The sequence below is a fragment of the Pristiophorus japonicus genome, chromosome 10, assembly GCF_044704955.1.
Source record: "Pristiophorus japonicus isolate sPriJap1 chromosome 10, sPriJap1.hap1, whole genome shotgun sequence".
Classification (NCBI taxonomy): Eukaryota; Metazoa; Chordata; class Chondrichthyes; family Pristiophoridae; genus Pristiophorus; species Pristiophorus japonicus.
In genome coordinates, this window is record NC_091986.1 from 137,979,518 (window position 1) to 138,267,875 (window position 288,358).

Here is a 288,358-nt window from a genome sequence, read left to right on the forward strand (position 1 = left end):
GGCCGGAATCACCACAGGTGACAGACACTCATGTCAGTGTCCAACAACCAGAGCCCCAACTGCGGTGCTCCACGAGGAAGCGTAGACCACTTGAAAGACTAAACCTATGATTCCAATAAGATTTTGTGGGGGGGGAGGTGATGTCATGTATGTAACCACAATGTAACACCATTGTATTACTGTATACACTCAACCTAGATGCACACCTTGACCACAAGGGGTGAACTTGTGGGAGACACTCCTTACCTGATCACTCAGGTATAAAAAGTGAGGTCCCACGCAAAGTCACTGCTTTTGGAGTCCTGTGATTAAAGAGTTCAGGTCACAGAGTGACCTTGTCCCCAGAAGGTGCCTCGTGTGGTTTCATACTGTAGAGTAAGGACTTTACAATCATCATCATAGGCAGTCCCTCGACATCAAAGCAGACTTGCTTCCACTCTAAAAGTGAGTTCTTAGGTGACTGAACAATCCACTATGGGAATTACAGTCTCTGTCACAGGTGGGACAGATAGTCGTTGAAGGAAAGGGTGGGTGGGACTGGTTTGCCGCACACTCCTTCCGCTGCCAGTGCTTGTTTTGTGCATGCTGTCGGCGACGAGAGTCGAGGTGCTCAGCGCCTTCCCAGATGCATTTCCTCCACTTAGGGCGGTCTTTGACCAGGGACACCCAGGTGTCGGTGGGGATGTTACATTTTATCAAGGAGGCTTCGAGGGTGTCCTTGAAATGTTTCCTCTGCCCACCTTGGGCTCGCTTGCCGAGTAGGAGTTCCGAGTAGAGCACTTGCTTTGGGAGTCTTGTGTCAGGCATGCGAACAATGTGGCCCGCTCAACGGAGCTGGTCAAGTGTGCTCAGTGCTTCGATGCTGGGGATGTTGGCCTGATCGAGGACACTAACGTTGGTGCATCTGTCCTCACAGAGGATTTGCAGGATCTTGCGGGGACATCGTTGGTGGTATTTCTCCAGCGATTTGAGGTGTCTACTGTATTCGGTCCACGTCTCTGAGCCATACAGGAGAGTAAATGCCAGCAGAAGACACACTGAATAAATGTGTCCCCATGGGATCTATGTATATATGTTGGGAAGTTCAGCATTTGTTATGTTTTTTGAAGGGGTGGGTGCTCCATTTTGTTTGATTGGAGGGTGTGGGTTTTTTGGGGTTGTTTGAGGCATGTTTGCCAAATAAAATGTTAGTTGAACCGTTTCCTTCAGCCTCTGATGTCTGACTGTTCAGTTATGATGGAGATGTGGCATTATTAGCTGCATCCCTCAGCTACCTCCATTTAAGCGAAGTGCTCCCTTATGATCTGCGCTGAATAGCTATGGCACCACCAACATTGGCATGCTGCCTCCTCCGTGGCTGCTACTGGTCCTTGTTGTGTTGCTGGAGATTCAGGGCATCGCCAGGCTCCTGTTCCCCTTCCTCTTCCTCCTCTCCCTCCTCCTCCTCCTCTTGAGGTGGGCCTGCGATCCCCGCTGTCCAGGCCTGGGTCCTCATGATGGCCAAATTGTGCAGCATGCAGCACAGCACAATAAATAGTGAAACCTGTTGAGGGGAGTATTGAAGGCTGCCTCCAGAGCAGTCCAGGCATCGGAATCGCTGCTTCAGCAGCCCTATAGTCTGCTCTATGATGTTGTGGGAGGCGTCATGGCTCTCATTGTAGCGTTCCTCTGGCTCTGTGGTGGGGTTACGGAGAAGGGTCATTAGCCAGATGGCCAGACCCTATCCCTTGTCCGCGAGCAGCCAGCCTCAGCCTTCCAGCGGTGGCTGAAACAGTCGAGGTACAATGCTCTCCCACACGATAAAGGCATTGTGTGCTCTTCCTGGATAGTGAGCATTGACTGTGAGGATGCGCTGCGTGTGGTCGCACATCAGCTGCATGTTTAGGCAATGGCACAATGCGCGGTCATTATTAGCTGCATCTCTCAGCTACCTTGTCACGCGATATTGAAGTCAATGACCCTGTATTTGTGCTCAACTATGAATATGGTCCTAAATGGCTTAATGGTACTGTCATAGCCAAAGAGTGGAGCATGGTGTTTCAGGTCAAACTTGCCAATGAACTAACTTGCAGAAAGCATTTGGACCAAACCAAACTGCGATTCACAAACAGCCACAAGCAACCTGAAGAGGACACCACCAACTTCGACCCTCCAACACACACACAAGTGGCAACCAACATCACGGTTGACCACGAAGCTGAACTCACCATCCCCAGCAGCCCGGCAAGGCCAGCTGCCCAACAGCCCAGCGAAGAACTAATCAACTCACCCACACCTGCATTTGTACCGAGACGATCAACAAGGGAGCGAAAAGCCCCAGATCGTCTCACCCTGTAAATAAGTGTACTATTGACTTTGGGAGGGAGTGATGCAATGTATGTAGACAACCTGTGTCATACCGTCACCAGAGGGCCTACCTGTTGGATCCCAGCATCCCTTGGGAGCACTGTATATAAGGCCCGTGTCGTGTGGTGGATGGGTCGTGTACCGGGAACCAAGTGGATCTGCCGCTTCGTCCCCGAGAAACTTCCAATGCCTGGCTCAAATAACGACGGGAACTTGCTCAGAACCTGGCCACATGAGGCATTGTCGATGGACGAGAGCGTTCGGATGTCATCCCTGTTTCAGCGGATTTTTCCCAGCCAGCTTCTGCCGAACAGTGTGGGGCCATCTCCTGGTACAATCCATAGTGGGAGTTTGTGCACTGCTCCACTGCTCCATCATAGGAGACTTTTACTTCTGCGCTGCCAATAACAGGGATCAGCTCTATGGTGTAAGTTCTTAGCTTGGTATGAATGGGGCTAAGCTTGGGCTGTGTGCCTTGTTGCACCACAGCCTGTTGAAGGCCTTTTTGTTCATGATAGACTGACTCGCACTCGTGTCCAGTTCCAAGGATATTGGAATTCTGTTCAGTTCAACTTTTAACATGATCTAGTTCAGTCTCTAGTTCAGCCTGATCCACCATGGATCAATCTTCTTCTACAACGTGGTGTTTTGCAGGGTTTGCAGCTCGTCTGCACATTTGCTGGAGGTGTTCCATTGTTCCACAGCCTTTGCACGTATAGTGTTTGAAGTGGCATTGATGGGCTCAATGATCACCTCCGCAGCACCAACAAGGTGTTAACTGCCTCACATTAACGATTGATGGCGGACTCTGGGTCATCTGAGGTCATGCAGCTGCAGGCGTGTACGTTCTGCCATATGCATTCCTACCTGAAAACGACGTTACTTTGTGTACAGTACTAGCCAAAACCTCTTTATGCTGCGAAAATTTGTTTGGTGTTATCACTGGTGGACATAAATGCCTGGGCTATCATTCTGACTTTGCTCAGATTCGATGTTTCAACAGTCAATAGTTTGCGAAGGATAACCTCATGGCCAATGCCAAGCACAAAAATGTCTCTTAGCATTTGCTCAAGGAATCCATCGAATTCGCAATGTCCTGCAAGGCGCCTCAGTTCAGCGATGTAGCTCGCCAATTCCTGGCCTTCCGACCGTTGACACGTGTAGAATCGATACCTTGCCATCAAAATGCTTTCCTTCGGATTTAGGTGCTCCTGGACCAGTTTACACAGTTCTTCATAGGATTTGGTTGTTGGTTTCACCAGAGCTAGAAGATTCTGCATGAGGCCATAGGTTGTTCCCCCACAGACAGTAAGGAGGATCGCCCTTCGTTTGGCAGCGTTCTCGTCCCCTTCCAGCTTGTTGGCCACGAAGTATTGGTCGAGTCACTCCATGAAGGCCTCCCAATCATCCCCTTCTGAGAATTTCTCCAGGATACCAACAGTTCTTTGCATTTTCGCGTGGTTTTTCGTTATCTCGTTGCCAATTGTTATGCTCATAATAAAGTGATGCAACTGAGTACTGTAGCCAATGAGTAAGTGTGACCTTAGCTCCTTTATTCAAACTCCAGCATGCATCATTATCGTCATAGGCAGTCCCTCAGAATCGAGGAAGACTTGCTTCCACTCCCAAAGTGAGTTCTCTGGTGGCTGAACAGTCCAATACAAGAACCACAGACTCTGTCACAGGAGGGACAGATATTCGTCGAGGGAAGGGGTGGGTGGGGCTGGTTTGCCGTGCCCTCTTTCCGCTGTCTGCGCCTGACCTCTTCACGCTCTTTGCATTGAGACTCTTAAGAACTCAATGCCCTCCCGGATGCACTTTCTCCACCTAGGACAGTCTTCGGCCAGGGTCTCCCAGGTGTCAGTGGTGATGTCGCACTTTACCAGGGAGGCTTTGAGGGTGTCCTTGTAACGCTTCCTCTGCCCACCTTTGGCTCGTTTACCATGAAGGAGCTCCATATAAAGCATTTGCCTAGGGAGTCTCGTATTTGGCATGTGAACTATGTGGCCTGCCCAGCGAAACTGATCAAGTGTGGTCAGTGCTTCAATATTGGGGATGTTAGCCTGGATGAGGACACTGATGTTGGTGCGCCTGTTCTCCCAGAGGATTTGCAGGATCTTGCGGAGACATGTTGGTGATATATCTCCAGTGACTTGAGGTGCCTTCTATACATCGTCCATGCCTCAGATCCATATAGGAGGGTGGGTATTACTACAGCCTTGTAGACCATGAGCTTGGTGGCAGATTTGAGAGCCAGGTCTTCAAACACTCTTTTCCTCTGATGGCCGAAGGCTGCGTTGGCGCACTGGAGGTAATGTTGAATCTCCGCATTAATGTCTGCCTTTGCTGATAAAAGGCTCCCGAGATATGGGAAATGGTCCACGTTGTCCAGGGCCGCGTCGTGGATCTTGATGATTGGAGGGCAGTGCTGTGCAGTGGGGACACGCTGGTGGAGGACCTTTGTCTTACGGATGTTAAGCGTAAGGCCTATGCTTTCATATGCATTGGTAAATACATTGACTATATCCTGGAGTTCAGCCTCAGAATGTGCGAAGACGCAGGCATCGTCTGCGTACTGCAGCTCAACAACAGAGGTTGGGGTGATCTTGGACCTGGCCTGGAGGCGGTGAAGGTTAAACAGCTTCCCGCTGGTTCTGTAGTTTACTTCCACTCCAGCGGGGAGCTTGTTGATTGTGAGGTGGAGTATGGCGGCGAGGAAGATTGAGAAGAGGATTGGAGCGATGACGGTCCGGACGTGGATTGGGTCTGTAATGTATCCGTTGGAAAGGATCACGGCCTGCATATCGGCATGAAGCAGGCGAAGGATGTTGACAAACTTTTGGGGGCATCCGAAACGGAGGAGGACGCTCCATAGACCCTCATGGTTGACAGTGTCAAAGACCTTTGTAAGATCGAAGAAGGCCATATATAAGGGCTGGCGCTGCTCCCTGCATTTTTCCTGCAGCTGTCACGCTGCAAAGATCATGTCCGTTGTGCCCTGTAGGGGACGAAATCTGCACTGTGATTCCGGGAGGAGCTCCTCGGCCACAGGGAGAAGATGGTTGAGGAGAACTTTAGCGACAACCCTCAGGACTCAGGGAAAACATCAGGACTGGTTTGATGAAAATGATCAGGAGATCGAAGAACTAATAGATCGCAAGCGCAAAGCATTTCTGAGCCGCAAGCAATAACCCAACTTGGGAGCTGCAAAACAACATTATAGACGGCTCAAGGCTCAGGTCCAACAAAAAACCCGAGACCTAAAGAACAGGTGGTGGATGGAGAAAGCATAGGAGATACAACAACTGTCCGACAGCCATGATATGCGAGGATTCTTCGTTGCAGTCAAGGCTGCTTACGGTCCAAAATCCCAAGGCCCCACCCCACTCCTGGCTAAGAACGGGGAAACACTCATCAAGGACACCGAGGCTGTCAGGGCTCGATGGAAGGAGCGCTTTGAAGCTCTCCTCAATCGAGACTCTGCCTTTGACTCGAGTGTTCTCGACTCCATCCCGCAGCATGTGACCCGCCACCAACTCAGTGAAACTCCAACATTGCACGAGGTAGGCAAAGCCATAAAACAGCTCAAGAACAACAAGGCTACGGGTGCAGATGGAATCACTGCTGAGGCGCTAAAGTATGGCGGAGAGGCGCTGTTGGCGCGGATACATGACCTCATCTCTCTCATCTGGAGGGAGGAGAGCATGCCGAGAGATCTCAGAGATGCAGTGATTGTGACTATTTTTAAAAAAGGGGACAAGTCCGACTGCGGCAACTACAGGGGAATGTCCCTGCTATCAGCCTGCTTACATACAGTGCTCCCAAAGGATGCTGGGATCCCTTGGGACAGGTAGGCCCTCTGGTGGCGGTATGATACAGGTTGCCTAGGGTTACATACATAATGCGGGAAAGAACATCAACCTAAAAAAAAAATCAACCTGCACATGCTCAGTAATGCGTTGCTAGGGAAGCTATTTTTTTTTCATTCACTTCCGTTTTCTTTGGGCGATCGTGAGATCGCCGAGAAATCACATTGCCCATTTGTCATCGCTGGGGTAAGGCCGAGTGGAAAATCGCAAAAAAAAATAAATGGGCCTTGAGCCGGCGATCAGCACGGGCGATAGGTCCCGCATCGCTGGAACAAGGCCCATTTTTTTCGGCCTTAGCCTGAAAGTGGAAAGTCTAGCCCTTAATATCTAATAAGGCTTCTAGTTCTTTCTCTTGATTCTTGTTTCAAGAACCTGCCCTAACGATGTCTTACGATTTTGGTCACATGTCTTCATTTATACCTTCTCAAAGATGCTTTTCTGTAGAATTCCTTTAATCTCACTCTGTCCCTTTTCTCTTGGGTACAATCAATACAAAGCCTAGTGAACTTCTGATGCCCAAAGCAGAAAACAGCCCTTTCAGCGTCATTATCTGCTTTACGATGTAGCAACATATTTAAGTTAACTTCTACAAACTTCCTTCCATTCTAAGTCTTTCTATACAAATTGTCTTAAAGATACATAAACAAGCTGAAGATTTAACTTGAAAACCACAGATAATGGTTGTCATAGTGCAGAATGCAATAACATCTCAGGAGGGTACCAAGACATTAGGGGGCCTAAATTGCCCTTCCCTTAAGGTCTGTTACCACCGGAAATCAGCAGCCATGCAGTGGAGTGGAATGGCCGCCGATTTTCCGTGGAATGGCCACCATTTTGAAAATTCTACTCCTGCGTTATCCCAGCGGTGCCCCCACTACCACCCCACTGCTGCTAATCCATCCCAAGTGTATCATCAGAGCGCAACACCGATGTGCCCCACCAAACGCTAAATTCTGCACTGAGAATGTTGTTGTCACTGCTCAGTGCCATCAATAGCTTTTTCGATCAGTGCACTGTGCCTGCAGTGCTTGTAAAATGGCGGTGTGGATGCCACTAAACGGGGGGACTTACTGCCGTGACTGCCATCTTATTTATTTTTGGTGGCCGACTGCCATGTTAGGCCGATAATTATGCTCCCGGGTTGGCGGCCCGGGCGAAACCCTTCCTGGTGGCCCAGTGGACCTAACTTAAAGAATCGCAGAGGCTCTCCCCTTTAAGTGGAGAGACATGGTGACGCACCCGTGTGATGATGTCATCAGCGCTACGCTGATGAGTGACAGCGACGGACACTTTGCCCGCCCCCCACATCCGCCCCTTATTTACCGCCACACTTCTGCCCCCATGATGACCCACTTCTGGGCTGTCAGAAAAAATAGCCAAAGAGCGGAATTTCGCACAAGAGGCCACCACCTCTACCGCTGCGGTAAAAACAGTTGAAACATGTGCGAAATAGGTGCGCGCGTTTTCGGCGGGGGGTGCAATTTCGCCCCGTAGCATTTCTAAGCATCCTAAGTAGACAATTCGTCTCCAGATCAAAACAACGATTTAAAACACAGCATTCGCATCAGTTTTATACATTTTTAGGCATCTTTAATTTCTAACACTCTCCCTGAGTTCACTGCTCTCCTATCCTCCCTTACGTTGGCTGCCACGTTTCCCACATTACAACAGTGACTACAGTCCAAAAGTATTTCATTGGCTGTAAAGCGCTTTGAGAAGTCCGGTGGTCGTGAAAGGCGCTATATAAATGCAAGGCTTTCTTTCTTAATCTCTCCCTCCATGTAAACTCCCCAAATCATATTTATGGCATATTCATGAGATCTTGCCATCTCAGGTGGCCTTGCTACTCCCATCATGTCAATCACAGATAAGGCCACTTTCGTGCATCACTCTCCACCCACATCTCCCTTCCCCTTCCCAACCCTACTTCCTTCTGTCCCCACTCCTGGAAAAACTCTCTCCCAACTCACTTACAACTACACTTTCAAAATTCCATCTGTCCAGCCTTTGACCCTCCATTCACCACGACATTTCTGTAGCTACCGATCTGCTCAACTACACGCTCACCATCACCTTTGATGCTCTAGTCCCCATAAAAACGATTACGCTCTCTCACCCTGGCCGTTCTCTCGCTATGGCCCTCATCTCCACTCCCTTTAAGTCCAAGGCTGCAGACTTGAACAATATGGCCAACAACTGATTTAGTAATTCACAGCCAGATCCAGCTAGACCACATAAAGCACTATTGGGTCCTGTTCTCATCTGCCAAAACTGCTCACTATTCCAGGATCATTCTGGAATGCAAAGATAACCCCAGACTTCTTTTCTCTACTGTAAACCGTCATCTTAAACCCCTTTCCCCTGATTTTAAGTGCTCCACCATTGATAACCGTGCCTTCAGCTGCCTAAGCACTTAGCTCTGGAATTTCATCCCTAACCCTCTCTGTGTCTCTACCTTGTTTTCCTCATTTAAGACACTCCTTAAAACCTACCTCTTTGACCAAGCTTTTGGTCATCTGCCCTAATATTTCCATATGTGGCTGGTGTCACATTTTATAACACTCTGGTGAAGTGCCTTGGGAAATTTTACTATGTTAAAGGCCAATCAGACCTGAATCAGGCCAACATCCCCAGAACCGAAGCACTGACCACACTCGACCAGCTCCGTTGGACGGGTCACATTGTTCGCATGCCTGACATAAGACTCCCAAAGCAAGTGCTCTACTCAGAATTCCTACACTGCAAGCAAGCCACAGGAGGGCAGAGGAAATGTTTCAAGGACACCCTCAAAGCCTCCTTGATAAAATGCAACATCCCCACCGACACCTGGGAGTCCCTGGCCAAAGACTGCCCTAAGTGGAGGAAGAGCATCCGGGAGGGCGCTGAGCACCTCGAGTCTCATCGCCGAGAGCATGCAGAAAGCAAGCACAGGCAGTGGAAGGAGAGTGCGGCAAACCCAACTCCCACCCACCCTTTGCTCCAACAACTATCTGTCCCACCTGTGACAGAGACTGTAATTCCGGTAGAGTGGAAGCAAGCCTTCCTCGATTTCGAGGGACTGCCTATGACTATATAAATACAAGTTGTTTTATTGTTGCAAAGGGTCTGCTCAAACCAGTTTGTATCCCCCTTGGCCTGCAGCATGACAGGGAGGATGAGCAGAGGTGACACAAAGGAGGACGAGCTGCTCAAAGAGGCAGGAGGAGGAGGGGGAGAAGGGCTCTCAGCAGGAGGCCATATCCACCCAGGGTCTTCAGGGAGCAATTCTCCTACATCAACCTCAGCAAGGAACAGTGCGTGTGATGTCTCCATTTAACTAAGGAGATGCTCACAGAAATCTGCCACCAGCTGCAGGCAGACCTGCAGCCTGAGTGCATGGTGAGGATGGCATTGCCAGTGGTTGTACAGGTGGCCGTGGCCTTGAACCTCTTCACCTCGGGTTCTTTCCAGGCAACATCTGTAACATCTCCCAGTTCGCCATCCACTCCTGCATAAGGGAGGTAAGTGAGACTCTTTTTGCAAGGAGAGCTGAATACATTTCATTCACTCTTGCTACAGAGAGAAGGTGGAGTGAGCAGTAACTTCACCAGGATATCAGGCTTCCTCCTGGTGCAGGGTGCCATTGACTGCACACACGTTACTCTATGGGGGCCGCATCACAATTTGGCAATATACCGCAACCGGAAGTGATTCCACTCCCTCAATGTCCAGCTGGTGTATGACCATACTCAGCGCATCATGCAGGTCAATGCGCGGTATCCTGGCAGCAGTCATGATGCCACCATGACAAACCAGAGGGTAGCTATTGGGCGACAAGGCTATCTGCTGATCATCTGACTCATGACTCCGTTGTGCTACCCAACCACATGTGGGCAGCAAGCATATAACGAAAGCCATGCTGCCACATGGAAACCGATAGAGCAGATCTTTGACATCCATAAACCTTTGGTCTCCTTTAACAATGCTTCCGCTGCCTGGACAGTGCTGGAGGAGCCCTGCAGTACTCACCAGAGCGCTTCTCAAGATTCATCGTGGTCTGCTGCATGCTCCACAACCTCACTATCATGAGGGCTCAGCCCTTGCCACCAGACATATGGTGACCAGCTGAGGAGAAGGAGGAGGAGGAAGAGGAGGAGGAGGAAGCAGAAAAGGAGGAGGAGGGAGCAGAAGAGGTGGAGGAGGAAGGGAGGATGCGAACCAAACAGCCTCTTTCTGTCCAGGCTGTCTACGATCGAATCATTCAACTGCGGTACCAGTGAACGCAACCCCATTTCCCCATTCAACAGTAATCCCACAACTTACCTTCCCTCTGATACTGACCATTACAGTTTTCTCTTTGCCACAATGCTACAATAAATGCCACCACAAAACAAACATTCCAAACCAATTTTGTGCAAACCATTACAACATTTCATTCAAAAGTCAACTAATCCCCTTAGTACCTGCCTTCAGTGTACTAGTGCCTGTCCTAGTGCTCCTATGCAGTGCTACCCAAGTGTCTGCTGCATGGCTGGTGGAAGTCTGATGACTTTCAGTAGGGGAGACTGCAGATGGCTTTGTCGGAAAATCTTGAGCAGCTTTGGATCTGGTAGGCCCAGTTTCTGACTTCACTACCTTAACGTGGGCTGACAGGCAACAACAAGGGCACTGGAAGATTGGCAGAGGTGGGAGGACAAATGCTGTCATCCTGAGAGAGGACAACAGGTTCCTCCTCCACTGAGCCACTGCCACAACACCAGGGCAGTGGCTCAGCAATCCAAGTAATCTGCTGCAGGACAGATTGCTGGACTGCTTTGGCACCCTGCAAGTCCCTTTCAACACTGGTAAACCCGGCCATGATGGCAGCAGTCTGTGCTTGCGTGACAGCAATCTGAGCTTGCATCACTTCAGTCAGAACTTCCATTGCAGCACTCAGACGTTGGGTGCATGCTGCTTGTGATGCAATGGAAGCTAAGACATGGGTCTTCATACGCTGCATCATTGTTGGGTCTACAAGTGCGCTAATGGATCTGCTCTTCCATGCTGGAAAGAATGGACTTCACGCTCTGTGCAAAGCCTGTGTAAGGTTGGCGCTGGTCTCCTCCATGCTCCTTGACACAGCATTCAGACTTTCTGGCAGGCCTGCCAAGCACCAAGCATTTCATTCTGCATACACATCAGTGTTCTTCTATAGGCCGCCCCGTTAAAGTCCTTAATTGAGTCCTGTGCAGCAGAACCCATGTGTGACTTCGACCAATGGGGAGTTGGCATCTGCACTACCCTTTCCCCCTGCATTGGCTGCAGCCCACTGGTGAATGATGATTAACCACGTGCAGATCCCGCATCGAAGCTACCCTATAACGTCCGCGCAGTGCCGGTATCTAAGCTGGTGGCTGCGAGTGTCTGATCGAGTGATGGTGTTTCTTCTTAGAAACTTAGAAATTTACAGCGCAGAAGGAGGCCATTTCGGCCCATCGTGTCCGCGCCAGCCGACAAAGAGCTGCATGGCCCTTGGTCAGCAGCCCTGAAGGTTACATGTAAACCTATGAACAATGACGGAAAGGCAAAGAGCACCCAGCTTCATCATAACTTTTCTCTTCCTCTTCCTCTTGCACCATTGGCTGGCTAGCTTGGATTTATTGGGTCTCTGAAATGAGAAATGGACAAGATTAGAGTTGTGGTGAGGGGGAAGGGTGGAAAGCAAGAGGTGCATGCTTACACCATCTGCAGCTTGTAAGTCAGAAGAGTTGTGGGTGAGGGGGAAGTGGGATGTGAGAAGGAGGATTAGTTATGAGTATACCGTCATCTTCAATGCTTTGTCACAGCCACTCCAATTATGGCGAGCACTGTTTCCTCGAGTGGTGTCAGAAACAAAGAAACATAGAAACTAGGTGCAGGAGTCGGCCATTCGGCTCTTCGAGCCTGCACCACCATTCAATAAGATCATGGCTGATCATTCACCTCAGTACCCCTTTCCTGCTTTTTCTCCATACCCCTTTAGCCGTAAGAGCCATATCTAACTCCCTCTTGAATATATCCAATGAACTGGCATCAACAACTCTCTGCAGTAGGGAATTCCACAGGTTAACAACTCTGAGTGAAGAAGTTTCTCCTCATCTTGGTCCTAACTGGCTTACCCCTTATCCTTAGACTATGTTCCCTGGTTCTGGACTTCCCCAACATTGGGAACATTCTTCCTGCATCTAACCTGTCATATCCCGTCAGAATTTTATATGTTTCTATGAGATCCCCTCTCATTCTTCTAAATTCCAGTGAATATAAGCCTAGTCGATCCAGTCTTTCTTCATATGTCAGTCCTGCCATCCCAGGAATCAGTCTGGTGAACCTTCGCTGCACTCCCTCAATAGCAAGAATGTCCTTCCTCAGATTAGGAGACCAAAACTGAACACAATATTCCAGGATATGGAGGCATACCTGTTGTTCCCCTCCAATTAGCTGCAGCTGCCTACGAATGTGCGCAACCTTGCCCTGCAAGAGAGAGGAAAGTGTGTCAGTTAGTGTGGTGCACTGTGTCAGGCTGCTGTGGCTGTCATGGTTGAATAGCTAGCAGTGTGTGCAAGTTCGGAGATGTGGGTGTGAGGCTTGAAGCAGTGGTAATTGTGTCAGGGTGAGGTGGAGCATATGGCAAACTGAAAACACTCAGCAGGTAAAGCAGCATCTGTGGAGAGAACAGAGCAGTTAAAGCTTTGTCAAAGCTGGAGGATATTACAGATAAACAGAACTTAAAAATAAAGAAAACAAGCAGAAGTGGAAATTAAAAACACACATACAGGCATTTCGGCCCAACGATTCCATGTTGGTGTTTATCCTCCATATAAGTAGTAGTCCTCATTTTATGTTCCCATCCTGTTCCCATATCTCATTATCCTTCAACCACCTATCTAACTTCTTCACTCAGAGAGTTGTTAACCTGTGGAATTCCCTGCCGCAGAGAGTTGTTGATGCCAGTTCATTGGATATATTCAAGAGGGAGTTAGATATGGCCCTTACAGCTAAGGGAATCAAGGGGTATGGATAGAAAGCAGGAAAGGGGTACTGAGGGAGTGATCAGCCATGATCTTATTGAATGCCGGTGCAGGCTCGAAGGGCCGAATGGCCTACTCCTGCACCTATTTTCTATGTTTCTATGTAACCTAGTCTTAAATTGACGTTTTCTGATTCAATCACTGGTCATGCATTCCAGTCTCAACCAGAAGGAATGTTTGGAGTCCTAGACAATGGAGGGTGATGAGTAGGCAGGTGTTTTTGTTTGTTTATATTGTTGGTGGTCTTTCGCCATCTGGGGGGAACATTGGCGCGCTCTGATGATGCACTTAGGATGGATCTGCAGCAGAGGAGCGGTAGTGGAGGGAGCAGGTCACCACCGGGATACTGCAGGAGCGGAATTTCCAAAATGGCAGCTAGTACATGGGAAATCGGTGGCCGCCGATTTCAAGCAGTAACAGGCCTTAAGGGAAGGGACAATTTCGGCCCCTTTAAGACTCCAAACTGTAGAATCAGTTATCCCATCCAAGGCAGCTAAAGCATGGTTGCATCCAGATAAAGTTAACTCATCCATCATGCAGCAAGGTTTACATTTAGCATGTGGCTTCTTTTGTTTATAATACTGTTCTCCGGTACTCTTATCCTGGTTGGATCTACCTTTCTGTAATAATAACAGATTTGAAATAAAAACTGGAAAAGCTGGTCAGGCAACTTCTACAGACAGAGAAACAGTGTTAATGTGTCAGGTCATTGGCCTTTTGTCAGAATCGGTTTGACTTTTTTAGTTGCTGGCAGGACCCTTAAATTAAATGTACATTGAGCTAGAGCACTCACTTCTATGAATATAATTCAACATACATGCATATACATTTGAAAACTTGTTTGATTGCAGATATTGAAAAAAAAAACCTGCTGCTGCTGACTTGTTGTTTCTACTGTATCTCCCAGTATGCTCAGTAAAATGGAAAACTTGTTGACTTCTTAACCCTTAACAGCCATGTTTTGGAAACAAGAGCGAAATTGTGACACAGATCAAAATATTGAAATAGTTATCTGTTATATCTGCTTCGTGCTGATAAAGTGCTCTTTAAACTGTGAAATTACTTAAAGGTTTGCTATCCTGTGCTTTTCCACTGGAAAGAAAAAAAAGCGAATTAAAATAAAGGTGCCAAGTTCCATGTTTAGTGTAGCACTGAATTGAAAGTCAGTCTTGACATTTTCAATAGCACTAAATTCAATAATGTGATCTTCAGGGAGAAACCTTGTGAATTACAGTGACAACTGCTGCATTATTTGAAGTTAATTGATAATGCCACAGGTCTTATCAGTAGCACAACTGAACAATAATAATTTGTATCAAATATTAAATCAGGTTCTGATCACAAAGGAGAACTTTTACCTGTCTCTCGAACAATCCATTGAAGGGGTTGTCATATGGGACTTTGAGTGTCACGTGCATTGCATTAATTAGCCCTTGTTCCTCTGAGAACGCTGCTAGTCTTCAGAGTTGGATGGCTCTTTCTCTCTTTCTGTGCTTCCATTGGGAAAGATAAGAATTGACTGCTCTCCCAAATAGAATTTTAGTGATCTCCGATGCAAAGGTGAGCAGCTGTTTGACGAATGTGCCAAAGGTCACCTGATGCTGCCTGGAAGGATACAGTGACAAATAAATTTAAGTCAGGCAGGGGTAACTTCAGCTGGTCCAGATAATGCTGTTCCACTGGTGGAAGTGGGCAGCAGGTCTTCAGCCAACTGTTGGCATTTTTCCCTTGAATAGCCTCTTCCACATCTTCATTCTCCTCTGCTTCATAAATTAAACAGTAACAGCAAAAGTCATGATTGAATTCCAAAGTAGAGCACTGAAATATAAATGCTGTTATACTCACCACCATCTATTGGGGTAAATCAGTTATCAGTTACATGCTAAGTTGCAACAGTGATATTCTTAACTATGACAGCCAAATACTCTGCTAACCACATTATTGATGTCTAATGTGAACAGAGTATTTGCTGTAGTTGCTGGCATTTTATGGCACTTGATAATGAACAGAGAAAGAAGGCTGTGTGGGGCCAAAAGCTGCTTTTTTTGCCGATGCAGTGAGGTTGTAGTCCTTCTAAAATGGCGGTGCGGCTCCCATTAAAGGGGAGGACTTACTGCTGCTGTCACCATGTTTTTTTTTGTCGGCCGACTGTTATGTCAGGTTGACAATTATGCCCCCGGGTTTGGCTGGGCTGCCAACCTCCTTCCGGGTTCCAGGCCGCTGGCCCGGCCGAAACCCTCCCGGTGGCCCAGTGGACGGAATTGCGCAGGCTCTCCACTTTAAGTGAAGGGGAGAGCCGTGGTGACGCGGCACCGTGATGATGTCATCAGCGCTATGCTGATGACTGACAGCGGCAGACACTCCGCCCGCCCCCAACTTCCGCCCCTCTAGACTGCGATCTTCTGCTTACTGCCACACACCCACCCCCATTATGACTGACTTCCAGTCGTCGAAAAAAAAAAACAAGTGCGGAATTTCGCTCAAGAGGCCACCGTAACTATCGTGCCGGTAAAATCAACAGAAACAGGGTAGGTGCACCACGTTTCCAGCGGTGGGCAATTTCGGCCCCTCTGACACTTTTAAATCTTTGTCATTTTGGGATTTGACTGGCTTCTGATTGTCTGGCTTTTCAGCCAATCAGAAGCAATTTTTTTCAAAGTTGCACCTATTTAAGGAATACACACAAAAAACTGAATAAAGAAACAGAAATATTGGAACAGATTTAATAATTAGCAATACAATAAAATAAATGCCAATGTAATAAAAATATAAAAGAGAGAATTGTGAAAAGAATGGTGTAAAAGGGAAGGACAGGTGCCACAATTTTATTTGTGTGTTACTTTTCACAAAAAAGTGCAGGTGTCTACAAAACTGAAAGAAATTGATACGAGATGGTCATTGAATTAAACCCCATGAACAATGCTCCTATTCTAAAACGAGTTCACAAAAATTAGTAGTAAAAATACGTTAAGGCTAATTGTGAGAAATGTGCAAAATTCAACATGGTGAATAAAAGAAGAATAGTCAGTATTGAACTCCAGCTCAAAACTCACCTAAGATAGTTTAATGAATGGGAAGATTTAAAAGTATCATCAAAGCTATTGCAAAATAGAGTCGTAAAAGTGAAATCATGTAGAAAAATTAGATTTGAGGATAATTTTCTTGAGTGACATTAATTTATTGGGGAAATTGCGGTCAGAGGCTTCCTTCATACGAACGCCTCCGACCTGAAAAAAATCTACGAAAGTACCTGGTGGTCCCGGAAGAACGTAGGATTCTGGTTGGAGGCCTAGATTTGCTGCACAGCGCATGGGAAGATGTCTTTCAAGTACGTACGTACATGCTGGTGTCACGTGGGCGTGGACCACCAATCACTATGCAGTATTCTCATTGATAAAATGGGAACTCAGTTTGTACGGATCTCCCATTACTATCAATGAGAATAAACCCCTAAAACAACGAAACACAGCATAATAAATAAAACACCGCACATATTTAAAATTAATTGAATTTAAATGTAATTAAATGTTTTAGAAAAAAAAATGTTGACATTTTTTTTAATGTGTTTTAATAGTGTTAAAAATAAACTTACCTTAATGGACAGGGTTTTTAAAATAAAAATGAGTGTTTAAATTGAATTTTTATATGATTTAAAAGTGTTACGCTGGTAAAAGTAAGCTATGCCTCTGCTTTTACCAAGCATAAAAGTTTGAAAGACATTCGCTTGGCATGAGTTGGGCAAATAGCCCAATCTCTCCCACGCGGATGTCATTCTCCCGGAGATGCTGTCTAGAGAAATCTTGACAGATCAGAAAAGCTGATTTTCGGCGCATGCACATCGCGCCCCGAAAATCGGCTTTTGCGAGGCCTCGCTGGGTCCATGCGCACTTCGTACAGACCCAGCGAGGCCGGAATTTTAGGCCTATTCAGTATGAAATTAATTTCAGGACACCACACAGGATCAGCTGAAAAAGAAAGTGGGTATCTAGATAAAAATGCTTTTATTTTACAATAGTAGTTATATCAACTGTTTCTAATTATTTGAAGTTACCAATATTTAGTACAAGTTTATCACTTTGATAGTTAAGAAGAGTTTCTGATATGCTTAGCACTTTCCCAATTGATAACGAAGAACATTTTTTTTTACATGAATATAGAATTAGTGGAACAACTCTACTGAGGTTTTCACTTCTGAAAATCCTAAGCTATTAAACAAAATGCTGACATTTTAAACTTGAAGTGACTTAACATTCTGCTTTGGAGAACAAAACCTAATCTGAATGTACAATATGTACACGTTGGCCATGTGATTTAGATAGGCAAGTATGGGAGGAGAGGTCGAATATATCCCAAGCTTCTTTTGGCCATCAGTTGTACCACTGATTTGAAGCATTGGAAGACAATTTCATGGTTATCATTTCTGCTTTCAGAATTAGGAGTCCAATTTCTGTTTTCTATTAGATTAATTTGTTTCTATTAAAACCAAAATTCTGACCAGTCTTGATGCAATAATTCCCTCATGGTATATCTCAAGCAGCTTAATGGTGACTAAATTACAATAATGGCCACACTGTATAGCTAGCTGTGAAGCAGATGGTTCCATAGTAAATATTTCTCAGGGGTGTACTCAGATAGCACTTTTGTCATCTACAGCCATGAATCAATTAATGAATACTATCTTGATAAGGAAGAATGATCTTTCCAGCACTGGTCTATTGTAAGAGAGCTAGGCAGATTGTTAAGTCACAGAATGTAAAGTTACTGAAAGGAGGCAGCAGCAGCAACAGAGGAGGCAGCAGAGTATAAAGAGCGCGGGAGACCGAGGCAGCGGACCTGAAAGGAGGCATCAGCAGCAGCAGCACCGGAGGAGGCAGACAAAAATCCGCTAAGAACAGCAAAAGCAGGGAGTGACGTCACAGGACTGCAGGTAGGTGATTGGTGGGTGAGTGATAGTATTTTATTCTCTCTAACTAACTGGATAAGCTAATTAATATAACTATAAATAATCGTGTGAATAAAGACTTTAAGAGAGTGAGAGAGGGGGCCGGAGATAAAGGTAGGTCTGATTTTTAAGTCTCTTAAGGTGAGGAATTCAGTCGTGCTAAATGGGTCATTAAACTTTGAAAAGTTGAAAAGGTAGCGCTGGACGCTAATCATTCCTCCAGCGATATTCCGCTTTAGTGCTCCAAGAGGGAAGTGGAGCGTTAAATCAAGTGCTAACCACTTCTCTTAGGGTGCTAAAGTCTGAGAGCAGGGCAGTAGCAGCAGAACGCTAAACAATTTTGAGCGCATTGGTAACGGCATGAGAGGCTGCTTCATTTGCTTAAAGGGAAGGGCCAATGATGTTGCACAAGCTAGCTGTCGGCTGTTCTGTTTTGCAAGGCGACCTGTGTAACTTCCATTACAGCCCCAAACAATCTCACAAAGTGGAGGGCTTGGACATCTTGCACCAGTGAAACATGCAAAACTTTGCGCAGGCACCAGACTGGTGCAAATAATAAAGGTTGTGCTAGCTGAAAATCATTCCCTTTAATTACCGCTCCCCAAATGGCCAGCCGAGTTCACAATGCCTCCTCTTGCTGGCGTTGTCGGTGCGAGGTGATACAGCAGGGGCCGAGAGTCAATTTTACATCCGGGGTGATAATGGGGCACTGTGCACTTTATGATGTCATGATCTGCGAGGCGAGTTAGTGCCAGCGCTAAACTGGCACTGAAGTTCGTGGGAATTGCTGCATTTGCCGTGCCTGGTCGCTAACCCCTTAGTGCCCCATTATCGCCCCCCGCCACCCCCCCTCCCTCCACCCACCCTGGGCACTAACGGTAGGCGCTAACCTACTGAATTTCTTAAGCTTATTTCTGTAAGTTAGTTAATAGCTGATTAAATAGAGACATGGCAGGGCACCTCAGTCTCAGAAATGTGAGAAATCCCATGTCCTGGACAACCATGTGTGCAGGAAATGTCATCAGCTGGAGAAGCTCGGTCTCCGGGTTTCAGAGCTTGAGCAGAAGCTGGCGTCACTGCAGTGCTTCCATGAGGCTGAGAGCTGCTAGGGTCTGGGCCGCTCAGGGCTGCTCGGGCTGGGGCTGCTAAATCACCGGGGAAATAGGAGCTCCAGCAACAGGGAAGGTACTGCAATCTACAAGACTCGACATTTAAAAGCTAAGTTTTTTTTTTAACCATTTCTTTCTCAGCTTTCAAGCAGAAGGGAACGGGTTCTGGAAAAAATCTCGAAACAGCCCGGGGAAGGTTTCAGTAGGTAAGGGAGCGCTAGTCGATCGAAAAATGTTCCTGAAGGTTCTTATATGATAAGATTTTTATTGTTTTAAAGGAAAAGCGTTAATCGATCGAAGGTTCTTATGTGATAAGATTTTTATTGTTTTTAATTCGGAAGGGGTTCTTATGTGATAAGAGTAGAGAAAAAAAAAAGAAAACGCAATCGATCAAAGGTTCTTATGTGATAAGAGTTTGGGTATGGAACCATAAGTTTTATCAGTTTTTTATTAGGATAGGTTAAGGACTCGGTCTGTAGTGGCGTACAACGCAGACTGAGAATATTGTTTGTTGTCCTTGTTATACTGTTGTGTGCAATACCTTTGTGAGAGATTGCCATTAGAGAAACGGGAAGAGTCACTAGGGAAAATTGTGATTCGGAAAAAAACCCCACAAGGATTGATTAAAAAAAGAAACAGTAACTGATTGATCAACTAAGGTTGGTTCATGCCAACATATCTCACACACCCAGACTGAGCCCGAATTAAGAGCCTTTTCAGGCCACGTAACGGCCAGGAGAAGTGGGCGTAGAGAACTCGGTTGGCCGAAAGGATTGTGAGATCAGAAACTGGAAAATCTTAATCATCCAGAATGGGTGCCGGAGCAATTTAAAACACCACAAAAGGCACACCAGCCTATGTCATGCTCCAGAATTGTGGTCAGTCTTCAATTGACCAAAGAAACAAAAAGGGTAAAGTGGACTAAGGGTGAAAACAGGCCATTTCCACCCGATGGTTCATTTAATTTAGAGAGAACAACATGTCTAGAGGAGTGTCTTATAAACAGAGATCCAGGTAGAAGAGAAAAAAAAAGGAAAGTAATTGAAAAGGCCTGGGTTCCGATTCTTCAAGCCCATGTAAAATTAACAGAGGAAGTAAATCAAATGAAAAAAAAAAAGAGAACCTGAAAGTGACTTATGGATTCAAAAAAAAATAAAGCTAGCAAAAAAAAAGCTTTATTGAATGGAGAGAGACTTTTGTGAATGTCTTGTCTTTGAATGAGAGTGCGTGAATGTCTTGTCTTTGAATGAGAGTGCCTCTGTGTTTTTTCCTTGTGTCTGGAAACCTGTTTGGAAAGGTTGTGGAGCTGCCTGTTTGTTTTAGCTCCACCCACTTTTTCAAACAAAGTGAAGTTTTTTAACCCTTCATAGTGTTGTCCTGTATGTGGGAAGTTTAAGACATTTTAAGTTAGAAGCGCAGTTGTGGATTTATTCGGATGAGAAGTTACGGAGCTAGGAAATGCACAAAGGATAGGTTTGTTGAGAAATGGTCCCGGTGGTTAAAAGTTGTAATGCCTTGGGAAGTTGTAATGCCTTTTTTTTTTAAAAAAAGCCTTTGTGGGTCTCTCGAGGTGCTGGCTGGGGGAGTACACTCTCATTGTCCTTGGTGTAAAATCTTGGTACAAAAGCTTCTAGCTCAGTAAGGATTTTTTTTTGATAAAGAGTGGCAGTACAATATTTGAATTAGAATTTTGAGATATTTCAGGTGATCTCCTTGATCAACATTTTGGGTGTATTGGAAAAATCTTGGGTTTGGAAGCCTTTTAATAAAATTAGAAAACAAGTACTTTACATTCTGTGATCTGGGAATCACTATAAGCATAAATGAGAAGTCCGTGTAACACACCGATTCTTCCGGTTCAGAAGCCCAATAGTGACAAATGGAGGTTTGTCAATGACCAAGAGCTGTGAATGAATCTACTATATTCTCACAATGCTTAAAGAAGGATTTGGAATGAAGTATCCCTGAATGCTTTCCAGAGTCTTAAGCAGCCCCTCACTTCAGCACCAGCCTTGGGATTACCAGATTACACTAAGCTATTCAACTTATTTGTGCATCACAAAATCGGGTTTTGCACAATCTGTTTTGACTCAGTTACATGGGGACAGGCAGCGACCGGTAGCGTATTTCAGTACCCAACTAGACCCAGTGGCACGCGGACTACCAGGATGTCTTCCTTCGTTGGCAGCAGCTTATTATGCTATGCAACAGGCTCAGACAATAATTCTAAATCATCAGACCATTTTGTATATCCCACACTCTGTCGAGATTTTACTTACTAAATGTGCCACCCAACACCTAACCTCTGCAAGAACCACTAAATATGAAGTCGAACTGTTATCAAATCCGAACCTTATCATCAAAAGATGCACTACCTTAAATCCAGCCACTCTACTCCCCACGGAAGAAGACGGCGAACCCCATTCATGTGAAATGGTAACCGAATTAGTGACTAAACCACATATCAATCTAACAGATGTACCAATGTGTAACCCTGATTTAGCGTACTATGTTGACGGATCAGCCCTACGAAATGATAGGGGCCAACCTAGAGCGGCTTATGCAATTGTAACTCAGTTTAATGTTGTCGAAACAGCCTCTCTTCCAGACTCCTTTTCAGCCCAACAAGCCGAATTGTTTGCGTTAACTCGAGCCTGTATTCTGGCTGAAGGACAAACAGTTAATATCTACACTGACTCCAGGTATGCTTTTGGGGTATCACATGACTATGGACAAATTTGGAAGATTCGCGGGTACCTGACTTCTTCAGGAACTCCTATCAAAAATGCAGAACAAGTGGAAAATCTTCTGCGAGCCATTCAATGCCCCTTGAAACTTGCCATTATCAAATGCCAAGCACATACAGGCCAGTCGAATGAGGTGGCACTTGGGAATGCCAGAGCTGATAATGCAGCTAAGTCAGCAGCTCTGTCAAAAGGGGGGATGCAGGTGTCATTGTTCCCACTGAGGAACAATAATTGCTCAGATCCGCCACCTACTATTAATGACGTGCTGACTTTTCAGACACAGGCCAGTATGGAGGAGGTGGTGACCTGGACGAAGGATCAATGGTTATAAAAATCCAGAAGGAATATGGGTTCACCACGACGGCCGCGTGGTGGCGCCCAGATCCTTACTTCCATGGATAGCCCGATGTGTTCATACATTCACACATACAGGTAAAGGGGGAATGGCAGATTATATTTTGGCAACTTGGTATGCACCAGGTATTTCGGCAATTGCAAAACAAATCTGTGAAAATTGTGTTACCTGTCAGACAATGAATCCGGGTAAGACGGAAAAAGTAGAATCTGCCTCCCACCCAAATCCAGTCGGGCCTTTTGTACATTTACAAATGGATTTTATTGAATTACCTATGTGTATGGGATTCAAGTATGTATTAGTTATTGTAGATGTGTTTTCTAAATGGATTGAAACCTTTCCATGTAAAAAGGCCGATGCCACTACTGTTGCTAAATGTTTGCTAAAAGAAATCGTACCGTGCTTCGGAATCCCTGCTAAGCTTTCTAGTGATAACGGGTCACATTTCACGGGAACTGTTATAAGAGAAATGTGTAAAACTTTGCAGATTAATCAACGTTTTCATTGCAGTTATCATCTACAATCAGCTGGACTTGTTGAAAGATATAATGGAATGCTTAAAAATAAGCTGGCAAAACTATGCAATGACACTGGACTGAAATGGACAGAACTGCTGCCCTTAGCTTTGATGGTAATGCGATCTACAACCAACAGAACAACAGGCCTGTCACCGCATGAGATAGTTATGGGACGTCCCCAACGACTACCTTTTACAGCACCATTTACTGCAAAACAGATGGACATCCACAAAATGGAGGAAAATACGTTGAATTATTGTGTTGCACTAACCAAATGTATTTCCAGCTTTCATTCACAGGTAAAGGAAGCCCAAGTCAAGCCAGCGGAAGGGAAGTGTCATAACCTGGAGCCAGGGGAATTCATTTACATCAAGATTTTTAAAAGAAAAAGCAGTCTACAGCCAAGATTCAAAGGACCATACCAGGTCTTGTTGGCAACCAATACTGCAATCAAGGTAAAGGAAAGACCAACATGGATTCACGCATCCCATTGCAAACGGGCACCCGACCAGGAGGAAGGGAAGAAGGAACCAGAGGAACAGAAAAAGGAAGACTGAATAAGGAACTGTATGGACTATGGGTACTGATGGTGCTGGGCTTGACAGGGTTTTACTTTACATTATTGATTACACCAGGGGTACAGACCCGCCACCGAAGGGAATTGCAAGTAAACGTATTTATGGCACTGAGTCATAGGTATGCTCAAGAAAGAAACTTGTCGAGTTGTTGGATATGTTCCCATGTACCTGTCCACTCCGAAGGGGGTATTCCCCTGAGATCTGTCCCCTTTAACGAATCAGAAATGGTAGAATGGTTGACAGTGCAAAATAGGACAAACCTAACTAAGGGGCCAGAAACGAAGGAGCAAACAGAATGGAGGTCGGCAGGGTATAAACTTACAGTCTTCCAGGGATGGTACCAGCCCAATTATAATAATAACCATCAGCCTCCCTTCCTAAGCATTACTCCCAGAATAGGAAATCCTGAAGGTATAATATGCCTAGTGAGTAATGAGACTAAAGGACCAGAAATGGGACGCAGCAAGTGTTCCCAAATGATTAAATGGCAAGCCACAACTAATCCCACTGAGAGAAAGATAGCAACCGTTGGCTGGACAACGGTCCATAACAAAGCCCCAGGTAAAGGGTTGGAAGGTGAGACCACTCGAGTAGGGATAGTGCGAAAGGACCAGGAGCTGACGTCCTATAATTGCACCTACTTTATTTGTGGCCATAAAGCCTACCCATGGTTACCAGCCAACTGGACAGGGTCCTGTTACTTAGGATATGTGGCACCCCTTATCAGATCAGTAAAGACTCTAAGGGAGGCCTATGGAAGTCACAGATTTAAACGGGATTTGACGTGGCTAAACAGAATTCAAGGTAATGGTGCCACCCTATGGAATAGCATCGACCGAATGGCAGTTACGGGAACTGGCTAACTTAGTCAAATCAGTAGCCAACGCAACTTCCCAAGCCTTTGAAGGGATAAATGATGAAATGGTAGCTATTCAAACAGTGGCTCTTCAAAATCGTATGGCCTTAGATTATCTCCTAGCCAAGGAGGGAGGGACATGCGCATTAATAGGTGAAGAATGCTGTACGTATATCCCAGATAAATCAGAAGATATCGGCAGTCTAGCTGAAAGCATTAGGAAAAAGGTAATAGAGTATAAACAGACAGTTGGCCAGGACGGTATCACCTTGTGGGGTTGGGCATCAGGATGGTTGGGAGCCCTGGGGAAATCTGTGGGACAGGGTTTGATCATATTCCTGCCGATAGCTTTCGCCCTGTATCTATTATTTGTCGTCATTAAGTGTTGCTGTGCCAGGGTGGGAGAAACTATGTTACCTACCGAGACCACGGCTAGAGTTATGGTAGCAACAACTGCTGAAGGCTCTTGTGTGGAAATGGAAATGGAGAGACTGTACAAGATCAGAATGGATTAAGTTGTCCTTGTGAAGGACAAAATGGGGGAATGTGGAAATGTATTTGCATCTAAGCTGATACCATATGGTATTTGTGTGCCCCTTGCAATATATTACAAGAGGGAGTCCTGGTCCTTCCAGAACTTTCTGCATAAAATCAGTCAGCTTGTGTAAACAGCTAAACCTGGTTGGAGATGGCTGATGGCCAGCAGACAGCTAGGAGACAAGTCATGCTGAGACAAGCACCCTCCCCCATGGTGCTCTCCTATTGTCTACATGACAAGAGTTCCATGTCACCCCACCCTTTTCTATGTACTCAAACCACCAGCCACTATCTCTTGTAGAGACCTCATCCTTTTGATGTAAACGATAAACTGACCAGGAAATTAACAATCCTGACGCAATACAAGACAGGTGATAGCCCACTACCTCATTCTCATGGAGTAATGGCCGGCTGGCCAACTGATAACCCTGACAAAAGGAAATATCTGTAAACCATGTCAGGACCAGGATATAGTAATTAACTCTCTATCTGTATTCACTGATTGTGAGACAGAGCAATACACAGGGAGAGGCCATAACTTGGGTTTTACTGTATAAATATCTTGTGAAACTGTACCATTACGGAGGTGTTCACTTAGCCTTTGACTGAGTGTGACCTGTCCCTTGCTAGCAAGCGAATTAAAGAAACTTCTGCCGGAGCTGTAAGTGTCTGAGTCATTCTTTTCGGAGGTCGCGATTTCGACAAAGTGGAGAATGATGTGCTGGTTGACACTTGTGTCAGTGGCATTTCTGAGGTCCCACACACCCTGCATAACTGGTAGCACAATAGATCTCAAAGTGTGAAGCTCGCGGCCGCATCATCTGTGCGCCACTGCCAGAGGCTGTCAAAGTCACCATATTGCTCAATGTTTATGAGCCCAGCTCCTTCCGATCTACTACTGGAAATACCAGCTATATTAAAGGAAGTCACAGATGTATTATTCAGGTGAACCATTGATGTCATCACTTGAAACAAATGAAATTATAAATCCTCACAAAAATCTTTTTAACTAAACCGCTTCCAGTCACAAAGTTGAAAATCACAACAACCCAAACAAGATCAGCAGTGAGACAGAGCAACACAATTCTATGGATTGGCTGACCTTCTAAGGACCAGGAGTCACTACCAGCACTCGTGTTGCTATAAGGGTCTTTGTGCATAACACTGGGCCACATATACATTGAAAGTACATTCCTACTTGGGGGAAAGGGAGGGCAACTAAAGTCAGAGCTCCCTGGATGATGAAATAGATAGGCAATAAGATGAAGCAGAAAAAGAGCACATATGACAGACGTAAGGCCGAGACTACATCTGAGAATTAAGCTAAATATAGAAAGTTCAGAGGAGAAGTGAAAAAGAAAATGAGGGGCAAAGAGAGGGTATGAGAATAGAATGGCAGCTAACATCAAAATTCTTCTATAGGCATATAAATAGTAATGGATAGTATGAGGAGGGTGGGACTGATTAGGGACTATAAAGAAGATCTCCACATGGAGGCAGAGGGTATGGCTGAGGTACTAAATGAGCCCGATCAACATGCTGCTGATGAACATCGCTGTTAGCGATATGCTTGTGTGTGTTTTTGGGACACCACTCAGTTTTGCTGCCAGTGTGCGGGGTCGATGGCTTGCCAGAGAGCAAGGTTGCAAATGGTATGGATTCGCAAACTCTCTGTTTGGTAAGTCTTTGATATTTTAAAAGAAAATACCCGTTTCTATTTGCTCATCGGTTTAGCTATCCAAAGTAGCATTTCTTTTACACACTTGCATTATCAAACTCTGCTTTCTGCCCATGTATCGGTGAACTGTGATTAGCTCAGAAACTAAATACTTATTGGAAATTATTCCCCAATTCATTTCATTGTAAGTGCACTAGGCAACTGCTACTGGATTACTTTTAAAATTGGTCTTTTGTAATAGTATATTAAATTAATTATTTTTGGAATTTCTCAAATGTTTTAAAGAATATTTTTTATGGAAAACTCAGCTGGTTACTGAGCTCACCATGCGGAATCCTCAAATTCCAGAAATTGTTTTTAACGAGTTTACTGGATTGCTGACTCCGATCTCTCTATTCCTCTCCACACAGGCACACTGAGCAATGTCTTCCTCATCATATTTCAGGTGTGATTGTCACTGTGAACATCTATCGTTGGTGGTGATTTTGTAGTGAAACTGAATTTTATTACTGAAAATATAAAATTATAACACAAGGCTATATATCCAAACTAAATAATAGTATGTAATTGGTGAGAATATTCCCAAATTGGTTCATTTGTATTTGAGGGCAAATTAGTTATAGTTTATCTGTGGTATTGTGAGTAATAATCCACAATAGTTATTATTCCATGCAGCATGTAGCCTTTCTATACAGATATTTGGATCTTTAGATCAAATGAAACTGAGGAGAAATGAGAACTTTTTTAACTCAGCGAGTTGTTATGATCTGGATTGCATTGCCTGAAAGGCTAGTGGAAGCAGACACAATAATAACCGATCAAACAATAATTATTATTCCATTGGCAGTTTGATAAAAAAAAATTTTTGTTTAACTTTACACACGGAACAAAATTGTGTTTGGATTAGAAGCTGTCAAAGCAATTGAAACATTTCAGCTTCTAATCTAAAAATTAATGAGGCAAAGACATGGGAATAGAAACATTCTCCAATAAGCAGGACAGAACATTCATACAACTAATTTCAGACTGAGGAATATATTGTACTATCGAAGTGTGACTCTTCAAGATTGTTTTAATAGAATCATGAAATAATCAGTAGGTGCTGCTCTTTCTCTAAGTACAATGTAAAGCTCAGAGAAAGAATAGCATGTACTGATTTGTTCATGTCCATAAGTATTATAACATTTAGTCGATATATTGAAAATTTGACTGATTCATCTTCATGCATAACAACAAGTGTAGCGGAGATCGGCACTGCATGTAAACAATAAACAACCTTAATTAGAAGTGCTTAACGTTGTCATTTATAGCTGGAAATTCAAAAGTTGAATAGTGGCAGTACATTTTATGAATGTGCACTCCAAATAGGAAGCATTTTTCACCAGGGGCGCATATTAGGGATTTGAGCGTTCCATCTGTGAATAATTCTGACAATGTAATCTTAGCCCATATGCATTAAAACAAAAAAAATAATATTTTTATAACACTTTTAACATAAAAAATATCCCAAGGCACTTCACAGAGTTATAAGGAAAACAGATACCAAGCTAACAAGACAGTGCCGCTTTTCAGGTTTTGTTAACCATTTTCCCACAGAAATAAGTTGAAAATAAAATGTACTTTCAATTTTTTTAAGCTAAGTGTCCTTTCACATGGTTGCTTTGAAATGGCACCTCAATGAATGGTGGTTAATATGCTAAATAAAAGTTGGCTCCACAGAAACTAAGCAATTAATAATCTGCATAATCAAAAACACCTCACATCCATTGTTGTTGAAAGGACTTTTGATCACTGCCAGTCTCTGAAAAGGGAATTAAAAAGAGAGACAAGGACACAGACAGAAACATAGAAACATAGAAACATAGAAAATAGGTGAGCAGTAGGCCATTCGGCCCTTCGAGACTACACCACCATTCAATAAGATCATGGCTGATCCTTCACCTCAGTACCCCTTTCCTGCTTTCTCTCCATACCCCTTGATCCCTTTAGCTGCAAGGGCCATATCTAACTTCCTCTTGAATATATCCAATGAACTGGCATCAACAACTCTCTGCGATAGAGAATTCCATAGGTTAACAACTCTCTGAGTGAAGAAGTTTCTCCTCATCTCGGTCCTAAATGGCTTACCCCTTATCCTTAGACTGTGTCCCCTGGTTCTGGACTTCCCCAACATCGGAAACATTCTTCCTGCATCTAACCTGTCCAATCCCGTCAGTATTTTATATGTTTCTATGAGATCCCCTCTCATCCTTCTAAACTCCAGTGAATAAAGGCCCAGTTGATCCAGTCTCTCCTCATATGTCAGTCCTGCCATCCCAGGAATCAGTCTGGTGAACCTTCGCTGCACTCCCTCAATAGCAAGAATGTCCTTCCTCAGATTAGGAGACCAAAACTGACACAATATTCCAGGTTCCAAGGCCCTGTACAACTGCAGTAAGACCTCCCTGCTCCTATACTCAAATCCCCTAGCTATGAAGGCCAACATACCATTTGCCTTCTTCACAGCCTGCTGTACCTGCATGCCAACTTTCAATGACTGATGTACCATGACACCCAGGTCTCGTTGCACCTCCCCTTTTCCTAATCTGCCGCCATTGAGATAATATTCTGCCTTCATGTTTTTGCCACCAAAGTGGATAACCTCACATTTATCCACATTATACTGCATCTGCCAAGCATTTGCCCACTCACCTAACCGATCCAAGTCACCCTGCAGCCTCTTAGTGTCCTCCTCACAGGTCACACCACCACCCAGCTTAGTGTCATCTGCAAACTTGGAGATATTACACTCAATTCCTTCATCTAAATCATTAATGTATATTGTAAAGAGCTGGGGTCACAGCACTGAGCTCTGCGGCACCCCACTAGTCACTGCCTGCATTCTGAAAAGGACCCGTTTATCCCGACTCTCTGCTTCCTGTCTGCCAACCAGTTCTCTATTCACGTCAGTACATTACCCTCAATACCATGTGCTTTAATTTTGCACACCAATCTCTTGTGTGGGACCTTGTGAAAAGCCTTTTGAAAGTCCAAATACACCACATCCACTGATTCTCCCTTGTCCACTCTACTAGTTACATCCTCAAAAAATTCTAGTAGATTTGTCAAGCATGATTTCCCCATCATAAATCCATGCTGACTTGGACCGATCCTGTTACTGCTTTCCAAATGCGCTGCTATTTCATCTTTAATAATTGATTCCAACATTTTCCCCACTACTGATGTCAGGCAAACCGGTCTATAATTACCCATTTTCTCTCTCCCTCCTTTCTTAAAAAGTGGTGTTACATTAGCTACGCTCCAGTCCATAGGAACTGATCCAGAGTCGATAGATTGTTGGAAAATGATCAGCAATGCATCCACTATTTCTAGGGCCACTTCCTTAAGTACTCTGGGATGCAGACTATCAGGCCCCGGGAATTTATCGGCCTTCAATCCCATCAATTTCTCCAACACAATTACCCGCCTAATAAGGATTTCCTTCAGTTCCTCCTTCTCACTAGATCCTCGGTCCCCTAGTATTTCCGCAACGTTATTTGTGTCTTCCTTCATGAAGACAGAACCAAAGTATTTGTTCAATTGGTCTGCCATTTCTTTGTTCCCCATTATAAATTCACCTGATGATGACTGCAAGGGACCTACATTTGTCTTCACTACTCTTTTTCTCTTCACGTATCTAGAAAAGCTTTTGCAGTCAGTTTTTATGTTCCCAGCAAGCTTCCTCTCATACTTTATTTCCCCCCTCCTAATTAAACCCTAATTAAACTGCTGAATTCTAAATTTTTCCCAGTCCTCAGGTTTGCTGCTTTTTCTGGCCAATTTATATGCCTCTTCCTTGGATTTAACACTATCCTTAATTTCCCTGTTAGCCACGGTTGAGCCACCTTCCCTGTTTTATTTTTACTCCAGACAGGGATGTACAATTGTTGAAGTTCATCCATGTAACCTTTAAATGTTTGCCATTGCCTATCCCCTGTCAACCCTTTAAGTATCATTCGCCAGTCTATTCTAGCCAAATCACGTCTCATACCACCGAAGTTACCTTTCTTTAAGTTCAGGACCCTAGTCTCTGAATTAGCTGTGTCGCTTTCCATCTTAATAAAGAATTCTACCATATTATGGTCACTCTTCCCCAAGGGGCCTCGCACAACAAGATTGCAAATTAGTCCTTTCTCATTACACATCACCCAGTCTTGGATGACCAGCCCTCTAGGTGGTTCCTTGACATATTGGTCTAGAAAATCATCGCTAATACACTCCAGGAAATCCTCCTCCACAGTATTGCTACCAGTTTGGTTAGCGCAATCTATATGTAGATTAAAGTCGCCCATGATAACTGCTGTACCTTTAATGCACGCATCCCTAATTTCTTGTTTGATGCTGTCCCCAACCTCACTACTACTGTTTGGTGGTCTGTACACAACTCCCACTAGCATTTTCTGCCCTTTGGTATTCCGCAGCTCCACACATATAGATTCCACATCATCCAAGCTAATATCCTTCTGTACTATTTTATTAATTTCCTCTTTAACCAGCAACGCTACCGCACCTCCATTTCCTTTCTATCTATCCTTCCTGGATGTTGAATTCCCAGCCTTGGTCACCTTGGAGCCATGTCTCCGTGATGCCAATTATATCATATTCGTGAATTGAATAGGTTAACAGACTGAAGACTTTGTTAAATACATGGGTTAGAGAGGATTGTGAAAGGAGGAAAGACAGATGGAAGAGCAGAGAGGTACAGGGAGGACATTCTTGTGATTCGGAACCAGGTAACACATGTGGTGATGGTGGGACACAGGGAGAGGGTGATGTACAAAAGGCAAGATTCAGAGGAATAGTATTTTGGGGGGGGGGGATATAGAGCTGGAGGAGATTGCTGCAATAGGGTGTGGTGAAGCCATGAAGGAATTTAAAGATGAAGATGAAGATTTAAAATTTAATGTGTTGGGGAGGGGAGCCAATGTAGATTATTGTGGCAAGATTATTGTGGCAAGGTTGGCAGGCATGCAGGACTTAGTGTTGGACAGGATACAGGAGGCAGAGTTTTTGATAGGTTGGAGTTTTTGGAGAGTGGAACATGGCCAGCATGTTGGGTTGTTGAATCTCGAGATCACCAAGGCATATAAAGGGGTTTCAGTGGCAAAGGAATTAAAGTAAGGGTGAAGATGGGCAATGGGGAGGTGAAATAAGGCAGTCTATGTGATGGAAAGGATATGGGGTCTGAAGCTCAGCTCAGGGTTGATCGGCACGCCAAGGTTATGAACAGTCTGGCTCAGCCAGGGAGGAGGATGGATTCAGTGGCAAGGTAATAAAGTTTGTGACAAAGGTTAAGGACATAACAGTTGGACAAAGTATAAACCAGGAAATTAGAGGAGCATGTAACAAGAATAATGCAAGAATTGTGGGGGACTTTAATCTTCATATATATACTGGAAAAAAACAAATTGGCACAAGTAGCTAGGAGGACAAGTTTATGAAATGCATTCGAGACAGTTTTCTAGAACAATAGGTCAATGAACCAACAAGGGAAGAGGCTATTTTAGATATAGTATTGCATAATGACACCAGGTTATTAGTAATCTTATAGTAAAGGATTCTCTGGGGACGAATAATCACAATATGATAGAATTGAGTTTGAAAGTGATGTGTTTAAGTCTGAAACGAGGATCTTAAATTTAAACAAAGCCAATTACACAGGATTGAGGGGCGTGTTGGCTGAGATAGATTGGGAAATTAGATTAAAAGATATGATGAAAGATAAACTAGCAAGAAAAATAAAAACAGATTGTAAGAGCTTTTATGATTATGTAAAAAGGAAGAGATTAGCTAAAGTAAATGTCCTTTAGAGGTAAGGACAGGTGAAATTATAATGGAGAGTAAGGAAAATGGCAGATATGTTAAACAATATTTAGTGTCTGTCTTCATGGTAGAAGAAAAGAATTATGGGGAATCAAGGGTCAATTGAGAGTGGGGTTCTTAAAGTAATTACTATTAGTGAAGAAAAAGTACAGGAGAAAATAATGAGACTGAAATTCACAAATCCACTGGACCTAATGGCTACATCCGAGGGTTATAAAAATGGTGGCTGCAGAGATAGTGGATGCATTGGTTTTGGTCTTCCAGATTCCCCTAGATTCTAGAATGGTTCCTGATACGTCCTTACTATACAGTATAAATGCACACGAGGCCCATGCTTGAGAGAAGGTCAGTCTGTGACCTGTCCTTTATTCCTTAGCACTCAAGTGCAGAAAGTGGGTGGAGCTTCCCCTTTTATATCTGAAGGTCCAGGTTAGGAGTGTCTCCCACCTAGTGGTCAGTGTTCTCACGGTGTACAACTGAGGTCAGTTTATACATGGGTTACAATGCTGGTTGAATACATGACAGTTCCCGTGAATTGTAAGGTAGCAAATGTAACCCTGCTGTTCAAGAAGGAGGGAAAGAGAAAACAGGGCCAGTTAGTCTGACAATATGAGTAAGGAAAATGCTAGAATCTATTATTAAGCACGTGATAACAGGGCACTTGAAAAATCACAATATGTTTAGGCAGAGTCAACATGGTTTTATGAAAGGGAAACTGTGTTTGACAAATTGATTAGATTTTTGAGTGTGTAACTAGCAAGATAGTTAAGGGGGAACCAGTGCGTGTAGTATATTTGAAGTTTCAGAAGGTATTCGATAAGGTGCCACACAAGAGATTGTTATGCAAGATTAGGGCACATAGGGATTGGGCGTAAGATATAAGCATTGATTGAGGATTGGTTAATGGACAGAAAACAGAGAACAGGAATAAACAGATCATTTTCAGGATGGCAGGGTGTAACTACTGGAGTGCTGCAAGGATCAGTGCTTTGGCATCAGCTGTTATTAATCGATATCAATGACTTAGATGAAGGAACCGCATGTAATATATCCAAATTTGCTGACAATACAAAGCTAGGTGGGAAAGTAAGCTGTGAGGAGGATGCAAAGAGCCCGCAAAGTGATTTGGTAAGAAGGTGGTAGATAGAGAATTGAATAGTCCTGACAGGTAGCGGGGTGGGATAAAGTGTTGTAAAGGTAGCTGTGCGAGTCAGTGGGCTGATAGTGGATATTGGTCAATAGCCAATCGCCAGAAATGGAGACTGAGAAGCCGAGGAAGGGAAGGGAAGAGTCGGAGATGGACCATGTGAAAGTGAGGGCAGGATGGAAATTATAAGAACATAAGAACATAAGAATTAGGAACAGGAGTAGGCCACCTAGCCCCTCGAGCCTGCTCCGCCATTCAACAAGATCATGGCTGATCTGGCCGTGGACTCAGCTCCACTTACCCGCCCGCTCCCCATAACCCTTAATTCCCTTATTGGTTAAAAATCTATCTATCTGTGATTTGAATACATTCAATGAGCTAGCCTCAACTGCTTCCTTGGGCAGAGAATTCCACAGATTCACAACCCTCTGGGAGAAGAAATTCCTTCTCAACTCGGTTTTAAATTGGCTCCCCCGTATTTTGAGGCTGTGCCCCCTAGTTCTAGTCTCCCCGACCAGTGGAAACAATCTCTCTGCCTCTATCTTGTCTATCCCTTTCATTATTTTAAATGTTTCTATAAGATCACCCCTCATCCTTCTGAACTCCAACGAGTAAAGACCCAGTCTATACAATCTATCATCATAAGGTAACCCCCTCATCTCCGGAATCAGCCTAGTGCATCGTCTCTGTACCCCTTCCAAAGCCAGTATATCCTTCCTTAAGTAAGGTGACCAAAACTGCACGCAGTACTCCAGGTGTGGCCTCACCAATACCCTATACAGTTGCAGCAGGACCTCCCTGCTTTTTACTCCATCCCTCTCGCAATGAAGGCCAACATTCCATTCGCCTTCCTGATTACCTGCTGCACCTGCAAACTAAATTTTGGGATTCATGCACAAGGACCCCCAGGTCCCTCTGCACCGCAGCATGTTGTAATTTCTCCCCATTCAAATAATATTCCCTTTTACTGTTTTTTTTTCCAAGGTGGATGACCTCACATTTTCCAACATTTTATTCCATCTGCCAAACCTTAGCCCATTCGCTTAACCTATCTAAATCTCTTTGCAGCCTCTCTGTGTCCTCTACACAACCCACTTGCCCACTAATCTTTGTGTCATCTGCAAATTTTGTTATACTACACTCTGTCCCCTCTTCCAGGTCATCTATATATATTGTAAACAGTTGTGGCCCCAGCACCGATCCCTGTGGCACACCATTAACCACCGATTTCCAACCCGAAAAGGACCCATTTATCCCGACTCTCTGCTTTCTGTTAGCCAGCCAATTCTCGATCCATGCTAATACATTTCCTCTGACTCTGTGTACCTTTATCTTCTGCAGTAACCTTTTGTGTGGCACCTTATCGAATGCCTTTTGAAAATCTAAATACACCACATCCATCGATACACCTCTATCCACCATGCTCGTTATATCCTCAAAGAATTCCAGTAAATTAGTTAAACATGATTTCCCCTTCATGAATCCATGTTGCGTCTGCTTGATTGCACTATTCCTATCTAGATGTCCCGCTATTTCTTCCTTAATGATAGCTTCAAGCATTTTCCCCACTACAGATGTTAAACTAACCGGCCTATAGTTACCTGCCTTTTGTCTGCCCCCTTTTTTAAACAGAGGCATTACATTAGCTGCTTTCCAATCCGATGGTACCTCCCCAGAATCCAGAGAATTTTGGTAGATTATAACGAATGCATCTGCTATAACTTCTGCCATCTCTTTCAATACCCTGGGATGCATTTCATCAGGACCAGGGGACTTGTCTACCTTGAGTCCCATTAGCCTGTCCAGCACTACCTCGCTAGTGATAGTGATTATCTCAAGGTCCTCCCTTCCCACATTCCCGTGACCAGCAATTTTTGGCATGGTTTTTGTGTCTTCCACTGTGAAGACCGATGCAAAATAATTGTTTAAGGTCTCAGCCATTTCCACATTTCCCATTATTAAATCCCCCTTCCCATCCTCTACGGGACCAACATTTACTTTAGTTACTCTTTTCCGTTTTATGTATCGGTTATAAATTGGAAGCAACGTTAATGAAATTTTGCAGTTCAGGGCGAGACCAGGAAACGGCACCATTAGTAGACTGGAAATAGAGGTGACGGAAGGGACCTGAATATTCCACATATCCCACAAACAGGCAGGTGTAGCTAGGATCCATACGGGTTCCCATATTTCTCATATTCTCACCTTTTATTTGGAGGAAGTGAGTGCAATCAAAGGCGAAGTTGTTCAATGAGAGGACAAATTCAGTATTATTTGCTTAATACCTATTGCATCTCTAACTTTTTCCAGTTTTCACAAAAGGTCATCGACCTGAAATGTTGGACTGAATATTAATGGGGAAGGTGGGTTGGGAGTGGGAGAGGGGGGTCCAAAGCGGTTACGAAACCAGGGAAAACTGGTTTCCCACAGGCCATAAGAATATAAGAAATAGGAGCAGGAGTAGCCCATTTCCCCTCGAGTCTGCTCCGCCATTTAATATCATGGCTGATCTGATCATGGACTCAGCTACACTTCCCTGTCATCTCCCCACAACCCTTTATTCCCTTATTGCTCAAAAATATGTCTATCTCCGCCTTAAATATATTCAATGACCTAGGCTCCACAGCTCTCTGGGGCAAAGAATTCCATAGATTTACAACCCTCTGAGAAAATAAATTCCTACTCATCTCAGTTTTAAATGGGCGACCCTTTATTCTGAGACTATGCCCCCTAGTTTTAGTTTGCCCTATGAGTTGAAATATCCTCTCTGCATCCACTTTGTCGAGTACCCTCATTATCTTGTCTGTTTCGATAAGATCACCTCTCATTCTTCTGAACTCCAATGAATATAGGCCCAACCTACTCAACCTATCTTCATAAGTCAACTCCCACATCACCAGAATCAACCGAGTGAACCTTCTCTGAACAGCATCCAATGCAAGTATATCCTTCCTTAAATATGGAGACCAAAACTGTACGCACTACTTTAGGTGTGGCCTCACCAATACCCTGTACAGTTGTAGCAGGACTTCTCTGCTTTTATACTCCATTCCTCTTGCAATAAAAGCCAACATTTCATTTGTCCTCCTGATTACTTGCTGTACCTGCATACTAACTTTTTGTGTTTCATGCACAAGGACCCCTAGGTCCCTCTATACTGCAGCACTTTTGCAATTTTTCTCCATTTAAATTATAATTTGCTTTTCTATTTTTTCTGCCAAAGTGGATAATCTCACATTTTCTCACGTTATACTCCATCTGCCAAATTTTTGCCCACTCACTTAGCCTGTCTACATTCCTTTGCAGATTTGTTGTGTCCTCCTCACAATTTGCTTTCCCACCCATCTTTGTATAGAAACATAGAAACATAGAAAATAGGTGCAGGAGTAGGCCATTCGGCCCTTCAAGCCTGCACCACCATTCAATAAGATCATGGTTGATCATCACCTTAGTACCCCTTCCCTGTTTTCTCTCCATAACCCTTGATCCCTTTAGCCGTAAGGCCCATATCTCACTCTCTCTTGAATATATCCAATGAACTGGCATCAACAACTCTCTGCGGCAGAGAATTCCACAGGTTAACAACTCTCTGAGTGAAGAAGTTTTTCCTCATCTTGGTCCTAAATGGCTTACCCTTTATCCTTAGACTGTGTCCCCTGGTTCTGGACATCCCCAACATCGGGAACATTCTTCCTGCATCTAACCTGTCCAGTTCCGTCAGTATTTTATATGTTTCTATGAGATCCCCTCTCATTCTTCTAAACTCCAGTGAATACAGGCCCAGTCGATCCAGTCTCTCCTCAAATGTCTGTACTGCCATCCCAGGAATCAATCTGGTGAACCTTCGCTCCCTCAATAGCAAAACGTCCTTCCTCAGATTAGGAGACCAAAACTGAACACAATATTCCAGGTGAAGCCTCACCAAGTCCCTGTACAACTACAGTAAGACCTCCCTGCTCCTATACTCAAATCCCCAAGCTATGAAGGCCAACATGCCATTTGCCTTCTTCACCGCCTGCTGTACCTGCATGCCAACTTTCAACGACTGATGTACCATGTCACCCAGGGTCTCGTTGCACCTCCCCTTTTCCTAATCTACTGCCATTCAGATATTATTCTGCCTTCATGTTTTTGCCAACAAAGTGGATAACCTCACATTTATCCACATTATACTGCATCTGCCATGCATTTGCCCACTCACCTAACCTGTCCAAGTAACCCTGCAGCCTCTTAGCATCCTCCTCACAGCTCACACTGTCACCCAGCTTAGTGTATGATCATCAAACTTGGCTACATTACATTCGGTCCCTTCATCCAAGGCGCTGCTGAATGTAATGGCAGGGCCTGATTTGCATGGGAAGCCTCTGTTTCCCACCCACACCCAGCCAGACTGAGAAGTTGGCTGGCCCTGGCTGGGTAGGCCTGCAGCACTAGGCTGCACAGAGGAGGGAGGGAGGCATCGTGCGGGGACCGGGGGAGCGGGGGTGGGGGAGTCGGAAGCGATCAAAGGCTGGACCAAGCATTGCGGCGGGGGGGGGGGGTGATAGGGGAAGGAGGGGGGAGGTCTGAACAGATCATCGGCTTGGACAAGCACGGGGTGAGGGTCTGAAGAGATCACCGGCCAGGTGGAGCCCGGCGGGGAGGGGGAGGAGGGTGAAGAAATCGCGGGCAGGAACCAGCAAAGGTGGGGGTTTGAAGCGTTCAAGAACCAGGAGAAGCACGGGTGGAGGAAGGACTGAAGAGATTGGGGCCAGGGAGAACACGGTGGGATGATTTGAAGTGATTGGGGGGCTGAGAGGAGCACGGGGAGAGCTGGAGGGAAGGAGGCGGGCGGGTGGGGGTGTGGAATGAGAGGCAGTCAACATTGGAGTGGGCCTGGGGAGCATGAGAGGGTGGAGGGGAGGCCTCGTGATGGGGATCTGAGGGTTGCGGAAGTGGGGCGGCCTCGTGATTGGGATCAAAGGCCTGTGGGAGGCTGGGGGGTTGGGCGGGGGCGGGGATCAGGGACCTGGAGGGGGGATATCGGAAGGATTATGGGAAGGGTCTCTGATCGCGAGGGGTGGGATAGGTAGGGACGCTGGATTCAGGAGTCCACGCCTTGAATTAGCTGCCGGCTTTCACAAGGCGTGCAAAACCCAGCCAGCTAAAGTTAAATTTAAAATGGAGGTTAAGGCAGAGGTATCCAGCCTCATTATCATTTTTAAATAGATGACCCACATCCTGGCAGCAGATTGGCTGCCTGCCCCCCCCTCCCGCCTCCGTTAAAATCGTAAGTGGGCAGGTTGGAGATGGGTTCAGGTCGGAATTCAGATTTTTAATATTTTAACTTCCCACACGCCCTCAAGTTGCAGTTGGGAGTCGGCTGGAGGACGCTATTTAAAGGCGGCATCTTTACAAACTATTTTTTTGGCCATTACTTTTTGCAGCTTGCTAACACGTAGGCAGAGTGGCAGTTGGATAGATTTGAGTGATTATCACTTCTGTGAGGACTGTTCTGCCTCTTAACCATTCCTTTGTTTCACTGAGGGCAGATTTGAAATGACAACATTTATATCGTTTCATGGAGGCCGTGTTGGCACTTGACCTCCTGCTCCGACATCACCGTCGGAGGCTTCTTAGATGGAGACAAAGGCAGTCAAATGCACAGAGAAATACAGGGAGCAAGACGAGGAGCAAGATGGGGAGCAAGTCAGGGAGCAGGACAGGGATAAAGACAGGGATAAATACAAAGAGAAAGGTAGCAAAATGTGACCAGAAGGCCCAACAAGAGACCTTGCCTTCCCAGGGTATTCCGGCAGCAGTTCGACCTCAATTTCACTGAGGAACAGTGTGTTCAACGCCTGCGCTTCAAGGATGTGTTCACAGAGCTCTGCCATCTCCTGCAATCAGACTTCGATCCTCAGACCAGGGTAAGCACAGCTCTCTCAGTGGCAGTCTAGGTCACCATCGTGCTCAATTTCTTCGCCAATGGATCCTTCCCGTGTGCAACAGGAAACATCTTCAGCATCTCCCAGTTTGCAGTCCATTGCTCCATCCATGAGGTGACAGATGCTCTGTACAGAAGGATGGGCTACATTTCCTTTCCTATGACCAGAGAGAAGCAGCACGAGCATGCATGTGGCTTCATCAGGTGAGCGTGCTTCCCCATGGTGCAGGGCGCCAATGAGTGCACCCACGTCAAGTTGTGGGCACCGCATAACAATCCTTAGATGTTCCATAACTGCAAAGGCTGCCACTCACTAAATGTGCAGTTGGTGTGCAACCACACACATACAATCCTCACTGCCAATGTTATGTCTATAATGTACTTATGAATGACTCCATAAGGCAATGCGTTGTACTTAAACTGTCGTGACCATGGTCCTTTATTCCAAACTCCAGAGTGCTGCACAAGCATGGTGTAATGTCTGTAAGCTTGTAATGTTTGTAGCTCCACACTGTGGATGTGGACATATTGTGCACTGCAACTGCAGAGTTAATAATAAACAGAACCAGGCAGATTCTGGAGGCTTCTGAGAGAGAGCTGCCTGCCATGTTGGAAGCTGTGTGTGCTGTGCTCTGTGGATATATCACATTTGGTGATGAGATGGGATTTTTCAGATGATTTAAAGCTTAAATTTTGTTGGGGAAGGATTCAGCCAGCTGACAGAGAGACTTTGGAAGTTTCTGTCTTTGGAAAAAAGCTTCAAAATCCGAGGTAAAATACAGCACACGGTGTGAACAGCTAGAGATTAAAATGGCAGGTGTAATCGGATATTTGGGGGAATATAGACATGACCAGGAACATTTTAAAGCGTATGTGGATCGGCTGGAAATGTATTTCACTGCAAATAACATAAACAAAGTTCCAGACAATGCAGTCCAGAACTGAGCTATGTTGGAACGTAAGAAAGCGATCTTCTTATCGGAGGCAGGTCCGGCATTGTACGAAACCCTTGTAAATCTGCTTGTGCCTGACGGGCCAAAGGACATAACGCTTAAAGAGATTTTAACAAAGCTGGAGCAGCACTATAATCCCAAACCGTTAGAAATTGCTGAAAGCTATCATTTTGGGATTTGGAATCAAACGGCTGATGAAAGTATCAGTGATTACGTCGTAGCATTAAAAAAGCTATTGATGCACTGTAATTTTGGAAACTTTCAAAACCGAGCATTACGGGATCATTTTGTTTGTGGGGTGAAAAATGATGTGATCAGAAGGAAGTTATTGACAACGGATGACTTGACTTTTGAGATTGCTTGTCAGACAGTGAGGTCGATGGGCATGGCCGAACAATAATCCCGAGAATTAAATAATGATTACGGTCATCAGTCAACCGAGGTAAATCACCTGCAGGTTCAAGGTAAAAGACGGGCATGGCTGAAAGTCTCAGAAACTGGAAACTCTAACAGAGCGTCGAAGTCGTGCTATCGGTGCCTGGGACAACACATTGCTCAAAGTTGTCCATACGTGAAGGCAGAGTATTTCTTCTGCAGGAAGACTGGGCATCTTGCGAAGGCATGCCGACTGAAAGGTAAACCAGCTTCCAAAGCTATGAGTCCAGCGTTCAAAGCTATGAGCAGAAATCCCAAGAGACTACATAGCATGGAAGAACAACAACAGGACGAGGAGATGTTAGAGTTACACGTCATCAGGAGCACGAGGTTAACGGACAGTGATTCGGAAAGCATCAAAATCCACATAGATGTTGCGGGATTCAAGATACCAATGGAAATTGACATGGGTGCATCCATGAGTGTAGTACTGGAGTCGCTGTACCACGACAAATTGTGCGATTTCCAACTGGAGAAATCCAAGTTAGAGCTGTGAGGCTACTCGGGAGAGAAAATTCCTGTGGTAGGACGTATCACTGTACTGGTGAAATATAAAGATCAATTTCAGAACTTGCCTCTAATAGTAGTGAAAGGAGACAAGTCTGCCTTACTAGGAAGAAATTGGTTGAGCTCACTGAAGCTAGATTGGAGTAAGACTTTCTGTGTGGAGGCGAGATTTTCATCAATGGATGAGGTTATCAAGAAGTATCTGAAGGTGTTCTGTGAAACGGGCAGTCCGATCCAAGGCTTCAAGGTGAGTGTCAGGGTACAGAAGGACGCGAGATTGGTTTACTACAAGCCACGTTCCGTACCATATGCACTCAAGGAGAAAGTTAAGCAAGAATTCAAAAGACTAGAGACTGAGAACATTATTTGTAAGATAGATCGATGTAATTGGGCTACACCCAGTGTTGTACCTAAGTCCGATGGTAAGGTAAGATTGTGTGGTGATTATAAAGTAACCGTAAACCAGGTTCTAGAGGGTAATGTCCCCAATACATTGCCGAATATAGAAGTTTTGTTCACAACACTGACAGGTGGTCAGATCTTCTCAAAGCTGGATCTTACGAATGCCTACTTACAGCTTGAACTAGATGAGGAGTCCAAGTCATGTTTGACTATAAATACTTATCTAAGCCTATATCAATTTAATAGGCTACCGTTTGGAGTGTCTTCCGCCCCTGCCATATTCCAAGTGGTGATGAACCAGATTTTGCAAGGTATTGAAGGGGTAGTATGTTATTTGGATGACATACTAATTTCAGCATGAAATAGGCAAATTCATAATAACATATTGAATGAAGTCCTCAAATGGCTAGAAAAGTACAGAGTACGAGTGTCTGCTCGGAAGTGTGAGTTATTCAAAAATGCAGTGGAGTACTTAGGGTACAGAGTAGACAAAGATGGTTTACATCCAACCATGGAAAAATTGGATGCAATTAGAAATGCACCCACTCCCAGGAATGTCACTGAACTTCGTTCATTCTTGGGTCTTTTGTACTATTATGGGAAGTTCCTACCAAATTTGGCTACAGTATTACATCCATGGAATTAACTTTTGAAAAAACAGATCCATTGGAAGTGGTCAAAAGAAAGTGATACAGCATTCAAGGAGTGTAAAAGCAAATTGGTAGAGAGCACCATGTTAGTTCACTATGACATATCTAAGGAGATTAAGCTAGCATGTGATGCCTCTCTATATGGAGTTGGGGCAGTGACCTCTCATATATCACGTAGTGGGGAGGAGAGACCAATTGCTTTTGCTTCACGCACTCTCAGTGCCAGTGAGAGTAATTATGCGCAAATTTAAAGGGAAGCTTTGGCATTCATTTTTGGGGTCAAGAAGTTTCACAAATACTTGTATGGTCGTAAGTTTACCATCGTTACGGACCATAAGCCCCTAACAGCAATCCTCCATCCAAAGTCCCCAGTTCCAACATTAGCTGCAGCCCGAATGCAGAGATGGGCTTTGATTTTGTCAGCATATATATATGATATTGAATACAGACGATCAGTTGATCACAGTAATGCTGATGCAATGTCTAGATTGCCTTCCCCATCACAAGTTACACCCGATAGGGAAGGAGTGTTTTATTTTTCATACATTGATGAACTGCCAGTCACAGCTGAAGAGATTGTTAGAGAAACCAAACGTGACCCAGTGATGTCAAAGGTGTATGAGTATATTGCAAATGGATGGCCAAACCAGGTAACAGACAAAGATACACATCCATTCTTCATTCGTAGGAATGAATTATCAGTCGATAAAGATTGTATCATGTGGGGTGCAAGAGTGGTTATACCAAAGAAATTCAGGTCCAAATTATTAGGAGACCTCCATGACCAGCACCTGGGAATGTGCTTGACAAGAGTTTTGCATGCAGTTATTTATGGTGGCGAGGTCTTGATAAAGATATAGAGTACATCGTGAGTCAGTGTACGACATGTCAATCGGTAAGCAAGCAACCACCACCAGTACCATAACAGCCATGGAAATGGCCTCCCAGGGTGCGGCAAAGACTACATATTGATTTTGCTGAGTTAGAACAATTGTTGATTGTGATTGATAGCCATTCTGATATGTCCTTACATTACAGCATAAATGCACACAAGGCCCATACTTGAGAGAAGGTCACTTTGTGACCAGTTACCTTTATTACCAAGACCTCAAGTGATGAAGGTGGGTGGAGCTTCCCCTTTTATACCTGAAAGTCCAGATTAGGAGTGTCTCCCACAAGTTGATCCCCTTGTGGTCAATGTTCTCAAGGTGCACAACTTAGGTCAGCTTATACATGGGTTACAATGATAGTTGAATACATGACATCACCTCCCCCCCCCCCAAAGTCTTATTGGGATCACAGGTTAAGTCTCTCTGGTGGTTTACGCTCTCTTGTAGAGCGCCTGAGTTGGGGCTCCGGTTGTTGGGCGCTGGCATGAGTGTCTGCTGTATGCGGTGCCTCAGGCCTGTCCGGACTGCCTACAGTGACTGGACTCTCCTCCACTTGGTTCCGGTGTTCGGTAACCTGTGGTGGAGTAAACTCTACATCGTGTTCTTCCTCTGCTTCTTCTATGGGGTTGCTGAACCTCCTTTTAGTTTGATCCACGTGTTTGTGGCAGATTTGTCCATTGGTAAGTTTAACTACCAAAACCCTATTCCCCTCTTTGGCAATCACAGTGCCTGCAAGCCATTTGGGCCCTGCAGCGTAATTAAGGACAAAAACAGGGTCATTGACATCAATACATCGCGCCCTCGCATTCCTGTCATGGTAGTCACATTGTGACTGAAGCCTGCTCTCAACAATTTCTTTCATAGTAGGGTGTATAAGGGATAACCTGGTTTTGAGTGTCCTTTTCATTAGCAGCTCTGTAGGTGGAACCCGTGAGTGAGTGTGGTCAGGATCTATTGGCCAACAGGAGGCATGATAACCGGCTTTGTAGGGAACCCCCTTGGATTCTGAGCATCCCTTGTTTGATTATCTGCACTCCTCGTTCCGCCTGGCCGTTTGAGGCCGGCTTGGACAGTGTCATTCTGACATGGTTGATTCCATTGCCTACCATGAAGTCCTGGAATTCAGTGCTTGTGAAGCACGGGCCATTGTCGCTGACCAAGACATCCAGTAGACCATGGGCAGCGAACATTGCCCCTAGACTTTCTACCATGGCAGAGGACGTGATTGAATTTAAATGGCACACTCAATCCATTTGGAGTAGGCGTCGACTACAACCAAAAATATTTTTCCCATGAAAGGACCTGCATAGTCCACATGGATGCGTGACCATGGCTTGGTGGGCCAGGACCAGGGGCTAAGGGGGGCTTCCCTGGGTGCGTTGCCCAGCTGAGCACACGTGTTGCACCTGCGAACACAAAGTTCTAGGTCTGCATCTATCCCTGGCCACCAAAAGTGTGGCCTGGCAATTGCCTTCATCATGACAATGCCCGGGTGCTCATTGTGAATTTCTCTGATAAACACCTCCCTGCCCCTCTGGGGCATGACTACTCAGTTTCCCCACAGTAGGCAATCGGCCTGAATCGAGAGTTCATCCTTGTGCCTATGAAACGGTTTAAATTACTCAGGGCATGCCCCGTACATGGCTGCCCAGTCTGCATTCAGGACACATTTTTTAACTAAAGACATTAGCGGGTCTTTATTTGTCCAGACTTTAATCTGACGGGCTGTCACAGGTGAGCCTCGCTTTCGAAAGCTTCAACAGTCATGACCATCTCAGTATCATGCTCAGTTGCCCTTACAGTAGTGGCTGGTGGGAGCCTGCTGAGTGCATCAGCGCAGTTTTCAGTGCCCGGTCTATGCCGAATAGTGTAGTCATAGGTGGCTAACGTAAGTGCCCACCTCTGTATGTGGGCCGATGCATTTGCATTTATAGCCTTGTTGTCAGCCAAAAGGGACGTTAGGGGTTTGTGATCTGTCTCCAGCTCAAATTTCCTGCCAAACAGGTACTGGTGCATTTTTTGTACTGCATCTACACATGGTAGCGCTTCCTTTTCTACCATCCCGTAGCCTCTTTCTGCCTGGGACAGACTTCTGGAGGCATAAGCTACCGGCTGTAACTGACCATTGGCATTCACATGCTGCAACACACACCCAACCCCATAAAACGACGCAGCGCACGTTAAAAGAAGTTTCTTACACGGGTCATATAACGTTAACAGTTTGTTGGAGCATAACAAGTTGCGTGCTCTATCAAAAGCCCTTTCCTGGCTGCCCCCCAGACCCAATCGCGACCTTTGCGTAGGAGCACATGTAGCGGCTCTAACAGCGTGCTCAATTTGGGAAGAAAGTTACCAAAATAGTTCAGCAGCCCCAGGAACGAACGCAGCTCCGTCGTGTTACGGGGTCTGGGTGCTCTCTGGATCGCTTCCATTTTGGATGGAGTGGGTCTGATCCCGTCTGCTGCTACCCTCCTCCCCAGGAATTCTGCCTCTGGAGCTAAGAAGATGCACTTCGCCTTTTTCAGTCGCAGCCCTCCAGGTTGTGGAGGTGTTCTTCAGTATCGCGACCCGTGATGAGGATGTCGTCCTGAAAAACCACTGACCTTGGAATCGACTTGAGGAGGCTTTCCATATTTCGCTGAAAGATCGCGGCGGCCAAACGAATCCCGAACGGACATCTGTTATATTCAAACAACCCCTTGTGTGTCGTGATGGTGGTCAGCTTCTTCGACTCACTCGCCAGCTCCTGGGTCATGTAAACTGAGGTCAGGTCCAATTTTGAAAAAAGTTTGCCACCGGATAGCGTCGCAAAGAGGTCCTCCGCTCTCGGTAGCGGGTACTGGTCTTGGAGTGATACCCGATTGATGGTGGCCTTGTAATCGCCACATATCCTGACCGACCCATCCGCCTTGCGCACCGGCACAATCGGGCTCGCCCAGTCACTGAATTCGACTGGCGAGATGATGCCTTCCCTCAGCAGGCGGTCCAGTTCGCATTCTATCTTTTCCCGCATCACGTACGGCACCGCTCTGGCCTTGTGGTGTACTGGCCTGGCGTCCGGGTTTATGTGACTCACTACCTTGGCCCCCATGAAAGTGCCGATGCCGGGTTGAAATAATGAGTCAAATTTGTCCAGGATCTGTGAGCATGATACTCGCTCCACTGAAGAAATTGCATTGACATCGCCCCATTTCCAGTTCATGACAGCAAGCTAACTCCTCCCCAGCAGTGCGGGACCGTCCCCCGGGACAATCCAGAGTCGCAGCCTGTTCTCCGAATCTTTGTGGGTCACGACTACCGTGGTGCTGCCTAGCACCGGAATGATCTCCTTTGTATATGTCCGTAGCTGTGCGTCAATCGGCAATAATTTTGGCCTCCTGGCCTTGGACACACACAACCTTTCGAACTGTTTGATACTCATCAGGGACTGGCTGGCCCCGTGTCTAGCTCCATTAATACTGGGATGCCATTGAGGAGCACTTCCATCATTATCGGTGGCATCCTGGTATATGAACTGTATATGTGCTCCACATGAACTCGCTGAACTTCAGCGTCCAGCGATTTCCCCCAGTGTTCATTTTGCCTCGTAGGGCTTACATTGGGCCCGTCCTCCTCGTACATCAACCTGGCTGCAGGCTTCCTGCACATATGCGCCAAGTGACCGCTGACGTTGCAGTTTCTGCAGGTATATTGCTGATACCTGCAGGCTCTGGCTTGGTGTTTGCCTCCACACCTCCAGCATGAGCTGGAGGCCCCGTTGTTGGAAACAAAAGTTCCATTACCAGTCGATCGTCTCTGACTGTCTCTGTAACTGTCCTTAAGCGCAGCATAAACAAGTGTTGATGGCCCCATTACTGGCCGCAATGTCCATTGCGATGGCATGAATCGCCGTTCAGCTAGCCATTGTCTCTGTTGAATTCCCCCTTTGGGTTCAACTACATGCTGGGGCATGTCCAATTGCCCTTGTCTGCCTAGAGAACTTTGTGCCGCATATAACAATGTTGACTCCCTGGTCGTTTGCTGCATTTGAGCCAAGATTTTTGTCATGCATCATTCCAGTCCCTTCCTCTCCTGAGCTAAATGTCTGGGCTATCATAGCTGCTGCTTCCAAGGTCAAGTCTTTGGTCTCAATCAGTTTCCTGAAAACCCCAGCGTGCCCGATGCCCTCAATAAAAAAATCTCTCAGCATCTCCGCTCTGCATGCATCAGTGAACTTACATAGGCTCGCCAGTCGCCAGAGATCTGCCACGAAGTCTGGAATGCTTTGCCCTTCTCGCCGCCGGTGCGTGTAAAACTGGTGTCTCGCCGTGTGCATGCTGCTCGCCAGTTTAAGATGTTTCCCGATCAACTTACTGAGCTCTTCGAATGTCTTGTCCGCTGGCTTCTCTGGCGCTAGAAGGTCCTTCATCAGGGAGTACGTTCTGGATCCACAAACCATCAGATGAGTCCTGCGTTTGTCGGCCGAATTCTGTCCTAACCATTCCTTAGTGACAAAACTTTGCTGTAGTCTCTCAATAAAGTCGTCACAATCATCACCAACACAGTACCTCTCTTCTGTGGTGCTGGTGGCCATGCTCACGCAGTTGAAATCCCAGTTTCTCGTCGCCAATGATATGTCCTTACTATACAGCATAAATGCACAGGAGACCCATACTTGAGAGAAGGTCACTCTGTGACCAGTTACCTTTATTACCAAAACCTCAAGTGATGAAGGTGGGTGGAGCTTCCCCTTTTATACCTGAAAGTTCAGTTTATGAGTGTCTCCCACAAGTTCACCCCCTTGTGGTCAATGTTCTCAAGGTGTACAACTTAGGTTAGCTTATACATGGGTTACAATGATAGTTGAATACATGACACATTCGAAGTGGGTTGAGGTGTTTCCAACATGGAAAATAACAAGAATTGGACATTTTGCGAAAATTATTTTCTTCATTTGGCCTCCCTGAAGAGATTGTTTTGGATAATGGACCACAATTTTGTTAACAAGAATTTGCACAATTCACGAGCAAAATAGAGTGAAACATATCAAGGTTCCACCATACCACCCTGCTTCGAATGGTGCAGCAGAGCGCACTGTACAAATTGTAAAACATGCCCTCATCAAACAAATGTTAGATCCAAATCCAAGGAAAGGACAGTTGTCATTGGATCACCAATTGGCTAACTTTTTGATTACATATCGAAATACTCCTCATACAACTACTGGTAGAACACCAGCAGAGTTGTTTCTCAAACGACAGCCACGAACCAGATTTTCATTGTTAAAACCAAATTTGGCACAGTCCGTAGAAGAGATACAATTAAGACAGAAAGAGAATCATGATAGAGGTAGAGTAAAAGGGAGAAGTGTGAAATTAAACCAGAAGGTGAGAGTGAAGAACATCACCATAAATGGTTAAAGTGGTTACCAGGAAGAGTGGTGAAGATATGTCGTCCTCACATATATTTGGTAAAGATGTTTGATAATGATAGGTTAGGTTTGTTCATATTGATCATATTTTACCTACAGACATGGAAGGAGTTGAAGGTGGGAATGATTCAATCATTTCTGACTCATCAGATAGTTTTGATACACCAGTAGCAAATCCTAAATCCAATGTACTGGAAACAAATCCAGGAACGAATCAGAATGAAAGTCTGAGTCCGAGTCAGGAAAACAAAGAGCCTGAAGTTAGAGTGAGTTCAAATGAAAATCAAGGAAATTCCGTGGAGGAAAACGTTCCTCAGGATGAGCCTCGATTGAGTGTGAAATCGACACCAGGTTTGGAAGGTTCTGTTCGAGAGCGATGGTATCGTCTTCGAAACAGAAAACAAGTGGTAAAGTTAAATTTGTAAATATGGAAAAAAAAAAGTTTATATCCTATGTTATGTATAAACATGAAAGTTATGTATAATGTTTGTTATAATAGCTTCTTCATTAAGCAGGGAGAAGCGTAATGTCTGTAAGCTTGTAATGTTTGTAGCTCCACATTGTGTACGTGGACGTATTGTATACTGCAACTGCAGAGTTAATAATAAACAGAACCAGGCAGATTCCAGAGGCTTCCAAGAGAGAGCTGCCTGCCATGTTGGAAGCTGTGTGTGCTGTGCTCTGTGAATATATCACACATGTGTGCAGCCTTTTATACAGGCCCTGCCACCAGGGCAGGAAACCCCCGGTCTCCACCAGTTGCACCCTCTAGTGGTGCCAGCATGTATGTACGCAGTGTAAACCTTATTGATGGTACATCAGGTGAACAAGTCTCCATCTTATGCAATCTCACTGTGACTACATGTAGAGTACATCCATAGTCAGCATATACAACATCACTTTCCCCCAAGTCCTTTGTGCCAATTACCTTTGCACTATGTGCTCCGGCTTAGCTCTCCCCAGACTTAAGTGCCAATGGCCTTTGCACCTTGGCTGTGCTTTGGCTTGGCTCTCTCACTGTTAACCCCAAAGTCCTTTTACCACAATGTTGGGTAGTGGTTATCAGATTGGATATTTCGATGATGCAGTGGAGGTTCCAGTAAATTCTGGGTGTGATCCATGTGTGTGTGCATGGCTACATACATCCATTTTCCCCCTCCACAGCAGGATTATGCAGCAGGCCTGTTACATTAACATACAGGATCAGACACAGTGCAAGTACAAAGAAAGGAAGAAAAAAAAAATGTTTTACCGTTTGCATCGCGACACCCAGGTTCAGTGACTTACATTCGTTACGTTTTACAGTCGTGCGCCAGGATTGGGTAGATTGCGATTATGGTTTAGTCATGGTCAGTACTGAGGTAGCAGTACAGTTATGCGAGGAAGTAAGTTCCAGAGCAACCGGACGGGGCCCTAGTCGTCTGATGGCAGCGCTGCGCCCCCTGCTAGCGGGGTGGGCTTGGTTCGCTCACCTAGCCAGGACACAGGGTCTTTGCCGTTGCCTAGTGGTGGGCAGAGCCACAGATGTGTGTGGCCTCCCTGTCCTCCTTTGAGGGCTGCAGAATCTTCTGTCTGCTCTCTAATGGTGTTGGGAACCTGGCTGTTCCAGGTCCCGTTTGGGGAGCTCATTGGTTCTGACCTTTCGCTCCCGGACATGGCCGAGGTAGCGACTGGGTCTGGGGGCTGCACCGTCTCCACCCGGATGGTAGGCAATGGCGGCCGACTGCGCGTATTGGCACCGTTTTCGTTTCCGGGCCCGTGGTGAATAGTGCCATTGGGTGCCTGCAGCGTGGGATAGACTTGGGGCAAGGTATCAGGATCAGTGCCTTCACCCTCCCGAATTCACTCGCTTGCTGCTCTTGGGAACACTCTATTCCCGACATCTCGCAACAACATTTTGTTCACAATCTTAATCGGTTTGTTACATTGATTGCCATGCATACAATGTCTCTTTAAGTTCAGTTGGTTGCAGGTCTTCTTTAAGAGAACCCTGCTGGCTTTACCCCAATCAAATCCTTTGTTGGATCCCACTTGTTGGTCCCTCAGCGTTGCACCTCATGATATGGCCGCGGCCATGTTTTTTTTCAGCCACGCTGCACCTCGCTGCAGCAGGGATGCCATCTTGCCTCTGTCCTCGAGATCGACTGCCTTGTTCCTTCTCTCCCGCAATTCTGCCACAAATGCTGGAAGAGTGCCTGTGAATTCGATCTTCCTCCCCAGGAGTCCTGCCACTGGAGTCAGGAAGGTACTTTTAGGTCGATCCGGTCGGATCATTGCCACGCAGTTGTGATAGATGGTCTGTGCCTCAGGTGCTGCGTTGGCCTGTTCTCTGGTGCCTAGCCCAAGCGAAGGTGAGGTTTTGCTCTGCTTCTCAGCATGGGGGACATCGATTGCTGGAGTGAAGAGATCTTCCCATTTCCACTGAATCTGCCCCATCCACCTTCTTCCAAGAAGCATTGGGCCATCACCTGCAACAATCCACAGAGGTAACTTGTGCACCACGCCATTATGGATTACACTTACATCTGCACTACCGAGGACTGGGATCAACTCCTTGGTGTAGGTGTGCAACTTTTCTTGTACTGACCCAGCTCGGGTCGTTTTTCATTCCATAGCCTCAAAGGCATCCTGGATCATCACTGACTGGCTCGCTCCTGTTTCCATTCCCATGAAGACTGAAACGCCGTTTATCTAGACTTCCATCTTCACTGGAGGACAATCGGTGGTGTAGGTATACACAGCATACACTTCTTCTTGGGGCTGAGCTGCCTCGCTGGCCAAATCATCATACTCCCCACTGGATTCAAAGTCATCTACCGACTCCTCTGCTAGACGGTGAGTCGTATTTCTTTTACACATGCACTGGAGGTGGCCCTTCATGTTACAGGCTTTGTATACATACTCAGCAAACAGACACTGGTGAGCCCTACGGTTTCCTCCGCAATGCCAGCATGGTGCTACTCGATTAGCACCCCTCGGCGGACTCTGAGTTCTGGAACCCTGAGGTCTGTGCTCTCTGCCCTAGGCAGAGCCACGTTCTACAGTCTTGCCTGTGAAAGGCACCATTCTGTGTACAGTACTTGCCGGGTTTGAGTCCACAGGATGAATGATTTGCTTGCTGCTGCAGATCGAGGTCATGAATGCCTGACTGATGCCGATGGCTTTCTGCAGGTTGACTGTGGTGTCGGCAGATAATAGCTTGTGAAGGAGGCCCTCGTGGTCAATTCCTATAACAAAGCTGTCTCGCAATGCTTCATTGAGGTGCATGCCAAAATCACACGGTGCCGCAAGTCTCCTGAGGTCGGCAGCAAGTTTTGCAATCTCCTGGCCCTCAGGTCTGCAGTGCATGTAGAATTTGTGCCTGGCCATGAGGATGCTCTCTTTTGGTTTAAGCTGGTCGCGAATTAGTTCAGTCAGCTCAACGTATGTCTTATCCTTGGCCTTCATGGGTGCCAGCAAGTCCCTGATGAGGCAGTAGACCTCGGGCCCACAACTGATCAGCAGTATAGCCTTGCGCTTCTCCGCCAATATGTCCGTCTCCCCTGCCAGGTTGTTTGCCACGAAATATTGCTCAAGCCTTTCCGTGAAAGCATTCCAATCATCACCCTCTACAAAGTCTTTTAGTGTGCCAAAGGTAGCCAATGATCGCGTGAAAGTCCTTATTCTCGTCACCAGTTGTTATGTCTGTAATGTACTTATGAATGACTCCACAAGACAATGTGTTGTACTTAAACTGTAGTGACCTTGGTCCTTTATTCCAAATTCCAGAATACTGTACAAGCATGGTGTGCAGTCTTTTATACAGGGCCCTGCCACCAGGGCAGGAAACCCCCGGTCTCCACCAGTTGCACTCTCTAGTGGTGCCAGCATGTATGTACACAGTGTATCTTTGAGGATATAACGAGCATTGTGGATAGAGGTGTACCGATGGATGTGGTGTATTTAGATTTTCAAAAAGCATTCGATAAGGTGCCACACAAAAGGTTACTGCAGAAGATAAAGGTACGCGGAGTCAGAGGAAATGTATTAGCATGGATAGAGAATTGGAAAGCAGAGAGTTGGGATAAATGGGTCCTTTTCGGGTTGGAAATCGGTGGTTAGTGGTATGCCACAGGGATCGGTGCTGGGACCACAACTGTTTACAATATACATAGATGACCTGGAAGAGGGGACAGAGTGTAGGGTAACAAAATTTGCAGATGACACAAAGATTAGTGGGAAAGTGGGTTGTGCAGAGGACACAGAAAGGCTGCAAAGAGATTTAGATAGATTAAGTGAATGGGCTAAGGTTTGGCAGATGGAATACAATGTCGGAAAGTGTGAGGTCATCCACCTTGGGAAAAAAACAGTAAAAGGGAATATTATTTGAATGGGGAGAAATTACAACATGCTGAGATGCAGAGGGACCTGGGGGTCCTTGTGCATGAATCCCAAAATTTAGTTTGCAGGTGCAGCAAGTAATCTGGAAGGCGAATGGAATGTTGGCCTTCATTGCGAGAGGGATGGAGTACAAAAGCAGGGAGGTCCTGCTGCAACTGTATAGGAGTACTGTGTGCAGTTTTGGTCACCTTACTTAAGAAAGGATATACTAGCTTTGGAGGGGGTACAGAGACGATTCACGAGGCTGATTCCGGAGATGAGGGGTTACCTTATGATGATAGATTGAGTAGACTGGGTCTTTACTCGTTGGAGTTCAGAAGGATGAGGGGTGATCTTATAGAAACATTTAAAATAATGAAAGGGATAGACAAGATATAGGCAGAGAGGTTGTTTCCACTGGTCTGGGAGACTAGAACTCGGGGGTACAGCCTCAAAATACGGGGGAGCCAATTTAAAACCGAGTTGAGAAGGAATTTCTTCTCCCAGAGGGTTGTGAATCTGTGGAATTCTCTGCCCAAGGAAGCAGTTGAGGCTAGCTCATTGAATGTATTCAAATCACAGATAGATAGATTTTTAACCAATAAGGGAATTAAGGGTTACGGGGAGCGGGCAGGTAAGTGGAGCTGAGTCCACGGCCAGATCAGCCATGGTCTTGTTGAGTGGCGGAGCAGGCTCGAGGGGCTAGATGGCCTGCTCCTGTTCCTAATTCTTATTTTCTTATGTTCTTATGTAAACCTTATTGATGGTACATCAGGTAAACAAGTCTCCATCCGATGCAATCTCACAGTGATTGCACATAGGGTACATCCATAGTCAGCAGATACAACAGTCAATGCCCGTTATCCTGACAGCAGCAACAATGACTTCATCCTGTACCAGACTTGTATGCCAGCTCTCTCCCATGTGGTCATCAAGCTCGTGGCTGGCTGCTTGGATACAATGAGAGCCTTGCCGCCACATTGAGCAGACCACCGGAGTGCTCAAGCAATGGTTCTACTGCTTTGACCTCTTGGGAAGAGTCCTCCAGTACTCACCTGAGTGGGTGTCCCTATTTGTCGTTGTCTGCTGCATGTTGCACATCCTGGCCCTCATGAGGATACAACCATTGCCACAAGGCATAGCCGTACCACCTCAGGAGGAGGAGCAGGAGGAGGAGGACGAGGAGCAGGAGCAGTAACACCAGCAACGGAGGAGGCAGCCACTCAATCGTGATTCTCCAAGGACAGTCCGCGAATGTGAGGAGGAGGCTCCATGAATATCCCCATCCTCAACGATGGCGGAGCCCAGCACGCGAGTGCAAAAGACAAGGCTGAAGCGTTTGCAACCATCTTCAGCCAGAAGTGCCAAGTGGATGATCCATATCAGCATCCTCCTGGGATCCCCACCTCCTCCTGAGATCCCCACCATCACAGAAGCCAGTCTTCAGCCAATTCGATTCACTCCACGTGATATCAAGAAATGGCTGAGTGCACTGGATACAGCAAAGGCTATGGACCGTGACAAGTTCCCGGCTGTTGTGCTGAAGGCTTGGGCTCCAGAACTAGCTGCGCCCCTAGCCAAGCTGTTCCAGTACACTGGCATTTATCAGTCAATGTTGAAAACTGCCCAGGTGATGGTAGGTGTCATCAACAGTGTTCTCAAGTGGCACTAACTCACCAATAACCTGCTCACCGCTGTCCAGTTTGAGTTCCGATAGGACCACTTGGCTCCAGACCTCATGACAACCTTGGTCCAAATATGAACAAAAGAGCTGAATTCCATAGTTGAGGTAAGAGTGACTGCCCTTGACATCATTTGACTGAGTGTGTCGTCAAGGAGCCCTCGTAAAATTGAAGTCAATGGGAATGAGGGGGAAAACTCTCCACACTGCAGCATGGTGCGCCGGTGATGGAGGGAATTCATGTTTCAGGTGGTGGATGGGGTGCCAATCAGGCGGGCTGATAAGTAGCATAAAGGAAGATGGTTGTGGTGGTTGGAGGTCAATCACCACAACCCCATGACATCACTGCGGGACAGTGTCCTAGGCCCAACCATCTTCAGCTGCTTCATCAATGATGTTCGCTCCATCATAAGGTCAGATGTACGGATGTTCGCTGATGACTGCACAGAGCTCAGTGCCATTTGCAACTCCTCAGATAATGGAGCAGTCCATGCCCACATGATGACATTCAGGCTTGGGCTGATAAGTGCCACATAACATTCGAGCCACACAAGTGCCAGGCAATGACTATCTCCAGCGAGCGAGAGTCTAACCAACACCCCTTCACATTCAACATAATTACCATTGCCGAATCCCCCACCATCAACATCCTGGAGGTCACCATTGACCAGTAACTTAACTGGACCAGCCACATAAATACTGTGGCAACAAGAGTGGGTCAGAGGCTGGGTATTCTGCGACGAGTGTCTCACCTCCTGACTCCCTAAAGCCTTTCCACCAACTACAAGGCACAAGTCAGGAGTGTGATGGAACACTCTCCACTTGTCTGGATGAATGCAGCTCCAAAAACACTCAAGAAGCTCGACACCATCCAGGGCAAAGCAGCCCGCCTGATTGGCACCCCATCCACCTGCTGAAACATTAATTCCCTCCATCACCGGTACACCATGGTTGCAGCGTGTACCATCTATAAGATGCATTGCAACAACTCACCAAGGCTTCTTTGGCAGCACCTCTCAAACCTGCAACCTCTACCACCTAGAAGGACAAGGGCAGCAGGCGCATGGGAACACCACCACCTCCACGTCCCCTCCAAGTCACACATCATCCTGACTTGGAAATATGTCGCCGTTCCTTCATCGTCGCTGGGTATAAATCCTGGAACTCCCTTCCTAACAGCACTGTGGAAGTACCTTCACCACAAGGACTGCAGCAGTTGAACAAGGCAGCTCACCACCACCTTCTCAAGGGCAGTTAGCGATGGGCAATAAATGCTGGCCTTGCCAGCGACAACCACATCCCATGAACGAATAAAAAAGAAGAAGCAGGCAAAGCGAGCACACAGCTTCGCCAGGATAGCAGGCTTCCCCGTGGTGCAGAGTGCCACTGACTACACACACATCACTTTGCAGGTGCTGTATGTGAATTTGGGGATGTACCGCAACCGGAAGGGATTCGACTCCCTCAATGTCCAGCTGATGTGCGACCATACTGACCGCATTATGCAGATCAATGCTCAGTATTCTGGCAGCAGTCATGATGTCTTAATTCTGCGGCAGTCCACTGTACCATCTGCACTTGAGCCACCATGACAAACGATAGGGTGGCTACTGAGTGATGACAGCTATCCGCTGACCACCTGGTTCATGACTCCAGTGCACAACCCAAGCACATGTAGGGAGCATGCATATAACAAAATCCATTGTGTCACATGGAATGTGATTCATCAGACCATTGGGATGCTTAAGTAACGCTTCTGCTGCCTAGACCACTGTGCAGGAGTCCTGCAGTACTCACTAGAGCATATCTCAAAATTAATTGTGGTCTGCTTCATGTAGCACAAGCATGCCATCATGAATACACAGCCCTTGCCACCACTTATATGGTGAAGAGCTGAGGAGGAGGAGTACGAAGAGGAGGAGGAGGAGGAGGAAGAGAGGAGGAAATCAACACAGCCCCTTTCTAGCCGTCTGTCCATGATCAACTCATCCGACTGTGAACCAGTGAACGCAACCCCAATTCCCCATTCACCCACAGTCCCACACCTTACCTTCCCTCTGTAACTGATGATTACAGCGTCCTCTTGGCCATAATGCTACAATAAAAAACACCACAAAACAAACATTCAAAACCAACTTTATGATTCAAACCATCCAATATACATTCCAAAATCAATCAATCATCCTTAGATCTTGTCTTCTGTGTGCCATTGCCTGTCCTAGTGCTCCTACACAGCACTATCTGGGCTGACATGCAAAGCAAGGGTACTGGAAGAGTGGCATTGGTGGGAGCATGAATGCTGTTCTCCCGAGAGAGGACAGCAGGTTTGTGCTCCATGGAGCGACTACCAATCCTTGGGGTGGTGCCTCAGCAAGCCTAGTAATCTGTTGGAGAACAGATTGCTGGACTGCTGTGACACCCTGCAAGCCCCTTTCAACACTGGTAACCGTAGCCATGATGGCAGCAGCCTGAGCTTCCATAGCAGCAAGCTGAGCCTGCATGAGAGCCATCTGAGCTTGTGTGGCAGTAAGCTGCACTCAGACATTGGGTGGCTTCTGCTTGTAATGGAGTGGAAGTTGAGGCATCAACCATCAGACAGTGCATCATGGCTAGGTCCACAAGTACGCTAATGGAGTTGCCCATCACTTCGATGTTGGAAAGAATGGGCTCCAAGCTCTGTGCAAATCCCTGTGCAAGGTTGGTGTTAGTCTCTGTTGTGTATCGATAAAGCATGCACTCCCATGTTCCACAATCAGGGAGAGCATCCCCTGAAGTCCCAAGGGATCCCAGCATCCCTTGGGAGCACTGTATATAAGCCGGCCCCTAAGGCCTGTTCCTCACTCTAGAGTGTCTTAATAAAGACTGAGGTCACTGTTACTTTAACCTCCCTGTGTGCAGTCTCATCTGTGTTAGGAACACAATAACTGGCGACGAGTATACGGATCCAACGCAAAGATGCAGCAAACTGTGGGCATCCTGGAGAAGTTCTCGGAGGATGAGGACTGGGAAGCCTATGTCGAATGGCTAGACCAGTACATTGTACCAATGAGCTGGACGGAGAAGGATGCACTGCAAAAAGGAGAGCAGTTCTCCTCACGGTCTGCGAGGCACCGACCTACAGCCTCATGAAGAATCTTCTGGCTCCGGTGAAAGCCATAGATAAGTCATATGAGGAGCTGTGTACACTGGTTCGGGAGCATCTTAACCCGAGGGAGAGCGTGCTGATGGCGAGGTATCGGTTCTACACGTGCCAGCGATCTGAAGGTCAGGAAGTGGCGAGCTATGTCGCTGAGCGAAGGCGACTTGCAGGACAATGTGAGTTTGATGGCTACCTGGAGCAGATGCTCAGAGACTTTTTTGTACTGGGCATTGGCCACGAGACCATCCTACGAAAAATTTTGACTATAGAGACACCGACCCTCAGTAAGGCCATTGTGATAGCACAGGCGTTTATGTCCACCGGTGATAACACCAAACAAATCTCTCAGCACACAAGTGCGAGCAATGTTCATAAATTAACTGGAACTGTGTTTGCGAGCAGAAATGTACAGGGCAGAAACCACGAGTCTGAAACTGCCAGCAGGCCTCAGGTGACCCAGATGACTCAGAGTCCGCAACAAAGGATGAATGCAAGGCAATTCACACCTTGTTGGCATTGTGGAGGCTTCCATTCAGCCTATTCATGCCGCTTCAAAGGGTATGTTTGTAAGAGCTGTGAAACAATGGGGCACCTCCAACGAGCTTGCAGACGAGCTGCAAGCTCTGCAAAACCTGCTAACCACCACGTGGCAGAGGAAGATCAGTCCATGGTGGATCAAAGCAATTTCAAGCCTCAGAGAGAGGAGGAAGATGTTGAAGTACATGGGGTGCACACATTTTTGACGAAATGTCCACCTATAATGCTAAACGTAAAATTGAATGGCTTACCTGTAGCCATGGAACTGGACACTGGCGCGAGCCAATCCATCATGAGTAAAAAGATGTATGAGAGACTGTGGTGCAACAAGGCACTCAAACCAGCCATGAGCCCCATCAACACGAAACTGAGAATGTACATCAAAGAGCTTATCACTGTCCTGGTCAGCTACGAGGGCACGGTGCACGAACTAGCACTCTGGATTGTCCCGAGCGATGGCCCCATACTGCTTGGAAGGATCTGGCTGGCTAAAATCTGCTGGAACTGGGATGACATCCGAATGCTATCACATGTCGATGAGGCCTCATGTACCCAGGTTCTGAACAAATTTCCATCCCTTTTTGAGCCAAGCATTGGAAACTTTTCCAGGGCGAAGGTGCAGATCCACTTGGTCCCAGAGGCATGACCCATTCACCACAAGGCGTGAGTGGTACCTCACATGATGAGGGAGAGAGTGGAAATCGAGCTGGACAGGCTACAACGCGAGGGCATCATCTCCCCAGTGGAATTCAGCGAGTGGGCCAGCCTGATTGTTCCAGTACTCAAAAGTGATGGCACGGTCAGGATTTGCGGCGATTAATCGTTTCTCGCTACAGGACCAATACCCGCTACCTAAGGCAGACGACCTATTTGCGATGCTGGCAGGAGGCAAGACATTCACCAAGCTCAACCTGACTTCGGCCGACATGACGCAGGAGCTGGAGGAGTCTTCGAAAGGCCTCACCTGCATCAACATGCAAAAGGGACTGTTCATCTACAACAGATGCCTGTTTGGAATTCGGTCGGCTGCAGCGATCTTCCAGAGAAACATGGAGAGCCTACTCAAGTCAGTACCACGCACGGTGGTATTTCAGGAAGACATATTGGTCATGGGTCGGGACACCGTCGAGCACCTACAAAACCTGGAGGAGGTCCTCCAGCGACTGGATCGCGTAGGGCTGCGGCTGAAGAGTTCGAAATGCGTCTTCATGGCAACAGAAGTGGAGTTTTTGGGGAGAAAGATCGCGGTGGACGGCATTCGGCCCACAGACGCCAAGACAGAGGCTATCAGGAACGCGTCCAGGCCACAGAACGTCACGGAGTTGCGGTCGTTCCTGGGACTCCTCAACTATTTTGGTAACTTCCTATTGGGGTTAAGCACCCTCTTAGAGCCCCTACATGTGTTATTGCGTAAAGTTGAGAACTGGGTATGGGGAAAAAAAACAAGTAATTACTTTTGAGAAAGCCAGAAACATTTTATGTTCCAACAAGCTGCTTGTATTCTATAACCCATGTAAAAGACTTGTGCTAGCATGTGATGCATCGTTGTACGGAGTCAGGTGTGTATTACAACAAGCTAACGTTGCGGGGAAGTTGCAACCTGTCGCCTATGCCTCCAGGAGCTTGTCTAAGGCCGAGAGGGCCCACAGCATGATTGAGAAAGACGCATTAGTGTGTGTGTGTTCGGGGTAAAGAAAATGCATCAGTACCTGTTTGGCCTCAAATTTGAGCTGGAAACCGATCACAAGCCCCTCATATCCCTGTTCACTGAAAACAAGGGGATAAATACTAATGCCTCAGCCCGCATACAAAGGTGGGCACTCGCGCTATCAGCGTATAACTATACCATCCGCCACAGACCAGACACCGAGAACTGTGCGGATGCTCTCAGTCGGCTACCATTGCCCACCACGGGGATGCAAATGGTGCAGCCTGCAAACTTGTTGATGGTGGCGCAGCCCGTAGACTTGTTGATAGTCATGGAAGCGTTTGAAAATGATAAATCACCTGTCACGGCCCACCAGATTAGGACTTGGACCAGCCAAGATCCTCTGCTGTCCTGAGTAAAAAACTGTGTACTGCATGGGAGCTGGGCCAGCATCCCCGTTGAAATGCAAGAGCTAATCAAGCCGTTCCAGCAGCAAAAGGATGAGCTGTCCATTGAGGCAGACTACCTGTTGTGGGGTAACCGCGTAGTGCTAGCCAAAAAGGGCAGGGAGACGTTCATCTCGGATCTCCACAGTACACACCCGCGTATAGTAATGATGAAAGCGATAGCCAGATTCCAAGTATGGTGGCCCGGTATCGACTCTGACTTCGAGTCCTGTGTACGGCAATGCAGCGTGTGTGCTCCATTGAGCAACGTGCCCAGAGAGGCACCACTAAGTTTGTGGTTCTGGCCCTCCAGACCATGGTCGAGGATCCATGTCGACTATGCGGGCCCGTTTCTCAGTAAAATGTTCCTGGTGGTGGTGGATGCTTTTTCAAAATGGATTGAATGTGAAATAATGTCGGGAAGTACCACCACCACCACCATTGAAAGCTTGAGGGCCATGTTTGCCACCCACAGCCTGCCTGACAAACTGGTCAGTGACAACGGGCCATGTTTCACCAGTGCCGAATTTAAAGAATTCATGACCCACAATGGGATCAAACATATCACCTCTGCCCCGTTTAAACCAGCCTCCAATGGGCAGGCAGAGCGGGCAGTACAAACAATCAAACAGAGCCTTAAACGAGTCACAGAAAGCTCACTCCAAACCCGCCTGTCCCGAGTACTGCTCAGCTACCGCACGAGTCCCCGCTTGCTCACAGGGGTGTCCCCAGCTGAGCTACTCATGTAAAAGACACTTAAAACCAAACTCTCGCTGGCTCACCCCAACCTGCATGATCAGGGAGAGAGCAGGCGGCAGCAACAAAATGTAAGCGATGGTCGCACCACTGTGTCACGGGAAATTGATCTGAATGACCCTGTGTATGTGCTAAACTATGGACATGGTCCCAAGTGGATCGCGGGCATAGTGGTAGCTAAAGAACGGAGTAGGGTATTTGTAGTCAAACTAGACAATGGACAAATTTGCAGAAAGCACCTGGACCAAACGAGGCTGCGGTTCACAGACTGCCCTGAACAACCCACAGCAGGCACCACCTTTTTCGAGCCCACAACACACACCCAAAGGATCAATGAGACCACGTCGGACCAGGAAATCGAACCCATCACGCCCAACAGCCCAGCAAGGCCAGGCTCGCCCAGCAGCCCTGCAGGGCCAACAACACGCCAGCCCAGCCCAGCGAGCGCACAGCCAACACACCAGAACAGACATTTGTACCGAGGCGGTCCACCAGGGAAAGAAAGGCTCCCGACCACCTCACCTTGTAAATAGTTTTCACTTTGACTTTGTGGGGGGGGAGTGATGTTGTGCATCTGTAAAGCATGCACTCCCATGTTCCGCCACCAGGGAGCTCATCCCCTGAAGTCCCAAGGGATCCCAGCATCCCTTGGGAGCACTGTATATAAGCCTGTTCCTCACTCTGGAGTGTCTTAATAAAGACTGAGGTTACTGTTACTTTAACCTCCCTATGTGCAGCCTCATCTGTGTTAGGAACACAATAGACTCCTCCATGCTCCTTGACATTGCACTCAGGCTTTCTGGCAGGCCTACATACCCATCAGCATTCTTTTCTCGGCCACCCCATCAAAGTCCTCTTCCGAGTCCTGTACAGTAGAACTTGTGTATGACCTCACACTCCAGGGAGTCGACACCTGCGTTACCCTTTTCCCCTGCCCTGGCTGCAGGCCACTCATGCCTGTTGCCTCACCACATGCAGATCCCATATCTAACCTATCGTCTAAAGTATGCAGAGTGTCAGCATCTGAGCTGGTGGCTGCAAGTGTGAAATAGGATGATGGTCCGCCTGAGCATCACTTTCCTTCTTCCTCTTGCACTCCTTGCTCCTCCACCACTACTTGCTCAGGTTACAGTTCTTGGCTACCTGAAAGGACAAAAGCATAAGGGTTTGGTTGCGGTGAGGGGAGATAGGGAAAGCCAGAGGTGCAAGCTTACACCATCTGCAGCTTGTAAATTGGAAGAGATTGTGAGATATGGAGCAAGTGGGATGTGAGAAGGAGGATTAGGTATGAGGATACCGGCATCATACATTGTTTCAGCCACACTGCTCCACGATGGCTGCTCCAATTATCTCCAACACCATCTCCTCCATGGGAGTTAGGTCATGCAGATGTGCCAGTTTCCTGTGGGGTGCCCCGTTGCCTCCGTTTCTGCACCATTTTGTCCTTCAAGAGAAAGGGAAGTGTGTCAGTGAGTATGGTGCAATGTGTTTGGGTGATGTGCCTGTTATGGTTGAATAGCTGGCAGTATGTGCAAGCTGTGAGATGTGGGTGTTAGGCTTGCAGCAGTGCTAAGTGCGTGAAGGTGAGGTGAAGCTATGAATGTTAGATATCAGTCATAATTTGATAGAGATTGTTGGTAGATGAGTGAAGGTCGGGTGATGAATTGAACAGTGTCTGAGCCTCGTGATACAGCTGTAATGATATGACATTTGAGGATGAATTCACTGACCTTGAACACTCGTGTGAGGCCATTAAACTTCTTGTGGCATTACATCCATGTCCTTGGGTCTACTTTTGCTTGCATTGACTGTGATGGCTATCTGCTCTCATTGCCTTGTCAGAGACTGTCTGGAGGGCCTCGTGGCCCTCTGTGGTTAGTGGCCCTCTCTCCTTCTGTCCACCTCCTCCACCAAGGCCTCCAGTGTTACATCAGAGAATCTTGGAACCCACTCTCTGCCCTGTTGCGCCATTACTCTGTGTGGTTCCTGCTCAGACTTTGTTCCCCAACCAGTTGACTCACCTAATGCTGCCAGAATGCACCTCCTCTTTAAGAGGTGCAGACTGCTTTAAAGTAGTGCAGGCTAGCTTTAGTGGTGTTAACCTTGAAAAACTTGGGCCCCCTGCTGAGCCATGCAGCCACTCAGCAGTGCATTCAGCATTAGGCTGCAAGCCACAATCATTAAAATTAGCAGGCAGCACGAGTTTTGTGTGCTGCCTCTGTTACTTTAAACGGGAGCAGATTGATCGCAATCCCCGTGCCTGTTTTTGGAGGCAATCACATTTTTAGCTCCCTGCTTTTATAGTAGTAAAAAAAAAATTAATGTTATTTTTAATCCTCCAACAACAGTTAAAACCTGAAGGAATGAGAGTCTCCAATTGCAATGGTTAGCTTTCAGTACCAGAGAGGTTGAGTGGCAGCAATTGACACTTATCACTTTGTTAAAAGAGTACTTAGACTTGATGGCCTAGAAGTTGTTTTGCCCCCGAAAACAGACATGGGGATCGTGCATCACAACCAACCCACGCCGTTCAGAGGAATGCATGCAGCATGCAGACTTTGTGCTGACTGTTCATTTCCATCATTGTGGCATTCAGCCCAGTGCTGAATGCGCTGCTGAGTTACTGAACGCTCAGCAGGGGAATGAGTTTTGTGAGGCTAGCATCACTTAAAGCTAACCTGCGCTACGTAAAGGCAGTCTGCATCTCTTAAACGGGAGGTGCATTCTGCCTGAAGCAACTCATTGAACTGGCTGTGGAAGTTAGTGAACAATTAATGATGATGCAACAGGGGAGGAACATGCACCATGTTTCTCTGAGGCAGCAGTGAAGGCCTTGGTGCAGGAGGATCGATAGGACGAGAGAGGTGCTGTTTCCACGGGGGCCAGGAGGCCCTCCAGGTAACAGTGTAAAGTGCAACGAGAACAGATAGCCAATGTGGTGAATGCAAGCATTGTAGCCCTGAGGACATGGATGCAATGCAAGACAGGCACTAAATAAATGCACAATGATGATTAGTTGACTTTTGAGCTGTAATATTGGATGGATGTATAAAGTTGGATTGAATGTTTGTTTTGCGGTGGCTTTTGTTTCAGCATTGAGGCCAAGAGGACATTGTGATGGTCCGTAACAGAGGGAGCATAAGACTATTGTTGGATGGGGAATTGGGGTTGTGTTCACTGATGCCATAGTCAGATGAGTCGAGTACGGACAGCCCACTTCCTCCTCTTCCACTTCCTGCTCTATCATATTCCGTATGGCAGCATGGCTCTCATTGTGCACATGCTGCCCACGTGTGGTTGGGTTGTGCACCGGAGTCATGAGCCAGGTGGTCAGCGGATAGCTCTTGTCACCCAGTAGCCTCCCCTTGGTTTGTTATGGTGGCTCAAAGATTGAGGAAACAGCGGACTGGCGCAGAATAAAAGCATCATGACTGCTGCCAGGATACAGGCATTCACCATCATATGTGCTGAGCATGGTCGCACACATTAGCAAGTGGTAACCTTTGCAGTTGTGGTACATCTCAGCATTTAGATGTGGTACACTCAAAACTGCATGTGTGCAGTCGATGGCGCCCTGTACCATGGGGAAGATCACTGATCTGGCAAAGCCATGTGCATGTTTCAACTGCTTCTCGCTGGTCAGAGAGAAAACAATGACGTTCCCTCTCCTGGCATAAGGATTATCTGTTACCTCTCTTATGTATCAGTGGATAGCGAACTGGGAGTTGTTTCAGATATCGCGTGCTCCAGCTGGGAAGGATCCTGACGTGGTGGAAATTCAGGGTCACAGTCACCTTCACAGCAACTGGCAGTGCTGTCCTTACCCTGATGTGAGGCTGCAGATCTGGTTGCAAGAGGTGGCGGAGTTCTGTGAGCACCTCCTTCATAAAGCACAGACACTTCACACACTGCCATGGACTCAGGCTGAGGTAAGAGAATTGCTCTCGGAAGATCCTAAGTGTGTAAGGCCTCCTACTGAGAGTCCTTCTCCCCCTCCTCCTCCTCCTCCCTCTGCGAGCAGCTTGTCATACTCTTTGCTGCTTCTGCTCCATCTCCCTATCTTGCTACAGGCCAATGGGGATATCAATTAGAGCACCAATGTCTGGGAGCAAGTGGTCTGAATCAAACCCTTGAAGTCAGAACCAAGATCTTCTCCACTTGCAGCACCACTCACTGTCACCTCACCAACTTTAAACAATTCTAGTAGGTTCCAAACACTTTCACAAATATAAACAGAGCCAGTAGAAATTACTTAACAACTAACTTGAGAGTGGTTAATGATCACTTTAAATATTGCTGGTAAGGGGTCCTAGCTGCTAATGTGCAACGTTAACACGGTGCGTTAGTTTAGCGTTGAGAACGAAAATGGAAAGTTGCACACTGATTGCCTACTCTATATACTTATGGTGCATGGTCCCAGCAATGATGCTTAATGCCCTCACCAAGATGGCATCCGGCGCGGCATGCGCCAGAAGTTTGCATGCACAATGCAGATGCCATTTTTGTCGCAATACGGCACCAATGCTGCGGAGCCGAATTTTTTGTGCGAAGTAACTTGACTTAACTTTCTGTGATGAATTTGATTCATAGCTACCATGCAAGTGCAGGAACGTCACGCCGCTCAATGTATTTGAATGGGGAGTCAGACAGCGAGATGTGGTTTTCACAAAGCTTAATGGTGGAGCGGAGTATCTCCGACATCAACATTTTGATTTCCGATTTTTAATTGCACATCTGCCCTCGCCTGAAATTGTTATGGCATTTACGCATAAATAATGGTAACACTCTTAACCTTGGCATTACTTTGACAGCAAATTTTGGGTCAGTATTTTAACATTGTTTTTTTTAAAATCTAGTCTAATAATCTTTATATTATAACCCACTTTACTTTTTTCAGGGAAGCAAGTTGTTGTGGAGTATTTAAATATAACACTCAACACAAGTCTGTGCATGGAGAAAAGAGTTGTTTATTTTCACTTGATCGATCAAGGAACGGCTCACACCAGTCCCCCACCGCACTCACGGAAAAATCGTCGGGTTACTGTCTTTATACTGTCAAAATACATACAAAATCATGAAATTCTGCGCGGAAGCTTTCCATTTGTTGTTTCCCTGACACATCATAAATTTTCGCCTATCTACTATGATTATATTGGTTAATATAATTATACTGACAGAAAGTTTTGTTGCCTCCCCTGTGCACCCTTTATCTGATTAGTTACGTGCTGCATCATTTTCATGCCTGTGAACTCTTCCCCTCCTGGCCGATCTGCCCTCAACCAGCTGCGATGTTCTCAATCATCCTTTGTTTCCCGTTATCTCTTACTATCCCATGTGTCCTAGCCTTGGAGCTTATTTTTCATTGAATAATGTCTCCAACCTAGCCCAACTGTCTGTTTTTTTTTCTGTGAGGTGATTTATCTTCCTGAGAGTTCTTTTGACCTCAGCCATGACCCTTGCTAAGTCTCAGTATGTCTAGTTCAGCAATTTCCTTGTATTAGCACATGTCTTTTCTGTTTTTTTTTTACATTCAGCCTTGCTTGTGATTTTAACTTTGTTTAATTAGGTGCCCTCTGATTAATTAGGTTCCCTCTGATACATTTTTTCCCCACTACAATCCCCCATTTGGTCAGATGGTTACCCCAAATACTCACCATGGCCAATAAATCACCTTGTCTGATCCTCGTGTATTCCGCCCCGGTCTCAGTGATCAGGCGATAGGTTGGGAGCACCCACAAATCATATCAGGTATTCATTCTGCAACAATTTGATCTGATCCCTAGCTTGTCGCTTTGCTCGGGTATACCTCTTCTGTCTTTTGCATGTTATATAACATCACCAACCAACTCAAGGCTATTACTATAGTACTGCCACCAGGGAATGTGAAAGGATCCTTATCCATGATTGTATTTCAACGTTCATCTCAAGTATCAAGACGGGTTTTTCAGGTTATCCTTTATTTCACTGCCCAGTTCTTTGCTTTTAACCTTTAGCTCATAATATCTTTTAATGTTATTTCTTAATGGTCCTTTGAGCTCAGTTAAATCTTCAGGTAACAGGGGAATTGGTGGTGCTTGCTCTTCCATGTAATCATCAATATTTTGCTTAAACTCATCGCTTATATTTAATGTCATTGTCTTCTTGGTGTGTATATACGTCATATGTGCTCTTCCCACCACCACCAATACTCTGGGAGTAAAGCAAAGGTTAGGCATTGCAATGTTACAAGTCAAGCCTCCGTAATCGTAAGTTTCCAGGCTAGTTACCACACAATATTCTCCTCGTCCTTGATAGGCGTAATGTGTGGGTTCGGTTCAGGCAGGGCTTATTTCAATGACACATCCTTCCGTAGTATTGTCAAACTCGCTGCTATCCTTGCTCTGGGTGAGGGCCTATAATCAGGCTTCCTTCTCTCTGGCATACTGGACCATCGGGTAATGGTGAATGTACTCTTCCCGTCATATTATCCCCATGTTTTCAACTTCATATTGAGGATACGGATATGAGCCTTGGTTTATTACAGGGATCACTAGTATTATCCCTACCATAGGGGTTTGTTTCCCCTTACATTCTCCTGTAACCGCATACACCCTAGTCACTCCTTTCAGGGTGCACGTGTCTAATGGCCCAGTGTGCTGTGCCATTTCTTTCAACTGGGTGCTATTTATCCAATCTAGAACTTGCCCAGTTTGTATCTGATCCATATTGTGTCTCACCTGACCAATCATCCATCTTCTCGTTCTTGCTTATTTAGTTCGTTAATTGTTCGTGCATGGCTTTCCAATACGGATATACCCTCTAGCAGTATTTTGGATGTTTTATTCTATCCCTACCCTGGCCTGTTTGCTCATTATAACCTCCATCGTTCCCCTCAAACTATCTTCTCCTGCTCCAGTTAGTACGTCATTCACTATGGATCTCCTCTGTCTTCTTCCTTTGTGTCTCTGCTGCTTGTGATACTCCCTTGCTCCTGATGCATCACTAGCTTTTCTCAGGATTGTGTCTAGCAACCGTGTGTACAACAATTTAGTCCTGGGGCTACACTTTTCTGGTAGATATAGGTCTGTTAAATTTATGATCACAGGTAACATTTCATGCTGCACATTGTCACGTAACAACATTCCCTCTGATCTCGTCACCAACCCACCGGGCGGACCTTCAGTAAGGAGAGGGCAAGTAATTGGTGGTAGTGTTGTTGGTCCTGGGATCGTGACTATAGGTTTTTGCCAATAAATCATCACTGCTGGACCTGAACACTTTCTCTCTTCCTGACATATGATCCATTCTATCGCTTTTAACGAGGACAGCGCTAAGACCGTGTCGCTCTCTGGGTCCAGACAATGTACTATTACTTCTGTTCCAGGTTTAACTACCACGTGCTTTCCCAAGATTAATTCCCCTTGTTTACAACATTCAGGTAACATTTTATTACCCACTTTTCTTGTGGCTTCAAGATAAACACTCCTGACACTTGGATGCTGCCCCCTAGGGGCTGCTTTATGTAGTTGTTGTACCCTCCGGTGTGGGTATATGTTTCTGGGCCCCCTAGGGGCAGCCTTGTAGCTTGTCCTTGTAGAATCATAAGGGCGGTGGTGATCACATTTATATACATTCTGTTGATAAAACACATCCTGGATATTCCAGGTTTTTAGTTAGATTCTTACCATTTCTACTTCTACCGGATCATTTGCATCATCTCGCCGGACATGTGACCTTTCCCAGGTCCATTTCATTCTGGCAAGTACCCCTAGTATTGCAAATGTTAATCCTAGTCCCCCGAAAAGTCCATCTATCAATGCATCCCTCCATTCCTTATACTCTAAGGCGTATTTTAAGGAATAGATTACCGGGTGTATCTTAGGTTCTGCCATCAGCCGTACCCTAACATTCTTTCAGCTGGGATCAATGTTTCCACGGCCCCCACCTTTTATATTTATACACGCACATGTGTCACCACTGATTAATACTTCATATGGTCTGCTCCATCATGGGGCGAATCCAGGTTTTCCTGGAAATTATCTAACCATTACCTTCCCTCCAACCGCTGGCACTACCGCCGGGGGTTTTGTCTCTTTATCTTTATCTTCATCCCTTTGTCTATCTCTTACTTCCTGCCGCATCTCTTTCAGTTGTTTACTCAATTCCATCATATCTGATTCTATCTCGTAATGGTCCTAATTCTGCCCCTCCTGTAACTATCCCCTCAGGTAACTTCATTACTCATCCAGTCATTAGCTCATAGGGGGTTACCCTGTCATTCGATTTGGTGTAGCGCGTAACCTCATTAGCATCATGGGTAGTTATTCTGGCCAGGATTGTCTGGTTTCCTGCATTCAAAAATAAGTGATAGTTTATAAACTATCTTAACATACAAGTGCTCGAAATTCAAGTTCTCGCAAATCATTTCCAAGGTTACTTCTATATCTTATCTCGTCTCCCCCAAACAGCATTTCTGTCTCTCATCAGAGAAAATGACATTTTTAGATTGTTTCCAAACTTTTTAGTATTTTTTTAAAACTGTTTAGTATTATTTATTTTAAAAAGGTTTCCAAACCCAAGATTTTTCAATACAACCAAAATGTTTATCAAGGAGAATCAGCTAAAGTGTCTCAAAATCCCAATACAAATACTGTACTGCCAATCTTTTATTTAAATCTCTTTTACTGAGCTAGAAACTTTCACGTCATTTAAAATAAGATTCTACACAAAGGAAAATGAGGGCAGTGCTTCGCCCAGCCTATAGCCTCGAGAAACCCATGCAGGCCTTTTAAAAAAAAAGTCATTTATTTTCTTTCAACCCAATGTAATCAGTTTTTAAGTTTTCTTTTGACAGGTAAGTGAGCGTGTCAGAATTTTTAAAAAACGAGACCACATTTTTTTTTACTGTAATCCAATTAGAACATCCAAATTTCTTGGCACAAGAGCTGAATTTAAAGCTTCTGTGTCAGTTCTATTTTCTCTTTTATTTCTAAAACTTCCCACATCCAGGACAACACTACAAAGGGTTAAAACTTTCAGCTCTCTGTCTGAAAAAGTGGGTGGAGCTAAAACAAACACACAGATGTACCATTTTTCTTTTAAAAGACAGGCTATCAGACAAATGGAAAATTCATTAACTCCCATCTGAAATATTCCGCAGTGAAGAAAACTTCCACACAAGCACTTTCATTTAAAGACAGACAGTCACACCAACTTTTCATTCAACAAAGCTTATTTCTGGTTCCCTTGTTTTTCTTCGTCAGTCTCTGTCCCAACCGGCAGGTTGGCGATATTCTCAAACTACTCACTTCTACTCTTAACCTCCGCAATTGTAGGCACTGACTTATTACCATTAATCCTGCTTTGGCTGTTTTCTTATTTTTTTGTTTCTCCCACCATAATTTTGGTTTGGCTGGTTCTATTTTGGGATCCCACGCGTCACTTAACATAGTCATTATTAATCAGTTTCACTGTATCAGATATCACCCGTCCCTCTGCTTGGATACCTTAAACCCAGAGTCTATGGCCCCACCCATATTTTCCTATCAATTTAAACTGTATTCTTAGATACTGATTGTCCCTCCCTAGAGTCTACAATCCCATCGATACCTTATAATCCCATGTTTGGGCATGTCTACCCCTTCACCGGATTCTGTGAACTGTCTCTAAGCCCTTGGACACCTTAAACGTCCAGCTGGACTAACAATACTGATTACCTCCCTGATCTGGTTGCAATTGGCAGATCAATTGAACAAATACTTTGGTTCTGTCTTCATGAAGGAAGACACGAATAACCTTCCGGAAATACTAGGGTACAGAGGATCTAGCGAGAAGGAAGAACTGAAGGAAATCCTTATTAGTCAGGAAATTGCGCTAGGGAAATTGATGGGATTGAAGATCGATAAATCCCCAGGGCCTGATATTCTGCATCCCAGAGTAATTAAGGAAGTGGCCCTAGAAATAGTGGATGCATTCGTGATCATTTTCCAACAATCTATTGACTCTGGATCAGTTCCTATGGACTGGAGGGTAGCTAATGTAACCCCACTTTTTAAAAAAGGAGGGAGAGAGAAAACGGGGAATTATAGACTGGTTAGCCTGACATCGGTAGTGGGGAAAATGTTGGAATCAATTATTAAAGATGAAATAGCAGCACGTTTGGAAAACAGTGACAGGATCGGTCCAAGTCAGCATGGATTTATGAAAGGGAAATCATGCTTGACAAATCTTCTGGAATTTTTTGAGGATGTAACTAGTAGAGTGGACAAGGGAGAACTAGTGGATGTGGTGTTTTTGGACTTTCAAAAAGCTTTTGACAAGGTCCCACACAAGAGATTGTTGTGCAAAATTACAGCACATGGTATTGGGGATAATGTATTGACGTGGAAAGAAAACTGGTTGGCAGGCAGGAAGCAGAGAGTCGGGATAAACGGGTCCTTTTCAGAATGGCAGGCAGTGACTAGTGGGGTGCCGCAGGGCTCAGTGCTGGGACCCCAGCTATTTACAATATACATCAATGATTTAGATGAAGGAATTGAGTGTAATATCTCCAAGTTTGCAGATGACACTAAGCTGGGTGGCGGTATGAGCTGTGAGGAGGATGCTAAGAGGCTGCAGGGTGACTTGGACAGGTTAGGTGAGTGGTAAAATGCATGGCAGATGCAGTATAATGTGGATAAATGTGAGGTTATCCACTTTGGTGGCAAAAACGTGAAGACAGACTATTATCTGAATGGCGTCAGATTATGAAAAGTGGAGATGCAATGAGGCCTGGGTGTCATGGTTCATCACTCATTGAAAGTTGGCATGCAGGTACAGCAGGCGGTGAAGAAGGCAAATGGTAATAATACTTGCCTGATACAATAAAGAAATAGATACTCAAACAAAACAAATTCAAGAGTTAAAAGCTAAGATAAATAAGCTGGAAGACATTAAAAGAAAACGGGATCAGATGGATAGTGCAGTGCGCAGCCATAGCACCATCACCTATGGCAATAGAGTCAATGTACCCCACGGTGGGGAATCCAGAAACCCCACCTTATTTCCTTACTTCCGATTTCACAGAGTGACCTCGATATGCATAGATATGAGTAGGCCAGAACCTAACACCTGGTGACGACCAGGATCTGTTTAAAATTTGGAGATAAAACACTCACCGAGATGGGACCGCAGCGGCTACTTCGACTCTGGAGACCCATGATACTGGGAACCTTAAGGCCCACGCAAGCACTGGATAATACAGACGGACTACGAGAAATATAGCACATGCAGGAAAGACACACTTACCCGAACTATGGGATCTTGTTTAATTTAACTGATGGAATATGTATCCCAGCAGCCAAGGACTGGAGCAAGGACAGAACTTATTTTAACACATAATGTTAAGCATGAAATTGTGCCTGTTCTGATCAATATTTCAGGCATACAAATGCCGGAGTATTGTACAGAACAGGCAAGGAAGATGTATAGTGTGTTAAGTAAGGTTGTAATGCAGCAGACTGTCGACGCCATGGGTGCCACTAAGTTCTGAGGACAAGAGCAGGTGCATAGGCATAAGAGGGGAATAATTAATGACGCTGCTACCGGCTTTAATACCGGGACCTCCATAGTAAACTCACTGGATATACAAGGGCTGAATGAAAAGGTGGAACAACTTGAAGAGGTGATGAGGGAACTGTTAGAGCGGGCAGAGCAGAATCAGAAAGACCAAGCCGACTTACGAAGGGAAGGCATTGAGATACAATTAGATGGAATTTCAATAATCGAGACACACGCCAAAACAATTAATCGTCTAATTGACAGAGAAAAGGAAGATGCCAGAAAGCTCCGACAAGGGCAACCCTGTCACGCTTATGGTTTGTGAATGGTGGGACAGATACGACACAACCTCGATCAGATCCAAAGGGGGGAAGTACCAGACTGGATAGACAGCTCACATCTGGCTCAGCTAGCCAAGCTGAAGGGGACACTGGATAACTGCACTCTGAAGGGACTAACCAGATTATATCCAGCGATCCCAAACTGCCAAATGGGCTCAGCTGCGGGAGTGGGGATTGTCTTGATGAACCCTACAGTCACACGTGACTCAGGTCCATTTCCCCTTTATCAACTGGAGAATATCGGGGTTGTACGGGACAATGCCTCCCTCCGTTACTATTTAACCGCAGACTCCGCTATCCATAGAGATAACACACTATACGGCTTCTCCCTGACAGGATGCAAACAAAGGAACGAGATCACGGTGTGCCCCCACCCGGTGGGACAGGAAGAATTAGATGAGTGTGGTTTTAACTGAACCGATGGATGCGTTCTGAAAATAGTACCTGCCCCTACACATTTTGCCCGGGCCGGATACGGAGGCAAAGGGAGATATTGTGTCTCCACCACAGAACGCTCATATCAGTATAATGGCTTGCAATGCCAGATCCCGAAACCAAACTTCTGCATTACACCCCTACGACCCGTTACTATAGGGCAAGCCCGCATTATCCAAGTTAGACGGCGAGGTACCGAAATCATTGACGCTACCGATCAGCTCCATGATCACCTGCAGGACTATGACGAGCCAGAACAGGCCCCTACTCCCCATTTAGTGGAAGTATTAAGGGAACTAAGACTTAGAGTCGGCCAGTCTGTTAGACTCTACCACCAACTACGGACAAATACTGGTCGGAATACAGCCAGTCATGGCTTGCCTGTCCTGCAGATATTATGCACAACAACGGAGGTTTAACACCACAGCTCAGATAAGCAAGAAAGTTCGCGTGACAGGCGAAAGGGGCGATTCGAACTATATTAATTTGATCTAAACCAACTGGGACTCCTGAAATCACGTGACTGGCCAGCACGTCGAAGCAGGGAGTACCGGATGATACAAAAACATAAAATGATCAATAATATAAATTAGTGTCAGTTTCAGGGGGCTAGGACTAGCCCCTTGACCGAAAGGGGGGAATTGTTATAGAGAAAGATTTCCCCTAGGGCAACGGCACCTGTAGCATAATGTTAGAACTAAAATATGTAACTGTAGTATTAAATGTGTGTGTAAAATGTATAAAGATAGCTGCTCGTGGTTCAGCTAAGCCCCAAGGGATTTCAGCTAGCAGAAAGAGACTGCATTCCTTAGTCACTGATAACTGCTGTTTTCTCAGGAATACACATGAGCTCTGCAGATGTTCCTAATCAACGAGCTAACAGGCCTCAGACAAGACGTCCTGGTTCATGTTAGAACAATACGACTCTGTAACTGGACTAAGATAAGGAGACTGCCCAAAGACAGCACCCAAGGACAGTAAGATAAGGGGGGGCCCGGACCATGTCACAAGACCATGAATAACCCTCAGCAACACATGAGCCAATCACGCAGTCACCTAATGTTTAGAGACCACTTCTATTGGTCTATTTGAATCTATATGTAATCTATAATCAATATGATTGGATAGTGTCCGGCCGAAATGGGCTGATGTAACTGTAGTAAACTGTTGTAAAACATATAAAAATCCATGAAACCCTTTGTTCGGTGGAGAAAGGTACCTGGACCCACCAGTTGCTTCATCTCCCCAACCGTTTTGATGTATGGACCGACCCTGAGTGAGGAGTGATTCTTGGAGGGTACATTCACGCTAACAGCCTCTCCTGCACCTATTTTCTATGTTTCCAGGTTTAAACCTAGAGTCTGCAACCACTACTGGTCTCTCACTTTGACTTGTATAGCGTCAGATATACAACGCATTTAAATTACCCCCAAGTCTTTTGCACTATAACAGACTTTTCACAGATTCAGGTACCCCAGACACGTTTTGTGACAGCTTACATCAGATTATGAGTGGTAGTTTAAATATACTCACTCATGATGCTCTGTAAAATGCCGCCTGTCTTTCGCCAGTAGGTACCCTGCTCGCAGCGCCAATTGTGGTGGAGTATTTAAACATAACACTCGACACAGGTGTGTATATGGAGAAAATAATTATTTATTTTCACTCGATCGATCAAGGGAGAAATGGATCGCACCAGTCCCGCACTGGATAAACCCCCACCGCTCTCACTGAACAATCGTCGGGTTACCGACTTTATACAGTCAAAATACAAAATCATGAAATTCCGCGCGGACGCTTTCCATTGGTTGTTTCCCTGACGCGTCACAAATTTTTGCCTACCTACTACGATTACATTGGTTAATATAATTATACTGACAGAAAGTTTTGTTGCCTCTCCTGTGTGCCCTTTATCTGATTAGTTATGTGCTGCATCATTTTCTTCCCCTCCTGGCCGATCTGCCCGCAACCAGCTGCGATTTTCAGTCATTCTTTGTTTCCCGTTATCTCTTACCACACCATGTGACCTAGCCTTGGAGTTTATTTTTCATTGAATAATGTCCCCAACCTAGCCCAACTGTTTTTTTTTCCTGTGATAAGGTGATTTATCTTCCTGAGAGTTCTTTTGACCTCAGCCACGACCCTTGCTAAGTCTCAGTATACCTAGTTCAGCAGTTTCCTTGTATTAGCACGTGTCTTTTCTGGGTTTTTTTTACATTCAGCCTTGCTTGTGATTTTAACTTTAATTAATTAGGTTCCCTCTGATTAATTAGGGTCCCTCTGAATAATTTTGTTCCCAATACACAAGCTAATGTTTTTTTTCAGCCAACTGAAAACCCAAATCTGATGATTGATGTGATAACATGACAGGCACATCCAGGCTAATCTTTATGCAAAAACACAAGTGAAACCAGGAAGAGGTGTTACTTGCCAATGGTCCCCAAAGCCTATTTGCCCCAATCTTTGTTTGGTCGATAGAAAATCGGCCACAATTTTCTGATAATCCACTCACCATATGTAAACCCCCACCAGCAGCACAGAGTGTCAGAAAAGTTTGCCTATAAACTTGTGTTAAAAGGTTCAACCTTGTAATAGAGATTAGTCCGTGGAAATCCAGAGGTGCCTCATGAAGAATCTGGGACTGATGAAATAAAAGTTACAATCCAAACATTTCCGTTGCATCCATACTATTTGAATAATAGATGAAAATAATCACCACAGAATAACTAGAAAAATTCATCTTTTATTCTAATCAATACCTTAGAACTTAAATCAATAAATTCCAATTATTTGCCAGGCTGATGACATTTTTTTAAGTTAAGGTATGAAGTTCTAGTATAATGGTGAAAAATGTTTTTGTAATTCTGGCACTGGAGCCAGGTCATGGGGGTGACACTGCTGGCAGTGACGTCCGCACGATCTAACCCCACATCCTTCTTTCTGGAGGGCCTCCTGGCACCCTGTGGGTAGGCGACCTCTCTTACAGTGTTTACCCCTGTACAAAGCTCGAGTGCTGCGTCCGCAACTCCGGGTGCCCTTTTCCTGGCCTGTTGAGCCATTTATTATAATGCTGAAGCAATTTTAGCATTTTGTATATGCAGAAGGCAGTTCAGCTTTAAGAGAGGCAGACTTCCTAGTTCTGAATAATTTTTAAGTTTTGTTCAGAAGGCAGTTCAACTTTAAGGGCTAGAGACCAGTGTTCCCTGTAAGGTATATGACTGCATAGCCGCACGGCTGTGCACTGCTCCAGGAAACCCATGTAGCTGGATTGCCAGCATTTTAATGTAAAAAATGTGCATGCACAGTATTTTGAATGGCCCGCGCACCCCTTAAAGAAGCCGCGCAGGGCCAAAAATAATTACAGGGAAAATAGCTAGAGCTTGCTTTAAGGAAAGGTAGCCTCGCTCCAACTATGCTAACTTGAAACCCCTGCTGAGCGCACAGCCTGTCAGCAGCATGATGGTCACTAGGCTGTGCGCTACAATCCTAAAAACCTGTGCTTTTTGACCGGTCAGGCATATCTCACATTGCGGTGCCAAGCCCTTTTTTTGCAGTTATCAACCTTCTTGGGCCAGGTATTGGGATTTATTTCGAGAGGAATAGAATACAAAGCAGGGATATATTGTTCAATCTAGATAGAACCTTGGTTATATCACACTTGGACTGCTGTGCACAGTTCTCATTTTAATACTGCTGTTCATATCAACACTTACATAGTGGCAGTGTTCTCAAAGGTTGAGTTTGGACAGTAATTGCAGAAAATTGCTTGGAGACCTAGGCCACACTTACCCTTTCCCATTTCTAAGTATTGGAGCAGACACCAGAATGGGTGGTACTGTTTTACAGAGGTTAATTTTGGTGCAGTAAAAGCAAGGAATATTCAAACCACGGGTCTCTACAAACATAATAACATGACTGCACCTGGTTATTATCCTTTGGTGTTATATAACTTCACATACTAAAGGACAATATGACATTCTGACAATAATTTTCCACAAAAATCATCAGATAACCTGTTTAAAAAGGAGCATTCTTAGTCTGCACAAGATAAATTATATTACTGATGTGGTAATTCCTAAAGAACATCTAAATATAAGAACATAAGAACATGAGAAAAAGGAACAGGAGTAGGCCATTCGGCTCCATGAACCTGCTCCGCCATTTAATAAAATAATGGCTGATCTAATCATGGACTCAGCTCCACTTCTGTGCCCGCTCCCCATAACCCCTTATCATTTAAGAAACTGTCTATTTTTGTCTTCAATTTATTCAATGTCCCACCTTCCACAGCTCTCTGAGGGAGCGAATTCCATAGATTTACAATCCCCTGAGAAGAAATTTCTCCTCATCAGTTTTAAATGGGCGGCCCCTTATTAGAAACATAGAAACATAGAAAATAGGTGCAGGAGTAAGCCATTTGGCCCTTCGAGCCTGCACCACCATTCAATAACACCTTGGCTGATCATTCACCTCAGTACCCCTTTCCTGTTTTCTCTACCTACCCCTTGATCCCTTTAGCCATAAGGACCATATCTAACTATCTCTTGAATATATCCAATGAACTGGCATCAACAACTCTCTGCGGTAGGGAATTCCACAGGTTAACAACTCTGAGTGAAGATGTTTCTTCTCATCTCAGTCCTAAATGTCTTATCCCTTATCCTTAGACTGTGTCCCCTGGTTCTGGACATCCCCAACATCGGGAACATTCTTCCTGCATCTAACCTGTCCAGTCCCGTCAGAATTTTATATGTTTCTATGAGATCCCCTCTCATCCTTCTAAACTCCAGTGAATACAGGCCCAGTCGATCCAGTCTCTCCTCATATGTCAGTCCTGCCATCCCGGGAATCAGTCTGGTGAACCTTTGCTGCACTCCCTCAATAGCAAGAATGTCCTTCCTCAGATTAGGAGACCAAAACTGAACACAATATTCCAGGTGAGGCCTCACCAAGGCCCTGTACAACTGCAGTAAGACCTCCGTGCTCATATACCCAAATCCCCTAGCTATGAAGGCCAACATACCATTTGCCTTCTTCACCGCCTGCTGTACCTGCATGCCAACTTTCAATGACTGATGTACCATGACACCCAGGTCTCGTTGTACCTCCCCTTTTCCTAATCTGCCGCCATTCAGATAATATTCTGCCTCCGTGTTTTTGCCCCCAAAGTGGATAACCTCACATTTATCTACATTATACTGCATCTGCCATGCATTTGCCCACTCACCTAACCTGTCCAAGTCACCCTGCAGCCTCTTAGCATTCTCCTCACAGCTCACACTGCCACCTAGCTTCGTGTCATCTGCAAACTTGGAGATATTACACTCAATTCCTTCATTTAAATCATTGATGTATATTGTAAATAGCTGGGGTCCCAGCACTGAGCCCTGCGGCACCCCACTAGTCACTGCCTGCCATTCTGAAAAGGACCCATTTATCCCGACTCTCTGCTTCCTGCCTGCCAACCAGTCTCTATCCACGTCAGTACATTACCCCCAATACCATGTGCTTTAATTTTGCACACTAATCTCTTGTGTGGGACCTTGTGAAAAGCCTTTTGAAAGTCCAAATACACCACATCCAGCAGTTCTCCCTTGTCCACTCTACTAGTTACATCCTCAAAAAATTCCAGAAGATTTGTCACGCATGATTTCCCTTTCATAAATCCATGCTGACTTGGACCGATCCTGTCACTGCTTTCCAAATGCGCTGCTATTTCATCTTTAATAATTGATTCCAACATTTTCCCCACTACTAATGTCAGGCTAACCAGTCTAGAATTCCCTGTTTTCTCTCACCCTCCTTTTTTAAAAAGTGGGGTTACATTAGCTACCCTCCAGTCCATAGGAACTCATCCAGAGTCGATAGACTGTTGGAAAATGATCACCAATGCATCCACTATTTCTCGGGCCACTTCCTTAAGTACTCTGGGATGCAGACTATCAGGCCCTGGGGATTTATCGGCATTCAATCCCATCAATTTCCCTAACACATTTTCCCATCTAATAAGGATTTCCTTCAGTTCCTCCTTTCACTAGACCCTCGATCCCCCAGTATTTCCGGAACGTTATTTGTGTCTTCCTTCTTGAAGACAAAACCAAAGTATTTGTTCAACTGGTATGCCATTTCTTTGTTCTCCATTATAAATTGACCTGAATCTGACTGCAAGGGATCTACGTTTGTCTTCACTAATCTTTATCTCTTCACAAATCTATAGAAGCTTTTGCAGTCAGCTTTTATGTTCCCAGCAAGCTTCCTCTCATACTTTATTTTCCCCCTCCTAATTAAACCCTTTATCCTACTCTGCTGAATTCTAAATTTCTCCCAGTCCTCAGGTTTGCTGCTTTTTCTGGCCAATTTATATGCCTCTTCCTTGGATTTAACACTATCCTTAATTTCCCTTGTTAGCCACGTTTGAGCCACCTTCCCCGTTTTATTTTTATTCCAGACAGGGATGTACAATTGTTGAAGTTCATCCATGTGATCTTTAAATGTCTGCCATTGCCTATCTGCAGTTAACCCTTTAAGTATCATTCGCCAATCTATTCTAGTCAATTCAGGTCTCATACCATCGAAGTTACCTTTCCTTAAGTTCAGGACCCTATTCTCTGAATTAACTGTGTCACTCTCCATCTTAATAAAAGAATTCTACCACATTATGCTCACTCTTCCCCAAGGGGCCTCGCACAACAAGATTGCTAATTAGTCTTTTCTCATTACACATCACCCAGTCTAGGATGACCAGCCCTCTAGTTGGTTCCTCGACATATTGGTCTAGAAAACCATCCCTAATACACTCCAGGAAATCCTCTTTCACTGTATTGCTATCAGTTTGGTTAGCCCAATCTATATGTAGATTAAAGTCACCCATGATAACTGCTGTATCTTTATTGCATGCATCCCTAATTTCTTATTTGATGCTATCCCCAACCTCACTACTACTGTTGTTGGTCTGTACACAACTCCCACTAGCGTTTTCTGCCTTTTGATATTCCGCTGCTCCATCCATACAGATTCCACATCATCCAAGCTAATGTTCTTCCTTACTATTGCGTTAATTTCCTCTTTAACCAGCAGCGCTACCCCACCTCCTTTTCCTTTCTGTCTATCCTTCCTGAATATTGAATACACATAGATGTTGAGTTCCCAGCCTTGGTCACCCTGGAGCCATGTCTCCGTGATGCCAATTATATCATATTCATTCATTGCTGACTGTGCAGTTAATTCATCCACCTTATTACAAATGCTCCTCGCATTGAGCACAGAGCCGTCAGGCTTGTCTTTTTAACGCACTTTGCCTCTTTAAAATTTTGCTGTAATGTGGCCCTTTTTGATTTTTGCCTTGGGTTTCTCTGCCCTCCACTTTTAGTTTTCTTCCTTCTATCTTTTGTTTCTGCCTCCATTCTACTTCCCTCTGACTCCCTGTATAGGTTCCCATCCCCCTGCCATATTAGCTTAACCACTCCCCAACAGCACTAGCAAACACTTCCCCGAGGACATTGGTTCCGATCCTGCCCAGGTGCAGACCGTCCGGTTTGTACTGGTCCCACCTCCCCCAGAACCGGTTCCAATGCCCCAGGAATTTGAATCCCTCCCTTCTGCACCACTCTTCAAGCCATGTGTTCATCTGAGCTATCCTGTGATTCCTGCTCTGATTAGCATGTCACACTGGTAGTAATCCTGAGATTACTACCTTTGAGATCCTACTTTTTAATTTAACTCCTAGCTCCCTAAATTCAGCTTGCAGGACCTCATCTCATTTGTCACCTATATAATTGGTATCTATATGCACCACGACAACTGGCTGTTCACCCTCCCCCTCCAAAATGTCCTGCAACCACTCCAAGACATCCTTGACCCTTGCACCAGGGAGGCAACATACCATCCTCGAGTCTCGATTGCGGCCGCAGAAATGTCTATCTATTCCCCTTACAATAGAATCCCCTACCACTATTGCTCTCCCACTCTTTTTCCTGCCCTCCTGTGTAGCAGAACCACCCATGGTGCAATGAACTTGGCTGCTGCTGCCCTCCCCTGACAGGTCATCCCCCCCAACAGTACCCAAAACGGTGTATCTGTTTTGGAGTGGGATGACCGCAGTGGATCCCTGCACTACCTTCCTTCCACTGCTCTTCCTGTTGGTCACCCATCCCCTATCTGTCTGTGTAACCTTTATCTGCGGTATGACCAACTCATTAAATGTGCTATTCACGGCTTCCTCAGCATCGTGGATTTTAAGATCATGCCCTCTAGTTCTAGCCTCCCCTATCAGTGGAAACATCCTCTCTGCATCCACCTTGTCAAGACCCCTCATAATCTTATACGTTTCAATAAGATCACCTCTCATTCTTCTGAATTCCAATGTGTAGAGGCCCAACCTACTCAAGCTTTCCTCAGAAGTCAACCCCCTCATCCCTGGAATCACTCCAGTGAACCTTCTCTGAATTAACTCCAAAGCAAGTATATCCCTTTAATAAATATGAAAACCAAAACTGCACGCAGTATTCCAGGTGTGGCCTCACCAATACCTTGTATAGCTGTAGCAAGACTTCCCTACTTTTATACTCCATCCCCTTTGCAATAAAGGCCAAGATTCCATTGGCCTTCTTGACCACTTGCTGTACCTGTTATATATGTGGACTTGTATTTACTCTGTACAGCCACCAGAGGGCTCATCCCCTGGAGTCCCAAGGGATCCCATAATCCCTTGGTAGCAGAGGTATTTAAGGAGGCTTCACAGGTTGGAGAGGCACTCTGGAGACCTGCAATAAAAGATTATGGTCACACTTTACTTTGAGCTCACAGTGTTCAGTCTGACTCTTTCTCCATAAACTACAACTGGTGATGAGCTACAGATAGCCAACCCAAAGATGCAGAGAACATTGGGCAGCCTGGAGAAATTATCAAAGGGAGATGATTGGGAAACTTTTGTGAAGCGACTCAACCAATACTTCGTGGCCAACGAGCTAGATGGAGAAGAGAGCGCTGTCAAATGAAGGGCGATCCTCCTCACTGTGTGTGGGACACCAATGTATGGCCTCATGAAGAATCTGCTCACTCCAGCGAAACCCATGGAGTGATCATACGACGATTTGTGCACACTGGTCCGAGAGCATTTGATCCTGAAGGAAAACGTTTGATGGCGAGGTACCGGTTCTACACCTACAAAAGGTCTGAAGGCCAGGAAGTGGCGAGTTATGTCGCCGAGCTAAGACGCCTTGCAGGACATTGCGAATTTGAAGGACATTTGGAGCACATGCTCGGAGACTTTTTCATACTTGGCATTGGCCACGAAACCATACTTTGCAAACTTTTGACTGTAGAGATCCCAACCTTGAGTAAGGCCATAGCGATAGCCCAGGTGTTCATTGCCACCAGTGACAATACGAAGCAAATCTCTAAGCACATAAGTGTAGCTACAAGTACTGTGAACAAAGTGATGTTGTTTTTGAATCGTAACGTACAGGGCAGGTCACAATTACCTGCAGCTGCACGTCCGAAGATGACTCAGAGTCCTCTATCAAGGGTGCTGAATGCAAGGCCATTAACACCTTGTTGGCGCTGCGGGGGTGATCATGGTTTCCATTCATGCCAATTTTAAGAGTATGTTTGCAAGGGCTGTGGAACAATGGGACACCTCCAGCGAGTGTGCAGGCAAGCTGCAAAGCCTGTTAAGCTTGCAAACCAACATGTTGCAGGGGAGAACAGATCTATGGAGGATCACGACAAACCAGAGCCTCAGATAGAGGAGGCAGAGGTACATGGGGTGCACACATTCACCATGAATTGTCCCCCGATAATGCTGAATGTTGAACTAAATGGACTCACGGTGTCAATGGAGCTGGACGCAGGTGCAAGTCATGTCCATCATGGGCAAGAAGACTTTCGAAAGGTTGTGATGTAACAAGCCCTCAAGGCTATTCTTAACTACAGTTCGCACGAAACTAAGAACTTACCCTAAAGAACTGATTCCTGTAATCGGCAGTGCTACCGTAAAGGTCTCCTACGATGGAACGGTACACAAGCTACCACTCTGGGTGGTACCGGGCGATGGTCCCATGCTGCTCGGCAGGAGCTGGCTGGGAAAGATATGCTGGGACTGGCACGCTGTCGCCCGCTGACGATACTTTGTGTGCCCAGGTCTTAAACAAATTTCCTTCGTTGTTCGAATCAGGCATCGGGAAATTCCAAGGAGCAAAGTGCAGATCCACCTAATTCCGGGGGCGCGACCCATTCATCACAAGGCGAGAGCAGTACCGTACATGATGAGAGAAAGGGTAGAGATTGAGCTAGACCGGCTGCAAAGAGAGGGCATCATTTCACCGATCGAGTTCAGCGTTAGGCCAGTCCTATTGTCCCAGTCCTCAAGGGAGACGGCACCGTCAGAATCTGTGGCGATTACAAAGTAACTATCAATCGTTTCTCCCTGCAGGACCAATACCCACTACCAAAGGCCGACAACCGCTTTGCAACGCTGGTGGGAGGAAAGACATTCACGAAGCTGGATCTGACTTAAGCCTACATGACGCAGGAACTGGAGGAATCATCGAAGGCCCTCACCTGCATCAACACGCACAGCGGTCTTTTTGTTTATAACAGATGCCCGTTTGGAATCCAATCAGTGGCGGTGATATTTCAGAGAAACATGGAAAGTTTACTGAAGTCGATCCCGCACACCGTGGTCTTCCAGGACGACATCTTGGTCACAGGTCAGAACACATTCGAGCACCTGCAGAACCTGGAGGAGGTTCTTAGTCGACTCAACCGCGTGGGGCTCAGGTTAAAACGCTCGAAGTGCATTTTCCTGGCACCTGAAGTGGAGTTCCTGGGAAGGAGGATTGTGGCGGATGGCATCAGGCCCACCAACGCGAAGATGGAAGCAATCGAGAATGCACTGAGGCCACAGAACGTGATGGAGCTGCGGTCGTTTCTGGGACTCTTGAACTACTTTGGTAACTTCTTACTGGGTCTCAGCACACTGCTAGAACCACTGCATGTCTTACTACGAAAAGGGGGTGAATGGGTTTGGGGCAAAAGCCAAGAAAATGCCTTTGTAAAAGCAAGAAAATTGTTATGCTCAAACAAATTGCTTATGTTGTATGATCCATGTAAGCGTTTGGTACAAGCATGTGATGCGTTGTCATGTGGCGTTTGGTGTGTATTGCTACAAGCTAATGATATCGGGAAATTGCAACCGGTTGCTTATGCATTCAGGAGTCTGTCTAAGGCTGAGAGAGCCTACAGCATGATTGAAAAAGAAGCGTTAGAGTGTCTATGGGGTAAAGATAATGCATCAATACCTGTTTGGGCTAAAATTTGAATTGGAAACTGACCATAAGCCACTTATATCCCTGTTTTCCAAGAGAAAAGGGATAAATACCAATGCATCAGCGTGTATCCAGAGATGGGCGCTCACGTTGTCCACATACAACTACGCCATCCGCCACCGGCCAGGCATGGAAAACTGTGCCGATGTTCTCAGTCGGCTGCCATTGCCCACCACGGGGGTGGAAATTGCGCAGCCTGCAGATCTAGCAATGGTTATGGAAGCATTTGAGAGTGAGCAATCACCCGTCACTGCCCGGCTCATCAAAACCTAGACAAGCCAGGACCCCTTATTATCTCTAGTCAAAAGCTGTGTGCTTCAGGGGAGCTGGTCCAGTGTCCCAGTGGAAATGCAGGAAGAGATAAAACTGTTCCAGTGGCGCAAAGATGAAATGTCGATACAGACAGACTGCCTTCTGTGAGGCAATCGTGTAGTGGTCCCCAAGAAGGGCAGTGACACCTTCATCAATGACCTCCACAGTACCCATCCAGGCATCGTAATGATGAAAGCGATAGCCAGATCCCATGTGTGGTGGCCCGGTATCGATGCGGACTTAGAGTCCTGCGTTCACAGATGTAATACATGCTCATAGTTAAGCAATGTTCCCAGGGAGGCGCCGCTAAGTTTATGGACTTGGCCCTCCAAAGCGTGGTCGAGGATACGCGTCGACTATGCAGGCCCGTTCTTGGGTAAAATGTTTCTTGTGGTTGTAGACGTGTACTCCAAGTGGATTGAATGTGAGATAATGTCGGCTAACACGTCTGCTACTACTACTGAAAAGCCTGCGGGCCATATTTGCCACTCACGGCTTAACCGATGTCCTCGTGAGCGACAATGGGCCATGTTTTACCTGTGCTGAGTTCAAAGAATTCATGACCCATAACGGGATCAAACATGTCACATCTGCCCCGTTTAAACCAGCATCCAATGGTCAGGCAGAGAGAGCAGTGCAAATCATCAAGCAAGGCTTCAAGATGGTAACTGAAGGCTCACTGCAAACTCGCATATCCCGAGTCCTGCTCAGCTACCGCACGAGACCCCACTCACTCACTCGGATCCCACCTGCTGAATTGCTCATGAAAAGAGCACTTAAGACAAGGCTCTCGTTAGTTCACCCTGATCTACAGGAACAGGTAGAGAGCAGGCGGCTTCAATAAAGTACATACCATGATAGCGCAAATGTGTCACGTGAGATTTAAATCAATGATCCTGTATGTGTATTAAATTATTGACAAGGTCCCAAGTGGCTTCCTGGCACTGTTGTGGCCAAAGAGGGGAGCAGGGTGTTTCGGGTCAAACTTTCAAATGGACTCATTCACCGGAAACACTTGGACCAAATCAAATTTGGACTATCCTGAGCAACCCACCTTGGACCCTACCTTTTTTGATCCCCCAACATACACACCAGTGGCAACCGGCACCACGGTTGACCACGAAGCAGAACCCATCATCCACAGCAGTCTTGCATGGCCCAACACACCAAGCAGCTCAGCAAGGCCAGCTGCACAGCAGTCCAGCGAGGGCCCAACAAATGATTCAACAACACCAGCTTTCACACCGAGACGATCAACCAGGGCAAGAACAGCCCAGATCGACTCACATTGTAAAGAGTTGCACTATTGACTTTGGGTGGGAGTGTTGTTATATATGTGGACTTGTATTTACTCTGTACAGCCACCAGAGGGTTCATCCCCTGGAGTCCCAAGGGATCCCATAATCCCTTGGGAGCACAGGTATTTAAGGAGGCATCACAGGTTGGAGAGGCACTCTGGAGACCTGCAATAAAAGATTACGGTCACACTTTACTTTGAGCTCACAGTGTTCAGTCTGACTCTTTCTCCATACACTACAGTACCTGCATATTAACCATTTGTGTTTCATGCACAAGTACCCCCAGGTCCCGCTCTACTGTAGCACTTTGCAATTTTTCTCAATTTAAATAATAACTTGCTCTTTGATTTTTTTCTGCCAAATTTTTGTCCACTCACTTAGCCTGTTTATGTCCTTTTGCAGATTTTTTGTGTCCTCCTCACGCATTGCTTTTCCTCCCATTTTAGTATCATCAGCAGACTTGGCTACATTACACTCAGTCCCTTCTTCCAAGTCGTTAATATAGATTGTAAATAGTTGGGGTCCCAGCACTGATCCCTGTGGAACCCCACTAGTTACTGATTGCCAACCAGAGAATGAACCATTTATCCCGACTCTCTGTTTTCTGTTAGTTAGCCAATCCTCTATCCATTCTAATATATTACCCCCAACCCCGTGAACTTTTATCTTGTGCAGTCACCTTTTATGTGGCACGTTGTCAAATGCCTTCTGGAAGTCCAAATACACCACATCCACTGGTTCCCCTTTATCCACCCTATTCGTTACATCCTCAAAGAATTCCAGCAAATTTGTCAAACATGACTTCCCCTTCATAAATCTATGCTGACTCTGCCTGAACGAATTTTGCTTTTCCAAATGTCCTGCTACTGCTTCTTTAATAATGGAATCCAACATTTTCCCAACCACAGATGTTGGGCTAACTGGTCTATAATTTCCTGCTTTTTATCTGCCTCCTTTTTTACATAGGGGTGTACAAAAGCAAGGAGGTTATGATGAACCTTTGTAAAACACTGGTTCCACCTCAACTGGAGTATTGTGTCCAATTTTAGCTATTGCACTTTTGGAAGGATCTGAAGGCCTTAAATAGAGTGCAGAAAAGATTTACAAGGGATGAGGGACTTCCATTATGTGGATAGACTGGAGAAGCTGGGGTTGTTCTCCTTAGAGTAGAGAAGGTTCAGAGAAGATTTGATAGAGGTGTTCAAAATCCTGAGGGGTCTAGACAGAGTAGATGGAGAGAAACTGTTCCCATTGGCAGAAGGGTCGAGCACCAGAGGACACAAATTTAAGGTGATTGGCAGAAGAACCAAAGGCGACATGAGGAAAAACTTTTTTACACAGGAAGTGGCTATGATCTGGAATACACTGCTTGGAGGCAGATTCAATTGTGGCGTTCAAACGGGAATTGGATAAATACCTGAAGGATCAGTGCTGGGACCCCAACTATTTACAATCTATATTAATGACTTGGAAGAAGGGACTGAGTGTAACGTAGCCAAGTTTGCTGACGATACAAAGATGGGATGAAAAGCAATGTGTGAGGAGGACACAAAAAATCTGCAAAAGGACATAGACAGGCTAAGTGAAAGGGCAAAAATTTGGCAGATTGAGTATAATGTTGGAAAGTGTGAGGTCATGCACTTTGGCGGAAAAAAATCAAAGAGCAAGTTATTATTTAAATGGAGAAAGATTGCAAAGTGCCGCAGTACAGTGGGACCTGGGGGTACTTGTGCATGAAACACAAAAGGATAATATGCAGCGTACAGCAAGTGATCAGGAAGGCCAATGGTATCTTGGCCTTTATTGCAAAGAGAATGGAGTATAAAAACCGGGAAGTCTTGCTACAGATATATAAGATATTGGTGAGGCCACGCCTGGAATTCTGCGTGCAGCTTTGGTTTCCATATTTACGAAAGGATATACCTGTTTTGGAGGCAGTTCAGAGAAGGTTCACTAGGTTGATTCTGGGGATGGAGAGGTTGACATATGAAAAAAGGTTGAGTAGGTTGGGCCTCTATTCATTGGAATTCAGAAGAATGAGAGGTGATCTTATCGAAACATATGAGATTATGAGGGGGCTTGCTAAGGTGGATGCAGAGATGATGTTTCCACTGATGGGGGAGACTAGAACTAGAGGGCGTGATCTTAAAGTAAGGGGCCGCTCATTTGAAACAGTGATGAGGAGAAATTTCTTCTCTCAGAGGATTGTAAATCTGTGGAATTCGCTGCCTCAGAGAGCTGTGGGAGCTGCGACATTGAATAAATTTAAGATAGAAATAGACAGTTTCTTAAACGATAAGGGGATAATGGGTTATGGGGAGTGGGCGGGGAAGTGGAGCTGAGTCCATGATCAGATCAGCCATGATCTTATTGAATGGCGGAGCAGGCTCGGGGGCCTACTCCTATTCCTATATCTTATGTTCTTATGTTCTTATGAATGTTGAGGGGAGGTGGCTAGCCTCTTTCTTGTTGGGGATAGTCATTGCCTGGCGTGAATGTCACTTATCAGCCTGAGATGAAGGAGTTGTCATATAAAGAAAGGTCGAGCAGGTTGGGCCTACACTCATTGGAGTTTAGAAGAATGAGAAGTGACCTTATTGAAACTTATAAGATTCTGAGGAGGCTTGACAGGGTAGATGCAGAGAGGATGTTTTCTCTCATAGGGGAATCTAGAACTAGGGGGCATAGTTTCAGAATAAGGGGTCGCCTATTTAAGACCGAAATGAGAGGAGTTTCTCTATCCCCGGGAGCTGTGGAGGCTGGGTCTTTGAATATATTTATGGTGGAGATAGACAGATTTTTGAATGATAAGAGAGTCAAGGGTTATGGGAAGCAGGCAGGGAAGTGGAGTTGAGGCCAGGTTCAGATCAGCCATGATATTAATGAATGGCGGAGCAATTTCGAGGAGCCAACTGGCCTACTCCGCTCCTATTTCTGTTCTAGCCCAAGTCTGAATGTTGTCCAGGTCTTGCTGCATGCGGGCACGGACTACTTCATTACCTAAGGAGTTGCGAATGGAATTGAACACTGTGCAATCATCAGCGAATATCCTCATTTTTGACCTTATCATGGAGGGAAGGTCATTGATGAAGCAGCTGAAGATAGTTGGGCCTAGGACTCTGCCATGAGGAAGTCCTGCAGCGATGTTGTGAGACTGAGATAATCAGCCTCCAACAACCACAACCATCTTCCTTTGTTCTAGGTATGACTCCAGCCAGTGGAAAGTTTTTCCATAGACTTCAATTTTACCAGGGCTCCTTGATGCCACACTCGGTCAAATGCTGCCTTGATGTCAGAGGCAGTCACTCTCACCTCACCTCTGCAATTCAGCTCTTTTGTCCATGTTTGGACAAAGGCTGTATTGAAGTCTGGAGCCAAGTGGTCCTGGCGGAACCCAAACTGAGCATTGGTGAGCAGGTTATTGATGAGTAAGTGCTGCTTAATAGCACTGTTGATGACACCTTCCATTACTTTGCTGATGATTGAAAGTAGCATGATGAGGCGGTAATTGGCCAGATTGGATTTGTCCTGCATTTTGTGGACAGGACATATCTGGGCAGTATTCCTCTTTGTCGGGTAAATGCTCGTGTTGTAGCTGTTCTGGAACAGCTAGGTGAGAGGCGCGGCTAGTTCTAGAGCACAAGTCTTCAGCACGACAGCCAGGATGTTGTCAGGGGCCCAAAGCTTCTGCTGTATCCAATGCACTCAGCAGTTTCTTGATATCATGTGGAGTGAATCGAATGGCTTCTGTGATGATGGGGACCTCAGGATGAGGCCAAGATGGATCATCTACTCAGCACTTGTGGCTGAACATGGTTGCAAATGCTTAGCCTTGTCCTTTGCACTCACGTACTGCGCTCTGCCATCATTGAGGATGCGGATGTTCATGGAGTCTCCTCCTCCTGTTAGTTGTTTAATTATCCACCACTAATCACAACTGGATGTGGCAGGATTGCAGAGCTTTGATCTGATCTGCTATTTGTGGAATCGTTTAGCTCTGCCTATAGCATGCTGCTTCTGCTGTTTAGCATGCATGTAGTCTTGTGTTGTAGCTTCACCAGGTTTGCACTTCATTTTTAGGTATGCCTGGTGCTGCTCCTGGCATGCTCTTCTGACTGCACACTTTATTGAACCAGGGTTTTCCCCTGGCTTGATGGTAATGGTAGATTGAGGGATATGTCGGGCCATGAGGTTATAGACCACAGCGCCTCATGGATGCTCAGTTTTGAGCTGCAATATCTGTTCTGAATCTATCCCAACACAATGAAGGGTGTCTTCAGTGTAAAGTTGGGACTTTATCTCCACAAGTGGTCACTCCTACCAATACTGTCATGGACAGATGCATCTGCGACAGGTAGATTGGTGGGGACGAGGTCATGTAGGTTTTCCCTCAACTATGTCGTGTTGGTTCTCTCACCATCTGCCGCAAGTCCAGTCTCGCAGCTATGTCCTTCAGGACTCAACTAGCTCAGTCAGTAGCGGTGCTCGCAAGCCACACTTGGTGATGGATATTTAAGTCCCCACCCAGAATATATTCTGTGCCCTTCCTACCATCAGTACTTCTTCCAAGTGGTGTTAAACATGGAGGAGTACTGATTCATCAGTTGAGGGAGAGCAGTAGGTGGCAATCAGCAGGAAGATTCCTTGCCCATGTTTGACCTAATGGCATGAGACTTCATGGGGTCCCGAGTCAATATTGAGGACTCTCAGAGCCAGTCTTTCCTGACTGTATACCACAGTGCCATCTCCTGTGGTGCTTCTGTCCTGACGGTGGGACTGGACATACCCAGGGATGGTGATGGAAGAGTCTGGGATGTTGGTTGGAGGGATATAATTGTGCTATATATTTACAAACAAAGCAGTATTGTAGCAAGGCTGATGTAAATGAAACAAAACTAGATTCATAAATCTTTGTAACAATATTTTGCTGTACTTGAATAAATTGGTGATGGTAGGTTTAAAATGTATTATTTAATTTGTAAATACTGTATATTTTACTGTGCAGATAGAGTATCTGGAATCTATATGAAATATAATTTTTTTTAAATTTGAACAGGTTGGCAAGATCAAAAGGACTGCAGCTCGTCGGCGAGAATACCATGTCCTTTTCATGGCGATTGCCACGGTGGTATGTTTTTTACTTTGCTGGATGCCTTATGGAGTTATGGCACTACTTGGAACCTTTGGTAATCCAGAGTTGATAACACCAACAGTCAGTATACTGCCAATCATCCTGGCGAAATGCAGTACTCTATATAACCCCATTATCTATATCCTTATGAATAATCAGGTAAGAATGTGATTAGGTTTGATAAGTGTTGCAGTTCGACATAAAGTACGTTGTCCTTAAGTATACATATAATAACATTTTACAGAATGTTATCATCGGTGTTGTAAACTCCTTACTCTACAGCATGAAACCACACGAGGCACATTCCAGGGACAAGGCCACTCTGTGACCTTCACTCTTTATTACAGGACTCCAGAAGTGGTGACCCTGCGTGGCACCTCCCTTTATTTACCTGTGTGATCAGGTAAGGAGTGTCTCCCACAAGTTCACCCCCTGTGGTCAAGGTGTGCATCTGAGTTGAGTGTATACAGTAATACAGTGGTGTTACATTGTAGTTACAAACATGACATCACCTTCCCCCCCCCAAAGTCTTACTGGGATCATAGGTTCAGTCTTTCAGGTGGTCTACGTTCCCTCATGGAGTGCCGCAGTTGGGGTTCTGGTTGTTGGACGCTGATGTGAGTGTCTGTCACCTGTGGTGATTCCGGCCTGTCCGGGCTGACCTCAGGGACTGTGCATTCTTCTGATTGCTCTTGTTGCACGTTCGCTAGTGGTAGTGTGAGCTCCATCTCATGGTCTTCTTCAGGTTCCTCCGTGTCCATGCTGAATCTTTTTCAACTTGGTCCAAATGCTTACGGCATATCTGGCCATTGTTGAGCTTTACCACGATGATCCTATTCCCCTCTTTGCCAATTACAGTACCCCCAAGCCATTTGGGCCCCATGGCGTGATTGAGGACGAATACAGGATCATTTATTTCTATGCATCTCCGCCTTGAATTTCGGTCATGGTACTCGTTTTGTGACTTGCGCTTGCCCTCAACTATGTCGGTCAGGACTGGGTGGATGAGGGACAACCGAGTTTTGAGTGTCCGTTTCATGAGTAGCTCTGCGGGCGGGACCCCCGTGAACGAGTGCGGGCGGGATCTATAGGCCAGCAGGAGGCGCGATAGGCGGCATTGTAGGGAGGGTCCTTGAATCCTGAGCATACCTTGCTTAATGATTTGGACCGCACGTTCCGCCTGGCCATTGGAGGCTGGCTTGAATGGTGCAGTCCTGACGTGATTGATGCCATTGCCCGACATAAACTCGCGGAATTCATAGCTCGTGAAACACGGGCCATTGTCACTTACCAGGATGTTCAGCAAGCCATGGGTTGCAAAGATCGCACGTAGGCTTTCCATGGTGGTGGATGACGTGCATAAATTCAGGATGATGCACTCGATCCATTTCGAGAACGCATCTACTACAATAAGGAACATTTTTCCCATGAACGGGCCCGCGTGTTCAACTTGAATATGTGACCATGGCCTGGTGGGCCAGGGCCACGGGCTGAGCGGGGCCTCCCTGGGGGTATTACCCAGCTGGGCACACGTCGTGCACCTGCGAACACAGTGTTCCAAGTCTGAATCAATTCCAGACCACCAAACGTGTGACCGGGCAATGCCTGGGTGCTCGTTGTGGAGTTCCCTGATGAATGCCTCCCTACCCTTCTGGGGCGTGACTACCCGGCTGCCCAATAGTAGGCAGTCGGCTTGGATGGAGAGCTCATCCATCCGCCTGTGGAACGGTCTGACCTCCTCAGGGCATGCTCCGTGTGCGGGCGCCCAATCCCCAGTCAGGACATGTTTCTTAATCAAGGATAGGAGGGGATCTCTCTTCGTCCAGATTTTGATCTGGCGGGCTGTGATGGGGGAGCCTGCACTGTCAAAGGCATCGACAGCCATGACCATCTCAGTGCTTTGCTCCGCTGCCCCCACAGTGGTGGCCAGTGGAAGCCTGCTGAGCACGTCAGCACAGTTTTCAGTGCTGGGCCGGTGCCAGATGGAATAGTCATAAGCAGCCAGCGTGAGAGCTCATCGCTGTATGCGAGCTGATGCGTTGGCATTGACAGCCTTGCTGTCTGACAACAGGGATGTTAATGGCTTGTGGTCTGTCTTTAATTCAAACTTCCTACCGAAGAGGTACTGATGCATTTTTTTTACACCATAGACACATGCAAGCGCTTCCTTCTCGACCATGCCATACCCCCATTCTGCTTGAGAGAGCGACCTGGAGGCATAAGCCACAGGTTATAGCTGACCCTCAGCATTACCCTGTTGCAACACGCACCCAACCCCATAGGACGATGCATCACAAGTCAGAACTAAACATTTACAGGGGTCGTACAGGGTCAACAATTTGTTTGAACAAAGTAGGTTTCGCGCCCGATCAAAATCCATTCCTGACAATCCCCCCAAAACCAATCGCAACCCTTATGCAGGAGCACATGTAGCGGCTCCAACAATGTGCTCAAGTTCAGCAGAAAATTCCCAAAATAGTTCAACAGTCCCAGGAATGAGCGCAGCTCCGATGTGTTGCAGGGCCTGGGTGTTCATCGAATCAACTCTGTTTTGGATTCGGTGGGCCGAATCCCATCTGCAGCTACCCTCCTGCCCAGAAACTCAACCTCAGGAGCTAAAAACACACATTTAGACTTCTTGAGTCACAGGCTTACCCGGTCCAGTCAGTGTAGCACCTCCTCCAAGTTGTGGAGGTGTTCCTCGGTATCTCGACCCATGATGAGGATGTCGTCCTGGAATATGATCGTTCCAGGAATGGATTTAAGCAGGCTTTCCATGTTATGTTGAAAAATTGCGGCCGCTGATCGAATGTCAAAAGGGCACCTGTTATATGCAAACAGCCCCTTGTGTGTGGTGATGGTGGTCAGTAGTTTGGATTCGTTGCCCAGTTCTGGGTCATATAGGCTGAAGTGAGGTCCAACTTGGTGAACAGCTTGCCACCTGCCAGCGTGGCAAAAAGGTCCTTCGCTCTTGGGAGCGGGTATTGGTCTTGTAGGGACTCCCGATTAATGGTGGCCTTGTAGTCACCGCAGATCCTGACAGAGCCATCTGCTTTTAGAACGGAAACGATGGGGCTCGCCCAGTCGCTGAATTCAACAGGCGAGATGATGCCCTCTCGTAACAGCCGGTCCAATTCGCTCTCGATTTTTTCCCGCATCTCATACGGCACCGCTCTGGCTTTGTGGTGCACTGGCCTGGCATCCAGGGTGATGTGTATCACTACTTTAATGCCTTTGAAAGTCCAGATGCTCAGTTGAAATAGTGACTCGAAATGTTGTCGGACTTGTGAGCACGAACTTCACTCCACCGAGTTGAAAAAAATAATATCTTACATTTAAAGTAATATCCTGACTGGACTGTGACAAATACTAAATAACAAGGTATTCAGATTAGTTACAAACTTCAGGTTAGCATTTGTATCACTGGGAATGAGAGTTGTAATATGCATTGTGTGTGTAGAATGCAAAATAAATAATAATGATGATCATTATCTAATTGTTAGACAATAAAGCTAACAATGCTATTCATGGGTAAACTGTGAGATTTCGGTTGGATTGGGCTTGCTGCCAGGAGCTTGCTGAATGGAGTATACGGGGAATTATCACAGCTCCAACTCTTGAAGGAAATGCAGCTGTCATTAAAAGGGGTATTTATTTTGTTGGCAACATGAACATCACAGGCAGCAAGTGTGTCTCACTGGAAAGCAATGGTGCAACAGCTACAAAGCATCTTAGTTATTTGCTCAAGAAGTGGGCCAAAGAAAGGTTGCCTTGTTTGGCATTGAAGGGCACCGTTTCCACGGGAGAGCCACGCATAGGGTGTGGAATGGATGGTACAAAGTGTCAAAAAGTGTCCCACATTTAGAGGACCTGGCAGAAATGGGGGAAGTTTGCCAGCACTCTGAAAATCACCCAAGGTAAGACTTCCTCTAAGTAGATGACCGAAGTACACATATCACAAAAGTTTCTTTTATACTACACCTTGGTCGAAGCAAAGCACTCAGTCAAATTTACAGGCTGGAACTGTAATCTAGAGGCGGGTCAAGAGCGGCAGGCCTAGAAAGCGGTTGGGAAACCCGGGAGAATGAGTTCCCCGTATGCCCTACCAAATTTAATGGCAGGGTCTAATTAGCATCACCGTGAGCATTGCCTCATGGCCGCCCCGAAAGCTTAAATTGCCCAGTGCCCCTCTACCTAACGCCAATGATAACTTTTGCTGTTGGTTTGAAGTCATCAGCACCAGCGAGATTTAAAGGGGCGCTGGTTGAGATATATTTTGTCGGCCAAATTTTTCCCCACTTTGAAATTATTTTGTGTTTTGGTTCTGCCATGGCCATCATTGATTGCTGGGCCTCAGTTTCCTTTGGCTTCTATCTTTAGTCTCCTGCTTTAGTCAGCTCCATTTGCAGAGCACAACATTCTCTGCCAATCGTGGGCTCAGTGTTGGCAGTGGACCGTTTCCTCCAACTTCACCATTGGAGGATGGCTCTTAGAAGACAACGGCGCTGTGATTTAGCCAGGCAGAGGCATTGGGAGAGGGAAAGAGAAAGGCTGCCACTGGGAGAGGACCATAGAGAGTCCCATGCTCTGAGAAATAGGGAGGGGAACAGGGAGAGGGACAGACAGAGGCAGGTGGAAAGGCACAGGCAGAGGCCAAGGGAGCAAGAGCAGCAGGCAGAGGCACAGCAGCAGGAGGATGCAGAGGGACAGCAACAGCAGAACCAAGATGAAGAGGTCCATGAGGATGTGGGCAGAGGAAGACAATTACACAGACAGGCCAACAGAAGGCTGTACACACCCAGGGTCTTTGGCCAACAGTTTCCCTTTATCCATTTCTCTGAGGAGCAGTGTCTGAAGGCTGCGATTTTCAAAAGACGTGGTGACGGAGCTGTGTCATCAGTAGAAGCCAGACTTGAGCCTCAATCAAGGGTGAGAACAGCTCTCTCAGTGGCAGCGAAGGTCACCATCGCCCTCGATTTTTATGCCAATGGACCTTTCCAGGGAGCCACAGCAGACATCTCCAACATCTCCCAGTATTCCGCCCATTGTTCCATCCATGATGTCACAGATGCTCTGTACAGAAGGAGGTTGGAATACGTCTCATTTCCCATGATGAGGCAGAAGCTAGAGTGACCAACTGGCTTTGTCACGATGGTGCGCTTCCCCATGGTACAGGGTGCCATAGACTGCACAAACGTCACCTTGAGGGCTCCGCACTGCAATCCTGAGATGTTTAGAAGCCAAAAAGGATACCACTCACTCAATGTCCAGTTGGTATGCGACTTCAAACGCACAATAATGGCCGTTAATGCCTGCTGACCTGGCAGCAGCCACGATGCCTTCATCCTGTGCCAGACCGGTGTGGCAGCACTGTTCCAGTCACCCAATGCAGCTCCCAGCTGGCTCCTCAGAAACAAGGGCCACCCGCTATGCACCTGGCTCATGACGCTCCTCCACAACTCCACCACTCCTGCCCAGCTCTCTTACAATGACAGTCATGTCGCCAGCAGGAGCATCATTGAGCAGACCATCGGAGTGCTGAAGCAATGGTTCTGCTGCCTGGATCGCTCAGAAGGAGTCCTGCAGTACTTGCCTGAGCAGATGTCCCTATTCATCATTGTCTGCTGCATGCTTCACAACCTGCAATCATGAGGGCACAGCCATTGCCCAAAGACATAGCCGTTGCACCTCAGGAGGACCAGGAGGAGGAGGAGCAGTAGGACCAGGACTAGGTGGAGGAGGAGCTGCAGGAGGAGAATGAGGAGCGGCAGGAGGAGGAACAGCCGGCAGGCAGGATGCGCTGACGTGGTCCTGAGACTGCAGGGGAGGTCCGAGACCATCTCGTAAGGTCTCAGTTCCAATAAAGTCCTCGCCAGTTAGCGCTTCCTTTGTGCCTCCCCATAAACACATCAATGAGCTCTTCCTTCCATACCACATGCCCAATAATGAAATGAGATACAAGAGCAAATAGTAAAGATAACAATCAACATTTATGTGTAAAAAGTGCAACATCAACATACCATATATCATTCACCCTTGTGCATCTCCTTATATCCCCTTTTATGTAAACCTACTCTACTACTACACTGTAGTGTCTCCCCTGTGGCTGCTGAATGGCTGGTGGAAGGCTGCTGTGTTTCCGGGCCAGAGACAATAGATGGCCTTCTAGGATGCCCTCTACCAGCTCTGGGCACGATAGGCCCGGCGACAGACCTCAGGCTGGGTGGCGGAAGTCTGGGCTGGATTGGTGACAGTCGTGGATAGTTGAAATGACTGGGTGGCAGTGGTGGGATCAGAAATGCTGTCATCCTGAGAGAGAAAGAAGAAAGACCTGGATTTATATAGCGCCTTTCACAACCAACGGATGTCTCAAAACATTTTACAGCCAATAAAGTACTTTTGGAATGTAGTCATTGTTGGAAACGCAGCAGCCAATTTGCGCACAAGCAAGCTCCCACAAACAGCAATGTGATAATGACCAGTTAATCTGTTTTTGTTATGTTGATTGAGGGATCAATATTGGCCAGGACACCAGGGATAACTCCCCTGCTCTTCTTTGAAATAGTGCCATGGGATTTTTTATGTCCACCTGAGAGAGCAGACAGTTAATGGTTTAACATCTCATCTGAAAGACGGCACCTCCGACAGTGCAGCGCTCCCTCAACACTGCACTGAAGTGTCAGCCTAGACAGCAGGTTCCTGCTCCACTGAGCCAGTGCCACTCCTCTGGGGCAGTACCTCAGCCTCCGCACCAATCTGATGGTGCAAAGATTGGTGGGCTGCTGTGGCACCGTGTGATCCCCGGTGGACCGTGATGGATCGAGCGGCGATGGCAGCAGTCAGAGTTTGTGTGGCATCAAGCTGAGATTGCATGACATCACCAAGATGTTGCATGGCCTCAAGCTGAGACTGCATGAGAGCAGTCTGAGCAACCATGCGAGCAACCATTGACTATTGCAGCAGCAAGACATTGCGTTGCTTCCGCCTGCGTCCCAATAGAAACTGCCACATCGCCCATGAGATGCCTCATGAGGTCTGGATCCGCACGGTCACTCTGGGAGTCCACCATCGTCTGCGCACTGGTGTGCGCAGAGCTGCCTACAATGCGGGAGGTGGACTCCTTCATGCTCCTGACCACTTGAGACAGGCTTTCGGGCACCCTTAGCATTGCCTCCATCATGTCGGAGTGCAAGGCCATCACCCTTTGTTCAAATGCCTCCCCAACGAGGTCCTCATCCGAGTCCTGTGGAGCAGAACTCATGCGCAAACTCGCCAGGGAACTCCGGGGAGCTGGCTCCCGAGCTTGCCTTACCCCTTGACCCTGCTGCAGCCCGCTAGGCCCTGGTGCATCACCCAGTGCAGACCCCTCTCCTAAGCTCAACTGCAACGATTGCATACTCCCAGTATCTGAGCTGGTGCGTGCGAGTGTGAAAGCAGTGATGGGGTGCTTGCATCATCCTCGTCCTCCTCCTTTCCTCCCCCATTTCTTATCCCTGCAGACTGGGTTGGGGGGCTCAGGAACAGGCTGGGCCGCACCGGGGGCATTGTCTGAAAGCACAAGCACAATTGAAACGAGAGTGGCATTAAGGTGAGGGAAGGGGGGCAGGCATGCAGGAAGAGAGGTGTTCAGAATGTGGAGCTGCTATATAATAAGGCCTTCAGCTTAAAATGGAAGGTGGGATTAGAGGAAGGGCTTCAGTTACCAATGTTAGCCCCAACGGGCTCGGCAGTGCCCACTGCCACGGGGATGACCACCTGCAGGCCCACAAGGCGAAGTACTCGCTCCTCCAGGTCTGTAAGTTGCTGCAGTTTAGGATCCCCTCTCTTGTTTGCTGCTGCTGCAGCCTAATATGTACCATCCCTGTCTGGCGTAAAGATAAAACGGGGAAGGTGGCTCAACCGAGGCTAACAAAGGAAATTAGGAATAGCGTTAAATCCAAGGAAGGGGCATATAAATTGGCCAGAAAAAGTAGCAAACCTGAGGACTGGGAGAAATTTAGAATTCATCAGAGGAGGACAAAGGGTTTAATTAGGAGGGGGAAAATAGAGTATGAGAATAAGCTTGCAGGGAACATAAAAACTGACTGCAAAAGCATCTATAGATATGTGAAGAGAAAAAGATTAGTGAAGATCTTTTGCAGTCAGAATCAGGTGAATTCATAATGGGGAACAAGGAAATGGCAGACCAATTGAACAAATACTTTAGTTCTGTCTTTACTAAGGAAGTCACAAATAACCTCCCGAAAATACTTGGGGGCCGAGGGTCTAGCGAGAAGGAGGAACTGAATGAACTGAGAGAAATCCTTATTAGTCAGGAAATGGTGTTAGGGAAATTGATGGGATTGAAGGCCGATAAATCCCCAGGGCCTGATAGTCTGCATCCCAGAGTACTTAAGGAAGTGGCTCTAGAAATAGTAGATGCATGGGTGTTCATTTTCCAACATTCCATGGACTCTGGATTGGAGTTCCTATGGATTGGAGGGTAGCTAATGTAACCCAACTTTTTAAAAAAGGAGGGAGAGAGAAAACGGAATTATAGACTGGTTAGCCTGACATCGGTAGTGGGGAAAATGCTGGAATCAATTATTAAAGATGTAATAGCATTTGGAAAGCAGTGACAGGATCAGTCCAAGTCAGCATGGATTTATGAAAGGGAAATCATGCTTGACAAATCTTCTAGAATTTTTTGAGGATTTAACTAGTGGAGTGGATAAGGGAGAACCAGTGGATGTGGTGTATTAGACTTTGAAAATGCTTTTGACAAGGTCCCACACAAGAGATTAGTGTGCAAAATTAAGGCACATGGTATTGGGAGTAATGTATTGACGTGGATAGAGAACTGTTTGGCAGACAGGAAGGAAAGAGTGGGAATAAACGGATCCTTTTCAGAATGGCAGGCAGTGACTAGTGGGGTGCCGCAAGGTTCAGAGCTGGGAACCCAGCTATTTACATTATATTAATGATTTAGACAAAGGAATTGAATGTAATATCTCCAAGTTTGCAGATGACACTAAGCTGGGTGGCCGTGTCAGCTGTGAGAAGGAGGCTAAGAGGCTGCAGGGTGACTTGGACAGGTTAGGTGAGTGGGCAAATGCATGGCAGATGCAATATAATGTGGATAAGGGTGAGGTTATCCACTTTGGTGGCAAAAACAGGAAGACAGATTATTATCTGAATGGTGACAGATTAGTAAAAGGGGAGGTGCAATGAGACCCGGGTATCATGTACACCAGTCATTGAAAGTAGACATGCTGGTACAGCAGGCAGTTAAGAAAGCAAATGGCATGTTGGCCTTCATAGCGAGAGGATTTGTGTATTGAAGCAGGGAGGACTTGCTGCAGTTGTACAGGGCCTTGGTGAGACCACACCTTGAATATTGTGCACAGTTTTGGTCTCCTAATCTGAGGAAGGACATTCTTGCTATTGAGGGAGTGCAGCGAAGGTTCATCAGACTGATTCCTGGGATGGCAGGACTGACATATGAAGAAAGACTGGATCGACTAGGCTTATATTCACTGGAATTTAGAAGAATGAGAGGGGATCTCATAGAAACATATAAAATTCTGACAGGATTGGACAGGTTAGATGCAGGAAGAATGTTCCCAATATTGGGGAAGTCCAGAAGCAGGGGACACAGTCTAAGGATAAGGGGTAAGCCATATAGGATGGAGAGGAGGAGAAACTTTTTCACCCTGAGAATTGTGAACCTGTGGAATTCTCTACCACAGAAAATTGTTGAGTCCAGTTCGTTGGATATATTCAAAAGGGAGTTAGATGTGGCCCTTACGGCTAAAGAGATCAGGGGGTATGAAGAGAAGGCAGGAATGGGGTACTGAAGTTGCATGATCAGCCATGATCATATTGAATGGTGGTGCAGGTTCCAAGGGTTGAATGGCCTGCTCCTGCACCTATTTTCTATGTTTCTATGTTTCTATCTTGGCCTGCAAAAGAAAATAAGCTTGGTGAGTAACAGCGCAGTTATGTATGTGGAAGAAACGCATAGGCAGCTTAAGCAGCTGTGATTCTAAGCAAAGCATCAAATGAGCCAATAACTGTGAGTAGGCGCACATCCCGAGTTAAATGTTGGTTTGCTAGGTCTGCACAGAGGCTGTCTTGTCAGAGTCGCGGGAACAGACAGAGGCTCACAGGTTCATAGGTAAGAGTTGGGTGAATATGTACTCACTTTCACCACGAATCAGGTCGCAGAACATTTTGTGACACTGTGTGGGTGTATGGTCAACGATGGTGGCCCAGAGAGCTCTGAGAAGCTGTGGAGCGGACCTCCCAGCTGGAGGTAAAAGGATGCTGTCTTCCAATGCCGCCACCAGTGTCTCCAATTCAGCGTCTGAGAACCACATGGCTCTCGTGCTGCCACTCCCAGCTACCATGAAGGTCCTCAGTAAGCAGCTACTGAACTGTGAGGAACAGGAGAATCAGCAGAACAAACCTGCAAGGCATGGTCTTTAAGAAGCCCAATGACCAGGTGACTCATTATGAGTGAATCAAGCTCACCTGACATTGCCTGCTCATTTCCACCACAGCCTCTAGAGCGCCACGCGGAGGCCATTTAGCACTCCAACAGCTCTCAGATTTCATGAACTAAGTACCGAAATTATAAACTTCCTCCCGCCCATCTCGTCCGGCGCTAACATTTCACTTAATTCAACTTATATGCTCCAAACCCAGCCCCAAAGACTCCCATTTGGGAATTCTTAATACAGGTAATGATTATTTTTTTTCAGAAGGCAGTTGAGCTGTAAGGGCTAAAAACTGCAAGGGTCCGAAATTGCCCTGTTTTGCGCTAAATTGGCGCAAAACAATTTTTGCCCGGCAGGGGGAGGGAGGGTGCACTACTGACTCCCACAAAATTGCGGGGGTGTTAGTGGAGGCGCTGCCACCATAGTGCCGTGCCACGCTGGTAGCGCCCCGGGGCCGCCACACAACCAGGGATGACATCATCGTCATGCGCAGCGACCCCTTTCCGCCCCGCGGTGGAAATTGACCAACGCCCTGCGAGGCTGCCGCGACGATGTTAGTGCCAGCCTTGCGGGTCGCAAACCAGGTCGACATCCGCTCGCGGGGCGGAAGTTAAGGGGGAGGTCGGGAGTGCCGCGCGCCGCCATATGTTTTCCGGCCGACTCACCGGTCAGCCTGTTTGTTTCTTTGACGTGGTCCAGGATGCCATCATGCACCTCGGCACTCCGTTTGGGCACCGGGCTGCAGCCTCAGCACCACACCACTTTGGTGGTCCAGTGGAGGCCATCAGAGTGCGCAGTGGCCCTCCCCTTTAACCTTAGCACTGATGAACATGCCCAAGTGGTGTCCCAGAACCTGCCCCAACAGGAAGTGGAGCACTTGACATTGTGTTCCACTTCCCGGGAGGGGCGCTAACCGTAATTTTGTGGCCGGAGTGGGACTTCCACGCCGGGTGATGGAAGTACCGCCTCGAGTTGGTTACTGTCCCCACTGGGGAATTTCACCCCCTATATTTTTATATCATTTTTATTTTTATTATTACAGAAGGCATTGACCTTTTAAGTTCCCAAAATGCTTTGTGAAATCACAGGCTCGCTTTCAGAGGCTGTTGAAGCAGCCAAACTGCTTGGGCATGCCACATTGCCTGATGCCAGGACGCACGCCACCAGGAGGGCGTTACACGGTGCGTGCAGGGCTGGGCTAATGATCATTAGGCCAATTTTTCGGTTCTGCCAGCACCACAATTTTCACCGCCCATTAACACTGGCGGTGATGGATGAACGGGACTTGGTGCAGGTTAGGACACGGACAGCCGAGTTTTGGATGACCTGCTTTCATGGCAGTCATGAATTTCTAAGCCAAAGTTCTTTTCCCTACTTCCCTTGAAATAAATCAACTACAACAACAATAACTTTTATTTATATAGCACCTTTAACGTATTAAAACATCCCATAACGCTTCACAGGAGTGATATAAGACAAAACAGATAAATTAGACACCGAGCCATATAAGAAATTACTGCAGATGACCAAAAGCTTGTTGAAAGAGGTAAGTTTTAAGGAGCGTCTTAAAGGAGGAAAGAGAAGCAGAGAGGTTTAGGCAGGTTATTCCAGAGCTTAGGGCCTAAGCAGCTGAAGGCTTGGCCACCAATGGTTGAGCGATTAAAATCAGGGATGCTCAAGAGGCCAGAATTTGAGGAGCACAGATATCTCGGCGAGGGAGGGGGGGGATGCGGTTGTGAGGCTGGAGGAGATTACAGAGCTACAGAGGGACAAGACCATGTAGGGATTTGAAAACAAGGATGAGAATTTTGAAATCAAGGTCTTACATAACTGGGAGAGAATATAGATCAGCGACCACGGTGGGGCAGGATGGGGACGGGAGTGGGAGGGTGGTGAATGGGACTTGGTGTAGGTTAGGACACGGGCAGCCGAGTTTTGGATCACCTCAAGTTCACGTCGGGTAGAACGTGGGAGGCCAGCCAGGAGTGCATTGGAATAGTCAAATCTAGAGGTAGCAAAGGGATGGATGAGGGTTTCAGCAGCAGCTGAGCTGAGGCAGGGGTGGAGATGGGCTAAATTACAGAGGTGGAAATAGGCAATCTTAGTTATGGCACGGGTATGTGGTCGGAAGCTCATTTCAGGGTCAAATATGACCTTAAGTTTCAAACAATCTGGTTCAGCCTCAGACCGATGCTAGGGAGAGGGATAGAGTCGGTTGCTAGGGAATGGAGTTTGTGGCGGGGACTGAAGACAATGGCTTTGGTCTTCCTAATGTTTAATTGGAGAAAGTTTCTGCTCATCTAGTAATGGATGTCGGACAAGCAGCCTGACAATTTAGAGACCATGGAGGGGTCTAGAGAAGTGGTGGTGAGGCAGAGCTGGGAGTCATCAGCGCACATGTGGAAACTGACGCTGTGTTTTTGGTTGATGTCGTCGAGGGGGCAGCATGTAGGTGAGAAATAGGAGGGGGCCAAGGATAGATCCTTGGGGGACACCAGAGATAACGATGCGGGAGCAGGGAAGAGAAGTCATTGCAGGTGATTCTCTGGCTATGATTAGATAGATAGGAATGGAACCAGGTGAGTGCAGTCCCACCCAGCTGGACGACGCTGGAGAGGCGTTGGAGGAGGATGGAGTGGTCAACCATCTCAAAGGCTGCAGAGAACTAATACCTCCAGAATTTCTAATCCCCATCTCAGCTGGTATCATCAAGTAACATGTCCTGCTCCAAACTATTCAAGAACACCAATGGTAGAGACCTTAGTGACTCTACAAAATCTATCGACACTAATTACAGATCTTTGATAGGAATGCATGTTATGTTGGAAAGGATGCAACTCTAGATAATCAGTTCTATGAGGCATGGCACTCAAAGTCCTACTTGTGTATTGTGATATTGTCCCTTAAGTAAAATATATGGATGGGTGGAATACAATAATGATTTTGTAAACGTTGTCTGCAAAAGTTTGGGGAAAAATTGAATTAATCTACTGGATCTGATAAAGCAGAAATGTTCATATATGAATCTGCAGAAACTGATTTTGTTCATTAAAGCAATCTCCAGTTTCAACTTTTTTCTATTTGCTGCTGCATTGCACTATAATTGTCCTTGCTAAATTCTGGCACTTTAGCTCATCTGTACTTGGCATTATTTCTAGTAAATATTATTAATCAATATTATGACCAACATGTGTAAATGCTTCCTTTTGTAAGTTTCTGATCACTTTCAGTTTGTTACTTAACACTAATTTGAGTACGCACGGTGTATTTGACCTGGTGTATATGCTGCAGTAAGGACCAGTACTGAACTTTCAATAAATTTCATTCCCTCCTTACCCCAGTGGTAAATATGTTCTGCTCATTTTTCTCCTTTACTGTCTCAATAAGCCCTGGCTGTGTGCCAACAGGCCATTCCACATCTATTACACTCCAGCTTTTAAGACAAATATTTTCAACAGTCAGGTAGGTGAAGATAAAAATGTTTATTTACAACAAGTTCTATACAATATGTATACATATAAAATATATAAAACCAAAATGTAAAAATATGGACATTGACATTTATAGAAGCATATTTCTATTTGCTGATTGATAGCATAATGGAATGCAAGCTCATAATAAGTCAGATAAACAAATAGAAAAATTAGTTAATAGAGGTTGTAAAAATTTCAAATTTGTTTTAAAATGTTATTCTATTTGAGCACCAAACACAATTGTCACATCAATTATCTAAAACAGATCTCTAGTTTGGACTTTTTAAGGCTGTAATTTTGCAATATTTAACATGCAAAATATTTTTAAACAGTAACTAAGATCATTAAACAAAACTCAAAAAAGTTACTACATGCTGAGCAGAGCATGGGTAAAATGGACTTTCAGATAAACTTACAGAAAAACAGAAACTAGAACATACGTGTATTCTTTTTCAGTTGTATACTCCCTGTACTGCTGCAGAATTATATCAATCAACTCTATAACCCATAGGTTTTTCTTAAAATGCATTGTTCAGTCCAGAAGTCATCATTGTCACAATTTTAATATTGGAAGACTGTATGGTATCATGTTAAACAGTCTATATATTCTCAAGTAAAAATGTCATATTATTTTGTTAAGGTTTGCACATTATTCAACAAGTGCCAGAATCTCAAACTTATATTTTAATTGATGCCGTATGTCTCAAGTTAAAAGGGGATTATCTGGAATATTAGTTTGAATGTTAGCAGTTTCAATGCACAAATATTAACTAGTTAGAGACCAACTGAAGTTCAAATCTGCTCTTATTTTTGCATTGAAGGGGTTTTAGAAAGTTTTGGAGGTAATGCTTTTGAAATGGTACTTTAAATACAGTATGATACAATCTGTGGTGCTATCTTTGATACCCCTGAACTGCGCTTTTGTAAATTAATTTTTGGTTTAAAAGCCAGAAGCTCCTGATGGTGTGGTTTCTTTAATGTGATTTAATAACAATTGCACAGCCAGAGTATTACTGTTGATGTTATTATTGGGCAAATGCTTAATGGGTTCATGGGGCATTCCTCTGTTGCTCATTTAGTGGAGATGTTCCCCATTGAAGATAAAATACACAACAGTGGGATTTTAGGTGAATGTATTAAGACTTTGTCCACTAATTTTGCCAACAGTCATTTTTATGCTTACATTTCATAAAAGGGAAAAATCAATTTGAATACATTGCAGGATATATGAGCTGAATATGAATGGTTATCTGGAAATAACAATGCCACAAATGGCTCTTTGGAAATATTATCCCAGTAAGTAAAACAAAATACGTCATCACTTTTAATTCAGCAACATCAGACAAAGCAAGTGAAAATTCCCCTTTTTTAGAGACCCATTAGAGGCGCGAAAGGGGCAGATGAGAATTTTTGCCTGGTTGGGGTGGGGAGGCTACCGGCTCCCGGAAAATTGCCAGGGTGTTTGCAGAGGTGCTATCACGGCAACGCACAACCAGTGATAACATCATCGCCGTCTGTGGGGATACCTTACCGCTCCACGGGGGAAATTGCCCTGCGAGGCGAGAAGCTGGTGACATCCGCTCTTGGGGCGGGACTTAAAGGGAAGGGCACCAGTGCCCCATGCCGCCATCTTTGCTAGTTTGCTAACGCTCGGGTTGGCTCCAGTATAGCGGCCCTAGCTATTTTGGGTGCTGGGCTGCAGGCCTGGTCCCAAGCTGTCTTGGTAGCCTAGTGGAGACCATCAGAGGCCTTGCAAAGGGCGCAACGGCCTTCCCCTTTAAGCAAAGTGGAGGGGTGTTGAAGCATGTCAGCGCTACATGGAGCATCCGTGTAATGCTTCAGTCCCCGTCCCAGTAGCATCCCAGGAACCGTCCCTAAAGCATGTGGCGCACAGGGGCAGTAAGCCCAATTTAGCGGCAGGGGCAAGACTTCTGCGCCGGGCGCAGTAATTCATGGCCCCAGCTGCTTATCGCCCCAATCGTGGCGGAGGGCAATTTTGCCCCCAAAATTTTATAATATATTTTTAATACAATATCTTAAACATTTAATTTAAAAGATATTTAGACAGACTTAAAAGTATTATTTTCCAACTTCACTATAGACACAGTTTTCTGGATTTATAAATTTTTCATCTAGTGAATAGTGATTAATAATTTGACTGTATAACTCTTCAGTAATAATAATATCATTTGTGAGAATTAACCATAAGATAAAGTTGTGGTGCAATGGAACATTTTCCAGGAATTTCTGGAATAAGGTAATTTACAATAATACTCCTATAGCTAATACCATTGTGATCCATGGTGTTTTAAACTTTCCTCTTTTGTGCCTCCTAATCTCCAAATATGACATGTTGCACTGACTTACTCCTTCTTGCATGTTGAAGTCAAAACTCATCAGACCGCCTACTGCAACCATTTTTTTTGAGGGCCTCAAAGCCTTATAAATCCTTCCTACCTTGGTTACCTCTCCCTCCCCGCCCCTGCCTCCCCCACCCACCACCATCTCCTATAACATACAAACCTTTAAAACCAAAGGATTTCAACACTTGTTCACTACTTTTTGATTTATCTTCTTTCCTACTCTTTTCAATCTTGAGGATGACATGCAAGCTCAGTGTTAGCCCTTCTCCAAGGTTTCCCAATAAGTTGGATCACCCTGTTTTATTAAGGCAGCCCAGAATCTGAATACTAGGATACAACTTATGGGATTCACTTGCTATCCTGCAAAACTTAATTCCATTTTGTGTACTTCACATTTATGTTGGAATATTAACTTCTATTATGAAACAACTTCTGATTTATAAATGAGAGATATCCTGTGTATTTTTTTAATGTCACCCGTACAAACCTCACCGACTGTATATTTGGAACCGGAATATACCGTATGTGAAATCTGCTATAAAATGGAGAAAAATAGCAATTCAGAAAGTATATTGCAATTTTAAAATTACATTAATATTTTACTGGAACTTCAGAATATTGAGAACTGTGCTATATGATGCCTGTAGGAATTTTCCTAAGTAGTAATAGCCAATTTCCTGCCCTTATAAATTAATTCCTTCATCTGATGTCCCTCTGTGTGCCATGTCGAGGTGATCCATTATGCCCTGGTGTAATAACAGAAAAATATGCCCCAATCTTTTTCTTAACCAAAATAAAGCAAAAACATGTATTCGGTGTTGAGCAATGACATGTTGGACCTTGGTTATCAGCCTAGAAATTACACTTTTGTAAGAAATTATATTGTCCACTCTTTTAATGGAGACATTAACCCACTAAAAGTGAACAGCTTAATTCCTCAACTAAGAAAATAAATGTCACATACATGCATTAAGTGTTCAAATGCTAATAACACACAGCCTAATTTCTAGGCTTTAATCCTTTGTTATGGCATGGCTTTTGTCTGGCTTCCAAACACTATATTCTAAAGAGGACCAAAATAGTGCTTGACATAGTTAGGCAACAAGAGGAGCACAAGAAGAATGGTGAATACCTGCATCTCTCAGTAGGAGCTCTGTTAATCCTACCCATTTGGTGGAAACTGGGCGGGTGGGCAGTTAAAAGTGAGGGAGTCATTTAAGCACTCAGAACTTGACCCTTTCCTAGTGATGCCGATTTTAACCTGTAGGGTTCTGCAGGCAAATAAGGCGCCCATCGAAAGCAGATGGGAGCCTGGTGAATTTATGCAGATAATTGCAGGTTAGCTGGGGCCTGAGCGGGGAAACCACCGCAGCTTTCATGCCATCAGTTTCCATGTGGCTGCATGGCTTTCGCTATTTGCATGTTGCCCACTTGTGCGTGGGTTGCGCAGTGGAGTCTTGAGCCAGGTGGTCAGCGGATAGCCCTGGTTGCCCAGTAGCCACCCTACGGTTTGTCATGGTGGCTCAAATGCTAATGGTACAGCGGACTGCCGCAGAATGAAGGCAACATGGCTGCTGCCAGGTTACCGAGCAATGATATGCATAGTGCGTTGAGTATGGTCAAACACCAGCTGGACATTAAAGGAGTGGAATCCCTTCTGGTTGCGGCACATCTTTGAATTGAGATGCGGCGCCTGCAGAACAACGTCCGCAGAGCGACTTGTGTGCAGTCAATGGCACCCTGCTCCATGAGCAAGCCTGCTATCCTACAAAGCCGCGTATTCAGCTTCCTTGCATACAGATCCTCACCCACCTCCATTATACAGGAATGGAATACGAACTGGGAGATGTAACAGATGTTGCCTGCCTGTAAGGAGCCCGACGCAAAGGTTCAAAGCCATGGTTACCTTTACAGCCACTGGCAACACCATCCATGCTCTGGACTGAGGCTGCAGGTCTGCCTGCAACAGATTGCAGATTTCTGTGAGCACCTCCTTAGTAAAATGGAGACGTCGCACACACTGTTCGTTGCTGAGGTTGAGGTAAGGGAATTGGTCCCGGAAGACCCTGGGTGGATTTGGTCTTCTGCTGGGAGACCTTCGGCCCCTCCTTCCTCTTCTAGCAGCTAGCAGCTCTGTGTCGCCTCTGCTCATTCTCCCTGTCATGCTGCAGTCTAAGGGGAATACAAACTCTGCACGCATGTCTGGGAGCAACTGGTCTGAGCAGACTCCTTGCAAGTCAGTAACAAGTCCTTGAGCACGTGCTACACCACTCCTTGTAGACTTTAGTCAACTTTAGAAAGTCTAGAAAGCACCAACCACTTGTACAAACTCAGCAACAGCTAGTCGAATAAATCAGTCAGCAACTAACCTGTAAGTAGGTGATGATCCCTTTAAATAACACTGGTGGGGGTTCCTTCCTGCTGCTGAACGCATGTTCAGCTGTGCGAGGTTAAGAGAGGATGTTAGCTCCAGCGTTAACATCGAAAATGGCAGCACTGGTGTCAATCAGCAATACACGCTGACTGATGTCACAAAACTACCTTCTGTACATAATTACGGCGCACGCTCCTAGTGGTGACGCTAACACCTTCACCAAAATGCCGTCCAGCATGGCCCGCACCAGAGGTGTGCGTGCGCTGCTCGGATGCCATTTTCGAGCCAATTCGGTACCCGCAGTGCCCAAACAACGGGCACTACAGAACTGAATTATTAGCCCTGATTGTTTTACTGCCTTTTTATATTGTAAAACTTTCATGCTGTGAGATCCCTGGTTATTTCTAATAACTTATAGTAAATAGCTACATCACAAGTATGCTCATTATAGCAGATTTCATGTTTTAAATCATATTCCATATTTCACATTATCCAGGTCATTAATGTTATGCAATACATAAACTGAAATTTCTGGACAAATTCCAAAATTACAGCACACTCTATGTTCTGACACAAGAACATGCACGTTATAAAGATAATTGCCTGACACAAATTCTTAGTGGGTGAAATTGGTCTTCACCAGTAGCGCAAAATAGGCTCAGCGAATTGGCAGCCCGTTTAACATCACGCTCGATTTTCTTTTCCATTCCACAAACAAGGAAATAGCCACAGATAATTTACTTTCTACCACTGGATGTAACTACTTCATCCAGTAAATGTTAGTTTTTAAATTAAAGATGTGTTAAAGGTATCTCTTTCCCATCATTCACTACAACGGCGCCATTTTTGTTGTCAGTGATGGTTAAGTATTCAGGCCTCAATTCAGAAACAATTTAAGAATATTTCTATTATGATTTTTTCTAAGATTTTTGATAAATACTCCCATTTCATAGCTTTTTTGGTGAAGCATTTAATTTTTCCTCTAGGCCTTCCTGCGGGTCTGCCTAGTCATCGGCAGTGGAACTCTTTAGAGCCCAAGAGGATCAGAGAGAATGTAGGGGTAACCAGCCTACTGATTTCCCAGAAGTGCAGAAGTGTTTGCCCTCCACTAGAACCCATCCTCCCCCTCCCCCCCACCCATCATAGCAACACAGCTGAGGTTGGTAACTTGGATAGCAAATCACAGGTGTGAACGACATCCCATCATGGTGAGGTATTTAAAACTCCAACTCACTGTTGCATTTGGCAAGGTACTTTGGCTTGATATGCTGAGAATTTTATTGGATTGCAGCAACAATAAAACGTTCACATTCAGGAGTGGAAAGGAGATTTAAGTATACACACCAAATTACTCTAAATATTGACACTCTCGGGTAATTAATCTTGCCCAATAAGTTTCAGAAAAACTAGTCTCTTAAGAATTTAACAATATTAGTTCCAGACATTTTCAGGTGCAATATTTAAATATTCTTCTGCATAGTCTTTATATTTTGTACATTTATACTGGCATTGGATTTGGAATTAGTTTTTTTTTAATGTAAATATGCTTCTATTTAGAATATCAAATTCAAACTTTTATTACCAGCTGAGCAGAAGTGTGAATAAAGCACAAACAACCCAGCCTCATACTTTACCACTAAATTACATATTACTGTCATATTATAGTGGATTAGAGCAGTCATGTGTTTGAAAAAAGGGATTGGAATTTGCTGTAAAATAATCCACAATTCCGCAAACCTTAAATTCTGGTGGTAATTGCCATTAAACTTAAATGCTTAAATAAGAGTTCCAATTGTTTAAAATATCACCTAGCCTATGTAATAGCAAAACTAACAACCATTTTTACTTAAAGCTGCACAGACCCTACTCATACAACAACTTGTTAGCACGTTATAGTGGCATGGAAGGAAAGGGGAATCCTTTGTAAGTCTATGGTCTAAATCTTTATCTGAAATTTGACTTAACTTTAGGTGGCATCCTTTAACTATAATGTGTTGCAATACATTTGTTCAAAATACAAACGCTTCAATATGATGGAACAGGATTGTTTTGTAGTCTCAATGGCTCATTAACTTGATACTACCCTGAAATTGGTCCTAACTAGTCATTTCAAGTATTTTATTTAAGTTTCAGCATATCTGACATGTTCTGTATTGCACTACCTAACCAGCAATCATTCTGCAGCACAGGTTCATTATTCTCCAGAACAGTTCATGGTACTGAAGCCAGGCAGAACAACCTTTCCTTTTGTATATAAATCTGCTTCCAACCCTTTGTTCATCCGCTGCACCAACAGTTTCTCATACAGCAAAGGGTGGTAGGCACCCAAGGTACAGGCAGCATCATAGTATCGCTCATGGTAGTGACAGAGATCTGTCTGTCTGATGGAAGGGATATACTCATAGATACTGACGTTATCACACAAGGACATCATAATAAGGATTCCTGAAAAATATTTCAAAACAGATGATTATTTCAGCGATTCCACCAAAAAAACTCTTAAAATAAAAACATAATTTTGATTAGATCATCTATCTATATATTATTAAAATCGGTATGATCTGTCATCTTTCCATTCAAAAGTTCAGTGAATAGTCCCAATGGGAATTTCAGTGTTAATTGTTTCAATATCTGATGATGATGATGCCTGCCCCATAATAGGATATTCCCATTAATGTGATGACCCATGACTGCAATCCATGCTCTCATCACCAGATGGCAATGTGAAGCAGTTTATCAACCTTCATCTGAATTTTTGTTCACTGCAATTACTTCCAGTAACTAGAATTTCTGTTTTCCAAAATAAGAGCTTAAACAATCAAAAAACAAAAAATACATATTTCATATCAACATGATTACATTTATCTGCCAAATTGTTCATTAAAGTTTTTACTGGCAGCCTCAGCGTATCTCAAAACCCTAGGCTTCACCTGGATATTTTACCTCATTACGGTTAAGGGAGAGCTTTTAATCATATCTCTGAGCATGTGTAGGTTTTATACACAGGACAACTTATACGAGAGTTTATATGATGCAATAAAGATGCACATAATCCCCCATCTCTTCCAGAAGTTGCTCATCTCATTCTCCTCAACAAGGTGATGTGCCCCTTATGTAATTGTTCCCCAGTACCATAAATATGTCAATAAAATGTGAGACAAATGCCAATCTAAGCAGCTAAAGTGTAGTCTTCACTTTGAAATGAGAAATTACCATGAAGTCTATGCTCCCTTACCACAGGACCATCCTATTATTCTCACTGAGGAGAGGGGCTGACTGGACGAGGGTAATAAGACAGTAACAAAGCTAAAGGACAACATTCCATACTAACCTTATCTAACCCTCTGCTGCACACAACATCCCTTCTCAATTATCTTTGCATTAACAATCCCCTTCAAACAGACTTGGATGCTCTCAAATTTGTAGTTTCTTTGTAGCAGACCTACTCTAACATTTCCAAAGCTTGATGCACATCCCTGCGATACAAAATGCAACATGGTTGTACCATACATGAATATCATAAAAGGAGCGGTGAGCGGCGGCCATGGGCAGCATGGCAGCATGCCACTACAAGGTACAGCGTGAGCTGGTGCAGGAGAGCAACGGCTGTGAAGAGTGCGTCATCAAGATCCAGGTCGGTGATTGGAGCATGGGCAGATACAGCAGGAGCAGCGAGGTCGGGGCGAAGGAACGATGAGACTGTGGAGGGACGTGATCGGGGCCCAGGGAGGCACGAGTTCGGGGCCAGGGGCCCAGGGGCAGCACGGACCAGCCCACACTGCAATATGTGTGCACATTGGGTCTGTGCAGCAGAGCTAGTCTCCAGTTGTCTTGGATAATCCTTGCCACTGGACCAAGACCTAGCTCTGTCAAGCCCGTGTGGTGGCTGGTGTGCAATGGCCACCCCACGTCAAAAAATGCACGCACAGGCATCTTCCACCCTTCAGGATGTAGTTTGGATCCTTCATTGAAACACCTGTGAACTCGTCCTTTTTTTTTGGCGTGGAAGCAAGTCATTCTCATTTCGAGGGACTGCCTATGATGATGATGATCTTTTAAAACTCAGTGGGGTAAAATTGAACTTCAGTAGAAGCTCAAAACAAAGTCCATCGAAAGGGAAGTCGGGCGGGATGAATATCGGACGACCAATCTGCTACCATCCGTTTTGCACCTGCTGAAGTTGAGTTTAACCCCCAATATATTCTTTAAAAAAGTCTATCCTTCATTCCTGCAATAATGTTACCCTTTCTCTGTTGGAATACAGTTGAAACATATGTGAAGGGCTAAGGCCCATAATACTGGACATTACTAAGGTTGAACAAAATAGGGAAAGAAAATGAGATAAATCAAGACATTATGGTTAGGTAACACCATATTTGGGTTTTTAAAAGCTGCAGAATGAAGGAAGGAAGAAAAAACAAGGAAGCATGGAATTCCTCAGTTGTATGGTCCCCAGAACAGTTGAAAGCTTATCCTTTTATGCAAGTATAGTAAGTAGTGACTTTCCAAATGAGCTGGTTAATTTACAGCATAATGTGTGATCTATTCTTCATGTTGATGCATGATTGAAAAGTATATAAAAAATTGTCTCAGGATTCAGACTTGTTAAACTATAATATCAAGGGTTTATGATTTAATTGCTTTTTCATAGATTAATGTAATAATTTGTTTCTACTCCCTCTCCTTCAGTTTTACAGATGTCTGCTCAGTCTTCTCTGCTGTAAACCCACCTCAGAATTTACTACTTCAAAGCCACATCAGCCGAATAACAAAGCTCTGCAAAAAATAACAGCAAAGGTCTGGAAATGACTCGTAGTTCTCTGAAGCTTTTAGCAGAAAATAAGAATGTGCAGAAATCTTTCCCAACAATTAGCGATGCTAGATTACAATAGAGGAAATTTGGAACAGAGAGAAGCAATGAGTACTATAGACCTCCAAGATTTGTTCATACTATAGCATCTTAAAATCATACTTTTTATTGCAGAATAAGATCTCTATAAATCTTTTGGGCTGGATTTTCGTTGGGCTTGCGCCTCTTGATGCCCCGGAGGGGCGGTAATGGGTATGCAAATGATTTCCGGCCGGGCGGCCAGCTTCCAGCGCTTGGATGGGAAATTTGGTGCTGGTTTTGCAGGGGCGCTGAGCAATACCGCGTGGGAGCTCCACCCCACACTCAGGGCCCCGCTGCTGAATTTTGTGGCTGCAGATGCAAACCATTTCCCAGCGCAAACTTTACTGTCCTGCTGCCATTATCACCCGAAAAAACCTCCAACCGAAAATCCAGTTCTTAAAATTTAGGATCTTGTAAATGTATCTTCTTTTGTAATTCAGCTTACAGTTTTGAATTAGAAACATTGCATCCATAAACTTTGTGAGGTTGATTTACGAGAAGAGTAAGATGTATTTGACTGTTTTAGCATTGAAATATTACTATTTGTATTGCCCAAGTGGATGGTAATAGTGGAGCCAATGCCTTGTTCTAATGTTTTTTGTTAATTTAAAATGCACCATTTTCAGCGGTTCAAACTGGAAGCAAAAATGTCTAATGGTAGATCGTCATAAAAGGGAGGCATCATGCCAATGGGAAGAGAATATTTTGTGTGTTACTGTGAAGATTACACCTCTGAATCTATCCCACGACACTATAGTCAATTTTCTACAGAACCTTTGAGTTTTCAAAACCTTTTTGTAACCAGGGATTACCAGCTCAAACATCCAACTTTCTTACGACATTGGGTCGGAAAGTTGAATTGCTCTGGTCGCTATGTCTAGCAACACTCTAAGTGCATTTAAAAAGAACATTTTTGCTGGAATAGTGACTGAAATAGTGCTCCCTCCATTTTTTCTTTTTGGCTTTATTTGTAGCACAGTTAAAAATATATATATTACTATATGTATAATTCGGTTTATAATTTTAATAAGGAAGAAGCTTGCTTCATAGTGCCTTATCTAAAGGTCCAACATGAAATGAAAAGCATAATTCAACCCAGTTCTTAGTTGGCATGGGCTGACAGCATAAAAATGCAAAAATCCAGAGAGTGAAATGTAAAGAGACCACAACCAAATGAACAGATGAAAATAACATATAACAACAACTTGCATTTATATAATGCCTTTAACATACTAAGGCACTTCACAGGAGGATTATCAAACAAAATGTGACACCGAGCTACATAAGGAGATATTAGGGCAGGTGATCAACAACTTGGTCAAAGAGGTAGGTTTTAAGGAGCGTCTTAAAGGAGGGGAGAGAGGCGGAGAGATTTAGGGAGGGAATTCCAGAGCTTAGGGCCTAGGCAGCTGAAGGCACAGCCACCAATGGTGGAGCAATTAAAATCGGGTGCGCAAGAGTCCAGGATTGGAGGAGAACAATGAATTAGTGTAGAAGAAGATCAAGCAGAATGGTCAGTCCTGGATCAATAGGTCAGTCACTGCAGGTTATTAAAGTTGAAGGAACTTAAGAAAATAGGAAGAATTGAGAAGAAATGTATGGCAGAATGCTCAGGAAGCCACAGTAACAAACAGATAATCAAACACTGTGCTTCTCTCAAAGTACATGTCATAGAAAAAAGGTTAAATAAGGAAGCAAATTGCAAGGCATAAGGAGATATTAATCATAAGGTGTTAATTGCTAAGAAAAATTGATAGCCATATATGTGAGAAAGATAAAGCCGAAGGAAGTGAGTTGGATACCTAGAGCTTGAACTGTGCACACTGAGGAAAAGGTAGCGAACCGAACAGTTCTGATAGTCCATGTAGGAGTTAATGACATAGTGAGCAGCCATATAGAGGTGCTCAAGGATACAGACATGAGGATCACCTTGAAAGTTCACAATAGGGAATATAAAGCACTATAGTTAGGCATACTTCTGGTGTTTGATAAAAAAAAGGACATAAACAAATAACTGTCCAACTGATGCAATAATAATAATAACATTTCAACAACCAACTGGCACTGTTTCCAGAATAAAAGGATGAAGGATAATTTAGGAAAGACAGCCTCCACCTTAACAGAGCAGATGCCAAGGGACTAATAAGGAACATAGAGGCAGCTGTCCAAAACAATTTCAACCAGATGGTGAGAGGACAGTGAGGTAACTGGATCACACAGGAAACCGAAATAGGAACAGCCGATAGTCAACGGACCATCAGGAATTCACTAACTCAGGGAAAATACTCCCAATTACCCTCCAACAACAGGCAGATATCAAGTGCACAAGGTGGAGCAAACTTTTTATATGTGAATGCCAGAAACATTTGTAACAAAATGTCTGAACTATAGGTTGTTGTAGCAGTAAGGGATTGAAATAGGAATAATCAAAACATGGTTAATCCCAAAAGATAGTGATGTATACAACACAATAGAATATAGAGGGGGTAATCTTCACCTTCGGCGGGGGTAAATAACTGCCCGCTACACACCCGCTTGATTTTCCTTTCCATTGACTTCAACAGAGGAAAAGTTGGGCAGGTGTAGAACGGGCGGACAATTCACTACTGCCAGCTTTCTGGCTCTGCCGAAGTTGAAAATTACCCCCAGAGGAAAGGATGAATGTAGATCTATATTAGAGATATTTGAAAAGTAAAGAAAATAGACCCTGTAGGGATAAAAGTAACCTCTGAAATAGGTTTAAAATGCAAGGAGAACTAAAATAACACAAGGAATTTCCTATTGGTTATCAGTTCAAACTAAAAGAAAGATAACCGAATCTTTTAGTGGGGTGCCGCAGGGTTCAGTGCTGGAACCCCAGCTATTTACAATATACATTAATGATTTAGATGAAGGAATTGAATGTAATATCTTCAAGTTTGCAAATGACACTAAGCTGGGTGGCAGTGTGAGCTGTGAGGAGGATGCTAGGAAGCTGCAGGGGGACTTGGACAGGTTAGGTGAGTGGGCAAATGCATGACAGGTGCAGTATAATGTGGATAAGTGTGAGGTTATCCACTTTGGTGGCAAAAACAGGAAGGCAGATTATTATCTGAATGGTGACAGATTAGTAAAAGGGGAGGTGCAATTAGACCTGGGTGTCATGGTACATCAGTCACTGAAGGTAGGCATGCAGGTACAGCAGGCAGTAAAGAAAGCAAATGGTATGCTGACCTTCATAGCGAGGGGATTTGAGTATCGGAGCAGGGAGGTCTTACTGCAGTTGTACAGGACCTTGGTGAGACCACACTTTGAGTATTGTGTGCAGTTTTGGTCTCCTAATCTGAGGAAGGACATTCTTGCTATTGAGGGGATGCAGCGAAGGTTCACCAGACTGATTCCCGGGATGGCAGGACTGACATATGAAGAAAGACTGGATCGACTAGGCTTATATTCACTGGAATTTAGAAGAATGAGAGGGGATCTCATAGAAACATATAAAATTCTGATGGGATTGGACAGGTTAGATGCAGGAAGAATATTTCCGATGTTGGGAAGTCCAGAACCAAGGATCACAGTCTAAGGATAAGGGGAAAGCCATTTAGGACCGAGATGAGGAGAAACTTCTTCACTCAGAAAATTGTGAACCTGTGGAATTCTCTACCACAGAAAGTTATTGAGGCCAGCTCGTTAGATATATTTAAAAGGGAGTTAGATGTGGCCTTTACGGCTAAAGGGATCAAGGGGTATGGAGAGAAAGCAGGAATGGGGTATTGAAGTTACATGATCAGCCATGATCTTATTGAATGGTGGTGCAGGCTCGAAGAGACGAGTGGCCTACTCCTGCACCTACTTTTGATGTTTCTATGTTTCTATGTTTATGAGGAATCAACAACAATAATTTATATTTATAAAGCGCCTTTAACGTAGTAAATGTCCCAAGGCTCTTCACAGGAGTATTATGCGATAAAATTTTGACACCAAGCTGTATAAGTAGAAATTAGCGGAGGTGACCAAAAGCTTGGTCAAAGAGGTATTTTTTAAAGAGCGTCATGAAGGAGGAAAGAGAGGTAGTGAGGCAGAGAGGTTTAGGCAGGGAGTTCCAGAGCTTGGGGCCAAGGCAACAGAAGGCACGGCCACCAATGGTTGAGCGATTACAATCAGGAATGCTCAGGAGAGCAGAATTAGAATAGTGCAAATACCTCGGGGGGGGGGGGCGGGGGTGTTGTGGGGCTGGAGGAGAGCTGGGGAGGGGTGAGGCCATGGAGGGATTTGAAAATAAGGATGAGAATTTTGAAATTGAGGCGTTGCTTAACCGAAAGCAAATGTAGGTCAGCGGCACAGGGGTGATGTGTGAACTGGACTTGGTGCAAGTTAAGACACGGACAGCCGAGTTTTGGATCACCTCTATTTTACGTAGGGTAGAATGTGGGGGGGTATGTGAAAATGGTACGGCCATTGTAATCGGGAATGTGAGTCAGCTAAGCATAAATCGGGAATGACTACGTGGCCGACAGTCAGAAATGTTAAATGCAATGCATGATTGCCTCATGACTCAATTTGTCAGGTAAGCAACAAGAGGAAATACTCCACATGACTTGGTTATGGTAAGTGATCGTGACAGCATACAGAAATGGAAATCATAGCACCTCTGGCTAACAATATGATAAAGTTCAGTTTAACACTGCTGAAAACCAACATACCGATGGATGATTTTATAAATGTCAATTTACAAAGATATGAGAGAAAAGCTGAAACAGATTAACTGGGGGAAATTATTTATTAACACTGCAGTAGAAGGAATGCCTTCAAAGAGATAGTGAAAAAAATTGAGGACAAATGCAAATCTAAAATTAGCAAGCGTAGGCTAAAAACATGATCCTAAGTAGTTCCACAAGACAATCAGAAGCATGTTTTCTTTAACAAAACAAGTTTCATAAGGCATACAGGGAGAAGGATAAGAGGATCCACTAGGAAGATCATAGGAATAATTAGAAGCATGTTTAACTGGCGATCAGAGGAGCAAAATTAAAACTAGAAGTAAGTATAACTACAGGTGCTAAACACAACAGGAGAACATTCTTCTCGTGCCATCATAGAAATAGGACAGTAAGGGAAGAGTTGAGAATATTAAAGAGTGCCAGTGGGTTGGAACTGAGGATAAGCAGAGAGTAATTAGTATATTCAATGAATACACCCTTGAAGTTTTCACTGGGGAAGAGTCATCATCATAGGCAGTCCCTCGAAACGAGGATGACTTGCTTCCACGCCGAAAAGGGATGAGTTCACAGATGTTTCAATGAAGGACCTAATATTCCGGATCCCGAACTACATCTTGAAGGGTGGAAGATGCCTGTATGTGGATTTTTTTAACGTGTGGTGGCCGTTGCAGTCACCACACGGGCTTGACAGAGCTAGGTCTTGGTCCAGTGGCAAGGATCAGCCAAGACGACTGGAGTCCAGCTTTGCTGCACAGACCTAGTGCGCACACATATCGCAGTGTGGGCTGGCCCGTGCTGCCCCATGGCCTTCACCTCTTCTGGACCCCGAACTCTCGCCTCTCCTGGGCCCTGATCGAAGACTACAGCAACAAAATTGACAGTGACAAAAGTAATCCATGCAGATTTAAGGACTTCAACATCAAGAATATAAAGGTTTAAAAAAAAAACCCGGGGACAAATGGTATCTATTCCAGTGTACTATGAGAAACTAGGGATGAAATTTATGAAGTGCTAACAACCATAGGAGTATCAATGAATGCTGGGGCAGTTCCAATAGATTGGATATAGCTATATTAAAGAAAGAGGCACATTTAATTCAGGCAATTCAGTCTCACATCAATACCTGATAGCTTAATGGAATCAATTATCATGAGAAAATTTGAGGAGTCAATCTAATACGAGTACAATATGGCTTTAGAAGGGGATGATCCCGTCTGATCAACCTCTTTGACCTTTTGAAGAAGTCGCATCCCAAGGGTTCAATGGAAGAAAGCCTTTGATAACTTTCCTCATGAAAGATTGCTATTGATATGGAAAGCAGTGGGAATTTGATGTAAATTCTCGATAAGGAATTGGCTGAAGGAAAGAAAGCAGTGGGTACTTGGTAAGGAAGGGATGTCAGGGAAAGTACTAGGTGGAATACTGCAGAGTTCAAAGCTTAGGCCTCGGCTATTCCTAATCTACATTAACGACTTTGATACAGAAACCAATGCAAACTGTTTAAGTTTGCAGGTGATAAGGTTACATAGCAGTCAGAGACCTATAAAAGGATTTAATTTAAATATGCGATTGGGAAATCAGTGGCAGATGAAACAACACAAATAAATAAAAAAATGCTATACTACCAAAGGATAAGCATATCAAATCACTGTGGAGCAACAATCAACAAAGCAAAAAGAATGCTTAATTATATTGTTGCTCATCGGCATATAAGTCAGAAGACATCATACAATAACTTTAGTACCCTGATCATCTAGGCTGGCACTTCAGTGCTGTACTAAGGGAGTGCTGCATTGTCAAGAGGTGGGGGTAAATCAATAGAAGTTATTTGAGGATGTAACGAGCAGGGTGGATAAAGAGGAACCAGTGGATGTGGTGTATTTGGATTTCCAGAAGGCATTCAATAAGGTGCCAAATAAGAGGTTACTGCACAAGACAAAAGCTCACAGGGTTGGGGGTAATATATTAGCATGGAGAGAGGATTGGCTAACTAACAGAAAACAGAGAGTCGGGATAAACGGGTCATTTTCCGGTTGGCAAACAGTGACTAGTGGGCTTCCGCAGGGATCGGTGCTGGGTCCTCAACTAATTACAATCTGTATTAATGACTTGGATGAAGGGACCGAGTGTAATGTAGCCAAGTTTGCTGATGATACAAAGATGGGTGTGAAAGCAAATTGTGAGGAGGACACAAAAAATCTGCAAAGGGATATAGACAGGCTAAGTGAGTGGGCAAAAATTTAGTAGATAGCGTATAATGTGGGAAAATGTGAGGTTATCCACTTTGGCAGAAATAATAGGAAAGCAAATTATAATTTAAATGGAGAAAAATTGCAAAGTGCTGCAGTACAGAGAGACCTAGGGATCCTTGTGCATGAAACACAAAAAGTTAGTATGCAGGTACAGCAAGTAATCAGGAAGGCAAATGGAATGTTGGCCTTAATTGCAAGTGGTATGGAGTATAAAAGCAGAGAAGTCCTGCTACAAATGTATAGGGTATTGGAGAGGCCACACCTAGAGTACTGCGTACAGTTTTGGTCTCCGTATTTAAGGAAGGATATACTTGCATTGGAGGCTGTTCACAGAAGGTTCACTAGGTTGATTCAGGAGATGAGGAGGTTGACTGAGTAGGTTGGGCCTATACACAATGGAGTTCAGAAGAATGAGATGTGATCTTATCGAAACATATAAGATAATGAGGGGACTTGACAAGGTGGATGCAGAGAGAATATTTCCACTCATAAGGGAAACTAAAACTAGGAGACATAGACTTAGAATAAGGGGCCGGCCATTTAAAACTGAGATGAGGATAAATTTGTTCTTTCAGAGGGTTGTAAATCTATGGAATTCTCTGCCCCAGAGAGCTGTGGAGGCTGGGTCATTGAATATATTTAAGATGGAGATAGATAGATTTTTGAGTGATAAGGAGTAAAGGATTATGGGGAGCAGGCAGTGAAGCGGAGCTGAGTTCATGATCATATCAGCCATGATCTTATTGAATGGCGGGACAGGCTCGAGGGGTCAAATGGCCTACTCCTGCTCCTATCTCTAATGTTCTTATGTTTTTTGAATAAATATTGGGTGGTTTTAATAACGGTAATCAATATGCTCTGCCAGATTACCATCCAGACAGTGAAGATTAAAATTTACTCCATAGTGTCTACGTTAAATTGAAGCCCCAGATGCATGTAAAACATTTCATGGTACTTTTTGAAGGTTTACAGCTTATCCGTCACATTCTGAGGCTTGGGTGCATTTTTGATGGCCTTGGTTTTTGTGTCCGTAGGCCTGATACTGTCAGCAGCAATTTTCCCCTCCAGGAATTCGACTTCCGGTGCCATGAAGACACAATTCGAGCGTTTCAGTCTGAGCCCCACTTTGTCCAGATGATGTAGAACCTCTTCCAGGGTGTTCAGATGTTTGATGGAGTCACGACCTGTGACGGTTCTGGGGACGGGCTTCAGTAGACTCTCCATGTTCCTCTGAAATATGGCTGCAGCTGAGTGAATTCCAAAAGGACACCTATTGTAGATAAACAGTCCTTTATGAGTGTTGATGCATGTAAGTTTCTTCAACGAGTCGACCAGCGCCTGTGTCATGTAGGCCGACATCAGATCCAGTTTTGTGAACGACTTCCCCCCGGCTAGCGTTGCAAACAGGTCATTAGCCTTCGGTAGCGGGTATTGATCCAGTTTCGAAACTCGGTTGATCATAACCTTGTAGTCCACAAATCCTGACAGTGTCATCACTTTTCAGCACGGGAACAATGGGGCTGGCCAATTTGTTAAATTCGACCGGTGATATGACCCCTTCACGCTGGAATCTGTCCAGTTCAATTTCGACCTTCTCCCTCATCATGTATGGAACGCCCGAGCTTTATGATGGGCAGGTCTTGCATCCGAGTCCACGTGGATCTGCACCTTGGCTCCCGTGAAATTGCCGATGCCTGGTTCAAACAGCGAGGGGAACTTGCTCAGCACTTGAGCACATGATGTATCCTCCTCCAATGACAATGCTTTGATCTCGTACCAGTTCCATTTGATTTTTTCTAACCAGTTCCTGCCGAGCAGTGTTGGATCATTGCCTAGAACAATCCATAACGGTAAATCGTGAACCGCACCATCATACGATATCTTGATTACTGCATTGCCGATCACCGTTATGAGTTCTTTAGTGTACGTACGCAACTTGGCATTGACTGGACTCAGCATAGGCCTCACAGCCGGTCGAATGTCCTCTGGCTCATTAGTGATTGACTCGTACCCGTGTCCAATTCCATCGATACCGGCACGCAATTAAGTTTTACATTAATCATTATCGGTTGGCTCTTTGTTAGGAACGAATACAGTCCATACACTTCCTCCTCTGTATCTCAGATTGCATCTCCGGATCCGGGTCATCATCCTCCACGTGGTGTATCGCAGCATGCTTGCTCAGTTGCGGACACATGCGCTGAAGATGCCCCACTCTCGAACAGCCTTTACAAATATACTGTTTAAACCGACACTGATAATGCCGATGATTTTCCCCACAATGCCAACACGGTGATATCGGATTCATTCCCATTGGCGGACTTTCAGCAGCCACAGGTTTCGCGTACCACAGTCGGATAGGCCCCGCCAAATGCAGTTCTGCCAAACGACGATACTATCTTGTTTACAGTACTTGTCAAGTTCTCAATGATAGCTACTTTAAACTTTTGTACATCGTCATGCATGATTGGGCAATCGTGATGGCCTTGCTGAAATCCAGCATCTCCACTGCTAATAGCTTACGCAGGATCACCTCGTGGTTCATGCCGATTACAAAGAAGTCCCGCAGCAAGTCTGCCAATGCAGTTTCGAACGTACACGGTCCAGCTAGATATCTTAGGTCGACAACGAATTCCAATACATCCTGGCCGTCAGAACGAATGTGCGTATAGAATCGATATAGAAACATAGAAACATAGAAAATAGGTGCAGGAGCAGGTCATTTGGCCCTTTGAGCCTGCACCACCATTCAATATGATCATGACTGATCATTCAACCTCAGTACCTAACCCCAGCCTTCTCTCCATACCGCCTGATTCCTTTAGCCATCTAACTCCCTTTTGAATATGTCCAACGAACTGGACTCAACAACTTTCTGTGGCAGAGAATTCCACAGGTTCACAACTCTCTGAGGGAAAAAGTTTCTCCTCATCTCGATCCTATATGGCTTACCCCTTATCCTTAGACTGTGTCCCCTGGTTTTGGACTTCCCCAACATTGGAAACATTCTTCCTGCATCTAACCTGTCCAGTTCCGTCAGAATTTTATATGTTTCTATGAAATCCCCTCTCATTCTTCTAAATTCCAGTGAGTATAAGCCTAGCCGATCCAATCTTTCTTCATATGTCAGTCCTGCCATCCCGGGAATCAGTCTGATGAACCTTCGCTGCACTCCCTCAATAGCAAGCACATCCTTCCTCAGATTAGGAGATCAAAACTGCACACAATACTCAAGGTGTGGTCTCACCAAGGCCCTGTACAACTGCAGCAAGACCTCCCTGCTCCTATACTCAAATCCCTTCGCTATGAAGGCCAGCATGCCATTTGCTTTCTTTACTGCCTGCTGTACCTGCATGCCTAACTTCAATGACTGATGTATCATGACACCCAGGTCTCATTGCATCTTCCCTTTTACTAATCTGTCACCATTCAGATAATAATCTGCCTTCCTGTTTTTGCCACCAAAGTGGATAACCTCACATTTATCCACATTATACTGCATCGGCCATTCACCTAACCTGTCCAAGTGCCCCTGCAGCCTCTTAGCATCCTCCTCGCAGCTTGTACTGCCACCCAGCTTAGTGTCCTATGCAAATTTGAGATACTACATTCACTTCCTTCGTCTAAATCATTAATGTATATTGTAAATAGCTGGGGTCCCAGCACTGAACCCTGCAGCACACCACTAGTCCATACTTGCCATTCTGAAAAGGACCTGTTTATTCCCACTCTTTGCTTCCTGTCTGCCAACCATTTCTCCATCCACGTCAATACATTACCCCCAATACCATGTGCCTTAATTTTGCACGCTAATTTCTTGTGTGGGACCTTGTCAAAAGCCTTTTGAAAGTCCAAATACACCACATCTACTGGTTCTCTCTTATCCACTCTACTAGTTACATCCTCAAAAAACTCTAGAAGATTTCATAAATCCATGCTGACTTGGATCGATCCCGTCACTGCTTCCCAAATGTGCTGTTATTACATCTTTAATAATTGACTCCAGCATTTTCCCCACCACCGATGTCAGGCTAACCGGTCTATAATTCCCTGTTTTCTCTCTCCCTCCTTTTTTAAAAAGTGGGGTTACATTAGCTACCCTCCAGTCCATAGGAACTGATCCAGAGTCCATGCCATGTTGAAAAATTACCGCCAATGCAGCTATTATTTCTAGGGCCACTTCTTAAGTACTCTGGGATGCAGACTATCAGGCCCTGGGGATTTATCGGCCTTCAGTCCCTTCAATTTCCTTAACACCATTTCCTGACTAATAAGGATTTCCCTCAGATCCCCCTTCTCGCTGGACTCTCGGTCCCCTAGTATTTTTGGGAGGTTATTCATGTCTTCCTTAGTGAAGACAGAACCAAAGTATTTGTTCAATTGGTCTGCCATTTCCTTGTTCCCCATTATGAATTCACCTGATTCTGACTGCCAGGGACCTACATTAATCTTTTTCTCTTCACATATCTATAGTAGCTTTTGTAGTCACTTTTTATGCTCCCCGCAAGCTTACTCTGATACTCTATTTTCCCCCTCCTAATTAAACCCTTAGTCCTTCTCTGCTGAATTTTAAATTCAGGTTTGCTGCTTTTTCTGGCCAATTTATATGCCTCTTCCTTGGATTTAACACTTTCCCTAATGTTCCTTGTTAGCCACGGTTGAGCTACCTTCCCTTTTTTATTTTTATGCCACACAGGGATGTACAATTGTTGTAGTTCATCGATGTGATCTTTAAATGTCTGCCATTGCCTATCCACCATCAACCCTTTAAGTATCATTCTCCAGTCTATCCCAGCCAATTCACGTCTCATACCGTCGAAGTTTCCTTTTTTTAAGTTCAGGACCCTAGTCTCTGAATTAACTGTGTCACTTTCCATCTTAATGAAGAATTCTACCATATTATGATCACTCTTCCCCAAGGGGCCTCGCACGACCAGATTGCTAATTAATCCCCTCTCGTTACACAAGACCCAGTCTAGGATGGCCTGCTCTCCAGTTAGTTCCTCGACATATTGGTCTAGAAAACCATCCCTTATACACTCCAGAAACTCCTCTTCCACAGTATTGCTATCAGTTTGGTTCGCCCAATCAAGATGTAGATTAAAGTCACCCATGATAACTGCTGTACCCTTATTGCACGCATCCCTAATTTCCTGTTTGATGCCATCCCCAGCCTCCCTACTACTGTTTGGTGGTCTGTACACAACTCCCACTGCTTTCTGCCCTTTGGTGTTTCGCAACTCTACTCATATAGATTCCACATCATCCACGCTAATGTCCTTCCTTACTATTGCGTTAATAACAACATAAGAATTAGGAACAGGAGTAGGCCATCTAGCCTCTCGAGCCTGCTCCGCCATTCAAAAAGATCATGGCTGATCTGGCCGTGGGCTCAGCTCCACTTACCCGCCCGCTCCCCATAACCCTTAATTCCCTTATTGGTTAAAAATCTATCTATCTGTGATTTCAATATATTCAATGAGCTAGCCTCAACTGCTTCCTTGGGCAGAGAATTCCACAGATTCACAACCCTCTGAGAGAAGAAATTCCTTCTCAACTCGGTTTTAAATTGGCTCCCCCGTATTTTGAGGCTGTGCCCCCTAGTTCTAGTGTCGCTGACCAGTGGAAACAACCTCTCTGCCTCTATCTTGTCTATCCCTTTCATTATTTTAAATGTTTCTATAAGATCACCCCTCATCCTTCTGAACTCCAACGAGTAAAGACCCAGTCTACTCAATCTATTATAAGGTAGCCCTCTCATCTCCGGAATCAGCCTCGTGAATCGTCTCTGTACCCCATCCAAGGCTAGTATATCCTTCCTTAAGTAAGGTGATCAAAACTGCACGCAGTACTCCAGGTGCGGCCTCACCAATACCCTGTACAGTTGCAGCAGGACCTCCCTACTTTTGTACTCCATCCCTCTCGCAATGAAGGCCAACATTCCATTCGCCTTCCTGATTACCTGCTGCACCTGCAAACTAACTTTTTGGGATTCATGCACAAGGACCCCCAGGTCTCTCTGCACCGCAGCATGTTGTAATTTCTCCCATTCAAATAATATTCCCTTTTACTGTTTTTTTTTCCAAGGTGGATGACGTCACATTTTCCAACATTGTATTCCACCAGCCAAACCTTAGCCCATTCGCTTAACCTATCTAAATCTCTTTGCAGCCTCTCTGTGTCCTTTACACAACCCGCTTTCCCACTAATCTTTGTGTCATTTGCAAATTTTGTTACACGACACTCTGTCCCCTCTTCCAGGTCATCTATGTATATTGTAAACAGTTGTGGTCCCAGCACCGATCCCTGTGGCACAACACTAACCACCGATTTCCAACCCGAAAAGGACCCATTTATCCCGACTCTCTGCTTTGTTAGCCAGCCAATTCTCGATCCATGCTAATACATTTCCTCTGACTCCGCGTACCTTTATCTTCTGCAGTAACCTTTTGTGTGGCACTTTATCGAATGCCTTTTGGAAATCTAAATACACCACATCCATCGGTACACTTCTATCCACCATGCTCGTTATATCCTCAAAGAGTTCCAGTAAATGAGTTAAACATGATTTCCCCTTCATGAATCCATGTTGCGTCTGCTTGATTGCACTATTCCTATCGAGATATCCCGCTAATTCTTCCTTAATGATAGCTTTAAACATTTTCCCCACTACAGATGTTAAACTAACCGGCCTATAGTTACCTGCCTTTTGTCTGCCCCCTTTTTTAAACAGAGGCATTATATTAGCTGCTTTCCAATCCGCTGGTACCTTCCCAGAGTCCAGAGAATTTTGGTAGATTATAACGAATGCATCTGCTATAACTTCCGCCATCTCTTTTAATACCCTGGGATGCATTTCATCCGGACTAGGGGACTTGTCTTCCTTGAGTCCCATTAGCCTGTCCAGCACTACCTCCTAGTGATAGTGATTGTCTTAAGGTCCTCCCTTCCCACATTCCCGTGACCAGCAATTTTTGGCATGGTTTTTGTGTCTTCCATTGTGAAGACCGAAGCAAAATAATTGTTTAAGGTCTCAGCCATTTCCACATTTCCCATTATTAAATCCCCCTTCTCATCTTCTAAGGGACCAACATTTACTTTAGTCACTCTTTTCTGTTTTATATATTGGTAAAGGCTTTTACTATCTGTTTTTATGTTTTGCGCAAGTTTACTTTCGTAATCTATCTTTCCTTTCTTTATTGCTTTCTTAGTCATTCTTTGCTGTCGTTTAAAATTTTCCCAATCTTCCAGTTTCCCACTAACCTTGGCCACCTTATACGCATTAGTTTTTAATTTGATACTCTCCTTTATTTCCTTGGTTATCCATGGCTGGTTATCCCTTCTCTTACCATCCTTCTTTTTCATTGGAAAATGTTTTTGTTGAGCATTATGAAAGAGCTCCACTGTTCTTCAATTGTGTCACCGTTTAGTCTGTGTTTCCAGTCTACTTTAGCCAAATCTGTCCTCATCCCACTGTAGTCCCCTTTGTTTAAGCATAGTACGCTCGTTTGAGACACTACTTCCTCACCCTCAATCTGTATTACAAATTCAACCATACTGTGATCACTCATTCCAAGAGGATCTTTTACGAGGAGATCGTTTATTATTCTTGTCTCATTACACAGGACCAGATCTAAGATAGCTTGCTCCCTTGTAGGTTCTGTAACATACTGTTCTAAGAAACAATCCCGTATGCATTCTATGAATTCCTCCTCAAGGCTACCCTGTGCAATTTGATTTGACCAATCAATATGTAGCTTAAAATCCCCCATGATTAATGCCGTTCTTTTTTCACATGCCTCTATTATTCCCTTGATTATTGTCCGCCCCACCATGAAGTTATTATCTGGGGGCCTATAAACTACGCCCACCAGTGACTTTTTCCCCTTACTATCTCTAATCTCCACCCACAATGATTCAACATTTTGTTCATTCGAGCCAATATCATCTCTCAGAACTGCCCTCATATCATCCTTTAATAACAGAGATACCCCACCTCCTTTCCCTTCTTGTCTATCCTTCCGAATTGTCAGATACCCCTGTATGTTTAATTCCCAGTCTTGGCCACCCTGCAACCACGTTTCTGTAATGGCCACCAAATCATACCCATTTGTAATGATTTGTGCCGTCAACTCATTTATTTTGAATGCTGCGTGCGTTTTGATAGAGTGTTTTAATACTAGTTTTTAAACCATGATTTTTAGTTTTGACCCCTCCAGCAGCCCCTTTATATTCATACATATTGTCCCTTCCTATCACCTTGTGATTTACACTTACCCCAATGCTACTCTGCCCTGTTGCCTCCTGCCTTTTGCATTTTTCCTTGGGGTCCTGTTCATCTGCGCTCTCACCCACTCTAACTAGCTCAGAGCCCTCTCCTCGTATTGAGGCACCGAGCTTTCAGGCTTGCCTTTTTATTACACTTTGACCCTTTAGAATTTTGCTGTACATTGGCCCTTTTTGTTTTTTGCCTTGGGTTTCTCTGCCCTCCACTTTTACTCATCTCCTTTCTGTCTTTTGCTTCTGTCTCCATTTTGTTTCCCTCTGTCTCCCTGCATTGGTTCCCATTCCCCTGCCATATTAGTTTAACTCCTTCCCAACAGCACTAGCAAACACTCCCCCTGGGACATTAGTTCCGGCCCGGTTTGTACTGGTAGCACCTCCCCCAGAACTGGTTCCAATGCCCCAGGAATTTGAATCCCTCCCTGCTGCACCACTGCTCAAGCCACCTATTCGTCTGCGCTATCCTGCAATTCCTACTCTGACTGGCACGTGGCACTGGTAGCAATCCCGAGATTGCTACTTTTGAGTTAATCTCCTCTTTAACCAGTAACACTACCCCACCTCATTTTCTTTCCTGTCTATCCTTCCTGAATATTGAATACCCCTGGATGTTGAGTTCCCAGTTTTGGTTACCCTGGAGCCATGTCTCCGTAATCCCAATTACATCATATCCATTGACAACTATCGGCGCAGTTAATTCATCCACCTTATTACGAATGCTCCTCGCATTGAGACTCAGAGCCTTCAGGCTTGTTTTTTTAACACTCTTTGTCCTTTTACAATTATGTTGTAATGTGGCCCTTTTTGATTTTTGCCCTTGATTTCTCTGCTCTCCGCTCTTGCTTTTCTCCTTCCTCCCTTTTGCTTCTGCCCCATTTTTCTTCCCTCTGCCTCCCTGCATAGGTTCCCATCCCCCTGCCATTTTAATTTAAACCCTCCCCAACAGCACGAGCAAACACTCCGCCTGGGAGATCGGTTCCGGTCCTGCCCAGCTGCAGACCGTCTGGTTTGTACTGGTCCTACCTCCCCAGAACCGGTTCCAATGTCCCAGGAATTTGAATCCTTCCCCCTTGCACCATTCCTCAAACCACATATTCATCTGAGCTATCCTGCGGTTCCTGCTCTGACTAGCACGTGGCACTGATATCTTGAGATGATGATGCCTTCATCTGGTTTGAGATGGTCACGTACCAGAGCATACAATGTTTCATAGTCCTTGTCCATTGGACTTAAGGGCGAGAGGAGATTCTTTAAGAATCCATAGATTTTCGGACCGCAATCCATGAGGAGGACCGCCTGGCGCCGAACTGCGTCTGCCTCTTTCTCCATTTTGTTGGCCATGAAGTACTGGTTCAAGTGGGCTACAAAGTCTGCCCATTCTTTTCCCTGCACAAATCGCTCCAGAATTCCAATTGTGCTCATTTTTGAATGTGAAGGTTCTTGTTACTTTGTCGCCAAATGTTGTGTATGCAATAACTCAATAGATTGAATACTGTAAACTCCAAACGGGTACAAACCTGGCTCTACTTTATTACGGCCCAAAGTGATTACATTACAAGATGGCTGGCCTTTTATACCTTGGCCGCGCACACATGTCGCAATGACCTCCGACAGTGACGCCACCTGGTGGCTAGTAAACCCAAGCATACATACATGACAGTACCATACAACACGATGGAGTCTTTCCTCAGTTTATAGATGGAACTTCATCTCCACAAGTACTGTGTGGTGATCACTGCTACCAATACGGTCATGGACAGATGCATCTGTCACAGGTAGATTGGTGAAGACAAGGTCAAGTATGTTTATCCTCGTGTTGGTTTTCTCATGACCAGCCACAGACCCAGTCTGGCAGCTATGTCACCGACCCAGAGTACATTCTGTGCCCTTGCTAACTTCAGTGCTTCATCCAAGTGCTGTACAACATGGAGGGGTACTGATTCATCAGCTGAGGGAGGGCGGTATGGGGTAATCGGCAGGATGTTTCCTTGCCCATGCTTGACCTGAAACCATGAGACTTCGTGGGGTCCAGAGTCAATGTTGAGAACTCCCAGGGCCACTCCCTCCCAATTGTATACCACTCTGCCACCTCGTCTGCCGGGTCTGTCCTGTCGGTGGGACAGGTCATACCCAGGCATGGTGATGGAGGAGTCTGAGACATTGGCTGGAACGTATGATTCTGTGAGTATGACTATGTCAGGCTGTTGCTTGACTAGTCTGTGGGACAGCTCTCCCAATATTGGCACAAGTCCCCAGATATTAGTGAGGAGGACTTTGCTGAGTCGTCTGGGCTGGGTGTGCCTTTGTTGTGTCCGAAACCAGTGCCGAGGTCATTGTCAGGTGGTCTGTCCAGTTTTATTCTTTATGGGCCATAACTTCCAGCCCATATGGGCCCAGCCGTAGGGGCCATGCAAATTCTGCGTTTAGGTATGCACTGCGCATGTGCTAAAACCCAGAACTTGTGATCTGTCAAGATTTCTCTTGGATCCTCCACATCCCCGGGAAATCGGAGATCCAACTTCTGCTCAGTGAATGCCCATGAAATTCTTACACTTGGTAAAAGGAAGCGTAAGGCCTGTTTTTGACAGCATAAGAGTTTTAAAAAACATAAAAGTAATGTTTTTCATCCATTTAAAAATTAAAACACATATGATAAGATAAGGTTATTTTTAGCCCCTTTAAAACATTTAAATTTATTTTTCCAAAAAATTTAATTTTTGTTTTAAATGTTTAATTGTAATGTATTTTAATTAATTTTAAATAAATACTGCTTTTTTAAAATTTGTTATGTTAAATGTATCTTTTATTTGATCCCCATTCATGCTTATGGAATCCCCTGAATGGGGATTCCCTTCTTTGATTGGTTGGGCCAGCCCACGTAATCCACGGGGTGCTTGTGAACCACATGCACCCGTGGTATATGTGGGCCTCTATGCAGGCCTATGCATAGAAGCCGAGGACCGCAAGTCTCCTTGGATCCCAAGTCAGAAGGTAAGTGCGTAGATTTGTTGCTGGTCGTGGGTATCCGCCCGCGGGAAGCCTCCAACTGCAAATTCAGCCCCATTGTTTTCTGTAGCTATTTGGTACAACTGAGGGGCTTGCTCCGCCATTTCAGAGGGCAGTTAAGAGTTAACTACATTGCTGTTTGACAGTCCAATAGTTGCAAAGCTAACGACAGCTGTCAGCCACAACTGTATAAAATTGTTCGATATAGTGAAGGATAAAATGATGGATTTCCTTTGGTTCTCCATCTCTGGATTACGTTGATTCTTGACTCTGGGGTCCCTTGTGGGCTCTGCTGGCCACTAAAATATATATGATTGACAAAGAATGAAATAAGGCAATTAAAGTAAAAAGAAGACAAAGGCCCCCCAGTGATATGAAACCTTAGGTACGCTGCACCTGGAGGTGATAAAAAATGTTACACTTGAATGGCAGACCCACTAATGTGATTTTTTACTGGAGGAATCACGACACAAAAGGTGCAAGTTCAGAAACAACGGCAGACCAAAGCTCAGGCACCACAAGTCACTTACCGAGGTCAGATAAATCACAAAGAAGCTAGTGACTCAAAAGCTGCAGTTCAACTCCATTCGCCCAACTACGTTGCTATAGTGTCCAATGTGCGCATGCACATTCTGTTGTATCTCAGACGATTTCAAGAACACCAGTGGGAGGCAGTAACTATGGGGCAAACCAACTCGGGGACCCCTGAAATCTTCTCACGGACCACTAAGGGGCCGCCGACCCACCCCATTGAGAATCCTTGACCCAGCCCCACGTATCCCTAGCAGCTAATCACAGGAGGTGGTGCCAAAAGAGAAACAAAATCAAGATTTTTCCGAGTGGAGTTGTGAGATCATGAGTTGAGGTGAGTTTTCCTGAGAAACCGCGTGCGAGTTGGCATCAGTGGTCCCTCTTCACTGTTTGCCAAATCTCAGAATTATTTTTATCGGCAAATTTTGAGATTGAGATCCCTATACCCATCCAAATCATCTGTATATTCAGAGAAAGAAAGTGGAGCCAGCAGTGCCGCTGGTGTCCACCACTTCTAACTCTTCTCCAGTCTGAGCAACAGACTTATCCTAACTCTTCATTTCCTGTCCATCAGCCAATTGTCTATCCATGCTGCTGCATTTCCTTCTACATGCTATGACCTAATTTTTCTAACAAACCTCTTGTGTGACATACATTATTGAATATCTTCAAAAATACATATACACTATACTGCATTTCCTTTATCTATCAAGTCAGACACTTCTTCAAAAAACATGACTTGTCTTTGACAAATTCCATGCATTTCTAAATTCTTACTTTATCTTGAATTATTGATTTTAAAAGTTTGCCCACAACTGAGGTTAGATTAATTGGTCTATAGTTAATCAGTTTATCATTCTGCTCTTTCCTGTCCAATGGAACAATTTACATATTTTAGCAAAATTGAAAAATTGTGGTTGGAGTCTCTGATATCATCTCTCTGACTTTGTTCAATATCATAGGGTGCTTGCCATCATGGTCTATTGATTTATCCACCTGAGGTTCCACTCACTTTTCAGAACAAATTTGTTTTCTTCCATATCTGACTACAGTGTGTGCAATTTGCAAAGAAACTAGTTGGGAGTTTCCATTAGTCCTTTGTTGTACTGTGTGACACACTGGAAAAAGAGGAAAGATAGACTTACCAATGAAGCCAGAGGAGGGAGGGTTTGGCTGTATTTTTTCCTGAGTGTTTTCCTGGATTATATCCCAAAGCTGCCAGACAAATTTTGGATGAAGAATGTAGAAGGGTTGGTCAGGATTCTTCCTTCTATATCGCAAATAGGGCGTGAACAGGTTGTAATCCGGTTTCTTGTACCACTGTGGAGCAGAGTGTGTATTAAAAGGGGATCAAAACATTCAGTTTCAACGCTGCAGCATAATGACAGAGGGAAACTAGACTCTTTGCATACTCATCATTTATAAAACTGCCAAACAAAGTGATTCATTATTTTTCTGTAAATCTAGAATTCAGATAAAACAAGCAATTAGTCTTGTAGACCAGATGCTCTTGGCACGGGCAAATATCAGCTAAATGTTATTGTTATTTATATTAATCATAAATAGTAAAGAATACATACATTTGAGCTAGTTCTACAAAATCAACTAATATTTATAACTGCCCCGCGCAAATTTTTCATTTTTTGCAATTGCACCAAATGTAGATGAGTTTAAAGTGGGTAACACTTCTTCATATTCGCATCAACAGAAAGCCAAAGACATACATATAGATTTGATTTTTATTAAGTGACACTTACTTGTAAAGTTAAAAAAAAATGAAATTAAACACTGTGTTGAGCAAACTTGGCTGTTATATTGTCCATTTCCCTCAAATTATTCTTCTCCACCAGGGTAACATACATTTGAGTACAAGTTTATGCCATAATTATGTTTACCTTTCAGCACACATCCTTATTTATGGGGAGAAATTTTTAACCTGTCGCAATTGTGCCATCTGGCTGCACACCCTGAAGTGCACCAACATCCTTCAAAAGTCTGTGCTCCACTGTGCATTTGTACAACATGCATAAATGCCATGCACTGCATACAGTGACGTCCTGAGTTTTGGAAACAGGCAGTATAATCAGGACCACACATGTGAAGTGCCATAGTGGGAGTAATTTTAACAACAACAACTTTTATTTATATAGCGCCTTTATTGTAGTAAAATGTCCCAAGGCGCTTCACGGCAGTGATATAAGACAAAACAGATACATTTGACACCGAGCCATATAAGAAATTACCGCAGATGACCAAAAGCTTGGTTAAAGAGATAGGATTTAAGGAGCGTCTTAAACATAAGAACATAAGAACATAAGAATTAGGAACAGGAGTAGGCCATCTAGCCCCTCGAGCCTGCTCCGCCATTCAATAAGATCATGGCTGACCTGGCCGTGGACTCAGCTCCACTTACCCGCCCGCTCCCCGTAACCCTTAATTCCCTTATTAGTTAAAAATCTATCTATCTGTGATTTGAATACATTCAATGAGCTAGCCTCAACTGCTTCCTTGGGCAGGGAATTCCACAGATTCACAACCCTCTGGGAGAAGAAATTCCTTCTCAATTCGGTTTTAAATTGTCTCCCCTGCATTTTGAGGCTGTGCCCCCTAGTTCTAGTCTCCCCGACCAGTGGAAACAACCTCTCCACCTCTAACTTGTCCATCTCTTTCATTATTTTAAATGTTTCTGTAAGATCACCCCTCATCCTTCTGAACTCCAATGAGTAAAGACCCAGTCTACTCAATCTATCATCATAAGGTAACCCCCTCATCTCCAGAATCAGCCTACTGAATCGTCTCTGTACCCCCTCCAAAGCTAGTATATCCTTCCTTAAGTAAGGTGACCAAAACTACACGCAGTACTCCAGGTGCGGCCTTACCAATACCCTATACAGTTGCAGCAGGACCTCACTGCTTTTGTACTCCATCCCTCTCGCAATGAAGGCCAACATTCCATTCGCCTTCCTGATTACCTGCTGCACCTGCAAACTAACTTTTTGGGATTCATGCACAAGGACCCCCAGGTCCCTCTGCACCGCAGCATGTTGTAATTTCTCCCCATTCAAATAATATTCCCTTTTACTGGTTTTTTTCCCAAGGTGGATGACCTCACACTTTCCGACATTGTATTCATCTGCCAAACCTTAGCCCATTCGCTTAACCTATCTAAATCTCTTTGCAGCCTCTCTGTGTCCTCTACACAACTCGCTTTCCCACTAATCTTTGTGTCATCTGCAAATTTTGTTACACTACACTCTGTCCCCTCTTCCAGGTTAAAGGAGGAAAGAGAGGTAGAGAGGCAAAGAGGTTTAGGGAGGGAGTTCCAGAGCTTAGGGCCCAAACAGCTGAAGGCTTGATTGAGCTGTTATAATCAGGGATGCTCAAGAGGGCAGAATTTGAGGAGCATAGACATCTTGTGGGGTTGTGAGGCTGAACGAGATTACAAAGATTAGGGAGGGGTGAGGCCATGGAGGGATTTGTAAACAAGGATGAGAATTTTGACATCGACCGTTAGCCAATGTAGGTCAGTGAGCAGAGGGCTGATGGGTGATCGTGACTTGGTGCAAGTTAGGATGCGGGCTGACGAGTTTTGGATGACCTCAATTTACGTAGTGTAGAATGTGGGAGGTCAGCCAGGACTGTGTTGGAGTAGTCAAGTCTAGAGGTAACAAAGACATGGAAGAGGGTTTCAGCGGCAGAAGAGCTGAGGCAGGGATGGAGGCGGGTAATGTTGCGGAGGTGGAAATAGGCGGTTTTAGTTATACAGGGATATGTGGCTAGAAACTCATTTCAGGGTCAAATATGACACCGAGGTTGCAAACAATCTGGTTTAGCCTCAGATAGATGCTGGGGAGAGGAATGAAGTCAATGGCTAGGGAACGCAGTTTGTGGCGGGGACCAAAGACAATGGCTTCGGTCTTCCCAATATTTAATTGGAGAAAATTTTGTTCATCCAGTATTGGATGTTGAAGAAGAAGTCTGTCAATTTAGAGACCATGGCGGGGTTGAGAGAAGTGGTGAAGAGGTCGAGCTGGGTGTTGTCAGCATACATGTAGAAACTGACTCCGTGTTTTCGGATAATGTCGCCGAGGAGCAGAATAGAGATGAGAAATAGGAGGGGACCAAGGATAGGTCCTTGGGGGACACCAGAGGTAATGATGCAGGAGTGGGAAGAGAAGCCATTGCAGGAGATTTTCTGGCTATGATTAGGTAGATAAGAATGGAACCAGGCGAGTGCAGTCCCACCCAGCTGGATGATAGTGGAGAGGCATTGGAGGAGGGTGGAGTGGTCAACTGTGCCAAAGGCTACAGACAGGTAAATTAATTAATTAATTAATTATAACACCAGAAAATGGATAGATTGGGTCAGATGAGAAGCTAAAGTGTTAAAAAACTGAATCACGACCCCCAACCCACCTCCAACCCACCCACTTCAGGTTTTAGTAGAGGCGGGATGGGTGCAGGCAGCCAACCAGCTCCCAGGAAATGGGACATCCATTTAAATATTATAATGAGGCTAGCGTGCCTCAGATTCAGCCACCATTTAAAATTTAACAGGGGCTGGTTGGGTTTTGCAGGCCTCGGGAAACTCGACAGTTAACAGTAGATGAGGACTGCTGGATCCAGGAGGTAAGTGCCTTTATACTGGTCACCTGCATCCAGCGTGCCTACCTAACTCATTCCCTGGGATCGGAGACCCCCCCCCCCACGGGTCCTCCAATTCACCCCTTCAGGCCTCCAATCTCCGTCCCGGCCTCTACCCACCTGCCCCTACCACGATGATGTTCAGGCCGCCCCGATGTTCTCTACCTCCCCACAGGCTCCTCCGCCCCCCCCCCGATCTTCGAGTGCAGTCACCCGATCATCCTCCGGCCACCCCCCTCCCCACAACCGATCAGCCTCACCATCTGGTTGGCTGCGGACTGGAATCAGAGGTTTCAAATGCAAATCAGGACCAGCCATTAAATTCCCATTCTCCCAGGTTTGCCAACCGCTTCTGAGCCGCACCCTGCCCCCTGCCCGCACACCTGTTCCCAACCCACCAAAGGATTAAGTGTTTCAGTAGTCTACTCTTAATGTTCGGTGTTACTTTTGTCATTACAGCAATATATAGTAATAAAAATGAAATGCAACAGGGGATATTTAATACAAAATCCAACTCTTCACACCAGACCTATGTAAAGGTAAACAGATAATAACATTTAGAAATTCTCAGAGTTCCACCCTCACCTATCACAATTAGCAAATGTACTTCACAAAGCATTTTTCCTTAGACGAGGCTTGTGTAATGTCTCTAGCTCCACACTGTGGAATCCTGTGTTATTGCCGCCAGTGCTGTTTATAATAAGGAACCAGTTCACCTGACTTCAGGAGAGACTTCTGGAAGCTTCTGCCATCTTACAAGCTGTGTGTGCTGTGTGCTCTCCGGAAATAACACAATGGCTATGAGGATGGGATTAAACGGATAAAACAAAGCTGAAATTTTTGTGGGTGAATGATTCAGCCAGCCGACAAAGAGATTTCGAGAGCTTCCCTGTTTTGATTAACAGCTACAAATCTGAGAAAATTATAAGCACAATTGTTTGAACTGCCAGAGCCAGATGGCCGTGCTTATGGGGGTAATAGGGCAGTTGGGGGAGTTTCAACATGAACGTGAAAGTTTCACAGCATATGTGGATTGGCTAGAAATGTTTTTCACCACAAATAATATAATCAAAGTCCCCGATAATGAAAACCAGAACCGGGTGATGTTGGAATTAAAAAGGGCAATTTTCTTATCTGAAGCAAGGCCCGAGGTGTATGAAACCCTGATAAATTTGCATGTAGAAACATAGAAACATAGAAAATAGGTGCAGGAGTAGGCCATTCGGCCCTTCGAGCCTGCACCACCATTCAATAAGATCATAGCTGATCATTCACCTCAGTACCGCTTTCCTGCTTTCTCTCCATACCCCTTGATCCATTTAGCTGTAAGGGCCATATCTAACTCCCTCTTGAATATATCCAATGAACTGGCATCAACAACTCTCTGCGGTAGGGAATTCCACAGGTTAACAACTCTCTGAGTGAAGAAGTTTCTCCTCATCTTAGTCCTAAATGGCTTACCCCTTATTCTTAGACTGTGTCCCCTGGTTCTGGACTTCCCCAACATCGGGAACATTCTACCTGCATCTAACCTATCTAGTCCCGTCAGAATTTTATATGTTTCTATGAGATCCCCTCTCATCCTTCTAAACTCCAGTGAATAAAGGACCAGTCGATCCAGTCTCTCCTCATATGTCAGTCCAGCCATCCTGGGAATCAGTCTGGTGAACCTTCGTTGCACTCCCTTAACAGCAAGAATGTCTTCCTCAGATTAGGAGACCAAAACTGAACACAATATTCCAGGTGAGGCCTCACCAAGGCCCTGTACAACTCCCTGTTCCTATACTCAAAACCCCTAGCTATGAAGGCCAACATACCATTTGCCTTCTTCACCGCTTGCTGTTCCTGCATGCCAACTTTCAATGACTGATGTACCATGACACCCAGGTCTCATTACACCTCCCCTTTTCCTAATCTGCTGCCATTCAGATAATATTCTGCCTTCGTGTTTTTGCCCCCAAAGTGGATAACCTCACATTTATCCACATTATACTGCATCTGCCATGCATTTGCCCACTCACCTAACCTGTCCAAGTCACACTGCAGCCTCTTAGCGTCCTCCTCACAGCTTACACCGCCACCCAGTTGAGTGTCATCTGCAAACTTGGAGATATTACATTCAATTCCTTTATCTAAATCATTAATATATATTGTAAATAGCTGGGGTCCCAGTACTGAGCCCTGCGGCACCCCACTAGTCACTGCCTGCCATTCTGAAAAGGACCCGTTTATCCTGACTCTCTGCTTCCTGTCTGCCAACCAGTTCTCTATCCACATCAGTACATTACCCCCAATATCGTGTGCTTTAATTTTGCACACCAATCTCTTGTGTGGGACCTCGTCAAAAGCCTTTTGAAAGTCCAAATACACCACATCCACTGGTTCTCCCTTGTCCACTCTACTAGTTACATCCTCAAAAAATTCTAGAAGGTTTGTCAAGCATGATTTTCCCCTTCATAAATCCATGCTGACTTGGATCAATCCTGTCACTGCTTTCCAAATGACCTGTTATTTCATCTTTAATAATTGATTCCAACATTTTCCCCAGTACTGATGTCAGGCAAACCAGTCTATAATTATCCGTTTTCTCTCTCCCTTCTTTTTAAAAAAGTGGTGTTTCATTAGCTACCTTCCACTCCATAGAAACTGATCCAGAGTCGATAGACTGTTGGAAAATGATCACCAAGGCATCCACTATTTCAAGGGCCACTTCCTTAAATACTCTGGGATGCAGACTATCAGGCCCCGGGGATTTATCGGCCTTCAATCTCATCCATTTCCCTAACACAATTTCCTGCCTAATAAGTTTATACTTCAATTCCTCCTTCTCACTAGACCCTCTGTCCCCTGGTACTCCCGGAAGGTTATTTGTATCTGCCTTCGTGAAGACAGAACCAAAGTATTTGTTCAACTGGTCTGCCATTTCTTTTTTCCCCATTATAAATTCACCTGAATTTGACTGCAAGGGACCTACATTTGTCTTCACTAATCTTTTCATCTATAGAAGCTTTTGCAGTCAGCTTTTATGTTCCTGGCAAGCTTCCTCTCATACTCTATTTTCCCCCTCCTGATTAAACCCTGTGTCGTCCTCTGCTGAATTCTAAATTTCTCCCAGTCCTCAGGTTTGCTGCTTTTTCTGGCCAATTTAAATGCCTCTTCCTTGGATTTAAATCTATCCTTAATTTCCCTTGATAGCCACGGTTGAGCCACCTTCCCCGTTTTATTTTTACTCCAGACCGAGATGCACAATTGTTGAAGTTCATCCATGTGATCTTTAAATGTTTTCCATTGCCTATCCACTGTCAACCCTTTAAGTATCATTCGCCAGTCTATTCTAGCCAATTCACGTCTCATACCATCAAAGTTCCCTTTCCTTAAGTTCAGGACCCTAGTCTCTGAATTAACTGTGTCATTCTCCATCTTAATAATGAATTCCAGCATATTATGGTCACTCTTCCTCACGGGGCCTCGCACAACAAGATTGCTAATTAGTCCTTTCTCATAACACATCACGCAGTCTGGGATGGCCAACCCTCTGGTTGGTTCCTCGGCATATTGGTCCAGAAAACCATTCCTAATACACTCCAGGAAATCCTCCTCCACTGTATTTCTACCAGTTTGGTTAGCCCAATCTATATGTAGATTAAAGTCGACCATGGTGACTGCTGTACCTTTATTGCATGCATCCCTAATTTCTTGTTTGATGCTGTCCCCAACCTCACTACTGTGTGGTGGTCTGTATATAACTCACACTAGCATTTTCTGCCCTTTGGTATTCCGCAGCTCCACCCATACAGACTCCACATCATCCAAGCTCATGTCCTTCCTTACTATTGCCTTAATTTCCTCTTTAACCAGCAATGCTACCCCACTTCCTTTTCCTTTCTGTCTATCCTTCCTGAATGTTGAATACTCCTGGATGTTGAGTTCCCAGCCTTGGTCACCCTAGAGCCATGTCTCCGTGATGCCAATTATATCATATTCATTAATTGCTGCCTGTGCAGTTAATTCATCCAACTTATTATGAATACTCCTCGCATTGAGGCACAGAGCCTTCAGGCTTGTCTTTTTAATAACTTTGCCCTGTTAGAATTTTGCTGCAATGTGGCCCTTTTTGATTTTTGCCTTGGGTTTCTCTGCCCTCCACTTTTACTTTTCTTCTTTCTATCTTTTGCTTCTGCCCCCATTCTACTTCCCTCTGTCTCCCTGCATAGATTCCCATCCTACTGCCATATTAGTTTAACCCCTTCCCAACAGCACTAGCAAACACTCCCCCTAGGACATTGGTTCCAGTCCTGCCCAGGTGCAGACCATCCGGTTTGTACTGGTCCCACCTCCCCCAGAACTGGTTCCAATGTCCCAGGAATTTGAATCCCTCCCTTCTGCATCACTCCTAAAGCCAAATATTCATCTGAGCTATCCTGCGATTTCTACTCTGACTAGCACGTGGCACTGATAGCAATCCTGAGATTACTACCTTTGAGGTCCTACTTTTTAATTTAACTCCTAGCTCTCTAAATTCAGCTTGTAGGACCTCATCCCGTTTTTTACCGATATCGTTGGTACCTATATGCACCACGACAATTGGCTATTCACCCTCCCCCTTCAAAATGTCCTGCAACTGCTCCGAGACATCCTTGACCCTTGCACCAGGGAGGCAATGTACCATCCTGTAGTCTTGATTGCGGCCTCAGAAACGTCCATCTATTCCCCCTAGAATAGAATCCCCTACCACTATAGCTCTCCCACCCTTTTTCCTGCCCGCCTATGCAGCAGAGCCACCCATGGTGCCATGGACTTGGCTGCTGCTGCCCTGCCCTGATGAGTCATCGCCTCCAACAATACCCAAAGCGGTGTATCTGTTTTGGAGGGGGATGACCGCATGGGATCTTTGCACTACCTTTCTTCCGCTGCTCTCCCTGTTGGTTATCCATTCACTATCTGTCTGTGTAACTTTTACCTGTGGTAATACCAACTCACTAAACATGCTATTCATAACATCCTCAGCATCGCGCATGCTCCAGAAAATATCCACCCGCGGCTCCAGTGCCACAATGCGCTCTGTCAGGAGCTGCAGCAGGATACACTTCCCATACATGTAGTCGTCAAGAACACTGGAAGCGTCCCTGAGGTCCCACATAGCACAAGAGGAGCATGACACCTGTCCGAGCTCTCCTGCCATGACTTAACCCCTAGATTAACTTAAGTTGGCAACAACAATGATAAAGGTTACCTACTGATAGGGAAAAGAAAAAGAAAAACTACTCACCAATCACCAGCCAATCACTTACCCCCTTGGCTGTGATATCACCTTTCGATTTCTTTCTACTTCTTTGTTTACCTTCTGCCCCCACCCCTGCACCAGCTAACCTCTCTGATGCTATTCCCCGAACTTCTGCCTTCGCCGACTGCTGGGCCTTTTATAGGTATCTCCGACACTGCTCCACGAACTCCCACCTCCGCCGACTGCTGGGCCTTTTATAGGCCTCTCTGACACTGCTCCCCGAACTCCTGCTGCTCGAGCTCGCATCTCTGCTGACTGTTGGGCCTTTTATAGGCCTAAAAAGCCAAAGGACACAACTCTTAAACAGGTTCTAACTAAGTTAGAACAATACTACAGCTCCGTGCCCTTGGAATTTGCTGAAAGTTATCGTTTCAGAATACGAAATCAGAAGGCCGAAGAAAATATCAATGAGTATATTGTAGCATTAAAAAAGCTATCTATTCACTGTAATTTCGGAAACTTTCAGGACCGAGCATTGTGTGACCGCTTTGTTTGTGGGATGAAAAATGACGTGATCAGAAGAAATTTATTGACAACTCCTAACTTGACTTTTGATTTAGCTTGCCATACAGCTATGTCAATGAGCATGGCCGACCAATATTCCCAAGAATTTCATACTATTTTCAGTCGTCAGACAACCGAGGTGAATCGTCTGCAGGTTCAAAGTAAAAAGCAGTTGGACCCTAAAGTCTCAGGAACGGGAAATGGTAGCAGGGCATTGAAGTTCTGCTATCAGTGCCTGGGACAACACATTGCTCCAAATTGTCCATATGTGAAGGCAGAGTGTTTCTTCTGCAAGAAAACTGGGCATCTTGCAAAGGCGTGCCGACGGAAGGGTAAACCAGCTTTCAAAGCTATGTGTAGAAATCCCCAGAGACTACATAGCATGGAAGAAAAACAACAGGACGAGGAGATGTTAGAGCTAAACATCATCAGGAGCACGAGGTTAACTGACAATGATTCAAAAAGTATCATAATCCACATAGAAGTTGCAGGAATCAAGATACCCATGGAAATCGACACTGGTGCATCTGTGAGTGTAGTACCGCAGTCGCTATACCTCGACAAATTGCGTGATTTCCCACTGGAGAAATCCAAGATAGAGCTGCGAGGCTACTCGGGAGAGAACATTCCTGTGGTAGGTCGTATCAGCGTACCGGTGAAATACAAGGATCAATTTCAGAACTTGCCTCTAATAGTAGTGGCAGGAGACAAGCCTGCCTTATGAGGAAGAAATTGGTTGGGATCACTGAAGCTGGATTGGAGTGAGATTTTTCATGCTGAAACGAGATTTGCATCAAAGGATGATGTCATCAAGAATTATCCGAAGGTGTTCTGCGAAACAAGTAGTCCGATCCAAGGCTTCAAGGCGAGTGTCAGGGTACAGAAGGACGCTAGATCGGTTTACTGTGAGCCACGTTCTGTATCATATGCGCTCAAGGAGAAAGTTGAGCAAGAACTCAAAAGACTAGAGACTGGGAACATTATTTCTAAGATAGATCGATGTAATTGGGCTACATCCATTGTTGTTGTACCTAAGTCCGATGTTAAGGTAAGTGCTATGCTCATAATAAAGGATGAAACTGAGTACTGTGTACAATGAGCAAGTGTGACCTTAGCTCCTTTAATAAGACTGCAGAGTGCAGGTACCTCGTGGGTGGCCTGCTTATATACCGTGCTCCCAAAGATCCCCAAGGATAGAAACATAGAAACATAGAAAATAGGTGCAGGAGTAGGCCATTCGGCCCTTCTAGCCTGCACCGCCATTCAATGAGTTCATGGCTGAACATGCAACTTCAGTACCCCATTCCTGCTTTCTCACCATACCCCTTGATTCCCCTAGTAGTAAGGACTTCATCTAACTCCCTTTTGAATATATTCAGTGAACTGGCCTCAACAACTTTCTGTGGTAGAGAATTCCACAGGTTCACCACTCTCTGGGTGAAGAAATTCCTCCTCATCTCGGTCCTAAATGGCTTACCTCTTATCCTTAGACTGTGTCCCCTGGTTCTGGACTTCCCCAACATTGGGAACATTCTTCCTGCATCTAACCTGTCTAACCCCATCAGAATTTTAAACGTTTCTATGAGGTCCCCTCTCATTCTTCTGAACTCCAGTGAATACAAGCCCAGTTGATCCAGTCTTTCTTGATAGGTCAGTCCCGCCATCCCGGGAATCAGTCTGATGAACCTTCGCTGCACTCCCTCAATAGCAAGAATGTTCTTCCTCAGGTTAGGAGACCAAAACTGTATACAATACTCCAGGTGTGGCCTCACCAAGGCCCTGTACAACTGTAGCAACACCTCCCTGCCCCTGTACTCAAATCCCCTCGCTATGAAGGCCAACATGCCATTTGCTTTCTTAACCGCCTGCTGTACCTGCATGCCAACCTTCAATGACTGATGCACCATGGACACCCAGGACTCTTTGCACCTCCCCTTTTCCTAATCTGTCACCATTCAGATAATAGTCTATATCTCTGTTTTTACCACCAAAGTGGATAACCTCACATTTATCCACATTATACTTCATCTGCCATGCATTTGCCCACTCACCTAACCTATCCAAGTCGCTCTGCAGCCTCATAGCATCCTCCTCGCAGCTCACACTGCCACCCAACTTAGTGTCATCCGCAAATTTGGAGATACTACATTTAATCCCCTCGTCTAAATCATTAATGTACAGTGTAAACAGCTGGGGCCCCAGCACAGAACCTTGCGGTACCCCACTAGTCACTGCCTGCCATTCTGAAAAGTCCCCATTTACTCCTACTCTTTGCTTCCTGTCTGACAACCAGTTCTCAATCCATGTCAGCACACTACCCCCAATCCCATGTGCTTTAACTTTGCACATTAATCTCTTGTGTGGGACCTTGTCAAAAGCCTTCTGAAAGTCCAAATATACCACATCAACTGGTTCTCCCTTGTCCACTCTACTGGAAACATCCTCAAAAAATTCCAGAAGATTTGTCAAGCATGATTTCCCTTTCACAAATCCATGCTGACTTGGACCTATCATGTCACCTCTTTCCAAATGCACTGCTATGACATCCTTAATAATTGATTCCATCATTTTACCCACTACCGATGTCAGGCTGACTGGTCTATAATTCCCTGTTTTCTCTCTCCCTCCTTTTTTAAAAAGTGGGGTTACATTGGCTACCCTCCACTCCATAGGAACTGATCCAGAGTCAATGGAATGTTGGAAAATGAATCCCTTGGGATTTCAACAGGTAGGCCCTCTGGTGGTAGTGTAATACAGGTTACAGGGGGTTAAATACATAACATCACGCCCCCGTGAAGTCAACAGTACACTTGTTTACAAGGTGAGACGATCTGGGGCTTTTTGCTCCCTTGTCGATCGTCTCGGTACAAATGCGCGTATGGGTGAGATGGTTAGTTCTTCACTGGACTGTTGGGAAGCCAGTCTTGCTGGGCTGTTGGGGATGGTGAGGTCGGCTTCGTGGTCAACCATGATGTCAGTTGCCACTTGCGTGTGTGTTGGGGGGTCAAAGTTGGTGGTGTCTTCTTTGGGTTGTTCGTAGCTGTTGGTGAACCGCAATTTGATTTGGTCCAAATGTTTTCTGTGCATTTGTCCCATTGGCCAATTTGACCTGGAACACCCTACTCCCCTCTTTGGCTGTGACCGTGCCAGCGAGCCATTTGGGATCATGTCCATAATTGAGTACAAACACAGGATCATTGATCTCAATATCGCGTGACAAATTTGCGCGGTCATGGTACACACTTTGTTGATGCCGCTCGCCCTCCACGTGATCATGGAGATCAGGGTGGACCAGGGAATGCCTTGTTTTGAGTGCCCTTTTCATGAGCAGCTCGGCTGGGGAAACCCCAGTGACTAAGTGGGGTCTGGTGTGGTAGCTGAGCAGCACTCGAGACACCCAGTCTGCAGGGAGCCTTCCAACACACATTTCAAGCTTTGCTTGATGGTCTGAACTGCCTGGTCTGCCTGGCCATTGGATGCGGGCTTGAACGGGGCAGATGTGACGTGTTTAATCCCATTGTGGGTCATGAATTCTTTGAATTCAGCACTGGTGAAACACGGCCCATTGTCGCCGACTAGGACATCAGGCAAGCCATGCATGGCAAGCATGGCTCATAGGCTTTCAATAGTAGCCGTGGATGTGCTTACAGATATTATCGCACATTCAATCCATTTTGAGTAAGTGTCCATGACAACCAAAAGCATTTTGCCTAGAAATGGGCCCGCACAGTCCACGTGGATCCTCGACCACAGTTTGGAGAGCCACGTCCACAAACTTAGCGGTGCCTCTCTGGGTGCATTGCTCAGCTGAGAGCAAGTGTTGCACTGGCGCACGCATGACTCTAAATCTGAGTCGATGCCAGGCCACCACACATGGGATCTAGCTATGGCTTTCATCATTACAATGCTTGGTTGGGTACTGTGCAGTTCACATATGAATGTATCTCTGCCTTTCTTGGGCAAGACCACGTGATTGCCCCACTACAGACAGTCTGTCTGCAGGGACATTTCGTCTATGCGCCTGTGGAATGGATAAATCGCCTCCTGCTTCTCTGCTGGGACACTGGACCAGCTCCCATGGAGGACACAGTTTTTTTACCAAGGACAGTAAAGGATCCTGGCTGGTCCAGGTCCTGATCTGGCGGGCTGTAACGGGGGACTTTTCGTTGTCAAATGCCCCCATGACCATGAGCAAGTCCGCTGCCTGTGCCATATCCACCCCGGTGGTGGGCAATGGCAGCTGACTGAGAGCATCTGCGCAGTTCTCTGTGCCCGGTCTGTGGCAGATTACATTGTTGTATGCTGACAGCGTGGGCGTCCATCTTTGGATGCGGGCAGAGGCATTGGTATTAATCGATTTTCTCTCTGAAAAGAGCGATATGTGCGGCTTGTGTTCAGTTTCAAGCTCAAACTTGAGGCCAAATAAGTACTGTTGCATTTTTTTACCCCGTAAGCGCATGCCAGAGCTTCTTTTTCAATCATGCTGTAGGCCCTTTCGGCCTTGGATAAACTCCTGGGCGCATAAGCGACCAGTTGCAAAATCCCCGATTCGTTAGCCTGTTGTAGCACACACCCGACCCCGTATGACGACGCATCGCTAGCTAGCACTAATCTTTTACAAGGGTTATACAGGACAAGCAGTTTGTTTGAACACAACAGATTTCTGTCTTTCTTAAAGGCAGCCTCTTGTGAATTCCCCCATACCCAGTCATCTCCCTTGCGCATAGCGCATGTAAGGGTTCTAGGAGGGTGCTTAACCCAGGTACGAAATTACCAAAATAGTTAAGGAGTCCCAGGAACGACTGCAGCTCCGTCACGTTCTGTAGACTCAGCACGTTCTTGATGGCCTCCGTCATGGCGTCGGTGGGTCTGATGCCATCTGACACAATTCTTCTTCCCAAGAACTCGACCTCCTGCGCCAGGAAAACACACTTCGAGTGTTTCAACCTGAGCCCCAACCGACTAAGAATCTCTTCCAGATTCTTCAAGTGCTCAATGGTGTCCCGACCTGAAACCAGTATGTCATCCTGGAAAACCACGGTGCGAGGAACTGATGTTAGCAGGCTCTCCATGTTCCGTTGGAAGATTGCCGCGACCGACCGAATCCTGAACGGCACCGGTTATAGATGAACAGACCTTTGTGCGTGTTGATGCAGGTGAGGCCTTTCGAAGACTCCTCCAGCTCCTGCGTCATGTAGGCTGAGGTCAGGTCCAGCTTGGTGAATGTCTTCCCTCCAGCCAGAGTTGCAAATAGGTTGTCTGCCTTGGGTAGCGGGTACTGGTCCTGTCGTGAAAAACGGTTAATCGTTACTTTATAGCCCCCACAAATTCTAACCATGTCATCCCCTTTAAGTACCAGGACAATCGGACTAGTCCACTCGTTGAATTCCACCGGTGCGATGATACCCTCTCGCTGCAGCCTGTCCACTCAATTTCCACTTTCTCTCGTATGATATACAGTACTGCCCGTGCCTTGTGATGGATGGGTCGCATACCGGGAACCAAATGGATCTGCACTTTCACCCCCCGAGAAGCTTCCAATGCCTGGCTCGAACAATGATGGGAACTTGCTCAGAACCTGGGCACACGAGGCGTCGTTGACGGACGAAAGCACTCAGATATCATCCCAGTTCCAGCTAATTTTTCCCAGCCAGCTTCTGCCAAACAACATGGGGCCATCCCCTGACACAATCCACAGCGGGAGTTCATGTACTGCTCCGTCATAGGAGACTTTGACTTCTGCACTGCCAATTACAGGGATTAGTTCCTTGGTGTAAGTCCTTAGTTTGGTGTGAATGGGGCTGAGCTTGGGCATGTGTGCCTTTTTTTCCCACAGCCTGTCGAAGGCCTTTTTACTCATTATGGATTGACTTGCACCCGTGTCCAGTTCCATAGATACTGGAATACCGTTCAGTTCAACTTTCAACATTATTGGTGGACATTTCGTAGTGAATGTGTGTACCCCGTACACTTCTGCCTCCTCAGTACAAGTCTCCAATTCAGCCTGATCCACAGTCGATCGATTTCCTCTGCAACGTGGTGGTTTGCAGGGTTTGCAGCTCGCCTGCACATTCGCTGGAGGTGTCCCATTGTTCTGCAACCATTACACGCATAGTGCTTGAAGCGGTATTAATGGGGCCGATGATCACCTCCACAGCGCCAACAAGGTGTTAACTGCCTCGCATTAACGATTGATGGCGGACTCTGGGTCATCTGAGGTCGGGCAGCAGCAGCCGGCGTGTACGTTCTGCCATGTATATTTCTGCTCAAAACTGATGTTACTTTATGCACAGTACTGGCTGAAACTTCTTTACTCTGCGAAATCTGTTTTGTGTTGTCACTGGTGGACATAAATGCTTGGGCTATCATTATGGCTTTACTTAGGTTCGGAGTTTCTACAGTCAACAGTTTGTGAAGGATTGTCTCATGGCCAATGCCCAGTACAAAAACGTCTCTAAGCATTTATTCTAGGAATCCCTCAAACTCACAATGTCCTGTGAGGCGCCTTAGTTCGGCGACATAGCTCGCCACTTCCTGGCCCTCCAATCGTTGACACATTAGAACCGATACCTCGCCATCAAAATGCTTTCCTTAGGATTTAGCTGCTCCCGGACCAGCGTACACAATTCTTCATAGGATTTCTCTGTTGGTTTTACCGGAGCTAGGAGGTTTTTCATAAGGCCATAGATTGTTGCCCCACGGACAGTTAGGAGGATCTCCCTTCATTTGGTAGCATTCTCGTCCCCTTCCAGCTCATTGGCTGCGAAGTATTGGTCGAGTCTCTCCATGAAGGCCTCCCAATCATCCCCTTCTGAGAACTTCTCCAGCATACCAACTGTTCTTTGCATTTGCGCACGGTTGTTTGTTACCTCATCACCAATTGCTATGCTCATAATAAAGGATGAAATTGAGTACGGTGTACAATGAGCAAGTGTGACCTTAGCTCCTTTAATAAGACTCCAGAGTGCAGGTACCTCGTGGGTGGCCTGCTTATATACCGTGCTCCCAAGGGATTCCGGGGTCCCTTGGGACTCCAACAGGTAGGCCCTCTGGTGGTAGTGTAATACAGGTTACAAGGAGTTAAATACATAACAGTAAGATTGTGTGGTGATTATAAAGTAACCGTAAACCAGGTTCTAGAGGGTAATGTCCCCAGTACATTGCCAAATGCAGAAGATTTGTTCACAACACTGACAGGTGGTCAGATCTTCTCAAAGTTGGATCTTACAAATGCCTACTTACAGCTTGAACTAGATGAGGAGTCCAAGTCATACGTGACTATAAATATTCATCTAGGCCTATATCAATTTAATAGGCTACCATTTGGAGTGTCTTCTGCCCCTGCCATATTCCAAGGGATGATGAACCAGATTTTGCAAGGTATTGAAGGGGTAGTATGTTATTTAGATGACATACTAATTTCAGCACTAAATAGGCAAATTCATAATAACATATTGAATGAATTCCTCAAACGGCTAGAGAAGCACAGAGTATGAGTGTCTGCTTGCAAGTGTGAGTTATTTAAAAATGCAGTGGAGTACTTAGGGTGCAGAGTAGACAAAGATGATTTACATCCAACCAAAGGAAAGCTGGGTGCAATCAGAAATGCAACCACTCCAAAGAAAGTCACTGAACTTCGATCATTTTTGGATCTTTTAAACTATCATGGGAAGTTCCGACCAAATTTGGCTACAGTATTAAATTCACTGAATGAACTATTGAAAAAACAGGTCCATTGGAAGTGATCAGAAGAATGCAATACAGCATTCAAGGAGTGTAAAAGCAAATTGGTAGAGAGCACCATGTTAGTTCACGATGAAGTAGCTAAGGAGATTAAGCTAGCATGTGATGCCTCTCCATATGGAGTTGGGGCAGTGTTCTCTCATGTATTAAGTAGTGGGGAGGAGAGACCAATTGCTTTTGCTTCACGTACTCTCAGTGTCAGTGAGTGTAATTATGCGCAAATTGAAAGGGAAGCTTTGGCATTCATTTTTGGAGTCAAGAAGTTCCACAATCACATGTATGGTCGTAAGTTTACCATCGTTACGGACCATAAGCCCCTGAAAGCAATGCTCCATCCAAAGTCCCCAGTTCCAACATTAGCTGCAGCCCAAATGCAGAGATAGGCTTTGATTTTGTCAGCATATACATATGATAAAGAATACAGATGATCAGCTGATCACAGTAATGCTGATGCAATGTCTAGATTGCCTTCCCAATCACAAGTTACACCCGATAGGGTGTTCTATTTTTTATACGTTGATGAACTGCCAGTCACAGCTGAAGAGATTGTTAGAGCAACCAAACGTGACCCAGTTATGTCAAAGATGTATGATTATATTGCAAATGGCTGGCCAAACCAGGTAACAGACAAAGATATTCATCCATTCTTCATTCGTAGGAATTAATTATTAGTCGATAAAGAGTGTATCATGTGGGGTGCAAGAGTGGTTATACCAAATAAATTCAGGTCCAAATTATTAGGAGACCTCCATGACGAGCACCTGGGAATGTGCTTGACCAAGAGTTTTGCACGCAGTTACTTATTGTGGCCATGTCTTGATAAAGATATAGAGTACATCATCAGTCAGTGTATGACATGTCAATTGGTAAGCAAGCAACCACCATCAGTACCATTGCAGCCATGGAAATAGCCTCCCAGGGTGTGGCAAAGGCTACTTATCAATTTTGCTGAGCTAGAAGGGCAACAATTGTTCATTGTGATTGATAGCCATTCGAAATAGGTCGAGGTGTTTCCAATGTGGAAAATAATAAGTAAAACATTAGACATTTTACAAAGATTATTTTCTTCATTTGGCCTCCCAGAAGAAATTGTTTCTGATAATGGATCACAATTTCGTTCAGAAGAATTTGCACAGTTCACGAAAAAAAATGGTGTGAAACATACCAAGGTTCCACCATACCACCCTGCTTTAAATGGTGCAGCAGAGCGCACTGTACAACTTGTAAAACGCGCCTACATCAAACAGATGTTGGATCCAAACCCAAAGAAATGACAGTTGTCATTGGCCCACAAATTGACTAATTTTCTAATTACATTTCGCAATACTCCTCACATAACAACTGGTAGAACACCAGCAGAGATGTTTCTCAAATGACAGCCACGAACCAGATTCTCGTTGTTAAAATCAAACTTGGCACAGTCCGTAGAGGAGACACAATTAAGACAGAAAGAGAATCATGATAGAGGTAGCATAAAAGAGAGAAGTGTGAAATTAAATCAGAAGGTGAGAGTGAAGGACCATCACCATAAATGGTTAAAGTGGTTACTAGGAAGAGTGGTAAAGATATGTGGTCCTCGCACATATTTGGCCAAGGTGTTTGATCATGGACAGGTTAGGTTTGTTTTGATTGATCATATTTTACCTACAGATGTGGAAGTAGTTGAAGGTGGAATGGATTCAATTATTTCTGACTCATCAGATAGTTTTGATACACCAGTAGCATATCCTACATCCAATGTACTGGAAACAAATCCAAGAGAAAGTCAGAATTTAAGTCTGAGTCCGAGTCAGGCAGACAAACAGTCTGAAGTTGTAGAGAGTTCAAATGGATATCAAGGGCATCCCTTGGAGGAAAATTTTCCTCAGGATCAGCCTCGAATGAGTTTAAATTCGACACCATGTTTGGAAGGTTTTGTTAGAGAGCGAAGGTATCCTCTTCGAAACAGAAAACAAGTGGTTAAGCTTGATTTGTAAAAATGGCAAAATAAGTCCATATCTTTTGTTATGTATAACCATACAAGTTATGTATGATGATTGTTTGTTATAATAATTTCTTCATTAAGGAGGGAGAAGTGTAATGTCTGTAGCTCCATACTGTGGACTCCTGTGTTACTGCAGCCAGTGCTGTTTATAATAAAGAACCAGGTCACCTGACTTCGGGAGCGACTTCTGGAAGCTTCTGCCATCTTACAAGCTGTGTGTGCTGTGTGCTCTGGAAATATCATAGCTTGGCAAACAGGTATCGTAGTGGACACAGGCTCCACTCTAATGAATCTGTCCAGCATTTAATGGGGAGGAGGAGGAGAATGAGAAGAGGAATGGGAAGAATATTGGGAGCTGTGGAGGGAGCACGGATAAGGAAACTACTTGAGCAGCGGAGATAGGACAGTTTCCAAAACATCACAGTTGAAGAAGAGTGTACAACATCTCTGGCAGGAGTATACATAAACTGGTAAAACGTATTAACTTGGTGGGGGGCGGGGGGGCTGTGGAGGGGTTAAAGAAGTCTAAGATGGGAGCATAAAGAAATTACCGGCTTCCACTCCACTCCCACCTCCGCTGGCAGCCAGGAGCTTAAAATAAATGAAGACTTTACACCCAGAGGGAAGGAGGGAAATGGGGGTGTTTATAAAAAACAAAATCTAAAAATAAGAAAATGTTTCAAAGTGAATTAACTAAATAAATAAATTGTTCATATCAAATAAAATTATTCTGAAGGTGGGATTGAGCCTGAAAATGGAAGTGAGAACTTTGCATTTACAATAGTGCAGCGACATGCAGTGGCCAGAACTCTGCTACTACATACAAGCCGACAGTGGTTTTATTTTAATTCTGGCTTCTACCTGATTTAACAGTCGGGGGAATTAACCAATCGCCTCCATTCTAGCCAGGAATACTGGTGTCACGATATGCAGCCAAATGTTACTAACATTCTCTTCTTCTTTGGCAGTCCCTCGGAGTCGAGGATAACTTGCTTCCACACTAAAAATGAGTTCTCATGTGACTGATGAGTCTGATGCGGGGTGGTGGTTGAAGGAACGGGTGGGTGGAGTGGTTTGGTTGCTGCACGGTCCTTCCGCTGTTTATGCTTGGCTTCAGCTTGTTCTCGCCGTAGAGACTCGAGGTGCTCAGCGCCCTCCCGGATGCTTTTCCGGGAAGGTGCCAGATTAACATTAAAGTGTTACTCATGCTAGTCACGATTTAACATTTAAAAGTCCCTATCATAGTGCCACCTAAAGGCACAACAGTGATTGCAATTAAATATCTATTATATATAAAAAATAGTTGGATCACAATATTCAATTTCAAAATGCATTCACAACTTATATGTCAACCTGATCCTGTGGATAATTCCATTGTACAAGTATTTATACTTATACACAAAGCTCATAAACCTGTGATGGGGGTTTTCAATGTTAAGCTCTGCTAATGTTAGTTTACCATAAGGCCTTATCTGGGGAATAACCCTGGAGAAATTTGTGTCTATTCAAGATGAGGAAATCTTGCCACTACACTAGACATTTGGAAAAGCAAAATTCGGTCAGGCAGAGTCAGCACGGATTTATGAAGGGGAAGTCATATTTGACAAACTTGCTGGAGTTCTTTGAGGATGTAACAAACAGGGTGGATAAAGAGGAACCAGTGGATGTGGTGTATTTGGACTTCCAGAAAGCATTTGACAAGGTGCCACATAAAAGGTTACTGCACAAGATAAAAATTCACGGGGTTGGGGGTAATATATTAGCATGGATAGAGGATTGGCTAACTAACAGAGAACAGAGAGTCGGGATAAATGGTTCATTCTCTGGTTGGCAACCAGTAACTAGTGGGGTGCTGCAGGGATCAGTGCTGAGACCCCAACTATTTACAATCTATATTAACGACTTGGAAGAAGGGACTGAGTGTAACGTAGCCAAGTTTGCTGATGATACAAAAATGGGAGGAAAAGCAATGCGTGAGGAGGACACAAAAAATCTGCAAAAGGACATAGACAGGCTAAGTGAGTGGGCAAAAATTTGGCAAATGGTATATAATATTGGAAAATGTGAGGTCATGCACTTTGGCAGAAAAAAAAACAAAGAACAAGTTATTATTTAAATGCAGAAAGATTGCAAAGTGCCGAAGTACCCTGGGACCTGGGGGTACTTGTGCATGATACAAAAACGGATAGTATGCAGCACAGCAAGTGATCAGGAAGGCCAATGGAACCTTGGCCTTTATTGCAAAGGGGATGGAGTATAAAAGCAGGGAAGTCTTGCTACAGCTATGTAAGATATTGGTGAGGACACACCTGGAATACTGCGTGCAGTTTTGGTTTCCATATTTACGAAAGGATATACTTGCTTTGGAGGCAGTTCAGAGAAGATTCACTAGGTTGATTCCGGGGATGAGGGAGTTGACATGAGGAAAGGTTGAGTAGGTTGGTCCTTTACTCATTGGAATTCAGAAGAATGAGAGGTGATCTTATCGAAACATATAAGATTATGAGGGGGCTTGACAAGGTGGATGCAGAGAGGATGTTTCCGCTGATGGGGGAGACTAGAACTAGAGGGCATGATCTTAGAATAAGGGGCCGGTCATTTAAAAGAGAGACGAGGAGAAATTTTCTTCTCTCAGAGGGTTGTAAATCTGTGGAATTCGCTGCCTCAGAGAGCTGTGGCAGCTGGGACATGGAATAAATTTAAGACAGAAACAGGCAATTTCTTAAACGATAAGGGGATAAGGGGTTATGGGGAGCGGGCAGGTAAGTGGAGTTGAGTCCATGATCAGATCAGCCATGATCTTATTGAATGGTGGAGCAGGCTCGAGGGGCCGTATGGCCTACTCCTGTTCCTATTTCTTATGTTCTTATGTTTATGTTCATCTCTCTTTTTTTAAACTTGAAAGCATCTTCAGCTGTGAAGTATCAGAATCTGCTCAAAGTTTAAAAAAATCAGGTCCTATTTTTTAAAATCATGTTTTATTAAAAATACAATCAGAACCAGTCTATTTTGTAAAATATCAGACCCTCTTCAATGTTAGAAATATTGGGATCACTTCATTTATTGAAACATTGGAGTCTATTATTGGGAACACCGTGATGCCTCGTCATTGAGGTACTTTTTCAAACACACCTAACCACTGAGCTACTTTACCAACAGAAGTAGTTCCCCACAGCTCCTGGCCCACACCCTTTGCTCCCCTCCCCCTTCCCTCCTCTCACCCTCTCTCTCCCTTTCATTCTTCTCCCTCCCTCTCTCCTTCCTGATGATGTTTTGGTCCAATTATTCCCTCGCCCTCTGATCCAGCTTGAATTGAAGACAATACCACAGAAAGAAAAAGAAAGAACTTGCATTTATATGGGATCTTTCACGTCCTCAAGACGTCCCAACGTACTTTACAACCAATAAAGTACTGTTGCAGTGTAGTTACTGTTGTATTGTAGGAAACACCTTGGGAGATTAACAAATAATGGAAAAATAACATCATCATCATCATCATAGGCAGTCCCTCGGAATTGACTCTTAACATCAGTTCTTAGCTGGCTGTACAGTCCAATACGAGAACCACAGTCTCTGTCACAGTTGGGGTAGATAGTCATTGAGGGAAGGGGAGGGTGGGACTGATTTGCGGCACGCTCTGTCCACTGCCTGCGCTTGATTTCTACATGCTCTCGGCGATGAGACTCGAGGTGCTCAGCGCCCTCCCGGATGCACTTTCTACACTTAGGGCGGTCTTTGGCCAGGGACTCCCAGGTCTCAGTGGGGATGTCGCACTTTATCAGGAAGGCTTTGAGGATGTCCTTGTAACGTTTCCACTGCTCACCTTTGGCTCGTTTGCCGTGAAGGAGTTCTGAGTAGAGCACTTGCTTTGGGAGTCTCGTGTCTGGCATGCGAACTATGTGGCCTGCCCAGCGGAGCTGATCAAGTGTGGTCAGTGCTTCAATGCTGGGGATGTTGGCCTGGACGAGGACGCTAATGTTGGTGTGTCCTCCCAGGGGATTTGTAGGATCTTGTGGAGACATCATTGGTGGTATTTCTCCAGCGACTTGAGGTGTCTACTGTACATGGTCCACGTCTCTGAGCCATACAGGAGGGCGGGTATTACTACAGCCCTGTAGACCATGAGCTTGATGGCAGTTTTGAGGGCCTGGTCTTCAGGCGGCTGAAAGCTGCACTGACGCACTGGAGGCGGTGTTGGATCTCGTCGTCAATGCCTGCTCTTGTTGATAGGAGGCTCCCGAGATAAGGGAAGTTGTCCATAAAGCCTGTTTTCAATGCATGTTGAAATGAAATGTTGTGACTCACTTACATTTGTAATATATAATAGAAAGATTGATCAAGTATGTTTATTCTTTTCTATATCTTGGATAGGTCATCAGTTGTTTCTATAATTGCTTCTCCATTCTCTCTTGATCAGCTCATTGGGAAGGCAATCTCCAAAAATATAAGGGACTAAAGGAAGTCAGATATTTGGCAAGTCTTAAAATGGAAGTTAAGCCGACTTTGAGGTGCTCTGAAATTTGCTAACGATATCAGTAGGGCAGCCATTACAATTAACAATATCCTGAAGGATCAAGTTACTTGCGTTAAAAGTTTCAGGCAGACCAAGAATTTTTGATCTGACAAGTGATGAGAAATAAAGAAGCAAATGAATATCAAGCAAAATTAAAACCCGTGCACAAGGACAATTGTCATAAAGGTCACAAAAAATGCGAATAATGGGTACAAGCAGTGCACTGAGTAGGAACAGCAGTGTGAAAGAAATGACTAGAAAGATGAAAGATTGGAAAAAGGTGTTACACTGTGTCATGTATCTCACATTATTGTATATAACTGTATCTTACCATGCTATACATGACTGTAACTGGATATAACCTGAAACAATAAGCATACCTTACCACCAGGGGTGCACTTGCAGGAGACACTCCATACCTGTCCCACTGTGGTATATAAAGGGAGGCCTCAGGCAAGTGCAGCACTGGAGAGCTGTGAATTAAAGATGCAGGTCCTGAGTGACCTTGACTTCAGCATGTGTCTCGTGTAAGTCAGTACATTAGAATCAGGACTCAACAGTGGCGACGAGTTACCTGATCACAGAATCCACAGAATGGCTACCAACAGCTCAGATGAGAAATACAATGCTGGAGACAATTGGGATGACTTTATAAAAAGGCTCCAGCAAAGCTTTGTGACCAAAGACTGGCTGGGCGACGATAAGGCAGACAAGAGAAGAGCCCATCTCTTGACCAGCTGTGGCTCGAAAACATACGCTTTAATGAAAGACCTGCTGGCACCCGAGAAACCAGCACTCAAGTCATTTGAGGAGTTGAGCACACTGGTGAGAGACCACCTGAAGCCAGCAAGCAGCCTACACATGGCCAGACACAGGTTCTACAACTACAGACACTGTGTGAGCCAAAGCATACCCGACTTCGTGGCAGAACTTCGGAGGCTGGCTAGTTCATGTGAGTTCCCCGATGAACTAAGGAGAGAAGTACTGAGAGACTTTTTTATTGAAGGAATAGGCCATGCAGCCATTTTCCAAAAGCTTATAGAGACTAAGAACTTGACTCTAGGAGCAGCAGCACTGGTCGCACAAACGTTCCTGGCAGGCGAAGAAGAAACGAGGTTGATCCATACTTCGGGTACGACAACCAACGAGGCATCGGAACAAGGGGTTCACATTGTGAAACAAACTGCTAACCCCACACACAGACAAAGGCAGGAGAGCAGGACTTCAACAGCAGACAGTGACGCCAGAAGCCATTAAAATCAAGGCCACATGAACGGCCGATCACACCTCATCAACCCACAATTTGAGCAATCAACAACAGATTGAGAGAAGCTCAAGGGAGATCAGCCAGGTGCAGCTCATCCTTCGGAAACAATGGAAACGGTCTGTGTTGGAGATGTGGGGGAAGGCACTCAACCAGGGTGTGTCAATTTCAGCATGCCGTTTGCAGAAACTGCAACTACACAGGGCATCTGGCTCGCATGTGCAGAAAAACAGCAGCTCGGCTGGTATACGAATCGGAAGGGTCGGAAAGCGGACCAGAAGACGGTTGGAACAGTGCACGGGACGCCGAGGTACAGCGGGTTAACACGATCAATGTCCACTGTTCTTACACCAAGACACCTCCAATTATGATGAGGGTTCTACTCAACGAGATACCCATCAACATGGAACTGGACACGGGGGCCAGTCAATCCCTCATGAGCTTTCAACAATTTGAACAGCTGTGGCCGCACAAAAGCAACAGACCAAAACTCACAAAGATCGACAACAAACTAAGGACCTATACTAAAGAAATCGTCCCAGTCCTTGGCAGCGCCATGCTCTCAGTCACACACAAAGGGATGGTGCACCGACTTTCCCTGTGGATTGTCCCCGGGGATCTCCCAGCCTTGTTGGGGAGAAGCTGGCTAGCAGAACTTAATTGGAAATGGGATGATGTTCACGCTATGTCGGACCTCCTGCTCAACAGTTCTAAATCGTTTTGAACATCTCTTTCAGCCCGGTGTGGGCACCTTCAAAGTGGCTAAAGTTAGAATCTACATCACACAGAATGCCAGACCGGTCCATCACAAGGCTAGAGCTGTGCCTTATGTGATGAGGGAAAAGATTGAAAACGAACTGGACCGGCTTCTGCGGGAAGGCATAATTTCTCCCATGGAATTCAGCGACTGGGCAAGCCCCATCGTCCCCGTCATGAAGCCTGATGGGGATCTGTGCGAATCTGTGGGGATTACAAGTCTATCATAAAAGATGTCTCCCTACAGGACCAATACCCGCTGCCCAAAGCGGAGGATCTATTTGCCACGTTGGCTGGAGGAAAACTTTTCTCGAAACTTGACCTCACATCTGCGTATATGACGCAAGAACTGACCGAAGAGTCTAAGCTACTCACCACCATCAACACACATCGAGGCCTTTTTGTGTACAATCGATGCCCATTCGGCATCAGGTCAGCAGCTGTTATATTCCAGCGCAACATGAAAAGTCTGCTCAAGTCCACAAGTCCATCCCGGGGACGGTTGTGTTTCAAGATGACATACTCATCACGGGCAGGGACACCGACTCTCATCTCCGCAATCTTGAGGAAGTACTAAGTCGATTGGATTGGGTAGGTCTAAGAGTTAAGAAATCCAAGTGTCTGTTTCTCGCGCCTGAGGTTGAATTTTTGGGCAGAAGGATTGCCGCTGATGGAATCCGCCCAAATGAATCCAAAACCGAAGCGATTCGCCTGGCATCCAGGCCCTGGAATGTCTCGGAACTGAGCGCCTTTCTCGGGCTACTCAATTACTTTGGGAACTTTATGCAGAACTTGAGCACGCTGCTGGAGCCTCTCCACGTGCTACTCAGAAAGGGGTGCGATTGGTTTTGGGGGGACGTCCAAGAACGCGCCTTCAATAAGGCACGCAACCTTCTATGTTCCAACAGTGTTTTAGCCTTTTTTGACCCAGATAAAAAGTTAGTCCTTACGTGTGATGCGTCAGTGTACGGGGTTGGGTGCGTATGGGGTTGATGATGTGGGTAAATTGCAGCCCGTTGTTTATGCCTCCAAGTCACTTTCGCGGGCAGAGAGCGGGTACGGTATGGTTGAGAAGGAGGCGCTTGCTTGCGTGTATGGTGCCAAAAAGATGCACCGATACCTTTTCGCGGCCAAGTTTGCATTAGAAACCGACCACAAACCCCTCACGTCCCTACTATCCGAGTGTAAGGCAATCAACGCCAATGCCTCGGCGTGCATTCAGCGGTGGGCACTCGTGCTGGCGACTTACGACTACACGATAAGGCACAGATCAGGCATAGACAACTGTGCCGACGCGCTTAGCAGGCTACCCCTGGCGACCACAGAAGGGTCCGACGAACAGGACTGTGAGATGGTCATGGCAATCAATGCTTTTCAATCCACAGGTTTGCCCATGACAGCTCGCCAAATCAGAGCCTGGATGACCAGCGACCCCACGTTATCTCTAGTTAAAAGATGCGTTTTAACCGGTGATTGGGCAGAGGTTCGCGATGCCTGCTCCGAAGAGGTTAAACCCTTCCATAGGCGCATGCATGAACTACAGGCAGACTGCCTGATGTGGGGCAGCCGAGTAGTTATGTCCTTATGAGGCAGGGAGACGTTTGTCCGGGAGCTCCATCGCGAGCACCCGGGGATTGTCCTTCTGAAGGCCATAGCCATATCTCATGTCTGGTGGCCTGGCATTGACACGGACTTGGAGCTCTGCGTCCGTCGGTGCACCATTTGTGCCCAACTCAGTAATGCCCCTAGGGAGGTCCCCCTAAGCCCCTGGCCCTGGCCCACCAAACTGTGGTCGCGGGTGCATGTAGACTATGCGGGCCCATTCATGGGCAAAATGTTCCTCGTAGTCGTTGATGCATTTTCAAAATGGATCGAGTGCACCATTTTAAACTCGAGCACCACCTCCACCACTGTGGAGAGCCTTAGAACCATGTTTGCAACGCATGGCATTCCTGACATATTGGTCAGTGATAATGGTCCGTGCTTCACCAGCGCAGAATTTCACGATTTCATAGTTGACCACGGTATAAATCACGTTAAGACCGCACCTTTCAAGCCGGCCTCCAATGGCCAGGTGGAGCGAGCAGTGCAGATCATTAAACAAGGCATGCTCAGAATCCAAGGTCCCACACTGCAAAGCCGCCTGTCGCGACTGCTGCTGGCATACAGATCTCATCCGCATTCGTTGACTGGGGTTCCCCCGTGCAACTATTGATGAAACGAACCTTAAAGACCAGGCTCTCGTTAATCCTCCCAGACATGCATGAAATTGTTGAGGCTAAGCGTCAAAAGCTAACTGAGTACCATGACTGAAATTCGAGGGGGAGGTGGAATGAGGTAGGGGACAAAGTGTTTGTGCTAAACTATGGCTGGGGTCCCAAATGGCTTGCAGGGACAGTAACAGACAAAGAGGGAAACAGGCTACTGGTTGTACAAATGGACAATGGCCAAACCTGCCGGAGGCATGTAGACCAAGTAAAACGTAGATTCACTGATAACACTGAAGAACCAGAGACAGGCTACAATGTGGAACTCACACCACACCTGATGGACAGACAGGTGGAACAACCTGAGGAAAGGGCAGTCTCAACAGACAGCCCAGGCGAGATACCAGAAATCACACCGAATGAAAAACAGGCACCAAGGCAAACAACTGAACCACAACTAAGACGCTCCACGCGAGAGCGCAGACCACCTGAGAGACTGAATCCATAAAGGCAATAAGACCTTGGGGGAGGGTGATGTCATGTATCTCACATTATTGTATATAACTGTATCTTACCATGCTATACATGACTGTAACTGGATATGACCTGTAACAATAAGCATACCTTACCACCAGGGGTGCACTTGCAGGAGACACTCCATACCTGTCCCACTGTGGTATATAAAGGGAGGTCTCAGGCAAGTGCAGCACTGGAGAGCTGGAATTAAAGATGCAGGTCCTGAGTGACCTTGACTTCAGCATGTGTCTCGTGTAAGTCAGTACATTAGAGTCGGGACTTAACACTCTGCATTAAAGCTTTTAATCACAATAATAAAAAGTTGGCATTTGTAGTGCACAAAGCAGTCAGTGACCTATTACAACCACAAGCGATACAAACAGAATCTGATATTACACAGAGCGAAATCAAATCTTTGGTCAAAATCTCAAGAAGACAGAGTAGACACAACCCTCTCACTGAGCTAATATCTAACACATGATAGAATACGGTCTGAGGCGATACGGTACGAGGTGTGGGTGGGCGGGGGCGGTGGGGGGGGTTAAAATGAGTGGAATGTACAACTCATTGGGTCCAGGCTGCTCACGTGCCTCATGCGACATTTTAATTGGCGTGTTTTGGACAGTGCGCAGGGCTAATACCTCAGGCAGATGAGGGCATCATTGACTGTTAAAAGTTGACATCCAATGACGTATTTCAGACTCCGACAACATTGGAACTTGTATTCAGGACCTGATGCCGCTATCATCAGGAACAATGGGCGCCATGGAGCAACAGGCCCAGAGGAAGGGCAGAGAGGTGAGTAAATTTAAGTTTTTATACTGTTTTCTTGTGGACCAGGAGGAGCAGGCGTGCTCCTTCAGGCCCCTTCTGCCGTGGGCTTCCTTTCCCCCATGCCCAGACTGCGTACCCGACTGTCACCCCCGCCCTCCGCTGTTCCCCTGATTCACTTACCTGGCTGTCAGGGACTGTTTCTGCAGGTCCCTGTTGTGGCCTTCTGCTTTGCTCCCCCAACTCTCGTCTGCCAGCCTCACATCATTGACGCCAGGTTCAGCTGGGTGTCGAGCCTGGTGTATATAATTGAGGCTCAGCAGATAAAATGGCCTGGGCCACACGTTGGCAAGCCAGGGCAAGTTTGATACTTACATCGCCAGACCCATGTTCGTCGCTTGCTCAGAGTAAAAATGAGGATTCATAGGGGCCGAAATTGTCCTCTGCTCGGGGTGCACTCACTGTTTTTTTTCTTTTTTCTCCGCCCCAATCCATGGGGTGGAGTTTCGAGCGAAATTGAGCACTTCGTTTTTTTTGCCATCAGTGCGGTGTTCCAGGCAGCTGTGGGGCGGAAGTGACCTTTGGTCGAGTTGGCCGCTCCAATGAGTCATCAACGCCGCGCTGACATGCCGCGTCGCGCTGACGCATCACAACATCCCTCGCCTTCAGTTAAAGGGGAGGGATGCTGCAAGCTCTGCAGCCACTTTAGTGGCACACACTGGGCCACCAGGGAAGGTTTTGGCCGGGCCATTGGCCCGGTACCCAAGAGGGGGTGGCAGGCTGCCTGTTGGTGGCCCGGCTGAACCCGTGGCCGCCATTGTCGGGCTGACTTCAGAGTCGGCCGACAATTAAAATAAAACAGCGGCCGCGGCAGTGCGCCCTTCCCTTTAAGGGTAGACGCACCGCCGACAAGAAACTTCCCACTGGGAAAGCTGTTGGGGGCATCGACTGGCAGGCGATCCGCTCCCGCGGGGCAATTTCCCACACCGGGCGGAAAGGGGGTCGCCGTTGGTCGGTAAGGGGACGGCAAGTGCTGGACGGGACGGGAAGACAGCTGCGGCGGTCCAGTACACCACTCCAAAATAAACGAGGGCAATTTAGAAATTTAGTAAAGGGATAGAGACAGGCTAAGTGTGTCATGTATTCAACCAGCATTGTAACCCATGTATGATCTGACCTAAGTTGTACACTGTGAGAACACTGACCACAAGGTGGTGAACTTGTGGGAGACACTCCTAACCTGGACCTTCAGATATAAAAGGGGAAGCTCCACCCACTTCCATCACTTGAGTGCTAAGGAATAAAGGACAGGTCACAGACTGACCTTCTCTCAAGCATGGGCCTCGCGTGCATTTGTACTGTATAGCAAGGACGTATCAAAGTGAGTGGGCAAAATTTTGGCAGATGGAGTATAATGTAGCAAAATGTGAGGTTATCCATTTGTCAGAAAAAATAGAAAAGCAAATTATAATTTAAATGGAGAAAGATTGCAAAGTGCTGGGGGTCCTTGTGCATGAAACATAAAAAGTTAGTCTGCAGGTGCAGCAAGTGATCAGGAAGGCAAATGGAATGTTGGCCATTATTGCAAAGGGGATAGAGTATAAAAGCAGAGAAGTCCTGCTACAACTGTACATGGTATTGATGAGGCCACACCTGGAGTACTGCGTACAACTTAGGTCTCCGTATTTAAGGAAGGATATGCTTGCATTGGAGATTTTTCAGACAAGGTTCACTCGGTTGATTCTGGAGATGAGGGGGTTGACTTATGAGGATAGGTTGTGTAGGTTGGGCTTATACTCATTGGAGTTCAGAAGAATGATCTTCTCGAAACATATAAGATAATGAGGGGCTTCACAAAGTGGATGCAGAAAGGATATTTCCACTCATAGGGGAAACTAAAACTAGTCTCAGAATAAGGGGCCGCCCATTTAAAACTGAGATGAGGAGGAATTTCTTCTCTCAGAGGGTTGTACATCTATGGAATTCTCTGCCCCAGAGAGCTGTGGAGGCTGGGTCATTGAATATATTTAAGGTGGCGATAGACTGATTTTTGAGCGATAAGGGAATAAAGGGTTATGGGGAGCGGGCAGGGAAGTGGAGCTGAGTCCGTGATCGGATCAGCCATGATCTTATTAAATGGCAGAGCAGGCTCAAGGGGCCAGGTGGCCTACTCCTGCTCCTATTTCTTATGTTGTTATAAAATCTCGGCCCCTCCGCACTGACCGAGTGGTGATTGCTTTCCGCACCGTTAGCACCTCTGTAATGGCTCTTAAAAAAAGGGGCAATTTCAGCCCCATAGAATCATAGAATGGCTACAGCACAGAAGGAGGCCATTCGGCTCGTTGAGTCCATGCTGGCTCTCTGCATGAGCACTTCAGTCAGTCCCACTTCCCTGCCCTTTCCCTGCAATTTTTTTCCCTTCAGGTACTTATCCAATTCCCTTTTGAAATCCACGATCGAGTCTGCATCCACCACCCTTTCAGGCAGTGCATTCCAGATCCTAACCACTCGCTGCATAAATGTTTTTTTCCCTCATGTCACCTTTGGTTCTTTTGCCAATCACCTTAAATCTGTGTCCTCTGGTTCTCGACCCTTTCGCCCCATGCTGCCACTGTCCCTTTTCCCGGTCATATTTTCAGGCCATTTCGTTTTCATTTTCCTTGATACATCTAACTTTTGTTCAGAGTTGTCCCAGTACTCCTCCAGCCCAGCTGTTTCCATCTCCCTCTCGATAGTAAACCTATCCAATCTGTCACTATCCTGTGGATAGCCTGTGAAACAAGAGTCAGGCAGCATGTTGGCAGGAACATGCAGCTGCTGTCTGCCCACCCTGCTTACACTGAAAAATCACAGCTCTTATTCTTTAGGGAGTTATTTTTTTCAAGTATTGGCAATATTAGCAATTCATCAGATATTGTCTGAATGCTAACTAAGGACTGACATTCCTCTCAAATACCAAAAGAAAATCCTTTCAACCCATTTTATATTAAAAATTCCCCCCGTCCCTTCCTCTCAATGTACACAATCCAACAAAACAAACTTTTACACAAGTTAGCACTGATAAGCCTTTGTGTTAGCAGATCGCAATCATTAAACAGATCAGCTTTTGTTTTACTTAAAATTAAACTCAGTACTTCAGACTTAGTGGGGGGTGGGACGGGGCGGGGGAATTTAGATGCCCCCCCCACCATGATGGGCAGCAGAGGGTCGGGGGTTTCAAAATTTAAAAACTCGCAATATGACTCCAACCCGCCGGCCATTTTTACCACAGTGGGTTATGTGGTGAGTCTGTGTCTGTGTCCCATCTAGGAGAGGTGGGACATTTCATTGTAATAGTTCCAAGGCTGGGAACTCAACATCCAGGAAGGATAGACAGAAAGGAAAAGGAGACCGGGTGGTGTTGCTGGTTAAAGAGGAAATTAACGCAATAGTAAGGAAGGACAATAGCTTGGATGATGTGGAATCTGTATCGGTAGGGCTACGGAATACCAAAGGGCAGAAAACGCTAGTGGGAGTTGTGTACAGACCACCAAACAGTAGTAGTGAGGTTGGGGACAGCATGAAACAAGAAATTAGGGATGCATGCAATAAGGGTACAGCAGTTATCATGGGCGACTTTAATCTACATATAGATTGGGCTAACCAAACTGGTAGCAATGCGGTGGAGGAGCATTTCTTGGAGTGTATTAGGGATGTTTTTCCAGACCAATGTGTTGAGGAACCAACTAGAGGGCTGGCCATCCGAGACTGGGTGATGTGTAATGAGAAAGGACTTATTAGCAATCTTGTTGTGCGAGGCCCCTAGGGAAAGAATGACCATAATATGGTAGAATTCTTTATTAAGAAGGAGAGTGACACAGTTAATTCAGAGACTAGGGTCCTGAACTTAAGGAAAGGTAACTTCGATGGTGTGAGACGAGAATTGGCTAGAATAGACTGCGAATGATACTTAAAGGGTTGACGATGGATAGGCAATGGCAAACATTTAAGGATCACATGGATAGAAACATAGAAACATAGAAACATAGAAACATAGAAAATAGGTACAGGAGTAGGCCATTCGGCCCTTCTAGCCTGCACCGCCATTCAATGAGTTCATGGCTGAACATGCAACTTCAGTACCCCATTCCTGCTTTCTCACCATACCCCTTGATTCCCCTAGTAGTAAGGACTTCATCGAACTCCTTTTTGAATATATTTAGTGAATTGGCCTCAACAACTTTCTGTGGTAGAGAATTCCACAGGTTCACCACTCTCTGGGTGAAGAAATTCCTCCTCATCTCGGTCCTAAATGGCTTACCCTTTATCCTTAGACTGTGTCCCCTGGTTCTGGACTTCCCCAACATTGGGAACATTCTTCCTGCATCTAACCTGTCTAACCCCGTCAGAATTTTAAACGTTTCTATGAGGTCCCCTCTCATTCTTCTGAACTCCAGTGAATAGAAGCCCAGTTGATCCAGTCTTTCTTGATATGTCAGTCCTGCCATCCCGGGAATCAGCCTGGTGAACCTTCGCTGCACTCCCTCAATAGCAAGAATGTCCTTCCTCAAGTTAGGAGACCAAAACTGTACACAATACTCCAGGTGTGGCCTCACCAAGGCCCTGTACAACTGTAGCAACACCTCCCTGCCCCTGTACTCAAATCCCCTCGCTATGAAGGCCAACATGCCATTTCGCTTTCTTAACCGCCTGCTGTACCTGCATGCCAACCTTCAATGACTGATGCACCATGACACCCAGGTCTCGTTGCACCTCCCCTTTTCCTAATCTGTCACCATTCAGATAATAGTCTGTCTCTCTGTTTTTACCACCAAAGTTTACAACCTCTAATTTATCCACATTATACTTCATCTGCCATGCATTTGCCCACTCACTAACCTATCCAAGTCGCTCTGCAGCCTCATAGCATCCTCCTCGCAGCTCACACTGCCACCCAACTTAGTGTCATCCGCAAATTTGGAGATACTACATTTAATCCCCTCGTCTAAATCATTAATGTACAATGTAAACAGCTGGGGCCCCAGCACAGAACCTTGCGGTACCCCACTAGTCACTGCCTGCCATTCTGAAAAGTCCCCATTTACTCCTACTCTTTGCTTCCTGTCTGACAACCAGTTCTCAATCCATGTCAGCACACTACCCCCAATCCCATGTGCTTTAACTTTGCACATTAATCTCTTGTGTGGGACCTTGTCGAAAGCCTTCTGAAAGTCCAAATATACCACATCAACTGGTTCTCCCTTGTCCACTCTACTGGAAACATCCTCAAAAAATTCCAGAAGATTTGTCAAGCATGATTTCCCTTTCACAAATCCATACTGACTTGGACCTATCATATCACCTCTTTCCAAATGCACTGCTATGACATCCTTAATAATTGATTCCATCATTTTACCCACTACCGATGTCAGGCTGACCGGTCTATAATTCCCTGTTATCTCTCTCCCTCCTTTTTTAAAAAGTGGGGTTACATTGGCTACCCTCCACTCCATAGGAACTGATCCAGAGTCAATGGAATGTTGGAAAATGACTGTCAATGCATCCACTATTTCCAAGGCCACCTCCTTAAGTACTCTGGGATGCAGTCCATCAGGCCCTGGGGATTTATCGGCCTTCAATCCCATCAATTTCCCCAACACAATTTCCCCACTAATAAGGATTTCCCTCAGTTCCTCCTCCTTACTAGACCCTCCGACCCCTTTTATATCCGAAAGGTTGTTTGTGTCCTCCTCAGTGAATACCGAACCAAAGTACTTGTTCAATTGGTCCGCCATTTCTTTGTTCCCCGTTATGACTTCCCCTGATTCTGACTGCAGGGGACCTACGTTTGTCTTTACTAACCTTTTTCTCTTTACATATCTATAGAAACTTTTGCAATCCGTCTTAATGTTCCCTGCAAGCTTCTTCTCGTACTCCATTTTCCCTGCCCTAATCAAACCCTTTGTCCTCCTCTGCTGAGTTCTAAATTTCTCCCAGTCCCCAGGTTCGCTGCTATTTCTGGCCAATTTGTATGCCACTTCCTTGGCTTTAATACTATCCCTGATTTCCCTTGATAGCCACGGTTGAGCCACCTTCCCTTTTTTATTTTTACGCCAGACAGGAATGTACAATTGTTGTAGTTCATCCATGCGGTCTCTAAATGTCTGCCATTGCCCATCCACAGTCAACCCCTTCAGTATCATTCGCCAATCTATCCTAGCCAATTCACGCCTCATACCTTCAAAGTTACCCTTCTTTAAGTTCTGGACCATGGTCTCTGAATTAACTGTTTCATTCTCCATCCGAATGCAGAATTCCACCATATTATGGTCACTCTTCCCCAAGGGGCCTCGCACAACGAGATTGCTAATTAATCCTCTCTCATTACACAACACCCAGTCTAAGATGGCCTCCCCCCTAGTTGGTTCCTCGACATATTGGTCTAAAAAACCATCCCTTATGCACTCCAGGAAATCCTCCTCCACCGTGTTGCTTCCAGTTTGGTTAACCCAATCTATGTGCATGAACTTCAACAATTGTACATCCCGGTCTGGAGTAACAATAAAATGGGGAAGGTGGCTCAACTGTGGCTAACAAGAGAAATTAAGGATTGTGTTAAATCCAAGGAAGAGACATATAAATTGGCTAGAAAAAGCAGCAAACCTGAGGACTGGGAGAAATTTAGAACTCAGCAGAGGAGGATAAAGGGTGTAATTAGGAGGGGGAAAATAACGTATGAGAGGAAGCTTGCTGGGAACATAAAAACTGACTGCAAAAGCTTCTATAGATATGTGAAAAGAAAAAGATTAGTAAAGACAAATGTAGGTCCCTTGCAGTCAGAATCAGGTGAATTTATAATGGGGAACAAAGAAATGGCAGACCAATTGAACAAATACTTTAGTTCTGTCTTCACGAAGGGAGACACAAATAACCTTCCGGAAATACTAGGGGACAGAGGGTCTAGTGAGAAGGAGGAACTGAGGGAAATCCTTATTAGTAAGGAAATTGTGTTAGGGAAATTGATGGGATTGAAGGCCGATAAATCCACATGGCCTGATAGTCTGCATCCCAGAGTACTTAAAGAAGTGGCCCGAGAAATAGTGGATGCATTAGTGATCATTTTCCAGCAGTCTATCGACTCTGGATCAGTTCCCATGGATTGGAGGGTAGCTAATGTAACACCACTTTTTAAGAAAGGAGGGAGAGAGAAAACGGGGAATTAGAGACTGGTTAGCTTGACACCAGTAGTGGGGAAAATGTTGGAATGAATTATTAAAGATGAAATAACAGCGCATTTAGAAAGCAGTGACAGGATCGGTCCTAGTCAGCATGGATTTATGAAAGGGAAATCATGCTTGACAAATCTTCTAGAATTGTTTGAGAATGTAACTGGTAGCGTAGACAAGGGAGAACCAGTGGATGTGGTGTATTTGGACTTTCAAAAGGCTTTTGACAAAGTCCCACACAAGAGATCGGTGTGCAAAATTAAAGCACATGGTATTGGGGGTAATGTATTGACGTGGATAGAGAACTGGTTGGCAGATAGGAAGCAGAGAGTCGGGATAAACGGGTCCTTTCAGAATGGCAGGCAGTGACTAATGGGGTGCCGCAGGGCTCAGTGCTGGGACCCCAGCTATTTACAATATACATCAATGATTTAGATGAAGGAATTGAATGTAATATCTCCAAATTTGCAGATGACACTAAGCTGGGTGGTGGTGTGAGCTGCGAGGAGGATGCTAAGAGGCTGCAGGGTGATTTGGACAGTTTAGGTGAGTGGGCAAATGCATGGCAGATGCACTATAATGTGGATAAATCTGAGGTTATTCACTTTGGTGGCAAAAACACGAAGGCAGAATATTATCTGAATGGTAGCAGATTAGGAAAAGGGGAGGTGCAACGAGATCTGGGTATCATGGTACATCAGTCGTTGAAAGTTGGCCTGCAGGTACAGCAGGCAGTAAAGAAGGCAAATGGCATGTTGGCCTTCATAGCTAGGGGATTTGAGTATAGGAGCAGGGAGGTCTTACTGCAGTTGTGCAGGACCTTGGTGAGGCCTCACCTGGAATATTGTATTCAGTTTTGGTCTCCTAATCTGAGGAAGGGTATTCTTGCTATTGAGGGAGTGCAGCGATGGTTCACCGGACTGATTCCCGGGATGGCAGGACTGACATGTGAGGAGAGACTGGATCGACTGAGCCTGTATTCACTGGAGTTTAGAAGAATGAGAGGGGATCTCATAGAAACATATAAAATACTGACGGGACTGGACAGGTTAGATGTAGGAAAAATGTTCCCAATGTTGGGGAAGTACAGAACCAGGGGACACAGTCTAAGGATAAGGGGTAAGCTATTTAGGACCGAGATGATGAGAAATTTCTTCACTCAGAGAGTTGTTAACCTGTGGAATTCTCTGCTGCAGAGTTGTTGATGCCAATTCATTGGATATATTCAAGAGGGAGTTAGATATGGCCCTTACGGCTAAAGGGATCAAGGGGTATGGAGAGAAAGCAGGAAAGGGGTACTAAGGTGATGATCAACCATGATCTTATTGAATAGTGAGTGCAGGCTCGAAGGGCCGAATGGCCTACTCCTTCACCTATTTTCTATGTTTCTATATTTCTGTATAATATTTAAATCAGGCTCCCACAGTGCAGCTGTGTATTCGCACTGCAGTTGGGAGCCTGATTTAAGTTTAATGGCTGTGGGCCGAGTTTCCCAGCAGCAGCTAAATGGAGACGTTTGCTGCCGGATCAAGCAGGTAATTACTTTTCCAGCACTGCTAATGGGTCAGGAGGTTCAGGAGTGACTGAGTGCATTAATCAGTTAAAAAAAGAAATTGATTCATTAGTACAAAGTAATCCTTCTGCCATAACTGGAAATTTGGAACATAAATCTTCAGGATTTCAATTACTTCATACTGTGGATGCCGGCCAACTCCATTAACTGAAACATTTCTGCAACTAATTTACCTGATGCAATAGATAGCATCAACTACTAATCATGAATATTTATCAGTAACTTATTTGGAAGCTTATAGATGGTGCATTTATTTCAATTTAACAAAAATAACTCCTGTTTACTTTTTATGTATGGGTCATTTGAGAAATTAAATGATCTGCATATTTTCCATGATTCTGGTTCTCCACTTGTTATGAGATGATGTTGTTGTAATAAAAATACACAAATAGCCATTTAAAAAATGCTAATGACATAATGAATTTCTATTATTGACAAGTGGCATATTGAGAAGTGTTTGTAGAACACAGCCCACATGTACAGCGGAGGTGGAAAACCTGACGTGACGAATGGGACCCAGTATAGAGACAGATTCTTAAAGGGGAAATGTCTCTGTGTCCCATTTGAATGATGTGCTATTCATGTCTATCTGGAAATTGAATGAACAAGAAAGAAGATGCCTCAATAGTTTTAAGATTTGTTAATAACATGAAATATAGTACACTACTCAAGTAATTGTATGGTGCTCTGTCATCTGTTTTCTTAATGCTTTTTAGTAAATGAAAGAAGCTACTGCCTAGATTACTGGAGAGAGCCTTTGGCTTAGTGGTAGCATTCCCACCTCAGAATCAGCAGATGCAGGATTTGAATCCCACTCCCTTTGACAGTCCCAGAGACCAGAGCTCCAGCTCAAAGTTCTGGATTAACATCCAGCAGGATACTTGCATCCAGTGGATGGAGGTGCATCCCCCACTATAATGGTATGGATTGTGGGAGCCCATAAAACCCTCTGGGACTAACCACCCGATTGAAGGTTATAAAGATGGTTGCAGCCATGGCAAGGAGTGTTGTCAGACTATTAATCAGCCTGCAAATTTTTCACACCATTCTCCAAGGGAAACATGTGATGATTTGAATAACAGGCAGGAAGCAATTTAAATATGCAAATAGTGACCTATGCCAGCTGTAGAGCTCTGATTGCAATTTTCACAGAGAAAGGGGAAAACATGCAAAGTGCATGTTAGTCCCAGTTTTTCCAGGTGTTGAGTGGGCCTTAACGGGACTGCTGGAGGCTGCTCATTTAAGATTCTTCCTTTTTGTTAATTAGCTGGGATTGTTCTCCTTAAAGCAGAGAAGGTTGAGAGAAGATTTCATCGAGTTGTTCAAAATCATGAGGGGTCTAGATAGAGTAGATAGAGAGAAACTGTTCCCATGGGTGGAAGGGCTGAAAACCAGAGGATACAGATTGGCAAAAGAACCAAAGGCGACACGAGGAAAAACTTTTTAACGCAGCGAGTGTCTGAAATGCACTGCCTGAAAGAGTGGTGGAGGCAGGCTCAATTGCGGCTTTCAAAAGGGAATTGGATAAGTTGCTGAAGGAAAGATTTTGCAAAGCTATGGGAAAAGGGTGGGGAGTGGGACTAGCCGGAGTGCTCTCGCAGAGAGCCAGCATGTGCTCGATGGGCCGAATGGCCTCCTGCGTTGTAACCATTCCATGATTCTATGATTCTATGTTTGTGCCATGAATGGCGTCAATGTAATTTGAAATGGTATCTTCCTGTTGTGCCAGTTTATGTGTCACTTGTGACCCCCTTAACCTCCAACTCCTTTGTGATTTTCTAATGGAAGTATGATGGCTGGTTGCAGGACATCACTGCAAACCTGCTTGGATTCTGCTGGTTCTAGACCTCCCTGGGCTATGCACTGACAGTGAACTGCATGTGAGTCAGTTATATCCAAGACCACGGTGGATGACTGCTGTTGCCAGCTTTAAGCTACCTCCTCCTTCACAGCAGATGCTTTGGGTAGGGGAGGAGGGTATCAGTCCTTTTAAGTGCCTGCATTCTTTTGTCTGAGCAGAAAACTTGCTGTTTCTGGCAAATGTAAATGTTTTTTTTTTAGGAGTTCATCTTCCACAATGTGATCAGTGATCAGCCAACTTTACTTTCTCTCTGCTGCGTTGGGTAGCTTAACTGGCTTCCAGATGCTTTAGCGAATTTAGTGCTGCTTCCTTCAAGCCTACGGTGCAGGAGAGAATTCCCACAGCTTCAACTCGCAGACTGAAAGCAAACACATTATGGGTAAGCCAGCATGGAAGATCTCTCGCCAAGAATTTTACTAACCAGTAGTTTGCCCACGATTTGCACATAAACAAGTATTTCCAGGCTACGGATTTGACATCTTATTTGGTAATGTTGCAACTGTATGTACCTGTACAATATTAAACATGGATTAAAACATTCAGTTGCAAATCACCCACATCTTCACCTACTTACTAAGGGCGCAATTTTCCACCGGTCATTTGCACCGTTTTTTTGCTGCGCGCCGTTTTTTCTTGCGTATTTATTTTTTCCCAAGTTTCCCCCTGCGATCTGCGCCGGTGTAACTGATTTAGTTACGATTTTTCTAGGCCAGTTTTTTTTTACGTCATGTCTGCGCCGGTTTTTTCAATTGTTCGCAGCTCGGCCAACATTTTTTTCTCTTAGGTTGGCGTATCTGGCCGCTCCCGAAAAACCCACTGGTGAGTTAAGAAAACCAGCGCACATTCACAAATCTGTGCTGAAAGATGCCATTGTTTTTAAATCGAAGATTTTGGAGGGAGTCAAGAACACTGTCAAAATCAATAATAAAGTTCAACTTTTTTTTTACCTGTTAACGTAGAAGTATAAATTTGTTGGATTTCTCAATTTTTTACTCACTCACACGCCACCAGCGAACGTCTTGAAGCAGGGCTGGAGGGTCGTAAGTTTGGCCAGCAGCATCGGCTTCGCGCTCGGACATTGCGGCTTGGGGTTCAGTTACAAAACAAGCCATGGGGGAGACGGGGAGGAGAGAGAGAGAGCGAGGTGCCGATCGGAAGGCTTGGAGCCCGGAGAGGGGGAGGGAGAGAAAGAAATCGCAAGACTCAAGGTGTGTTGGGGTGGTGGGGGGTTGGTGGGGAGAAGGGAAGTCACAAGTCCTTTGGGTGTGGTCCATCCATACATCCATACAGAACCTGTGCTGCCTGCTTTCCTGCTGTTTTGAGCTTCTTTCAAAGGTTAAATTTAAGTATGGGGGCATACCTTGATATACCTTGTGCGAGCCTTCTGCATCATGGTGCTACATAGGAGACAATTGATTCGACTTCATCACATCAGGAACATCAGAGCCCGTAGGGTGCTGGGCAGGAAGCCTTACCCACCTCGGGTATATCGATGTTCATACCTGCACCTGAGTGATGTAGACTGTGTCAGAAGGCTGCGTTTCCGCAAAGAAGTTGTAAGTGAGATCTGTGAGTTGGTCAAAGCAGACCTGCAACCTAAAAGCATCAGGAGGACTGCTTTGTCAGTTGAAATGTTTACAGCTACATTTTCATTCTATGCCTCCAGATCATTTCAAGCTACAACTGGGGATGTGTGTGCCATCTCTCAACATGCAACACATGTCTCCAGTCGCCAGGTCACGGCTGCACTGTACACACATAGGAATTATTTTGTAGAGTTCCCACGACCGCCCAAGCAATCCATGACAGGGCTGTGGGTTTCTCCAGGATTGCTGGCTTCCCAAAGGTATAGAGCTGCATTGACTGTACCCACATCGCCTTGCGAGCACCTTTGAAGGATTCCGAGATGTACAGGAACAGAAAAGGCTTCCACTCCATTAATGTGCAGCTCGTGTGTGACGACATGTCAGTCGATGCAAGATACCCTGGCAGCACCCATGATGCGTTCATCCTATGCGACAGCGTTATATCTGCCATGTTTCAGCAACAGCCAGAAGGGCAGAGCTGGCTACTGGGAGACAAAGAGTACGGCCTCGCCACCTAGCTCATGACGCCCCTACGCCTAACCCAGATGGAAGCTGATCGTCAATACAACATGTTGCACATTGCTACGCGGAGCATCATTGAGAGGACCATTGGCATATTGAAACAGCGTTTCCGATGCCTGGACCATTCCAGAGGCTACTTGCTGTACTCCCCTCAGATTGTCGGTCAGTTCACTGTTGTGTGCTGCATGCTGCATAACTTAGCCATCATGAGGCAGCTGCAGCTGCGATTTTTCCAATGCTCTCACGCAGCACTTGTAACACACAACTGGCTTTTTTAAAATGGCCGATTGCCAAATTCGAGCTGTACTGCACATGCGTGTCCATCGGAAAGAAGTCACAAACGGAACTTTTTTTTCCACGCAGAAGGTGCAGCTTCGTTTTTTGGCGCAGACAGCAGGCTCCATCCCCCGAGGTGACAGGACACGCTGCACAGCGCCAAATTCCAATTACACATCGAGGAAACTTTGGCTAAATACTTCTGCCACATTTCTGGCCTACACCAGAAAATGGGCTTGGGGAAAATTGAGCCCATAATGTTTTATTTAAAGGAAAATCAGCTTATATGTGCACTTAAATTATCATCTTGCAACAGATGGTAACATCACGACACAATTTGCCTTCTTTGTGATGGTGATCATCCAATATTAAACAGCATTCTAACAGAATCTACACATTAGTTAAATCGTCAATTAAAGCCCATTGTAGGGATTCATGAGCTCTTTTTTTGATGTTGAAATTTTGCCGTCAAACGGGGGAAGAGTTTATTACCTCCTGTCGACTCACACTGGTACTAGCGCATAAATATCAACCTTTTGTCTAAATAACATTGTGCGTTGGGTCGTAAAAGCCACGAGGAACTTTGTTATAAGTCCATAACATACAGTAGCCGGTGGACTCAAATTGCGATGTTTATAACAACAACTTAATTATATAGCACTTTAAAAGTAGGAAACTGTTTCAAAGCACTTCAGAGTTCACTAATTTTTTTTGCTATTGATTATTTAAAGCAAATAATTACATTAAATGATATACAATTTAAAATTGACATTAAAATACAGCAACTTTGACAAAACATTAATTCTGAATTTCCATGGGAACCATGGCAACTCTAGCTTTGGCAAGAGATGGGTGGAAACCCTGGAGTAACAGTATAAACAGTTGAAAAAAGGCTATTTGTGACAGTTCTCCAGGGGTTCCTCTGACCTCACAGTGGAAGATTGGGGCAGCCATCACAGAAATTCAAGGCCATTGTGTGACATTTTAATTGCAAGGTAAGTGCAATAAGTGAAAATTTGAGAGTAATTTTCACCTTCACCAATTGGGTGGTAAATTGGTGGAGCAGAATCCCCACCCATTATAGAATCTGCCCAATTTTCATTTCCATTGAAATCAAGTAACAGTTATGCCTCTCATTAGTGGACAAGGTTGGCAGGTCAATCAATAGTGTCCTGGTATTGCAGACCTACCTGGGTCAGGTAGCAGATTACTGAATCTGCCACAGATAACTAAGTTCCAAATGTGGTTGACTTTCCTAACCCCCTCAAGACAATTAGGGATCAGCAATAAATACTGTTTTGCCAGTGTTACTCACACCTCAAGAACAAATAATAAAATGCAGATATTTTCTGACAGACAAGGACCTGGATTGCAAAAACCAGGCTGTTTTTTCCAACCACCGGACAGACTCAAATATTAACCAAGCCCCACATTCTGACCACACTCTCAAACCGTTACCTAAAAACTTTTAATAGTCACATACAGCTTATGTCTTGGTTTATACAGTCTATTTCTGATAAGTCAAAGTTGTTTTCCATGCAATTTCAATCTAGCACTGTTGATATCTCCTTTGACACCTTCTCCATATTTCAGCACTGCATTTTCTACCAATCTTCCCATTTCTCTTTCAAGGTCCACATCGTCTATTACAATGACCCCTCGTAACTGCTTCATCAAAATCTCATCCTTGCTGTCTTTACATGGTCTCTGCACTGAGAAACTGCTCCTTCTCTGCAATTTCAACTTGTATCTTGATCTGCTTTGCCCCTAATCATCCAACCGCTCCACCATTTAGGCCCCACTGAAACTCAAATGACAATTTTACAATCCCACCTATGTCAATCCTGTGCCCTCAACCTCATCGCCATGCAAGGACTGTACACCTTTAAGGTCATGCTCACAGACAAGATAATTTCCAACTGACACTCATCTGTCTCTTACTATCCATAACCCACTGACCACGTCCAAACCTGGAAAATGATTAAACTAATATTTTGACTAGTTCTATCATATTTGACTTTGTTTTTTATAAATGACATAAATACAGTTTAACATGTTGGTGACTTCAATACTGTAGAGCCAATAAATGATGAAGCACGTTTTAAGAACACTAAATCCTTTTCATTTCATATAAACTTTATTTACATAAAATGACATAGTCTACAGCACAGAAATAGGACATTTGGACCAACAGGTTCATGCATGTGTTTATGCTCCACATGACCGCTCCCTCTCCCACTGTTCTTCATCTAATCCTATCAACACATCCTTCTATTCTTTTTTCCCTCATGTGTTTATCTAGATTCCCCTTAAAAGCATCTATGTTATTCGCCTCAACTACTCCTAATGGTTGTGCGTTCCACATTCTTACCATTCATTGATATTTTAAAAATGAATTCGAGCCAAATTATCTTGGAAACACTCAGCAGGCCAGACAGCATCCGTGGCAAGAGAAACAGTTAAGGTTTCAGGTCTGAGACCCTTCGTCAGAACTGGAAATGTTAGAGATGTAACAGATTTTAAGTAAGTGCAGAGGCAGGGAAAGGGGGGAGGGAAGGAAAGAACAAAAGGGACGGTCTGTGATAGGGCGAAAGACAGGAGAGATTAAACATTGCAAATGGAGATGGCAGAATCATAAACAGCTGCCGCCTGAAAAAATAGAGGCATGAAAAAATGACTGTCCCCAGTACAGAGATTGGCATTGCAGGTGGAAGAAGATAAATATGGCAAAATAATGATTCATTTAATCATTTTGTACTGTATAAGAATGAATAGAACTGTGTTGCCTGTGCTGCGAGGGCTGAATTAAAAAGGTTTGGGAGCCACATTTCACCCACAGGTCATTTTTTGACAACGCTGTTCCACAAGATTCCAAATTCATATTGGTGCATCAGGAACAGCTAAATAGAGATTAGAGAATAGAGACTTTGCACAAGGAAGGAATTCTCCCAATAGAGGATTACAAGGTTATTTAAGGCAAATTTAATTAGTCCAGGTGTCTTCTAGGCATCTGCTTGATTTTCTTCATAATGTATCCTTTATTTACCTTTGTATAGATTTCCAAAAAAAGTTAGAGTAGAGTTGGAATTTGCTCAGTGTTTATTTGAAGATTGATGCGAAGAAGTCTTAATTGAATTGTTGTTTTCTGATCCACAGTAAGTCAGCTTAAATCACTTCTTAAAGAGATAAGCTCATCTTTAACAATCCATCCACTCATTGCAAAGCTAAAAGTATCTTGGTTCCCTCTTTTGTCCCGTTTCTTTTAATACACATTCTTCAGCTGATCTAATGCTAATACTCTCTATAATATCAGAGCTCAGCAACACAGCATGACCACCATCATTCTATACAAACCTCATGCAGTAACTCATGTGCAAAATCCTATCTCGAGAGTATAACTAAAGAAGCCATGTTAATAGAGGAACTTAACATTGCAATACACAAGGATGCACATGTTAATGAGACCATTTGTTTCCCAGGGTAAGGGATGTAAAAATGAAGGCTAACAAGCTAAGAAAAGAGGATTGAACCAATTATGGTATTACATGTGAGGATAAATGATGATGTGGATAGAAAAACAGGGCAGATAATTTGTACATTTCAAAGCCCCACAAATAGCAATGAGATAAATGATCAGCTAAATCTGTTTTGGCTGGAGGATAAATGTTGGTCTGGACACAAGGAGAACACCCTGCTCTTCTTCAAAAAGTGCCAGGAGATCTTTTACATCCACTGGAACAAATAGACGGGGTCTCGGTTTAACATCTCATCCAAAAACAACTTCAAAAATGCAGCATTCCCCAAGTATTACACTGAAATAAATATCAACCTTGATTATGAGCTCAAGTCCAGGAATAGGACCCACAACTGTGTGACACAGATGAAAGTGGTACCACTGAGCCAAGCTGACACAAAGTTGATCTCTTGTCTTTCTGGAATAGTACACACTGTTTAAATGTCCAGCAGAAATGTTTCCATCAGTCCCTCTTACCTTAAGGAGGTTTACTGAGTAAGGTGCAGGATCCCAGGCCACCAAAACAACATTCTTGAATAGAGTGCTATTATTAAACTTGTGCTCTGGGTTAACAAGTATCTGCAAATCAGGATAGAAACAAAACATTAACTTTTTTAATATTTGAAAAAAAATTATGGCTTAATCTGAGCAATTGAGGCAATTTGTAAATTTAAATTCCCCCAAGATACTACACAAAATAGTTAAGAGCGAGTCTTCTATAGGTATATAAATTGTAAAATTGTAATCGGGTTGAGCCGATTACCGTCCAAAAAGGAGACCTATGCATGGAGGCAGAGGGTATGGCTGAGGTACTAAATGAGTATTTTGCATCTATCTTCACCAAGGAAGTGGATGCTGCCATAGACATAGTGAAGGAGGAGGTAGTGGAGACACTTGATAGGATAAAAATTGATAAAGACGAGGTACTAGAAAGGCTGGCTGTACTTAAAGTACATAAATCACCAGGAGCGGATGGGAAGCATCCTAGGATGCTGAGGGAATTGAGGGCGGAAATCGCAGAGGTACTGGCCATAATATTCCAATCCTCCATAGATACAGAGGTGGTGCCAGAGGACTGGAGAATTGCAAATGTTACACTATTGTCCAAAAAAGATGTAAAGATAAACCCAGCAACTACAGGCCAGTCAGTTTAACCTCGGTAGTGGGGAAGCTTTTAGAAACAATAATCAGGGACAGAATTAACACTTGGATTGGCCACGGATAGGAGTGGATTATTTAAGGAAAGCCAGCATGGATTTGTTAAAGGCAAATCGTATTTAACCAACTTGATCGAGTTTTTTGATGAGGTAACTGAGAGGGTTGATGAGGGTAATGTGGTTGACGTAGTGTACATGGATTTCCAAAAGGCATTCGACAAAGTGCCTCATAATAGGCATGCCAGCAAAGTTGAAGCCCATTGAATAAAAGGGACAGTGGCAGCCTGGATACGAAATTGGTTAAGTGACAGGAAACAGAGAGTAGTGGTGAACAGTTGTTTTTCAGATTGGAGGAAGGTATACAGCGCTATTCCCCAGGAGTCGGTTTTTGGATCACCGCTTTTCTTAATATATATTAATGACTTGGACATGGGTGTACAGGGCAAAATTTCAAAACTTGCAGATGACACAAAACTTGGAAATGTAGTGAACAGTCAGAAAAAGAATGATAGACTTCATGAAGACATAGGCAGGCTAGTGAAATGGGTGGACAAGTGTCAGATGAAATTTAACACAGAAAAATGTGAAGTGATGCATTGTGATTGAAAAAATGAGGAGCAGACATATGAACTAAATGGTACAACCCTAAAGGGGGTGCACAAACAGAGAGTCCTGGGAATGTGTGCGCATAAATCATTGAAGGTGGCAGGGCAGGTTGAGAATTTAGTTAAAAAGGCTTACGGGATCCTGGGCTTCATAAGTAGAGGTATAGAATACAAAAGTGTGGAAATTATAATGAACCTGTATAAAACACTGGTTTGGCCCCAACTGGAGTACTGTGACCAATTCTGGGCACCACACTTTAGGAAGGATGTGAAGGCCTTAGAGAAGACGCAGAAAAGATTCACAAGGATGATTCCAGGGATGAGGGACTTCAGTTATGTTGATAGATTGGAGAAGCAGGGGTTGTTTTCCCTGGAGCAGAGAAGATTGAGAGGAGATTTGAAAGAGGTGTTCAAAATCATGAGTGGTCTGGACAGAGTAGATCGAGAGAAACTGTTCCCATTGGCAGAAGGGTCAAGAATCAGAGGACACAGGTTTAAGGTGAATGGCAAAAGAACCAAAGGCGATGTAAGACAAGACTTTTTTTACGCAGCGAGTGGTTAGGATCTGGAATGCACTGCCTGAAAGGGTGGTGGAGACAGATTCAATTTTATCTCTCTAAAGGGAGTTGGATAAATATCTGAAGGGAAAAAAATTGCAGGGCTACGGGGAAAGGGTGTGAGAGTGGGACAAGCTGAGGGTCGTCACGGGCCGAATGGTCGCCTTTCATGCTGTAACCATTCTATGATTCTATGATTCGATGGAAAGAGATTACACCATGGGGCTTAATTATTCAAAAAGTAATCATAATATTTGTTGTTGAACCCAACAGCAATAATGCATAAATTAAACCGTAAGAAGAATGGGTATAGTAGTCAGTGGTCAATTTATGCATAATCATAAATCATGTTGATATTGTACTAACTATTCCTTCACAAATTAACAAAAAAAACATAAAGGTTTCATTACCCTGGTAAGAGACACTGCTTGAATATGGAATTTAATCAGTGTGCTAGCTGTAAGATAATAATTTCCAATTAAACAAAACATGCCCATAATTCTTAAATAGGAATAATTTAAATATAAGTTGTAGAGTAAGAAAATGCTTTCCATTAAAAAATATTTTATTTATCTTTCCCACAGTTTTAAATAATTCCTATTTACGGTTTAAAAGACAAAGAGCACCACATGAGAACACTTGATAACCAATAGCTGAAATAAATTAAGCAAGGTTCTCTGTTCATTCCCTCGGCAAGCTTTCAATTTACCAAGATATCTGGGAAGTGAAAACAGTCTCTCAGGGTCATAGGGAGCTCGGTCTCATCTACAAGAATAGTCTGAAAACACAGAAGCCAAAAATATCTAGAGTTAGAAAAGAGTAAAGAAACCCCAAAATTATAATACATGGGTCAGCCAAATCATCGTTATTTGTTTTAAAGGGGCTACTGCTAAGTGCTCCCCCGGGTGAAAGAGCTGCACTGGTAGATGCAGTTTAGGATATGGAAGCCCTAAGATCTGTATCTGAAGCTAACTGATAGACCTGTATCATTTGCCTAAGCAATATTTTACCACAGGTAGCTATTGAGGAAGAGACTACAACATGATTTAAAAGGGAGTAGGCTAAAAACTTGAGAAGAAAAAATATAAAGGGATACAGGAAAATTGCAGGGAAATGGGATTAGTTTGAATGCTGGAAGAGCACAGGATCAATGGACTTAATGGCCTCCATCTGTGCTGTAATCTCTGTGAATTTATCCTCACAGCAGTTTTGTTTAGTACAAGCTCTTTGGCCGGAATTTTCACCTTTGCGTCAGGTTTGGTGCATATGGGCGGTGTAGCAGGTCCGAAACATGATGTTCTGAGCTACGCATTGCTCAGAGCGACTTTCATTTAATGGCCCCAATTGAAAGAGTCATGCACATTTCCCAACTTGATTATATGGTGCGGGTCTGATGACGTCATCAATGACTCGTTTTCAGCGCCCATATTTAAAGCAGCCTTGCACTGAACTCACTTGAAGATTTCCAGAGGAGGATGGAAGATGTGCAAGAAAGGCCAAACTATATCTAAAACCTTTGAAACATAGATATCCAAAGGCAGAGGGCTGCACCCGGTTCTTTGATTCTTCATTGCATATTCTTGTGGAGGCTGTCAGGGTACGCAGAGAGGTCGTCTTCCCTGCTGACAGGCAACGGAGACATCCACAAGCAACAAAAAGAACCTGTCTGGATATTACTGAGGAGGTCAGCAGCAGAGATGTGGTCAGGAGGACCTGGATCCAGTGCAGGAAGCACTTCAATGATCTCATGAGGTCAGGAAAGGTGAGTACAATGCCAGACTCACCCTCATCCTAAAACGCCTGTCAACACATCCCCATCACTCTGCCTTTCCAAGCCTACTCCTGCACATAATTCCTCACACCAATATACCTTGCATGTCCACTTATCCCTCTCTCTCTATGTACATATTCACATCCCATTTTGACTAACCACCCCTCACACTAACCCTCATCCTAATGCAATCATAGCAAGTAATGCCACAGAAGGAGGCAATTTGGTATTGGCACCCCACTCCCTCGTAGTCACCCTCTACAGATATAACCCATCCATTCCTTACACTCATTCCATCACACTCACTCAAAATTCTCTTCTTTCCCTCCTTGCAAGGAAGAGAGCCCAAAAAAACAGGGAGAGGGAGAGAACCGGAGGTGGCTCTCCAGTAATTGCACATCTCACACGAGCAGAGGAGGCGGCTCTGGAAATTTCGACAGCTCGAGACACTCTGCCGGAGAATGGGGCACATCCCAGCAACCTGGTGACAGAATCATATCTTATACAGCCACATGGCATACAGCAGTCACCCATATGGTGACTGATGTCAGCAGCCAGTGAAATGACATCATATTCATAATGGCAACATTACTCATTCTTATTATAACACTTCTAAATCATTTCCTTACCCTCCTAGCGGTCCATAAACTGCTCGCTCCCCTCAAACACTGTTCAACTGGAGGAGGAAGACAACTCCTCAGAGGAACCTCCAGCCTCTGAGGGTGCACCATCAACAGACCTAAGCGCATGTAGCATCAGCAAAGATACGCACACCTTGGTGCATCCTTTGCACCATAGCATAGAGTTGTCACCAGGTGTCTCACAGTTCACAAGTGAGAAAGAGCAGATGGCGTTGACAGTATTGTTATGTTCATAATAAAGTAATGTAACTGAGTACTGTAGACGTGAGTAAGTGTGGCCTTAGTTCTCTTTATTCTAACTCCAGAATGATTGTACAGCATGGGAGGCCTGCTTATATACATTGCTCCCAAGGGATGCTGGGATCCCTTGGGACTCCAACAGGTACGCCCTCTGGTGGTGGTATAATACTGGTTACACAGGGTTGTATATATAACATCACTCCCTCCCAAAGTCAATAGTACAGTTATTTACAAGGTGAGACGATCTGGGGCCTTTCGCTCCCTAGTTGATCGTCTCGGTACAAATGCAGGTATAGGTGTGTTGGTTGGTTCTTCGCTGGGCTGCTGTGCAGCTGGCCTTAGTGGGCTACAGGGGATGGTGAGTTCAGCTTCGTGGTCAACTGTGATGTCAGTTGCCACTTGTGTGCGTGTGTCGGAGGGTCGCAGTTGGTGGTGTCCTCTTCAGGTTGCTCGTGGCTGTCTGTGAATCGCAGTTTGATTTGGTCCAAATGCTTTCTGCAAGTTAGTCCATTTGCGAGTTTGACCAGAAACACCCTACTACCTTCTTTAACTATGACAGTGCCAGCAAGCCATTTGGGGCCATGTCCATTGTTGAGTACAAAGACAGGGTCAGTGACTTCAATATCGCGTGACAAATTTGCGCGATCATGGTACATGCTTTGTTGATGCCGCTTGTCCTCCACGTGATCATGGAGATCAGGGTGGACAAGAGAGAGCCTTGTTTTGAGTGCCTTTTTCATGAGCAGCTCGGCTGGGGGATCTCCGGTGAGCGAGTGGGGTATGATGCAGTAATTGAGCAGGACTCGGTCAGGCGGGTCTGCAGGGAGCATTCCGGCATGCGTTTCAAGCTTTGCTTGATGGTTTGGACTGCCCGTTCTGCCTGGCCGTTGGATGCGGGCTTGAACAGGGCAGATGTGATGTGCTTGATCCAATTGCGAGACATGAATTCCTTGAATTCAGCACTTGTGAAGCATGACCCATTGTCGCTGACAAGGACATCGGGCAGGCCGTGCGTGGCAAACATGGCTCATAGGCTTTCGATGGTAGCAGTGGATGTGCTTACAGACATTATTACACACTCAATCCATTTTGAATAAGCATCCACAACAACCAAAAACATTTTGCCTAGAAATGGGCCAGCAAAGTCAACGTGGATCCTAGACCACGGTTTGGAGGGCCATGACCACAAACTTAGCAGTGACTCCCTGAGTGCATTGCTCAGTTGAGAGCAAGTGTTGCATTGGCGCACACAAGATTCAAAATCTGAGTCGATGCCGGGCCACCACACATGGGATCTGGCTATAGCTTTCATCATTACTATGCCTCGGTGGGTACTGTGTAGGTCGCGTGTGAATGTTTCCCTGCCTTTCTTAGGCAAAACCACGCGATTACCCCACAAAAGACAGTCCGCCTGTATGGACATTTTGTCTTTGCATCGCTGGAATGGCTTGATCTCTTCATGCATCTCCGCTGGGACGCTGGACACATGGAGGACACAGTTTTTTTATAAGGGACAGTAAAGGATCCTGGCTGGTCCAGGTCCTGATCTGGCGGGCCATAACGGGTGACTTTTCATTTTTCAAATGCATCCATCACCAAGAGCAAGTCTGCAGGCTGTGCCATTTCCACCCTGGTGGTGGGCAATGGTAGCTGACTGAGAGCATCAGCGCAGTTCTCTGTGCCTGGTCTGTGGCGGATTACATAGTTATATGCAGAGACAGCGTGAGCGCCCATCTTTGGATGCGAGCAGAGCCATTGATATTAATACCTTTGCTCTCTGAGAATAGCGATATAAGCGGCTTATGGTCAGTTTCTAACTCAAACTTAAGACCAAACAGATACAGGTGCATTTTTTTTAACCCCGTAAACGCATGCCAGAGCTTCTTTTTCAATCATGCTGCAGGCCTTTTCGGCCTTGGACAAACTCTTGGAGGCACAGGCGACCGGTTGCAATGTTCCCGATTCATTTGCTTGTTGTAACACATACCCGACCCCGTACGAAGACGCATCGCAAGCTAGCACTAAACGTTTACATGGGTCATACAAAACAAGCAGTTTGTTGGAACATAACAGATTTCTGGCTTTCTCAAAAGCAGCCTCTTGTGATTTCCCCCATACCCAGTCATCGCCCTTGTGTAGCAACACGTGTAGAGGTTCTAGCAAGGTGCTTAACCTGGGTAGGAAATTACAAAGATAATTGAGGAGTCCCAGGAACGACAGCAGCTCCATCATTTTCTGTGGTCTCGGCGCGTTCTTGATGGCCTCTGTCTTGGCATCGGTGGGTCTGATGCCATCTGCCGTGATTCTTCTCCCTAGGAAAACACACTTCGAGCGTTTCAACCTGAGTCTCACACGATCTAGCCGACTTAGAACCTTTTCCAGGTTCTTCAAGTGTTCGATGGTGTATTTGTGATTAATATGTCGTCCTGGAAAACCACGGTGCGCGGAACCGACTTTAGCAGACTCTCCATGTTCCTTTGAAAAATAGCCGCGGCCGATCGAATCCCAAACGGGCACCTATTGTAGATGAACAGACCTTTGTGCGTGTTGATGCAGGTGAGGCCTTTCGAAGATTCCCCCAGCTCCTGCGTCATGTAGGCCGAGGTCAGGTCCAACTTGGTGAATGTCTTCCCTCCTGCCAGCGTCGCAAATAGGTCATTTGTCTTGGGTAGCGCGTACTGGTCCTGCAGCGAAAAACGGTTAATCGTTACTTTATAGACCCCACAAATTCTGACCGTGCCATCGCCCTTGAGAACCGGAACAATCAGACTGACCCACTTGTTGAACTCCACCGACACGATGATGCCTTCTCATTGCAGCCTGTCCAGCTCAATCTCCACTTTCTCTCGCATCATATATGGCACCGCCCGTGCCTTGTGGTGGATGGGTCGTGTACCGAGAACCAGATGGATCTGCACCTTCGCCCCGAGAAACTTCCGATGCCTGGCTGTAATAACGATGAAAACTTGCTCAGAGCCTGGGCACATGAGGTGTCATCGACAGACGAGAGCGCTCGGATGTCATCCCAGTTACAGCAGATTTTTCCCAGCCAGCTTCTGCCGAACCGTGTGGGGCCATCTCCTGGTACAATCCATAGTGGGAGTTCGTGCACTGCTCCATCATAGGAGACTTTTACTGCTGCACTGCCAATTACAGGGATCAGCTCTTTAGTGTAAGTTCTCAGCTTGGTGTGAACAGGGTTCAGCTTGGGCCTGTGTGCCTTGTTGCCCCACAGCCTCTCGAAGGCCTTTTTGCTCATGATAGACTGACTCACACCCGTGTCCAATTCCATTGATACTGGAATTCCGTTCAGTTCGACTTTTAACATGATCAGTGGACATTTCATGGTGAAGGTGTGTACCCCATACACTTCTGCCTCCTCGGTTTGAGTCTTTAGTTCAGTTTGATCTGCCATGGATCGGTCTTGCTCTGCAACGTGGTGGTGCAGAGACCACAACTGTTTACAATATACATAGATGACCTGGAAGAGGGGACAGAGTGTAGTGTAACAAAATTTGCAGATGACACAAAGGTTAGTGGGAAAGCAGGTTGTGTAGAGGACACAGAGAGGCTGCAAAGAGATTTGGATAGGTTAAGCAAATGGGCTAAGGTTTGGCAGATGGAATACAATGTCGGAAAGTGTGAGGTCATCCACCTTAGGAAAAAAAACAGTAAAAGGGAATATTATTTGAATGGGGAGAAATTACAACATGCTGCGGTGCAGAGGGACCTGGGGGTCCTTGTGTGCATGAAACTCTTTTTGGAGTTCACCTGCAAAAAACATAAAACATTAAACGGTGCCACCCGACCTGGGTGACACTCCAGACATTTACAAGGCCCTTTTTTTTCCCCCTTTTTTTTTGTGTTTTTCTTTTTTTGTTTTTTTTTTTTGGGCACTAAAATCACAATTTTCCCCAGTGCCCCCTATAAAAGGGAAGGGGGACACTAAAAGCACCGGCAATTAAAACAAATTAAACTTAAAAAACGTAAAATCAAATTAAAATTTGGTTGCCGGGCGTGATGATGCACTCCAGTCCCTTCGGTGCCCACCTCTTCCTTGTGTGCATGAATCCCAAAAGGTTAGTTTGCAGGTGCAGCAGGTAATCAGGAAGGCAAATGGAATGTTGGCCTTCATTGCGAGAGGGATGGAGTACAAAAGCAGGGAGGTCCTTCTGCAACTGTATAGGGTATTGGTGAGGCCGCACCTGGAGTACTGCGTGCAGTTTGGGTCACCTTACTTAAGGAAGGATATACTGCCTTTGGAGGGGGTACAGAGAAGATTCACAAGGCTGATTCCGGAGATGAGGGGGTTACCTTATGATGATAGATTGAGTAGACTGGGTCTTTACTCATTGGAGTTCAGAAGGATGAGGGGTGATCTTATAGAAACATTTAAAATCATGAAAGGGATAGACAAGATAGAGGCAGAGAGGTTGTTTCCACTGGTAGGGGAGACTAGAACTAGGGGGCACAGCCTCAAAAATACGGGGGAGCCAATTTAAAACCGAGTTGAGAAGGAATTTCTTCTCCCAGAGGGTTGTGAATCTGTGGAATTCTCTGCCCAAGGAAGCAGTTGAGGCTAGCTCATTGAATGTATTCAAGTCACAGATAGATAGATTTTTAACCAATAAGGGAATTAAGGGATACGGGGAGCGGGCGGGTAAGTGGAGGTGAGTCCACGGCCAGATCAGCCATGATCTTGTTGAATGGCGGAGCAGGCTCGAGGGGCTAGATGGCCTACTCCTGTTCCTAATTCTTATGTTCTTATGTTCTTATAGTTTGCAGAGTTTGCAGCTCGTCTGCACGCTCGTTGGAGGTGTCCCATTATTCCACAGCCTTTGCATGCATAGTGTTTGAAGCGGCATTGATGGACTTGATGATCGCCTCTGCAGCGCAAACAAGGTGTCAATTGCCTCGCATTAACGCTTGATGGTGGACTCTGGGTCATCTGAGGTCATGCAGCTGCAGGCGTGTACATTCTGCCATATGCATTCCTGCCTGAAAACGACGTTACTTTGTGTACAGTACTTGCCGAAACCTCTTTATGCTGCAAAATTTGTTTGGTGTTATCGCCGGTGGACATAAATGCCTGGACTATCGTTATGACTTTGCTCAGGTTCGGTGTTTCAACAGTCAATAGTTTGCGAAGGATAACCTCATGACCAATGCCAAGCACGAAAATGTCTCTTAGCATTTGCTCCAGGAATCCATCGAATTCGCAATGTCCTGCAAGGCGTCTTAGTTCGGCGACGTAGCTCGCCACTTCCTGGCCTTCAGACCGTTGACATGTGTAAAATCGATACCTTGCCATCAGAACGCTCTCCTTCGGATTTAGGTGCTCCCAGACCAGCGTACACAGTTCTTCATATGATTTGGCCGTTGGTTTCACCAGAGCGAGAAGATTCTTCATGAGGCCATAGGTTGTTGCCCCGCAGACGGTGAGGAGGATCGCCCTACGTTTGGCAGCTTTCTTGTTCCCTTCCAGCTCGTTGGCCACGAAGTATTGGTCGAGTCGCTCCACGAAGGCCTCCCAATCGTCCCCTTCTGAGAATTTCTCCAGGATACCAACAGTTCTCTGCATTTTCGCGTGATGGTTCGTTATCTCGTCGCCAGTTGTTATGTTCATAATAAAGTATTGTAACTGTGTACTCTAGACGTGAGTAAGTGTGACCTTACTTCCTTTATTCTAACTCCAGAGTGCTTGTACAGCATGGGAGACCTGTTTATATACAGTGCTCCCAAGAGATGCTGGAATCCCTTGGGACTCTAACAGGTATGCCCTCTGGTGGCGGTTTAATACTGGTTACATAGGGTTGCATACATAACAAGTATAGTGGCACCCATGCTGATGATGTAGATGGCAGGTCAAGTAGCGATCAGAGGGCCAATCCCACAATGTTGTGATAGTGACTAGCAATGTGGTGAGAGTGGCTTCTGAGGTTGCAGAAATGACCTGCAAACTCCAGAAACCTAAATTTGCACACAAAATGGAGTCAGCAAGAGCCTTTCCTTCAGCAACGAATGAGGTGTAAGGTGTGTCTATTTACCATGGGAGCAGCCTGAGGAGGTATAAACAGTGGCTGCAGAATTGGCAGAGCACAAAGAGCAGACCTGAGCGGCAGCGATTCAACAGAGGCAGATTTTGTAAAAGTGATGTCAGTAAAAAAAAGTGATGTCGGCACAAGGGAAGGAGCTGATTGGTGAGTAGCTGGTGAGTATTTTTGTTTAGTTTTAAGCTTATTTCTGCTAAGAAAATTTATAGTATATTAAATAGAGGCACGGCAGGACAGATCAGTCCTGTGGAATGCACATCCTGTGCCATGTGGGAAGTCCTGGACGACCATGTGTGCAGGAAGTGTTGCCAGCTGCAGCAGCTCGCGATCCGTGTTTTGGAGCTTGCACAACAGCTGGAGTCACTGCGGTGCATCCGCGAGGCTGAGAACTTCGTGGCTAGCACGTTTCTAGAGGTGGTCACCCCGCAGCTTAAGAGTGTGCAGGCAGAGAGGGAATGGGTGACCACCAGACAGAAGTGGAGGACCAGGCAGGTAGTGCAGGAGTCCCCTGAGTGCATCTCACTCTCCAGCCAGTATTCTGTTCTGAGTACTGGTGGGGGCAATGGTTCCTCTGGGGAGTGCTGCCAAAGACAAGTCCACGCACCAGGGGTGGCTCAGTTGCACGGGGGGGAGGAAGAAGAATGGAAGAGCAATAGCAGTAGGGGATTCAATAGTTAGGGGAGCAGACAGGTGTTTTTGTGGCCGCAGACGTGCCTCCAGGATGGTATGCTGCCTCCTTGGTGCCAGGGTCAAGGATGTCACTGAGCGGCTGCAGGGCATTGTGGGGGGAAGAGGGTGAACAGCCAAAGGTTGTGGTCCATATCGGTACCAATGACATATGTAGAAAGAGGGATGAGGTCCTGCAGGCAGATTTTAGGGAGCTAGGAGAGAAATTAAAAAGCAGGACCTCAAAGGTAGTAATCTCCGGATTACTCCCGATGCTACGTGCTAGTGAATACAGAAATAGTAGGATAGAGCAGATGAATGCGTGGCTGGAGAAATGGTGCAGGAGGAAGGGCTTTAGGTTCCTGAGGCATTGGGACCATTTCTGGAGGAGGTGGTACGTGTACAAGCCGGACGGGTTACCCCTCAACAGGCCAATATCCTCGCGTCGGGGGGCGGGGGGGGGGGGATTGCTAGTGCTGATGGGGAGGGTTTAAAATGGCTTGGAAGGGGGTGGGAACCTGAGAATAGATTCAGAAGGGAGAGAAGCAAAGCTGGTAATGGAAAGCAAAACATTACAAAGTGAATTTTGAAAGCAGAGGAAACAAAGGCTAGAAAATAGACAACAAGGGAGTTTGGCAGTGCTAAATGGTAGATACTCCAATGCAAGGTGTCTAGGGAATAAGGCAGATGAGCTGAGAGCACAGATCGACATTTGGGAGTATGATATTACAGGTTCAGCGTCTCGATTCCAGAACCCTCGGGACTGAGGCCGTTCCAGATTTCGCATTTTTCCGGACTTCGGAATGTCTTTCTGATGTCACGAATCCAGAAACACCTGAGCCCAGGTTCGAGTATTTCCGGATTTGAGAACATCAGAAGGTGGGGGGTGGGGGTACCTACCGAGGAGCTGTTTGGGCTGTCCGGGGTCCGCCGAAGAGGTCGTCAGGTGTGTCCCCACCGAGGAGGTTGTCGGGTGGGTCGGCCCTGCTGGGGAAGTCGTGGGGAGGGCCAGCCCCGCTGAGGAGGTCGTCGGGCGGGCCGGAGTGGAGGTCTCGAGGTAAGTATAGAGGTGGTGGGGCGAGGCGAGCGGTGGCGAGGCCCGAGGTCGGGCAGCGGTGGGGCCCCGAGATCGGCAGGGTCATCGGGTCCGGATTCCGGAACATCTTACGGATCCCAGACGACCCTGCCACCGATCGGTCGGATTCTGGAACAGTCCGGATTCTGGAATTCCGGATTCTGGATGCTGCAGCTGAATAGCCATTACTGAGACATGGCTGAAAGAAGGGAAGGTATGGCAGCTCAACATTCCTGGTTTCAGGATTTTCAGACAGAATAGAGAGTGGGATGAAAAAAGAGAGGTGGTCACAGTATTGATTAAATAAACAATCACAACTGTGAGGAGGGATGATATGCTAGAAGAATAGAAACATAGAAACATAGAAAATAGGTGCAGGAGTAGGCCATTCAGCCCTTCTAGCCTGCACCGCCATTCAATGAGTTCATGGCTGAACATGCAACTTCAGTACCCCATTCCTGCTTTCTCGCCATACCTCTTGATCCCCCTAGTAGTAAGGACTTCATCTAACTCCTTTTTGAATATATTTAGTGATTTGGCCTCCACAACTTTCTGTGGTAGAGAATTCCACAGGTTCACCACTCTCTGGGTGAAGAAGTTTCTCCTCATCTCGGTCCTAAATGGCTTACCCCTTATCCTTAGACTGTGACCCCTGGTTCTGGACTTCCCCAACATTGGGAACATGCTGAGTCCATGATCAAATGAGGCCATATGGGTTGAATTGAAGAACAAAAAAGGGGCAATCACACTGCTGGGAGTGTACTATAGACCCCCAAACAGTCAGAGGGAGATAGTAGAGTAAATATGTAGGCACATTTCTGTGAAGTGCAAAAAACTAGAGGGCAGTAATAGTAGGGGATTTCAACTACGCTAATAGTAACTGGGATAGAATTAGTGTGCAAGGTATAGAGGGTGCAGAATTCCTAAAACTCATTTAGGAGAACTTTTTTAGCCAGTATGTAGCAAGCCCAACAAGGGAGGGAGTGGTTCTGGACTTAGTTTTAGGAATGAAGCTGGGCAGGTGGAAGGGGTATCAGTGGGAGAGCATTTTGGTGCTAATGATCATAAATCAGTTAGATTTAGGGTAGTTATGGAAAAGGACAAAGATAGACCGGGAATAGAAGTTCTCAATTGGGAGAAAGCCAATTTTACTAAGCTGAGATGTGATTTAGCCAAAGTGGACTGAAACAGCTACTGCAAGGTAAATCAGTATCAGAGCAGTGGGAGGCATTCAAGGAGGAGATCCTGACGGTTCAGAGCAAGTATGTCCCCTTAAAAAAAAAGGGTGGGACTAACAAATCTAGAGCTCCCTGGATGGCAAGGGGCATACAGGGTAGGATAAAGAAAAAAAGGGAGGCTTATAAGAACATTAGAACATAAGAAATAGGAGCAGGAGTAGGCCATATGGCCCCTCGAGCCTGCTCCACTGTTCAATAAGATCATGGCTGATCTGATCATGGACTCAGCTCCACTTCCCTGCCCATTCCCCATAACCCCTTATCCCCTTATCGTTCAAGAAACTGTCTATTTCTGTCTTAAATTTATTCAATGTCCCAGCTTCCACAGCTCTCTGAGGCAGAGAATTCCACAGATTTACAACCCTCTGAGAGAAGAAATTTCTCCTCATCTCTGTTTTAAATGGGCGGCCCCTTATTCTAAGATCATGCCCTCCAGTGACAGATACCGAGGGCTCAATACTGCAGAAACCCGAGAGGAGTATAGAAAGTGCAGAAATTAAATTATAAAGCAAATTAGAAAAACAAAGAGAGAGCTTGAAAACATTTTGGCAAGTAAAATCAAGGAAAACCCAAAGATGTTTTATAAATACATTAAGAGCAGGAGGATAACTAAAGAAAGAGTAGGGCCTATTAGAGAGCATGGGGCCGAATTTGATCAAGGCCTCCGCCCACCCAAGTACCGCCTAAAGTGCCGCCGATGGCCGGCGAGGTACCGGACGGTATTTTCGGCAAGGTTTTCATCGTCGAGGTCAATCGAAGGTCGGCGGGCAGCAAATGAATGACGTATGCTGCCAATCTGGGCGGCAGCGGGTGGGAGATCTCATTCTCGTCGGCAGAGGTGCTTGCCACCCAAGTGCCGCCGAGGAAGGAGTCGGGCCCAGGGAGGGTCGAAGAGGTAAAAATAAAAATCAACAACAACAAAAAAATCTGAGGACCTTCAGGGGACCCCATCCAGGTAAGTACCTGTAAAGAAATAATTTAAAAACATTCCACTTACCTTTTTTACAGGATCTTGACACTCACCATTCAGGACAAACCAGCCTCCATGCAGCGTTCCACTGCCGTCCTGCCACCGTCTTGCCACCGACTCCCGCCCGCACCAATCTGGCATCTCAGCGAGCGGGAGGTCACTTGCGCGCATCGGCCGTCCGCTGACATCGGCGGGCGCTTCCCGGCGGCTCTCCCCTCCCACCCGCTCCAGGCCACGGCGAAAGTGGCACTGGGCGGTTCGAGCAGAGGAATGTCGGTGGCAGTGGACGGCAGTGGGCGGTAAGTTCATCAAAATTTCCCCCATAAAGCTAATCTGTGTGTAGGGGCGGAAGACGTGGGTCCATTTTTACAAAAGAGAGGGGCAATCAAGGAGGAGGAGTGTGAAATATTAGGTGAAATAAACATAGTGAGAGAGGAAGTATTAAGGGGTTTAGCAGCTTTGAAAGTGGATAAATCTCCAGGCCTGGATGCAATGTATCCCAGGCTGTTAAGAGAAGCAAAAGAGAAAATAGCAGAGGCTCTGACCATCACTTTCGAATCCTTTCTGGCTACAGATGTGGTGCCGGAGGACTTGAGGACTGCTAATGTTGTACCCTTGTTTAAAAAGAGAGAAAGGGATAGACCGAGCAATTACAGGCCAGTAAGCCTTACCTCAGTGGTGGGAAAATTATTGGAAAAAGTCCTGAGGGACAGGATAAATGTTCATTTAGAACGACACTGATTAATCAAGGACAGTCAGCATGGATTTGTTAAGGGAAGGTCATGTCTGACTAACTTGATTGAATTTTTCGAGGAGGTAACCAGGAGGGTCGATGAGGGCAGTGCATATAATGTAGTGTATATGAGTTTTAACAAAGCTTTTGATATGGTCCCAAATGGCAGACTGGTCACGAAAGTAATAGCCCACGGGTTCCAGAGCAAAGTGGCAAGTTGGATCCAAAATTGGCTCGGAGGCAGGATGCAAAGGGTAATGGTTGATGGGTGTTTTTGTGACTGCAAGGCTGTGGGGTCCACAGGGCTCAGTATTAGGTCCCTTGCTTTTTGTGGTATATATCAATGATTTAGATTTGAAGATTGGGGGTATGATAAAAAATTTGCAGATGATACAAAAATTGGCTGCGTGGTTGATAAGAAGAGAGTTGTAGACTGCAGGAAGATATCAATGAACTGGTCAGGTGGGCGGAACAGTTGCAAATGGAATTCAATCCAGAGAAGTGTGAGGTAATGCATTTGGGGAGGGCTAACAAGGCAAGGGAATACACATTAAATGTTAGGACACTAAGAAGTGTAGAGAAACAAAGGGACCTTGGAGTGCATGCTCACAGATCTCTGAAGGTAGTCGGCAAGGTAGATATGGTGGTTAAGAAGGTATATGGAATGCTTGCCTTTATTAGCCGAGGCATAGAATACAAGAGCTGGGAAGTTAGGCCATAGCTAGAGTACAGCGTGCAGTTCTGCTCACCACATTACAGGAAAGATGTGATTGCACTGGAAAGGGTACAGAGGAGATTTACGAAGGACCTATTTCGCTTAGCAGAGAGGTCAATAACCAGGGGGCATAGGTTTAACGTAATTGGTAGGAGGTTGAGACGAGATTTGAGGGAGAATTTTTTCACCCAGAGGGTGGTGGCGGTCTGGAAATCACTGTCTGAAAGGATGTAGGGGCAGAAACCCTCACCACATTTAAAAAGTACCTATACTTGGATATGCACTTGTAGTGCCGTAACCTACAGGGCTAAGGACCAAGAGCTGGAAAGTGGGATTAGGCTGGATAGCTCTTTGTCGGCCGGCGTGGACGCGATAGGCCGAAATGGCCTCCTTCTGTGCTTAAATTTCGATGATTCTATGATTATTGGGTATTCCCAGCTGTCAATTAATGCCCTCGCAATATGGCCCTGGACTTCCGCCTCCCTTTCACAGGCGAGATTCCCGAGCTGCGTGGTGCCCGTGCTCGTGAAATTAAGAAGTTGCAGTTAAAAACCCTGTTAAGGGTTGGATAACAAGCATTTAATTAGTTTAATTAGGTCGCCCACCTCTCCCAATCAGGTCCATGGTGCTCTGGCAAACCTGCCCGAGTTAAAGGCATGAGGAGGCAGGATGACGGCCGGTTTCCTGACACGCTGCCTATTTTCGCAATTTTTACAACCGACCCTCCTCCAAGCCCGCACACATGGCAAGGGGAAAATTCTGGCCTTTGTAACTTTTAAGCTTTATAACAAATGCAATTAATCTGGTAAAAATGGAGTAAATACATTAAATTATTGCATACATAGAGAAACCTTCAACATAATCAAACTGGAATTCTCTACCCCAGAGGGCTGTGGAGGCTCAGTCTTTGAGTATATTCAAAACAGAGATCGATAGATTTTTGGATATTAAGGGAATCAAGGGATATGGGGATAGTGCAGGAAAGTGGAGTTGAGGTAGAAGATCAGCCATGATCTTATTGAATGGTGCAGCAGCCTACTCCTGCTCTTATGTTCTTAATTCTTATGTTCTTATGTTCTTAATCAAAATTAATTGGGAGTTATGCTGTTGGAGCAATTTCAATCAACTTTTATCAATATCTGTACATTGCAACAAAAGTGTTAGACAGAGTACTGTAATTCTTACTGCCTGCAGGACAATTACATCAAGATTTTACAACTTTTCGTTATCACAGACGTTTTGCTCATCCACAACTAACTGCACAAACTTATGGAGAGCGGTAAAAAGTCACAGGATTTTAAAAAAGCTACAGCACTTTATTTTTCTGCTTATTGTTTTAAAATATATAACAGTGTGGAATTTTTATAAATGTTTTGTGAATGTTGGAGTTTAGGAAAACATTTATCAATGGGGCTGAATTTGCAGTCGGAGGCTTCCCGCAGGAGGATTCCTCCGACCAGCAAAATATCTACGTACTTAGCTTCTGCCTCGGGGATCCACGGAGACTTGCGGTCCTGAGCCTCTGCTCGTAGACCTGCATAGAGGCCCACGTATCTCAGGGACGCATGCGGTTCGCAAGCACCCCTGGGATCACATGAGCCGGCCCAACAAATCAAAGAAGGGAATCCCATTCATGCTTATGGGGATTCTGTATGTTTGCAATCCCCATAAGCATGAATGGGGATCACACAAAACATACATTTAACATAACTAATACATTTTAAAAACATTACATATTTAAAATGAATTAAAATACAATATAATTAAACATTTAAAACAAAAAATTATTTTTTTGAAAAATAAATTTATATGTTTTATAGGGACTAAAAATAGCCTTATCTTATTGTACATGTGTTTTAATGAATGAATTTTTTTTTAATGATAGCCCAACTCTCCGCCCGCTGAGGCCCTTTTCCTGGGGATGCGCAGGTCTTGACAGATCGCAAGTTCTGGGTTTTAGCGCATGTGCCGTGCATGCCTAAACCCGGAACTTGCGCGGTCCCTATGGACACGTGCGCACCTCATACACGCCCGTAGGCAACGCAAATTACGGCCAAATATAAATCATAAAAGGTATTTGCACAAATTTGAGAACTTGCATAAATCTCTCCACAAAATGATGTAGTGAAGTAGTAAGGATCAACAGCAAGGCTCTATGATTTTCTACGCATTGACTGTGAATGGGCAGTCCTCTGCTTTATTCCCTCTCCAGTCTCAATCAACACCTCAGGAGGTTGTAATACTCCACACTAAACACTCATTTACAAACCAGCACATAAAATGTTTGGTTTGGTTGAGGCAAACACAAGAGAGAGGTGCTGAAAGAATTCTGCCTCTATAGCAATAATCACCATGAAGAAATTCATCCTTTTTACTTTGCTCGGTGATAATCTGCATTCAAAATACATTAACATTTTAATAAGAACCCTTTCATAAAGTATACTATTTCAGAAAATTGAAAAAGAAAAATTAAAGAATCTTAAAAGCAAATGGTCACTGTCTCCTTAGTAGAAAGAGGACTTTATAGTGTTAAATACAAATAATTGAAGCAAAAATACATAAAAGCATGCGATCACTCACTTGTGAGTTAATAACACGGATAGTGGTTTTGCTTCCAACATCCTTCTCGTAACCTTGTGTAGGGGCTGCATTAAATCTCAGAACTGCATCATGGGCATCTGAAAGAAAAAAATAATGATGATTCCTGCATTTATTCAGGAATTTAAGAGAATGGAATTGTGTTATGCTATTTTATATAACCGGACCCTCAGAAAAGTGAAGACTATAATTACACAAATTTAGTTCATCCAGACCCTATAATATGGGAGTTTGTATGTAGAGATCAGAGCACTAATTATAGCAGAAGGCATAGCAGCTTTAATTGTGATATCCTGATAACAAGATTATTCCATTTATTATATTTAAGAGATTTATTAGACTTCTCACCAACCAGAGCCAAGCAGCTTTACCTTCATTTACTGTTTCCTCTGCAGAAATTGCTATTTGTGAGTAACAACTTTTAAAAACTACGCATACAAAAGACACTCTACAGTATTTTAAAAACATTCCCTCATATAACCTTCCAGTGCTATAATGCTTCTAGTAGCAAAGCTACTGTATGGGTGAGGCAGGATACTGTCAGTGAATAATCAAAAATTCCACCCAATTTATTTTCCTTTTCCTTTTTTGCCAATGGATAGTCCATGCACATTATTTTTTTTGTTTGTGCCCAGTGCCTTCAGAACTGTACTTCAGTGACTATAAAGGAGCATTTGCAAACTGCTTTTAAAATTTTTTACCATATTATTAATGTAACATTATGCACCAGTTTATAGAAAGCTAGAAGATGAGTTTTAATTAAAAAAATAAAACTGAGATAAGTTAATAAACAGTGTCGAGTTCAAATCCATTCTTTGGTTGCACATTGCATGTTCGAGGGGACATTTCAATCTGCATCAGTCAGTTATCAAATCTCATTAGTGGCCGGCCTGATTGCTACAGATTATAGCAGCACGGCATGGAATGTGGCTGAATCCACAGTGCAGAATTTCAACTCCCGTCAATTGATTGCTGTGGATGTCCTCTCTTTCCCAGCTCAAAAGATACAGGCCTAGAAATTTGTGTTCACCACGAAAGTTGCTGGTGACATGGCCGCAAAGTTAAGGAGAATAAATTCGTACGTGGGGGGGGAGGGGAGGGGGGGGTGAGGGGGCTGGAGATTGGTGGCACAGCCCCTAAACTTCCGTGCAACGCCCTCCTGGTGGCTGAATTCAGCACTAGGGTCGAAGGTTGGAGTGGTGACGTTGCACCCCGATTGACCTCACCATGCTGCCACTTTTTTTCCAGGGCACTCTCAGTTACCGGCAACGCAAAGGGAAGGAGGAAAATAACCATTGCCACGGGACCCACCACCACCTGGCTAAAGAGAGGCAGCCTCCATTTTATCGTAATTTCATGGTGCTACGAAATGGCACTGAAAACATGAATTTTTATCCCATTAATCTGAAATGTACACAGTGTATGCCGATGTATGTAAATTTACAGTGCTATAGAGCAATTAACATGAATTCCAAATATTTATGTCCACAAGATGGCAGAGTAGATCTTCCCATTTTGGTGCAACAAATTTTTAGTTGTTACTTCCAGCAGTAGGTGTCAGCTTTTCAATGGCACATTGAAATCTAGCTATGGACCATGCTGCTACTTTCCCACATTGTACTTATTATAAGGTGAGACTTGAGGCAGTGACATAATTGGAGTAAATCTTCCCCCCAAAATTGTCGGAGAAACGCAATGTTACTAAGACAGTTGTAGCTTTCACAAAATAAATCTTAAGACATTTCATTGCAGTCATGTTTTCAAAACTGCTACTGCAAGGCCATAAAGGCCTTGCAATACTTCAGACATGCAGTGACTGCTTCAAAATGCCATCTCAACCATTTTGAAATCCAATTCACGTGTTTTATCTCGCTTGCTGCTCCTGTTATGTCCCAAGCTGGTGTGGTAATGATGTTTTTATTTCAGACTGTCTGGAATATTCTCACAAAGAGTAATAAGAGAAGCGCCTGGTGTGTATTTTTTTAATACATTTGTTCATGGGATATGGGTGTTGCTGGCAAGACCAGCATTTATTGCCATTCCTAATTGCCCTAGAAAAGGTGGTGGTGAGCTATCTTGTTAAATTGCTGCAGTCTGTGTGTTGTTTTCATAGTGGTTTGGTACAACTGAGTGGCTTGCTAGGCCATTTAAGAGTCAACCACATTGCTGTAGGTCTGGAGTCACATATAGTCCAGACCTGGTAATGATGACAAATTTCCTTTCCTAAAGGATATTAGTGAACCAAATGTGCTTTTACCAGTAGTTTCATGGTCCAGCATTTTATTCCAGATTTATTTAATTGAATTTAAATTCCACAGCTGTCATGGTGGGATTTGAACTCACATCTCTAAATCATTAGTCCAGGCCTCTGGATTACTAGTCCAGTAACAAAACTACTATGCTGTAGTAGCTTACTCCCTTCAGGGGGGGCCCCTCTAGTGATTGATCATCAATATACAAGTACAATACTTATCACCCCAACTATGCAACCTCAAGATAGGTTGAGGTGGTAGAGATTGAGCCAGTTTAACAACTGTTCCCAAGGAAGGGCCTACTTGCCCACCAAGGCTAGGTGACAGTTATAAGAAATATCCTTTTATGCTTATACATTAATGTTATGTTGCTTAATTACCCATATTATTTACATCCAATTGCACAGAAACAATTGGCCAAAGTTCAGTGAACTTGAAAAAAGTTGTAATGCTATGGCAGTGCAACAAGAGATACAATATAGCTGCAACTTAACAGATGTTGTACAATGTGCTCTGTAATTCCATGCTTAGTTCCTGAAATCTATCTTTCATATGGTATTGAAATCTAAAGCAGCCTTTGATGTTACCAGGAATCTATGTGACAGCTGAAAACTAATGTACTGAAATGGTACTTTTACCACCAGTCCATGGAAGAAAGGAAGAGAAAGAGGGAGATCAGGATGGAAGAGGGCCAATTTCAATCTTTAGTATGTGCTGGACAGGAGAGTATCCCAATATTAATATAAACGCAAAATACTGCGGACGCTGGAAATCTGAAATAAAAACAGAAAATGCTGGAAATACTCAGTAGGTCAGACAGCATTTCTGGAGAGAGAAATAGAGTTTACGTTTCAAGTCAATGACCTTTCATCATAACTGGAAAAAGTTAGAGATGTATCAGGTTTTAAGCAAGTACAGAGGCAGGGAAAGACGAGGTAGGGGAGTAATATATGCATCTGTGAGTGTGCTCACAGGTTTGTAGAACTGTTGAAGCCGCCTCCAGGAAATCCCCTTCAGTTCTGCGTGGAGGAGATTCCTGTACGGGCTGCTCTTGCACACCCTCCATTTTGCCATCCTCGTCTGCCGTCCGGACACGCCATGGCGCACCATCTTGCCGTCCGGAGGAGGCGGCGGTTCCCAATGGAGTGCACTCTACATGGAAGTCCTCCATTTATATATTGGGGACTTGGCCTGGAGGGTGTTGCATGGTGCAATCCCGTGCAATAAGTTTTTAAGTCGGTTCACGGACTCCCAGGCGGCCTGTAATTTCTGCGGTTTGGAAGAGTCTGTGTTCCATGTTTTTATTGAATGTATGAGGTTACAGCCCCTGTTCCAATATTTGAAGGGGCTGCTCCTCAAATTCTGGTTGCACTTCAGTCCCACACTCCTGATCTTTGGGCACCCTGTGTGGAGGGGAGCAGGTAGGTCTGAGGGCCTCCTCGTAGGACTGCTTCTGGGCATGGCCAAGGGGGCCATCAGCCAGTCCAGGCAGCGGGTGGTCGAGGCGGTCATTCAGCCCGACTGCCTGCCTCTCTTCTGTGGCTACATTTGCGCCAGGGTGTCCCTGAAGATGGAGCAAGCAGTGTCCCCCGATACGCTCGCAGCCTTCTGTGAGAGGTGGGTACCGGAGGGACTGAAGTGCATTATCTCCCCTGGCAACCAAATTTTAATTTGATCGTTTAAGATTCACAAAGTTTTATTTGTTAATTTGTGTGTTCCAGTGTCCCTTTAATAAGGGGGTACTCGGCTGTAAGTTCTACTTAAAATAGTTGTAGAGCTGTTGAGTTGGGAGTGGCTTAGCCAATCACGTGATGTACACAAGGCTCAATAAAACCCCAGCCAGTTGGGTTCAGGAGATCCACGATGAGGCAGGTGGTTGTGAGCCTGGTGGATGAACTGGTAATGTGTAGTGTGATTGTTAAACCTTTGCTAATAAACCAACTAGTTCTGAATTGCAATTCTTAAGCAAAGAAAATACATTACAAAATGGCAATGAGGATGGGAGTTTCTTTATGAATAAAGTTTTGGTGGAATTTACTTTTATGCAAGTGGAGCACAGCAAGGAGATATACCGGCAGCGTGATTCCTGAATGAGAGTCTGGTAGTACCATTTTTTTGTGAGTATGAACAGTGTTGAACTGACAAAAAGAGCTTATGAAAAGCCATTTAGAGTAATTGAAAAACAATTCAAGATTATTGAGAATGATTAACAGCTATTAACATAAGAAGGCAATATGGATGTGACAACGAGTTATGTCAGTAATTTGGGAGCCTTTGACAACAATAAGGAATCGTTTAGATCCTACAGTGAAAGATTGCAAATGTTTTTTTTAAGAGATAATGATGTCAATGAGGTTCCAGCAGGTGTGGCAAATTCACAAATAAGAAATCAAGCACTGCACGAGAAGACAAAAGCTATTCTGTCAGTCATGATTGGTGCAGAGAATTATGGTATCTTAGTGAATTTGTTAACCCCAAGAAAGTTTAAGGATGCTTCATTCTCAGACACACTACAGATATTGGAGAATCATTTTGATCCACAGCTTTTAGAAATAGCGGAGAGCTATAAGTTTGCAATGAGAAACCAAAGACTTGAAGAAACCATCAGTGAATACATTGTTGCCATAACAAAATTGTCTCTACATTGCAATTTTGGAGGAATCCTAGATAGGGCTTTACAAGATAAATTTGTATGTGGATTAACGGATGAATGCATCCAATCAAAATTGTTAGGTATGGATGATCTCTCTTTTGAGAAAGCTTGCAAGATAGTCACCTCCATGGAGATGGCAGAGAAAAATATTAAATAATTTCACCCATTACCGGCAGTAGTAGCAGTTCACAGTCACAGGACTGTAGAAACACAGAAGAGGGTGAGCCCTAGTCAGAGGGAGAGTTATGAAACCAAGAAGAATAAATGTCATAGGTGTAATGGCAACAATACCGCACAACAGTGTCGGTTCAAGTGGGCAAGGTGTCAAGTGTCAAGGGAACACATTGAGCCGCATGTAAATCCAAGGATAGGCCCAACGATAATCAAAGACTTCACTGGGTGGTAACCAATCAGAACAATGTAGGTTTTGTGTATATGCAGTGAAGGGCAAGACAGTATATTCCTTATGTCAGTATTTCAGAACATTAGTACTAATTAATAACCAATGGATTAATATGACAATAGATACAGTGGTTGATTGCTCAATAATGAGTCAGGATATGTGTTACAAGAATTTCAGGGGCATACCACTGAAGGCGAGCTCAGTAGAGCTGAAAATATATTCAGGGGAAAAACTGCAGATGTTTGGACAAATGGAGTGTATAGTACAATACCAGGGGCAACAAGCAAAATTACCTATTATTAAAGCGAAATACGTCGACCGGCCGACACTTGTGGACAAAGATTGGCTAAGAATGCTTTGTTTGGATTGGTACAACATCTGTAGTACAGAAATGATTACGTTTTGGCTAGGTACTTTGCTGGAGAAATATGCTAATATGTTTGAGGATTCATACGAGGGATACAATGCACATATTTGGATTAGGTCGGATGTCAAATCAATTTTTTTAGACCAAGGCCGGTACCATATACATTAAAATTGCAGGTTGAGTGAGAGCTTGATAAATTGGGGCAAAATTGAGTTGTAGTGAAGACTGATAGGAGTGACTTGGCCACCTCGCTGTAGTTCCGAAGGCAGACAAAAGGTTGCCTCATGAAGATTCTGGAATTGGCCACGTACAGTCACTCTTCACTCTAGATGTGGACTTTCGGTCACCGCCTCTGTTAGCGCAGAGCACACACAGAAAGATGCCACGTTACAGCGGACCTAAGAGCACACCCTGCGAGGCTGGTCTGAAGATCAGACACATTTAGATGAGGGGATAATGCCTTTTATCATCGTCGGCACAAATTTTCATGTGAGCAGGAATGTCTAAAATGGGGCCTGAGAGTAGTCATTCCCAGTGCACTACGAGCCAATGTCTTGACAGAATTTCACGGTGAGCATACTGGCATCGTAGACATGAAAGTGGTGGCCTGAAGTTTTATTTATTGGCCTGGGTTGGATAAAGACTTGGAAGTATTAGTAACAAAAGGACACTCTGTCAAGACTGCAGAACCCTGTCAGCTAAGACACTGCTGCAAACATGGATTTGGCCAACGAGACCATTCCAAAGAATACATATTGATTTTTGCGAGAGCGGCAGTGATAATTTTCTAGTTTGAATCGATAGCCATTCAAAATGGCTGAAGGTACGACATATGGGGTCATCTACGACTACAGAGCGTGCATTGAATGAATTACAGGACATTTTTGCATGCTATGGTTGAAGAAATGGTGTCAGATAATGGGCCGCAATTTCAGTCCATGCAATTTGAGAATTTTGCCAGACACAACAGTATCAAACACACGTTGGTAGCACCATATCATCCTGCTTTAAATGGTGCAACTGAAAGGTCGGTCAGGGTTGTCAAGAAGGCTTTGCGGAAACAAGTTCTACAGACTGGATCATCAGTGATCATGAAGCACAGGCTGTTCTTTTCAATAACAGAACTACACCTCTTTCTACAACAGGGTACACAGTTGCTGAATTATTGATGAAGCGTAGGCTGAGGATGCGTCTCAGTTTATTGCAACTGAACTTGTCTGACAGAGAAGGCACAATCGGTGCAGAAACGTCATTATCATTCCTGTACTAAAGAGCAAAAAGGGCAAGTCCACGCAAATGGGACATTGATACAATTATTCGGGTATGTGGCATCTTAGTCAAAATTGGTGAATACATCAGGAAGGTTCATGTGGATCAAATAATTCTAACAAGTGATGCGGCTTTGGTACCATGAGTAGATAATTATGAGCCTGACTTGGACGATGATCAGAGAGAGTGTTTTGGCAGGTTCAAGTACTTCAAGGGACACAACGGTCACAACGTCCATGTCCCCACCAACTCAGATGCAGCTGACTGAAGGCGGTTCTGCGGGTATGGATAATCTCGCAGAGACTGCATCTCCTGGTGGGGGGAGGCGGAATTGGGGTTCAGTTGAAAAGATCAATGAGGGATCGCGAACCAAAAAGACAGGATATTGATAACTGGGAATATCAAGATCTTGGGAAGAAATTTAACACTAGGATGGATGTGAGGGTTCCAAGGAAACTCAAGAGAACACAGAAAGATAGAGGTCGGGAATCCTGGGATACATGCCCTGAAAACAGAAATTCCCCAAGACAATCTACGGAGCCAAATAAAAATACAGAAAATGCGCATAGCCAGCCAACTGCAAAGAAATGGAGGTTGGAGCAGGAGGAAGCTAAAAGCTAACAACAAGATACTTGGGCTCAGCAGTCAAATTTGTAAAATTGTAATCATGATGAGCAATTTTTTGAAATATTGTATAAATACCTTGCTTCTAAAAAAGGGGGAAACAGTTTAATGTATGCACCTGTGAGTATGCTCATAGATTTCTAGAGCTGTTGAGTTGTGAGTGGCTTAGCCAGTCACATGATGCTCACAAGACTCAATAAAACCCCAGCTAGTTGGGTTCAGGGGATCCACGATGAGGCAGGTGGTTGTGAGCCTGGTGGATGAACTGGTAATATGTAGTGAGATTGCTAAACCTTTGTTAATAAACCAACTAGCTCTTAATAGCAATGTGTTGTGGTGAATTCTTAAGCAAAGAACCCACGAAACAAATACATTACAGGGAGGAAAGAAAATAAGGGAAGTTCTGTGATACGGTGGAAAGCATGAGTGATTAAATTACTTTTTCAAGTTCTGATGAAAGGCCATCGACCTGAAACGTTAACTCTGTTTCTCTCTTTACAGATGCTGCCTGACCTGCTGTGTAATTCCAACATTTTTTGTTTTTATCCCAATATCATCACTGGTTCCTTCTAATCATTCAGCAAATACCTCTGAAGTAAAATGACCTTTCCTGGGAGGCTAGAACATTAGAGCTATTCATTCTATGGGCAAAGACAATTTCACAGTTGGTGTAGGGATGATTCGATTGCACAAAAAAGTTAAATTTTCCTTTTCTGACAATCAGAATACAAGCACACAAGACGAAGATTTACACGTTATTACATTAAAAAGTTAAAACCCCACAGAACATGGCTTATGCCCTTGGAATGTTGGGACATTGGTTTGCACCCAATTCTCAGACCACAAAATAGCCTTTTATATTGCTCTTCCTTTAATTTAGATTCAAGATTTGGGCATCTGTGAACTGACTCCATGGGCTAGAACCTCCATTTTTGGGCTTATTGCCCAAAAATGGGCGTTATTTCCAGCGTGGGTGATAATAAAGGGTTTCAGATCGCCGGCTTCTCACCCATTCTCAAAACACCTAGTTTACATTTTTGAAAATGGCTGTTACCGCGAGCGATATCAAATGGGCGGAAGCATTAAATTTTTTTGACCTTCTGCCATAAAGTGTGGCCGTTCTTAGCAACGGCATGGCAACGCTCGATTCCCGCGATTCTGGAGGTCAAGGGTCACCATGACATGCGCAGAAGAGAAGACAGAGAGTAAGGGAGCTCAGAGGGACTGAAAGCATGGCTGGGTGTGGTGTGGCTGCTTTGGGAGGAAGGAAAGAGACTTTAGAGCTTCACAGCAAGTAGGGAAACAAAAAGTATTTGACCAAATTTGCCCGATAATGGAGAGAGAGGAGGAGGCATCACAGCATGCTGTGATGACTGACGCTGGACAGAGCAGTGAGGTAGGAGAGGAGCACATTGGAGGCCGCAAAAGAGCCAGGCGGTTCTCGGACGAGGCAAATGCCTCCCTCCTGCAGGAGGTCGAGTTGCGCTGGGGATGATTTGACACGGAGGGCATGGGAAGCCCACCCCAAAGGCCTACCGGAAGATATGGACCGAGATAGCAGAGGTGATCTTGTCGGCAATCAACGAGGTGCGTGAGGGCAACCAATGCCGCAAACGATGGAACGACCTTGTGGGATCCGCAAGAGTAAGTATTACATTGATTTACATTTACTTATGTATTTATATAATTTGATTTGTAACAGTCATGAGTGACTATCAGCAGATGTGAGATCTTGCACTTTTACCGGGAATGTTTTACTCAAAGCCTGCGGTCACGGTGTACGTCTTTAGGTAAAGAAAATAATCATGATTACATCTGTCGGTTATTTGTTGTATCAGTCTCTATGACAGTACCTAGAAATTATATCACACAATGATCTCATGCCATGTCGTCCTGTCACGTTTTACAGAAGAAGTTATCAACGATGAGGTCCGTGCAGAGGCGAACAGGTGGGGGGCTACCAGTCCCCAGTGACATCACAGACTTGAGGAACGAGTGCTCTCACTCGTGGGGAAGCACCCCTGGACAGCCACGGATGCATCTGCAGACCCTGAATTGATGCCACATGAGTAAAGCTTACACCATTGCATGATGTAAAGTCAATAGATGCCACATCAACTCATATCCGAACAATTATATATGATAGATGATTTCTAAATGTGTCATAGAAATAATGCTGGCCGAATGAAAATCATTGCAATGCAAATGTGTTGATGGTCATGAAATGTGATGTCTGCGATGATTTTGAGAGCAATGGTGCTTTTGTCGTGCATATGCTGTGTGTCGCGCTGGACTCACCTTGTCACCCTAGCACCTCCTTCTCCTCTAATAACCTCATTTGTGTTTTGTAGCTCAGCCAGCAGCGCGGCCCCAGGCAAGGCCACAGAGGCCAGAAGGTGGGGGCGTGGGGCAGGAGTTGGCGGACGATCCTACTATGTCTGGTGCTGAGGAGCTCCGATTGTCACCTGTCAATCCGCTGGGTCTGTTCTTGACGGATGAGAGCCCGGACTTCGAAGAACCTGCATCGCCATGATCCAGAAGCCATTCCAACCCAAGGCCACCTAGTGGTCCTCCAGTCATGCCTGCCTCCACTCTGGAGGTACTGGCCCCAAGTACCTCTCCACAGGACACCCCATTTGTCCCCAGGATGGCGCCGACCCCGTGGAGGCCTTGTGGATGCGGCAGGTCTGTTCCACGAGCGCAACATGACAGCGGAGAGATGGTACAGTTGTCCAGGAGGAATGTAGACATTGGTGACCAGCTCATCGACGCATTGGGGGGCATATCCCGACAGCTGGCCACCATGACCAAGTACATTCCGTGCATGGCGGAGTCCCTGGATGCGATAGCCAGGTACACTGCTGCCACAGGCCTCCCAGTGGTCCCCAAGCGCGGCATCCACCCCACCACTGTGAACGACAGATGAGAGCAAGGATCAAGATCCTGCTTCTGCATCAGAGAATGTTGCCCCCTTGGCACCCCCCACTCCTGTACCCATACAAACACTGCATCGGCCTACATCCCCACCAATGATGCCAGGCGCCATGGAGCGAGGAGGGGAAGGGGTAGTGATGGGGAGAAGAAGGAGAGGCGGGTTGGAACGTGAGGTGCATGTGCACAGGTGATGGCTGTGTTATATCTCTATCTGGGTGTATACAATTTGTTGCAATGTATGGGGGCTGGGGACCACGCTCCTGCCTTGCCTTTGTATTCTGTGTTGGTGGACATGTTGAACATGTGATTGATGTCAATAGTGGAAAAAGTGGGGTGTGGGCGGTGGTTGGGTGTTATTGGCTGTGATACTTATGATTTCAGACCAATGTCGGTATTAAACTTTGGTTATTGAACATAACCTTATTGCGCATTGTCTCAGATAGCTGGACCATTACACACTGGTGATTCCTTACCATGAAAGGGTTAAATACAACTTAACATCAATCAACGTAAACTTTACCTGGCATGAAGATGATGGGCACCATTGATGTCTGAGCTGCACACACACAGCAGTGTGTCAGCGTTGTCATTCACATCAGCGCTCTTTCAGGCACATCTTTCAGATATCAGCTCCTCACGTAAGAGTGGGATTTAACAAATGCCAGCCACACTGCTGGCATTCGTTCCGGTTAGTTCCACTTTTAGTGGGCAGTTTTTTGAGCGAGCGATATTGTGGGCGATAAGTGTGCAAGGTGGTGAAATTAACAATGGGCGATCTCCATGGCCGCTAGTTTGGGTAAATATGCTCTTTACGACAAAAAACAGTCGCTGGGAGTTAATATTGAATCTCGGCGTTAATTCCGTGTGGAAAGTAACGCTGGGCGATATTATGGACGTTGATTTCGCCCATCCTGCTGATTCCACCCCAAAAAAGTGGGCGGGCGATGATATTTTTTCTCAGCGTTAAGCACATGGGGAGAATAACACTTAGTGATAAGTCTCCTAAAAAAAAAGCCCGTCAGTTTCCATTTTGTGTCAAAATTGGCGATATCTGAGCGTTATATGTTATTTCAGCTATAAAATGGGTGTTAAGTGGGCGTTAAGCATGCAAAAAAAGTTCTAGCCCCATGCCTTTCTGCTGCTAAATTAGTTTTCTGTAGACCAGGTAAAACTGGGACTTCAGGTCTCGGGCTGATCTACAGAAAACAGATTTAATATCACAGGTGTTAGGCTCACAGATGCAGGGCTTTTGGAATCTGGATCAAAAGACTAAAATAAAAGTGATCTGAGTTACTACACCTAATTACTTTGCTGTAGGAAGCTAATCAGTCATGGTCAGATGTTCTGCCACAAGAGTAAATACAGCCTTTTATGCCGAATGTGTTTTAAAGTTTATCAAATACAAAATTGAATTACTGGAACAAAGGAACAGGAGTAGGCCATTCAGCTGCTCAAGACTGTTCTGCCATTCAATGATATCATGGCTGAACTGTTTCTTAACACCATCCACCCACCTTGGTTACATATTCCTTAATTCCCTTGACTCGCAAAAATCTATCGATCTTGGACTTAAAATTATTAATTGAAATAGCATCTGCTGCTTTTGGTGGGAGAGTTGCACACTTCTACCACCCGTTGCATGAAGACGTGCTTCCCAACTTTTCTCCTGAATGGCCTGGCTCTGATTTTAAGGTTATTTCCCCTTGTTCTAGATTCCCCACCAGCAGAAAAAGTTTATCTCTTATCGACCCTATCAATCCCTTTCAAAATGTAAAAAGCACAATCAAATAATCCCTTAACCTTCTATATTCCATGGAATACAAGTTTAGTTTACATAATCTCCCCTCATAATCTAAACTTTGGAGCCCTGGTAACGTTCTAGTGAATCTGTGTTTCACTTCTTCCAAGGTCAGTATATCCTTTCTAAGGCACAGTGCCCAGAGTTGTACACAGTACTCCAGATACAGTCTAACCAGAGCTTTGTATAGCTGGAGCAAAACTTCCTCCCCTTTATATTTTAGCCCGCTAGTTATGAAGACTGACATTCCATTCGCCTTTTTGATAATTTTTTGTACTGGGCTACAACATTTTAGTGATCTGGTACATAGACAGCTAAATATTACCTGAATGGCGGCAGATTAGGGAAAGGGGAGGTGCAACGAGACCTGGGTGTCATGAGGTTCATCAGTCATTGAAAGTTGCCATGCAGGTACAGCAGGCGGTGAAGAAGGCAAATGGCATGTTGGCCTTAATAGCTAGGGGATTTGAGTATAGGAGCAGGGAGGTCTTACTGCAGTTGTATAGGGCCTTGGTGAGGCCTCACCTGGAATATTGTGTTCAGTTTTGGTCTCCTAATCTGAGGAAGGACGTTCTTGCTATTGAGGGAGTGCAGCGAAGGTTCACCAGACTGATTCCAGGGATGGCTGGACTGACATATGAGGAGAGACTGGATCAACTGGGCCTTTATACACTGGAATTTCGAAGGATGAGAGGGGAACTCATAGAAACGTATAAAATTCTGACGGGACGGGATAGGTTAGATGCGGGAAGAATGTTCCCGAAGTTGGGGAAGTCCAGAACCAGGGGACACAGTCTTAGGATAAGGGGTAGGCCATTTAGGACTGAGATGAGGAGAAACTTCTTCACTCAGAGGGTTGTTAACCTGTGGAATTCCCTGCCACAGAGAGTCGTTGATGCCAGTTCATTGGATATATTCATGAGGGAGTTAGATGTGGCCCTTACGGCTAAAAGGATCAAGGGGTATGGAGAGAAAGTGGGAAAGGGGTACTGAGGTGAATGATCAGCCATGATCATATTGAATGGTGCTGCAGGCTCGAAGGGCTGAATAGCCTACTCCTGCACCTATTTTCTATGTTTCTATGTTTCTAAATCTAAAACTCTTTGGGCCTCCACTGTACCTAGCTTTTCACAATTTAAAAATACTGAGATCTATCCTATTTTGGTCCACTTACCTGAATTGAACTCCATCAGCTACATTTTTGCCCATTCACTTAATCTATTAATGTCACCTTGTAATGTAGCTCCCATCTACACTACTTACTATGCCACCAATTTTTGAATGATAAAGTAATAGATTTCTTAAAGCTTAAAAAAACTTAACAAACAATAACAATGAATATTTCCTGCTTTCAAATTCCATTTAGCAGACTGCTTAAGATAGATATTGTGATCTATAACTTACATCCAATTGACAGGTGTAAAATGGGCATGACTGACCAGGAAATGAGTGGAGATCCTGTTATATATGCAGACTATAGTTATACTCTCTGTGTAGTCACTGTATTGTTGCATAAGATGGAGACTTGTTACCTGATGTACTACCAATAAGGTTTACACTGTGTATATACATGCTGTCACCACTAGAGGGTACAACTAGTGAAGACCGGTGTTTCCTGCCCCTGTTGTCCACCAGAGGGCACTGCGGTGGGAGACCCGAGCGCCACCTGCACAGGTGTGCAGGGCCCAGTATAAAAGGCTGCCCACGATGCTTGTATCTCACTCTGGAATTACGAATAAAGGACCAAGATCACTATAGTTTGAGTACAACACATTGCCTCATGGAGTCACTCATAAGTACATTACAAACATAACAACTGGCGACGAGAATGCGGACTTTCACGTGATTGTGGCTACCTTTGGCACACTAAAAGACTTCGCCGAGGGTGATGATTGGGATGCATTCACGGAAAGGCTCGAGCTATATTTCGTGGCAAACGACCTGGCAGGGGAGACGGACGCATCGGCGGAGAAGTGCAAAGCTATACTGTTGACCAGTTATGGGCCCGAGGTCTACCACCTCGTCCGGGACTTGCTGGCATCCACAAAGGCCAAGGATAAGACATACAATGAGCTGACTGAACTAATTCATGACCAACTAAAACCAAAAGAGAGCATCCTCACAGCCAGGCACAGATTCTACACTCACCGCAGACCTGAGGGCCAGGAGATTTCAAAATATGCTGCCGACCTCAGGAGACTTGTGGCACCGTGTGATTTTGGCATGCACGTCAACAAAGCATTGCGAGACATCTTCGTTATAGGAATTGGCCAAGAGGGCCTCCTTCACAAGCTATTATCTGCCATCACCACAGTCAACCTGCAGAAGGCCATCAGCATCAGTCAGGCGTTCATGACATCGACCTGCAGCACCAAGCAAATTATTCATCCTGTGGACTCAAACCCGGCAAGTACTGTACACAGAATGGTGCCTTTCACAGGCAAGACTGTAGAACGTGGCTCTGCCCAGGGCAGAGAGCACAGACCTCAGGGTCCCAGAACTCAAGAGTCTGCCGAGGGGTGCTAATCGAGTAACACCATGCTAGCGTTGCGGAGGAAACCATAGGGCTCACCACTATCGGTTTGCTGAGTATGTATGCAAAGCCTGTAACATGAAGGGCCACCTCCAGCGTATGTGTAAAAGAAATATGACTCACTGTCGAGCAGAGGAGTCGGTAGATGACTTTGAATCCAGCGGGGAGTATGATGATTTGACCAGAGAGGCAGCTCAGCCCAAGAAGAAGTGTATGGAGTGTATACCTGCACCACCGATTGTCCTCCAGTGAAGATGGAAGTCAAGATAAACGGCGTTCCAAACTTCATGGAAGTGGACACGGGAGCAAGCCAGTCAGTGATGAGCCAGGGTGCCTTCGAGAAAAGATAAATGACCCGAGCTGGTTCCAGTACAGGAAAAGTTGCGCACCTACACCAAGGAGCTGATCCCAATCCTTGGTAATGCGGATGTAAGTAGAATCCATAATGGCGTGCTGCACAAGTTACCTCTGGATTGTTGCAGGTGATGGCCCAACGCTACTCAGAAGAAGGTGGATGGGGAAGATCTAGTGGAAATGGGAAGACCGCTTCACTCCAGCAATCGGTGTCCCCCGTGATCAGAGGCAGAACAAAACCTCACCTTCGCTTGGGCCAGGCACCAGAGAACAGACCATGGCAGGACCTGAGGCACAGACCATTCATCACGACTGCGTGGCAATGATCCGACCGGAATTACCTAAAAGTACCTTCCCGACTCTGGTGGCAGGACTCCTGGGGAGGAAGATCAAATTCACAGGCACTCTTGCAGCTTTTGTGGCAGAATCGCGGGAGAGAAGGCAGTTGACCTCGAAGACAGAGGCAAAATGGTGTCCCTGCTGCAGCGAGGTGCAGTGTGGCTGAAAAAAAAATGGCCGCGGCCAGACCACGAGGTGCAACGCTGAGGGACCAACACGTGGTGTCTAACAAAGCATTTGATTGGGGTGAAGCCAGCAGGGTTCTCTTAAAGGAGACCTGCAACCAACTGAACTTAAAGAGACATTGTATGCATGGCAATCAATGTAACAAACCGATTAAGATTGTGAAACATAGAAACATAGAAAATAGGTGCAGGAGTAGGCCATTCGGCCCTTCTAGCCTGCACTGCCATTCAATGAGTTCATGGCTGAACATGCAACTTTAGTACCCCATTTCTGCTTTCTCGCCATACCACTTGATCCCCCTAGTAGTAAGGACTTCATCTAAGTCCTTTTTGAATATATTTAGTGAATTGGCCTCAACAACTTTCTGTGGTAGAGAATTCCACAGGTTCACCACGCTCTGGGTGAAGAAGTTTCTCCTCATCTCGGTCCTAAATGGCTTACCCCTTATCCTTAGACTGTGACCCCTGGTTCTGGACTTCCCCAACATTGGGAATATTTTTCCTGCATCTAACCTGTCTAAATGCGTCAGAATTTTAAACGTTTCTATGAGGTCCCCTCTCATTCTTCTGAACTCCAGTGAATACAAGCCCAGTTGATCCAGTCTTTCTTGATAGGTCAGTCCCTCCATCCCGGGAATCAGTCTGGTGAACCTTCGCTGCACTCCCTCAATAGCAAGAATGTCCTTCCTCAAGTTAGGAGACCAAAACTGTACACAATACTCCAGGTGTGGCCTCACCAAGGCCCTGTACAACTGTAGCAACAGCTCCCTGCCCCTGTACTCAAATTCCCTCGCTATGAAGGCCAACATGCCATTTGCTTTCTTAACTGCCTGCTGTACCTGCATGCCAACCTTCAATGACTGATGTACCTTGACACCCAGGTCTCGTTGCACCTCCCCTTTTCCTAATCTGTCACCATTCAGATAATAGTCTATATCTCTGTTTTTACCACCAAAGTGGATAACCTCACATTTATCCACATTATACTTCATCTGCTATGCATTTGCCCACTCACCTAACCTATCCAAGTCACTCTGCAGCCTCATAGTATCCTCCTCGCAGCTCACACTGCCACCCAACTTAGTGTCATCCGCAAATTTGGAGATCCCCTCGTCTAAATCATTAATGTACAGTGTAAACAGCTGGGGCCCCAGCACAGAACCTTGCGGTACCCCACTAGTCACTGCCTGCCATTCTGGAAAGTATCCATTTACTCCTACTCTTTGCTTCCTGTCTGACAACCAGTTCTCAATCCATGTCAGCACGCTACCCCCAATCCCATGTGCTTTAACTTTCCACATTAATCTCTTGTGTGGGACCTTGTCGAAAGCCTTCTGAAAGTCCAAATATATCACATCAACTGGTTCTCCCTTGTCCACTCTACTGGAAACATCCTCAAAAAATTCCAGAAGATTTGTCAAGCATGATTTCCCTTTCACAAATCCATGCTGACTTGGACCTATCATGTCACCTCTTTCCAAATGCGCTGCTATGACATCCTTAATAATTGATTCCATCATTTTACCCACTACTGAGGTCAGGCTGACCGGTCTATAATTCCCTGTTTTCTCTCTCCCTCCTTTTTTAAAAAGTAGGGTTACATTGGCTACCCTCCACTCGATAGGAACTGATCCAGAGTCAATGGAATGTTGGAAAATGACTGTCAATGCATCCGCTATTTCCAAGGCCACCTTCTTAAGTACTCTGGGATGCAGTCCATCAGGCCCTGGGGATTTATCGGCCTTCAATCCCATCAATTTCCCCAACACAATTTCACGACTAATAAGGATTTCCCTCAGTTCCTCCTCCTTACTAGACCCTCCGACCCCTTTTATAACAAAATGTTGTTGCAAGATGTCGGTACCAGTCCTAATGTAAAGAACAAATTGTTGTTGCGAGATGTCGGGAATAGAGTGTCCCCAAAAGTAGCAAGCAAGCGAATTCGGGAGGGTAAAGGCGCTGATCCTGATGCCCTGCCCCAGGTGTCCTCACAAGTTATAGGCCAGCGACCTCAGGAGGGTGAAGGCGCTGATCTTGATACCCTGCCCCAGGTCTATCCCACGCTGCAGGCACCGGATGGCACTATTTGCCACAGACCCGTAAACGAAAACAGCGCCAATACATGCAGTCGGCCGCCATTGCCCACCAACCGGGTGGAGACGGCGCAGCCCCCAGACCCAGTCGCTACCTCGGCCATGTCCGGGAGCGAAAGGTCAGAACCAATGAGTTTCCCAAACGGGACCCGGAACAGCCAGATTCCCAACACCGTTAGAGAGCAGGCAGAAGATTCTGTAGCCCTCAAAGGAGGACAGGGAGGCCACACACATCTGTGGCTCTGCCCACCACTAGGCAACAGCAAAGGCCTTGAGTCCCGGCTAGGTGAGTGAACCAAGGCCACCCCGCTAGCAGGGTACGCAGCACCGCTATCAGATGACTAGGACCCCGTCCGGTTGCTCTGGAACCTGCGTCCTCGCATACCTGTACTGCTACCTCAGTACTTACCATGACTGAACCATGAATGCAATCTACCCAATCCTGGCGCATGACCACAAAATGTAACAAATGTAAGTTACTGAACCAAGGTGTCACGATACAAACTGTAACTTCCTTTCTTTGTACTTGCACTGTGTCTGATCAGATATGTTAATGTAACGGGCCTGCTGCATGATCGCGCTGGGGGGAGGGGGGGGGAAATGGATGTATGTTGCCATGGACACACACATGGATCACACCCAGAATCCACTGGAACCCCCACTGCATCATCGAACCATCCAAATTGGTAACCACCACCCAACGTTGTGGCAAAAGGACTTGGGGGTTAACAGGGAGAGAGCCAACCCAAAGCACAGCCAAGGTGCAAGGGCTATTTGCACTTAAGTCTGGGGAGAGCTAAGCCAGAGCACATAGTGCAAAGTAATCGGCACAAAGGACTTGGGGGAGAGTGATGTTATATGTGCAGACTATAGATATACTCTCTGTGTAGTCACTGTATAGTTGCATAAGATGGAGACTTGTTACCTGATGTACTATCAATAAGGTTTACACTGTGTATATAGTTGCTGGCATCACTGCAGGGTGCAACTGGTGGAGACCGGTGTTTTCTGCCCCTGTGGCAGAGGCTGTCCACCAGAGGGCACTGCGGTGGGAGACCCGAGGGTCACCTGCATAGACGTGCAGGGCCCAGTATAAAAGGCTGCCCACCATGCTTGTGCCTCACTCTGGAGTTACGAATAAAGGACCAAGGTCACTACAGTTTGAGTACAACACATTGCCTCATGGAGTCATTCATAAGTACATTACAGACATAACAGCTCTATGCACCAGAGTTCTGCTCATGTATCGCCCCATCCAATTATCCAGTTGAATTTTGTACTTGCCCCAGAAGTGCCCACTCATTTGCGCTTAATTATATGAATTAATCTTCCATGGAAAGGAAAATCAGACGGTGTATTTAACTGGTGGCCGATCTAGCGCCACCAATTTTTCACCCAGAAAGTGGAAATTACCCCCAGTGAGTTTCTCCACTTTACTTATGCTTGTTGGAACAAAAGGAAGATAAATAGTGAAGGGATGGCAGGAAAGTTAGGCTCCATTAAAGGTGAACTGCACCCACCTGCTGCTACTTCTCCCACCCATGATTACAGGCAGGGGTGTACCTACTTGGCAATCACTGTACAGAACTGGCCACACAAGATTCAGGTCAGCAGACTGCCAAGTGCAGAGCTGTGCCATCTGTTGGAGCGACATGCACCATTTCTGCGATAGTCTGCTGCACTCTCCAGTCCTCATTGTCGGCCTCCGTCCAGGCAATGCCATACTATGGAAAGGCTGCCTTGGAGTGCCAACTGAGATCACACTCCTTGCTATCACTTCATTTCACACTATGTCTGCTTCAACGGTTATCAAGCGGGGCTTGGTGTGTTGAACTCCTCCAACACCTGGCCACAGTCCGTTTCCTGTCTCCACATTTATCGTGCCAGCCACTCGATTTTTCCAGGCTGTTTTGTGAATCAAACAATCTTTGCAAAGGCTGAATTATTCATCAAAAAATATTATCAGACTTTGCTATTACCACCAACATTTTTATCTCCATAAGTGTGAGGCCACAGCTGGAGTACTGCGTGCATTTTTGGTTTCCATATTTACGAAAGGATATACTTGCTTTGGAGGCAGTTCAGAGAAGGTTCACAAGGTTGATTCCGGAGTTGAGGGGGTTGACTTATGAGGAAAGGTTGAGTAGGTTGGGCCTCTACTCATTGGAATTTAGAAGAATGAGAGGTGATTTTATCGAAACGTATAAGATTATGAGGGGGCTTGACAAGGTGGATGCAGAGAGGATGTTTCCACTGATAGGAGAGATTAGAACTAGGGGGCATAATCTTAGAATAAGGGGCCGCCTATTTAAAACTGAGATGAGGAGGAATTTCTTCTCTCAGAGGGTTGTAAATCTGTGGAATTCGCTGATACAGAGAGCTGTGGAGGCTGGGTCATTGAATATATTTAAGACAGAGATAGACAGTTTCTTGACCAATAAGCGAACAAGGTGCTATGAGGAGCGGGCAGGGAAGTGGAGCGGAGTCCATGATCGGATCAGCCATGATCGTGTTAAATGGCGGAGCAGGTTCGAGGGGCTGTATGGCCTACTCCTGCTCCTATTTCTTATGTTGTTATGTACCTTTAAGTGGCCACATCCCATCAAATGTACCCATCACCAGTTGTAAGCAGTCCTTTAAGGGCTGCTTATGCATAATTCCTCACTTACCTGTGCCCAGCAACCTTCCAAAGCCTGGCCCAATATGGGCCAGGATTTCACCCGCAATGGTCGCAACATTGCACAAGCCAGGATCCCGGGAGTTATGCAGGGACTGCGTTCTAGCACCGACCCACCAGAGTATGCAGAGTCACTAAGAGTGCGCATCATTTGTATGGGACTGGTAGGTGCCTGTGCCACTATGGGTGCATCTCGAGCAATCTCCAGTGCTATGCTACCCAAAATTCCAGCTGTCCAGGGTTGTTAGGTATGCCTACCCTTGAAGAAGTTATTTCTGCATCTTCTTACAAAGGGGGACAAAATAAAAAATAAGAAAAAACTTCTTATCTTTGGGGAATCCAGGCTGCTTCCTTGACTTGGACCCTCCTGGTGGGGCTCATCTGCAGTCTTTTGGAGGCCAGTACACCTCATCTCACTGGGCATACAAGCCTCCAACCTTATATCAGGTCCCACAGAGGTCAGGGAAGCTGGAACTGTTGCTGGTGGAAGTCTCCACCTCCAACTCTGGCTCCATCCCCCAGTAGCGACATTGATCTTGTAAGCTGTAGACAGAGTCTATATCCCTTACAAGGCTGAGTGGGAACTTCTAGTGTCGGCAAGGACCCAGTGTATCCAAGTTCTGGTCTATTTCCAAGCCTTTTGCGGCACACCTGCCAGAGTTGCAGCGGGACCGAACAATTTTGGTCCCAAACCATGCATATGAAGCTGTCTTGACAAAATTAGGCAGAGTCAGTACACTAACAGTCAGGAAGATACACCGTCCAACTAATGCCTAATTGGAGGTTCAATAATAAATCTGCCCACTTGACCCCATTCTGGATCTAACTGTTTTGCCTAACTGTTACATTATCAGCTATTAATTGGTAAGGAACTGTTTATAAATAATGATACATATACTGATAGAAACATAGAAACATAGAAACTAGGTGCAGGAGTAGGCCATTCGGCCCTTCGGGCCTGCACCACCATTCAATAAGATCATGGCTGATTATTCACCTCAGTACTCCTTTCCTGCTTTCTCTCTATACCCCTTGATTCCTTTAGACGTAAGGACCATATCTAACTCCCTCTTGAATATATACAATGAACTGGCATCAACGACTCTCTGCGGCAGGGAATTCCACAAGTTAACAACTCTCTGAGTGAAGAAGTTTCTCCTCATCTCAGTCCTAAATGGCTTACCCCTTATCCTTAGACTGTGTCCTCTGGTTCTGGACTTCCCCAACATCGGGAACATTCTTCCTGCATCTAACCTGTCCAGTCCCATCAGAATTTTATATGTTTCTATGAGATCCCCTCTCATCCTTCTAAACTCCAGTGAATACAGGCCCAGTCAATCCAGTCTCTCCTCATATGTCAGTCCAGCCATCCCAGGAATCAGTCTGGTGGACCTTCGCTGCACTCCCTCAATAGCAAGAATGTCCTTCCTCAGATTAGGAGATCAAAACTGAACACAATATTCCAGGTGAGGCCTCACCAAGGCCCTATACAACTGCAGTAAGACCTCCCTGCTCCTATACTCAAATCCCCTAGCTATGAAGACCAACATACCATTTGCCTTCTTCAGCGCCTGCTGTACCTGCATGCCAACTTTCAATGACTGATGTACCATGACACCCAGGTCTCGTTGCACCTCCCCTTTTCCTAATTTGCCACCGTTCAGATAATACTCTGCCTTCGTGTTTTTGCCCCCAAATTGGATAACCTCACATTTATCCACATTATACTGCATCTGCCATGCATTTGCCCACTCACGTAACCTGTCCAAGTCACCCTGCAGCTTCTTAGCATCCTCCTCACAGCTCACACCGCCACCCAGCTTAGTGTCATCTGCAAACTTGGAGATACACTCAATTCCTTCATCTAAATCATTAATGTATATTGTAAATAGCTGGGTTCCCAGCACTGAGCCCTGCGGCACCCCACTAGTCACTGCCTGCCATTCTGAAAAGGACCCGTTTATCCTGACTCTCTGCTTCCTGTCTGCCAGCCAGTTCTCTATCCACGTCAGTACATTACCCCCAATACCATGTGCTTTAATTTTGCACACCAATCTCTTGTGTGGGACCTTGTCAAAAGCCTTTTGAAAGTCCAAATACACCACATCCACTGGTTCTCCCTTGTCCACTCTATTAGTTACATCCTCAAAAAATTCCAGATTAGTCAAGCATGATTTCCCTTTCATAAATCCATGCTGACTTGGACCAATCCTGTCACTGCTTTCCAAATGTGCTGCTATTTCATCTTTAATAATTAACTCCAACATTTTGGCCACTACTGATGTCAGGCTAACCAGTCTATAATTACCCGTTTTCTCTCTCCCTCCTTTTTTAAAAAGTGGTGTTATATTAGCTACCCTCCAGTCCATAGGAACTGATTCAGAGTCGATAGACTGTTGGAAAATGATCACCAATGTATATACTATTTCTAGGGCCACTTCCTTAAGTACTCTGGGATGCAGACTATCAGGCCCCAGGGATTTATTGGCCTTCAATCCCATCAATTTCCCTAACACAATTTCCCACCTAATAACAATTTCCTTCAGTTCCTCCTTCTCACTAGACCCTCGGTCCCCTAGTATTTCCGCAACGTTATTTGTGTCTTCCTTCGTGAAGAGAGAACCAAAGTATTTGTTCAACTGGTCTGCCATTTCTTTGTTCCCCATTATAAATTCACCTGAATCTGACTGCAAGGGACCTATGTTTGTCTTCATTAATCTTTTTCTCTTCACATATCTATAGAAGCTTTTACAGTCAGTTTTTATGTTCCCGGCAAGCTTCCTCTCATACTCTATTTTTCCCCTCCTAATTAAACTCTTTGTCTCCCTCTGCTGAATTCTAAATTTCTCCCAGTCCTCAGGTTTGCTGCTTTTTCTGGCCAATTTAAATGCCTCTTCCTTGGATTTAACACTATTCTTAATTTCCCTTGTTAGCCACGGTTGAGCCACCTTCCCCATTTTATTTTTACTCCAGACAGGGATGTACAATTGTTGAAATTCATCCATGTGATCTTTAAATGTTTACCATTGCCTATCCACCGTCAACCCTTTAAGTATCATTCGCCAGTTTATTCTAGCCAATTCACGTCTCATACCATCGAAGGTACCTTTCCTTAAGTTCAGGACTCTAGTCTCTGAATTAACTGTGTCACTCTCCATATTAATAAAGAATTCTACCATATTATGGTCACTCTTCCCCAAGGGAGCTCACACGACCAGATTATTAATTAATCCTCTCTCGTTACTCAAGACCCAGTTTAAGATGGCCTGCTCTCCAGTTGGTTCCTCGTCATATTGGTGTAGCAAACCATCCCTAATGCGCTCCAGGAAATCCTCCTCCGCCGTATTGCTACCAGATTGGTTAGCCCAATGTATATGTAGATTAAGGTCACCCATGATAACTGCTGTACCTTTATTGCACTCATCCCTAATTTCTTGTTTGATGTGAAACATTGCTACTGAATAAAATAAGGGGACATACATTAATGCTCATAGTGTCCAATTAAAAAATGGTATGATGGAAAAACTTTAAGGGAGCACCTTCCAGGACTGGAACTACAGCCTAGTTTCAGAATAGCAATGGCAAGAGTAAGTAAGTAAGTTGTCTCCCCGCCATGCCAGCCATGAATAATACTCATTAAGAAAGACCTCATAGATCACTTACATAACAAGTGTACATGCTCCAAATGTAATTCACAGTATCAATCATTTTGAGATATTTTGGTGATTTGATAAAGCGTTTAAATATTTTCGGTGGGAGTAAGCACATGGTGTGCCTGCCACAGCTGGGGGAATATTTGCTACAACACTTTACCAATAGTTTTGAAATTGCCGGTTTTGAAAAATGGCTGTTTTCCAAACCAACAATCGTATGTATAAGAAAAATTGCCAGTTAACCCCATTTCCCCCTCCCCAATCATTAGCGACACTTGGTGCCAGGATGCACAGGCACCCCTTGTGCCCAGCACTGCTAGGATGCAAAGGATAGGAAATACATTGTATGATGTATTACTTTCATTTGCATGTCATCATAAAACACCTGCTCCCACTTCAATCAGAATTGTTTACAGGTGCAGAAAGGTGTGTGGACCCAGCTTAACCATTTCACGTTCTTGCCTGCCCAGGTGACAACAGTAACCTGAAAGAAAATTTGGTCCCAACACATTTAAGTGTGATAGACAGGTATAATATAAAGCGCCTGACAAGAAATGTAACAGGAAGTGCGTGCCATACGTAAGACTTTTAAAATATTATGTGTAGATCCTATGGCATTACTCATGGTGAACTGGAGAATATACAGTATTATAATAATATGGTGTTGTACCATATAAGCCACACAATCGGTGCTACTGCCATACTAGGAATGAATGTCAAATTCTATTCTTACTACATTGTATTCTGGGAATTTTACTGGTTATTTAGCAATCAAAGTCTGCGGGTCAGTTCATTTATTTGTGGAAACCATAAATAGATAGTCTTTATTTTATATATATATATTCCTTTGCCTATTTCATGTAACTGTCTCTATTGCTTCCTCCCCTTCCACTCCCTATCCACCCTGGACACCCAATATCCCAACCTTTCGGGTTTCCCCGATTATGCTAACTGTGTAATCTCTCTCATGTTTTCCATAATTTCCCAGCACTTTCCCGGCTCCTTCAAGATTAGATTGGATAGATGGGTGAAGGAAAAGGAAACAAAGAGACATGGGAACAGGGTAGGTAAATGCGATTAGAATTATTTGCTCGTATAGAAGGTAACACTTTCTGTGTTGTAACTTCTATATATTTTTATGGATGAATTTCTCTGAACCTCTTCAACCCGACTTCTACCCATGTCACAGTAAAGAAAGACTTGAATTTATATAATGCCTTTTACGACCACCGGATGTCTCAAAGCACTTTACAGCCAATTAAGTACTTTTTGGCATGTCGTAACTGTTGTAATGTGAGAAAAGCAGCATTACTAAGATTGCTCTGGCTAAAGTCATGAATAACATCCTCTGTGACATTGATAGTGGTGTGCAAAGTCTTCTTTATTCTCCTCAATCTTTCCGCAGCATTTTACATTGTTGATCACGCTGTTTCTCCACCACCTCCCCCTTATTGATTAGTTTCATGTCACTGCCCTTGTATGGTTTCACTCCGACCTATCATCTGGATGCAGCCAGCATATTTTTAATGATAGGATCATTTCCTCCTCTGTGTTATCATCTCAAGTGTCCCCCAAGGATCTATCCTTCACTCATCACTTACCTGTTGCCCCTCAGTCTCATGATCCACAGACATGGAATCAGCTTTTATATGGAAGCTGTTGATACCCAGCTCTACCTCTCCAACACTTCTCTCAACCCTGTGACCACTTTGGTCCTGTCAGACTGCTTGTCCAAGTCTTGGAAGAATTCCAATTTCCTTCAGAAATACAAAAGCCACAGTTTTTGGTGTTCCCCACAACACTGTTTCCTTGACATTCCAACCTCTCTGGAGCAAGAATTGAAGCCGACACCTTCTGAGTCAGATACGGGAATGCTGCCACTAAACCAAAGGTTCGCTCCACAGATATAGATAATATTAAATAATCAGTGGTACCTGGACCTTCAAATGGCTAAGAACTATTTGTTTAATTCCTGAGGCAACTCACTGTTCAACTACTTGAGCACATACTGTAGGTCGGCACTCCAGTGCAGGATGCATTCCAAGATGGCGGATGGGATAGCAGCTCCCTAGGGAGCTCTCCCCGAACAAGTCTTCATCTGACCATCTGATGCCATCTTCCACCTCTTTCTCCCTCAAACCTCTCCCCGCTCACTGTCTAAGCCCCCTCTGGTCCTAACTCCAACCCTCAAATTACTCTAAACCATGCTGCAAGGGCCCACTGCCTATCCCCCACCCCCCAACTGTCACCTACCTTCCAGGCCGACTTCCTAGCTGCCAAGTCCCTCCAGTTCTCGCTCCCTACGGACGACTCAACTACTCCAACCGACTCACGGCGATCTCAACGATGGTGAGCCCTCGACCAGCTTCAAACACAGGTTTGGGCCAACCTAAGGCGCGAGCCTTCCCTCCGGGTCTTCATCCATCGGCGACGTCCGGGCCTTCATCCATCGGTGACGCTCGGGCCTCCCTTCATCCATCAATGATGTCCTGGTCTCCCTTCCTCCAACGACACCTGGCCTCCCTTCCTTCAACGACACTGTGGCCTCCCCCCAGCTGCTGGCCCCACTCAACGGCGGAGTCTCTGTCGAGCACATGGTGTGCACAATGGCTGTGGTCACTCTGACCTCTCCTCCTTCCACAAAATGAACCTCTGACCTTCCCAATACCTGCCCTCTGCCAGGCCTCAGATCTCATACCATCTCACCGAAGGGCGCTGCTCAGCATCGAGCTTACGGTCCGCATCTCGCCGTAGACAACTAGGCTCATACAGCAGTGCCTGGTCTTCAGTCGTCTTGGACTCCGTTGCCACTGGACCAAGACCATGCTCAGCTAAGCCTGCATGGTAGCTGGTGTGCAACGGCCACCCCATGTTAAAAGAACTCACGCACAGGCATCTTCCACCCTTGAGTATGAAGTTCTGGACCTGGAACGTCAGGACCCTCATGGACAGCTCCACCAGCAACAGACCAGAACACCGCACCACCATAATTGCCCGGGAACTTAGACGCTTCGATGTCGACATTGCTGCTCTAAGTGAGACCCAGCGGGTAGGGGAAGGCCAGCTACCTGTGACAGAGATTGTAATTCCCGTATTTGACTGTTCAGTCACCTAAGAACTCACTTTTAGAGTGGAAGCAAGTCTTCCTCGATTTCGAGGGGCTGCCTGTGATGGATGATGCAGTACTAAGGGAATACTGCAATGTCGGAGGTGATATCTTTCAGATGAGATATTAAACTGAGGTCCTGTCTGCCCTCTTAGGTGGACGTAAAAGATCCCATGGCACTGCAGTCCTCGCTGCTTAAACTGTCCCCATTTATCCGGGACCCCATTGCTCATTACCAGAGGCCTCAATTACAAAGGTGTCACTTAAACCACATTAAACCGGCCGCCGACTAGTTTTGGGCAGCTGAACAGCTGTTCGTACCTCGTTAAAGTGCGATTATCTGGCATTCATTATTGATGTTTTTCTGATCGATTAATCTTAGTGAAATCAATCCCTTGTAACACATTTTCTGTCTCATTATCCAATTCCGTAGGGAAAGCTGTAAGGGGTTTATGTGAATCATTATTCAAGCTTTGTCAATTTCATACCTGCCGAGACTTTGCTGGACTCGGGGTGTCTGGAGTTTTTGAGGTGCACAGCTCCCACTGTACCACCGTATGAATGGGTCTCTCTTGTCAAGACATTTAAACAGTCAGTATTAGATTAGCAATGTGCCGCTTACCCGTACCGTATATACGAAGCATTACACATCTTTTAACCAACATTAAGGGTGAGTACGACTTTTTAAACAATAAAGCAACAAAATGTGAGAGATAAAGGAATAAAAATATATGGATCAGGGGGCAGTTGGAAGAATTTAAAATAAGAATAAGTAAAATAGTGATGAGGATGTGTTGAATCTCCTGACTTAACGAATGCACCAAATCGCTGGGAGAAAAGGAGCCGGGAAAATGCTGGGAAATCACGGAAAACCTGAGAGAGATTACATAGGTAGCATAATCAGGCAAACCGCCATGACTTTCTTAGTTACAGTGTCCACAACGTACAGCGAACTAATCGTGGTGATACCAACGCACCTGCTATAAAATGGTGGGGCATGTATTTCGAAGAACAGGAGAGTTCTCCCCAATGTCCTGGCCAATATTTATCCCAAACCAACATCACTTTTTAAAAAAACAGATTACCTTGTTATTATTACATTGCTGTTTGTGGGATCATGCTGTGCATAAATTGGCTGCCTTCCTACATTACAACAGTGACTACACTTTGAAGTGCTTTGGTTTGTTTGGAGGTCGGGAAAGGCACTATAAATTACTTCTTTCTATAAGTGAATCCTACAATCCACTATCTCCACTGACCATGTTCTCTGTCCATTGCTGATTTATACCCTCTTTTTTTCCTATTTTATCGTTGCTGTTATATGACACAATTACTAACAAGTAGAGGAAGTATAATATTTACGAATATGCAGCAATTTAAAAAAAAACTTCAATTTTCTTCTGTCTGTCCATATGCAGCAGACAGGGTAAACCGGATGAAGTGGGGAAACAGCTGTGTGGGGACATGCAGGGCCGTATTAACCATGTGACAGATGGGGCTGCAGCCCCAGGCCCATCAAAGAACAAAGGCCTACCAAATAAACGTAGGAAAAAATATATAAGGCCTCCCATATAGGCTAAATAGAATAGACAATAAGAGAGGTAAAACAAGACTGAAGAAAATATTGTTTATTGGCCTAACATGTATATATCCATTTTTGCAGAGACAAGATAGTTACTATTTATCTGTTATTATTTAACTGTTATTATATAATATATCTAATATATAATATATGTTAATATTATAATATATTATAGTATAAGGCCACCGTAGTAATTTGTTATTGGAGCTAAAATTCCGGCCTCGCCAGGTCCATAAGATGTGCGCAAAAGTTGGTTTTCGGGGCGCAATGCACATGCGCTGAAAACCGGCTTTTCTGATCGGTCAAGATTATTTCTTGACAGATCCTCTGCATTCCCAGGAGAAGGACATTTGTGTGGCAGAGATTGGGCTATTTGCCCATATCTTGCCCAGCGAATGTCCTTCAAACTTTTATGCCTGGTAAAAGCAGGCTTATAGCCAACTTTTATCAGCACAAGAGTTTTAAAACATAGATAAATTAAATTTAAATACACATTTTTATAGTAAAAACATTAAGGTAAATTTATTTTTAACACTATTAAAACACATTAACATTTAATTACATTTAATTTCAATCAATTTTAAATATGTGAGGTGTTTTATTTATTTATTATGCTGTGTTTGGGTGATTATGGGGTTTTTCTCATTGATAATAATAGGAACTTGGACAACCTGAGTTCCCATTATTATCAATGAGAATACTGCATTGTGATTGGTGGTTCAGGCCCTTGTGACTCCAGCTTCTCTGTACGTACCTCGAAGACTGGTCCCCATGCGCTACACAGTGAATCTAGGCCTCTGACCGGGATCCTATGTTTCTCCAAGACCAACAGGTAGATTCGTAGATTTTTTTCGGGTCGGAGACTTTCGTACGAAGGAAGCCTCCGACCTCAATTTTAGGCCCATTATATTTATGCAGTCGATATATATGCTTTCATGTTGAATATACTGGCCTATGTTTTCATACTCAGAATCAGAATCATATACGTAATGTAATGAACATGAACAAACATGACTATAGGCCCATTTGGATCAGTTTGCCCCAGGCCCATCAGGCCCTTAATCCGGCCTTGGGGCATGAGCTGGCCCATGGGAGGGAAATAATCGGCAGCGAAGTTCAGTACGAAGCACAATGTAAGAAACTGGTGGGATATTTATATCAAATTAATACTGAGAACTGTATGAAAGTAGAAATCTGAAATAAGCACATTTCCCAAGCAATTAAACCAATTCACTATGATTTTTTGGTTCATTTATTTGTCTTTCTTTTTTTCCTCTAGCATTATAATTCACCACCACCCTTACTGGAAATGCCACTATCGGCCAGCAGGAGGCGAAACCTCAATAGTGCAATCTGGTTTCATACAGGTGGTACATTGAATTGTATCTGAACTGGGCTACAACAATCCGATTGCATTAGTCGACTTTATGCCACTGTCCCACTTTCAGAGCTGTGAGTTGTCTGCATGTATGGAAGACACATGTCTCTATCACAGTCAAGTCTTACAGATACTATTGCAAAATTTCATTCCACATCAACCAGTCACAATAATATGTCCACATGATCATTCCCATAGAATTTGGCACAATAAAGAACTGCATCTGTGAGTCCCTCCCCCGCCCCCCGCAATGACTCCGAGGTTTACAGACCAAGAACATGCCATGTTTGTTCTGTAGTCTGTGCTGTTTTAGTCTTTCCTCGTACAAGTACTAGTTTCAAGTACAAACAGCGGGAGGAGTGTACAACAAAGCAGGCACCCCACCCACCCGTCCCTTCAACCACCGGCTGTGACAGGGTCTGTAGATCCCACATGGACTCATTAACCACCTTAGAACTCATGTTAGTGTGGAAGCAAGTCATCCTCAAATCCGAGGGACTGCCTAAGAAGAAGAGTCTTTTCTAGCTAGATTGGCAATGGGGGCACAACAATTGATTCTCGTTTGCCCTTGGAAAAAGAGTAAATGAATGAGCTATGATTCCTGCTCCAGATTGCTAGATGAAAATAGGATTGGGATCAAGCATGGTGGCCCCATGGAAAAATAGTCCACTAACAATCATGTTCCAGGCTCACACAAGAAGATTGGTTGCTTGGCAATATAGTGGAGGATTAGCACCCAAGGACCCTATTCCAACATGAGTAGTTACATTCAGAACAGAATTAAAAGAGAGAAAAGTGTAAAACTTGTTTTAGTGAGAAACACACAGATGCAACTATAGTTAGGTCAAGTTGCCCTTTCAATAGTTCAAAGCAAACCCTTTTCATTCTCATCATCTTTGATTTTTCAAATTACCCACTTACCCTTTATACACAAAAATTATTGCTTTGCAAACTATAAATTTCACTCAATAACACAAACTGCATTTTAAATGTCAAAAATTCTGTTCCTACCTATTTCTTCTCCCAGGGAGGAATTCAATATTGCACCAGCAGAGGCAACTACAGCACAATTTCTGAATGCCTGTGAGTTAATCCTGATCTTGTTCAGGGGAATTTGGGGAATGTGTTTTTTCCATCCAGGCGTAGAAAACGGAGCCTCCTTCCCATCAAGGGTTCTGAGTTTGACATTATTTTTCAGCTCACAGAGAAGTTCTTCTCCAATTATCTTTTCAGTTCCCCTTTTCCTTTGAAAGTGCACGCCATGTCTGTTTTCATTCATATAGTCCTTCATAGCTTTCTGTAACCGAGGATTCAGCATCTCCGATGAAATATTTCCGTTCCACAGTTTGACAAGCACTGAACTGGATTTTGAAAACTGCAAGTCCTCAAGGTCTATGGAATCTAGACTTTCAAGTAATGGGTCTACTGAATAGCTTGATTGTTTCTTATGTTTCATTATCCTTTTGCGAGGCTTAGACTTAGCATCTTGAATATTTGTTTCTTCATAGGTATTGCCATCCTTAGTAATAATTTTAACTATCTTATCCAACACCCTGTTTTGAATTTGCCACTGGCCACCGATCCTCCTCTTCTTCTTCTTCACTCTTTTCTTGACTTGAAGTTCACCATTTTCCTCCGCTTGGGTCCATTTTAGATTTTGATGAGTCAAAGAATCTAAACGCAATGAATGCACAGAATCTTCATCATCCTCAAAGAAAAGACTACTTTCTCTGTGACTAGCTGAGACCTTTGGATTTGGGAAGGCACCCATAATGACTCTCTGTTTACCCTGTACGGGGAAGAGCCTTCTTGTCTCAGTGTATGTGAAAGAGCTGGCTGGACGCTCATCTGTTTTGAAGTCTGTGAAATATGTAAACAGCAGCAAGAAGACGAGTGCCCATGCCAGTATCCCAATCAGCACTAGCTGCTTCCACTGCTTGGTCTTGGCTTTCATTGTCCAAACTGCACCAAACTCCTCTTGGATTCAGCACAGCTGGAGTGTGAAAAAGCCAGCTAAAAAAATAAAATAAAGGACAAATTTGATTAACAGAGAAGCATCACAGCGAGAAAAGTAAAATGTTAGCAAGTCAAATTTATCTTATTTTATTTTAAGGAAGGAATCTCTCGCAACATCGCTCTTTTAGGGGGGCATTGCCATAATTTCCCAGGATGAAGAGAAGCCAGAAAAACATAATTGTCATCAGACACAAGGGATGCAATAATGTCCTCACGACAAAATGACACATTGGCACAAATTCCAATAACTGATGCAAGTGTTTGCCAAACACTTTGCAATAGAGATTGTACACTTTAAAAAGCACAATTACTGATTTGTATATACATCTTTGTGGGGAGGTGGACAAGGTAGCACTTTTGGAGTAATTATGCAGGCATGGATATTTACCAATGCAGTGAATTTAAGCATGAATTTATCCACATAGAACTTGGTAAGCTATCTAAAAGACACTTCCCACAATGCAGCACTCTCTTAGTACTATACTGAAGTGTCAGCCTAGAATTGTGCTCAAGTCTCTGGAGTGGACTTGAATCCACCACCTTCTGACTCATAGACAAGTGCTACCACTGAGCCACCAATCAAAAATGCAAAACAAAAGTTAAATGACCTTAAAAGACAGTCAGGACTGAAGATATCCCACAACTAGTCAATAAATAAAAAGCAAAGTACCAAAAGGCAAAAAGAACCCATTAAAAGGCAATCTTTACCTTGAGCAAAGAGAACACCCAAAACAAAAGGCTTCTTGTTTCTGAATAACTTAATCTGCAATCCATATGCAATGTCATTCACTGCATGGTAATCAATATCACTTTATACAACACTTTTGAAAATGTTAATAGATACATATGAAGTAAAATTACAGTCCATAAATTTTAACAGAAAACAGAGGTTCCATAGAATATACAGCACAGAAACAGGCCATTTGGCCCAATCAGTCCATACTGGTGTTTATGCTCCACTTGAGCCTCCTCCCATCCTTCCTCATCTAACTTTATCAGCATAAACCTACATTTCCTTCTCCCTCTTACGCTTATGTAGCACCCCCTCAAATACATCTATACTATTTGCCTCAACCACTCCCTGTGGTAGCGAGTTCCACATTCGCAAAACTCTCTGGGTAAAGAAGTTTCTTTTGAATTCTCTATCTGATTTTTTGGTGACCATCTTAAAATGATGGCCTTTAGTTTTGTTCTTCCCCACAAGAGGAAACATTCTCTCTGTGTCTACTCTATCAAAGCCTTTCATAATTTTAAAGACCTCGATTTGGTCACACCTTTTAAAGAGAAAAGAAACCCAGCCTGTTCATCCTTTTCTGATAGGTATAACCTCATATTTCTGGTGTCATCCTTGTAAATCTTTTTTGCACCCTCTTCTGTGCCTCCTTATAATATGGCGACCAGAACTGTACACAGTACTCCGTGTGGTCTAACCAAGTTTCGATACAAGTTTAGCATAACTTCTCTACTTTACAATTCTATCCCTCTGGAAATAAACCCTAGTGCTTGGTTTGCTTTTTTAATGGTCTTTGATGTGTCGCTACTTTTAGTGATTTATGTATTTGTATTCCCAGATCTCTTTGCTCCTCTACTCCATTTAGATTCTTTTTTTCCGAATAATATGTGACCACCTTATTTGTCTTACTAAAATGTCAGACCTCACACTTATCTGTGTTGAAATACATTTGCCAATTATATGCCCATTCTGCAAGTTTATCAAGGTCTTCTTGTAATTTGTTGCAATCCTCCTCAGTATTGACGATCACCTCCTCCCTCCCCACAATTTGGTGTCATCCACAAATTTAGAAATTGTATTCTAAATCATTAATATAAATTATCCTTGCCTACTCTCTCTGTTACCTCTTCAACAAATTCAATGAGGTTGGTCAAGCAAGACTTGCCCTTTTAAAATTATTATATTTTGGTCTCAAGATGTTTTTCTATTTTCTCCTTTAGTAGCGATTCCATTATTTTTCCTACCACTGATGTTAAGCTGACTGGTTTATAGTTCCTGGATATGTTCTATCTCCTTTCTTAAATATAAGTATAATGTTAGCTATCCACCAGTCCTCTGGTACTACACCTTTTTCTAATGTATTATCAAATATGTTTAATAGCGCCTCTACTATCTTTTCTCTAGATTCTTTTAAAATACCCAGATGCAAATCCGGCCAGACCAGGGTTTTATCCTCTTTGAGTTTGATTAGTTTATTTAATATTTCTTCTATTTTTATTTTAAATGCGGTTATATCATTTCTAATTTCATCTTCCGATGTCATGTCCATCTGATCTTTCTTCCTGGTAAATATTGAAACAAAGTAATTATTCAATATTTCTGCCATTTTGCTATCACTGCCTGTGATTTTGTCCTGTACATCCCTTAATGACCCTATTCCCATCTGACTTTCCTATTTTTTATGTTCCTGCAGAATATTTTACTATTCAGTTTTATGTTCCTTGATAATTTAATTTCATGGTTCCTCTTTGCCTTCCTAATTGGTTTTTAGGGTTAGGGTTAGGGTTAGGGTTAACCTCGTCTCTTTGTATTCTCCTTTGCATTCTCTCCCCTGCTGTCCATGTACTTAGTGTATGCCTTTCTGTACCCTCAATTTTCCCCTTATGTATTTATTCATCCTAGGTGTCTCATTAGTGTTTAGTTTGGAATATATTTTTCATGGACTCTGTTGAACACTGTTTTATAAATGTTCCCCATTGCTGTTCTACATCATTGTTTGCCAACATTGTTGTCCATTTAATTTTTTCAAGTTCTATTCTCAGCCCCTCAAAAGCTGCTTTTCTCCAATCTATTACCCTGGTCTTTGTCATACTTATATCCTTCTCAATTATTATCTTAAAGCACATTATATTATGGTCACTATTGACAAGATGTTCCCTTAATTTTACTTAGCTTATCTGCTCATTACTAGATCTAGTAGTAAATCCTCCCTTGTTGGGCTTCTTACATGTTGGGTTAGAAAGGAGTCCTGTACACATTGTATGAACTCCATTCCTTTATCCTCTTCTGGTCTATTAATTTGGGAGTAGTTGAAACGCCCTATGATTATTATTCTATGTCTTTTACTCATTTCCCTAATTTGTTTGCATATTTCTTCCTCCACCTCCCTTCTACTATTAGGTTGTCTGTGTTAGTGTGATTGATCCGTTATTATTTTTAGCTAATTCTACATGGATTTTAATTCAGTCTTACTGATGGCTGCATCACTTTTTTCTACTGCCATAATGTTATCTCTAATAAGTTCAGCTTTTCCAGCTTCCCTATCTTTTCTCCACCTTTTCTAAATATCTTATACCCTGCAATGTTTAATTCTCAGTGCTGATTTTTCTGTAGCCATTTCTCAATAATCCTTACTATAACTGGTTTCTCTCAATGTATTATTGCCTCCAGTTCCCCTGTTATATTATGGACACTGTGTGCATTGCTTTACAGACAGTTAACTCACTTTTAACAGCAGTTCCCCTCACTTTATTTTCAACCGTCTTTTTACACTCCTGTTCTATAAAGCTATTTATTCCCTGGACATTTATGTCCTCCCTTAGTCTGTTCTATGCTCTCCTTTCCTATTTTATTTATATTTAGGCTTGTTTCTAATAGATCCCCCCCCCCCCCCCCCCCCGCCCCTGTCATACTAGTTTAAAGACCTTGCCATCTCCCTATTTACCCTTTCTGCTTGGGAAACTGGTCTCATTCTGGTTCAGGTGGAACCCATTCAGGTTCAATCTAATGAAATCTATCTTTTCGGGGAAAAAATTAGTCACACATAATTTTTATACTCATATCTTCACAGTTGATTTACCTACATCTTACGCCACCAATGACTTTTCAGGGGATGAAGCCATCCCAGTTTCTGAGGAGTGGGCGGAAGATGACTCCACAGTCTGTAGTGCAGGAAGGTGTGAATTCTGAAAGTTTACCAGCGCCAACATCTCAGGAACAATGAAGAGTCCAGAAGAAGTGAGAGGAGGAAGGCACCTCCCGGTCAGGATCCCTCGCAGAGTCACCTCTAAAAAAGGTGCAAGACATTGCTCGGGCAAGCTGGAAGAAAGGAATAGTTACATCAGTCAAAATGAACAGTATCTGGATTCCTGATGCCCCTCCCCAGTCATTATTCAGAAATAATAATTAGTCCCTGGGCAGACCTTTCAAATGTTTCCAATTGTGCAAGATGTTCCAGTTTCATTGTTGAGAAACCTAACTTTACATTGTTGAAAGTAAAGTTAAAATCCAATACATGTAGAATCATAGGCCCCAAGTTTCGTGCCGCGGTAAAAACGGCGCACCTCCGAGCTGGGCGCCTGTTTTTCGCGCCGAAAACTGCACCTAAAAAAGAGTCCAATATTCTCGAGCTCCTTGGAGCTCGATGTCTGCTTGGCGCGGCGCGCTCATCGCAGCAGGGGGCGGAGCCTAACACTCGCGCCAATTTTCTAAGTAGCAGGGGGCGGGTACAATTTAAATTAGCCTTCGTGGTGCTAGCAATCCTGCGCGTGCGCGTTGGAGCGTGCGCGCACGCGCAGTCTCACACAAACATTGGCACTCGGCCATTTTTAAAAATACTGCAGAAAAAGTGAAGATTTGTTTCTTGGACCCCTGCAAAGGCTTGTAATTTAATTTTTTTGGATATTTCTGTGTGTGAGGGAGTGCTTTTAGCAGCACTGCTGAATAAATCACCTGCTAAAATAAGTGAGTTCAGCTTTTCACTGCTAAACTTGCAGAACCGGTGCTGCATTGGTGCATGCAAATTAAGGACTGTGTGTTTGGAGAAATAAGAGTGCCAATTCAACTTTGCAATAATACGTGGTGTTGACAATGCAGCACCCATTCTGCAAATTTAAATATAAAACTCTCGATGTGGCTGCCTCTCCCTGTCCAAATGGCCTCAGTCCCCCTCACAGCTCGAAGGCTGCTGCTGTATCTTCGGCTGCCGGCCAGCCACTGACATCCTATGGCCGAATGGCCTCACGTCTGTCTGCTGCTGATTCTTTGGCTGCTGGCCAGCCACTGACACCGCCCCTAAAGCGTGGCCGAATGGCCTCAAGAACCTTAATGAGCTGCGTGTGTCCTGTGTTGATTCTTCGGCTGCCGGCCAGCCACTGACGCCGCTGCTATCTCATGGCCGAATGGCCTCACGTCGGTCCGCTGATTCTTCGGCTGCCGGCCAGCCACTGACGCCGCTGATATCTCATGGCCGAATGGCCTCAGGTCCGTCCGATGCTGCTGCTTCGCGGCCAGCCATGAAGAGAATGAAGGCCTGCCTCAAGCACTGCAGCTCAGCTCGAAGCTTGCTGCCGCTGCCGTCGAGACACTGACGCCACACCGCTGCCTGTCTCCAACATGAAAGGCCTGCCTGAAGCACTTTCACACAGGTAGGAACATGGTTTATTTAATCTTTTCTTTGCTTATAAATTTTTATTCAGGTTGGATTTATTTGTATAATATTTGTATAAGTATAACTAAGGATTGATTGTAGAATTTAATGACTTCCCTTCCCCCCCCCTCCACCCCCCCCCACCTCGTTCCCTATGCCTAATTTGTAACCTACGCCTGATTTTCTAAAGTGTAGACAAGATTTTTTCGAGCGTACAAAAATCTTCACTTACTCCATTCTAAGTTAGTTTGGAGTAAGTTTTCACTCACGAAACTTTGAAATCAGGCGTAAGTGGCCGGTCACGCCCCCTTTTGAAAAAGAAATTCTGTTCCAAAGTGAAACTGTTCTACCTGACTAGAACTGGAGCAAACTAAATGTGGAGAATTCCGATTTCTAAGATACTCCGTTCTACACCAGTTGCTCCTAAAAATCAGGAGCAAATCATGTGGAAACTTGGGGCCATCGAATCATAGAAGTTTACAGCATGAAAAGAGGCCATTTCGGCCCATCGTGTCCATGCTGGCCAGCAAGAGGCTATCCAGCCTAATCCCATTTTCCAGCTCCAGGTCCGTACCCCTGCAGGTCACGGCACTTCAAGTGCACATCCAAGTACTTTTTAAATGTGGTGAGGGCTTCTGCCTCTGCCACCCTTTCAGGCAGAGTTCCAGATCCCCACAACCCTCTGCGTGAAGAAATTTCCCCTCAAATCCCCACTAAACCTGCTACCAATTACTTTAAATTTATGCCCTTGGTTGTTGACCCCTCTGCTAAGCGAAATAGGCCCTTTCTATCCACTATAGGCACCTTATAATTTTATATACCTCAATGAGGTCTCCCCTCAGCCTCCTCTGTTCCAAGGAAAACAAACCCAGCTTATCCAATTTGTCCTCATAGCTAAGATTCTCCACTCCCGGCAACATACTCATAAATCTCCTCTGTACCCTCTCCAGTGCAATCACGTTCTTCCCGTAATACAGTGACCAGAACTGCACGCAGTACTCCAGCTGTGGCCTAACCAGTGTTTTACACAGTTCAAGCATAACACTCTGCTCTTATATTCTGTGCTTTGGCTAATAAAGGCAAGTATTCTGTATGCCTTATTAACCACCTTATCTACCTGGCCTGCTACTTTCAGGGATTTATGGACATGCATAGAAACATAGAAACATAGAAAATAGGTGCAGGAGTAGGCCATTCGGCCCTTCAAGCCTGCAGTACCATTCAATAAGATCATGGCTGATCATTCCTTCAGTACCCCTTTCCTGTTTTCTCTCCATACCCCTTGATCCCCTTAGCCGTAAGGGCCATATCTAACTCCCTCTTGAATATATCCAATGAACTGGCATCAACAACTCTCTGCGGCAGGGAATTCCACAGGTCAACAACTCTCTGAGTGAAGAAGTTTCTCCTCATCTCAGCCCTAAATGGCCTACCCCTTATCCTAAGACTGTGCACTCCAAGGTCCCTTTGTTCCTCTGCACTTCCCAGTGTCTTGCCATTTAATGTGTATTCCTTTTCCTTGTTAGCCCTCCCCAAATGCATTACCTCACAATTCTCCAGATTAAATGCCAGTTGCCACTGTTCTGCCCACCTGACCAGTTAAGAAACATAGAAACATAGAAGCATAGAAAATAGGTGCAGGAGTAGGCCATTCTGCCCTTCGAGCCTGCACCACCATTCAATAAGATCATGGCTGATCATTCCCTCAGTACCCTTTTCCTCTTTCTCTCCATACCCCTTGATTCCCTTAGTCGTAAGCGCCATATTTAACTTCCTCTTGAATATATCCAACGAACTGGCATCAACAATCCTCTGTGGCAGGGAATTCCACAGGTTAACAACTCTCTGAGTGACGAAGTTTCTCCTCATCTCCGTCCTAAATGGCCTACCCCTTATCTTAAGACTATGCCCCCTGGTTCTGGACTTCCCCAACATCGGGAACATTCTTCCCGCATCTAATCTGTCCAGTCCCGTCAGAATCTTAGACGTTTCTATGAGATCCCCTCTCATCCTTCTAAACTCCAGTGAATAAAGGCCCAGTTGATCCAGTCTCTCCTCATATGATAGTCCAGCCATCTTTGATTGATATCTTCCTGCAGTCTGCTTTCTTCTTCATTGTCAACAACACAGCCAATTTTATTATCATCTGCAAACTTCTTAATCATACCCCTGACATTCAAGTCTAGATCATTGATGCATACCACAAAAAGCAAGGGACCTATTACTGAGCCCTGCGGAACCCCTGCAAAACATCCTTCAGTCACTAAAACACCCATCAACCATTACCTTTTGCTTCCTGCCTCTGAGCCAATTTTAGATCCAACTTGCCACTTTGTCCTGCATCCCGTGGGCTTCTGCTTTCGTGACCAGTCTGCCATATGGGACCTTATCAAAAGCTTTGCTAAAATCCCTATACACTACATCATACGCACTGCCCTCATCGACACTCCTGGTTACCTCCTTGAAAAATTCAATCAAGTTAGTCAGACACAACCTTCCCTTAACAAATCCATGCTGACTGTCCTTGATTAATCTGTGTCTTTCTAAATAAAGATTTATCCTGTCCTTCAGGAATTTTTCCAATAATTTTCCCACCACTGAGGTTAGGTTGACTGGCTTGTAATTACTCAGTCTATCCCTTTCTCCGTCTTAAACATAGGTACCACATTAGCAGTCCTCCAGTCCTCTGCACCACACCTGAAGCCAAAGAGGATTGGAAAAAGATGGTCAGAGCCTCTGCTATTTCATCTTTCGCTTCGCTCCACATCCTGGGATACATTTAATCCAGGCCTGGGGACTTATCCACTTTCAAAGCTGATAAACCCCTTAATACCTACTCTCTCATTATGTTTATTTCATCTAATATTTCACACTCCTCCTCCTTGATAGCAGTGTCTGCATCGCCCCTCTCATTTGTGAAAATAGTCGAAAAATATTCATTAAGAACCATACCCACATCTTCTGCCTCCACACACAAATTACTCTCATAGTCTCTAATAGGCCTTACCCTTTCTTTAGTTATCCTCTTGCGCTTAATATGCTCACATGCTTATATGTGCCCATGTAATTGCGATGTAAAGTAGAGAGCAGCAGATCACTGATTCAATCACTTGGCTACCACTCGCTGAACACCCTATATACCTCCAGTCCTTTCCCCAGTAGTCGAGTGCCAATGCCATTTCCAGTGATTTAACTTTGTGCCCTATCCTTAAATCTATTAACAAAAGGCAGGTTATGCTGGCCCACATGATACAAGTGAAAATGTTTCATTAAAACTATGGTCCATTTATGCTTAGTCAGCTCTTTACATTTGTACTTTGGCATAGACTAGCTCTGCTCCCTCATAGCTCTCTCTTACTTTCTTTCACTGTCAGGGCAGGAAACTGAGTGAAGGCCTGGGGAATCAAATACCAATCAAAATGAGCACATCGAAAGGACAGAAGGTTGGAGAAAACACTAAAATACACAGAGAAAAAGAAATTGACTGGAAAATAACAACAACCAAGCAAATAAGTAAATCAAATATAGGGGGAAGAAGTCGAAATAGAAAATAGTAAAAGGAAACAAAGTAATAGAGAGTATTAACATTGATAGGGGTCGGGGGGGGGGGCGGGGTGCATTCAATTAGGATCTTGCACAGGATTCTGTTACAAGTAGGGTTGGCACAACAAATTTCTGAACTATTTAGAATATCCCTGATTTTGCTCATGTGCCTCCACATGGCTGGTTCAGAGATTGAGAGGGCTGTGCCTAGGACACAAAGTATTAAAAATGTATATATTATTGTCGTCTTGTTTATACCAGCCATATAATGACATCACCCGTTTTCATCACTGTATGCAACAAGGCAGGGACAAGTTAGGTGGCCAGGTTGACACAATAGTCAGTCTGCTCACTGCACTACTGCAAAAGTAGCCACCTCCATCATTAATTTCAAGAATATAGCCGATTAGAGCTGCTTGGAGTCCTCAGGCAGGATTGAAGAGGCAGCTTTGTCACTATAGACAATGCAGCACTTCCCTCTGGCCCTGTGAAGGATGCTACCAGAGATTCCCCCTCAAATTATTATTCTTTCACTACTTTTTACATTATGGTTTTATTATCTTGTGGTTTAACAGTAAACTAAATTCTTTAACATTTTTTAGGTGTAAAAATTATATTGTACATTTACCTTTTTTTATTGAAGACTCTTTAAACACTGTTTTTTCTCGTCACTCTGCCTCTAGTTGATTTTGTCTTCGATGCAGGGAACCAGTTACCACCTAGTATTTTATTATTGTAGGTGTCCCACACACAATGTATCCCCCAACTCACTTGTGTCCTGAATTTTCAGATTCTGGCGTATTCTAGCAAGTGCTGCTCTTTTAACCTCTGGATTTTCTTAATTTGTGCATGTAAAAATTGCCTTTCTTTAAAAAAAATATAACTAGAAAGGTCTAGTTATCATAGCATTATTTAGGTCCTTTCAAACAAGTGAATAAATAGTCCTTTTATCAAAGATTCACAGGGTTAGAATTTCCATAAAACCCGCCACCGCTGGATTGCCACCCAAAAAGATTGCTAAGATTCTTAAATTAACGGAGGTGAAAAATTGCACAAAAAAAGGAAAAAAATACCGCCTGACAAGAAAATGGATCTTACCCGCAGATTCTCGGCGGTTAAACGCGATCCTGTGCAAATTGGGCAGTTCTTAATCAAAATGGGCGGTAATTACTCAAATTTAGACCAAGGCTGTGGTTGGGCCTGGGGAGGGGGAAAATACAAAAAATATTTTTTCCAAGAAACAAAAAATAAAAAATCAGAAAACCTTCTCAAGACCCTTTTTAACTTAATCGCTGTAAAAGAATTTTAAAAGAATAAAAAAATCACTTTAACTTACCTTTCTTTGCAGGGTACTTACCGACTGCCCAGCTCCGGCTGCTTTTCGTGGACATTTATTTTGATCTTACCTACAGATCACCGCTGAGCCAAAACTTGGGTGATAGCGGTTTTTTCGGCAGTGCACATCGGCAGTCGCTCTCCAGCAATATTTCGAAACTGCCAGTGGAATTCTTTGTGAAATGCAGTGTAAATTTTCGCCAGGTGGTTTTCTGCCGAAAATGAGCAGTACCGCTGAGAAAACCGGCGGAAATGGAGTGGAAATTCTACCCATTTTACCGCTGAAATGACATATAACGCCAATATATCACCCATTCTGGCACAAAATGGAAACTGACAGGCTTTTTTAGGAGACTTATCGGCAAGCGTTATTTTCCCAATGGGCTTAAAGCCGAGAAAAAATATCACAGCCCGCCCACTTTTTTGGGGCGGAATCAGCAGAATGGGCAAATTCAATGTCCATAATATCGCCCGGCGTTACTTTTTGCACGGAATTACCACCGAGATTCAATATTAATGCCAGCCCACTGTTTTTTGTCGTAAAGAGCATATTTACCCAAACTAGCGGCCATGGAGATCGCCCATCTTCAATTTCACCAACTCGCACACAAATTGCCCACAATATCGCTCGCTCAAAAAAATGCCCACAAAAAGTGGAACTAACCAGAACGAACTCCAGCAGTGTGGCTGGCATTTGTTAAATCCCACTCTTACATGAGGAACTGATATCGGAAAGATTTGCCTGAAAGAGCGCTGATGTGAGTGACAATGTTGACACACTGCTGTGTTGTGCAGCTCAGACATCAATGGTGCCCATCATCTTGTTGCCAGTTAAAGTTTGCGTGGATTGATGTTAAGTTGTATTTAACCCCTTCATGGTAAGGAATCACCAGTGTGTAACGGTCCAGCTATCTGAGAGAATGCGCAACAAGGTTATGTTCAATAATAAAAATTTAATACCAACATTGGTTTGAAATCATAAGTATCACAGCCAATAACACTCAACCCCCGCCCACACCCCACTTTTTCCACCATTGACATAAATCACATGTTTAACATGTCCACCAACACGGAATACAAAGGCAAAGCAGGAGCGTGGTCCCCAGCCCCCATACATTGCAACAAATTGCATACACCCAGATGGAGATATAACACAGTCATCACCTGCGCACATGCACCTCACTTTCCTTCCCCCTCTCCTTCTCCCCATCTCTATCACTTCCCCTCCTCGCTACACAGCGCCTGGCCGAGGAGCTCCTCAGGCGGTGCCTCATTGGGGGAGATGAAGGCAGATGAGTTGGTTTAATGGGTATGGGAGCGGGGGGGGGTGCCGAGGCGGCAACATTCTCTGATGCAGAAGCAGGATCTTGGTCCTTGCTCTCATCTGTCGTTCGCAGTGGTGGTGCGGAACCTAGGGATGGAGTGTCGCGCTCGGGGAACACTGGGAGCAGTGTTCCTGGCTATCGCATCCAGGGACTCCGCCATGCGCGGAATGTGCTCGGTCATGGTGGCCAGCTGTCGGGATATGCCTCCCAATGCTTCGATGAGCTGGTCACCAATGTCTACAGTCCTCCTGGACAACTGTGCCACCTCTCTGCTGTCATGTCGCGCTCGTGGAACAGACCTGCTGCATCCACGAGGCCTCCGTGGGGTCGGTGTCGTCCTGGGGACAAATTGGGTGCCTTGTGGAGAAGTGCTTGGGACCGACACCTCCAGAGTGGAGGCGGGAATGACCGGAGGACCACTAGATGACCTTGGGGTGGAATGGCTTCAGGAGCGTGGCGATGCGGGTTCTTCGAAGTCCGCGCTTTCATCCGTCGAGAACAGGCCCAGCGGATTGACGGGCGACAATCGGAGCTCCTCAGCACCAGATGTAGGATCATCCGCCGACTCCTGCCCCGCGCCCCCACCTTCTGGCCTCTGAGGCCTTGCCTGGGGCTGTGCTGCTGGCTGAGCTGCAAGATACAAATGAGGATATTAGAGGAGAAGGCGATGCTAGGGTGACAAAGTGAGTCCAGCGCTACACACAAAAGCACCACCGCTCTCAAAATCATCACAGACATCACATTTCATGACCATCAACATATTGTGCATTGCAATGATTTTCATTAGGGCAGCATTATTTCGATGACACTTTTAGAAATCATCTATCATATATGATTGTTCGGACATGAGTGGGTGTGGCATCTATTGAATTTACATCACGCAATGGTGTGAGCTTTACTCACGTGGCATCACTTCAGGGTCTGCAGATGCGTCCGTGGCTGTCCGGGAGTGCTTCCCCACAAGTGCTAGCACTCGCTCCTCCATCTCTGTGATGTCTCTGGGGACTGATGGCCCCCCACCCGTTCGCCTCTGCACGGACCTCATCGTTGATAACTTCTTCTGTAACAGTGATAGGACGACATGGCATGAGATCATTGCACAATATCATTGCTAGGTACTGTCACAAAGACTGATACAACACAGAAACAACAGATGTAATCATGATTATTATGAAAATTATCATTCTTTAACTGAAGACATATACTGTGACCGCAGGCTTTGAGTAAAGCATTCCTGGTAAAAGTGCAAGACCTCACATCTGCTGATAGTCACTCATGACTGTTACAAATCAAATTATATAAATACATAAGTACATGTAAATCAATGTAATACTTACTCTTGCAGATCCTACAAGGTCGTTCCATCGTTTGCAGCATTGGTTGCCCTCAGGCACCTCGTTGGTCACTGACGAGACCTCTTCTGCTATCTTCCATATCCTCTGGTAAGCCTTTGGGGTGGACTCCCTTGTGTCAAATCACCCCAGCCTAACTCGACCTCCTGCAAGAGGGAGGCATTTGCCTCGTCCGAGAACCTCCTGGCTCTTTTGCGCCCTCCAATGTGCTCCTCTCCCACCTCACTGCTCTCTCCAGCGTCAGTCTCCACAGCGTGCTGTGATGCCTCCTCCTCTCTCTCCATTATCGGGCAAATTCGGTCAAATATGTAGCTGGTAACAGCTACTTTTTGTTTGCCTACTTACTGTGAAGTTCTAAAGTTTCCCTCTTTCCTCCCAAAGCAGCCACACCACACCCAGCCACGCCTTCAGTCCCTCTGAGCTCCCTCTCTCGCTGTCTCCTCTTCTGCGCATGTCATGGTGACCCTTGACCTCCAGAATCACGGGAATTGAGCGTTGCCATTCCGATGCTAAGGACAGTCACACTTTACGGCAGAAGGTCAAAATAATTTAACACTGCCGCCCATTTGATGTCGCTCACAGTCATGCCCATTTTCAAAAATGTAAACTAAGTGTTGTTACGTATTTAACCCCTTGCAACCTGTATTACACTACCACCAGAGGGCCTATCTGTTGGAGTCCCAAGGGATCCCAGCATTCCTTTGGAGCACGATATATAAGCAGGCCACCCACGAGGTACCGGCACTCTGGAGTCCCATTAAAGGAGCGAAGGTCACAATTGCTCATTGTAGGCAGTACTCAGTTTCATCTTTTATTGTGAACGTATCAATTGGCGACGAGGTAACGAACAACTGCGCGAAAATGCAAAGAACGGTTGGTATCCTGGAGAAGTTCTTAAAAGGGGACGATTGGGAGAGACTCAACCAATGCTTTGTGGCCAACGAGCTAGCAGGGGATGAGAACACTGCCAAACGAAGGGCGATCCTCCTAACTGTTTGTGGGGCAACAACCTATGGCCTCATGAAGAATCTCCTAACTCCGGTAAAACCAACAGCTAAATCCTATGAAGAATTGTGTACACTGGTCCGGGAGCATCTAAATCCTAAGGAAAGCATTTTGATGGCGAGTTATCAGTTCTACACGTGTCAACGGACTGAGGCCCAGGAAGTGGCGAGCTATGTCGCTGAACTAAGGCGCCTTGCAGGACATTGTTAATTTGAGGGATTCCTAGAACAAATGCTCAGAGACTTTTTTGTACTCAGCATTGGCCATGAGGTAATCCTTTGCAAACTGTTGACTGCTGAAACACCGAATCTAAGTAAAGCCATTACGATAGCCCAGGCAATAATGCCCACCAGCGACACCAAACAGATTTTGCAGAGTAAAGAAGTTTCGGCCAGTACTGTGCACAAAGTAACGTCGTTTTCGAGCAGGAATATACATGGCAGAACGTACACACCGGCTGCTGCTGCTCGACTCAGATGACCCAGAGTCCGGCATCAATCGTTAATGCGAGGCAGTTAACACCTTGTTGGCGCTGTGGAGGTGATCATCGGCCCCATCAATGCCACGTCAAGCACTATGCGTGCAACGGTTGCAGAACAATGGGACACCTCCAGCGAATGTGCAGCAAGCTGCAAACCCTGCAAACCCTGCAAACCACCGCATTGCAGAGGAAGATAGATCCACTCTGGATCAGGTTGAATTGGAGACTCGTACTGAGGAGGCAGAAGTGTACGGTGTAAAGTCCTGACCCTGCAGTACAGACTTACATGAGGCACATGCTGAAGTCAAGGTCACTCTGGACCTGCACCTTTATTTCACAGCTCTTGAGTGCCGCACTTGCCTGAGACCTGCCTTTATATACCTATGTGGAACAGGTATGCAGTGTCTCCTGCAAGTGCACCCTTGGTGGTAAAGTATGCTTGTGGTTACAGGTCATATCTAGTTACAGTCATTTATAGCATGGTAAGATACAGTTGTATACAGTAGTGTGAGATACATGACATACGGGGTACACACATTCACCACGAAATGTCCACCAATAATGTTGAAAGTTGAACTGAACGGTATTCCAGTATCTATGGAACTATGGAACTGGGTGCGAGTCAGTCCATAATGAGTAAAAAGGCCTTCGACAGGCTGTGGGGCAACAAGGCACACAGGCCCAAGCTCAGCCCCATTCACACCAAACTAAGGGCTTACACCAAGGAACTAATCCCTGTAATTGGCAGTGCAGAAGTCAAAGTCTCCTATGATGGAGCAGTACACGAACTCCCACTGTGCATTGTGCCAGGGGATGGCCCCACATTGTTTGGCAGAAGCTGGCTGGGAAAAATCCGCTGGAACTGGGATGACATCCGAGCGCTTTCGTCCGTCAACGACGCCTCATGTGCCCAGGTTCTGAGTAGGTTTCCATCGTTGTTCGAGCCAGGCATTGGAAGCTTCTCGGGGGTGAAAGTGCAGATCTATTTGGTTCCCGATACGCGAGCCATCCATCACAAGGCACAGGCGGTACCATACATGATGCGTGAGAAAGTGGACATTGAGCTGGACAGCCTGCAGCGAGAAGGCATCATCGTGCCAGTGGAATTCAACGAGTGGGTCAGTCCGATTATCCCAGTACTTAAAGAGGATGGCACGGTCAGAATTTGTGGGGACTATAAAGTAACGATTAACAGTTTTTCGTGACAGGACCAGTACCCGCTACTCAAGGCAGACGACCTATTTGCGACCCTGGCTTGAGGGAAGATGTTCACCAAGCTGGACCTGACCTCAGCCTACACGACACAGGAGCTGGAGGAGTCTTTGAAAGGCCTCACCTGCATCAACACGCACAAAGGTCTGTTCATCTATAAGAGATGCCCGTTCGGGATTCAGTCGGCTGAAGCAATCTTCCAACGGAACATGGAGAGCCTGCTAAAGTCAGTTCCTCGCACTGTGGTTTTCCATGATGACATACTGGTTACAGGTTGGGACACCATTGAGCACTTGAAGAATCTGGAAGAGGTTCTTAGTCGGTTGGATTGCATGGGACTCAGGTTGAAACGCTCGAAGTGTGTTTTCCTGGGGCAGGAGGTCGAGTTCTTTATAAGAAGAATCGCAGCAGACGGCATCAGACCCATCGACGCCAAGACGGAGGCCATCAAGAACGTGCCAAGACCACAGAACATGATGGAGCTGCGGTCGTTCCTGGGACTCCTTAACTATTTTGGTAATTTCCTACCTGGGTTAAGCACCCTGCTAAAACCCCTGCATGCGCTACTGCGCAAGGGAGATGACTGGGTATGGGGGAATTCTCAAGAGGCTACCTTTAAGAAAGCCAGGAATCCATTGTGTTCTAACATATTGCTTGTCCTGTATAACCCATGTAAACGATTAATGCTAGCTTGCGATGTGTCGTCATATGGGGTCGGGTGTGTGTTACAACAGGCTAATGAATCGGGGATTTTGCAACCAGTCGCTTATGCGTCCAGGAGTTTGTCCAAGGCCCAAAGGGCCTACAGTATGATGGAAAAAGAGGCTCTGGCGTGCATTTACGGGGTAAAGAAAATGCACCAGTACTTATTTGGCCTCAAGTTAGAGCTTGAAACTGTCCACAAGTCGTTCATATTGCTGTTCTCTGAGAGCAAAGTGATTAACACCAATGCCTCTGCCCACATCCAAAGATGGGCGATCACGCTGTCAGCATACAACTATATAGTCCACCACAGACCGGGCACAGTGAACTGCGCAGATGCTCTCAGTCGGCTGCCATTGCCCACTACCGGCCCGCCAGATCAGTACCTGGACCAGCCAGGATCCTTTACTGTCCTTGGTAAAAAAACTGTGTTCTCCATGGGAACTGGTCCAGCGTCCCAGCAGAGATGCAGGAGGCAATTAAGCCATTCCACAGGTGCAAAGACGAAATGTCCCTGCAGATGGACTCTCTGTTGTGGGGCAATTGGGTGGTCTTGCCCAAGAAAGGCAGAGATACGTTCATTTGTTAACTGCACAGCATCCACCCAGGCATTGTAATGATGAAAGCCATAGCCAGATCCCATGTGTGGTGGCCCGGCATCGACTCAGATTTAGAGTCAGTGCAACACTTGCCCTCAGCTGAGCAATGCACCCAGAGATGCACCGCTAAGTTTGTGGTCGTGGCTCTCCAAACCGTGGTCGAGGATCCATGTGGACTATGCGGGCCCATTTCTAGAAAAATGTTCTTGGTTGTCGTGGATGCTTACTCAAAATGGATTGAATGTGCGATAATGTCTGTAAGCACATCCATGGCCATGATTAAAAGACTACGAGCTATGTTTGCTATGCATGATCTGCCTGATGTCCTAGTCAGCGACAATGGGCCGTGTTTCACCAGTGTTGAATTCAAGGAACTCATGATCCGCAATGGGATCAAGCACGTCACATCTGCCCCGTTCAAGCCCGCATCCAATGGCCAGGCAGAACGGGCAGTTCAGACCATCAAGCAAAGCTTGAAATGCGTGTCGGAAGGCTCCCTGCAGACATGGCTATCCTGAATGCTGCTCAGCTACCGCATCAGACCTCACTCACTCACCGGGGTTCGCCCTGCTGAGCTGCTCATGAAAATGGCGCTCAAAACAAGGCTCTCTCTTGTCTACCCTGATCTCCATGATCACGTGGAGGGCAGACGGCATCAACAAAGTGTGTACCATGACCGCGCAAATTTGTCACGTGATATTGAGGTCAAGGACCCTGTGTTTGTACTCAATTATGGACATGGTCCCAAATGGCTTGCTGGCATGGTCATAGCCAAAGAGGGGAGTAGAGTGTTTCAGGTCAAATTGGCCAATGGACTAACGTGCAGAAAACATTTAGACCAAATCAAATTGCGGTTCACCAACAGCTACGAACAACCTGAAGAAGACACCACCAACTTTGACCCTCCAACACACACACAAGTGGCAACTGAAATCATGGTTGACCACGAAGCCGAACTCACCATCCCCAGCTGCCCGGCAAGGCCGGCTGCCCAGTAGCCCAGTGAAGAATTAACCAACTCACCCACACCCGCAATTGTACTGAGATAATCAACAAGGGAGCGGAAAGCCCCAGATCGTCTCACCTTGTAAATAAGTATGCCATTAACTTTCCAGGGTAGTGATGTTATGTATTTAATCCCTTGCAACCTGTATTACACTACCACCAGAGGGCCGACCTGTTGGAGTCCCAAGGGATCCCAGCATCCCTTGGGAGCACGGTATATAAGCAGGCCACCCATGAGGTACCGGCACTCTGGAGTCTCATTAAAGGAGCTAAGGTCACACTTGCTCATTGTACACAGTACTCAGTTTCATCCTTTATTGTGAATGCATCAGGTGCTATGAGAATGGGCGAGAAGCCGGTGTGTCCGCCTCGAGCTCCTGACAGTCCGCGTTACGGAATTGGAGCTGAGGGTGGATTCACTCTGGAGCATCCACGATGCTGAGAATGACGTGAGTATCACGTGTAGTGAGTTGGTCTTACCGCAGGAGAAGGGTCCACAGCCAAATAGGGAATGGAAGACCAGTAGGAAGAGCAGTGCAAGGAAGGTAGTGCAGGGGTCCCCTGTGGTCATCCCCCTGCAAAACAGATACACCGTTTTGAGTACTGTTGGGGGGGATGACTCATCGGGGGAGGGCAGCAGCAGACAAGTTCATGGCACCATGGCTGGCGCTGCTGCACAGGAGGGCAAGAAAAAGAGTGGGAGCGCAATAGTGATAGGGGATTCAATTGTGATGGGAATAGATAGGCGTTTCTGCGGCCGCAACCGAGACTCCAGGATGGTATGTTGCCTCCCTGGTGCAAGGGTCAAGGATGTCTCGGAGTGGGTGCAGGACATTCTGAAATGGGAGGGAGAACAGCCAGTTGTCGTGGTGCACATTGGTACCAATGACATAGGTAAAAAAAGGGATGAGGTCCTACGAAATGAATTTAAGGAGCTAGGAGCTAAATTAAAAAGTAGGACCTCAAAAGTAGTAATCTCGGGATTGCTACCAGTGCCACGTGCTAGTCAGAGTAGGAATCGCAGGATAGCGCAGATGAATCCGTGGCTTGAGCAGTGGTGCAGCAGGGAGGGATTCAAATTCCTGGGGCATTGGAACCGGTTCTGGGGGAGGTGGACCAGTACAAACCGGACGGTCTGCACCTGGGCAGGACCGGAACCAATGTCCTAGGGGGAGTGTTTGCTAGTGCTGTTGGGAAGGAGTTAAACTAATATGGCAGGGGGATGGGAACCAATGCAGCGAGACAGAGGGAGACAAAAGGGAGGCAGAGGCAGGAGACGGAGGGGAGATGGGGGGGGGGGGGGTGGGGGGCGGAGAGGCCCGGGGCGGGGAACAGGAAGGGCCACTGTGCGGCAGAATTCTAAAAGGACAAAGGGTGTTAAAAAAACAAGCCTGAAGGCTTTGTGTCTTAATGCAAGGTGTATCCGCAATAAGGTGGATGAATTAACTGTGCAAATAGATGTTAACAAATATGATGTGATTGGGATTACGGAGACGTGGCTCCAGGATGATCAGGGCTGGGAACTCAACATCCAGGGGTATTCAACATTCAGGAAGGATAGAATAAAAGGAAAAGGAGGTGGGGTAGCATTGCTGGTTAAAGAGGAGATTAATGCAATAGTTAGGAAAGACATTAGCTTGGATGATGTGGAATCTATATGGGTAGAGCTGCAGAACACCAAAGGGCAAAAAACGTTAGTGGGAGTTGTGTACAGACCTCCAAACAGTAGTAGTGATGTTGGGGAGGGCATCAAACAGGAAATTAGGGGTGCATGCAATAAAGGTGCAGCAGTTATAATGGGTGACTTTAATATGCACATAGATTGGGCGAGCCAAACTGGAAGCAATACGGTGGAGGAGGATTTCCTGGAGTGCATAAGGGATGGTTTTCTAGACCAATATGTCGAGGAACCAACTCGGGGGGAGGCCATCTTAGACTGGGTGTTGTGCACTAATTAGCAATCTCATTGTGCGAGGCCCCTTGGGGAAGTGTGACCATAATATGGTGGAATTCTGCATTAGGATGGAGAATGATACAGTTAATTCAGAGAAGGGTAACTTTGAAGGTATGAGGCGTGAATTGGCTAGGATAGATTGGCGAATGATACTTAAGGGGTTGACTGTGGATGGGCAATGGCAGACATTTAGAGACCGCATGGATGAATTACAACAATTGTACATTCCTGTCTGGCGTAAAAATAAAAAAGGGAAGGTGGCTCAACCGTGGCTATCTCGGGAAATCAGGGCTAGTATTAAAGCCAAGGAAGTGGCATACAAATTGGCCAGAAATAGCAGCGAACCTGGGGACTGGGAGAAATTTAGAACTCAGCAGAGGAGGACAAAGGGTTTGATTAGGGCAGAGAAAATGAAGTACGAGAAGAAGCTTGCAGGGAACATTAAGGCGGATTGCAAAAGTTTCTATAGGTATGTAAAGAGAAAAAGGTTAGTAAAGACAAACGTAGGTCCCCTGCAGTCAGAATCAGGGGAAGTCATAACGGGGAACAAAGAAATGGCGGACCAATTGAACAATACTTTGGTTCAGTATTCACTAAGGAGGACACAAACAACCTTCCGGATATAAAAGGGGTCAGAGGGTCTAGTAGGGAGGAGGAACTGAGGGAAATCTTTATTAGTTGGGAAATTGTGTTGGGGAAATTGATGGGATTGAAGGCCGATAAATCCCCAGGGCCTGATGGACTGCATCCCAGAGTACTTAAGGAGGGGGCCTTGGAAATAGCAGATGCATTGACAGTCATTTTCCAACATTCCATTGACTCTGGATCAGTTCCTATCGAGTGGAGGGTAGCCAATGTAACCCCACTTTTTAAAAAAGGAGGGAGAGAGAAAACAGGGAATTATAGACCGGTCAGCCTGACCTCAGTAGTGGGTAAAATGGTGGAATCAATTATTAAGGATGTCATAGCAGCGCATTTGGAAAATGGTGACATGATAGGTCCAAGTCAGCATGGATTTGTGAAGGGGAAATCATGTTTGACAAATCTTCTGGAATTTTTTGAGGATGTTTCCAGTAAAGTGGACAAAGGAGAACCAGTTGATGTGGTATATTTGGACTTTCAGAAGGCTTTCGACAAGGTCCCACACAAGAGATTAATGTGCAAAGTTAAAGCACATGGGATTGGGGGTAGTGTGCTGACGTGGATTGAGAACTGGTTGTCAGACAGGAAGCAAAGAGTAGGAGTAAATGGGTACTTTTCAGAATGGCAGGCAGTGACTAGTGGGATACCGCAAGGTTCTGTGCTGGGGCCCCAGCTGTTTACATTATACATTAATGATTTAGACGAGGGGATTAAATTTAATATCTCCAAATTTGCGGATGACACTAAGTTGGGTGGCACTGTGAGCTGCGAGGAGGATGCTATGAAGCTGCAGAGTGACTTGGATAGGTTAGGTGAGTGGGCAAATGCATGGCAGATGAAGTATAATGTGGATAAATGTGAGGTTATCCACTTTGGTGGTAAAAACAGAGAGACAGACTATTATCTGAATGGTGACAGATTAGGAAAAGGGAAGGTGCAACGAGACCTGGGTGTCATGGTACATCAGTCATTGAAGGTTGGCATGCAGGTACAGCAGGCGGTTAAGAAAGCAAATGGCATGTTGGCCTTCATAGCGAGGAGATTTGAGTACAAGGGCAGGGAGGTGTTACTACAGTTGTACAGGGCCTTGGTGAGGCCACACCTGGAGTATTGTGTACAATTTGTTCTCCTAACTTGAGGAAGGACATTCTTGCTATTGAGTGAGTGCAGCGAAGATTCACCAGACTGATTCCCGGGATGGTGGGACTGACCTATCAAGAAAGACTGGATCAACTGGGCTTGTATTCACTGGAGTTCAGAAGAATGAGAGGGGACCTCATAGAAATGTTTAAAATCCTGACGGGTTTAGACAGGTTAGATGCAGGAAGAATGTTCCCAATGTTGGGGAAGTCCAGAACCAGGGGTCACAGTCTAAGGATAAGGGGTAAGCCATTTAGGACCGAGATGAGGAGAGACTTCTTCACCCAGAGAGTGGTGAACCTGTGGAATTCTCTGCCACAGAAAGTGGTTGGGGCCAATTCACTAAATATATTCAAAAGGGAGTTAGATGAAGTCCTTACTACTCGGGGGATCAAGGGGTATGGCGAGAAAGCAGGAAGGGGGTACTGAAGTTTCATGTTCAGCCATGAACTCATTGAATGGCGGTGCAGGCTAGAAGGGCTGAATGGCCTGCTCCTGCACCTATTTTCTCTGTTTCTATGTTTCTATGATCTGAAAACCCTTTTTTACCGTCCACGCTGGAAATAACGCCTATTTTTGGGTGATAAGCACAAAAGTGGAGGTTCTAGCCCAATGAGATCCTATAGTTATATGACTAATAGAAAATTCATATTTATACAAAAATGTCTGTGGAGAAGTAGCAGTTTAAGATATTGGAACATATTAACTCCAACCCCCCCCCAATTCAAATTTGATTTACATAACACAAAATCTGTCTCATTCAGTTCATCTTAATCAGCATTTTAGGTTATTAAGGTTGCTTATTACAGAGATTATCATGTTAGATTACTGCCAGTGGTAAATGCCATAATAAGTTGTAAATATTTATTGATATATAGAACTGGGCTGTATTTCAAACAACCATTTCATTTATAAAATCGCTATTGGTTCAGTCACTGCTCCCCATCCACTACAATTGCTTAGTATGTGCTTTAGAAGCATTTCGCTCAGAGTCAATATCTAAATTCGCAGTTTCAGTCTAGCAAGCTACAGTATGGTCACAGGATAATTGATGTCCTGTGCTTTTCGGTTGATTTTTCTTCGGAATATCTTTATTTGAACTCGAAGTGCTATATCATTAAAGAGGTGGATTGGATTGACTGACTTAGACGAGTTATTGGCAGTTTTTCAGAATGATGTTAAAATAAACTAGGATGGTTCAACAATCATTTCATTTAATTTGTTTCCCTAACACTATTAGGTTCAGTAATGCCAAGTTATTCTCTTGATGGTAATCCATTTTGTGTGGTCTGCTGAGTTTTTGACATATTCAGAAAACCAAGAAACTCCAAACCTACTTACAAAAGTAGTGTTTCCGCTTGCATAATATTGAATGCACAATCTTCCCCATTAGCGGAACTCCCCACTTACCTAAGCCCAGAGAATGTAGGCACATTAGCAAGAGCCATAGATTAAGGAACCCTAAATGTGCATAGGAGTACTGACAGAGTTTAAAATCTAAAACTGTGTAGCTTATTTGCACAGAGAACTAGTAAGCTTCCTGGATCTTGTGCACCTAAGGCCACCCTAAACAGTACAGAATTGTTTTGCAGGGTTATTTGAAGCCAAATAGGAAGAATGTTCCTGATGTTGGGGAAGTCCAGAACCAGGGGATACAGTCAAATGATAAGGGGTAAGCCATTTAGGACTGAGATGAGGAGAAACTTCTTCACTCAGAGAGTTGTTAACCTGTGGAATTCCCTACTGTAGAGAGTTGTTGATGCCAGTTCATTGGATATATTCAAGAGGGAGTTAGATATGGCCCTTATGGCTCAAGGGATCAAGGGGTATGGAGAGAAAGCAGGAAAGGGGTACTGAGGTGAATGATCAGCCATGATCTTATTGAATGGTGGTGCAGGCTCGAAGGGCCGAATGGCCTACTCCTGCACCTATTTTCTATGTTTCTATGTTTCTAATCTCAGGCCATAGTGACAGATCCACACCTCCCAGTACCATCAATGAGCAGGCCCTTCAGGTCAATCATCAGCTGTGCTTCACACTTGCTTAGTTCAGGTATCCGATTACAGGGTCTGCCACTGAGGATCAATTGAATTTTCATTTCCCATCACTCAGCATATTCTCTTGAAGTGAGCTCCACTCCAAAGAGACACCACTTACCTCCTGCTCCACCTGTCTCCCCACCAAGCAGGATAGTCACCAGTTGGTTATTAGACAACTGACAACTGTAAGTTTGAGTCCTAGCTAGGTAGTTAGCAGCAATCAGAAACTCCTCCCAAGTAGCATAGTAAGCAGCACAGCTCATCAGAAAAGGTGTGAGTGCATTGCCAGTTAACCTCCTGACTACAACATGGACACACAAAAGATCCCTTCAAATGGTGATGCCCTTCAGCAACTTAAGGTGGCATTCAACTCTAGGTAAATAAGTTTGTATTTGCTTAACTGATCATGCTTGACAAATCTTCTGGAATTTTTTGAGGATGTTTCCAGTAAAGTGGACAAGGGAGAACCAGTTGATGTGGTATATTTGGACTTTCAGAAGGCTTTCGACAAGGTCCCACACAAGAGATTAATGTGCAAAGTTAAAGCACATGGGATTGGGGGTAGTGTGCTGACGTGGATTGAGAACTGGTTGTCAGACAGGAAGCAAAGAGTAGGAGTAAACGGGTACTTTTCAGAATGGCAGGCAGTGACTAGTGGAGTGCCGCAAGGTTCTGTGCTGGGGCCCCAGCTGTTTACATTGTACATTAATGATTTAGACGAGGGGATTAAATGCAGTATCTCCAAATTTGCGGATGATACTAAGTTGGGTGGCAGTGTGAGCTGCGAGGAGGATGCTATTAGGCTGCAGAGTGACTTGGATAGGTTAGGTGAGTGGGCAAATGCATGGCAGATGAAGTATAATGTGGATAAATGTGAGGTTATCCACTTTGGAGGTAAAAACAGAGAGACAGACTATTATCTGAATGGTGACAGATTAGGAAAAGGGAAGGTGCAACGAGACCTGGGTGTCATGGTACATCAGTCATTGAAGGTTGGCATGCAGGTACAGCAGGCGGTTAAGAAAGCAAATGGCATGTTGGCCTTCATAGCGAGGGGATTTGAATACAGGGGCAGGGAGGTGTTGCTACAGTTGTACAGGGCCTTGGTGAGGCCACACCTGGAGTATTGTGTACAGTTTTGGTCTCCTAACTTGAGGAAGGACATTCTTGCTATTGAGGGAGTGCAGCGAAGGTTCACCAGACTGATTCCCGGGATGGCGGGACTGACCTATCAAGAAAGATTGGATCAATTGGGATTGTATTCACTGGAGTTCAGAAGAATGAGAGGGGACCTCATAGAAACGTTTAAAATTCTGACGGGTTTAGACAGGTTAGATGCAGAAAGAATGTTCCCAATGTTGGGGAAGTCCAGAACCAGGGGTCACAGTCTGAGGATAAGGGGTAAGCCATTTAGGACCGAGATGAGGAGAAACTTCTTCACCCAGAGAGTGGTGAACCTGTGGAATTCTCTACCACAGAAAGTAGTTGAGGCCAATTCACTAAATATATTCAAAAGGGAGTTAGATGAAGTCCTTACTACTCGGGGGATCAAGGGTTATGGCGAGAAAGCAGGAAGTGGGTACTGAAGTTTCATGTTCAGCCATGAACTCATTGAATGGCGGTGCAGGCTAGAAGGGCTGAATGGCCTGCTCCTGCACCTATTTTCTATGTTTCTATGTAAGAGGGAATGCATTCCAGCTGCTGCAGACCCGAGTCTCAGAATTTTCTCATTACTAGATGGACATCCATCTTCAGTGTGCATATTGCATACAATATGGCATGCAATATCATATACACTTTAATGTCCAAGTCCATTGCTGAAAATTAACTGTTGAATCCATATGGTCATATATGGGTCTGTCAAGGAAATGTGGTCGCCAGGAATTTGACTTCCTATCCAAGATGCTGACTCGTTTAGGTACAACAACAACTTGCATTTATATAGCACATTTAACATAGTAAAACGTCTCAAGATGCTTCATTGGTGGTTAGCAAACAAAATTTCACACCGAGCCACATAAGGAGAATTTAGGACAGATAATAGGTTTTAAGGAGCATATTAAAGGAGAGAGAAGTAGAAAAGTGGAGTGAGTTAGAGAGGGAATTCCAGAGCATGACTATTTCAATTGAAGTAACCGAGTTCAACGCGCAGTGCAGAACGCACTGTTAAAAAGCTCAGGATGATGACCTGCTGCACGGCCCGCACACACCCGCCAAGACTCTCAGGTAAATACTCCTAATCTGTTACTTGCAAGCTGGTGCATTCGTTTGCAGGCCGTAATAGTTGTCCCATTTTCCCCAGGGTGCAGGTGTATCCTTGTAAGGAACAGCTGTCCCAAACCAGTGTGCTTCCAAAGTGGCAGGGGTCATTTGGTGATGATTTTACCGAGTTTGCTTTAACTTCCAGTCCCCCTGGCACAAGCACTAACTCATTGCATACTTGATTCTGCAGCAGACTTGATCCAGGGGTGGAGTAAAGACGAGCCTATAGGGCCCGTGCCCGAGGACACCTGCCAAAAATGGGGGTCCCACCGGCAACTCCATGCAAATATGTTCCCGTTCCCCCCCTCACCACCCTGGTAAAACTCAACATAAAGTAGAAAAACTGCATACAATTTCTTTATGCTGTGCATAAATAGGTTAGGGGCCTATTTTTTCATGAATTTTACTATATGTTTGTATTTAAATGGATTTGGGGGAAGGTTATTTTGCACGATGTGCAGAGGGGCTTTGCATGTTTGGGTGAGCCTCATAAATTCTAAATCCAGCTTTGTCTTGATCCAATCATGACAGGTACATGGTGGTACAAACCTTATATAGCCACACCTCCGTTGGTTTCTGCACATTTCCATCATTCGCTAATGTCAGTGGATGTGATTGGAATGCCGGTGGGGGGGGGAGTTTTAACACCAAATAACAGGCGGGTTTGGGTGGGTGGGAGGTTAAAGAGTTTAAAATCAAAATCCCGACCCCCAACCATCTCCAATCTGACAACTTCCGGTTTTACGGGAGGCGGAAGGCGGTGGGGGGAGGGGTGGCCAACCCACTTCCAGGAGGTAGGTTGGCACTTTAAATATTATAATGAGGCTGCGTGCCTTATTTTGAATCTCCATTTTAAAGTTAATTCTGGGCGGTACAGTTTCCCGGGCCTTGTGGAACCCAGCAGATAAAGTAAGACGAGGACTGCTGTATCCAGGAGTTAAGTGCTTTTCCACTTAGCTGTTGGATCCAGAAACCCTGTCTCGCCAATCCCCCACGATCAGACATCCAACCCCCCTTCTCCCCCACCCCCCTGACCCTTCCGATCTCCCCCCACGAGGCCTCCAGTCTCCGATCCCCACTTGCCCCTCTCTGGCCTTCCGATTCCCAGGCCCGAGCCTCCCACCGGTCTCCAATCCCTGGTCCCCAAATCCCCTCTGGCCTCCGATCCCCAGCTGCTGAGTCCCCCATGCTGGCCATCCGACCTCCTCGATCCCACCTCTGATCCCAGTCTTCCTACACCACCTCCGAACCCGGCTTTCTGACTTCACCGATCTCGGCCTTCCAACCCCATCCCAGCTATCCGGCCCTCTCCAATCCCAGTCTTTCATCAATCCCCACCACCCCCCACAACCCTGGCCTCTGATCCCTCCCTCCCTTCTCTATGCCCTCTGGCTGCGGCCTAGTGCCGCAGGCCTCCCCTTCCCCCCCGTCCCGGCCCCCTCCATCTGACTGGCTGCGGGGTGGGGAAGCAGAGAAAAAACATTACTCAGGCCCTACAGTTAAAGTCGGCAAGGTCTGAGGTAAAACCCATTCTCCCGGGTTTCCCGACCACAATCCAGCACCTCCCTATCCGCCTCCAGTTAAAATCCTGCCCGCACAGTGGGAAGAACCATTCAAAGGAAATTAATAAGAACACCTGAGACTGGGTTGCTGATACTGATCCATCAATATTCATAGTTTAAATTAAAATATTTTTCAATAAAGAACATTAAAGTAAATCATAATTCTTTTAATGATTTGAATTTTAAAAAGGAAATTTGGTGGGTGTAATTCCTTTTAACTGGGACTTGTCATCGCACCATTCCTCCAACAAAATAACTTGTTAGAGCAAAGAAACCCAAAGGAATGAACCATGCTCATATGCAGGGTATGAAGGCAACACATTTTGCATCTAGATACAACATATAACATGTAATCAACACAATGAACTTATCAACTAGCAACAACTGTAGCTGCTGTATCACTATTAAGACAACTACAAAGCATTCTGTTGGTTACAAGATCGGGCCGAAATTGCCCCGTGCTGGGTTTGGGGCGCATAATTTGAATTAAAAGAAAATTTAGCGCTCAGTGAGACGGGCCGCCCCAGCCACCACAGCTTCTCGCCCTGTAAAGCTGTCGGAGGCACTGCCCCACGCCAACTTCGCGTCCCGCGGGGCAATTTTCCCCACTGGCCGCAAAGGGGTCGGCACGGGGCGATAAAGGGTCGGCGCGCATGGCGACGATACCATTGCTGTGCATGCACCGCACCACTGCGTTAATCGCGGAGCACGGCGCAAAACACTTTTCGCGCTCCGAGCCCCAGGGAGAATTCTGGGGGTCAGCACTCTGGCCGCTACCCCCAGGTGAAAACCCTTTAGCGCCCCATTGGTGCTGCCCGGAGACGCTAACAGGTCTTTCTGAGAGGGGCAATTTAGGTCCCGTAGACTCTTATTTTGTACCTAGCAAAACACTGATTTAATGTTTTCCTCTAGGACTGAAAAATAGAATACACACCAGCATCAAACTTTAATCTGCAGAAACCTGCAAGTGCAGCAAAGCAAATATAATTCAGTATTTTGAAGATTAAAACTGATTGAAAACAGACAAAAACCTAGGTTAACTTTTATATAAATGCCAATCTCCATGTTTTCCTTTCCCAACATAATTCTTCCCCCATCAAACATTTTCAACAGACTGTTCCCTTTCCTGACTTCAAGTAAAGTCGTCCCAGACTTTGTTTGGGGCAGTCATTGAATAAGTATTTCCCACAAATCATTTAAATGATACTGACCATGTTTAATGTTTCTAAGTGCCATGTCTTTTTGCTAATTAAGATACAATTTGTTTTGGAAAGATATTGGTCCAGATTTTGCTGCAGAAAGGCATCTAACGGCATCTGTCGTTAGTTAGACTTGTTTCAGCACATTTGGGTTTTAAAATTTTTGCGTTGCAAGTTGCTGGAAGTGCGAGCTGATAACGAGGGAAACCGGGCATCGGGAACCTGGGTGAACAGAGAAACCAACTGTGTATCTCCTTAACCAATCAGATTGAAGGATTGAGAAATAAAGAGAGAGAGGGCTGAGAAGGAAGTGTAAATTAGAGTGGGTGAATTAAATATCAAATCAGGTACAGAAAGAGAGAGGGAGAGAGAAAAGAGAAAAAGGAAAAGTAAGGAAAAAAAATTTAAAATTTGACATTTTTAAAATCTCCCCAAAAATTTAAAACCTAAAAGAATGAGATGCCACACTTGTAATAGTTAATTTTCGGTACCAGAGAGATTGATAACCAGCCTTTAAGACTTATGCTAGTAATTGCCAACCCTAACTATCTGATGGGTTTCGTTCATATCGACTGTGCAAATACAGCATGTCAACGGTGAGGCAGACAACGAAATGACGTTTTCATGGAGCTAGTGGAGGAGCGGCACAACTCAGACAGCAACTTTTGGGGATTTGCATTTAACAGTGCATCTGCTCCTCAACTTGTGACGCAAAAATTTTAAAACCTAAATGTGCTGAAACAAGTCTAACTAACGACAGATGCCGTTAGATGCCTTTCTGCAGCAAAATCTGGACCAATATCTTTCCAAAACAAATTGTATCTTAATTAGCAAAAAGACATGGCACTTAGAAATATTAAACATGGTCAGTATCACTTAAATGATTTGTGGGAAATACTTATTCAATGACTGCCCCAAACAAAGTCTGGGACGATTTTACTTGAAGTCAGGAAAGGGAACAGTCTGTTGAAAATGTTTGATGGGGAAGAATTATGTTGGGAAGGGAAAACATGGAGATTGGCATTTATATAAAAGTTAACCTAGGTTTTTATCTGTTTTCAATCAGTTACTGTACCATTTATGCTTATTTTGACAGCAAAATCTGGCCCATTATTAATACAGTCCTTGTTTAAAACAACTTGGTGCTGATGATTGTAACTATATTGGAAATCCTGCATGTTGCCATGAATTATTTCTGCAAAAACTGTGATAGAAGATTTCCTCTATGTGCAAAATAGTGAACATATTCTTTAGAAGTGGATGACGATTTTGTTACACGCAGCATACAGAAATTCCAAACATTGGGATTCTCAAAAAGTTCCCTTGAGGTAATTTCTATAGCCTCTATTCTGAGCATAATGGGCTGAAATTGCGGTCGGCGGCATAACTAAGGAGTACGCCGCTGACCTCCGAATGAAATCCGCACTTACATGGTGTGAGGCCCCAAACGGAAACTTGCTTTGAAACACTGTGGAGTTGTGCACAGCGTAGTGGCCCACGGATCCCAGGAGAGCACCGCTGTGCATAAGTGTACCTGGGATCACGTGGGGCGCTGCTCCTTTCACTCAGCCAATGCCCAACATCAATCAAATTTTAAATTAAATGGTGTGAATATTCATTTGACAAGTGCAGTACTTGTCTTTAAAAAGCACAGGGAATACTTTGCAATAAGTACAGTTATTTAATGGAAGCTTCTGCAAGATTAAAAAAAGATCTCTTCCCTCAAACCGAGCCTTTACAGCTGCCTGGTAGGTTCGTTCACGTATTCAATTTTATTTTGTGGTCCTGAAATTGCAAATTTCTCATCCACTCCCCTTACACTGAGCGAACAGGCTCTTGTGCCTGTTTGCACCATCCATAAAATTTAGGGTTAGGGTGTAATTGCTGGGCAGTTGGTAGGCAATTAGCCCAACTCTGCACCATCAATAAGGATTTCACAGTTGGACCGGCTGATCTGTCAAGTCGGAATATGACAGATCGCAAGTTCAGGATTTAGCCCATGCAATCTTACGGTCAATTTCAAAGGCCACCATACCGGCGGCAAATTGTGGCCCATTGTTAATCCATACAGTTATAAGTTGTCAGCAGACATTCCCTTTTTACATAAGGGAAGATTTTTCACTTTGATGCTTCTGGCGCAAAACAGCATATGAGGAAAATTGCATCCCCTCCCTTGACTTGTGATTTTCTGTGCATTAATTTTAATCAACAGGAAGCAGGGGTGCTGAAGTTGAAAGTTTACCCTATACGCTTTTCTATGCCAGAACATTTCTAAAATGTGTTTCATGAACTAGATCAAGATAAGTCTCTGTACAAAAAGAATGCTAATGGCTAGCAGAGGTCATTTGAATATCTGTATGGCACGATTCCCAGATATTTGACATTGATGCATTTGTAGATTGATAAATGCAGACTCAGATCATATGGGAAAGAATTAAATTAGAGTGGTCCTCTTCGATTTTTTCACTTGTTAAAACTACTTTCTTCCAGATGAAATTATTGCATGTTCGTGTTCTTTGATGCAAGGCATTATGGTTATCATCACTTTCAATTTGCCAACAGCTCTTTTAAAAACAAAACTAGAATTTCATTTAGATATGATCATACTTTTTCTTAGAAGAACATTATGATCCATTTTCAATAAAATTACTATAAACCAATGACGATTAGGGAAAATGTTTATTACAGTGCCTATTCAGATAAACTATAAATAAATATATCTGACCAATACAATAGACAAATAAGGTACACACTGTATATAATGAACATTAAAAGTGATGAGAGCTGCTCCCCTTATGGCTCAGTGGGCTAGAAATTCATCTACTTACTGCCACTCTATAGTGCTATGAAATGGCAAAAAATGGCGGGTGCTGCTCTTTCGCCAGCTGGTGGCAGGTCCCGCAGCCATTGCCATTTGCCTGCTTCCTTTGCGCTGCCCATAATTGGCAGCCCCTGGAAAAAAATGGCGGTGTGGTGACCAACACCAACTTAACGTCACCACTCTGAACTTTGACCCTTGCATTGAATTCAGTGCTGGATCCCAAGCACACCAGCTAAACCTGCTGCACAAACAGGCTGACAGTTTTGTTGGGACACACACATCTTTCAGGTAAGTTTGGATTTAAGCTTTTGGACTTTTAAAATGTTATTGAAGTAGTGGCTTGCTTCAATAGACGTTAAACATTTTTTTACGTGTGTAGGATGTGCTGCTGGATGCTTGCAAGGCCTCGGATGGTAAAGGAAGGCCTCTGAAAAGGCAGCAAATGCTGCAAATACAGGAAACATCTGTGGAGAGAGAAACAGAATTCACATCTCAGGAACAGGAGGAAGCAGAAGAGGAAGAAGCAGAAGGAAGAATGCAACCCAGACAGCCACTTTCTGTCTGGAATATCAGGGATGGAATCATCCATCTGCGGTACCAGTAACCACAACCCCAATTCCACTTTCCACATTTCTCTCACACCTTCCCTTTCATCTGTTACTGACCATCACAGCTTCCTTTTGGCCACAAAGCTGAATTAAAAGTCACCACAAAGCAAACATTCCAATCCAATCTTATACATGTATCCATCCAATATGACATCAAGAAATCAGCTCATCATCCTTATGCATTATCTTAGCAACTGTCTTCTGTGTGCCTTTGCCTATTCTACTGATGTCATCCCAGTGGCCGCAGCAAGGCTTGTGGAAGACTTTTAGTGGGGGACTCTGCAAATAGCCTTGCTGGTCAACCTTGAGGAGCTGGTGGTTGGGAGTGTCAAATCGAGTGACGATATTTTCTTCTTCTTCGTCTTCTTCTTTTTCTCCTCCTCCTCCCCCTCTTCTTGGTCATCCACTGGCTGGGCAGGCTGCATTTCTTGGGTGTGTAAAATAAGGAAGGCACAAGGATGCAATTGTGGTGAGTGGAGGGCGGGAAAGAAAGAGGTGAATTCCAGAAGGAGGATAACATGTGAGGATACCAGCATCTTGTATCTTTCAGCCCCGCCGCTGGCTGGCCAAGAGTTCAACCATGCCCCTGCCAAGAATCGCCAGCACCGTCTCCTCCAGGGGAGTGAGGTGAGGCTAGGAATGGGAGGTGTGCCTCATGATTGATACAGATTGTTGGTAGGTAAGTGATTGGGGGATTGGTGGAGTTATGCATTAAGCAGTGTGTGAGGCTAGTGATGCTGTTGGTAGGAGACAGCTTTTGAAGATGCATTAACTGACCTTGACCAGTGGTCTGAGGTCATGAAGCTCCTTTGAGCCCTGGAGTCAGGTGGTGGGGGCAATACTGCTAGCAGTGACGGCCTTGGTGATGTGGCTCTACATTGATCTTTCTGGAGGGCCTCCTGGTCCCTGTGGATAGAGGACCTCACTTGTAGTGTTGACCACCTGCACAAAGCTGGAGTGCTGCATGCAAGGTGCCCCTTCCCTGGTTTGCTGAGTCATTTGTGTTAGTGCTGAAGTACTTTTACCATTTTTTGTTCTGCTTGGAAGACAATTCAACTTTAAGAGCTGAAGATTGACATTTGGGAATTATTTTTAATGTTTATGTTTTTTTTGAAAGACAATAAGGGCTGAAAAATCAATTTTTTCACTTGATTTTAATTTATATTCCTTCTGAATGCATTGCCCCTTTAATTCCTAGCCCCTTTAATTGACCACAATGAGTTACGAACTCTGCAGTCTTGCTCCCGCAGGCTGTAAGAAGCAGCAATGCCTATTGTGGATAGGACTTTTGGATAGGAGACCTCCATTAACGCCACCAGGAGGGCATTGCACGTTAAGTTAGCACATCGCCAGCTTCCAGAGCCAATTTTGCAATGGTGGCGCTGTAGCCATTTTCACCGGCTTTTAACTTGAGTTGCCAGTGACACTGGCAATTCTGGTGGCGCGCACAAATTTCTCCCTCCATGAGTTTATCTCGGGAGCAGCTAAGCCGGACAGACCAGAAAGTCTCAGATTCAATACCCAGTCATTGCTGAGTTTGCTGATCTTAGCCGGAGCAGCAGAATATCAGCACCCAAGTTAGAATAGTAAAAATGACCAGGGATCCTGCTCCTAGTGACTACCCAGTGACCTAACTGAAAATGGATGTGTGGATATCATGTGTGGACAGGAGCAGGCTCAGCTGGGCTGCATCTCATGATAAATAGCTGACTGACATTCAGCATCAAGGCTCACACATGAATAATGGTAAGGTATCAGAGGCATCCAAGAGAAAAAGGGAGGAGAGAAAATTGGTGAGAAAAAAAGTAGTGTGCAATAAATATACGATAACAGGAGATGTGATATTATGTGATCTTTAAAAAGAACACTTTGGAGAAGGAAAGAATGTTAAGTATTGAAAAGAAATGCAACCCAAAAACCATATTGAATGAAAAAGGTATAATAGTGACCAGTAAGAATCAACTGTACTTACAAGTAGTACACAATCAGCTTGTGTTCATTGGCTGCCCCTCAATGTTGGCATCGCTGGTGTCTTGAAATTTCTAAGAAGAGAAAACATTTTAGTGAAAGTGCTGCTAATTATACCACTGAATGTAATTGGTGTAAACAAGAAATCAATAAATATTATTATTTTGTCTTATTAATTATATTTTGATGATTTTTTTTTGTGTTCATTAAGAAATGTTAACAGTGCGAAATATAACCTCTCTCATTTTGGACACTGACTACCATCAAGCATATCCAGGTCAAGTATAAATTGGTTAACTATTGAGGGAAATTCCCACCACTGGGCTCCATCCATTTATAGGGTCCAGCCTTGGAAAACCATCCCTGCTATAACAAAATTACACTTCCGTTTTCCACTAGTCATCCTAATTGGATAATTTAGTATGCGATTAGGCGCAGGTTGTGTGATGTGATTCAGATGATAATCTGTTTTAGTGATGTTGGCTGAGGGATAAATATTGACCAGGACACTGCAGTGAGCGCTTTCTTTTTTTCTGCTTTTTCTTTGAATAGAGCCATGGGATCTTTTACATCCAACTGATAAGTGCTGCATTGAGGTGTCAGCCTAGATTACTAGATTATGTGTTCACATTTCTGGAGTGGGACTTGAACCCAGAACCTTCTGATTCAGAGGCAAGAGCGCTACCAGTGAGTCAAAGCTAACACCATTTAGCACATAAGATCATAAGAAATAAGAGCAGGAGTAGGCTGTTTGACCCCTCGTGCCTGCATCATCATTCAATAAGATCATGGCTGAATTTCTACATGAATTCCACTTTCCCGTCCTATCACCTTATCCCTTGATTCCCTTAGTGCCCAAAAATCTATCGATCTCAGTCTTGAATATATTCAGCAACTGAACATCCACAGCCCTCTGGGGTAGAGCATTCCAAACATTCACAGCCCTCTGAGTGAAGACATTTCTCCACATTTCATTTCTAAATGGCTGACCCCTTATCCTGAGACTATGACCCCTAGTTCTAGACTCTCCATCCAAGGGAAATAGCCGCTCAGCATCGAGCTCTAAGAATTTTATACATTTCAGTGAGATCACCTCTCATTTTTCTAAACTACAAAGAATATGGGCTATTCTAATCAATTTCTCTTGAAAGGACATCCCAGGAATCAATCTAGTGAACCTTTGTTGCACCCTCTCTAAGTTAAGTACATCCTTCTTTAGGTATGGAGACCAAACTGTACACAGTACTCCAGGTGTGGTCCCACCAAGGTCCTATATTGCAGTAAGACTTCCTGGGGCCAAAATTACCCGTTTCCTTAAGGCCTGTTACCACCCCAAATTGGCGGGCATGCTGCGGAGTGAAGTAGCCATCGGCTTTTGGTGGATTAGCCACTGCTAGCCCGATTGCCCTCCCGAGTTTTCCCGGTGGTTCCCCGATCCCCCCCTTACCACTCCGCTGCTGCCGATCCGCGGTGTGCACATCATCACCGTGCGCACCGCCGATCTAACCCCCCGACGGCGACATTCCCCTCCGAAAATCTTCGGCTCGCCCAACGGTGCCAAAACAAGCTTTCACCCGGTGGTCCAGTGAGGCTGTGGCCTTCTACAGCAGCGGTGCGGCTTCCCTTAAAGGGGAGGGCCTACTACCGCTGCCGCCATGTTTTTTTTTGTCGGCTGATTGCCAGGTCAGCCTGAAAACAAAACCTCCAGGTTCGGCTGGCCCGACTGAAACCCTCCCTGGTGACCCAGTGGCCCGAAGTTTTAAAAGCGTGGAGGCTCTCCACTTTAAGCAAAGGGGAGAGCCGTGATGACGCGGCGCCGTGATGATGTCACCACGGCGGTGACTCCGCACCCGCCCCCAACTTCTGCCCCTCAGTTGCTGTCACCGCTGCGTTTTTGCCCCTCAGATGTAGTCACCGCTTCATTTATGACAGACTTCTGGATCAAAAAAAACAAAAGAGCGTAATTTCACCAAAGAGTGGACCTGAAACGCAGCTGCTGTAAAAACCACCAAAACAGGATGCCCCATTTCGGGTGGGAGGCAATTTGTACCCCCCTTACTTTTATACTCCAACCCTCTTGCAATAAAGGCTAACATACCATTTGCCTTACTAATTGCTTGCCGTACATACATGTTAACTTTCTGTGATTCATGTACAAGGACACCCAAAATCCTCTGAATACCAACATTTACTAGTCTCTTACCTTTTAAAAAATATTCTGTTTTTCCATTTTTCCTACCAAAGTGGATAATTTCTCATATTTCCCCACATTATTCTCCATCTGCCACCTTCTTGCCTAATCACTTAACCAATCTATATCACTTTGCAACCTCTTTATATCCTCCTCGCAGCTTACTTTCCCACCTAGCTTTGCATTATCAGCAAACTTGGTTGGATATATTACATCCGGTCCCTTCATCTAAGTCACTGAAATAGATTGTAAATAGCTGAGGTCCAAGCTCTGATCCTTGCAGCACTCCAGTAGTTACACCCTGTCATCCCAAAAATGACCTGTTTATTCTGACTCTTTGTTTTCTGTCCGTTAACTAATCCTCTATCCATGCTAATATATTACCCTCAATCGCATGAGCCCTTATCTTGTGTGGCACCTTATCAAATGCCTTCTGAAAACACAAAAATACTACATCCACTGGTGCCCCCTTATCTACCTTGCTAGTTACATCCTCAAATACTCTAATAAATTTGTCAAACATGATTTCCCTTTCATAAAACTGTTAATTCTGTCTAATTTCCAAGTGCTCTGTTACCATGTACTTTGTAATAGATTCTAGCATTTTTCATACTACAGATGTCAGGCTAACTGGTGTATAGATCCATGGCTCCTTCCTATCTTAAACAGCGGGGTTACACTTGCTACCTTCCAATCCATGGGGATTGTTCTAGAATCTAGTGAGTTCTGGAAGATCAGAAGGGAAGAACGTTCTAGATTTGCACCACCCTTTTTGTTAAAAAGTGCTTCCTGATTTCACTTCTAAATGGCCTAGCTCTAATTTTAAGATTATGCTCCCATGTTCTGGATTTCCCCCACAAGAGGAAATAGTTTCTCTGTATCTACCCAATCATATTCTTTATCATTCTCAATTAGGTCTCCCCTTATCTTTCTAAATTTAAGTGAATACAAGCCAAGTTTATGTAAACTATCCTGATAATTTAACCCTTCAAGCCCTGAGAGAATTCTGAATCTGTGTTGTATTCCCTCCAAGGCCAATCTATGTTTCCTGAGGTCTGGTGCCCAAAACTGAATGCAATATTTCAGAAAAAAAAAATCACTCGAAAAACGTTAAGTACAATCACTTACTCCAGACTCTGAACCAATGATATAGGGTCAATGTAAGGGATAAATTGTAAGAGTTGCAAATTAGGGGTCAGAATTATGCTGAAGGTAGCGAACTTATAAAGTGCCTATGTATGTAACGCTTGCTTATATAGGTATAGCACACTTATACACATTAAATTATAGCTTAACCTTAGTAACACTTAAACAGCAGTTTTGTTTAAAAGTCTCTGAGGAAGAGATAAAGAAGCCAGTACAAACCACACTAGGTGTTGGATAGACTGGGGTAGAGGGCAAAATGGAACAAAACAATGATGAGAGATGGACAGTTGCATGTACCACTCAGAGCCCGTCTGATAAGAGTCGACAAATCAATGTAACTTTGCTGATAACAATGGACCTCTCGATGATTTTGTAGGAGGATAGCTCCTCTCCGAAACCTGTATAAATTATGCTTGAAAACTCTTGTATTTTGGAGGTTCCACGACTGAACCTTCCCTTGCAATTGCTCAAAATAAAAGCCGGTTGAACCTGGGATTTCGTTTGTTTACTTCCATGGTCATTATACAACAGGAGAAGGGCGAGGTGTCGATTAACTATATCAGTTAGTCCACCTTGAGGGAGAGAAGCCTCCTTTTACCCCAACAGACGGGCAGGTGTCGATTAACTATATCAGTTAGTCCACCTTGAAGGAGCGAAGCCTCCTTTTTAACCCCTATATTTGGCGTCACGAACAGGATGCAGACCCTCTGACCTGGATGAAGTGACAGCTGAATGGCAGTGAGTATGTTTTGTACCACCTGCAGCTGTAGCATTGACGGGGAAGGAGGTAATCTGTATAAAGACTTAGAAGTTATAGTGAACCACGGAAGGACAAAAACCAAGGGTGGGATAGGTTTATTGCCTGAAAAAGAAGGAATACAACCTAAGAAGGAGAGGACCCCATTGATCGTTAGAGGGAAAATAAGGTGTACGTCCCGAAGCGTGACACGGTAATAACGCGGAGAAGTCGGTATTGATCGTGCGCAGCGTAAACAGAGAAGAAATACAACCTAAAAAGTGGGGTGGGACCCCAGGATCCTAGGACAACTGGCCAGTAGGATAAAATGCTAGCTGAGAATAATGGAAAATTAATATAAAGAAAAATGCTGGAAAAACACATTGAATTTACAAAGGACAGCAAGTTTTTATCAAAAGATAAAAATGCAACCTTGAAAGCTGCAGCTACTAGAAAGAGAAACAAAGATGTTTAGGAAAATGGACTGGAGGAAGATCATCAAAATACAAAACCTCATTTGAAGAAAGGAGATTTAAATTGGCTGTGAGAAAGATATTGGTTTAAATATAAAACCTTACGAATTAAACTCAACACAGAAGCTTTGTGCCGAAAAATAGAAACAAAGATGTTTAACTATGGACTAGAGGAAGGTCATCAAAAAGGGGGGAAAAAATCTAAACTATGCGAACTCAGCACAGAAAGAAAAAACTGGGAATTAGAAAATTCTTAAAAAAGATGGAATCGGCACGGAAGTTTAGACTTTGTGGCGAGAGAAATAAAACACAAGATTTGCTCAGTGAACGGGACCGTAAAAACAAAATGCTGGAATGTATATAGCTTGTGTGAAAATTGGATTTCAGTAAACAAAATAGCTATTAAAAATGTGTGGTCTCGTTTTAAATCAATGAAAAAATCTTTGGCAAGTATTTGAATTGGAAGTTTAGAGAAATTGGAGTTTAATCTAAAATGCTGTCTTTCCCAATGAGAAGGTTTTATTATGACAACTTTACTAATGATTTCTGCTGTTTTAACGGATTCCTAATTTGTAAGCAAGTTTTGAAAGCACAAAGACTTGGGAAAAAATTTTCAGATGATTACATGAAGCCATGACGTCAGGCCTTCTTACAAACTTGTAAAGGAGTTAACCCTTTCCATTGACAGCTGTTTTATACTGGACATTATTAATTTAGATTTCTTATTAAAAGAAAGAAGACTCACCTGACAGACAGAGGAAATGGTGGGATAGTCAGAATAAAAATAAAACGAAGAAAGCCTATATAATAATACTCGCCTGCTATAGAGGACAGATAGATACTCAAAAACAAATTCAAGAGTTAGAAGCTAAGATAAATAAGCTGGAAGAAATAAAGACAGGACCAGACGGATAGTGCAGTGCACAGCCATAGCACCATCATCTACGACAATAGAGCCAATGTACCCCACGGTAGGTAAGTATTGTCCACAAACCCAACCTAACAGTAAACCAGACAGGGATAACGAGTGCGGAGTAGAGTGGCTCCTGGCACATGATAATGGCTACGTATCAGCAGCACTAGTACACACTACCACCATTCACTCCAGCGGACGTAGAGCAGCCCAGATTACCATACAGGAGGTACCCTTCAGCCCACAGGAGAGACAAATTCTACTGAATGAGTTACCAACCCCTAAAGCAAATAGTCGGAATACAGAATTATGGCAAAAGGTGGCAGAACTGCTAGACATCCATAAGCAACTTAGATTTTCCCCTGACCCGCAGGACTGTAAACATAGAAGGAGTGGGTGGGAGATATCAGAAAGCAACTCTAAGTGAAATAGTGTTGTTAGAAGTACAGGGGGTAATGTTACCTACTCAGTTTTGGTGCTGTCAGAATACAGAAGGCACCATATTGGGCATCGATACCTTAAGGGAGATAGGGGTACTGATCGATCCCCAGCGTAACTGGATAATTTTGGGGGATAAGCATGAAAACCGAATTAAGTTCGAACACCCGGGACACCAGCAGCAACGAATGGCCAGAATAACCCTAATCCAGCCCGAGTGGGAAACAAAGGGTGTATGGGGTAGCGTGTGTAAATTATACCTGATTCTGTGGGCACAATACCAGCAAAATTGTGTATTAGCAGAGACACCACCAATCAAAATTCCTGGACCCGAACACAAAGCTCACTGACAGTACCCATTAAGACCCGAAGCTGAGGCAGCGGTCTGTCAGATAGTGCAGGAATTAGAGAAGCAAGGGGTAGTGAAACATGTAATAGCCTCCACTAATTCACTTGTGTGGCTGATAAAGAAACCCGACAGATCTTACCAACTAACTATCGATTATACCGCCCTGAATAAGGTGACTCCCTGAGAATACCCGATAGTGGCAAGTCCGGCCACAATTTTTAATGGCCTGGATCCAGAACATAAGATATTCACCGTGCTGGATATAGCGAATGGATTTTGGGCCATACCCTTAGGTAAAGAGTCCCAAGGAAAATTTGCCTTCACTGTAAAGGGAAAACAATACACATGGACCAGAGTGCCACAGGGATTCCATAATAGCCCGAGCATATTTCATTGTGTATTGTCAGGGATTTTGGAACCAGTAGATGTAGGAGAAGGGAGCACCCTTTTGCAGTATGTGGATGATATCCTTATTGCCTCCAGCACAGAACAACAACACGTATTAGCTTTAACTATGGTGCTAGGAGCTTTACAGAGCGCAGGATTAAAAATAAATCCTAGGAAGGTGCAGGTGGGAAGGAGCGAAGTAACATCTAGGATACATGACAGATGTCTAAGGACAGAAAGAAAGCAATTCAATCAATGCCCAGGTCAGGAACCGTGAAAGGGGTCAGGCAGGTACTAGGGCTATTCAACTACTGCAGAAATACCGAGATCAGGAAATTGTGGTTGTAAGGTTAAAACAAGCTCTCACTATTGCTCCATCCCTGGGATTACCCGACCAGGATAGGCCCTTCCACATCTATACCCACCACAGTAAAGATCATTACATGAGGACAGGCATAGGCCAGTGGCATAGTAATGTCGGGACACATACCCAGCACACCTTAGTAGAATTACTTCACACAGGAAGGCTAAAAATGGTATCCGACGCGCAAAGGGCAAGGTGGGAAGAAATGCTCACCCCCCACAACGGGACGGTAACAATAAAAGACAACTGTAACAATCCTGCAGGATGGATCATTACGCAGGGAAAGGAGCATCAGTGTAGCCCGACAGGAGAAGACGAGGGAAGTAGCCAGGCTTGAGGAGGCAGACATGGCTCTATATGTAGATGGGCCCCGGTGCTACATGGGACATCACGGACGGGCCGTGGTAGGTAGCAGCGGACAGGTCAAAAGGGAAGGACGGTTTGAAGGGGGTCAATCAGCTCAAGTGGCTAAATTAGTGGCTCTCACTGAAGCTCTGAGGCTGGCTAGGGGAAACGGAGTAAACATCTATACTGATAGTCAATATGCTTTTGGGGTAGTGCATGATTATATAATAGCCTGGAGCAGACGGGGATACATGACCTCAGGAGGAGGGCTGATTAAACATGAGGAGATTGTTAAAAGATTACTAGAAGCCTCCCTCGTACCCCAAGAGCGTGCAATCAACATCAACAGGAGAATGCATGGGCAGATGCAGCAGCCAAGCGAGTGGCAGAGACAGGTACACTGGCCGGGGAAGCCCAAGTCGGAGTACGTACAATCGGACCTGAGGAAGTTATCATGCTTAAGATACAGGGAGAAGCCACTCCACAGGAAAAGGAGGGAGAAGCCACTCCACAGGAAAAGGAGGGAGAAGCCACTCCACAGGAAAAGGACGGGTGGAAGCAGAGTGGGGCCCAACAAGGGATCAATGGGTTATGGGAGAAATAATGGGAATGTAGTGGCCCCAGAATGCATCCAGGGGAGCCTATTAAATTTATACCATAGGTATGTCCATACAGGTAGAACCAACATGATAAACTCGATGTCCAGATGCTGGTTGTGGAAGGAAATGGGTAGAGATATAGAAGACCACTGTAGAAAATGCATGATATGCGCAAAATACAACCCGGGGGGAAAGTAAAGGGACATCAGAATGGGACATCAACTCCGACCGAAAGGACCCTGGGAAAATTTGCAGATAGATTTTACTGGACCGTTGCCCAGCAACAAAGGGAAGCCATACTGCCTAGAAGTAATAGGCCAGTTTACAGAGTGGGTAGAGGCTTTCGCCACTAGAAATTGTTCAGCAGAAACCGTGGCCAGGATCCTAGCAGAAGAAATAATGCCACTACAGTAGACTTAAATCAAGGTACCCACTTCACAGGGAAGGTGACGAAACAGGCCTGCGCTTTACTAGGGATCAGGCAAAAATATCCCATATCAAAGAGACAGGACACCCCGAGTACTAATGAAACTCAAGGCAACCCCTAGTCGGACGACAGGACTGACACCCTTTGAATTAAAAAAAAGATAGGATGTGGAAATTTGTAATGGAACTCTGTAAGCAGTTACATGATTTAAAGACACAGGCTAGAGATAGCAAATCAAGGACTTGGAGAACGACACCAAGGAACAGAAGGTCCAAACACTCCAAATAGGCAGTCAGGTGATTACCCCAGAGAGGTCCAGGCTCGCACCCAAATGGACCGGACCCTATCAGTTATGGTAGTTATAAGGGGTATCGGCAAGTGGAAACACTGGACCCAGTTAAAAAAGCATGATCATTAATTAACTGGTGACGACCGGGAAATATTGTTTTTTGCAGGACTCTAGTGCTCATGGAAACAACATGGGTAACGCAGCCTCATATCAAGGACAACAGGATGAGGGACGGCAATGTCTGTATTACAGGGACTCGGTCGATATTAGTTTAATAAAGAATCAAAAACATTGATGGTGACGGACAGAGCAACAGTAGACTTAAATAATGGGCATAAAACAACGTAACAAGGAAAGGAAACAACATTGGGGATGGGCCAGTAATATGGGACCAATAATTAGTGGGAATAAGACCATGGTGTGTTTTATAACCAGGAGGGACAGAGATACTGCAGTATTCACTCAACATCTATGAATGGTGGTGGAGGGATATCTCCAGAGATGGACCCACCAACACAGTCACACCCATTACTTTAGCAACAGTGAGCACTACCAGGGCCTCGAGCATCACAACCCCAGCGCCACAAATGTGTCCAACTATGAACGCTGGGGCAAAAGAGAAATTGATAAGGCAGACCAAGGTACATCAGCGAATAATTACTGTATTCCTAAATTTAAACACTATAACCACCCCCAACTTCTGCGGGTTAAACAGTATAAGCCTGTATAGAAACCTGACCCGGTGAGCACTTAAAGGCCCTGAATCAAAATCCATGAAGTTTAATGTGGAAAGAAGGTCAGGTAAAAATCGGGACCGGGGAAAAAGAGGGATACTGGAAATGGTACGCGGTGGGATACATGGCCGGATACACGCCGGGAGTTGCGACGATAAACACTATAGACCTACACACGATAGATAATCGAGTTAACGCCCTAACACGAACCTTACAGGGATTGCTGGAAAGGGATGAAGATAATGAAAAGATACAGGTACAACTGGTTAATGGCACAGAAAGGGAATTATTACAAGTGGCCCACACATTGCAAGACCACACCAGAACTATAAATGAATAGAGCAGAACGGAACTTAAGTAAAACTATACAGACAGAACTAGTATGTACAGGATATGGAGCATAGTTGCTCATTGGAATACAACATAACCTAGAGCAGCTTCAGAATGGAAAGATGCCGGATTGGATAAAACTTGGTGTATTTACCAACTGGACCTTGGACAAAAACATGACTCATGTCAGCGAGGTGCGGAGAAACAGTCATGCTTGGGTCCCAAAGGCAAGATGTGTAACCGGAGATTTAAATATAATAGGTTTATATTATCTATACCACAGTATGATGTGACAAAGGGAGATCCTCTATACCAAACAATGTAGGAGAAATAAGAAATCAAACTCGCGTGCGGTACCATGACAAACCAGAAATATAACTGAAGAGAACAACAGTACTAAGAGTCTCAGCATAGATGATTGTTATAAAAATAACCAAGTTGCTTTTTGTCGAGATCCACTACGAATGATCAAAGATGACTGTGGATATAACCAGTGGACGGGTGCACCTTGAGTATCACCCCCCTAGCACAGGACTACTAAATTATCGCTGTTCCACGAGGAAATGGAGATTGATGTGTGAGCACCATGGCAACTGAAATGAAGAAAGGAACACCTCATGCTCCATTATAGATATTGACTTCTGCTTTACTCCGCTTGATGAGACAGATATAAACGGGTTTATTATAACCCCTGAACTTAAGGAGGAAAGATCGATGGGACAATGGTGGACATTACCTGAGGACGTTATGCGAAGGCCATCGGGCCACAAGGAAAACCGATACTCGAACTGAAAGAGGAACAACTCAACTGAATTGGACACCATTCGACAACATAGAGGATACCCCAGGCGGGGCATAATTCAAACACCGAGAAAATGTTGGCTAAAAAGGACTTATACAAGAACGATGCTGAACTAAATGTACTGGTTGTAGCAAGGGAACTCTCTTGCTAGTATTATCCTGTAAAAAGGTGTAACCGACGTAAGAGGCAGGCCCTAGCCCGTACTATAGTTAAAACATTGAATAAAGGGAAATTGGGCAGTCCGCCAGAAAGGACTTACTTAGTATAACCTTGATGGGAAAGCCAACAGGTAGATCCTGCAGCTCGGGAAGTAGCGCTACCCAAGCGAAAGGATAACCCTGGAAGCTCACCCGTGAGGTATTAATTGGGAAATTACCTCTCTTGGGCATATAGCCAAGGGCCATTCGGGGGGAATTGTAAGGGATAAATTGTAAGAGTTGCAAATAGGGGGTCAGAAATATGCTGAAGGTAGTGAATTTATAAAGTGCCTATGTATGTAACACTTGCTTGTATAGGTATCGCACACTTAAACACATTAAACTATAGCTTAACCTTAGTAACACTTAAACAGCCAAAATCAGCAGTTTTGTTTAAAAGTCTCTGAGGAAGAGATAAAGAAGCCAGTACAAACCACACTAGGCATTGGATAGACTGGGGTGGAAGGCAAAATGGAACAAAACAATGATGAGAGATGGACAGTTGCATGTACCACTCAGAGCCCGTCTGACAAGAGTCGACAAATCAATGTAACTTTGCTGATAACAATGGACCTATCGATGATTTTGTAGGAGGATAGCTCCTCTCCGAAACCTGTATAAATTATGCTTGAAAACTCTTGTATTTTGGAGGTTCCACGACTGAACCTTCCCTTGCAATTACTCGAAATAAAAGCCAGTTGAACCTAGGATTTCGTTTGTTTACTTCTGTGGTCGTTATACAATGGAAGCTGGGTGAGGTGTCGATTAACTATATCAGTTAGTCCACATTGAGGGAGAGAATCCTCCTTTTTAACCCCTACAGCCAATAATACAATGTTTGATGCCTATAGCATTGTGGCACATTATGAGGCACTGAGTTCTAAGCCATTCTTAGTGTGCAATATGCATGGCACCCGTCATGCACTATTGAAGTGGCTGTGATGCTGAGAGCCTGTGCACTTGCTCTGTAATATGCTCATAAGGGACGATATTTTATTTTACTTGGAGGATGCCCAAAATGCATTGTGTTCCAGATGTTCACCGTTCATGAAAAGCCCTTTCCTAAATGTTGGGTCCTATGTCTCACAGGGGACTTTTCTCCCTTCCGCTCCCACCCTCCCTCCAAACCCCCACCTGCTGTGGGTAGTTGCTGTTTTTATTTCCATCAATTTCAGAATTCTTCACTGCTTTGCTTTTTGACATTTATGATCACCTTTTAAAGTAATGTTCCATCCGATATCTATGCCTGTTTCTCCAGGGATATTTCATTATCCGGGTATCCCTTTACATTTGCAGGTGAAGAAGGAGGTATGCTAGCCTGGTGTGTTTACGTCTTAGATGCTCAATGATGGCCTGCCAACACCATATGTATAGGGTCAGGCAACTTGTACATGTGGAGAAGATTATCATTTCCAAAGAGGATGACACAGAACTGTGACACTCATGCAGCCAAACTTGGGAACTGGATCCAGGATAGGGACAATTTTTTTAGTAGCTGTCATAGTAATCTATGTCACTGAGCAAAAGTAGAAGATTATCAAATCTGCCAACCTGCACATTAGCATTATGCAGTCAGAGATGTCTTGTTTGCATAGGCCCGTCAATTCATCTTTTTCCCCATGGAAAATATGCAGCAGCACAATTTCATTTGCAAAGTGCTTTGCCATGAAACAGGCAGAAGAAGACAGGCAGAATCAACCACTGGCAACAGATGACTCGGACTTGAGATGTGGGTGACACTGACAAAGCAATGTTAAAACTCAACTACGCAGTGTGGGACTAGAGTCACATGTAGATCAGACCAAGTGGGGTTGGCAGGTCCTTCCTTGAAGGACATTAGTGTTTTTACAACACTCCAACAGCTACCATGATCCTTTTTCTGATACGAGTCCACAATTTACAAGATTTATGGAATTCAGTTTCACAATGTGCCATAGTCTGATTTCAACTCACAAACTTGTCATGTTGCAATTACACAATTGGACCACTGGGTGGCAGTGAACCAATATTTGAACTATTTCGGTCAGTTTGGATGCCATGTTGCATCTGCACAAAGTGATTTCTTCGTCCAGGTAAATCTGCTGGCTCCATTTAAATTTAATGGCCCGGAATTTGTGGTCGGGACGACGGCAAACTGGCAGTGTTCGACATTATTCCACCTTTGAAACTGACCGCAAATTCAGGATTTGGTACATACGGAAATCTTGAAGTTGCGGTATGTCATTGACAGCTCCGACACAGGCTGCGCTGTGCCCCCCTCTCCCCTCCTCTGCCCCTCCCCCGGCCCCGTGGCCTCCACTGAGCCAGCAATCTGCCTAATCAACCAAAGCAGGGAAACAGACGAAAACTAATGTAAGAGCTTCGACAAGTATGTAAAAACGAAAAGAGTAGCAAAAGTAAGTGTTGGTCTCTTAGAGGCTGAGACAAGAGAAATTATAATGGGGAATAAGGAACTGGAAGAGACTTTTAACAAGTATTTTGTATCTGCCTTCACAGCAGAAGACCCAAAAATAGTGAGGAACTAAGGGGTTAATTAGAGTGAGGAGCTTAAAGTAATTAAGATCAGTAGAGAAAAAGTACTTGAGAAACTAATGGGACTGAAAGCCAGCAACTCCCCTGGATCTAATGGCCTACGTCCTAAAGTTCTAAAAGAGGCGGCTGCAAAGAAAGTGGATGCATTGGTTGTGATCTTCTAAACTTCCTGAGATTCTAGAACGGTCCCAGCAGATTGGAAGGTAGCAAATGTAACCCACTATTCAAGAAAGGAGGGAAAGAGAAAACAGGGAACTACAGGCCAGTTAGCCTGATATCAGTCACAGGGAAAATGCCAGAATCCATTATTAAGGGAATTTAGAAAATCATAATTTAATAATAATTTTTATTTATATAGCGCCTTTAACATAGTAAAACGTCCCGAGGCGTTTCAGAACAGTGTTACAGACAAACAGATAAATTTGATATCGCGGCACAGAATAAATTAAGGCAGATGATCAAAAGCTTGTTTAAAGAGATGGGTTTTAAGGAGCACCTTAAAGGAGGAAAGAGAGATTGAGAGGCATAGAGGTTTAGGGAGGGAGTTCCAGAGCTTAGGGCCCAGGCAGCTGAAGGCATGGCCACCGATGGTCGAACAGTTATAATGAGGGATGTTCAAGAGGCCAGAATTTGAGAAGCGCAGACATCTTGTGGGATTGTGAGGCTGAAAAAGATGACAGAGATAGGGAGGGGTAAGTCAATGGAGTGATTTGTAAACAAGGATGAGAATTTTGAAATCGAGGCATTGTTTAACTGGGAGCCAATGTAGGTCAGAAAGCACAGGGGTGATGGGTGATCTTGACTTGGTACGGGTTAGTACACAGGCTGCTGAGTTTTGGATGACTTCAAGTTTATGTAATGTGGAATGTGGAAGGCCAGCCAGGAATGAGTTGGAGTAGTTAAGTCTAGAGGTAACAAAGGCATGAATGAGGGTTTCAGCAGCAGAAGAGCTGAGGCAGGGACGGAGGCGGGCAATGTAACGGAGGTGGAAAAAGGCGGTTTGAGTTACGCTGCGGATATGTGGCTGGAAATTCATTTCAAAGTCAAATATGACACCTAGGTTGTGAAAAGTCTTGTTCACCCTCAGATTGATGGATGCTAGGGAGAGGGATGGAGTCAGTGGTTAGGGAATGCAGTTTATATAAGAACATAAGAACATAAGAACATAAGAAATAGGAACAGGAGTAGGCCTTATGGCCCCTTGAGCCTGCTGCGCCATTTAATCTGATCATGGCTGATACGATCATGCACTCAGGTCCACTTCCCTGCCCACTCTCCATAACCCCTTATTGCCTTATCGTTTAAGAAACTGTCTATTTCTGTCTTAAATTTATTCAATGTCCCAGCTTCTACAGCTCTCTAAGGCAGCAAATTCCACAGATTTACAACCCTCTGAGAGAAGAAATTTCTCCTCATCTCTGTTTTAAATGGGCGGCCCCTTATTCTAAGATTATGCTCTCTAGTTCTAGTCTCCCCCATCAGTGGGAACATCCTCTCTGCATTCACCTTGTCAACCCCCCACATAATCTTATACGTTTCGATAAGATCACCTCTCATTCTTCTGAATTCCAATGAGTAGAGGCCCAACCTACTCAACCTTTCCTCATAAGTCAACCCCCTCATCTCTGGAATCAACCTTGTGAACCTTCTCTGAACTGCCTCCAAAGCAAGTATATCCTTTCGTAAATATGGAAACCAAAACTGCACGCAGTATTCCATGTGTGGCCTCACTAATACCCGATACAACTGTAGCAAGACTTCCCTGCTTTTATACTCCATCCCCTTTGCAATAAAGGCCAAGATTCCATTGGGCTTCCTGATCACTTGCTGTACCTACATACTAACCTTTTGTGTTTCATGCACAAGTGCCCCCAGGTCCCGCTGTACTGCAGCACTTTGCAATCTTTCTCCATTTAAATAATAACTTGCTCTTTGAATTTTTCTGCCAAAGTGCGTGACCTCACATGTTCCAACATTATACTCCATCTGCCAAAGTTTTGCCCACTCACTTAGCCTGTCTATGTCCTTTTGCAGATTTTTTGTGGTCTCCTCACAAATTGCTTTTCCTCCCATCTTTGTATCATTGGTAAACTTGACTACGTTACACTCGGTCCCTTCTTCCAAGTCATTAATATAGATTGTAAATAGTTGGGGTCCCAGCACTGATCCCTGCGGCACCCCATTGGTTACTGATTGCCAACCCAAGAATGAACAGTTTATCCCGACTCTCTGTTTTCTTTTCATTAGCCAATCCTCTATCCATGCTAATATATTGTCCTCAACCCCATGAACTTTTATCTTGTGCAGTAACCTTTTATGTGGCACCTTGTCAAATGCCTTCTGGAAGTCCAAATACACCACATCCACTGGTTCCCCTTTATCCACCCTGTTCGTTACATCTTCAAAGAATTCTAGCAAATTTGTCAAACATGGCGGGATCAAAGATAATGGCTTCGGTCTTTCCAATATTTAATTGGAGAAAATTTCTGCTCATCCAGTATTGGATGTCAGACAAGCAATCTGACAACTTAGATACCAAACAAGGGTCGACAGATGTAGTGGAGAGGTAGAGCTGGGTGTCTTCTGCATACATGTGGAAACTGACTCCGTGTTTTTGGATGATATCGCCAAGGGGCAGCATATAGATGAGAAATAAGAGGAGACCAAAGGCAGATCCTTGGGGGACACCAGAGGTAATGATGTGGGAGTGGGAAGAGAAGCCATTGCTGGAGATTTTCTGGCTACAATTAGGTCGATAAAAATGGAACCAAGCGAGTGTAGTCCCACCCAGCTGCATTGGTGGAGAGGCATTGGAGGAGGATGGAGCGGTCAACTGTGTCAAAGGCTGCAGACAGGTCCAGAAGGACGAGGAGGGATAGTTTACCTTTGTCACAGTCACAAAGGATATAATTTGCGATTTTGATGAGAGCCGTTTCGGTACTGTGGCAGGGGCAAAGACTAAATTGAACGGATTCAAACATTGAATTCATGGAAAGATGATCACAGATTTAGGAGGCAACAACACATTCAAGTACTTTGGACAGGAAAGGGAGGTTGGAGATGGGGCGATAGCTTGCAAGCAAAGTGGGGTCAAGGGTTGTTTTTTTGAGGAAAGGGGTGATGACAGCAGATTTGAAGGAGAGTGGAACAGTACCTGAGGACAAAGAATCGTTAACAATGTCGGCTAACATGGGAGCCAGAAAAGGAAGTTGGGTGGTCAGCAGTTTAGTGGGAATAGGATCAAGAAAGCAGGAAGTGGGTCACATGGATAAGATGAGTTTAGAGAGATTAAGAGGGGAGATCAAAGAGAAACTAGAAAAATATATGAGTTTATGGCTAGGGCAGGTGGGAGCATCAGATGAAGTTTGGCCCGATGGGCTCGGTGAAGGAAGGGACCTCGCAGAGGCAAATGATCGGATGGTCTCAATCTTTGAGACAAAGAAGTCCATGAGCTCCTCACACTTGTTGGAGGTGAGTGTGGTGGAGACAGGGGAGAGGGGTTTAAGGAGATGGTTAGCAGTAGAGAACTGTAGCCTGGGGTTATTTTTACAATACAGAATGATCCTGGAATAGTGAGCAGTTTTTGTAAACAAGAGTAAGAACTGATAGTGTTTTATGTGTTCGAGCCAGATCCGGCGGTGAATGGCTAAACCAGTTGTCCGCCACATCCGTTCAAGTGTACACCCTTTTGACGAGGAAGCAAAGGTGAGGGCTGTACCAGGGGGAACGGTAAGGGTGGGAGAGAGTAATCATTTTAATAGGGACTAGGGCATCAAAGGTGGTAATGAGGATGTGACTGAGCAGAACAGTGGCTGAAGAAATGTCATTGTTAAAAGAGGGCCAACGGTTGGACAGTTTCGAGTTGATAAGTGCAGTTGTAATAGAATTTGGAGAGAGTTTTTTCCGGGGCGGATGCAGAAGGAAGTAGGTTTGGATTGGGGAAGGGGAATGTGGGTCGAGAGCGATACGAGGAAATGGTCAGAGATGGCTTTATCTTTAATTGATATGGTTGGAATACCAAGGCCACGGGAAATTGCAAGGTCAAGGGGGTGGCCGTAAATATGGGTTAAGGAATTTACATGGATGGAGAGATTAAGGGAGGACAGGAGGGTAGTGAATTCAGAGGAGAGAGAACAAGATGAATTGAGATGGAGGTTGAAATCACCAAGGATGAGAAATAAATACAATAAGGATTCTACAATAGTAGAATCAATAAATCAAGATTGATTATATTAAATAAAATTAAATATATACAATAATCATAAATTAAGTTAAAATTAGAAAATCAACAATTGAAGCAAATTAAATCTGTTATTAGCTGTCTTTAAAATTCATTCCCTGTCCATTGATTCAATTAATATTAAAGGACCAATCACCACCCTCCATCATTGTGATGTCATAATGTCATTACTTTTTTTATTTCTCATTTTGTCCCCTTTGATAGGACCTGTAATAGTTCCAGGCTCGAGCTGCCTCTGTTGTCAGGGCGGCGCTTACTTATAAATCTCCCTCAGCTGCTCCAGGCTCGTGCTGCCTCCGTTGTTAGGGTGACGCTGATGTTTAAATCTCCCTCCAGCTGCTCCAGGCTCACGCTGCCTCCATTGTCAGGGAGAAGGCACGTGCCTTCTTAGCGCAGTAGGCAGCGTGTCAGTCTCATAATCTGAAGGTGCTGAGTTCAATCCTCAGAGAAGGCATTAATACTTGCAGAGACTTTTTTCCTTCTTTAACCAAGCGCAGCTCTCCACCGGCTGGAGTGGCGGCCGTCCTGCAGGAGCCGCTGCTCGGGAATCCGTACCTCCACGGCCGAGGTTTTATGTGGCGGTCGGAAGAGAGGGCTGTGGCTGGTGAGGTGACCAGGGTCAGGGACCTGCTCGATGGTGGAGGAGCGGGCTGGATGGCGCCAGTCACGCTGGCGCGGCGCCTAAATTCTGCCAACGTCCGCCACGCGGCCGATGCCATCGAGTCGCTAAAAACAGCTCTGGGCCCTGACTCCGTTAGGTGTATCGAGGAGGCTCAAGCACGTGGGGAGATCCCGTCCGAACTGACCCCCGTCCGGACGGAATTCCTCATCGGCGCCAAACCCCGGAACCTCCCTCGGGGGCCGGCGCCTCACAACTTGAGCCGCCTCGGGGAAATCCCCTCCGTGCCTTTCAGTTCCGCGCGGAGGGGTTTCCTGTACGGGCTGCTCCTGCACACCCTCAACTTTGCCATCCTCGCCGGCCGTCCGGACACGCCATGGCGCACCATCTTGCCGTCCGGAGGAGGCGGGGGTCCCCGATGGAGGGCACTCTACGCAGGGGTCCTCCCACTATTCATCGGGGACTTGGCCTGGAGGGTGGTGCACGGAGCAGTGCCGTGCAATAAATTTTTAAGCCGGTTCACGGACTCCCAGGCCGCCTGCAATTTCTGCGGTCTGGAGGAGTCCGTGTTCCATGTTTTTATTGAATGCACGAGGTTGCAGCCCCTGTTCCACTATTTGAAGGGGCTGCTCCTGAAATTCTGGCTGCACTTCAGTCCCACTTTGGGCACCCTGTGCGGAGGGGAGTGGGTAGGTCCGAAGGCCTCCTCGTAGGACTGCTCCTGGGCACGGCCAAGGGTGCCATCAGCCGGTCCAGGCAGCGGGCGGTCGAGGGGGTCGTTCAACCTGACTGCCTGCCTCTCTTCCGCTCTTACATCCGGTCCAGGGTGTCCTTGGAGATGGAGCACGCGGTGTCCACCGGTACGCTCGCGGCCTTCCGCGAGAGGTGGGCACCGGAGGGACTGGAGTGCATCATCACGCCCGGCAACCAAATTTTAATTTGATTTTACGTTTTAAAGTTAATTTGTTTTAATTGCCGGTGCTTTTAGTGTCCCCCTTCCCTTTTATAGGGGGCACTGGGGAAAATTGTGATTTTAGTGCCCAAAAAAAAAAACCAAAAAAAAAAAGGGGGGAAAAAAAGGGCCTTGAAAATGTCTGGAGTGTCACCCAGGTCGGGTGGCACCGTTTATTGTTTTTATGTTTTCACAGGTGAACTCAAAAGAGTTCCATTGTCAGGGAGATGCTGATGTTTAAATCTCCCTCCAGCTGCTCCATGCTCACGCTGCCTCGTTGACAGGGAGACGCTTATTTATAAATCTCCCTCAGCTGCTCCAGACTCGCACTACCTCCGTTGTCAGGGAGACACTAATATGTTTCAGCAGATTCAACATGGTTTTATGAAAATCATGTTTAACAAATCTATTAGAGTTCTTTGAAGATGTAATGAGCAGGGTGAATAAAGGGGAACCAGTGGATGTAATATATTTGGATTCCAAAAATGCATTTGATAAGATGCCACATAAAAGGTGGTTATGCAAGATAAGGGCTCATGGGGTCAGTTGTTGCAGGTGGAGCGGGACTTGGTGCAAGTTGGGACACAGGCAGTGGAGTTTTGGTTCACCTCACATCCGGGTCCCTTCGGCCAGCCGGCCCGGCCCAACGATGCACTCCGGGTCCCTTGGGCCAGCCAGCCTGACCCAGCCTCGCACTCCAGGTCCCTTCGGCCGGAAGGCCTGACCCAACGATGCACTCCAGGTCCCTTCGGCCAGCCGGCCGGGCCCAACGATGCACTCCGGGTCCCTTCGGCCAGCCGGCCTGACCCAGCCTCGTACTCCAGGTCCCTTCGGCCGGAAGGCCTGACCCAAAGACGTACTCCGGGTCCCTTCTACCAGCCGGCCGGGCCCAACGACGCACTCTGGGTCCCTTCAGCCAACTGGCCTGATCCAGCCTCGCACTCCAGGTCCCATCGGCCAGCCGGCCCGGCCCAACGACGGGCTGTACCTGCCCGAGGTCGCTAGCAGTGAACACTAACTTTTAAACAACTTGATTTACATTTTAGATTTGTTTTTATCAACTTTTAATTAACTCTTAATCTATTTATTAAACTGTAATGACTCAAGAGTCTTGTTACTGTAAACGGCCTCAGGTGTAAACCGGATCCAACTTTATTCGCGCCCAAAGTAACCCGCTTGACATGGTACCCGCGCTTATATACCAGTGACCATGCACATGCGCGTACAGCCCGATGACCTCCGACAGTGGTGCCCCCTGGTGTCTGGTGACCCCAAGCATCAATACATAGAAACATAGAAACATAAAAATTAGGTACAGGAGCAGGCCATTCGGCCCTTCGAGCCTGCACTGCCATTCAATAAGATCATGGCTGATCATTCAACCTCAGTACCCTTTTCCTGCTTTCTCTCCATACCCCTTGATCCCTTTGGCCATAAGGGCCATGTCTAACTCCCTTTTGAATATATCTAACGCACTGGCTTCAACAACTTTCTGCGTAGAGAATTCCACAGGTCTCCTCATCTCGGACCTAAATGGCTTACCCCTTATGCGTAGACTGTGACCCCTGGTTCTGGAACTCTTCCTGCTTCTAACCTGTCCAATCCCGTCAAAATTTTATATGTTTCTATGAGATCCCCTCTCATTCTTCTAAACTCCAGTGGATACAAGCCCAGTTGATCTAGTCTCTCCTCATGTCAGTCCTGCCATCCCGGGAATCAATCTGGTGAACCTTCGTTGTACTCCCTCAATAGCAAGAATGCCCTTTCTTAGATTAGGGGACCAAAATTGAACACAATATTCCAGGTGAGGCCTCACCAAGACTCTGTACAACTGCAGTAAGACCTCCCTGCTCCTATACTAAAATCCTCTAGCTATGAAGGCCAACATGCCATTTGCCTTCTTCACCGGCTGCTGTACCTGCATGCCAAACTTCAATGATTGATGTATTGATGTACCATGACACCCAGGTCTCGTTGCACCTCCACTTTTCCTAATCTGTCACCATTCAGATAATATTCTATCTTCCTGTTTTTGCCACCAAAGTGGATAACGTCACATTTATCCACATTATAATGCATCTGCCATGCATTTGCCCACTTACCTAACCTGTCCAAGTCACCCTGCAGTCTCTTAGCATCCTCCTCACAGCTCACACCGCCACCCAGCTTAGTGTCATCTGCAAGCTTGGAGATATTACATTCAATTCCTTCATCTAAATCATTGATGTATATTGTAAATAGCTGGAGTCCCAGCACCGAACCTTGCGGCACCCCACTAGTCACGGCCTGACATTCTGAAAAGGACCCGTTTATTCCAACTCTCTGCTTCTTGTCTACCAACCAGTCTTCTATCCACGTCAATACATTACCCCCAGTACCATGTGCTTTAATTTTGCACACTAATCTCTTGTTTGGCACCCTGTCAAAAGCCTTTTGAAAGTCCAAATACACCACATCCACTGGTTCTCCCTTGTCCACTCTACTAGTTACATCCTCAAAAAATTCGAGAAGATTTGTCATAAATCCATGCTGACTGGGACCGATCCTGTCACTGCTTTCCAAATGCACTGCTATCTCATTTTTAATAATTGATTCCAACATTTTCCCCACCACCGTTGTCAGGCTAACCGGTCTATAATTCCCTGTTTTCTCTCTCCCTCCTTTTTTAAAAAGTGGTGTTACATGAGCTACCCTCCAGTCCATAGGGACTGATACAGAGTCTATAGAATGTTGGAAAATGACACATAACAACATCCCCTTTCAAGATCTTAATATCAGTCCCTTTACAAATTAAGACAGTTTGGGACTTTCCTCTCAAGAGTTGATTGTCTCAGTTCAACTTCAGTTTTAGGCGAGCGTTCTGAGTCAGTTGTGACTGAAGGCTGAGTAACCGATCTGATGGGAGTGGTAATGACCACATCAGAGACTGAAGGTCCAGGTTCAGTAATGACACCAAAGTCTTCTGATGAATGAACATTGGTTGGTTGCATCTTCCTCAAACTGGAACCATTCAACATGTTTCCTGCATGTTCGCCCATTCTTGAGCACGACAATAAACACTCTTTTACCCTCCTTGGCTGTAACAGTACCGGCGATCCACTTTGGACCTTGACCATAGTTCAATACATAAACCGGATCGTTGACTGAGATGTCACGTGACACAGCAGCACGAGCATGATACC

At 45.0% G+C, this 288,358-nt stretch overlaps 1 protein-coding gene and 1 non-coding gene across 2 annotated transcripts; one reads left to right on the forward strand and one right to left on the reverse strand.

Annotated features, from left to right (window-relative positions):
* Positions 1–112,551: 112,551 nt before the first annotated feature.
* On the reverse strand, positions 112,552–231,916 carry LOC139274809 (beta-galactoside alpha-2,6-sialyltransferase 2-like). The gene is made up of 5 exons (XM_070891501.1): positions 230,974–231,916; positions 199,745–199,842; positions 181,221–181,322; positions 135,166–135,340; positions 112,552–112,802 (listed from the first exon to the last, which is right to left on the reverse strand). The coding sequence occupies exons 1-5, from the start codon at positions 231,914–231,916 to the stop codon at positions 112,552–112,554; spliced, it is 1,569 nt and encodes a 522-aa protein (XP_070747602.1).
* Positions 231,917–283,986: 52,070 nt separating this feature from the next.
* On the forward strand, positions 283,987–284,059 carry trnam-cau (transfer RNA methionine (anticodon CAU)). Its single transcript has one exon. It is a non-coding gene; the product is annotated as a tRNA-Met (tRNA).
* Positions 284,060–288,358: the final 4,299 nt, after the last annotated feature.

What these genes read in the sequence shown, in the direction of transcription:
- LOC139274809 (XM_070891501.1), bottom strand. Translation starts at nt 231,916, where the DNA reads ATGAAAGCCAAGACCAAGCAGTGGAAGCAGCTAGTGCTGATTGGGATA. An exon ending in TCCGTGTTATTAACTCACAA is followed by an intron (nt 181,323 to 199,744) that starts GTGAGTGATCGC and finishes CCTGATTTGCAG; the next exon opens with ATACTTGTTAACCCAGAGCA. An exon ending in TCCCTCCTCTGGCTTCATTG is followed by an intron (nt 112,803 to 135,165) that starts GTAAGTCTATCT and finishes AATATTTTTCAG; the next exon opens with GAATCCTTATTATGATGTCC.